At 38.7% G+C, this 264,043-nt stretch overlaps 2 protein-coding genes and 1 pseudogene across 4 annotated transcripts; 2 read left to right on the forward strand and 1 right to left on the reverse strand.

The window, feature by feature from the left end:
- Window positions 1-27,241: 27,241 nt before the first annotated feature.
- LOC149214249 (Ubiquitin-like superfamily protein) lies at window positions 27,242-206,678 on the forward strand. Of its 3 annotated transcripts, none has more exons than XM_089392224.1 (18): window positions 27,242-27,422; window positions 63,760-63,910; window positions 113,601-113,718; window positions 127,802-127,912; window positions 156,123-156,241; window positions 156,369-156,455; window positions 156,537-156,731; window positions 156,828-156,897; window positions 157,017-157,189; window positions 165,922-166,086; window positions 166,198-166,269; window positions 166,374-166,506; window positions 166,583-167,083; window positions 167,305-167,510; window positions 167,596-167,931; window positions 168,161-168,829; window positions 202,788-202,961; window positions 206,368-206,678. In XM_089392224.1, the coding sequence occupies exons 2-18, from the start codon at window positions 63,782-63,784 to the stop codon at window positions 206,440-206,442; spliced, it is 3,333 nt and encodes a 1,110-aa protein (XP_089248350.1). In that variant the 5' UTR covers window positions 27,242-27,422; window positions 63,760-63,781; the 3' UTR covers window positions 206,443-206,678. The 3 variants fall into 3 exon arrangements, with proteins under 3 accessions (XP_089248350.1, XP_089248348.1, XP_089248349.1); XM_089392222.1 differs by having other exon boundaries at window positions 27,244-27,422; window positions 168,158-168,829; XM_089392223.1 differs by lacking the exon at window positions 27,242-27,422 and adding an exon at window positions 27,472-27,583 and having other exon boundaries at window positions 168,158-168,829.
- On the reverse strand, window positions 81,711-98,146 carry LOC149214250 (uncharacterized). The gene is made up of 3 exons (XM_089393121.1): window positions 98,137-98,146; window positions 82,448-82,589; window positions 81,711-82,319 (listed from the first exon to the last, which is right to left on the reverse strand). The coding sequence occupies exons 1-3, from the start codon at window positions 98,144-98,146 to the stop codon at window positions 81,857-81,859; spliced, it is 615 nt and encodes a 204-aa protein (XP_089249247.1). The 3' UTR covers window positions 81,711-81,856.
- On the forward strand, window positions 98,561-99,751 carry LOC149214251 (kinesin-like protein KIN-14C pseudogene; annotated as a pseudogene).
- Window positions 206,679-264,043: the final 57,365 nt, after the last annotated feature.

Consider the following 264,043-nt stretch of genomic DNA (forward strand, 5'->3'; position numbering starts at 1 on the left):
TTTATCATATGTGGGATAATTAACTACTGCAGAATTAAATGTCTCAGAATGATAACATATGGGTTTACCATGCTGCATCAAGACTGCTCCCATGGCATAGTCACTGGCATCTGTTTCAATCTCAAATGGTCTTTGAAGATCAGGCAGTGCTAGTATTGGTGTTGTACTAATCTTTTATTTTAAGGTGTCGAAGGATTTCTGTTGTTTGCCTCCCCACTGAAACACCTTGTTCAATTCTGTTAAAGCATGTAAGGGAGCTGCAATCAGGGAAAATTTAGAAATAAACTTTCTCCAATACTGTGTTGCTCCTAAGAAGCTTCTAACTTCTGTAGCAGATTTGGGTTTAGGCCAATTTACAATGACTGCAACTTTAGAGGGATCTATCTTCAATTCACCACCCCCTACAATATGACCCAAATAATTCAAAGATGTTTTGCCAAATTCACATTTTGAGAGCTTAACATAGAGATTCTCTCTTTTCAAAACATCTAGAGTCTGCTTGACATGCTTTAAATGCTCTTCCCATGTTTTACTAAATATAAGAATGTCATCCAAATATACAATGACAAAATCATCAATAAAAGGTCTGAGTACATCATTCATTATTCTCATGAAAGTAGCAGGAGCATTAGTTAAGCCAAAAGGCATAACCAACCACTCATACAATCCCTGCTTTGTTTTGAAAGTAGTCTTCCATGCATCTTGCTCTACAACTCTGACCTAATGGTAGCCACTATGCAAGTCCAACCTGGAAAAATAAACAGCTTCTTTCAATTGATCTAATAGATCATCTATGCAAGGAAGGGGATAACGATTTTTTATCGTTATTTTATTAATTGCTCGGTAATCAATGCATATTCTCCACGAGCCATCTTTCTTTCTCACCAAGACAATTGGATACCCACAAGGCGATGTGCTAGGTCTTATGAACCCTTTCTTGAGCAGCTCTCGTACCTGCTTCTTGATTTCTACATTCTCTAAAGTGCACAACCTGTACATCGTGATGTTAGGCAATGGAGCATCTTGCTGCAAATTAATATCATGTACTATTTCCTTTTTAGGTGGCAGACCTTTAGGTTCTTGAAATAGTATTTCATAGTTTGAAACAACTTTTTTCTAAATCAGCTTGTTGTTTAACATTACAACCCTCAAATACATTGGTTTTATCAGGTTTCTTTTCCTTTACAACCATCAATAAAAATTGTTTGCACGAATTTACAATTCTTTTCATCTACCCTGAGTTTATGAGAGTATAATTATTCTTGAGTTTGTGAGCCCTTACAATATATTCAATTCCATCTTTAACGAGTTGATACTTGTTTCAGCTCTATAGAAAATAGCTTTTCTATCAGACAAGTAAGGACTTCCTAAAATAATTCCACATATATCCAAGGGAACAATATCTAACTCAACCTCATCTACAAATGTTGACCCAAAAGAAAACCTAAGTTTACATTGTCTAGTCACTTGTAGTTGTGCTTTATCACATAACCAACCTAATGGATATGGCTTTTCGTGAGGTGTGGTTAGTAATCCCAACTTCTTTATAATTGCTTCGGAAATTAAATTTACTTGTGAGCCACTGTCAAACAAAGTACCAATCTTTTGATGCTTGGAAACAACTCTAATATGAAAAAGCTAATGTCTTTTCCTCTCATTTTCTTCATTATTAGTAGATTGTGTATAATTACTAGTAGATGCTTCAGAATTTTTACCTTTTATACCTGTGGTTGCAATTGTTGTTTCATCTCCTGAATCTAACCCCAAATCCTTTTGAATAGCTGCAACAGTCTTCTTCTTCTTTCCCTCGTACTTCTTGGGTTTCAGCTCCAGATGCAAAATCCAGTAGTGTTCATCATCATGCCCATCCTTTTTACAGTGAGTGCATGAAGATTTGGTCTTTTGTACAATATTTGTCTTCCTCTCTTTCCATTTTTGTTTTCTTTTCTCCTTATTCTTGCTTGCAGTGGTTTTTGATGATCCCCCAACTTCTGGGTTCACATTCTTGCCTCTAGCCTCTAGATGTGTAGCTTGAACAGATACCTCATCTATGCTAGTGGGATTAAACATGAGAATTATGTGTCTTAAGTAGCTGTGTAGACCACCTATATACTTCAGCAGAGTTTTAAGTGAGTCTAAAGAAATTCCTAGAATCAAAGCTCTTTTCCTAAATTCTTGAGTGTAACTTTATACACTTTGTCCTTTTAATTATCGTAGAGTTTGCCAACTCATCATGGCTTGCTACATATAGGCTAGTGGATAGAATTGTTTTTTAATTGCATAAACAAACTCACTCCAGACATAAAGAATCTTACCATGCTTCTTCATGTCAACTTGTGTCCTGCCTTCCCACCATACCAAGGCAGTGCCTCCAAGGCGTAGGTTGGCCAGCTGAATCTTACTATTGTCTGAATCAATGCTCTACACTCTACAATAAACATCAATCTATCTAATCCAATTATCCAACTTCTCCACATTCAACTCTCCATCATATATTGGTAAATCAAATTGAACATCTAATTTAATCAAAGATGTATTTTTTTTGTTTTTAGGGCTACTAGGAGGTGTGGGAAGTTTTTCTTCTTTCCCCTTGCCTTTAGAGTGGTCATGGAGGAGAGATTCTTCTGCTCCTTTATCTCATTTGGAGTTTGACGCATCTTCCTCTCTACCTTTCTTAAATTCTTTTTACATTTCCTCTACCATGGCTCTCATGGTCATGAAACTATCCATGAACTGAGGGTCTGACTCCAAGGGACTTTCTTCTGACATCATCCTCTTAGGATAGGCTCTTCCAATTTCAAGGTTAGTTTCAACCAACTCTCCTCTCCTAATTTAAGCTTTGATCTAGTTAGAATTCAACAACAAAATCCAGCACAAGCTTGTCTAACCTTAGTAACCTAGAGCTCTGATACCACTTGATCTGGAATTTATCCAAGACAAAGAATTAAAGGTATTACAGACTCATGTGCATGGATGTACCTATGTTACTTTATGCAACAGATCGATAAGATTGCGAAATACATAGACACTAAAGCAGTTAGAGAAAACATAACAGGCAAACATGTAAACATGACAAGTTTAATAAGGAGTTCACCCAATACTCCTGGGCTACGTCTCCTGGTCCAGCCTTCAGTGGTGGCCTCTTTATTATGTTTTCAAAGCAAAGTTTTATAACAGTGAGCTTAATTTGAGTCCCACTCAACAGATATAAATCAGTAGGACTGGACTTGGATCCCCCAAGTCTTTGGAGTACACAGACTCTCCTTACTGAACTCGACCTCTGTTGGTCACAGTAGTATGAGCCCAATCTGAGACTCATACATGACAGGTAAGTACATAGGAGTTTGCTTGAACCTCTCAAGCCCTCTCTGGAGTACACAGACTCTCTGACTCTCTCTGGCTCTGTCTGGCTCGATGCTGCCTTCAGGCCAGCTCGGCTTCTTCTCTCTGTTCTCTGCTCTTGGCTTTCTGCCTTGACTAACTCATTGCCTCCCCCTTTGTTTCTATTAGTTCATGGCTTTAAAGCCAATCTTCTTTCTAACTGTTCGTTTTCGCTTCCCAGCACTTTGGTTCTAATTCCTCTGTTTTGCGTCATCATCACTGTGTAACGCTTCATAGGGAGGTGGCTACCTATTTCATAACGAACTGAGTGTCAGTTCTCTTGGAAATGTTTGAACGGTCATTATTTCCGTTTGCTCCAAGATTGCTCGCGAAATACGAATCCCTGCCAACAAATCATCCATACCAAACTTCAAATCCCATATAATATTTCTTTATCATCTGTAAAATCTGGTCATTCATCAGGGCATGCCTCCACCATTGATTTGGACCCCCCAGATCCTACAGTCATCATGCATATCGAGCGGATAATTAGCTCGAGGATTACCCGTCCGATATGCGTGGTTTTCTCTCTCCCCCACTACACGCGTGTCACTCGCTATGTGGCATCGGACGGGACTCAGTCTAAATTGCTTACCACCTCGAGGCCCTTCCGATATCCTGCCTAGTTTTTGTGGAATCCTGCTCCACTAGAACCGAAACTGGTACTTTTCCGCATTTTATAACCTTTTTGGGTCCTGGACGCTTCGAGGCTTTCCTTCACTGAGGGGGGCGCCCTGCGAATTGCGTATCAGAATCTGCTCTCGTTCTCTGATCCGGCTCTCGGTTTTGCCAGTTTGCCCCCAGCGCGCGTTACCATCGGCCCTAAGTCTGAGCGCTTGACCGAGGGTCCTCGTTGCTCTATGCTGGTCACAATCTGCGATTGTCACGAGGATTCCTTCTAATAGCTCGATCCTTTTAAGACTTGAATCTTTTTGGCATAATTGAAAGAGTTCATGAAAACTTAGAGAGTGTTCTAGGATCCAATTCGGATCAGTCAAACTCTATACTAGGTCAGCAATTAGGTTATCTTGAGAAGTTTGTGGAATAAAGAGGGCTTAGATGGACGACCTCCTACCTACGATTTCCGGCCCACCTCTTCAAATTCCTACATATATGTTGGGAATTGTGTGTTAATCTAAATCATTTCCACTACAGAGCATTCCTTGTATTCAACAAGAGATTTAAAACTTAAATGAGAAATTCTCACTAAGGAATTTAAGCATACAATTTTTTTCTCATCATTTCTAACACGATCAAATTCATTATCGGCAGAGGCTTACCACGATTCGGCAAATGGTTTAAGAGTTGGTCTTCAACCTTGGATTCACTTAACAAAGCCCTATTTACTTGGACATAGAGTTTCATAACTTGAAGAAACAAAACCCACAGTGGCTAGTATAAAGTAAGGATTTGAATGACAATATATCATGTGGTGAACCATCCATGACATAAAACAAATTTCATCCTTTCTTTCTCAAGCATTCGTGCCCGCGAGGTCTTCGGGCATGCATATGTATACATAACAAAATGTAATATATTTAAAACATAACAAGGAGACGCTGGCTAATAGTAGCCTCACTATAAACAATAGTTGGGCTTCTCTAGAAGCTTTCTACGAATAACCTAACCAACTATTGAATCAAAGGGACACATCAACAAATAAAAAAACAACATTGTACATGTAGTTGTCACTTAGGGACACATAGACTTTACATGGGAAACTTCTTTTTAAAACAAAATCAGAGAAATGCTCCTGCATCAAACTCCCTTGGAACATAAGATATCATGGTTTCTTGCCTGTGAGGTTTGCAATAATTTTGCCATGTTTCTGAATCCCTTCTTCATTCATCAATCTACTTCTTTAGCGAGAATACCCTTCCATTTGACCAATTACCCATAATAATTTGTGTTCCTAGTTATTTTGATGAGCTTCTGGTTAAGGATCATCTCCATTTGCATCTTCTAGGTTGTAGGTGGCTAAGCTCCTAATTTATCTTTTCTTCTCCATCTTGGTCTTCTCCTCTAGACTCCCTTTATGGGTATAACTCTGCAACATTCAATAAAGGGGAAATCACTATATCAAGGGGTAACTTGATCTCATAAGCATTGTCTGATAACTTCCTCAAGACGTTGCAGGGAGCAATTTTCTTTAACTTCATCTTATTATATTCCCACTTTGGGAACATTTCCTTCTGCAGATATGCCAAAACCATATCCCCAACTTCAAAATTTACTTTCCTTCACTTGAGATCATCTCTCTATTTGTATCTAAGGCTATTTTCTTACAATGATCATTTGACCTACTCATGCATCATTTGCATAAATGTAGAAAAGTCTTTTGCATGAACACTTCGAGCTTCTTCTTTCTTCAAATTTCTAAGTTTAGAAATACCTCTGGGATGCATGTCATAAAAAATATGAAAATATATTTTTCCTATACTCCTATTAGAAGAATCGTTAAATGCAAATTCAGCTTGTGGGAGTACTTAATCCCATTGTTTATTGTGTTCATGGACCAAACATCTTAGTAGATTTCCTAAACTCCAGTTCACAACCTTAGTTTTCCCATATATTTGGGCATGGTAAGCTAAGCTATAGGTTAAGTTTGTTCCCAATTTCCTCAACGAAGTGTTGCATAAATTCCCAATAAATTTTATGTCTTGATCTGAGACTATACTTATGGGTAGTCCACGCAGTCTCACTACTTCCTTGAAAATCAAATTAGTAGTGTGGGAAGCATCATTTCCTTTTGAACAAGGTATAAAGTGCACCATCTTATAAAATCTATTCACTAGTGCAAAAATTGACTCATTTTTTCTCTGAGTCTTCGGAAAATACAGAACAATGCCCATACCAATGGATTCCCAAGGCCTGTTGGGTATGGGAAGTGGATAATATAGCCCAACATTCTACAATATTCCTTCAGAATATTGACAAATCCTATATCTATCCACAAAATTTTTAAAATCAGTCCTTATACCTAACTAAAAATTAGAAGAACTTGATTATGTGTATGTCTTGTCATGGCCAAATGACCAACAAGTCCTCTTTTGTGCTTCTCCATCAACAAATTATCTCTCATTGACCTCCTTAGATTGCATAACTTGCTTCTTGTAAACAACATTCCTTCCTAGATCATGTACTCAAGTGATAAATTGTTATCTCTTGCCACATGATTTTCACAGGCTTCACTAATTTCTTTTAAATTTGAATCTTCCCTGTACAATTCTTGAACATGTTCATACACCAAATTGTTTACTTGTAGCTCCTACCAAATTATACATCTCCTACTCAAACCATCTACAACTTTTTTAGCATTTCCATTATTATGATTCAGAACAAAAGAAAAATTGTGCATGTATTCAACCAATTTGGCATGCCTCTGGTTCAACTTGTCTTGTTTGGTTATAAATTGCAATGCATGGTTATTTGTGTACATAATGAACTCCTCAGGCATAAGGTAATGCCTCCACTTCTTGAGGAACTGAATTAATGCATATAATTCCATGTCGTAAGTTGAATACTTCTACTTGGTTTCATTTAATATTTCATTGAAATATGCAACTAGTTTATCATCTTAACAAACAACAACTTTAACAGTGATTCCACTTGCATCACATTTCACCTAAAAAAGATTTTGGAAATTAGGAAAAACCAAAATTGGTTTCTTTGTTATTTTCTTCGTTAGTAATTGGAATGTTTCTTACGTTGTTGGTGTCCACTTAAATGGTTGCTGCTCCTTCTTAATAGTTCCCACTCTTGGTGCACAAATGTGACTAAAATTCTAAATGAACTTTCAGTAAAAGCAAGCCAACCCATGGAAGCTCCTGACTTCATGGATACTTGTTGGAGAGGGAAAATCATTAATGGCTTTCACCTTCTTAGGGTCCATTTTTAGCCCTTCAGAAGAAAATAACGAATCCCAAATAGACCAATTCGTGTTTTAAGGGAATCACTTTTCTCAAATTATCATAAGTTTGTCCTGCTACAATCTTCTCAAAACTACTTTTAAAAACCTAACGGGTTCTTCCTTATTTATATTGTACACAAGGATATCATCCAAATAAAATCATGGACTTTACAATGAATTCATTGAGGACTTCATTCATGAGCCTCATAAAATAATTGGGTGCGTTGGTTAATCCAAAAGGCGTAATTAGACATTCATAGAAACCATGAATGGTTTTGAATGCAATATTCCACTATTTTCTTTATCCCATTCTGATATGATGATATCCACTTTTCAAATCTATTATGGAAAAATATATCGAACCACTAAGGCAATCCATTATATGTCCATGTGGGGTAAAGGAAATCTATACCTGATGGCTATTTTGTTGATAGCTATTGAGTCAATATATATTCTCCAACCTCCAGCCTTCTTCAGGCTTAAGATTACTGACATAGCACAAGGTCTCAAACTTTCTCTAATAAGTCATTTTTTCCAACAATTCTTGGACTTGTTTCTTGATTTCTTCATTATCTTTAGGTGTAATCGAGTAGGCTTCCTTATTGGGTAAACTGGCTCCTGGAATTAAATCTATATGATGACTGATGCTCCTCACATGTGGTAAGGCAATTGGAAACTCAATGATGATAACATCAACAAACTTATCTAATAGTGATCATATTTGAATAGGAAACTCATTAAAATTTGTATGCATAAGGAAAGTCTTAGGCTTACCAATTAAAGTGAATTGTACCTCTTGTTATCACTTTACTTCCTATAGTAGATCCTTCCCTGTCATCATTAACACAGTTGGGTATGCTTCCTCTTTGACTCCTTTGTCCTCTAAGGGGAATAACATGTGCCTCCAATTGTCTTTCTCAAAAGAGTAGGTATTCTTCCTCCTGTCATGAATAGCTCCCTTTTCATACTGCCATTGACCTTCCTAATAAGACATGGAAAACGTCCATAGGCATGATATCACAAAACAACTCATCCATGTAGCTATTGATCTTGAACTCTACCTTACCCTGTTCATTTACGAGGATCTAATGTCCCTTTTGCAACCATGTCACTTGATAAGGGGTGGTGAGTGTCATCCCATGTCATCCTAATTTCTCCACCATTTGCATAGAGACCAAATTATCTATGTTTCCACTATTGATGATCACTTTGCAACATTTTCCCTTGTATTTGTGGATTGCTCTGATTTAGTTCCTTCATTTTGCTGGCTCTTGCATCTACTTTTCTCATTTAATTAAAATCCAATTCAACATTAGGGATTAACCTAACTCAGGAGTCTCCTTATTTACCTCTGGTTTGGCTGCCTCATCCTGGGATTTAGAAACATGCACTCATGTTTGACTTGCTAATTTGTTTGCAAGACAATTCCATGACACATGGCCCATGTTTCAACATATGTAGCATCTAAATTCTCTCTCGTTGTCTCCGCCTCTTGGAAAAAATCATATACCTCTTGACTCTCCTCCTCTTGGAGACTATTTGCTTGAACTCCCTACTTCCTCTCTTCGGGTTTGAACGCTACTCCTGTTGGGAGATCCTTTACCTCTAGTTGGAATCCTTCTTCTTCTCTAGTGGCTTCATTACCTATCTAAATTTTATTTTGCCCTTAGTGCCATCTGATAGGAATCCTCCATGGTCCTCAAGGGAAAGAGGCCAATTTTGTCCTCAAATTCATACCTCGGGCCATTTATTTATTTTTCCATATTTTCCACATATTCTTCGATGTGACCTACTATGTTATTCAACATATAGAATTACTTTGCATATTCTTTCACTGTCATGGACTTTTGCCTAAAATTTGTAGCTTCATTAATAAATTCAATTGGTAATCCTTGCGCATGAACTTGCTCTTGAATTTAGCCAACATCCTATACCAAATTTTAATATTTGCTTTCCATTTTTTTCTCTCCCCATTCTGCAACTCATCTGACCATAGTACTTCATGTCCCCTTAATCTAGTCACAACATACTTGACCTTTTGGTCCTCCTCAATATCCTCATAATTAAAGTAATTTTTGAGAGTGTTGATCCAATCTATTAGCTCTTCCACATTCATGTTACCATCATATAGTGGCACTTCCATCTTTGGTCTGGACTTGACCTTGGTAACCAACTTAATATGTTGTTCATTTGGCTACTCTCCTCCTGGATTTATCTCCACCTCTTCATCATAACTCGTTTCCTCAATCTCACTGGCGCCTCCCAAACTAGTTTCTTGTATTTTGGGATGTCTCCATGACCTCCATTCTTTCTTGGATATGCCTCAAATCCAATATTAATTCTTTTTCCATTCCACGCACTTCTCAACTTCCTCTTTTAGGTAGCATACTAGCAACACAATTCTTAACAACTTCTCAAATTCTTTTACCAGTTACATGCCTAAGAGAGCTTAGAAGCTTTGATACCACTATGATGCAGTGGAAGAATGGTCACTCATTTCCATTGGAAAACCTCGCTATAAAATACCTCTAAGTGTTTTTTCCTCCCACTGCCTTATGCAAAAACTCTTTTTGACCTTCTCTCTTTTTTTACAAATTAAAACGAAATTTAATCAAATACGGGTCGTCTAATAAATGAAAAGGTCGATTTCTAACTTGAGTGTAATGCCTCACCCCACATTTACCAAAATTCACAAGATTTCCAGGGTAAACATGAGATGCATGTCACTATGACATAACCCAACCTCGAAGTTCCAGTTACGGAAGTGGGGTTGAGACAATGACAACTTACAGACATCCCTTAGGGACTACATACCTCTTAGGAGCCCCCCAAACTTGTTATGAAACCAACACACAAAAAGATAGATCAACACCTTAGAAATAAGCCTCTTCGAGGGGGAAACCTCCTTTACATTACACAAATGAACAATTCTTAGATGATACAAATGACAAGACCTCTTTTATATATATAGGAATCTAAGGGGTCATAATATAATCAGAGCCAACATAACAATAATAATGTAAGGGCACAATAATAACAATATGGGGACTACATGGGCACAACACTATAATAAGGGGGTTGTACTAATAACAATAAGGGGTTACACTAGTAGTATAGGGACCTAACATGCCCCTCTCCTTTAAAAAGTGTTGTCCTCAATGCTTGAGTAGTTCTTGATGCTTCTGTATAAAATTATAATCCTTCCATGTGGAATCTTTAGCGGGTAAGTTCTTCCACTTGATGAGATACTCTGAAATTGATCAATTTCGTAGCTGTCGACTTCTCAGTTCTGTGAATGCTTCAGGTTCCAATATGTTTTTTCGTTCCTTGTCAAGTTCTCACAATATTGTTGGAATTGGGATCTTCGACAACTTTTGAATGAGTTCCCACCCTGCTTTGCCATTCTTCCATTCATCCCTTGCTTCTTTTATCAAATTTGGTTGGATAATTATACCAACCTCTACCATTTATGCAACCAAATGTTCAATTTCACTCCTTTGGGCATATGGATATCTATAAGGCCTCATGTTTGGAGGAACACTTCCTGGAATCAAATGAATAGCATGATCATGATCACGAATACGTGGGAGACCTTTAGGAGTCTCAAATACCTTGGAATGATTGTCCAAGACTTTTTGGATATCTGGAGAAATAGATGATTTCGATGTGGGAACCATTAGCGAACATAATTGTGCAATTACGCCTCATTGTTATTTCTTTAGAAGCTTTTTCATTATGTTAGAGTTGATTATCTTTAATGGTTTCCCTGTGATACCCCTTAATTCAACTTCCTTTCCTTCCAAAGAAAATTTCATGAAAAGTTCTTGAAAATTAAAAGCTATTGTACCCAAGGATTGTAGCCATTGGACTCCTAGTACAACATCAGTACCACCCATTGGAACGGAAAGCATTGGGATATTCAATACATATTCTCCCATGGATAGCTTGATATTATGACACTTTCCAAAGCAATTTATGATATCTCCACTTACAACCGTCACTTGACACGCTGGTGTTGGATATAGGAAGTGTTATCACTCTGATGTTTCTTTTGAAGTTAAAGAAGGAAGAAAAGTCAAAGGTAACCACAAATCACTTTTGGAGATCAGGACTTAGCCTTCATGATGCTCAGAGAGGGCTCTCTCTTTATAATTTAGCTTTATTTTAGTTAAGAAGATTTTAGGCTAGTTATTGTTTACACTTGGGTTTTGGTTTGAATTTGGGTGGTGGGATCACTTTACTTAGATGAACAAAGGTTTGCTTTTACCATTGGGCTATGGGGTCGAATGTTAGACAAACAAGACTGAATTCAGTTCTAAAAACAGTGTCTACAGGGCAAGATAGATGAGTTACTGTAGATATCAAAGGCTAAATGGTGAAATGGTTTCAAATCGAATCCAGGGAGCAATTAAGGGTTCCCTAGGTCGGACTCTGGAAGGAATAAATGAAGTCAATCGGGATGGGAGAGCAATTAAGGGTTCTAAAATCCAGGTATCAGAGGAAAACATGTAAATGACTAACTGTGCAAATCAGAGTGTACTTAAACAAATTCTGAGTGATATCTCCAATTAATTCATTCAAATTTAGAACACATTTAAGATTATGAAAAACATAAGAAGGTAATAAAATCAAACAAAGAAGATACTTCACTGCAAATGGCTCATCTCATGAATCCTGTAGCGAAATGCTTTTATTACTTGCTCCACTCTGTTGACTTGAAAGTGGTACAATCACCCTTAGGTTTTAAGATCAAAATAACTCTACAAATGTAAAATAATCCACCTAATACTTCGAATTATGAAGTATTTATACAAAAAGGAATTACAAAATATCTCAAACTACATTGAGAACTAATCTAGGAAAAAGAAATATCTTCATGCAAGAAGATAGAGATAGTTATTGAACTACTACTTGCTGTCCCTGTTATTTAGGTTCTGTTGGCTTTGCTCTTTGATCTTTTGCCCTTTAAGCTGGTTGGTTGTTTGGTCTTCACGCTGGATGTTCTATTTTACTTTAACCTTTCATCTGATACTCTTTCATCTGATACACTTTAACCTTGCTGACTTGTCAATATCCTTTTATTGTGCTCTTTTACTTTTTATCGTAGACTTATATTTTTACTGTGTTTTTCCTATAGTAAATCATTCAGTTTTTCCCATCTATCATCATCTGGTAATTGGATATTGAGAATCTTTCTGTATATTTCATCTGCCTCTGTATATTTTTCAAAAGTAGGCTTATTAATAAATAGGTGTTTTACCTCATGCTGGAGGTAAAACAAGTTTTCAAAAGTTTGATACAATACTTTGCCTGTTGGTAATCCCTTCATTGATGAAGTGATTACGTGTTCTCTAGCCACTTCCTTGATCTTCTTATTGTAATCCTCATGTGTCATTAACTTATCATTTATAACTAAGGGATTAGGTAATCACTTTTCCTTCAAAAGTTTGAACTTAACCATGAACTTGTCAACGGCTAGTTGCATGTTTTGACACTCATCTTCTAAGTTCAACATCAAATTCCTCTTAGTGAGGACTTACCTGACTTCCAAAATTGCACCTGTCATGTCAGGTATCTCAAGTTCTTACAGCTCATACTTATTCTTGGAGTTAAGGAAGTGGATGATTCTTGCAACTTCCTCTGGCATATCTCCAAGTTTTTCCTTGACTCTATGAATGGCTTGTATGACCTACTTTATTAAATCAATTTTTCAAAAATAACCTGGATGAATGGCCAAATATCATTGACATAGTCAATGATATTGGGCCACATTTGCTCTTTAGCCTTCTCTATAGGTTCATTCAGTGTCAGTTCTTTCTCTAGGCTTTTTATTCTTTCATTCATCCTCGTAGCCTTTTGTCGTTCTTCTTTATGCATGATCTGGGCAAGTCTGCAATCTGTCTCCAGGCTGGTGAATTTCTCCTTAAGTCTATTCATCTTAGTGGTCTGAATGGAAATTTCTTCCATTGCTTTGACCAACCTATTTGCTTCACCGCCTATGGAGGTTGTTGCTCTTGATCCTGTTGCTGATGTAGTTGGTGTAGATGTCAATAGTGCAGTGGCCATTGGAGCAATGGGAGCTAATGATGCTGCCAAAGTAGAATGTACAACTGTGGTCACTGTTGGAATGACAGTTGCAGGAGCTTTATGAATACTAGCTTGTTTGAGATGAATCAAGCTATCCAACTCTTTCTCCATCTCCTTTAACTGGTCATTTAGTTGTAGCACTAAGTCCATCATTTCCTCGTGATTGGTCTAGATTTCTAGGACTTCCTTTATTTGTGGGTGCTGTAAATGAGGCAACTTTAGTTGTTTCTTGAGGGCTACTATGTCCCCATTCTTCTTTTTTATTAGTTTCTTTGTGGCCTTAATATCACTTGGGTCATGGCCTAGTTCAATAACCAAGTCCTCCAAGGACTTTATCCTGGTGTCTTTAGCCTGTGAAGAGGCCCTCCCCAATTTGTATTGAGCTGTCACATTGTCCAATAAATCCTGCAGCTTGTAATCAGCCATGGCCTTAGTTGTGAGGGTGGAGTAAATCATTTCTCCAGCCTACTTGTGAAACTCTATCTGATCAATGGGATGAACATCCCTTGCCAACACCTCAAAATTAGTCTTCTTGTAATCTGCTGAGGTCTTTGGTTGCTATACAGTGGGCTGCAAAAATGACACCTGCATTTTTCCTTCTTTGATGTCAAAGGTTGACATCAGTCTAGTCTGGTTTGGTGATGTAAGCTTGAGGTATTTGGCATGTGTCTCTGCTTTCACTTTTTCATTCCTCATCTTTATCTCTTTGAATCTGTCTTTGATATCCTTTTCCTTGTCAACTGGCATGACAAAGGAAGAAACCTCTATACTCTATTGTCTCTCTATCATCTGTGTATTGGAGGTTGATGGCTGCTCTGTTTAACCTGATGCAGCTGTTTCAGATGTTTCTTTACTTTTCTACCCCATTGCCTCAGTGTCAGTTATTTCCTCTGAAGCAATGTTCTCCTCCTGTTCAGACATAGGATTCAACTTGGGCCTCTTTCTGAGTTCAAACAGCTCATCAGTAGTTTCCATGGAAGAGTTGGATGCCTCTTCCCTATTCCTCTTAGGATTCTTATCCTCATTGGTTGGGGTCTATAATACAGGATGAGCATCCATTGGTTCCCATAGTTCTGGAACCTGCAAGAAAGAGCTCTGGTCAAATTGCTTTTCAAGATCAATCAGTGTGTTCTCAACATCCACAACTGTGTTATCCATATCAATCAATGTGTTCTCCACCCACTCAGTTTGGTTAGCAAACTGTTCAATGTCAGGTCGTAGGTGGTGGATGTAAGGTCCCAACTTGACCTTGATTCTGAGCTTGTTTATGACCCCATGAGGGTCATAGTGCCAGATGAAACTGTTTTTGAATTTCATTTGTTGAAGTAACCTGTCGGCCTCTGGTCCAGCCTCTTTGTTGTTGCAAATGAATGGGCCCAATTGGTTTTTTACCTTGAACTGTGTTTTCTTCCTAGCAGATAGGAAGTGGACCTCATCAAAATTGATGATTTGTCTGAAATATTCAAGGGAAAATATCCTCATAGGGAGGTATTTGGGCAACTTATAGGGGGCTAGCTCACAACCATAAATTTTGATCTCAGTGTGGTTTTGGTACAAGTACCAATCTCCCACCTTGTTGTTCTTGGCTAATTGCAATACCCTCTTGATGTCTTGGCTGATTCTGGGCTGAGTAGTTGAAGTTAGCATGTTCATGGCTAGGTACACAAAGGAGTCTATGAAGTCTTTGTAGGTGAATGCTGTGGAAAACTTCTGGATCAAGGATGTCCAGTAGATCACTGATCTCTCCTTTCCCTTGGTGTCCAACTTCTGGATGCTCGTAGGGAACTTATCTATCTGGTAATATAAAAGCATATAAAACAACACTGAAGAGTATTTGAAAACTCTTTTATTGGGCAGCCTGGTGAATTGTTCATGCATTATGTCTGCAATGAACTGAGCATGATCAAACATGATAGCAGGAGGCTTGCCTGGAGTGAAAATGGACAGAAAGGCCATAATGACCTCATTCACATGCTCATTTGATGTGTATCCTAGGATGCATGAGAGCATGGTGATTATGCACCTACCAATTTTTGAAAAAAATTGTGGCAGCATACGGTGGAGTGTCTGTAAGAGTATGGCATTCCTCAATGATAAAATTTTGGAAAATTTGTTTGATTTTGACTAGGTCTAGTGTGATGTATAAGTCCAACATGTTTCCAATGGATAGAGGGGTCTAATTAGGGCTATGATGGATTTGTAGCATTTGGTTGATGGATTTAGCAGTAATGGTGAATAGCAACTGCTGGTTTGGTGCCACAATAGCCCTTTGGCTTGGGAAATAGCAGGCATGACAAAAATGTACAATATCAGGGAACGTGTTAGGCCCCTATACTACTAGTGTATCCCCTTATTGTTATTAGTACAACCCCCTTATTATATTGTTGTGCCCATGTAGTCCCCATATTGTTATTATTGTGCCCCATAGAAGCCCACTACTGTTATTATTGTGCCCTTACATTATTATTGTTATGTCGGCTCTGATTATATTATGATCCCTTAGACTCCTATACATAGAAAGGAAGTCTTTTCAATTGTATCATCCCAGAATTGTTCATTTGTGTAATGTAAAGGAGGTTTCCCCCTTGAAGAGGTTGATTTCTAAGGCATTCATCTAACTTTTCTATCCTTTTGTGAGCCGGTTTCATAACATTTGGTATTAGAGCTTTGGATTCTAGGGTTTCGCTACTTCAAACAAGTCATCGTGGCATTTTCACTATAACTTTATTTTTGCGACGTTTCATAAGCTAAAAATAAAATTCATTTGAGACAAAATCTCGCTGAACCTCGGATCTGAATTTTAGAGCTTGTCTCGCTATATTTTCGGAGATATGATCTGAGGAAGTTATAGTTTTTGCAAGCTCCAGAATTTCATCTAAAACAGGTCATCATGGAATTTTCGCTATAACGTTTTCACTACAAAGTTTCAGAAGCTAAAACAAAAACCCATTTGATAAGAAATCAGTCTGAACCTCAGGTCCAAATTTTAGATCTTGTCTCGCTATATTTTCAGATATATGATCTGAGGAAGTTAGGGTTTTTGCAGACTCCCAAATTACATCTTAAACAGGTGACCTTGGGAAAATCGTCATAACTTTCTCTCTGAGCATCAGATTGAAATTTCGTAAGAAGTTATAGAAAGAGGACGGACTGTAGTTTTTTGTGTGTATTTTTCAGATCCGAAGGTCAAAACAGTGACACATGGCATGTCATACAAGTTCGATATTATGAAAAGGTGTATAATCAGGTCATCTTAGGAGATTGTGCATAACTCTTTCTTGGAGAATCCAATTTTGATCAGACTGGTGGCATTGGAAAGAGGATGCAGAGGACTACTGCAGGTCGTGATTTCAGAATTGGAAGATCTGAAATTACAGAGTTACAGTCGTTTCAAGATTGAGCTCCTAAAATCAAGAAAAAGCAAGATGAAGAAGTTTGATGGCAAGGATTCGGTAAATTGGATACCACACATGGAGAAATATTTTGATCTACATGGTGTAACACTATTACAAAAGGTATGTATTGCATCTAATTATTTAGAAGCGAATCAATTTTTATGGTATAAAGGGCATTCTTCTCGTAAACACTTGTCACGTGGTCAATTTTCACGGAGGAAATGATAGCACATTATGAGGATACAAAGAGAAACACCTTCTTTAGCCAATTGATAAATCTCAAACAAAAGTGTTCAATCGTAGAGCACATTGAGGACTTTCAAAAATTGAATATAAGGGTAGATGATATTCCAGAGAAGCAAAGGATTGATTTCTTCATAGGTACTTTAAAGGATAACATTCAACATGAGGTTCCACTTTGGGAACCTGATTCATTGGAGAAGGCATTCAGGTGGGCAAGAAAAATTGAAAGTGAAATTATGGAAAAAAGGAATCCCACCACTCATGACTATAATTATGGAAGTGTTTCTTCTCCTATCGTTCCACAACCTACAAGGTTTACACCACAACAATTGGAAGAAAAAAGAGAAAAAGGGCTTTGTTACAACTGTGATAGCAAATGCACTAAAGGTCATAAGTGTGCTGAGAAGAAATTATTTTACATAGAGTATGAAGAGGAGGAAGAAAAGGATCAATAAACATCAAAAGAAGAAGATATATGCCAGGACCCAACCCCAGAGAAAGAAGAAATGAATCCGACCATATCTTGTAAAGCATTGGCAAGAATTACCACTCCTCAAACTCTCAAGATAGAAGGACATATCAAGAAGAAAAAGGTTCAAGAAGTGAAAAATCACATCGAGAAAGAAGAAATGAATCCAACCATACCTCGTAATGCATTGGCCGAAATTACCACTCCTCAAACTATCAAGATAGAAGGACATATCAAGAAGAAAAATGTTCAAGAAGTGAAATATCACATCGAGCATCAAGAAATGAATCTGACCATATCTTGTAAAGCATTGGAAGAAACTATCACTCCTCAAACTCTCAAGGTAGAAGGAAATATCAAGAAGAAAAAGTTTCAAGCAATGAAAGATCACATTGAGCATCAACAACAAGCTCTCCAACTTTTAAAGGATAACGCCACTTTGGTGCAGAATTGAATGAAACAACAGGTAGATCAACATCGCAGTGAAAAAAGTTTTGATGTAGGTGATTGGGTATTTTTACGGCTATATCTCAAGCAAGCTATTTATGAGAAGGAAATGTTGGCAATACTACATGGACTTAAGAAATGACGACCTTACCCAATGGGAAGACACTTCAAGATAAAAATGGATCATGATAGTCTTAAATACTTTTTAGAACAAATATTATCTTTAGAAGAATAGAAAAGATGGGTCACAAATATGTTGGGTTATGACTTTGACATCATCTACAGGAAAGGGAAGAAATTTTTTGTTGCAGATGCACTCTCAAGAAAGGATGAGGATGTGGAAGCATTGTTTTGTTCTATTTCTATTATCCAACCATATTGGATAAACGAAGCAAGGGATGATGGAAGAAGGACGAAGAAGTGTGGCCACTCATTCAAAATTTGTAGAAGATCCCAATTCAAACAATATTTCCAGAACTTGAAGAGGAAGGAAAAATCATATTGGAACCTTGTGCAGTCACAGAAACAAGGACCATACAGCTACGAAATCGATCAATTTCAGAGTATCTCATCAAGTGGAAGAACTCCACTTGGGAGGACAAGAATTTTATACAGAAACATCAAGAACTACTCAAGCATTGAGGACATCACTTTTTGAAGGAGAGGGGCATGTTAGGCCACTGTACTACTAGTGTAACCCCTTATTGTTATTAGTACAACCCCCTTATTATATTGTTGTGCCCATGTAGTCCCCATATTGTTATTATTGTGCCCCATAGAAGCCCACTACTGTTATTATTGTGCCCTTACATTTATTATTGTTATGTCGGCTCTGATTATATTATGACCCCTTAGCCTCCTATATATAGAAAGGAAGCATTTTCAATTGTATCATCCCATAATTGTTCCTTTGTGTAATGTAAAGGAGGTTGCCCCCTCGAAGAGGTTGATTTCTAAGGTGTTCATCTATATCTTCTATCCTTTTGTGAGCTGGTTTCATAACAGGTCGGGTGAACTTCTGGGAATATGTACTTGGGTAAATTGGATTCCCAAAGGTGAATGTCATCAACACGGTTTAGGAACTTATCTTTACTCCAACAGTGGAGCTTCAGAAGGTGGGTTGGAGTTGCACTGTCTTTAATTTGTGTTTGCTAGGGCCAAATGGTCAATGTCCAGGTGAGGGGTTGACATAGGTTTGGGCAGCCATCTTATGGGAAAAGGTGTGAATTAGGCTCGTACAAACTGTAGAAGGGAAGTCTGAATAGCTTTGGTATAAAGATAGGGTAATGGCAGTTTGCAGGACAGGGATTTGGGTATTTAGGGGGAAATACTCTCAATTTGAGGGGAAAATCAATTAAATACAATTAATTAATCTGTTAATTAAATGTACGCTTTCAAATCGAGAGGGTCGTTCTGGTTTTTCTCAAAATACCTAGAAATGGTGGTATAGGTTGCAAATTGGTGTGAATGGTGGCTGTAGAAGGTACTGTGGCTTCAGATATGCACTAGATGGTTGAATTAGGCGTCCAGAGTGTGTTCGGGAGGTAGTTGGCGGTCAAATCTGGTTGCAGAGGTTTAGGGTGGCGCAAGAAAGCTTAGGAAGCTTTCACAAATAAAAATAACGAAAAGGGTGAAAATTGGCGCCTTTGGCGTTTTAACCGGCAACGGTTAGAAATTGGCATGGAATTTCATAATGAACAGTGATGGTTTTGGCTTACGCAAGGAGGCGGTTTCGGAGGCCATCGCAACGCTTTTGGCATTTGGGAGGTATTTTCCCATGAGCACGCAAGTTAACGTGGAGCTGCCACATAACCAAAAGGGGCCCGAGCAATACCGCTCATATTGCGTGCTTTCAGGCGGGTAAACTTCGGAAAATGAATGAACGAGATATGAGTGCGGGCCATCAGATCTGGGGGTGACAGATCTAACGGCTGTCGAGTGGTGAAGTTGCACGGTGGGAACAGGGGCAGAAATTAGTGGGGCCCGGGGGTTAATTATGAATGATTTGTAATTAATTTAATGAATAAAGTGCGGGGTTTAAATATAATGCGGGTTTGGTTAAATGGAACCAGGGTTGTATGTGGCGGGGGTTTGTTTAACCGTACCGAGGGGGTGGGTTAAAATAGTTATATCGGGAAAAAGTGAATATAGTGGAGGTTTCTTAAGAAATGCGGGGATAAACAAAACTTAGGCTAAAAGGGGTTTTATGGGTATTTTGGGAAACATAGGGAAATTAATAAGGGGAAAATGATTTTTTCAAAGGGGAGAGGGTTTCACACTAGGGAAAAAGGCTTTTGGGTAGGGGAATGAATTTGGAGGGTAATTTGCTTGGGAATGTGTGAAACCAACGGGCAAGGGTGAAAATGAAGGGAAAAGGTGTCTTCATAAGAAATGAAGGGGTAAAAGGAGAAATTAGTAAGTATTTAGTGGGGGGTGAAATGAAATGAAGGGGAAGTTAACCAAATCAACTTATAAGCATCATTTTACTTTTATAACTGCTCCTGCACACTGAAACACATGATTAAACATGATAGATGTTCTTATACTTCAATAAACTTTGTATTTTTGCAACCTTTCTTCTACTTACCCTTTTACTTACCCTAACATTTTTTTTCTTCACTTTGTTGGGTGCATTTAAGCTAGCAGGCCCTTTGCTTTCCTTTTTCTTTTGAAAAGTAAACTATCTACTTCTAACCTTATGTCTTCCAATGGCTCAGATTAAGCCTATGAGCACATTTTATTTCTCTACCTATTTATTGATCTGCCAAGACTAAACAGTTTGGCCAGATCTTTATTCTATAATTATAAACAAGAAATTTAAAACATGAAGTAGTCAAGATTAAACAGTTTGACTATCAGGGGTTGTGGCATGTATGACAAGCTGCACACAACCATCATTTTAGACAGTAAAGTAAAGAGTAGTGGCACTTGGACTTGCACACTTTCATGATCTGTTTTTGTTTGGGGTTCATAATTTTTCATTTTTTTGATATTTTCTTATTCTTTTTGTCCTTTGATATTTCTTTTAGGACATACCCTCTTCACATTTTTTAATTTTAATATGGAAAACATTTGCAGAAAGCAAAGGTATGTGCAATATTATAAGACTTAACCATGGTCAATTCAAAATTATGAATCCTATTATTATAGGACTCTAACAGAAAGCAATTCAATTCCTTGGCTGTCTTACAATGAATAAAATTATGGGTACTACCCGAATCAATCAACAATATTACCTTTTTCTTTTTGATATGTCCTTCTATCTTTATAGTTTGAGGAGTGATAATTATGACCATTGCATTACAAGATATGGTCGGCTTCATTTATTCTTTCTCTGGGGTTGGTTCCTCGTGAGTATCCTTTTCTTTTGATGTTTCTTGATACTTTTCTTCCTGATATTTCACTGCTTGAACCTTCTTCTTCTTGATATGTCCTTCTATCTTGAGAGTGTGAGGAGTGGTAATTCCTACCATTGTAATACAAGATATGGTAGGATTCATTTGTTCTTTCTCTAGGGGTGGTTCCCAGTATATATCCTCTTCTTTTGATGTTTCTTGATCCTTTTCGTCATTAGGAGGCCTTTCTTGTAGCAGATTTGTCCCACCTTCCTTCAAACCTTCCATGTCTTTCTTCAAGTCTTCCATGCCTTCCTTCCAATATGCTTTCATACCATTGATATCAGCTTCCATGGCATAGATAAAACTATTTATCTTTTGCTTTTCTAGAATATTATTTACACTTGTATTCAATTTTTGAAAGTCCTGAATGTGCTCTCCCATTGAACCCTTTTGTTTGAGATTTGTCAATTGGCTAAAGAAGGTGTTTCTCTTGGTATCCTCATAATGTGTTATCATTTCCTCCATGAAAATTGACCACGTGACAAGTGGTTTACGAGAACAAAGCCCTTTATACCATAAAAGTTGATTCGGTTCTAAATAATTAGATGCAATACGTACCTTTTGTAACAGTGGTACACCATGTAGATCAAAATATTTCTCCATTTGTAGTGTCCAATTTACCGTATCCTTGCCATCAAACTTCCTCATCTCGCTTTTTCTTGATTTTAGGAGCTCGATATTGAAACGACTGTAACTCTGTAATTTCAGATCTTTAAGTTCTAAATTTCGGCTTATAATAGCCCTATGAGTCCTCTTTTTAACTCCGCAAGTTTGATCGCAATTGTATTGTCGAAGAAAGCTTTATTCCCAATCACCCGCAATGACCTAATTATAGACTAGTTCAGTAGAGTGAACTTGTACGATGTGCCACGTGTCATTATTTCAACCTTAGGTTCTTAAAATTATACCCAACCAAACTACAATTCGTCCTCTTTTTGTAACTTCTTACGAAATTTCAATTTGACACTCAGAGAGAAAGTTATGACAATTTTCCCAAGGTCACCTATTTGGAATGTAATTCAGGGGTATACAAAAACCCTAACTTCCTCAGATTATATCTCCGAAAATATAGCGAGACAAGATCTGAAATTCGGACCCGTGGTTCAGCGAGATTTCGTCTCAAATGGGGTTTTTTTAGCTTCTGAAACATCGCGGAAAAAAGTTATAGTGAAAATGCCACGATGACCTGTTTGGAGCAATGAAACCCTATAATCCAAAGCTTTGATACCAAATGTTATAAAACTAGCTCACAAAAAGATAGAAAATATAGATCAACACCTTAGAAATAAGCCTCTTTGAGGGGGAAACCTCCTTTACATTACACAAATGAACAGTTCTTAGATGATACAAATGACAAGACCTCCTTTCTATATATAAGAGTCTAAGGGGTCATAATATAATCAGAGCCGACATAATAATAATAATGTAAGGGCACAATAATAACAATATGAGGACTACATGGGCACAACTCTATAATAAGGGGGTTGTACTAATAACAATAAGGGGTTACACTAGTAGTATAAGGACCTAACATCAAACCCTGAGCTAAAGTTCTTTTCAAAAGGAAAACTCCCCGACCACATCCTAATAATGTAAGGGCACAATAATAACAATATGAGGACTACATGGGCACAACACTATAATAAGGGGGTTGTACTAATGACAATAAGGGGTTACACTAGTAGTATAGGGACCTAACATCAAACCGTGAGCTAAAGTTCTTTTCAAAAGGAAAACTCCCCAACCACATCCACAACAAAATATTAGTGTGGTTATGAGGTCCCAATCGCTTGCATGAGCCTGCTTCCATGCAGTTATGACCCAAAAACTCTAGTTATGTGCCAACGGTTACAAAATCTTAGCCACTTTTCTAGGCAAACTTCGAGATCACTACCCAAAACTGCCCGTAACATTCTAGAAACATAAACAAAATGCTAACAACATTAACCATTCAAAACTCAAGTAAGAACTTGACCTAGAGATGCCTAATCCATGATAGACATTTTGTCAAACATATGGTAAACACATGAGTTATATGTCATGAATGTATATTTGATCATAAAATTTTGAATTCCATCTGAGAATCACCAAGAAGGCTCCAATGCCTCTCTAGCTAGCTGCAACAACACTTGTTTATTCATGTTTTTTTGGGGAAAGAAATTAGCCTTTTACTGAGCTTGAACTAGAGTGAGGTTGTTAGTGTACTCACTTAAGAGTTCACAAGGCTCAAAGTTAAATCAACAATATTCGTGGCAAAAAACCATTCCAATATTATTTATTGAGCCCAGGGCTAGAGTGAGGTAGCCTCCTTTTGAGCTCTAAAGCTAGAGTGAGGTTGTTAGTATACTCACTTAAGAGTTCACAAGCCTCAAAGCCAATTAAATAACATTCATGGGCAAAAAGTCATTCCAATAATATTTATTGAGGCATTATATCTCATCAGATCACTGGTAATGATCTGAGCCTCGCTGGGAAAGATAACATCCATTCCACCAAATCACCTAAGATAACCCAATTGACTTATTTATGAAAATATATAGTTGAGTCATGTAGAATTATTGTTCAAAGAGAATTGAAAGTATGCCTCACATTACTAGAGGCTATACTTTCATAACAAATGTTGTAATGTGTGCACGAGATTGCTGTAAGAGTTGATAGTAGGTTTATTAATATGAGATTGGTTATATTGTTATACAAAGGAATTATATGTTAGATATCTTGCTTGAGCTTTTAATAATGAGTTTGTGAGCATTTTGTAAATCATGGGATATAATTTATGGGTCTTGATTGCATGTTTATTGAGATTATATGTGAGTGTGTAATAAAAATATTAAGAGTCCTTATTACCTCATAGTTTTAGCTTGACGACGATAATTAAATGAGGATTGCAATTGGTTGAATTATAAATCAGTTTGAGGCAAATGTTTCACAAATTTAGATTCACATGTGGCTGAATATCTCTCCAATATTTACATAATATAATTCACACTACTATGTCTTTGTGATGTCATTTACATAGTATGATGTAATGCTTATTTTCTATTTATAAAGTTATTAGTCATATATTTATGCATTATGTGGATTCAATCTAAATATTAATAAGTTTGGTTAACTTGATTGCACTTATAGCAGTGAGGTGCATCTATATTCTTCATAATGTGTTGTATTTATAGTCTTGATAATTTAATTGAAAAACATAAAAATTAATGAAAATAAAACTTTACAAAATAACTTATCATAATAATATAAAACTAAAAAAAAAGATCACAACAATAATTAAAATCCATCTTAACGTCAAATATTTCAAACGTTAGTGTACTTATTTCTTTTTATGTCTTTTAATGATTATTAGATTTAAGGTTAAGATAACTCTATACTGACAAAGAACTCCCAAAAAAATATTGTGATCACTAAAATGATGATGTCTTGTTTTCTAAAGAAATAACTAAAATACACCATAACAAAGGTTGTAAAAAGTGACCAGTGTTTGAAAACTTCTATTTCACAATTCACATTACTCTATCAGATTTAGGTAACACACTAATTGATTATTAGACACATTATCTTGTAAATTGAGTATTGATTTACTTAATTATTACTTTAAAAACCCTTTTTAATGAAGAGAAATGTATATATTTATTTAATTAACTTTATATGGAAAAACATCTACTAAATATTATTCATTTTGTCAAATTCATCTGAAAATTTTAATTCAATTCATCTAAAAAGAAAACCACCTTAAAATAATATATATATATATATATATATATATATATATATATATATATATATATATAAATAAAAGGTATATTATCATATAATTATTGTTGTTAAATCAATATAATCCAAATCTAGAGACAACCCATTCAACTAAATTATCATCATAGTCAATTATCATAGTATGTTAAATCAATATAATCCAAATCTAGAGACAACCCATTCAACTAAATTATCATCATAGTCAATTATCATGGAGAATACTATGGTAAGTGTATTACAAAGTCACACACCAACTCCTAATACTAACTCAAAAGAAACATACATATTTTGACTAACAAATAAAATTATATATTTAAATTTATTTACATATCAAAACAACGAAGCAACGAATTGAAGATTATGATAATAAATTGCTAAAGGTGTTATTATTTCTTGGCGAGGGTGCAAGCTTTAAATATGTCTTCCTTTTATTGAAAGAGTATTTGTCTCGTTAATACGACATTAACATTTACGATTCTTTACAAATTAACTAAAAGTAAAATTACTAATTATGTTGATAAAGATCCTTTAATTAAGAAAAGAGATGACAGAGAGAAGGTTTAAGTAAATGACAACAATGATGTGTATGACTAGGATTTAAGATGTTGAAAATAGTTTCATTGTTTCTCTTTAATGAAATATGTCGATTGAGTTTAATATGATTAATATGAGGTCAATCACATAGACATTAAGGTTTAGCAAAAACTTCTACAATGTATCACGTTTCTAGCCACTTTGCATTGGTTCACGTTGCGTTAGTAGTAGTAGGCTCCTTCGCTGGGTAGTGACAACTTCCTACACTAGTAGTGGTGGCCTCACTCGTTGTCATCACCTATTGACATTCATTAGGCATGGCTTAAGCGACTACACTAATCTAAAAAGAAACAAACTAATATTATATTTCAAATGACCATACATAACTCATGGAGTTCAAATGCAAGAAGAAAAATGAATCTATTTTACAAGAACATGAACAACTTTAATAACTTTAGGTAATGAAGTCAAATTGCTTCAATTTTTCATTTGTTCAACTTCTCTCTACTATTTTAATAATGTTTAATGAGAGAGAAGAATAGGTGTATAATAAGAAAGTGATTTGTCATCAACATTAATATTGTATAGTCCACGGGGTTTGGATAGACAGTGGTTGAGTGCTCTGTTAAGACACTCTTTGAAGTCATCGGTTCAATTCCCGTCACGATTGGGGTGATATATTGGACATGATGAAGATGTAGTCCTGCTAAACTTACAAAAAAAATATAAGAAAAAGAAAACATTAATATTGTATAAAACCTCCATTGATCAGATGGTCTAAACTATGCTAGGTATGATACCACAACATGGTAGCGCAACATGTTGTGTAATTAGAAAAGTTGATGTAACCCAAAAGTTATAATACATATGCCTCGATGAAAGATTATATAACTTGAAATGCTAACACAATTATACCACAATGCAACTATTCCAAACTTCCTTACAACATTACTATATTACACCATCAATACACACACAAAAATGCAACTATTCCAAACTTCCTTACAACATTACTATATTACACCATCAATACACACACAAAAAATCGTTGTGCAAACTCTAAAACAATCTACAACCTCTCTATGCACATCCACTTAAGATAAAACTAACTTTATACACATGCAAAAAATCATTGTACAAACTCTAAACAATCTTCAACCTCTCTTTACACATCCACTTAGATAAAATCAACATTCTTCTTCACATTATCATATACAAATCTAAAATTTTATTAATTTAATTCCTCCCAAATCACGCTTAAAATTTTAAATTAAAACCACTATCATAACACACATTCAAACATATCACATTAACCCATAATTTGAACTTTTTTATTATCTAAATTCTCTCATTTCACTTACCTCTTAATTTCAACTTACTATTACTATACCTTTCCACCTCATTTTACCATACATTTTATTTCAAAATTCCATATTTTATACCTTTCCACCTCATTTTACCATCCATTCCACTTTTTTATTTACCTAAAGATTGAGAATCACCACCAAGCAACTTTAACATATTACTTTACTTCAAAGTCAACATCAAAATTTTCACATACATATAAACCGCGTTCTCTCCAAGTATTAATCAAACCAAACAAAGTTTTGCCATCGTTTTCCTTAAATTACAGATATTATTGTACAAAATGCTTTTCCTATCATTTTCTCCCCACATCGGCATGTCATTTCAACCTTTATGAACAAGTGCCGTTCGGTTTTTCGGTTCTTTAAACACAAGGATTTAGCGCGGGGTTCATCGGTTGATCTCTCTGTCATCAATCTGCACGCAATCTGAAGGTAAGTGCTCTGCGATTCAAGAATTTGAAGTTATGTTTCTTCGAATTTGCCCCTATGTTTAAGTTTCACACGGATTAGCGTCATTTCTGTTATATCATGTTTAGAAACCCTAAATTCCTCTAAATACGAACCAGATTTGCACTTGCTCAACATTTTAAATGGTAGATTCTATCCAACTTCCAGAATATATTGAATTTTTGTTTGGTTTATGACGGTTTTATTCTTTATGCAGAGAGAATTTAGCATAATGCCTTTTTGGTAGTGGCCTTGGTGGCCTTTTTTCCTTCAGATTTTGCAGAGTACTGGTGGGTTGATGTGGTTAAATGTAATTGTATTGCTGCGGTGATCCCCTTGGACATGGTGCCTAGGGATTTTAAGCCTACTGAATTACCAAAGTTTGTGGGATAGTCTTAGGTAAAGTTCATTTTGTCTGGAGGTTCTGCCTCACATGGCAGTAGTTGAATTCCCCACAGCTGGACCATTTAGGTTCGGAGATTCAAAAACAAAATCCGCAGAGGTGAAAAGAAACATATTATACCAATGTCCATACAAATGACCAAAATAGGTCAATGAGACTTGAAAGGGTAACCAGCCATGGTGGCAATGCCCGGGTAAATTGGTGAAAACGTCGTGAATTTTTATCTTCCAAAATTAAGGAAAAATGTTCAACCAACCAAAATTGATACGGAGAATGTAAAAATTTAGGGAAATATATTCACAAAGATTTTGGAGTTTTTTTCGTCGTTGTTACTTCTCCCTTTGCTTTATTTTTTTCTGTAGTTAAGACGTCTATGGAATTCAAATAAATCATAAGGAACTTTTTTTTGCTCCTTGAGAAAAATCGAAGTTTTTATTAGAATCACCAGGAAATAATTTTATTGTTCAGAAAATTTGTTTGTTTGTTTGTTTGTTTTTTTTTTTTTTCCTTCTGGAAAGGAGCACACGAGAAAGTTGTCACGTTTGTCCCATGAAGTGTCTTTTTGGCATTAAACACATCTCTTTTGGGATGTCTCTGTCTATTTGCTGGACGAATTTCATGTAATTCTCTTTTCTCTTGGGTTATAGCACTTTTGACGCATTTCAGGTCTTTGCATTACATGTATTCCAGCTAATTTGCTACCTTTCCCATTCGCCGAGGCTTGTATTTCAAATGGCAATTCATTGAAAATGACTGTTCGGCATGTTAGTGGAACAAATTTTAATTCTTCTTTCTTTTCTGATCCCAAGATGCCGACATTTTTGTAACTTACATATCTTTTTGATCCGCGGAAGAACATCGTATATTCAATTGGAGATGAAAAGAAGATATATTCTGTAGATGCACAATGCATTGCAAGAAAAATCTATAGGATCATTTATCTGATCAGCTCCCTACACATGTAAACATCTAAATACCATTCATCGGATTTTTGACCTCCCCAAAATACAGAACCAAAGGTTAAACCTTTTGAAATGGATTTAAAATAAGATATACGTCACGTTTCTGCCCATAGTCCATCGAAAAATATACAGAAATTTCCCTTACTGGTCACTAAAACGAAAATAAGTTCTAAGCCAGCCTCACAGGTCTTAATTGACAGCAAGTATAACAATAAACTTTCAAATCTGAACATCAACTGAAGGCAGCCAATCGAGTGCTCATCATTTGAAGGCAGAGAGGGTGTGTTCCTGAACAAAAAACAGTTAAGGATCTTTACATATGTAGCACTCCTTAAAATTCCAAGATTTTGTTGTTCAAGCTGGAACAAATTTTGAGTGGCTGCCAAATACTAGATGGGCTTAATTTTTGGAGCTGCATCCCTAAAAAAAATGCTAAACTCTAAAGTTGAGATGTTATACTTGTAACTAGAATAACCTTATGGTAGAATAGATGCTAGAAGAATTCCCTTGCATGTCCACTCCAACTGGAAGTCCTGTATTATGGCTGCTCTAACTTTCCAAAATTAATGTGTATGTACAAGAGTTAGAGGCTGTCATTAACTTCTAAGATTTTGTGTTAATTTTCCACGAAATTCTGCAACTACTTAGTAATTGAAAACTAGACAACTAAAAACTGAAATCACATTCACTTTACCAAGATACAGAATTTCTTAACTGATAAGCAGCGGAATATAAACACAGAGATAAAAATACAGTCACACAAATTTACACACTTGATTTCTTGGGAAACCCAACTGAGAAAACCCTCTTCTTTGCTGTAGTATTTTATTGATAGAGCTTGAGCAATTAAATCTCTTATAAGGCAATCTGTCACACTGAGAACATAACTGTTCTCTGGCTGAACTAGCTTGGACCCATCCTGCTCATACCTGATCCCCTGCTCCTACTTCCATGTGCAGGCTTGGCCCCATTTCCTAGCTCGGATTTGCCTCCTATTTCTTAGCAAAAATCTGCTGCTATTAAATAGCACAAGCAAGCCTCCTCAATATTGCGCATGAGCTCCTATAATACGCACTCAAAAACAAAGATGATCTTACACAAAACTTTGTGCACTCAACAATAATACAATCCGTGTGCCTACATTGTCCTTTTATAGATTTGATCCATGCGATAACATGCAACTTACAAATTTAGAACTTGTTGTGATTGACTAGTTAACAGAGTCGAATTCATTCTCTCTCCAATCATCATTGGAGTTATAGCTTGTCCTTCCTTCAATCAAAGACTGAAGTTCCCAACTCGAATTGCCACTTGATTTTGTAGTCAAATTGAGGAAAAATCCACGTACCTGATCCTCCAACACTATGCATGAACTGAAGTCTAACTCATGATTCACATCATGCTAAAAGAAAGACAACTCATGGTCTTTTTGGCTAAGGCACGAGCCAGAGAAGACCTTCCACTCGCTACAATTTTCAACACTCCCTCTTAGCAAGGAAGGGATTCTGTACAACTCCCAACTTGTCTTTGAAATAGATGAAACTGCTTCTTGCCAATGCCTTGGTCAAGATATTTGTTGTTTGCTCCTCTGTTGGAATGTACGATAGCTTCACTATCCCTTTCTGCACACAATCTCTGAGATGATGATACCTGATCTCGATATGCTTGGAGCGATCATGAAACACTAGATTCTTAGAGAGCTTAATGCAACTCTAATTGTCACAATGTATCACAGTAGGCTCCATCCCCTGTCTGATGCTTGGAGCGATCATGAAACACTAGATTCTTAGAGAGCTTAATGCAACTCTGATTGTCACAATGTATCACAGTAGGCTCCATCCCCTGTCTGAAAAGTCCCACAAACAACTTCCTCATCCAAATAGCTTCGCACGTTGCCAAATTGGCAACCATGTACTTGGCCTCTGCTAAATTGAGTTCAATTGATCTCTACTTCTTGCTAAACCAAGAAACAACTGTTGAACCAATGCCGAAGATGCAAAGTAAAGTGTTTTTCCAATCTGTGGAGCTATGAAGCCCTCATGCCTCACCCCATTAACCTGTCTGTACCATAATCCATAATCTGCTATGCCTCTGAGATACCTCAAAACATGCTTTAAATTGCCTCTAGATTCCAAGAAAACAACACGCATGATGCTATAAGCTACTTGCCTACTGCATATCATTGATTGACATGACCCATCATCAAACTCATCACTATTGTTGGAAGTGGGATCCTTGGCATAAGCTATAGCATTTGGCTCAAAACCCTTAGACTTATCAAACTCCTTTGGGACATCTACCGTTATAGCAGTAGTGCTAGTAGAAGGAAAAGTTGCAAGGCTAGTGCTTGTCGTGCTTGGTGTTGTGTCTACTCCCACTAGTGGATTCAAATCTAAATCAATCCATGCGAAGGCACAATCAAGATTAAACTTTGCAGAGTGTGTTTCCCTTACCGATTATGAGATTGGATCAATATTATCCAATCGAATGGGATTTGTATTAGGTCTTTTGTGCAATAACAAGTTATGTGATGTGTTAGCCAAAGGTTGTATTGCATGAAGATGAGATCATTTAATTGTTTTTGTTCCAAATGGTTTCTCTTCTTTGTGTGAATATGCTCAAAGAAAAACCAAGTGTGCTTGCACCCGAAGGCATTACAAATTTGTCTACTAGAATTGCAAACTTTTGCAACTGTCAACATTGGCTACCAAATGACTCCCATCAATGTGTTGTAAAGACAAAGTTAGATCAACAAATTATATTGTGACTATGGTTAAAATTCAAGTACTTAAGGTTTAAATAATTGATATAATAAAATATTTGGAAATGCTTACTTGGTTGGTCCACATCTCTTGTACTATTTGCCAGGTTGTTTTTCAAAAGTACCAATGGCTTTAGTGAAGGCACTAATTTGAGGGTGTATTTTTTGCTTCTCACTCTCATAAGGGATTATGGACTCTAGGAACTTATACAATCCATCTTTCACTCTCAATTTGGATATTCCCCTAATTGAGCTCTATAATGATACCTTGGTTTAGGAAATACATTGTTGCATTTATAGGCCCATAGGGTGATGGAGTTGGTTGTTCTTTTTGTTATCAATGATCTTCTAGATATGCTTCACTACTTTATGCTTGTATTATGCCTTTATCTACCCCTTTACCTAATCCTTGCCTCATAAATGTAACTCATGGTCAATTTTTTCCCATCCACCAACCACAATACTTTAAGAAGGGGCTCAACAATTTTCACAACCTTTGTTGCTTTTTTCCCAAAGTATGTTTTCAAAAAGTTTCTTTTTGTTGCTTCTTCCATCTTGTTTGTGGATCCACTGAGATCCATTCCATTTATCTTTGAAAACATTTTTTTTCATTTGTCGTGCTTCGAAAATGTGAGATTGCAATGTGAGGAAGGGAGTTGCAAAACTTGGGATTATAGTCCCAACAAGGTCCTTACCCTTGTTTTTTCTCATTATGTCCAATATCCTCTTGCATGAGGTCTATTCAATATGCAACGCATGGGGTCTAGAACATGGTTTTGTATTTACTCTTTACCATCTTACTAGTGAGAGCATAGTTGGAGACATTAGCTATGCTGATCTAAACAGCATTTACCTCCCCCATCGATATAACATTCTCATCTAAAAGCTGAAATAACAAGTTTGCATCATTCACCTTATCAGGGGCATCAATTGATTTTAAAAGCATGGTCTCCAATGGGTAAGAGACCAGGAAATTTATTATAGTACGGTTCTTTCCATTAGTCCATCCATTGGAGATGATGGTACATCTTGTTTTGATCCATGACTCTTTAAACTGTTCAAATGTTCATCTATTGACAAAACTTCTTTCTACATTAGAGATATCCCCTCAAGTCATGCATACTAGAGCCTTTGAAGCCTTTATTGACAAAAATAATAGAATCCCTTATAGATTGATAATAAAGTGAGCAAGGAACATTGAAGGAGCCATCTAGTTAGGCATTCAAAATCAACTTCTTTGTATTGTTTCTTCCAACCATTATCTAAGGTGGGCTAAGTCATATTCATTTGAGGGAGGTGAGGGAATGTGTAAAGTAGCTTTGAATGTTCTTTTTAGGCTGGTTTTCATGAGGGAGAGGGGCTAATGTGCTGATTTCTCACTAGCAATTTGATGATGACTCTATGTTAATTGGATAAGAACTGGAAAAATGCTCCACATCCTCTTGGTCCTAAATTCTAATGACAGAGGCACATAGAAGGCCCTTCAAATCTCTGTTTTCCGCTGAGCTAGGAGCCAAAGAAAGTGAGGGACTTAAGGTAAGAGATTATGTTTTAAAATCTGCGCATGGAATGAATCATGTATTTCATCTGTGCGTGTGAATCAGTCCTGTGTTCTTTGTATGTATGCACTTTTGTGTTGGCAGCATGATAATGTACATTCACCATGCACAGTACCAGAAGTATAGCCTCAGTTAATGAGTGAAGCTGAACAGGTAGTTTAAATTCAGATTGTGAACAAATCCTGGGAAGCGCTCACGTGCATTTTCTCAGGTTCAATGACCATGGATAATGTGTTAGACAGAGCATAGTTGGAGATCAAGTATTACAGTCAGTATGGCAGGCTATGTTGCAAAAATTAATCAGAGTATAATGACTGTGGTTATGAAAGTGTTGAAGAAAATTTCCAGTGTAAGTACTCAAATGATGACCAAGAAAGGCTGCTAAGTATAATTAACAAGCTGATGTATACCTTGTTGTTTCTGTTATTGAGTATACTGAATGATTGCTCATATGGTTGGTCTAGGGTGTTTGTAAGACTGAGCAAAAATGTTATTCTAAAGTTTCTTATAATCTGTGCAGTGTGCACTAACTCATTAACATTAAACCCATCTTTGTATTGCTAGAGCAAGATTTTGCATCACAAGCTTGCTTTCAAGGGGTTACAGTACTGCTGATCTGCCATAAATGTATGGCTGTATGAGTCACATGGTGTATGCTGAGAGCAGTGTTGCATCAGCAGGCTTGACAGTGAACTGAGATCTAGTGAATGCACAGGGGCTGTCTTATAGCAAAGTTCAGTTCTAGAATTTGAGAAAAATGTCAATGATCAATTGAGATCTCTTTGCTGTATGCCTATGACTAGCCTCTGCTTGCCAATTCATATTATGAGATATGATAGTCATTATGATTTTGGTACTCTGGTGTGAAACAACATTTGTCGTTGCACTGTTGTTTATTTTGGGTTGTTACTGTTGGAATTTGGTACAGAGTTTTGCTGGTGTGAGGACATTTAAGATGACAGGGTATATGTTGCTATGTTTAGAAAGTGTTGATGACCTAGGATTTGTGATTGGAGAGTGTTGATGAACCTACTAGGCTTTGATAGTAACATACAGAGTTTGTATTTGACAGATTTATTTGTGCAGGAGCATGATGCTAAGTTAAGGTTAGGGTTTCCTATTGATGTAAGAGTCTTGAGACAGAGTTAATGTGAGCAGATTTGACATTGTAGATCAGTGCTAGGACTGTTGAGCAGACCTGTATTATGAGCTGAGTTACTTGTTGAGTTAAGTTTAGCCTATATGGACAAATGATGTGTGCTAGGGTTTACAGTTACTGTTGAACCAGGGTTATATGGCTAAATGTGTGATGACAGGATGATGTAACTTGAGCAGAGGCAAAATTGTTTATGACAGTTGATATTGACAGCTAGGGTTTGATTGTTTGAACATAACAATATGTTGTTCTTGCTGATGACTTTGTGCCAATGTTACAGATTGACAAAAGCCAACATACAATTTTTGATGTTATTCATTCTATTAAGCACAGGGAGATCCAGTCTGAAAAGATATGAAACTTGGTCCATCGAATAATTAGGGTGGCAGGGAGATGCTAGGGTAGGTTTGGGCCTGCATAGGGCATTGGAGTATCCTTCCAGTTGCATTTGGTAAACAGGGTGTTGGAGCATTTTTTAGGTTGGAGCCTGTAAACCAGGGTGTTGGAGTGTCCTTTAGGTTGGAAGCTTGTAAGTTAGGGAGTTGGAGCCTCTTTCAGTCGAAGCTGAAAATCATGGAATTTGGAGCTTCCTAATTGATTTAAATTTATTAAAGACAAGTGTTAAGAAGCATTTGGTGGTTTTTCTCTCTAAAGATTAAAATTAACTAATTGAAGGGAAATACTGATTCACCCCCCTCTCAGTATTTCCAACAGAGATGTCTTTTAGAAAATAAATTTGCAACAAGAGAGGAGACTACATTGATGTAAAAGAGGGTTTGAAAGCCTTGGGAAACCCTAGAAGTATGCATTGGCCTCAAAACAACTAAATTGAGTGAGGTTCACATCCTCTTTGATACCATGTTGAGATTTGCAAGTATTAGCAAGACAACAAAATGGAACCAAAACCAAGCCAAATTCTTCAATGAAGAAAAAGATAAGCAACACTAAGGTGGCCAAGAGAGGCACAACCCTGAGAGAGAAGTAAACCATAGCACAAGCATGCTAGAGAGATAATATAGATAATAGAAAAGACATTTTCATTATTGTCCAACTGATGACCACTTAATTTGGTCAAGTACATTGTTGGGTACAATGATGTCAATATAAAGTGGGAGCATTATCATGGCTTTTATAAAAAAACACGATGTAGAAAATAAGATTTGATTATATTGTAAATGCTAGAAGCGAACTCAAAAAATATAGAGCTGATCTGGGAGAGAGATGTTTAAAGAGAGTGGATCTAGAATCTATGATACAAATGATATAAGCTTATCGCTCCTAACATCCATGGTCAAATGGAGGAAATTGAAAATTAAACTCTGTCTGGAGGGAGAAGTGGGAAAGGATCCGGATTGACTAATGTGCTCTTGCCTAGAAGAGGGGGCTTGTTGCTGGGACTTGGATGATATTGTCTGATTGTAGGATGGGATCAAGATTAGGGATGTCATGGGGGTTTCATGAAAGTGGAGGTGGTCTTCTAGTTTGCATTAATATTGGGTAGGAAATGGTATGCTATCCATTTATCACTTGGTGCTGGTAGGAGATCAAAGCATTGTGAAAAAGGAAGTGATTAACTGAGTTGAAGTTTGTCTAAGATGTGGACGTGGCTAGAGGATGAGGGAGTAGTGCTAGAGGACCAAACATCAATACGTCAAACATCTCTAGTTGGTGTACTTGAAGAAATTGACAAGAATTTGAAGTTTCTTGAAAAGGCAATGGAACTACCTTTGGATCATATAGTAAACGGGGTAGTGGAAAATGAAATGCTCCTTAGTCTTATTCTTCTGAAGGTGGTGCACCTAGTAGATCTTATCTGATCAATCAATTTGGTGATTTGTCTCCACTCTAAGTCTATGGGAGCCCACTTTGAATTGGTCGAAGGGAATGTGAAGAGCGTGCACCTAATGGTGGAGTATGTAACGAGTCGAAACAATGTCTCGACCCTCAGATCCATGAATTGCTTAGTGTAGAATGCTATCTATATACATAACCTGCTTGAGGTTGATCCAAGTGATTTGTACAAATTGCTTGTAGATATCAACTTATCTTATCTTGTTCATCTCCCGCTTCGTAGGTAAGAGGTGGCCAGGCTCATCTAGGCAATATCAAAATGGAGGAAGTTGGTCCATCTCAATACCAAGAGACTCCAAAAGATCTAAGACCTCTAGATATTAGCCATGAGTGTTGCTTGAAGCGCTAGTCAAGGCAATAAATTGTTATGAAAAGTAGGTGAAGTACAATTACTAACTTGTCCCTTTGTTGAGGTAGCAAATCTTTGAATGCAATGTAGAATTGAGACAATATTGAACATAGTTTCAAGCTGCACCAAACCTTACAGATATGGTGGGTTGAAAGCCCACTCACTTAAGTCCTACATTTGATGATATGACGAAGGGGAAAGGTTTGCACTTTCTTTGTCGAGGCCCAATAAGACTTGAGCAAACAAGGCTCCCAAATCTATGAAACACAGAGAAATGTGGGTTGGATAATGGTGTCCAAGAGAGACAGTTTGGGAGATGTCTTGAAAATGGTTCGGAAACACTATCTCTCAATAAGGGCTAATGATTTGTAGCCCTTGTTGACTTAGGGCGGAAGGGAACGTCATATGTTAAAATGAGGTCCTATGAATTGTACGCCTAAGTACGTATAGGTGTTGGCGATTTCATTCTCCTCTCCTTCGAAAAAGAAATGTAGATCCAAGATGATCTTCTTCAACCTATTAAAGATCACGACCTTGGTTTTACTTAGATTGATTGTTGACTGACAAAGGTCGTAGAAAAGGGCGAAGGCATCCAATTGTCTTTGTAACCCCGTCTGGAGACGAGGGCAAGAAGACCACATTGTTAACAAAAACAAGGAGAAATATCAGGATTTGGTGGAGAAAGTGCTTATTGCTATTTTGGATCTGCTCATGTAGGAAGGACTTAGCTCATCAATGTAGGAACCACCAAAAGTGGGGGATTGGGGGCACCCTTCTTTGGCCTCAATTTTACTCTTGATAAAATTTGATATTTTGTGTACTATGTGAAGCTGGCCAAGAGTCTACTCGTATATGATGGCAATTATTAGGGTCTTGGAAATGCTAGTGAACAATGCCTCCGTAGGAATGTGGCTGAATGATTTTTGGAAGTCTACAAAGCAACAAGAATGTGATCAATGGTTTGGTTGGAATCAAGCTTGGCCTTTAGCTATAAGTTGTCTCTACTAAAGCTCCATAGAAAGCTTCATACATACGATTGTAGAACAGAGTTTTGAGTAAGTGTAGCCAATCATGATGAATCTATAGTTATTGGGATTTATACTACAACTTGATTTGTGGGTTGGTTGAATAGTTTGATGAGACCAGGGATGTGGGAAATCTATATGGACTACATGGTTGAATAGATCGACCAAGCGACAATCCAGGGCACGAAGATCATGCTTGAAGAGTTCTACGTAAAACCCTTCCTCATCTATTTCTTTTCTTTTGGTATTCATCACCTATACAACCTCCCAAATGCCTTAGTAACAGAATAGGTAGCAAAAGTGGGGGTGACTTGGATTAGGATTTGTCTTGAGACATCATAAACTGAGGAGGTATGGGAGAACATTGGGATTAAGAGTGAGTAGGAGATGGGAGTGGTGAGGAAAGATGGCTCATCGAAATATTTTTGGGGAGTGGATGAAGGAAGCACTCAATGGCCATCTCCTTTACATGATGAAGAGGCATGTCTTACATTGGAGGAGATGATGGTAGGAAGCCTTAATATTGGGGTAGGAAGGGTGATCATGAGTGAAAGCTCACAAAGTTGGTTGTGGAGACTTTTGTAGTCCTCATTGTATCACTGATTCATGGGGTAGGATCCATGCTTTTGGGAAGTGGAGGTGGAATGGGTGGACTGGGAGTAGGTTTTAAGGGAAACTACCCAAATGGTGGATGAAAGATATGTGTATTTGGTAGAGGCAAAGTTGAGAGACGTGAACTCGGGCTTGCATGGGAGTATTTAACATAGGTGGGAAGTGAAGTTCTTGGGGTCTGCCTTGTCAAAGAGGATAGTGATTTGAGATGGGCTTAGGAGGGAGGTGTTAGTGGGGTGTCAGCTTGAAAGGAGAAAGAGAAGAGCATGGTTGTATCTAGCATATGTGGGAAGTGAAGTTCTTGGGGTCCCCCTTGTCGAAGAGGATAATGATTTGAGATGGGCTCAGGAGGGAGGGGTTAGTGGGGTGTCAGCTTGAAAGGAGAAAGAGAAGAGCATGGTTGTATCTAGCATATGTGTGAAGTGAAGTTCTTGGGGTCCCCCTTGTCAAAGAGGATAGTGATTTGAGATGGGCTTAGGAGGGAGGGGTTAGTGGGGTGTCTGCTTGAAAGGAGAAAGAGAAGAGCATGGTTGACTAAGGGGATGGGGGTATAACAAACAAGGTTCGTGTGCATAGTAGAAATATTTAGAATATTTGAAATATGAGAACATCTATTATAAGACAAGTAATATATTTATATAATATTGTTGAATATACAAGAGATATGATATTGTTACAAATGAGGGCTCGTTTATAATCTTAGGTAGGTGCCCCTTCATGGACAATCATGTCCTTAGCGGCATGCCTCTTCAATATACTAATCATTATTAACTTATTAATTATTTATATTCATAACATTGCCTTCCCCTTTAGAAAAGCTTTGCCCTCAAAGCTTATTGATGAAAAGGCTTGATATCTTTTTTTGTTTCATAATGTCTTTTCATCTTCTCAACTTGTGAAACTATTATCTTTTGATGATACAAGATGATATGAACTTCTAAGTGTGATATATAATTGTCGTATTGTGATATGATCTAACCATCCCAGATTAATCTTCTGTGGAATCTTGTAGTTATTAGATACTTCTAATGAAATGCTATCATAAGATTGAATTGCACTGATATCGACATTCCAGGAACATAAGTCTGACATTCCAGGAACATAAGTCAATTGTTTTTGGTCTAAGTGATATGGATATGCACACTGATTGCTTTTATGATTCTGGTGTTGATAAGGAGTTTGTGTGGTTTGATTTCCCCTTAAACTAGTTTGTGGCAATTTCTTGATTTACTTGAGGTATTTCCTTTCATGTACGAAAGTTACTTGGTTCATCGTTGGATCTTCACCTAAAATTTCCGTCGTTTGAATTGCAACATTTGAATATGTTTTTACTTCCGCTGGTTTATCATTTGCTTGAGTTGTGATATTGACTGTATCAGTATTCGATTCTTTTTCTTCAGTTTCTAGTAAACTTCCATTGAGTTTCTTTTTGAGAGCTTCATTTTCTTGTTCTAATTTGTGCTTCGTAGCTTTACATTTCCTGATTTGTGCAAGTAGTTTCTGACTATGATCTTTTAAACGAGAAATTTCTTCATTTTTATTAGAGATGACTTCTTCAAGCTCTTTCTTTCTTTGATATTGTTTTTGATTCTCTTGAAGCATCAGTTTTGAAATATCCTTAAAGTCTTTTGATGAAGGCATTATAGATTCTGACTTCATTATCATGTCTTAGAATATTATCATCTTCTTTTTATAAGGAGACATCAAATTTTTCACTCTGTTTAACATGAACATAGCCAATTCTTTAAACCGAGGTAGACCATGTCAATTTCTTCGTTAGACATAGTTACGATGTTGAATTGAGATATATATGCATAATGATCAACTATCACTTGGAAATCATTAGTTTCATACTCTTTCTTTCCAAAAATATTCTCTTTCACCAATATTTGGTTATGGAATTGATAGTTGATTCGCAAAATTAATATTGATGTAATTTTCCTTATTGCTTGTATCGATAACGATATTAATCTCTTTCCCTTGGACACTCCCTTTTAATGTAAATAATCTGCAATCTACGATTGAAAGACCGTTATAGGAAAAATCGTCCTTCCTTTTCCTGGATTATAATCCATTCTTTTTTCTTCAAAGATTGACTCCCTTTTGTGTTCGTTATAATTCATAATATTACACCTTAAGCTAGGTACTTATAACTTGTTTATCCTCCAAACAACAAGATCCATTCTTTTTTTCTTCAAAGTCTGACTCCCTTTTGTGTTTGTTAGAATTCATAAGATTTCACCTTAAGCTAGGTACTTATAACCTGTTTATCCTCCAAACAACAAGATCCTTTTAAAAGGGTAGCAGTATTATTTTTATATACTTAGTACGACACTTTTTTTACACTATAAAAGTTACCTACTTTGATAATTAAATATTTTATAACCTATTTATTTATTTTATCCTTTACTTTATAGAATGTTAATATATCTCTCAAATTTTTCCCTTTTCTTTTGAATAACCCTTTTTATTTTGCTTACAAAAGGTATCTATTTTGATTTATTTAGCCCTTACGACTTTTTTTTGAAATGGAGCTTAGGATAATTTATTATTATTTTAATCGACTTTAGTGTTTACCAACTAATTAATTAGGCACCCTTACACAACTTTTGCTTTGTGGCTATAGTATTAGTGAATGAAATGGTGGTGGTAACAACAGTCATGACTGTATGAAACAAAATGAGATAGATGGCAGTATATAGATAGGTGGTTGCCATGATACAAACAAATTGTCTCCAACAATTGTTGATAGCGTGACTTCAATGGATTAAATTGACTACACATTATGGACGTATGCCATGATGGCTATACAACACAGTGGTACAAACATAGGTGTTGTATGAAATAGATAAATGGTAATGCGTCTGGCTGTGGGGTGAGGTTGCGACAATGTGTACATTGGTCGAGTAGTAAGTTGGTGGTAGTGGAGGCAATGATAAAGGGTTCCTGTGGCTGCGTGCAACGAGTGGAGCTTTGGCGATGGCAACAACGATGGTGGGTTTCGACGTAAAGTGGTTGTGTAAGGAATAAGTGTGTGTTGTGGTAGCTAGTTACATGTGTGACAGGTTGTGCAATCGATAATTGCAGACGGTCGATGAGGATCTTGCGGTGGCATGAAAACGGTGGGGTTGCGAATGGCGACTATAGAAAATGATGGGGTTGTGACAAGAATGAGGGGGCTTGGTTGCTTCTTTTTCTTTTATTTAACTTATTGTTATATATATTGCGGTGGCATGAAAATGGTGGGGTTGCGAATGGCGACTATAGAAAACGATGGGGTTGCGACAAAGAATGAGGTGGCTTGGTTGCTTCTTTTTCTTTTATTTAACTTATTGTTATATATATATATATATATTCTTTTTTTTTCTAGTATTATATATCTTTTTTTTTTAATATATATATATATATTATATCTTATTTTTTTTTTAATAGCCAAAGGCTTGATGGGGAAATGGAGAACCTCCAAAGCTTGTTTGGCTAAAAGCCTCAATAGAATGACAACAAACTTGATGAAGAGTTGATGGCCAAAGGCAAGGATCGAAGAATGTCGCTTTGATACCAATGTAAGGAACATGGTTCACATAAGCAACATAAATACTCAGAATATCTGAAATATGAGAATATCCATTATAAGACAAGTAATATATTTATATAATATTTTTGAATGTACAAGGGATATGATAGCGTTAGAAATACTTAGGCAACTGCCCCTTCATGAATGGTCATGTTCTTATAGACATGCCTCTTGAATATACTAATCATTATTAACTTATTAATTATTTACATTCATAACATGAGGTTATTGAGAAATGGCGAATGAAGAGTAGGTGTTGACTTAAAAAGACATATTCCATGACACTTGCACCTCCGTTGTGGGGTTGACAACTGGAGAAGCGAGATTTTGTGAAGCAAGGGAGGCCATTAAGGATCAATAGCCCATGTTATTCTCCAAGCCATAGGAGTAGCTTGTCATACTATTGAGAAATCTAGGGAATTAGCATTACGTGATTTCTCTCAATTAGTAACTGCTTGTGAGTTACTTTTTCTTCATTAGATTAGGATCTTCTAGTTGCTTAAGTTATTAGTATTCTTCTTCATCAAACAATTACCAATGCATGAACATAAATAAACAAGAGACACACAATGTAGGCTATCAGCCACGGCCAAAACGTCTCACTCTTTGAGAGGAAAACCCGCACAAATTCTTCTTATAGATATTCCAATTGACGAATACCAAGACTAAGACCCTTGACCTATTACCACTCCAAGACCAAGACACAAGTTCTTTTCCTTCTGCTTTTTTCTTCATCTTGACCTCTCTTCTTGTTCGACATCCTCAATGAACTGTAGATGCACTAGAGATGTTACTGAAGCATGACACCAAAATGTGACTGCTGTAGCAGCATCGAAACACTGTGGTCTATCATTGAACTGTAGTTCCTTTACATAACTGAACTGTGGTCTCTTCATAGTATCGATCTGTAATATATATATCAAATATTGTTTCTCTGCTAAAGTACCAGGACCACCTCTCAGAAATCCGAACTGTCATTTCTAGGATTAGCCCTAGACAAAACTTCATTGTCCCTTCATCTCTTCCTCACTGCCCCTTCCATCTCTTCCTCGCTGTCCCTTTCATTCGAGCTTGCCTCTGAAGATTCGAATTTACCTTTGTTTTACCCATCGAAAAACTCAGAGAGATGTGTTTGAAAATCTGTCTCTATGGAATAGGCCGAGGTGCCTATTTATAGTGGTCTCCCATGAATATAAGTCGACCTGTTCTTATGAAGGGTTGTGTCTCAAAAGGTGAGCTGACATGAGTGTTGTTACTCCATCTTGAAGCCGACATGGAAGAGGAGGACTTGTGCTTGGAGGGCTATTTGACAATCTTATTGACTCATACATTCTTCATACATGACATTGACTCTATATGAGTTTTATGACAAATCCTAAAGCTCTCAATGGGAGCTTATCTAAAAAGTAAAACCTCTTGCTCATGAAACCCATGAAGCAAGGCATAATAATAATTTTATTTTTCTCCTTTACATCATTTACAAAACCCACAGTTACATATCATTATGAAGACCGAACCTTGTTACACTTTTTCAACATGCACCTTGTAATAGAACCCAAAGCATTGTAAGATAACTGGTGAAGTTCCACTAAATCGAAATCAATCTTTGAACGTAGAACACGTCTAAAGTATTGAATTATGCGATAGTACAAATCTAGGTATGGTTCTCCATCGGAATTACTATGAATATTTGCAGTGAACCTTTGAAGATAGGATATTGTTGGAAAAACCATTTCTTGTTTTTGTCGAGATTATGAATGTAAGATGTTGGGATAAAGTCTTTCTTGGGCAAAGTTTGTAGAAGATTATTGTTATATATCCATTATGGTTTGGTTTACAAATAAGGGATATATGAATATTTACAACCTTGGTATTCGTATTAAATCTTACAAAACAATTACATTGGACCAATCAATGCTTATTTCAATTGAGAGTCTTTGCCCTAATTTTCATAAAATTAGTAATTGCTTCGAAAAGTGGTAATCCACAGTCCAAGACAAATTTAATGACAAATAGGCACTACATACATGTCACTTGTAGGTGTTTCTTGTAACATTTACTTCAAAACAAAGCTCTATGGATGAATGGTACATTATCTTATCAACATTACTTATGGGTAACTTTATCCAAAGTTAATACATAGTATTTTCTAAAGATTATTATTTGAAAGGATGTATTAATAACTTTTGTTTACAAAGTGCAATAGATATAACCGAAATTTTCAAAATATTGCTAAGATTAAGGATGCATATATGTAGGAATTTACAGGGTAAGTTCCTCAGATAGAACACCAAAGGACACCACTCACAAATAGATCACAGATCAATACACTAGTATTCTTGACGTGGTTAAAACCCTCAAAGAGGGAAACAGTCCACGGCCTGAGCCAACGCGACCACTTCAGGCAATTTATTAATAAAAGAAATAAAATTTACATAAGCTTCTCTCATGAACGGTCACCCTACAAATGACCCTCCATGCTCTTTAAATAGAAATCATGGACCAATCGAGTGTTAAGCCACGGATCAAGTGTCGGTAATACCGAGGAGAGAATGAACCGTCGGATCACTTCATGTCTAGAACATATCGTGACCGTCGGATTGTAAGTTACAAATGTACATAGTAAAGAAACACACTTTACCTAACTCTATACTAGACCAAGTTATACTTAACTATTTCCTATGTGTTGAAATATCTTAACATCCCCCCTTAAGAACAACTTGGGATAGGATTGAAGGATGTACAAATATGACACAATAAGAGAAGGAAGGAGGCATTAAACCCTATCCCCCCTTAGTGACAACTTCTTGAACTTCAACCATAAATCGAAGTTTAGTAAACTTCGCCTTTGTGATAGCCTTTGTAAAGATGTTTGCAACTTGATCATCGGTTGAACAATATTGCACTTCAAGAACATGGTCATGAATGAGCTTTCTGATGAAGTGCATGTGTAGTTCAATGTGTTTGCTACGCTGATGTTGGACTGGATCTTTGCATAGTTGAATGGCACTTTGATTATCACACCAAAGTGTAGTCGGATGTTGTTGCTGAAAACCAAACTTTGATAGGATTTGACGAAGCCACAGGGCTTCCTTACTAGCTTCTACAACGCCGCAATACTTTGCTTCTGTTGAAGAAAGAGAAATGACACTTTGTTTCTGGCAAGCCTATGTAATAGGTCCAGAACCAAGAGTGAAGACATAAGTTGCAGTAGACTTCCGATTATCAGGGTCACCAGCCCAATCGGAAAACATTTGTATTTGACCCATACCCGTCCTGACCTTTCCTTTGTTGTTTGCATTATTGCTCGGTTTATGCAAAACCCACATGAAAGTCATTGGAAAGCAGCTAAAAGAATACTTCGTTATGTTCGAGGTACAGTTTAGTTTGGAATTCATTACAATGCAGAAGCATCTCCTCTATTGGTTGGTTTCACTGATTCCGATGGGGATGGTGACCCTGATGATTGGAAGTCTACTGCAGGTTATGTCTTCACTCTTGCTTTTGGACCTATTACATGGGCTTGCAAGAAACAAAGTGCCATTTCTCTTTCTTCAGTAGAAGCAAAGTATCGTCGCCTTGTAGAAGCTAGTAAGGAAGGTCTGCGGCTTCGTCAGATCTTGTTTGAGTTTGGTTTTCAGCAACAACATCCAACTACACTTTGGTGTGATAATCAAAGTGCCATTCAACTATGCAAAGATCCAGTCCAACATCAGCGCAACAATCACATTGAACTACACATGCACGTCATCAAAAAGCTCATTCATGACCATGTTCTTGAAGTGCAATATTGTTCAACTGATGATCAAGTTGCAAACATCTTTACAAAGGCTCTCATAGAGGTGAAGTTTACTAAACTTCGATTTATGGTTGGAGTTCAGGAAGTTGTCGCTAGGGGGGGCGGTAGGCTCTATTGACTCCTTCCTTCATATTTGTACATCCTTCAATCCTATCCCAAGTTGCTTTTAAGGGGGGGTGTTAGGATATTTCGACACATAGGAAATAGTTAAGTATAACTTGTAACGTACAATTCGACAGTGACGATATGTTCTAGATATGAAGTGATTTGACGGTTCATTCTCTCCTCGGTATTACCGACACTTGATCTGTGGCTTAACACCTGATTGGTCCATGATTTCTATTTAAAGATCATGGAGGGTCATTTGTAAGGTGACCATTCATGAGAGAAGCTTATGTAATTTTTCTTTCTTTTACATTAATAAATTGCCTGAAGTGGCTGCGTTGGCTCAGGCTGTGGATTGTTTCCCTCTTCGAGGGTTTTAACCACGCCAAGAATACTGGTGTATTGATCTGTGATTTGTTTGTGAGCGGTGTCCTTTGGTGTTCTATCTGAGGAACTTACCTTGTAATTTCCTACACCGTAAATATATGTATTTATCCTTGTCAAATCCTTGAAAAGGAGTTTCTAGACCAATGAAGGTTAGGTCTGTTTGATGATACATTTGATCTTGTCTAGGGCATCACAATTAAGGTTCATTTTGAGGTGAAGTTTGAAGTTGCAGTTTAGTACCAAGGCCTCCAACCCTGGTGGCACGGACCTGTGCATAAAAGTCTTCCAAAGAAAGGCTCCAAGCAAAGACATTTCAATGATGCAAACCAAGACAAATTGAATGTTCAAATTCACTAAGGTATGCTTCAATTCTTATGCACAAAACTCATAAGAAGGTCCAATGTCTTGAATAGTTGATAACAAAGCATGAATGAACACTTCTTCTGGTTGAAGGCCTTAGTTTAGCCAAACTATGCAAACTTGAACATTGAAGCAAATTCAATGCAAAGCTTTCATTCATTTATTATTCTCTGAAATTTGGAAGAAAAGAATTAACCAATAAGTCAGAGTTGAAGCTTTGCCTTTGCAAGAGTTTCAACATTATATATATATATATATATATATATATATATACTCTGATCTTTAAAAAAGGTTTCGACAATATTGTTAGTGATCTTAGTGATTCTTACAACAATATTTGACAACGGCTTGAAGACCTGACAATGTTTCCTATACATTTTTCTTTACATATGATTGTGGCTGTGATTGTCTTGATTGATCTAGGACATTGAGACAAGACCTTTTCTCTATAGCAACCCTGTTTATGATGCAACAGTCTTGAGGACTTTAATATAGACTTGACTTTGACATATAGACTTGAAAGTGACACATAGATTTGATAGTGTTTTGACATATAGGTTTGACACATAGACGCATACAAGACTTGACAATGTTTTGACACATACAATTGACATTGATACATGGCAGAGATCTAAGTGATCTTGTAGCAACCTTCATGTGCATATATGACAAGAAATTGATATGATACTTTGACTTTTGACTTGACTTGGCATGACTAAGTAGTGAGACAAGGACAACATTGTATAGCTACAACTAAGCAACTATAAGACATATGCTAGCGACTCTCCTCGGGCAGAGCTTGAGAGCATTGCAAGCAGGTCATAGGGATGATTTGAGGCATCTTAGTTTTGAGCCATTATAAGACTTAAGTACCCGACACTTGGAACAACATTAGCAGCTTGGCATAGTGATTTGGTTTGACTGCCTATGAGCCCTTAACCCAATATTCATTCGAGAGCAATGTAGTATAGTGACATTGACCATTGCAGGTTGCATTGATTGTTTGTTGAGGCACAATAAGTTTATTGTTTTGTTACAACTTGGGTTTACAATTGATGTAGGAGTAGATTCTCAGTTTGATGAGCAAGTTGTGCAGTTTTTTGTTTTGGCATTGTGTTTGAGTAAAGACAGGTTGTGTGAATAGTGATTAGATAGTCGAGTGGTTAGATTGAGTAATGGTGTGGAGTGACGCTGCCAGGACTTGACAGGATATACATATCGAGCGGTACAACATTATCTTCATTACAACTTTCTTATATTGATTCAGAGCATAGGGGGATGCAGTTTGAAAAATTATGAAACATGGTCCGTTGACTGATCAGGGTGGTTGGGTGGTGCAAGGTAGGTGATTGGAGTTACTTTCAGGTTAGAGCTTGAGAACACTTTAGGGCGACAGGGTGGTGCTAGGGCAGGTTGGATCTTGCACAGTTCGTTGGAGCATCCATTTGGTTGCAACTGGTATATAGGGTGTTGGGGCATCTGTTAGGTTGGAGCCTGAGATTTAGGGCATTGGAGCATCCTCCTAGTTACAATTGGTAAACAGGGTGTTGGAGCATCCTACAGGTTGGAGCTGAAAAGTTGATGTAATTATTCTTTTTAAGGAAGAAGACAAATATTAAGAAGCGTTCGATGGTTTTTGACTCGGAGGGTGTTTCCCACCTAAAAATCTCCACGTCTACTATCTCTATCATGTGCATTGATGTATTGTGTTGTTTATTGCTTTTGATCTTTGATACTGAATAACAATAATATTGCTAAAGATTGACTAATGCTCTGATAAAGATTAATAAAGTGCTAATTACTAAGAAACATTGATTCACCCCGCTCTCAGTATTTCCAACAAGAGATCACATATAATTAGCTAAGATATTGGTGGAGATATTCATGGAGATATTGTGAAGTAGTTATGGTCAAGGTTCAACCAATTAGCCAAATTGGAAATTTGTTATGGGAACCTCAATTCTATAATACGAGGTCTCATGTTTTCTATTTGAGTGTGTGAGATTGATGTATCATTATTTGTATATTAATGAATTAAGGCTTAAAGCCTTTTCCCCCAATTTTCTATGTCTTTGATATTTTATTTTATTTTGTTTTATTACTCCATCTCTCCTAAGTCTAACTTAGGAAAAGTACAAAAATTAAAATAAATTAATTATTGTGGACTATTGAGTTATTTTTAAGGATAAACAATTTAATTAAGTGGCTAAGAAATAGTCTTAACCGTTGATGTCCAAGATGGTTCTAGAAGGGAGATTGTGGTTAAGGATTTGGAATCAATGAAGTTAATAAAGGGAGCTTAGCGAGGAGGTGAAGATACAAGAAGAAGAGCACAAGTTGTGTTAGCAAGTCATCACGAAGAGAGCGATTTTCTTTGTAGGGCGAATGGCTCAGTGAACTAGTGCACAGAGAAGGAGAAGTGTGAGTGGGTTCATGCGAATCTAGGGAGGTCGAGTAGGAGGAGATTGCAGGGCTGAGTTGTTAGAGGGAGATTGTATTTATTTGGAGGAGGCCGAGTTATTGGAGTGCTTGGAGGCTGAGTTCCTTAGGCTAAGTCCATTCGAGGGAAAATTTCCTTGAGGTCGATTTCCCTGGGTCAGAGTCTCTTTGGAAATAATGTAATAAGCCAAGAGTCGAGGTTGAAGATAAGCTAATAGAGTTGCGCGAAGGGGAGAAGCACGGACCACCAGAGCTGCGCGAAGGGGAGAGGCACAAACCACTAGAGTTGCACGACTAAGAGAAGAAAATACCACCAAAGCAGCGTGAAGGGGAGAAACACATGCCACCAGAGTTGCACGTAGGGGAGGGGCTAGACTAAAGCAGAGTGGGTTAGCTCAGTCACCAAAGGAGCGCAGTGACAGTTATAGGAAGATTGAGAGCTGCTTCTGTGACTAGGCAGAAAATAAAGGAGAGCGCAGGGAACTAAGCTTGGGGACAGGAAAAACCTAGAGAGAATGAGCAGTGAAGAGTTGAGAACAATCACTGGGAGAGGAAGGTTATATAGCTGCGCGGAGGGCCACTTCAGGATATAGAACTTGATCATTTCACGGGGAGCTTGGGTAGCTATTATTCGCTTGATAGACAAAGTCTGACAATGATGTCTGTACATTGTGATTTTCTTGATTTTTGTGAGCTTCTGAATTCTAGCTTTTCGCGCTGAAGCGACTGTTGCCCACCTTGATGTCCTTGGCTTGGATGCGAATCTCTGCAGTTGAAGGATTGAGGTCCTATGGGATTGATTTTTGAGCAATCTCATTGTCAATCTGGATTCTCCCATAGGACGATTGACAACCAAATTGGCCTGCATATCAGCAGTACAATTATTTTCTCTTAGGATATGATTGAAGGTGACTTCTCCAAGATACTAAAGATTTTTTTCCACCCTTTTGGTTATTTGACTCAACATCTGGTTCTTGAGGCTTCTTCTTTCAACCATCGATTGAATAATTATTGTAGAGTCCCCCAATATGACTGGATTCTTGATACCGTGCTGCCTTAATATTTCCGTTCCCAAGAGGAGTTCGTATGCTTCTACCCTGTTGTTGGATAATTCTCCTAATCCCCATTCATAAGTGATGGGATTGATTCCTCCTGGATCGAAAATGAGACCTCTAGCTCCAGCCTTGCTTGGATTAGACTTAGAAGCTCCATCAAACAATAAATAGGGCCTATTTAAATTTTCTGACCATGCTTTGAAATCCTCTTTTTTAATTCTGATTTTCTAGTTCTGAGTGCTAATAACAGATCTACTGATAGTTGTATTGTTGATGTTTGTTTTTTGCTGCTTGCTCATCGCAAATTCTAACCAGGTTCTTTTGTGCTACATATATTTGACATCTATTGCTTTGGCTCCTTTGGAGTTGATGAATTCGGTTGTCATGCTCCAAGTTTTAGCCATAACTGTTATGTTGCTTGGAGTGCGGTCTTTGAAGATCCTCTGGTTTCTTGCTAACCAGATTTGCCAACACATAAATGAGGGCAAACTCAGCCAAAATCTTTTAACTGTTTCTTTATTTTTTAAAGTATATGGATACTTTTTTTTCCAAGTTGTTAGAAGCATATGCAGAGGTAGCGAATGCAGTATACTTACCCCCAGTGGTCTTACTAGCTCTTGCTAGCAGGCACAAGCAAAAGGACATCCCACGAAGAGGTGCTGGATGTTTTCTTCACTCTTCTGACACATTGCACAGCGTGAAGGGCCTTCATAACTTTTTTTTTAAGATTATCAGCGGTGAGAATCTTGCCTTTGACTAGTGTCCACATGAACAATTTGATTTTTGACAGGGATTCTATTTTCCATGCCTCCCTTCAGTATTCCCAATCACTATTTCCTTGTTGATGTAAGGTGGCATATCCAAATTTGACTGAAAAAGCCCCTCCGTCAGGGTCCCAATGGAGAGAATCCTTTGTGTCCATACTAAATGGTGCAACCCCTTTAAGATGAGAGATTAGTGTCTTCCACTGAGGGACAAGGCCTTGGGGTAGATTGAGGAGCCTCCAGTCCTCCCAATCTCCATCTCTCCAAAGAGAGATGTCTTCCAGAGTACTAATTCCTTTGGTTTTCATCCACCTTCTTAGATCTTGTAGATTTTCTTGGAAAGCTATAGGTTGATTTCCCATTATTTTGTCCTTCCAGATTTTGATGAGTTTACCATTCCCAGGGATCATGGAGGAATTTTCTTTGATTAGGGAAAGGGTCTTTTTAACTAGACTCCAAACCTGGCTGCATGGCCTTATTGGGGAACCTTTGTCTAATAAGAGAATTCTATTATGGTTCATATATTTTGCTTCTAGGATTTGCTTCCACCAATTGCTCTCTCCAGTTATAAATCTCCATGTTATTTTTGCCCCCAATGCCAAATTCATTATCCCAGGAAGTCTTATAGCCAGACCTCCTTTCTCATAAGGCTGTGTTACTTCATCCCATTTCACCAGGCTGAGCTTCTTTGTTTCTACTTTACCTCCTTGCCATAGGAACCCCCTGATTACTAGCTCGATTTGTTTGTGTATGCTTGTCAGAGCTAGAATTGCTGCGTACTGATAAATTGGGAGTGCTGTTAGTAATGCCTTGATTAATACCACCCTTCCTGCCATGTTTAGCCAGTTCATTCCCTAGTTTTGCACTTTTTTTTTTTTCATTTTTTTCAATGTACTTATTCCATATCTCGGTCTTCAGATTTTCTTTGGAGATAGGGAGGCCAAGGTAATGAAAGTGGCTCCATTTTTCTTGTAAAGGGATTTCTAGAATTTCTGAGATTTTTTGGAGAGAGCGAAGAGGAGTGTTCCATCCGAAAATTCTACATTTTTGATTATTTAGAAGCCCTCCAGAGACTTCCATAAAATTGTTCAACACCTTTTTTATTCTTCTTGCCATTATACAAGAGGCCCCTCCCATGACCAAGGTATCATTTGCGAATAAAGAGTGGTTTATGCTTTTTACTTCCAGAGAGATTGAGAGACCTGTGATAGACCGATCTTGTCTGCATTTCTCGAGATTTCGGCTCAGAGAGTCTGCCATTATAATATATAGGAAGGGAGATAGGGGGCAGCCCTGTCGAAGCCCTCTTGAACTTTGGAAAAATTCACTTGGTCTTCCATTGATCAATGGTGCAATCCAAGGACCCACTATACAAGCCTTAATTATGTCTATTGCCTTTTTTGAGAAACCAAATCTCTGAAGGAAAACCACCAGGAAGCCCAGATTGACCCTGTCAAAAGCATTTGCCATATCAAGCTTGATAATCATTCCTTTTTCCTTTTTCCTTTTTTAGAAGGCTGGAGTGTAGTGCTTCCTGTACTATTAGCATATTGTCAAGGATTTGTCTTTTTGGAACAAATCCTCCTTGATTTTCTGGGATAATTTCTGGGAGCACTGCTTTTATTCTATTTTCCAGTATCTTCGTAATAATTTTGTAGGAGTTACACAGTGAGATCGAACTGAACTTGCTAAACGTATTTGCAATCTATTTTTTTGTTAAAATTTGGGTACTAGAGGACAAGTGGTTGCATAAGGCTTTGATCTTTGGCCTAGGGAAGAGTGTCGATTTTTTTTTTGCTGTTCTCCTAAAGTGACTCTATAAGTGGTAAAGTCAATTTAATTTAAAAGTGACTTTATAAGTGGTAAAGTTACATTCTAATTTAAAAGTGCCTTTATAAGTGGTAAAGTTACATTCTAATTTAAAGGTGACTTTATTAAAGTGAATGAAGAATTAGAAATTGAAAAAGTGACTATGGAAATAAAAGGCTAAGTGGGTGAGTAAAAAAATATAAAGTGAGAAAAATGCACATTTATTCTCATCCCTAGATCTAAATGAATCTCAGCCATTAGATCTTAGGGTAACCCAAAAGGTCATTTAGAGAATAAAAGGAAAAGAGAAGAGGAAAAGATCAATTCATTCTTTCATGAGCATTTGAGAGAAAGAGAAGAGAGAGCAAGGAGAAAATTTTTGAGCAGTGAGGAAGTGAAGGAGAGCAACAAAAAGACATTTCAGCAAATCTGGGCAGCAACATTTATTGGCACGCATCCCAAGGAAAAATCGTACAGCAGGAGAAAGGCATAAAAATCAAGGAAGAGGGACAACAAGTTTTGGGCACATTTTTGAAGGTTGGCCGTAGAACATTTAATGCTGTTTTATTGTTGTAAAATTTCTATTTTGGTTGTTTGCTGATTGGCACAATTTTTGAGGTGGAGTTCAAGCACGAAAATCGAGATAAGTTGTAATTTGTGGTTGCTGGAATTTTTACTGTGTATTTCAGTTTCTCTGTAAAAGCATTTTCAGAAATAAAGAAGAGCTCTCAAACTAGTTTTCCCCAAGAGTTGTAGGGGGTTTTTCCAAGGTCACATTGACCGAAAATCACTGTATTATTTTCTGTGTGTGGCTGTCATAATTTTGCTGTGTTTTATTTTTGCAATTTCAACAGTTGTGAAATCTCTAATTTGTGTGTTTCAGAAAAATATAATCATTTCTAGATTTTAGAATTTTTATCATGCTTGGATTTAAAACTAAATGCATGGAGTGATAAGGAAAATTGATAACCGGAGTGGGGGTTGAAATTTCTTCATGGTATCAGAGCTTGGTTGGCTGAAAAGTGCAGTATGGGACAGCAAAGTGAAAATTATAGCGAGCTGATTTTTACACAGAAAACAGAGACCTTTACCACAGATTTGAAAATTTCAGTTTGATAGGATAGTGAAACATGTCTTTGGGTTTGAGAGTTGAAGACAGGTTGGATGGGCAGAACAACTATAGTGCATGGAAGGAGAGAATCCAGAGCATCTTTGAGGAAGCAGAAGTCTCGACATTATGGTAAATAACACACAGAACCCAATAGCAGTACTTGTTGACCTTGTACAGTTGCCAGAGTTTAACAAAAAGAATTCTAAGGCAAAAAGATTGATTCTGGAAGGAATCAAAGACCATGTCATTCCTCATGTGAGAGGAAAGGATTATGCACATGAGATGTGGACATCCTTAACCAATGTTTACCAGAGCTCAAATGAAAATAGAAAAATGGTCCTAAAGGAGAAATTGAAGGCCATTAAAATGGCTAAGACTGACAGTGCTACAACATACCTCACAAAGATCACTTCAGTGAGAGATGAGTTGGCAGCCGTAGGTGAGATCATTGCACCCATTGAGTTGGTGAGAATTGCTTTGAATGGTAGACTTGGGAGAATTTTGTGGATGGCATTGTTGCACGGGAAAACCTTCCCAATTGGGAGAGGTTGTGGGATGATTGCATTCAAAATGAGATAAGAAAGAAACATCTTGGGGCAGCCAAACAAGTGGAGGAGGATGACACTGTGGCATTGTTAGCAAGAGGCAAGAAGGGCAGAGCAAAGAAGCAAGCTTCCAACAGTGGAGGCAAAAGCAAAGGTAAAGGCAAGCAGCAAAACAAGGAGAAGGACTATTCCAAAGTCAAATATTGGAATTTTCAAAAGTTGGGACACTATGCTATTGTGTGTCTGGACAAAAAGAACAAGAAAGGGAAAGACAAACCCATGGCAACTTCTGCAGAGATAGAGAGCTTCTCTGAGAGATTGGATCAGGAGTTTGGGTTCATAGCTTGTGAGGCCACCAGTGCAGGATCACTTGCCATACAGGTTCGAAGGGAGTGTGTCTTCCCCACTACTAGCAAAGCATCTTCTAGCATTCTGTATGTTGACAGTGGTGCTTCTCGCCACATGACAGGAGTCAGAGAGTACTTCTTAGAGCTTTCAGAGGGTGATACTGATATGGAGGTAGTACTTGGTGATGACAACATTGTTAGAGCAATCGGTGTGGGGACATTGACATTTGATAGGGGACCCAAACCTCCCTTGAAAGTGTCAGATGTTCTATATGTGCCTGGAATGAAGAACCTGATATCCGTCTCAGCACTTGAGGATAGAGGGTATGATGTGTTGTTTAGGAGAGGGCAGGTGCTTATATATCCTAGGGGAACTCTAGTTTCTTCAGCTAGAGAGATTGGTGTGCGCCATGCCAAGGTGTACAAGTTCTCATTCCATCCCCTGATGGCATTGAGTAGCAGCACCCGAGACAGGACCGATAGCGGATCTAGCAGTTCAGAGTTGTGTGAGATTTGGCACAGCAGGATGGGGCATATGTATCATGGGGCCTTGAGTACATTGTTGGAGATCACCACTGGTGTGCCAGATTTCAATTATGATCACCTTGATGTATGCATAGGATGTGCTATGGGGAAGTTTTCTAGATCCCCTTTTCCCAGCAGTGACATTTGAGCGATCGAGATCCTTGACTTGATTCATATCGATGTGAGTGATCGGATGTCTCATGTATCCTTGAGTGGCTATGAGTACTATGTTTTATTCATTGATGACCACTCCAAGAAGACCTGGATTTATTTCTTGAAGACCAAGAGTGAGGTCTTCAAGCGGTTTCAAGAGTTCAAAGCTCTTGTGGAGACCTAGACAGTTAGGAATATCAAAGTCCTTAAGTCAGACAATGGAGGGGAGTATACCCTCGGTGAGTTTGTTGATTTTTGTGTTGAGGTAGGCATTAGCAGGGAGTTCACAGTTCCATACTACCCCCAGCGGAATGGGGTTGCAGAGAGGAAGAACATATCCATTGCAGGGGCTGCCAAAGCCATGCTTCATGATCAGGGGTTACCTTTATTTTTGTGGGCAGAGGCCTGCAACACTGCTGTGTACTTGTAGACATCGTGCCTTGGGGAATGTGACTCTGTAGGAGGATTTTTTTGGGAAGAAGCCTGATGTTGGGCAATTTCGTATCTTTGGGTGCCTTACATATTCCTATGTCCCTAAGGAGAACAGGACCAAGCTAGAGCCCACTGCAAACAAGGGCATCTTTGTGGGTTATAACGAGACCTCGAAAGCTTATCAGATTTATATTCCTGCGCAGAGGAAAGTGGTTGTCAGGCGGGATGTGAAGTTCGAGGAGGAGAGAGCATTCAGGACGTCACGGGAGTTTGAGTATCCAGTGTCACCTGACTCTCAGGAGCAATTGAGCCAGTGACAAGGATCCAGTGGTCATGGATCAGGAGGTACAACGATTACAGTGTCAGGTCCATCAGTGAGCAGTGGCTCTCAGAGTCAGGTGGGTGGTTCTTCAGGCAGCATGCAGGGCAGTCCACAGAGCAATTCACAAGGTAGTCCACTAATGGACAATTCGCACGGTACTTTAGCATGAGGTTAGTTGGCAGGCCTGCAGGAGTTTAGGCTTCTGATGATGATGAGGATTCTTTCACTCCGGTGGGAGAAATATGCTCAGGGAAGAGGAAACCCAAGTGGCTTCTAGATACCTTGCATAAGGCCACATCAGCTACTGGGCCAAAGGGACAGGTTAGAGAGAGTAAACCACGTGAGCAGTTTTGTAGTTACATGGCATTGGTAACAAGCATTGTTGACTCCGAGCCTTCTAGTTATGAAGAGGCAACTAGCCAGCAGGTTTGGAGGGAGGCCATGATGGAGGAGTATTCTTCTATTATGAAGAACGTTGTTTGGGAGGTAGTGTTGAGGCCTGAAGGGAAATCGGTTGTTACTTCCAGATGGCTCTACAAGATAAAGCATGCCTCAACTGGTAGCATCGAGAAGTTCAAGGCTCGATTTGTGGCGATAGGGTTTTCACAGGTTGAGGGAGTTGACTATGAGGAGACCTTCGCTCCCGTAGCTCGGTATACATCTATTCGCTCCATTATATTGATTGCAGTAGAGATGGGTTGGAAGATCCGCCAGATGGATGTGAAGACCGCATTCCTCAATGGCTTCATTCAGGAGGGGGTTTATATTGGGCAGTTGCAGGGCTTTGAGGTGCATGGGAAGGAATCCCATGTATGTAGATTGAAAAAGGCACTTTATGGCTTGAAGCAAGCTCCTAGAGCTTGGTACTCGAGGATTGTTACATACTTGCAGTAGTTGGGTTTCACAAAGAGTGACGCTGATCCGAACCTATACTTCATTGTGGTGGGTGAGGAGCCTCTCATTCTGGTGTTGTATGTTGATGACTTGATCATCACTGGTGCAGAGAGACTCATTGAGGGCTACAAGAGAGATCTTGCTTCAGAGTTTGAGATGAAGGATATTGGCTTGATGCATTATTTTCTAGGATTGGAGGTGTGGTAGGAGGAGGGGCATTTCTTCCTGGGACAAGGGAAGTGCAATGTGGATATTCTTAGTAGATTTCACATGGAGGACTGCAAACCCATGTTTACACCTATGATCACTATCTGGAAGAAGCTTCACGCTTCTGATTCCGAGTTGGTGGATCTTACTCTATACAGACATTTGATTGGTTGTTTGATTTATTTGGTCAACGCTCGACCAAATATATGTTTTGCAGTTAACACTATGAGTCAGTTCATGTGTGAGCCCAAGAGAGTGCATGGGGTGGCTGCAAAAAACATTTTTGGTTACTTGCAGGGGACAATGGATTTTGGTCTGGATTATAGACAGGGTGATGGAGTGAGACAAGCAGGGTACACGGATTCAGATTGGGCAGGTTGTGCTTCAGATAGGAAGAGTACTTCCGGGTGTTGTTTTGGGTTGGGTTTGGTAGTTGTGTTGTGGATCAGCCGGAAACAACAGTCAGTTGCATTGAGTTCAGCTGAGGTAGAGTATATGGCTGCTAGTTTGGCTAGTTGTGAGGCCATATGGCTTCGCAAGATGTTGTTTGGTCTATTTGGTCAGGCATTGAGACCTTCAGTAATTTATTGTGATAATAAGAGTTGCATAAAACTCACGAAGAATCCAGTTTTTCATGACAGGTCAAAGCATATTGAGATCAAGTATCACTGCATTAGAGACCATGTCCAAAACAGAGCTGTCAAGCTTGAGTACACTTCCACAAATGAGCAGGTAGCGGACATTTTCACCAAAGCCTTACCACGGGGCAAGCATGTATACTTCAAAGACAAGATGGGAGTGGTGAGGAAGACTTTTCTCGGTAAGAGGGAGTGTTAAAATTTGGGTACTAGAGGACAAGTGGTTCCCTAAGGTTTTGATCTTTGGCCTAGGGAAAAGTGTCCAAATTTATTTTTTAGTTTTCTCCTAAAGTGACTTTATAAGTGGTAAAGTTACATTCTAATTTAAAGGTGACTTTATTAAAGTGAATGAAGAATTAGAAAGTGAAAAAGTGACTATGGAAATAAAAGGCTAAGTGGGTCTTTATTTAAGTGGGTGAGTTAAAAAATAGAAAGTGAGAATTAAATGCATATTTATTCTCATCCTTAGATTTAAATGAATCTCAGTCATTAGATCTTAGGGTAACCCAAAAAGTCATTTAGAGAATAAAAGGAAAAGAGGAGGAAAAAATCAATTCATTCTTTCATGAGCATTTGAGAGAAAGAGAAGAGAGAGCAAGGAGAAAATTTCTGAGCAGTGAGGAAGTGAAGGAGAGCAGCAAGAAGACATTTCAGCAAATTTGGGCAGCAACATTTATTGGCATGCATCCAAAGGAAAAACCGTACAGCAGGAGAAAGGCACAGAAATCGAAGAAGAGGGACAACAAGTTTTGGGCACATTTTTCGAGGTTGACTGTAGAACATTTAATGCTGTTTTATTGTTGTAAAATTTCTATTTTGGTTGTTTGCTAATTGGCACGATTTTTGAGGTGGAGTTTAAGCACGGAAATCGAGATAAGCTGTAATTTGTGGTTGTTGGAATTTTTATTGTGTATTTCAGTTTCTATATAAAAGCATTTTCAGAAATAAAGAAGTGCTCTCAAATTGGTTTTCCCCAAGAGTTGTAGGGGGTTTTTCCAGGGTCACATTGACCAAAAATCACTGTGTTATTTTCTATGTATGGCTGTCATAATTTCGCTATGTTTTATTTCTGCAATTTCAGCTGTTGTGAAATCTCTAAATTTGTGTTTTCAGAAAAATATTATCATTTCCAGATTTTAGAATTTTTATCATGCTTGGATTTAAAACTAAATTCATGGAGTGATAAGGAAAACTGATAACCGGAGTGGGGGTTGAAATTTCTCTACTTTTGGAACTAGATTGAGGAAAGAGGAATTTGTGAATCCTCCTATCTTGAATTTCCCAAAAACATTTCTGATCATTCTTAACAAATCTTTTTTTGATGATACTCCAGTTATATTTATAGAAGGAGATAGGGAACCCATTTGGGCTTGGGGCCTTATCCGGATGTAAATCCCAAATGACAACATCCACTTCCTTTTCTTCGACTTCTTTTGTATATTCGTTGTTTTCTCCATCGCTGATTTTTTTGGGGTATGCTGTAAAAATTCTTCATACTCATTATTTGTTGTTGAGGATGATAACAAATTTTTGTAATATCTAAAGTCCTCCTTCTTTATTTCCTCTTGTCCTCTCACTTCTTTGCCTTCATTATCCTTAATACTGTCTATTTGATTTTGTATTCTCCTTATCCTAGCAGTATTATGGAAAAAAACTGTATTATTGTCTCCTGCTTTGAGCCATAGGCTTCGGGACTTTAGTCTCCACTCTTCTTCTTCCATTCTGTTTTTCCTATACAATTCCCAATACGCTTGCTTTTCCTGCCATACTCTCCTTTGTTTCCTCTTGCTTCTCTTTCTCCACTTGAATTCTCTCTATTTTTTCTAGCTTTCTTTTTTGTGTTTCTAATTGTTTTCTCCTTGCCCAATGTTTCAACTCTTTCCTCAATGCTTTAAGTTTAGATTCCCAGACATAACTAGGAGAGCCTATAATTTGATTTGCCCATACTTCTGCAATAATTTTTTTAACTTCTTCATTGTCATTCCAGATGGAACTGAATCTAAAAGGAACAGGGCCAAAGTTCTCTAACGACCCAAGTGAAAGTGCCACCGGTTTGTGATCCGATGCTATGTTGTGAATGATTTTGGATTTTATTTCACTGAAGGAGGTGGCTATTTTGTCTTGGATTAGAAATCTGTCCAACTTTTCCTTTATATTATTTTTACCAACTCTTTTGTTGCTCCATGTATACTTCCCATTGCTAGGAGGCATGTCCATTAATTTGCAAGTTTCCATAATAGATTCTACCATTTCCCTTGATGGATCAACATTATATTTCCCACCAAACTTCTCCTCTGCATTCAATACCAAGTTGAGATCCCCTCCTATTATTATGCCTCTGTTTTGGACCTGCAAAAGGTGATTTTTTAAGGTGGTCCAACAGACTTCCTTATCCCTGTAGTGATTTGGGGCATAAATATTAACAATGCAATATATCTCTTTTGAATTTTTGTTTTTTAGATTTATTTTTATCTAATGCAACTCTTTTTTTGTTGAATCAAATCCCAATTCTCTGTTTTCCATAATTTACAAATATCTCTTGAAGATCTGTTCGTTGGAATTGATGTTCCTTGGTAGTATTTTATTTTTTGGGTCATTGTTTCCATTTCCTTATCATTTAACTTTGTCTCTTGATCATAAAAATATCAGGGATCTCTAATGTTATTAAGTCTTTCATTGCCTTGATTTTTGGCATACTTCCCATTCCTTTGCAGTTCCAGGAGACTATATTCATTATCGCTTAGAATTGTGGGTAGAGGGACCTTTCCCTCTGATGGGATGAGTGTTTTTCTCCTTGATTTTTTCTAGATAAGTGTCCAGTGGTTGTTGGGTGCCCAAAGCGATTTCCTTTGCTGCAGCTTCATCTTTGATTTCTTTATTGGATTTTCTGCCTACCCTTTTAGGGTGGTCGAGGGAGGAGAGTAGATCTTTGGAGAGGGTTCAAGTGATTATTCGGTCGAAAGTAGAGTGAGGAGGGCTATGAGAGAGAATGGAAGAGGAAGGGGAGGGATTAGCAGGGAAGGGAAGGAGAGGAGGGGAGGAAGGAAGATCAGGGTCCCCAAGAGAGCCAAAGGGGTTAGAAGCCAAAAGATTCGAAGAGGCGGGGGGATAGAAGAAGGAGGTAAAGACGAGGAAGGAGAGGGGGGATCTTTGGAAGGAATAGGCAAAGGAGCCGAGGAGGAAGGGGAGAGGTGAGGAAGGGTCGAAGAGGGGAGAATGGAGACAGAAGAAGGATGGAAAGAGGATTTGGATGCAAACTTTTTCTTCTTGACTTGCTCCCATTTTGGTTCCTGGTTTTCTATTTCTTCTGGTTCCTGTTTTTTAGCACATCTATTAGCAAAATGACCATATTCATGACATACCTTGCATTTGAACGAAATTTGTTCATAATCTAGCTGTTGAATGTGAACCTAGCTATCAAATTTGATCTTGACTGCTTCTGGTAGTCCTTTCCCCAGGTCTACTTCCACACATATTCTCGCGCAAGCATGCATGTTTTCCTTTGGCTCACTTATGTCGATATATTTCCCCACTGCGTTTCCTATTGCTTTAACATATTCATCTCCCCAGCAGTGTAGAGGAAGATGGGGAAGCCTCACCCACACTGGCACTGCATTTGGCACATCCAACTTTGGATCGAAGTCCAGAGTCCATCTATTGAGATAGAGCCCTCTTGAATCCATGAAATATGGTCCATTTCTAAAGATTAAGTCTCTGTCCTCTTTCGTTTCGAAGTGGAAGGTGAAATAGCCTCTTCCACAAAACTTGATGGAGATTTTCCCCATGATAGAGGAGGCCCAGTTTCTTTCCACCCATTTGAGAACCGATCGGGGGGAGGGCCAAAGTCCAGTAAACTGTCCAACCAATCCTCGTTCAGAGAGAGACAGAGTTGCGCGACGAGCAAGGGAGGGAGGGAGGATTATTTCAGGTATTTCATCGATCTTCTTAACAAACTTTGATATTGACGGCCTAGGTCGTGATGGTCCAAGGGAGGAGATCAAAGGCAAAAGCTTCTGCATTTTCTCCCAGCTGAGCTGTAGTTTCAGGAGTTAAGGCAGGAATTGATGCACCCACAGGAGGAGGCTCCGTATGGGCCATCGCAGTCTAGTCGAAGGCAACTATCCCTGGGAGCCTAGGCAAGAAGGCGCACTCAGAGTTTGAAATCGCCAAGGTGGGAGCAATGCAGCGCTTCAGAGAGGCGTCAAGTAGGATATGCATATTTACTTTTGCAAGTAATACTTGGCATCAATTGAATTTCATTCGCAAGTTCAAGTTGTTCTTTAAAAGTAGCATCTAACAAGTGGTGTCGATTTTCATCTTACCATTTTACTTTACTTGCCAAATTCCTATTACATATGCATGATGTTTATGTTTATGATCATTGAATGATATCATCTTTTACTCGAACATTTATTTACAAGTACAATTTGTATCTTGCAAGTGATATTTGATATTTTATCTAACATTTGCCATTTTGCAGGATTACTTGTCATGATCTTTTGACTTTCCATTTGGTCAAGTATTTGTCATTTATCTTGAGCAACTATTTGTTTAAAGCACTAGTCTATGTTCTTTATCTTTAAGTGAGTCTTTGAATATTGCTCATGTATGTTTATTTACTTCCTCATATCTTTGGAATCAAGTTATCTCTGACAAGTCTTTCCTTCACCTTAGTCTCTTAGAAAATTCACATTTCATTTAAACTTCATTTAGGGACCACCCCCCTTAGCTTTAGCTAGGAGAGAGATTTAATGGAGAGAGTTGGGAATAGGTGACAACCCCATCTTTTAGTTTACCACCAAGTCACACCTTGTGGGGTTGAAGATTTTTCCCACGCTAACCTAGGTGTGCAAGCGAAGCGACAACCACTAGGATTTGTACGGATGATAATTCCAAATAGCGAAGTCAACATAGCTATAATAGAATATTATAAGATTGCATCAACCTGTATATGATTTTTGGTGCCTTGTGCGGCTTTGGATTTTAATTTTGTTGAGCACCTAAGGCAGGAAGGGAACAATACACCTGGGTTGATGACATGGTATTAAATCCACAGTGGTCCTTAGTTCGTTTGAAACTTGTGCTGGTCAACACTTGCTCACATTTTCATTTTGAACTGACACTCATTGCGAGTGGTTAATTAGTGTGATGTGTGATGAGAGAATTATGACGTTCTGAATTATCATGTACATTAATTCGAGGACTTAATCAAAATTGAGTTTCTGTCCCTTAGGGAAAAGGTGGGTCTCCTACGAAAGGAGTGCAATTGTTTGTCAAGGATATTTATAAAGCCCTTCACTTCCCATTGCTCATTTGCTTCACTAACTAACTGTTGCTTTGCTCAGTGTGTCCAAACACTATGTTGCCCATCTTGTGTCTTTGTGGTCTGTGAAGAAATAGATTCCTGGGTCACTTCCCTCCCCAACCTTTGCTTTGCTCAGTGGGTGCAAACATTACTCCTCCTGTCTTGTGTGTTCGTGGTCCATGAAGAAATGGATTCCTCGGCCACCAAGTTTTTTCCAACAGTTGACCACTATTATAAATTTTAATGCATATGCTGTTAAATATATCAACTTTAAATATTAAATATAGTTAACTTTATCTTATGAATATTCAATATAGATAGCTTCAAAATATAGAATAATTAATGTTATATACTTATAGACTAATAGTATATTAATTATAAGATTATTAACCTAATATATTAATTTTTATTTTATATATATATATTCAAAAATTTGTATGTATATATATATATATAAGTTATATGAAAATATTTGTATATATGTTTTTTGTTTTTAAAATTTATAAAAATATATTTATACTGTTTGTACTTACCATTTACCTACCATTTCTGGATCCTGGCTTTTCAAAAAATTGATGGATCTGTATCTGAATCTGGATCTGTATACAAATCCAAGTAACTTAGCATATCAGGTCTCTAATGTGTTGGAATCTTGGTTTGAAATCTTAAAAATATATATATTTTTTTCATGATAAATTAAATTATGTATTTTTTTTAATATGGTTCAAAACCCAGTTCCGGTTCATAAAACTATGATTTCAAGACATCTTTATATTTAGAGAAATTTAGAGTATATGCATTATAAAATTTGTGGTGTGAACAGGCATTTTGGGGGATTTGTTTCTGATCTGGTATATATGTTATTTGATTCAGGATTGTTGGCTGGCCTAGCAGGATGGCAGACAATACTGCTAAGGAAACTGCCATCACTGGTAGAGATGCTGGTGAAAGTTCTGATGCAACTGTTGAGATTAAGATAAAGACATTGGATTCACAACTTTACACTTTCCGAGTTAACAAACACGTAAACAACTATTCTCATCTGTATTAGTGTTATTTACTGCAGGATAGTATCTGAGCAGAATAGCAATGTTTTTTTCAGTAATTTCTTTTACTCACTAAAAGCTGAAATGTTAGTTCAAAGCTTCTTCTTAGAGGCCGTTGATTTTAGTTAAAGAATGTTTTAGATGTTCTAGATCTACCATTTTAGTGTTTCTTGGGATTTTGGTCATTTCTTCTTATTCAAAATTCTATATTTTATGTATTGGTTGCATTTCTATGACAACTTGTCAATTTTTTCCCTTATTTCTGGCAAAATGTTTTGGACTTTTAACAAGGCATGTTCACAAGACATCCTTTTCCAGTGGGCATGAATTGTGTATGCATATACGCTAACATGTTGGGATGCCTAACATTTGGATGTCCATATTCTGAGTTCTTAAGAGTAAGAAGATGTATATTTTTCTTCAAAATAAGAAAGCGTAATTGTTATTTCCTTGGATGAAAATTACATACTACTCTCTGCATCAACGTAATATTGTTTAGAACTTAACGTTTTAGAGCAAAACAACTTTAAAGGATATCTATCCTTGTAACTCAAAAGCAACAAGCACCAGCATGCTAATATGTTGGGATGCCTAACATTTGGATGTCCATATTCTGAGTTCTTCGTGAAAAGATGTATATTTTTCTTCAAAATAAGAAAGCATAATATTGTTATTTCATTGAATGAAAAGTACATACTACACTCCACATCAACATAATATTGTTTAGCTCTTAATGTTTTAGAGAACATAACTTTCAAGGTTATTTATCCCTGTAACTCAAAAGCAGCAAGCACCAGCATGCTAATATGTTGGGATGCCTAACATTTGGATGTCCGTATTCTGAGTTCTTCTTAAGAGTGAACAGATGTATATTTTTCTTCAAAATAAGAAAGCGTAATATTGTTATTTCATTGAATGAAAAGTACACACTACACTGAGCACTCCACATCAACGTAATATTGTTTAGAACTTAATGTTTTAGAGCAAAACAACTTTCAAGGATATCTATCCCTGTAACTCAAAAGCAACAAGCACCAGCATGCTAACTTGGCCAGAAAGTACCTTTCAAGACAGAGACATATCCGTCCAGCACTAATTAAAAAGCCACGGAAGACAAAATTACATCATAGCCAGATTTCTGTGGGGAGGAAATGAGCTTAAAAAAGCCTTGAGGGGGGTATTAAGTAACTTCGACTTTTATATCCCAGATGCGGGTGTGTAACATTGCGTTCTGTACATGGGTGGTTTGGTGGGTTGGCGCGTGGCTTATTACCACCGCCATCCGGCCTCGCGTGATGCCAGTGTTTAAGTCTTCTGCTAACATCTTCAATGCTGCGTTAATGCAGCTCGTCCCTCCACACCAGCTTGCAAGTTCATCTGTCATGGCGCCCCTCCAAGAATTCATTCATGCTCCTCCCCTGCGCTCGTGTTGTTCCCTTGCTGCCGCAGAGCCTTGATCTCGGACCAGCCCAAGCGTTGTGCTCTGGAATGTTGTGTTGATTTATCGCCGGGATTTCATGTTTCACAAAGCCCATTCTGCAAATTCAGTTGTCGCTCGTCCTCAGTCTTTCCCAGTGCTCCTCTGCGAGCTGAAGCTAGGCCCCTTTCAGTCCCCCCCTGCCTTCACAGTACTGCTGCCTGTTCAGCACCTCCTGCTCTTTTCATTATGCCTAGATTGCGCCAGAGAATGCGCTGCAGGAGGGGAAGTTCCCGTGGGCGAGTTATCCGCCAGCCCTCCTCCTCTACTTCGGACTCCTCGTCTTATTCCTCAGACTTCTGCTTTGATCGCTATCCCGTTACCAGGAGTGGTCGTGGACGGGGTCGAGGGCAGCATAATTCAGCAGCGCGCTCTCATAATTCTCAATCTCACACCGCTCGTTTTCAGTTCCCCTGTACACTCAATAATTTCTCCTTCATAGCTTCAGTCACCATTGAGCTTCAAGAGGATACTTCTGGTCTGGTTGCTGTGACACCAGGGGTGACTCTGGAGACGAGGGCAGAAGATAAGCATGGCACTTCTCAGATTGACAACAAGCAGAGTAAGGATCCTGGTGACACTGCAAAAGGGGACATGAACATTCAAGCTGGTCCGAGCGTCCCTACTGGTGGCGGTTCTTTAGGCAAAGAGGGCCATCCCTCTGAGGATGAAGATCCCTACAAATATGGGTGTCGCATCGTTGAAGAGTCGCCTTCCACCTCTCATGAAGCTTAATCAGGTCTGCGTTCAATGGTTTTTGATTCTCTGTTGCTCGAAGGTGCTCAATTCCCTCCTGTTTTATAGTCATTATATGCTCTACAATTCTCATGCTCAGAGCTTTTTTCTAAAGTTAAATTGCTGGTTTCCCTGCGTGGGCGACATTCTTCTAATTGTGTCTTTGGGTCTCAGTTACGGTTACAGTTGTTTAATGGGTTAGATTTCAGTTTTGAATTGGGCAGCGCTTCCCTGTTTATTTGTATGGGCCCAGTCAACCTGTTTTGGTCTTTGAATTACCTCTGGTCAGTCTTTAGTTTCAATATTGGCGTATTCTGTTTCTATGAACTAGTCATGGTCCTATATGCTCTTCTGGTCAGTCTTCAACGAGTCTTTTTGGTCAGTGTTCAGCTATGTAATGTGAGCATGCCGCATCTCTGGGCTAGACTTCTTGAGGCCACTGCCTCTTTGTAAAAATATTTTTGTATCAATATAGGTGTAGACAAATTCAGAAAGAAAAAAAAAAAAAAAAAGAAAAAAAAAAAAAAAGGAAAAAAAAAAAAAAAAAAGAAAAAAAAGAAAAAGAAATTCCACTTTTATAAACCTCGATTGTATGGAGAATGTTTATCTCTGCTGAAATGTTGAGATTGGACTTCTGACTGGCTTCCAACCATCCAATCTGTAATGAGGTGTGAGTCACTGAAAACTTGTATGCACTCAATATCCACTTCTATAGAAATTATCAGCAGAGCTGCCAGAGCATACAATGCTGTGTGGAAGGTCTAATAACGAGTTTCATTTAGATGACACTACCTGGACCACACAAACCAGGATTAGCCTGGGAAGCCCCATGAAGAAACCCCATGCCATGTCCTCAACAATCACCATGGAACCATAGATACTTTTACCTCACTTGACTGTTAGTTCCCCAAAGAAAGTATATGACTCTTTGATATACCTGGAGAACGTTAGGCACTTTATCCTGAAACAGAGCATTATTTCTTGTTAGTCATAAGGTCCAGCTAACGTGGGAAAACTCTCTTGTACTTGACCTGAAAGCCCATCCACAAGGATTTAAAAGATTTAGTGAAAGACTTTCGACCCCACTCTCCTATACCCATAACCATTGCTTTTGCAACAAACCATTCCTATGTAGTAAATTGACAAGAAACAAGAAGGGGAGCTATACATTCACTGTGTTCTTTATGAAGGAAATATTTGCCAGGTCCATCCGAAGCTCTCTTTTGGAGCACTTCCAAAGGTGGGACTCTTTTTTGGAGAGCCAACCAAAAGAATAAATTATTTTTGGAGGGGCCTTTATTTTCTATATGCTCTTCCACCAACAGGCTGGTCCAGTTTGCAAGTCATGTCCACGGTACATTTGCAAGTATCACGGTGTATTTACCATCAGTTAAATTCTTGGACTAAACAAGTTTGTTCTGTCTTGGTATCAATTTTATACCGCCCAGACCTAGCTCCTATGTGTTGTATATTCCATTCAGCTGCCGATTAACCTTCCGAGCCCAAGTCCTAAGGAGTTCCGATCGTTGCTTGTGATCTCTGTGAGTAGGCACTTCTCCAAGACAGTTCAGGCTTTGATGATTGAAGGTGTGTGAAGCGAACAAAGTTCCTTCTTCAGAAGACATGGAATATAAATTTATCCATGAGGATACAAATATTATATATTAAAATGTATGAATAAGATTGATGATATAATGAGAGCGAGAGGCTTGCTAATATATCAAGTAGGTGTCTCTTCATTGAGAGTCATGTGTCATTTAGACATGACTCTTCAACCTAATTACTAATTAACTAATCATTATTTATGATTATTATCATTTACATTATTTTACATTATTTCTTATATGTTTATTCATAACATTTCCTTCCTCCTCAAAAAACTTTGTCCTCAAAGCTTGTCGATGAAAAAGGCTTGATCTCTGTTTTGATTTTGAATGTCTTCTCGTCTCGGAACCATCATCTTCGTCGATACAAGTTGATATGATCTTCTAAGTGACAAACAAAATTGTCGCACTAAGAAGGGATCAGACCATCCTAGATTAAGCTTCTGTGGAATATTTTGATCACTGGAATTTTTTTGTAATGACTTGTCATCATGGGACTAGATTGAGGTTACATCACTATTCTTTGTAACATCGATTTGTTGTTTTTTGGTCTGAATGGTCTCGATACGTAGCATGGTTGAGTTGTTTACTCTCATGATTCGGATGTCGATAGGGAACTTTTTTGGTTTGGCTTTCCCTTATTAAGTGTGTGGATTTTTTTTATTATTTACTTCAGGTGACGATGTTGTTGAGTTGGTTACATAACCTTCACTTGGGGTGTCTATCATCTGAACTGCAACATCTAAGTGTGTCTTTTCTTCAACTAGTTTGCATTTTTCTTGAGTTATAATATTCACTAGATCGATATTCGTTCCCTTATCTTAAACTTGGATTGTTACGATGAGAAATTTTGATACTTCTTCTTGAGAAAATTGTTCTAACTTGTCTTTTAATGCTTTCTTATCATCCTTAAGTTTCTTAATTTGAGTGAGTAGATTTTGATTATGGTTTCTCAGACGTAAAAGTTCTTTGGTTTTTGATTCATCAACCTTATTTTCAATGTTTTGACTTTTGAGTTTTTCATTTTTTAGATCTCTGATTTGTTCTAATAAATTTTTATTAAGGTTCTTTAAATGCAAGGTTTCCTCTTCTTGTTCTGATAAGTGCTTCTTGAGTTCTTTCTTTGTGACCTTAGTCTTTTTCACTTGTGCAAGTGATTTTTCAACGTGGTCCTTGAGGCGAGAGATTTCTTCATCCTTTTCCATTACTTCATTGTAATGCATATCCACATGATTTTTATGTCCTTGTTGTAACGCTTCTTTGATTTGTCGACGTTTGGCTATTTTTCCATTCTCTTGATCTTCTAGCTGCAATTTCTTGGTACACTGGATTACATCATTTGGTAGGAGTGATGATGGGCTTTCAACTTGTAATGTGGATTCTGTTTTCTTCATTTTCTTATTAAAATCAGTGTGTTGTTGCCTAATTGTTGCCATTATTTGTTTCATATTTCTTGCTAATGATTGTTTTTTTGTATCACTTAGAAGTTCGACTAATGATTGTTGCCATTATTTGTTCTTTTTTTAGATGTTGTGTGATTGATGCAATATTCAAAAACTATTTTTTTGATAAATAAATTCCGTTTTTGAGTTATTTAATGAGAGAACATTAGAACAATCATCACCTAGGCTTTAAAAATTTACATGATATCAGAACTGTTACTTTGATTGAGATTCTCAAGTATATATATTAGTAAATCACATGTATGGAAGGACTAGCAGTTAGATGGTTTCAATATTGTTTTTAAGGATTAATTTTTGGAGTTAGATTGAATGGTGCCTCAAATTTTCTTTAATTGAAACTGAGGGTTACAATCTTGTTAGAAGAGGATGATCTTTGGGAAATTGTCAAGTATGTTTTGCCTTCGCCTATAGATCTGTAGTATCTCAGGAGGAGGAAGTAAAGGGCCAAGGCCAAGCAAATAATCATGGACTCCATACTGGACATCTGATCCTCCCTCACATATTTAAGAATAAATTTGCAAAGGAGATGTCTGATGCCCTGTTTGGCCTCTGTCAAAGTGGCAACATAAATAAAAGATAATGTTGTGAAACAAACTTAGATCCATAGAGATTACCAGATTAGATTTAGTCACCAATTATCTTATGAAGGTCACATAGATTCGTGATCAACTTGTAGTAGCCAAGGAGAACGTTGTACACGCAGAGCTAGTGAACATGTCACTGAATGGATTCCCAGCTTTATGGAAACCATTTGTCAAAGGTGTTTGTGTTTGTTGGAGCCTTCTCAACATTTAAAGGCCGTGGGATGACTGTATCTAGGAGGAGATTTGGATGATTCAAAGGTCCTTAAGAAGGGTGGTGATGAGAACCTACCCCTATTTGGTTAAAGAAACAAGGGTAGAGGTGAAGGACACAATAAAGTTAAGGGAAAGAGTAAGGAGTCAGCGTCACAGCCATGACAAAAGAACATGTGTAAATTCAAGTGGTCTATTTGTCATAAGCATAGTCACTATACATCATAGTGTTTAGATAAGAAGGGCAAAGGGAACCGACACTAGAAACAGGTAGCAATCTTTGCAGAAGCTAAGACGAACAAGTTTGTTGTCAAGTTCAAGAAGGATTTCTAGATAGTATCTTACATTTCTACCAACATGGTTCTTGGGAATTCATGGTATGTGGATAGTAGGGCATATCATCATATGACCTTAGCTTGATAATTATTTCCTAGTTTGATAAGCGGAGTTTCGGGTACAGGTTGAGCTCGGTGATGATGCCAAGTATCTAGTAGTAGGAGTTTGTACTATCCTTGTCTAGGTTGAGTTTAATAACTCTTTAGATTTTGATGACGTCTCACTTGTTCTAAACTTCCAAGTCTCAGAAAGAACTTGCTTTTATTTTTGGTTATGGAGAATAAGGGCTATGCTATGGAGTTCAAGAAACAACATGTCCTCATTATACCAAAGGAATCTAGCCATAATATAGGCCGAGTAATAAGAGTAATATAAGATAATTATATCAATGTCGAAACAAATGACCATGAAAGTGGGTCAATGGGACCGCTAATTACAATGATGTTGATATAAAGCAAGAGTACCAAAATGTCCCTTGTACAAAGAACAAGAAGTAAAAGATCACATATGTATGGTAGAACATGGAAACCCTCAACTCCAAGTCTGACTTGTCGCATTGGAAATGATCTAGGGACTAGGTCATGGTCCATTAGATCTCTCTCTCCTAACATCTGTGGCTGAATGAAGAAAATTAAAAATAGAATGGTGCCCCAAGGAAGAGTTGGGGAAGATCTGGAACCTCCACATTGCATTGCGGCCTAGAAGAAGTAACTTGTTTCTTGTAAAATTTCCTCAAATGCAGTAATTGGATATTTATCTTCTAACTTATGCAATTTATTTGTCTTTTTAACATTATGACAAATAATGATAAATTCACTACCACAATTCTTCACAAAATTAAATACTGGAACTATGAAAATAATGTGAACACACATAAAATTGGACACTAATACTTTTGGACAATTGTCCTTGAAAGAACCTAGAAGGGAAAACCAGTGCAACAGATGAGGGTTTTATTATTATTAATTTTCAACAATTTGAGAGTACAATAATCTGCTTGCCTGATACTAGCAAAGCTCTAGTTAATAATAATCTCCATCGGCAAAATTGTCTAGAGATGCAAAATCTCCTCTGCAAACCAACTCGGCCTCCTCCTAGCCAACTTGCACTTCTCCTGACAGTAGCACTCCTATCCAAAAATGCGCACTAGTGGCTCTAGAAAATTTGCACAGCCTCCGGAATCACTTCCCTGCAAGTCGTTCTGCTTCCCTCTCCCTCTTGAAGCTACTCACACCTCCTCCAACAATTCTTTTGGCAACTGGAAGTGGAAATACTACTCCTGCTACACATTAGCTGAATGCGACCACCTTGTAGATAAATTTCTCCTTATTTCCTGTCACTCAAACATTAGAAAAACTGTGGAAATCCTCTCCAAAATCCTCTTCCCAAGTCTCTGCTGAAACCCTGCCACTCGGTGTTTCCCTCTACATCAACTACACCCTTGATGAATCACTGCAACTCGGTAAGCTAAGCCACTGGATTCATCCTCCCCCCTCCCCCACGTCTAGTGAATCCAGTCTGTCGAATATGATTCTTTGCTAACATGTGTTCGATTCGCTGCTAGTGAGTGTCCGAGGTTTGCGATTCGTGTTAGGAAGGTGTTCGATTTGTGCTCAGAGAGAATCACAATTTTTGGACACGTGTCCGCTGAAATTGGGTTGCATTTGTCGATTTGCATTTGCCCATTTGCATTTGCTGTTGGGGTGTTGTGGGACTGTGGGAGTGATCGACAATTGAGATAGGAGTGTTTTGGATGATGGTGATACTCTTAAAGGGTCATCCTCCACACAACAAATGCATAGGTTACATTGGAATTTGGATACAAAGGAGGATGCAAAAGAGAGCAATTGTGGTATTGAAGCTAAGTTTGATGTTGATGAGCTATAGGCATAGCTTGTTGTGAATCCAGCGTGTCGAATATGATTCTTTGCTAACATGTGTTCGATTTGCTACTAGTGAGTGTTCGAGGTTTGTGATTCGTGTAAGGAAGGTGTCCGATTCGTGCCCAAAGAGAATCACAATCATTGGACACGTGTCCGCTGAAATTGGGCTGCATTTGTCCATTTGCATTTGCCTATTTGCATTTGCTGTTGGGGTGTTGTGGGACTGTGGGAGTGATCAACAATGGAGATAGGAGTGTTTTGGATGATGTTGATACTCTTAAAGGGCCATCCACCACACAACAAATGCATAGGTTACATTGGAATCTGGATACAAAGGAGGCTGCAAAAGGGAGCAGTTGTGGTATTGAAGCTAAGTTTGATGTTGATGAGCTATAGGCATAGCTTGTAGCTTGCTGGCAACAACCTATGAGATTCTTCTTTCCTGTTCTATTGTTCGGGTTCTAGTGTTTACCTTGTTTTGTATTTGCTATTTGCCATTGGCATTCCTAGTCAGGACTCCTAAGGACTCGGTACCTATGCGATTTTGATGACTTAATAAGAAAAATGTAGTTTATGGCTAATTTCTTGTGTTTGTCCAATGGCAATTTATCGCATTTGTCATTGATGTAGTAGTAAGTGTTAGTTGTAAACTTGTATCATTGATGAATCATGATTCTATGCATAATGTTACAATGTACATGTATGATTGAATTTGTATCATCATGAGAATGTGTACTATCTATTATTTTTTTAATATATATATATATATAGTATATAACATGTCCTACATGTCATATTTTGGGGGTCTCCGTGTCCCATGTCAGGGTCTCATATTTGCGTGTCTCGTGTCCCCGTGTCAGGTGACTTAGTGGGTAAGTGGAACTGTTTGAACTTCTTATGTGTCTCTTCTCCAAACCCCATTGACTTGCACTTATAATCTTCTATTGGGCACCAACGACCATGATCACATCTCAATTGATGGCCAAGATCATCTTGACCCCATCAAGTGACTTATCCAGAAGTCTTTAGAGCAAAATTGATTTACCTCAATTAATTTGATTTAATTAACTAGTTTTCCTAAATTAGACTTAGGGAAACATTTAATTATCGGCTAATTAATCTAATTGAGGTGTTTTTAAGGCTTTTCTTGCGAAACCTTCTTTGGGTTTTGGAGATCTTGTGTCCTTAACCTCTTAGACACCATAGAGACTAGAACACCTGTTTGCTGCTACCAAAAACTAACATTGCTAATGTGTAGGTGATGTTGTCTGCTTGCTAGTAACGGATCTAGTTTAGTGATGTCTTTGAGAATGGGAATGGTCCCTTGAGTTCACATTGATTTGGCGTTAGAGGAAATGTTGTTTTCAGTCCTTTTCTTGGTTCTCTTAGCTGATGGGAGCATTATTGTACATGAAAAATAAATTCGTTGAATGGGATCTATTCTAAGAGGAGGTCGAAGAATGTGGGTATGAAGTCTGAGGGCCTTCTTCATGTAAAGAGTTGGACATCTTTGGTCAAAGTATAGGAAGAAATTGGATAGGGTATGGATCCCCCTTAACAAGCAATGAAATCTCCCACATATCTCATATTAAATGTGGCAAAGGAATATGAAGTGCTCGTCAATCTCTATCTCTCGGAGATGGCACAACTGGTTGATCTTATTTGATTGGTCAATCTGGTGATTTGTCTTAATCCACAGTCTATGAGAGCTAATTTTGAACTGTCATCAAATGGTGAAGCGTGTAATGGGGCTGAACAATGAGCCCATCTCCCATCATCTTGATATGCTTAGCATAGAATTCCACCTTCATATGTAACACATCCTAAGGATTTATCCATGTACCCTGTAATATTGCCTGTAGATATCCTCTTGGGTGATTGTATTTATCCCCTATTTGGATGGTAAGAGGCGATTGGGTGTAACATGGAATATCTAAATGAAGGAAGTTGGTCCAACTTAATACCGACCAAAGAAAGGAGATTCAAGACTTTGGTGTACCGACATCTAAATGGAATTGAATAATTAGTTGCTGCAATGGAATTTGAAGAACGATAGGTCAAGTATGGATACTAGTCACTCCCCTTCATTGTATCAATGAAGCTACACACATGCTGTAGAAGTGACACGAGAATAAATGCTGTCTCAAGTCAATGGGGTGAGCAACAAACTTAGTGAGGATGATGGGTTAAGGAATTGTATGCTTGCACCTAATGATGCAGTAAAGAAGGATGATCTATACTATCTCTATTGAAAACCAATCAAACTCTAGTAAACTAGTCCTAAACCTTAGACTATGGGTTGGACAAAAGTGTATATGAATGACATCTTGGACAATATGTCTTGAAAATGGTTTTTGAAACACTATCTCTCAAGAATGGCCATAGACCCATAACTCTTGTTGGTTCGAGGTTGAAGTGCATGTGTAAACTAAAGTGAAACCCTGTAAATAGTGACCCTAGATAAGTATATGTGTTGGTGATCTCATCTTCTCTTGTTTGAAAATGAAATGGTTATTAGATTATATTTTTTGATGTGTTGAAGATCTCGTCCTTGGTTCTACTTGTGTTGATCATCAATTGATGAATATCAGAGAAAAGGGCTTGGGCATCCAATTGTATCTTTGATCCTTATGTGGCTAGAAGGTTAGAAGGATCATATCATCGACAAACATCTAGATAGAAATCATGACATGGTGTAGAAGGAGACCATCATTGTCCTAGATGTGCTCAAACAAGGACTCTAACTTGTCAATGTAGATCTGAAATTATGAGGGGGGGTAAGGGCAACTCTTTTTGACTCCAATAGTACTTAGGGTAAAATCTGATAGCTTGTGTGCTATGTTTAAACAACCAAGGATCAACTTGTATTAATGCATGATGGTTGGACAACAAGGTCTTGGAGATGCTAATGTCTATGAGTCTCTGGACTAAAGTCTCCTTAGGAACAAAATCAAAAGCTTTTCGAAATTTTATAAAACTGTATTAAACATTCAAAGAGCGACATTGTGCTTCCTCAATGATGGACCCAAGTGTAAGGATGTGATTAATAGTTTGGTCGTTATTTCCGTTGCTCCAATAGTGCCCACGAAACTGATTCCTCTGCCAACTCATCGGTCATGCCGGATTTCAAATCTTATCTGCCTTAGTCTATTTCCCTGTCGAATTCGGTCACCCATTGGATTGCTTCTCTGCTGTTGATCTGGGGCCTCCAGATCCTAGGTCTTCGTCCATATCGCGCGCGTAAGTAGCATGACCTTTACCTGCGCGATGAGAGCGGTTTTCTCTCTCATCTGCGGACGCGTGTCACCCATTGTATGGAATCGAGCGGGACTCGATCGAACCCGCTTATTGCTTGAGGTCCTTCCGATATCCTACCGGTTTTAGTGTGGGGCCCGCCTTCTGACGGAATCAGCGATTCCGTACAGTTTTGTGCTTTTCCTTGTGACTGAGCGCTTGGGGCCCTCCTTCATTGAGGGGGACGCCCTGTGATCGTGTATCAGAAACTGCCTCTGTTTTTGGATTTGACCTCCCATTTGCCAATTTGCATCAACGCACGGTTACCATGGGCCAATGGTCTGCGCGCTTTGATCGAGGGTCCTCGTTGCTCCGTGTTGACCACAATTGCCATTGTTTAGAGGTTACTTCTGATAAGCTCGATATCCATAGCACTTTGAAACTTTTGTTATGAGTTTTACAGAGTTTAGGAAATTGTAAGAGTGTTTGAGGATCCAATTCGGATCAATCTTGGAGGACAAGACACCGGAGTAGGAGGTGAGTCATTTTTGTGTCCTTGGTCATCTAGTTTATATTCATCTTTTTTGTAGAAAAGAGGACTATGTTGGAACTCTCAAACAAGAAGGGTTTATTTGTAGCTTACAATGAGACTTCAATGGATTATAGGTCTATATTCCATAATAGAGGAAGAGAACAATGAACAAAGATGTAAGGTTTGAGGAAGATTTTCCACCCAAGAAGTCTCAGACTCTCATGAGCCTGTTTTAGTCACAATACATGAGGAGCTAGAAACTCCAAAGGTTGAGCCAAGGTCAACAATGACTTTTAGAGTAGTACAATTACCTTCAGGTAAAGAGGAGACAATAATGATTAATCCCTTCCACTTCTATCAAAGGACCTTGATGACTCACTTAAGACATTGGGGGATGCTTTGCAGTATGTTGAGGCTTCTAGGAGCACATTTAGAGAGAGTAGACCTTTAAAGAAGTTTCTAGATTTTATGGCATCAATGAGTAACATCATAGATTTTGAGCCTTCGAGCTTTTAGGACATAGTAGACCAATAGGTATGGCAGGATTCCATGGAGGAGTACACCTCCATCATGAAGAATGAAGTTTGGGATATAGTGTCAACACTGAAGGGGAAGTCAATTTTGAGGCCCAATTGACTCTGCAAGACCAAGCATGCATTAGATGACAACTTTGAGAAGTTCAAAGTGTGGTTCGTGGAAAGAAGGTACTGCTAGAAAGAGGTAGTCGAATGGGTTCCTTGGTGTATTTGCTCTACACTAGACCACATATATGTTTTGCTATAAACACCTTAAGGTGGTTCATGGTGGAATCAATGTAGTAGCAAAACATCTGCCCATATATGCAGGGCATAATGGAACATGGAAAGAGTTATGATGGAGATGGTGAAGTGAGGTTGTAGGGGTATTCAGAAATGGATTGGGAAGGTAGTGCAGTGGACAAGAGGAGCACCTTAGGGTATTGCTTTGGCTTGGGATCAATGATGATATCTTGGTTCTTCGAGAAATAGACTTGTATGTCACTTAGCTCAGTAGAGGCAAATACATGCTAACCAATACTACTAATTATGAGGAATTTTGGCTTCGCAAGTTACTTGTAGTCTTGTTTGAATAAGATTTGGATCTCACTATACTCTCAGAGTTGTATCATACTCTTTGAGAATCTAGTGTTTCATGACAAGTCCAAACATAGAGATCAAATATCACTTCATATGAGACATGATTCAGAAGGGAGTAGTGTAGCTCTAGTATATTCCCATAGATAAGTGGGTTGTTGATATTTTGGCCAAATCCTTAGCAAAAAGGAAGGTTGAGGCATGCAAAGTGACACTTAGTTTGTTGCAAAATTACTTCCTCCATAGGAGGTAGTGTTGAGAAATGTAGCTCAAGTACGAAGAGAATGTGTAGGAAGTAGTTCAAGACATTTCATTGGTGACCACTAATACTCTCTTGTAAACATAGCTTGGTTCGAACTAGAACCGGTTGGACAAGGCTAAGCATCAAATCAACCAACAACCTTGATTGGTGGTTTGGTTTGTATCGGTTTTGTACCAAACTGATAGGTCTCGTCTTGGATTGGCCAAATAAGTTAGACCACATTGACTACACATACGTGGACTTGAAATGGGTTTATAGGGTAGTTTTTATGAAAAAGGGAAAATTCCCGCCCCAAACCCTTACTACAACTACTAATATTACTACTGAAGTTGCGAATGTCCTTTAGGAGTCTAAAGACTCTATGATAGATGATGTTTATGTAGCTCCTATTGATGATCACATTTCCAGTAGATGAGTTTGATGAGTGATCATGTTGATGACTAAATTGTAATAGGCCAGTCCCAGGAGGAGATATGCTTGATTACTTTAGGGTTATAGCCTATAGCAAGTCCACCGGATCTGCCAATAACATCCATGCCCTGGAAAACCCATCCCAGTAGGATAGAGAGGATGGTTCTGGTAATGAGGTCAGAGTTACCAAGGGTTTCCTATAAGAAGAGTATGTCACATTTGGAGCCATGTAAAAGACGCTTGAGAGCCAATCTCTTTTTGGGGTTGGCTAATCCCCTGCAGTTGTAGGAGAGCCAAATCATGGGGAGACAGGGGATGAGGGCTCAATGGCTCTAAGTGCCCTTTCAATGGTGTATTGACGGCCCCTCGCTACATCAGCCACCGCCGTCTTGATGGCCGATTTGATCTTGGATGGACGCCCTCTGGTGGGTTTATATTTCTTGGTCCTACCAGGGGAAAGGCCCAAACCTAAATGAGGAGTCTTAGGTCGAGCTCTGGATCGGAGGTTGTAGGGATGGGAACCCGTCCCAGAAGGGGAGGAAGTATGTGATGGGGGAGTGGAAAAATCCCTGAGGGAGGTAGGTGTAGTTGAGAAAGTGGGGGGCGGAGGAATGATGGAGCAAGGGATGGAAGGGATAGAGCAATGTGCAGTAGAGGGGAGATGCAAAGATGTTTGCATAGAAGTAAACATAACATCTGAAAAAAGCACATAGGTTATGGGAATAGAACCATTACCCGGGAGAGTAGTCGCATCCGCAGCAGATTTGGAGCGAGTCTGAGGAGGTGAGGTTGGAGCTTTTCGCCGATTTTTTTGCCTTTTGTGTAGCGCCCACTGCAGCCGCTGATGGTGCCTGTTCTTGATTTTGATCTCCCTTATTCAGCGCTTCAGAGTTCTATTGCTTGGTCCCCCGAGAGTTCTCTGTAGTCACTGAAGAAAGCAGTGGGCAATCCTTGTATAGGTGACCCACTTTGTGGCACCTCCTACAGCGAAATGGGACTCCTTCATAGTCCAGAAGTTGTTTGCGTGAGAAGTGTCTCCTGTGAAGAGTGATTTTTTCCTCAAGCCCTTCCTTGGTGTCAAGATGCACCAAAATCCTCACCATTGTCATAATGCTAGTCTTTTTGTAGGACTGGTCATGCTCAAGGTATGACCCCAGAGCATCTCCAGTACGTTTGAAAACCAGAGGAGTCCAAAACTGCATGGGCACCCAGGAAGTTTGACCCAAATAGGCCTTGCTCCCAGCTGTTCACGCTCCGGATCGAAAAGTGGATCCCATCTCTTCAATAGTATAGGAGTAAGCTCGATGTGCCAGTAGCGCGATAAAATCCAGTCCGTGTACTCCTCCCTATGAAAGTGGAGGGAAAACCATCCTCTAGCCAAAACCCTAATCACAGGTAGATCTTTCAACAGAGAACCCCATATCTCCATGGTCCATTGACACAGTCGCTCCACTGAATAGTTCCTGCCTCGTACACGACCAATTAGAACTTTCCTCGCCATGTCCAAAGCGTCCGCCATGTGAATGTCTTCTTCCCCAAATGTCAGGTTTATGTCTGAATCAACCGCTCTAAGGCACCGGCCCTTTTTGGGTTTGTCCGTGAGCCGGCCCGTGGGGTGTTCGCGGAGCAAGTTTCTGCACGGTTCCGAGGAGCTATGCTGGGCCGACGATGCAGGTCGGGAATTTGGTATGGGAGAGCTGAAGTAGCCAGATCGAATCGGGGAATGAGGGTTGAAGCTGCACGAGCCCGGTTGAAAGTAGGATTGTGCAGGTTGCGGGAGATTGGACGGGCCAACCGGAGCCAAGGAGATAGAGGGAGGGTTCATAGGTAGGGGCTTCTGCAGGGGATATGGTAAGGGAGAGTCAAAATAGGGTGAAGCCTGCAAACTGGTGCCAAGGAGATTCAGAGTGGCTGGAGGGGGGGGGCATTCCAATCCAGGTAAGTCTTCAACATTGATAGCAGTGGGTTGCCGTTTTCCGGAGGAGGGCGGGTGTTGTGGCGTCAGAGTAGCAGCGATCTTCCGATGCGGTTTATTCTGCCAGGGGTCCATGTCCGGGCCAGTCTGATGCGACCAAATCTCCTGTTTTGGCATGGGGTCCTCCTCGTAATCCACGAGGTCTTCTTCAACCATAGTAACCAACAGTATTACCTGACTGCTGTATGTCTAGGGGAAGGCAGGCTGTAGAAGAGACGGGGTTGCGGAAACAATGGGCGATAAGCCGCTGAAACACAATAAACATCCACCGACAGGCCCGTTAGAGGTCAATAAACAGTATAAAATCGCCTAACCCGCAGTCAGACCCACATGGTAGACCATTTTGCAGACGCCAGAAACTCTTGCTGCTGGTAGAAATCCGCAGTTCGATGCCTTGGTAACCTAGGGTTCCACCATGATTAGGGTTCCCCGGAGCTCCTCCCTCCATGCTTAGATTGTTTATGTTACTTGAGTACTTATTCTGGATTATTTTAAAGCAAGAGTACTTAACAATATTAAAATACAATCTTAAGCAAGATAGATGCTGAAAGACACAAGTGCGAACTTCAAGAAATTTCCACAAGATGCTTAACCAATTAAATCAATTTATTCACATATCGATCACAATTACCAAAGATATGAAACAAGATTATACATGATGTTAGTGCTGAATGCCAAAGAGATGTGAAACTTAAATTCTCAAGAAACAAACAATGTTAGTCACTTTAACCATGTAAATGCTAGGAACAAGTAACAAGATATGAAGACAATTGGGCACTTTATGTTCCAATGATCCCTTTTATGGGCAGTAAGTGACTAATATGACAGCAGCGAAACAATTTATGATAGCAATAAATAAATGACACTTCGATAATCCCTATGCTTACTCAATATGACGAAAATATGCCCAATTGCCAAGTAAGCTTAGTTAACTGAAAAATCAGATGTATTAGAGCCTTTATGTATGGGTTTAGCGAATTTTTCAGATTTGAAATATTTATAACAGCAGTAAACAATCACAGATGACTCCAAAATTAGATGGCTAATATGCCCAAAAATAGCCCAAATGCACTAGAATTCGAAAAAATTCAATTTTTAGGGCTTTAAAAAAGTGTGATTCAGCGCATTTCAGAACTGATATGTTTATTACAACAGTAAACAGTGACAGATCAACAACACAACAATGCTCAAGGCAATCCCCAATATATCCAAAATTGACCGACATGGCTTGGATAATTCGACCGACATGGCTTGGTCTGTTTTTGCTCCTCAAAATTGACATGCATGGCTTGGGTAATTCAACCTCCTTAGGCCTATTTGCTGCCCTGGAAAATTGCCTTTGTGCTGATCACACTTTGCTGTAACTTCGACTTCTTGTCTCTGTTGAATGCCGAGCTCTCGTGCCAAATCGAACTAAACTCTCCAACAACCCATTTCCATCTTTTATAATTTTTTGACCCAATCTCCAAAGTGATGGAGGGCTGAGATTGCACCTTCACACTTGAGATCAATGATCATGATATAATATTTCGTTGACCTCTTAACATTAAAACAAAGTGGCCAATAAAATAAAAAATTAAATTATTGATTCTATGCCTAAGGTCCAAACATAGGAAACATTTAATTATGCTATGATAATTTTGGTGATTCACTGCATGTCATGGTACTTGACCAATGTAGAATCACCTTTGAGGCTACACTTTCAACCAGTGTTGATAATATCGGTATCGGGAAAATATCGGCGAGGGTCCGGAAAATATCTTATCGGAAATATCGGCGAAAATATCGGCAAAATATCGGCAAATATCGGCAAGCATAAAAAATGCATAATATATTCATTTTTTTCCAGATTTCTAAACATATAAAGCAATAACAACATGAACTAAACACATTGGCACATAAATATGAAGAAAACACTGATATATATGATGTCAAATAGAAATGATACATCAAAGGCGATACCAAATCGTGCTAATCCCTGATAATTGTCCATTCAAGGACTCAAATGTGGAGAACCAATACAAAATAACATCACATATAATAATAAAAGTATCTCATCATCATGAGTTACATGTAGCATAACAAATAAAACTAGCAGCTATCTATCTACTGCCCTCTCCCCCTTTTACGGGAAAACATGATGGGCTGTTTGTCAGGCCTGCCCCTAGTAGTAGAAGGCCCTGACACTGCCTCTGCACCTAATGTCACATAATGAGTGATAGGCATGGAGCTATGCTCTCCTATATCTATAGCAGATGGTGTTGATGCTGATGCTCCCGCAGTGTCCTCCTCCAACTCCTCCTGCTCCTCCTCTAAGTGCTGCTGCTCCTCTGACTCCGAGTCCTCCTCTTGCTGCCCCTGCTCTAATGGATCATCTGCCACTGGCTCCTCCAACCATGAAGGTGACTCCTCCAATATGGGCTCCTGAGACTCCACCCTCCACGGAGACAATACATCAATATTGTCTAAGGAAATGGCATCTGGATCCACTGGTGATTCTATTTGCCTCACTCGAAGTCGGATGTTGTAATGCACATACACCAAATCGTTGAGGCGTGCGAACTCCAACCTGTAAGAGTGTCAAAAAAAGTAATGAGTTTTGACTCTTAACTCTTGACACTTGAAGGTCATAAATTAAAAATTAAAAATTACAATAAGTGTAATTGCTCAACTGAAGGCTTGAGTTCAAAGTTAAACCTGTTGCGCTTTTTGGCGTGTATTTTCTCAAATACACTCCAATTGCGCTCACACCCTGAAGAGCTACATGTTTGACTCAAGATTCGTATAGCCAAATTTTGCAAATTTGGTACCCTTGCACCATAGCTTTGCCACCAAAGATCTACAACAAAATAATGAAATAAAAAATTCAAAAACTTAAAAGTTAAAAGTTAAAACATAATTAAATTCAAATTTCTAATGAGTGATGACTTGTCACTTACGTGGCATGAAGAGGGCCCTTTCCTTAATGGCATCATCAAAGCCAAATAGGCCAACACAATCCTGATAACTCTGTACCTCGCGCTTGATTTTGCTACGAAGCTCAGAATCAGGTACCATCCTCTGAATACAGGTATGGAGCCCTTCCATCACCTCGCCATCAAAACGAAAATTGCATTTGTATGCAAATGCAGGGTTGAGGAAGAGTGCTGCTGCATGAATGGGTCGATGAAGCATCCCTGTCCACCGATTATCGATCACATCCCATAACATCATCTGCCTATTAAGGCCAGCAGAACCCTTGTCTGCATAATAGGAACGAATGGCCTCCTTGGCCCTATCCATGCCCTCATACAAATAAGGCATTGCAGGCTTCTCTCCATCCACCAATCTAAGAACCTTTACTATAGGTTCGCTAACTGCACATGCTTCTTGTACTCCACGCCAAAATGTCTCAGAGTACACCATTTTTGCAATGGCTCTCCCATCAGGTCTCTTGCTGTATCTACAAGTACGCCAATCATCAGACACAAACATTTGCTTCAACTCGTACTGACATCGAAGCAAAGACTGGAGAGTAATAAAGGTTGTGGCAAAACGTGTGATGGCAGGACGCCGCAACTCCTTGTTTTTAGTGTACCTCCTCATAAGGCTAAGAACATAAGCATGGTTATAAATAAACTTGGGGATGCTCCTAGCCATATCAACTGCCTCCTTGATGAAGGAGAGTTTCCCCATATCCTCAAGCAACAAATCAAGACAATGCGCTGAACATGGAGTCCAGAACAATGTGGGATGCCTCTCCATAAGCATTCTGCCGGCAGACACATAATTAGCTGCATTGTCTGTTACAACTTGCACCACATTCTGCACACCAATCTCCTGAATGAACCCATCTAACAACTCACATATCGTTGCTGCATCTTTGATATGTTCTGATGCATCCAACGATTTAATAAACATGTTACCTTTAGGACAATGTACCAAGAAATTTAGAAGGGTCCTACCCTTCCTATCTGTCCAACCATCAGACATCACTGTGCATCCAGTGACTTCCCATGTCTGTTTCAACTCCGCCAATCTAGAGTTGATGTCCTCTTTTTCTGCTTGAAGAATTGGCCCCCGCAACTCCTCATATGTGGCACTTTTGTACCCTGGGCCCACAACAGCAATAGCATCACACATTGGTTGCCAAAATGGATTGGTTTTTGTGATGCTGAGAGGTAAGTCGCTCCAATAAATACACCTCCCCATGACTCTATTTGCTTCTTCCTTCTCCTTTTTTTTGACAAGCGATTTTATGCCAGGTTGTGCTCCAGCTCCTGTTCGTGGAACAAAAAATGATGACCTCGCATTCACACTAGCATGTGATGGTGTGCCAGTTGTGGAGCCCCTCCCACTAGCGCCAGTAGGGCCACTACCCTGAACATCAAAATCAGGAGAAGATATCCCAAAAGATCTACCTGCACGTTCAGCTTTGTTTCTTTCCGCCTCTTCCTTCTTTCTGTCCTTTTCTTCAATTGCCTCAAGAGCTTTTCGTATAAGCTCCGGACTAGAAACTCTACAAATGCCAACATCATGTCCAGGGAGTCTAGCAAGATGGTATTTCAGTCGTGTAACCCCACCTGTCATCTTGTCCCCACACAATTTGCATGAAAGATATGCACGATTTGTCCCACCATCAGGGATCCCATACTCCCAAAATGGGTCCAAGTTTTTTGGCATATTTGTATTTTGTAGTGGGCTCCGGCTAACTCAAAAGGAAACCTACAGCACCAAAAAAAATTTAGAATTAGTAACTTAATAAGTTATTAAGCAATATATAACCCTTGTTTTTTTAATATATAAAATTTAAATTTATAAAATTCTGAAGAAAAGCTCAGATCGAACTACCCAGAAGAAATGTCAAGCATAAAATCAAAATTCTGGGCAATTCTGTGAATAAAACACTGCAGACCTGGGCCCATAGACTGAAGTTCTCAAGGGAATCGAACGGGCTATTGACACTTATCGAAAGATGGACTGCTGTTTTTTGAATTTTCTGACCAAAATAAAATAACATCTTTAAAAAATTAGCCAATGATGTGGCTAAGTTAATGTTTACAATGTACATTGTCTCACAGGTCTGAGCTCTAAAAGGTCTTCACTGAATTTGGTAATTAACAATTTAACACAGGTCCAAATTTTTCTACAAATGCTACAGGTCTATAATTCCAAATTTTTCTACAAATGCTACAGGTCTATAATTCCAAATTTTTCTACAAATGCTACAGGTCTATAATTCCAAATTGCTACAGGTCTAATGGTTAAATGCTAGACTTATTCCAAATTCCTCGAGAGTCCGAGTACTGGCAAAGAGTACTGGCAAAACATGACGTGTTCACTGTTAACTTTTAAGCCCCCAAAAAAGGATTAGTGTTTTCAAGAACTGAGAACATATTTGTTGATGTTGGGTTGGAATCTGGATGCTACAGGGTTTGACCAAAATTCAAATTCTGTTGGTTACAAACTTACATACATGCATGTTGAGACTCATGAGTCATGACAGTGTGACAGTAACCTCATAAGGCAGTTACCTTTGACGGTGACTTTGGCGTTGTGTTGGTGACTTGAAGGCATGATTGTGTTCATGGCAAGAGTCCTTGATGAAGGATTATGTCAGTGACCTGTGAACTGGGTAGCAACCTTCTATAACAAGATCTTGATGAAAGTAATTACTAATTAATGGCAGCATGACAGCAGTAATCTTGATTCTTGACATAGTGACCTGATGACTGTAATGATAGTTGTTGTGACATGACAGTGACATAGAATTAGGCTTGCACTCCATTACAGTGGTGACACAATGATTCTCATTAACACAGTGACAATCTTACTCCTTCTACTATATCTCTGTGGTAACTTGACACACATCTCAAAAGCTCTCTATTTCAGTATAAACAATGTGAAGGATCGCTTGACTGCAGCTCATGACTTGTTCTTACAATGGCTCTGGTTTGCATCTTTAATGGTGTCACTATACTCTGCATTATACTGTGGCATTGGGTTCGATAACATGTGGTGGCATAGTCTCATATGGCAGTGACAAAGACCCTTTTATATGATGACCTTAACTCTACAGTGAATATACATTGGGCTGTGGTTTGTAGACAGGCAACTGGACATTGCCAAATTACTCAGTGGCTCGGTATCCAACGTGGCTTAATGATAAAATTTGTGGCACACTATATATTCGATGATAACATATATGAATACAGCACATATAATACAAGCCACAAAATATAGATGCGAATCTACATGTTCTGGTTATGCTATTTGTATGTTCTAACTTCCGGTTATGCTTCTCAATGCTCATTGCTCAATAGATATATCATATTACCAAGGTCCAATATAATGTGTTGCACAGTTGCAGGCTGCAGCGTTACGTTGACGGTGAAGAGTCAAGACTCAAGACGTCGGGACTGTGACCTTTGGCACCGGGTAAACCCTCCTTCGCAGCACCGGTTCCGTCTCTCTCCAGCTCGCACGAAAACATTACAAAGTGACGGGAAAACCAAAACAATATTACCATTTTATAACCCGAATCATTAAAGTTTTAAACTAACCCGCGATATTTACAGTCGTGGCGCGATATTTATGAAAATATCGCCGCAGAAATCTCGCGAGAATTTCAAAACACGAAAAAATCGCGCTATTTTCCAGCCGAAATCTCGTTTTCGCCAAAATCGCGCGATATTTACGAATATCGCCGAAATATCGGCAATATTATCATCACTGCTTTCAACACTACCCCTTAGCGAGGATGGTGTTTTGCGACACCCTCAACTTAAATCTGAAGAAGCAAATTTGCCCTTCATCAAAGCATTGGTCAAAATGTTTTGTACCTACTCATTCGTTGGTATGTGATGTAGCTTTACTACCCCCTTTTGCACACGGCATCGATTGAAGTGGTACCTGATTTGAATGTGTTTCGACTTGTCTTGAAACACTAGATTCTCTGAGAACCTGATACATCTATGATTGTCACAGTCAATCAAAGTTGGCTCCATCTCCTGATCAAATAGCCCCACAAGAAGTTTTTGAAGCTAGATTGCCTCACAAGCTGCCAAGTTGGCGGCCATGTACTTGGCCTCAACAGATCTTAAGGCAACTGAATTCTGCTTCCCGCTAAACCAAAAAACTTCTACTGATCCCAAGCTGAAACAACACCCATAAGTGCTCTTTCTTTTAGTTGTATTGTTTTCGCAATCAACATCGATGTACCCCTCTAGCTCCACTCCATCCATTTGAGTATATCTCAATCCATAATCAACTATGCCTCGAAGGTATCTCAACACGTATTTTGTAGCCACCCAGTGAACTTGCTTTGGCTCTACCATGTCTGGTATTGACAAAGTACATGAGAGAGCCAATAAGCTATCTATATAATATAGGGTCCACTGCTAAGTAGCAGGAAACGCTGGGCAGGGGGCCGTTTCCGTACGGAAACGAAACGGAAACGGGTTTCCCCGTACCGTACGGCATGGAAACGAGTTTCCGTCCGTACGGGCGCGTTTCCCGAGATGGAAACGCGCCCGTACGGACGGAAACTCGTTTCCACGCCGTACGGGCCCCGTTTCCTTTAAAAAAGCACTTGTTTTTAAAAAAATAAAATTTCCTAATTAGTTTAGGGTTTAGCTTAGGGTTTCTAATCACTTCTAGAAAGCGTTTCTAAAGTTATAAAAGAGCTCTGCCTCTCATTCTCTCATCACACTATTCAGCAAGGAGTTTCTCTTGGAGATTGGCAGTTGTTTCAGTAGCTGGTGTTTTGAGCATTGAGCAAAGTAGATTTCAGCAGCGGGAGAAAGAGATTTCAGCAGCAAGAGAAGGAGATTTCAGCAAGAGATTTCTGTAGCAGCAGATTTGGCTCAGCTACAGCCATATTTATCTTCTCTTTTCTGGCATTTCCGGGTAGTTTCAACCACAGAAAATTAATTTGGGTAAGCCACATTCATTTTGTTAGTTTTTTCTTACTATTTCTTCAAATTTTCTAGGGTTTATGCAGCTAAATTGCTGAAAAACGTTTTTTATTTATAGATTTGTTTTTTAAATTTATTTTTGCAGCAAATTTGGCTCAGCTACAGCCATATTTCTCCTCTTTTCTGGCATTTTAGGGTAGATTCAGCCACAGATAATTCATTTGGGTAAGCCACATTTATTTCTTAGTTTTTTCCTTACTATTTCTTTAATTTTTCTAGGGTTTATACAGCCAAAAATATGAAAAACGTTTTGATAAATTTATTATTTACAGATTTGTTTTTTTAATTTATTTTTGCAGCAATGGCTTCCAGCCAAAGTGCAGCTGCAACTTCAAACCCTAGGGCCAACCCAAGGGCTGAATATTATCCTCTTTGGAGGCATGTGGTGAAGCTTCAAAAATGTGGAGGTGGTGGCTCATGGGAATGGCGATGCACTCTTTGCAATATTACGTACAAGGGCTCCTACCCAAGAGTGAAGGCGCATCTGTTGCATGGAGGAGGACAGGGGATTGTGGGTTGCACAAAAACAGCAGATCCGTTGGTAAGGAGGGCATATCAAAGAGAGCAAGATGAGGCGGATGGTACTAAGAGGAGGCATGATGAGCATACTCAGGCTACATCTAACGTTGAGCCAAGGATTGTAGTTGAAGCAAGAAAGAGGAGAGGTGGTCTGGGTCACAGTCAAGAACATGAACAAGCAGCACCCAAACATACCAGAGGCTCAGGGGCATCCCAATCAGTTCAGGATAGCAGAATTGCTAGATTGGTGAATGTGCAAGCAAGAGAAGAAGCTGATTCCAGAGTTGCCAGGTGCATTTATGCATGTGGTATCCCATTCAATGTTGTTCGCTCTCCTTACTGGCAAGATATGTTGAGGGCAGTTAACAAAGCTCCTCAAGGGTACAAGGGGCCCAACTATGAGAAAGTCAGAACCCAGCTTCTCAAAAATGAGAAGGAACTTGTGGAGGACGTTTTAGCTCCAATTCGTTCTTCCTGGAGTAGCTCTGGGGTTACCATAGTCTCAGATGGTTGGACAGATATGAGGCGCAGACCATTGATAAATATCATTGCCACTTCCCCCAAAGGAGCAATGTTTATCAAGGCAGAAGACTGCTCAGGAGAGGTGAAAGATGCACAGTTCATTGCTGATATTATTATAAAAGCTATTGAACAAATAGGGGCTAACAGGGTGGTGCAAGTTATCACGGATAATGCACCAGTTTGCAAAGCTGCAGGTTTGATTATTGAGGGGAGGTATGACAACATATTTTGGACACCATGCATTGTCCATAATCTGAATCTGATCTTAGAGGAGATCGACAACAAAGTTTCCTGGATAAAGGAAGTCACAGGGGATGCAAGGGAGATTATCAAATTCATCACCAACCACCACCAGTCTCAGGCCATATTTCGAGAGTACTCCAAATTGGAGTTGTTAAAAGTTGCTGAGACAAGATATGCCTCAAACTTCGTGATGTTGCGCCGCCTTGTTGAGGTTAAGCATGCATTAGTTTCTATGGTGGTGAGTCAACTGTGGATTGAGTGGAGACAAGCAGATTCAGAGCGGGGATCTATGGTGCGTAGATTGTGCCTTGATGAGGATTGGTGGAGCAAGGTAGATTTCTTGCTAAAGTTCACAACCCCTGCATTTGAGCTTCTCCGGAGTGCTGACACTGACCAACCTTTCTTGGGAGAGGTATATGATGGCATGGATTCCATGGTTGAGAAAACTATGGAAATCATTTCGCAGGAGTCTCCACAACTTCTGTTTGTTGATGATCATTTTGCTGGTTTGATCAAGAAAATCATTGTTGACCGGTGGAACAATTTCAATACACCATTGCACACTTTAGCACATGCTTTGAACCCCAAATTTTATGATGAGGAGCTTATTGCTAAAAGCAATGGGAAGAGGAAGGCACCCCATAAGGATAGAGAGGTGGCTACTGGGGTGAAAAAAGCACTAATGAGAATGTTTCCTTCTCACCTACATAGGGAGGTAAAGGAGGAATTTGCCAGTTTTGCTGCAGGAATAGATGATTATGCAGATATATCAGCTTTGGAGGAGAGAAGCACCATGAATCCAGTTAGGTGGTGGATTTGTCATGGAGCAAATGGTGTACATTTGCAAAGCCTTGCCATTCGTATTCTTTCACAAGTGGCAAGCTCTTCATCAGCAGAAAGGAATTGGAGCACTTATGGTTTTATTCATTCTGTGAAGCGCAATAGGTTGGGCTCACAGAAAGCAGAGGATCTTGTTTATGTGCACTCCAACCTTCGCCTTGCATCTCGTAGGGGTCCAGAATACAACAGTGGTCCTTCTAAAGAATGGGATGTGGATGCAGAAAATCCTGATTTGGATCTCTCTCTTGCTGCCCTGAATATTGAGGAGGATTCTGGAAGTGGAATTGGTGCATCATCTTCTTCAGCACCACCATCCACTGTTGAGCATTCTGCTGCTTCTATTTTTGATGAGGATTGTTATGATGAGGATTAGTCTTTTGTGACTTGTCTCTATAGTTCTTGCAGCCTTATAGTCTTTATTGTACTTGCAGCCTCATATACTAATATAAATAAAGGCTGATTTTGGATTTTCCAGTTCCTATATTTTTATTTTCATTATGTGATGACTCATGAGTAAATGTGATCATTGTGATGTAAATTTAATCTTAATGTTAAAATGTTTAAGTAAATGTATCATTAATGCTTTATGATTGCAGTCTTGCACATATATATATTAATAATTTTTAAATGTTTTTAATATATATATATTATTATATATATTCGCGTCTCCCCGTTTCCAAAATTCGGGGAGGTCGCGTTTCGTTTCGCTTCCGCGTTTCGTGTCGCTTCCCCGTTTCCCCGTTTCGTGCAACTTAGGTCCACTGCCTCAGATCTGGAAGCATCAATCTTCTTCTAGTTGGTCACTGGTAGCATAAACATGGGTCTGTAGTCTATCATCGTGAATCGCTTCAAGATCTCAATTTTATACTTCCCCTGCCACATCTCCAAGCCCATAAAATAATGCATCATCCATAAATCCTTCATTTTGAACTCTGCTACTAGGTCCCTCATACATTTTGCTATGATCGTCTTGCGACCCTTGAGAATAAGTCATCCACTTACAACACCAAAATGAGAGACTTTCCCTTAACTTGAGTGCAATATAAGCTTGGGTTTTCCTCACTGCTAGTGAAGCCCATGTGTTACAAGTAGCTGTCAATCCTGGCATACTATGCCCTAAGAGCTTGCTTGAGTCCTTACAATGCTCTCTTTAATTTGCACACATGGGAATTCCTCCTATGTACTTCAAACCCCTCTGGTTGCTTAATGTAAATCTCTCCCTCAACTACAACATTGAGGAAGGCTGTCTTCATGTCCATTTGGTGAATTCTCAAACCCATTTGTGCTACAATACAAGTAACTATCCTAATGGATGAGCATCTAGCTTTTGGGGCAAAGGTCTCTTTGTAGTCAATCGCTTCTTTTTGTGAAAATCCCTTAGCTGCAAATTGGGCTTTGAACTTTTCTACACTACCTTCTGCGGCGTGCTTAATCTTGTAGGCCCATTTAGAGCCAACCACATTTTCTTTGGTTGTGGCACAACCTCCCAGACATTATTCTTCATGATGGGAGAGTACTCTTCCACCATAGCATCCATCCACACTTGATGCTTGGATGCTTCATGTAGCTAGAAAGTTCATCCTCAATTAGCTCACTCATCAACGCCATATAACCTGAATATTGCTGTAGTGCCTTGCTCTCTCTGACTTAATATCAAGGAGTACCTATGTACTCCTGAGCATCTCTCAGTGTTTGCTCTGCCCACTAGGCCTTCTTCCTCCTTGTGCTGGAAGTTTGAGCTTGAGCGATGTCTCATCGTAGTTAATCACTTCTTTTTGTGATAGTAGTGTGGGTACCAGTGCTGGATTGAGCAACAGGGAATGAAAAATGGAAGTGCTAAAAATAGAAGTTCTGTTTTTAGTAGTTCAGGATGGATTCTTATTTTAGTCAGTCTTTGGACTAAACATAGGAAGTAAAACTCGAATTTGATATCAACAACAGTTTGGAAATTAATTAATTAATACATCTTGAGTTAATTAGTTAAAAAAATTCAATCTTGAAGTTCTATGTGAGGACATGCAACAATTTCTCCATTAATTGAGGAATTTAACCTTCAGTTAAAGAGATAAGGATGAGTTGTAATCAATTGACTTAGTTTAACTTAGTCAAGTCCAGTTAGATTAATTTAACAGTTTGTTAAATTAATGAGAGTTCAGTTAGTTAATGTTTGCATGCATGTAACTACTGTAATTCAGATAATTGATTATTCACTCATGGATAACTCATGCATGTCAGTTCAGTGAGAGACCCAGCTGAGATCAGATGGAGGGACAGTGTACTATCAGTTGCTAGGATATTCCTTGGTGAATATTCCTTGCATGCAGAAGGAATATTATTCCTTATGGATTGCGCAGTTGGACCTGAGGTTACAGTGAGTGTGATGAGGCCAATTCACACATGTGATATCATTGGACCCTAATCAAAACTGCGCAAGGAAATAGGAGGCTTGGAGGGCTTGAGGAAGATATATTCTATGTCTATTGAGTCTGTGAGCAGTATTGTTTGAGTGCAGAGAGAACAGGATAGCTTGAGAGCTAATTCTTTTTGTAACTTGAATAAGATTTCCACTTGTATGATAATATAGAGTTGGGGTTTTAGGCTGGTGCTTTCCCCAGTGATATATCTTTTGTGTTATGGTTGATTACTTCTCATTCTCAGTTATATCTGTTCATGCTTGATGTTACTCATGTTAGATTAAGCTTCCACTCAATTGTTGTAGAAGTAGATCAAGTGTTTTGCTTTAGTACATTGCATTACCAGGTGATCTACAATGGGAATTTCTACATGGTATCGGGGCAAAAGTGATCAAGGAAGAACAATATATAAGCAGGAGAAGTACGAAGTTTGGTTTTTGAATATTGAATTGAGTTCTTATCACATCTATTTCATCGATGGCGTTTAGTGGAAGCAGTATTGGAAGATAGCGGTCTTAAGGACTTCATTGATCAAGAAGTCCAAAAGCCGATTGATGCTACTCAACTGGTAGAATGGAAAAAGTGTGGCTAGAGCGAGGAGAATCCTCCTGAAGAGAGTTCGAGATCACATTGTCTCGAGCCTCCATGGGAAGGAGACTCCGTTTTCAATGTGGAAAACATTGAAAGATCTTTATCAGAATAGCAACGATCAGAGGAAGTTGGCGCTGAAGGACAAACTTCGAAAGATCAAGTGCGAAAAGGGCGACACAATCTCTACATTCCTGAACAAGCTCACCACCTGCAGGGATGAGCTTGCAAGTGTAGGGGTCGTGACTGCTGATGATGACATGGTGAGTCTAGCACTCCTCGGTCTTCCTAAGAGCTGGCATAGCTACTAGGACTCAGTTAATGGAAGAGAGAAACTGCCAGATTGGGAACGACTTTGGTCGGATCTGATGTAGGAGGAGATAAAGCGGAGCACCAGGGATGGATCTTCATCAAAACAAGATGATGAAGAAAATCTAGCTTTAGCGAGTAAAGCTAAGAAAGGGAAAGGGAAGGCGTCCCAATCCAAATCTTCTCATGGTGGGAAGAAGGTTGACAAGTCGAAGGTGCGATGCTTTCACTGTCATGAAGTGGGCCATTATGCTATGAATTGTCCACAGAAGAAATCCAAGAAGGGTTCCTCAAAGGGATCTGATGGTGATGCACTAGCTTCACAATTTGAGCTGGATTTCTCGCTTATCGCATGCATGGTTTCATCCATGGTGGGATGTGTTTGGTACCTGGACAGTGGAGCTTCTTTCCACATGTCAGGTGACAAGAATCTTTTCAGTACATTGGAGGAGAAGGATCTCCAGATGCAGATCGAGATGGGCGATGATGGAAAATACTGTGTCTTAGGTGAAGGTACAATTGTGTTTCAGAGGGAGCATGGTGCTCCTCTCACCCTATCTGTTGTGAAATATGTACCAGGTTTGAAAAAGAATCTTGTGTCTGTTGCTATGCTAGAAGATAAAGGCTATGATGTAGTCTTTAGTAAAGGAAAAGTGTTCCTGAGGCATATCGGCACCAGACAGACCAAGCGAATAGGGATTCGAGTAAAGAATCTCTACAAGTTGGAGGTAGATGACTGTGCTGCACTAAGTTCCAAAGCAGAGGTGGTGCAAAGCCAAGATGTTGGCGAGCTGTGGCATAGGAGACTGGGCCACTTGCATCACGGTGCCTTGAAGATCATGCAGCAGATTTCTATCGGCTTACCCTAGGGAAAACTGGAGCAAACAGACACATGCAAAGGATGCACCCTGGGTAAGTATGCGAAAGCTTCCTTTCAGGATCGAGATAATAGAGCTAGAGCAATCCTGGAGCGAGTTCACTCAGATGTATGTGGACCATTCTCTACAGCCTCCACCGCTAAACAATGGTACTATGTTATTTTCATTGATGATTTTTCTCATAGATGCTGGATCTACTTTATGCAAAAGAAGGATCAGACCTTCTTGAGGTTTTGTGAGTTTAAAGCCTCAACAGAGAAAGAATTTGGGAAGAAAGTAAAAGCCTTGCGTAGCGACAATGGTGGAGAGTATGTTTCCCAGCAGTTTAAAGACTTCTGTGCTGCAGAAGGAATTAAACAGGAGCTGACGACACCTCATAACCCATAATAGAATGGGGTGGCCGAAAGGAAGAACAGATCTATTGTGGGAGCAGCTGGAGCGATGTTGCATGACCAAAGCCTACCACTTCATCTGTGGGTTGAGGCATGCAATACAACATTGTACCTTCAGAATAGAAGTCCTCATCGTGTTTTGGGGATGAAGACACCTATGGAGGCTTTTTCGGGAAAGCGACCAGATGTGAGTCACTTCCGTATCTTTGGATCACCAGTTTTCTGTCATGTGACCAAAGATGCTCGAAAGAAGCTAGACCCAATAGCTGAGTTGGGGATACTTGTGGGGTACACAGATAGACCCCACAACTATCGTGTGTTTCTACCTGCCACTCAGAGGACCATAGTGTGCAGGGATTTGAAGTTCGATGAGCAGAGAGCTATGCGATACTTGAGAGGGAGCTCAAGTTGCATGGTGACGAGGAACTTTTAGTTCCAAAGGAGGAGGAGCTTCTTGATGATGTGGAAACACCACATGTAGAGGATCTAGTAGTGGAGACCACCACAGCTCGAGAGTCTTCCAAAGACAGGCGGAAACACTCGCGGTACGTTGACAGATTGATGCAGGATGCGAGAGAGAATGTGGGGCAGCCATCCTCTCAGCGCAGACATAGGAGATCTCCCGAGAGATGCACTGGCTACATGGCCCTGGTTGGGGAGTGTGTAGTGACCGAACCTTCTTCTTTTCAGGAGGCAGTGCAGCAACCATTTTGGGTTGATGCAATGGTAGAAGAGTACGATTCTATCATATGGAACAGTGTGTGGGATGTTGTCCCTAGACCTGCGGACAAATCAGTGGTTAGTTCCTGATGGGTTTACAAGGTAAAGTAGGCAGCGAATTGCAGTGTTGAGAAACACAAGGCAAGGTTTGTTGCCTGAGGTTTCTCACAGGTAGAGGGATCACATGCAGCCATACCTCCAGGTAGGAGGTGGGGCAATGTGGAGTGATCATCCCAAGGAGGGGTAGGATCCTTGAGGTGCCAAACCTCTTTGATTCGACTTTGCTACGGGAGCCCCGACGAGGAGTAGTAGGACTCACTGATTGGGTAGAGATAGATGTGGATGGAGCGACAGAAAGAGATATAGTGCAGGAGTCCTAGGACCGTGTAGAGCTAAGAGGCTGCAACGACGCGAGATGCATGGAGTGTTGCAGCAGCTCAAAGGTCAGAGAGGGAGCACTTGTCAGCAACAGGTAGAGCTTCAGCATCAGAGTATGTTTCTAGCCCAATAGAGAGGCCAGTGGGGAGTTGTTTTTGTTCCGAGAGTTGCTGGAGCAACCACACTTGGTAGAAGTGTTACATGAAGAACATTCCAGAGTTACAGGATCGGGTTCGAGTGGAAGCCTTTCTTGTTGAGAGGGAGTGTTGAAAAGTGTGCAACAAGAAATGCTAAAAATAGAAGTGCTAAAAATAGCAGTTTGGGTACCAGTGCTGGATTGAGCAACAGGGAATGAAAAATGGAAGTGCTAAAAATAGAAGTTCTATTTTTAGCAGTTTAGGATGGATTCTTATTTTAGTCAGTCCCTGGACTAAACATAGGAATTAAAATTCGAATTTGATATCAACAATAGTTTGGAAATTAATTAATTAATTCATCTTGAGTTAATTAGTTAAGGAAATTCAATCTTGAAGTCTATGTGAGGACATGCAATAGTTTATCCATTAATTGAGGAATTTAACCTTCAGTTAAAGAGATAAGGATGAGTTGTAATATTGAGTTGTAATCAGTTGACTTAGTTTAACTTAGTCAAGTCCAGTTAGATTAATTTAATAGTTTGTTAAATTAATGAGAGTTCAGTTAGTTAATGCTTGCATGCATGTAACTACTGTAATTCAGATAACTGAGTATTCACTCATGGATAACTCATGCATGTCAGTTCAGTCAGAGACCCAGTTGAGATCAAATGGAGGGACAATGTACTATCAGTTGCTAGGATATTCCTTGGTGAATATTCCTTGCATGCAGAAGGAATATTATTCCTTATGGATTGCGCAGTTAGACCTGAGGTTACAGTGAGTGTGATGATGGACCCCAATCAAAACTGCACAAGGAAATAGGAGGCTTGGAGGGCTTGAGGAAGATATATTCTATGTTTATTGAGTCTGTGAGCAGTATTGTTTGAGTGCAGAGAGATCAGGATAGCTTGAGAGCTAATTCTTTTTGTAACTTGAACAAGATTTCCACTTGTATGATAATATAGAGTTGGTGTTTTAGGCTGGTGCTTTTCCCAGTGATATATCTTCTGTGTTATGGTTGATTACTTCTCATTCTCAGTTATATCTGTTCATGCTTGATGTTGCTCATGTTCGATTAAGCTTCTGCTCAATTGTTGTAGAAGTAGATCAAGTGCTTTGCTTTAGTACATTGCATTACCAGGTGATCTACAATGGTAATTTCTACAGGTTCTAATTTGGTTCTCTTTCCTGATGGAACAAGGCAATATAGTAGACAACTAAAGGTAAGAATGTGTCGCAAATCTGGTTTCTCTGCTGTAAAAGACTCCTCATGTGTCAACCTTCCCAGTACCTTAGTTCTCCAAATAAATGGCAGTGTTGCAAATCTTTGCCCATAGAAACATAGGCAACTCCTGGTCATGTAACATAGCCTTGGTCGCTCTGATAGTGGTCCTGTTTTTTGCTCTTTAGATCCATTTTGTTGAGGGTTGTATGGATTGTTAACTTTTTTTTGATACCCTCATGTGCACGAAAGTCCTTGAAGGCATTTGAGGTGTACTTGCCTCCATTATCTGACTTGAGTGTTTTAATCTTTCTCCCTGTTTGGTTCTCTACAGGGATTTGACCTCCTTGAATCAACATAAAACCTCATCCTTCTTTTACAAAAAGTGTATCCAAGTGTTCTCAGAGAAGTCATCTGTGAAGGTTACATTGTTAATTTTTTAGATTGTTCTATGCTGTATCATTTTGTTGGACACCTAATTCTCTATGGGTTGGTGTGGAATGTGAACAACCACCAAAGTCCAAGAGACCTTGGAATATGGAATCCAACGATCACTCCAATGTACTATAAATGTATATGATGTCAATAATATCCATGTGAGTTTAACATGGTATCAGAGCTGCAGGTGTATTCTTGCCCTGCTCAGGTCTGAGCCACTAGTTTTGCGGCCTCATATGCCAGTCAGATCTGCATTTCTTCCCATCTGAGCGCTGCCCTCAAAATGTTCTGACCTTCTGCCATTTTATGTACCCAATTTATCCCCTTTCGTTTATCTGACTTTGGCAAGCCTGGAATCTCCTCAGCATTGTCTGTGGGAAATCACCAAAACCGTTTTTTGTATGCATTGTACCCAATTGGAGAAAAATTTGTTTTCAACATCAATACCGGAAAGCTAGAGGAGCTGATGAAAGCTTAGAGCGAAAGTCAGGGACCTGCAGGCTGTGAAAAAATTGAACAAATTCAAGGAAAAAATGGCCAAGAAAACGGTGTTATAAGTTTCAGTTTTGAGCATGAAGTCTGGCAAGGCAGATGAAATCTCTGGGCGGTAGCGTGCAGAAAAGCCCTAGTAATTTTAGAGGAAGGAAAACCATGAGGAAATATCCTGTGACAACTGATAAAAGATAATCTGTGATCTGTTCAGTGCTGGAGTGATGGCAGACCCAAAGCTGAGGATTCGCCATGTGTTTTCCATGGTAGGGCAAGAAACCTCATATGCCAGTCAGATCTGCATTTCTTCCCATCTGAGCGCTGCCCTCAAAATGTTCTGACCTTCTGCCATTTTTATGTACCCAGTTTATCCTCTGTCATTTATCTGACTTTGGTAAGCCTGGAATCTCCTCAGCGTTGTCTGTGGGAAATCACCAAAACCGTTTTTTGTATGCATCGTACCCAACTGGAGAAAAATTTTGTTGTTGACATCGATACCGGAAAGCTAGAGGAGCTGATGAAAGCTTAGAGCGAAAGTCAGGGACCCGCAGGCTGTGAAAAAATTGAACAAATTCAAGGAAAAAATGGCCAAGAAAACGGTGTTATAAGTTTCAGTTTTGAGCATGAAGTCTGGCGCAAGGCAGATGAAATCTCCGGGTGGTAGCATGCAGAAAAGCCCTAATAAATTAAGAGGAAGGAAAATCATGAGGAAATGTCATGTGACAGCTGATAAATGATAAGCTGTGATCTGCTTGGTACTGGAGTGATGGCAGACCCAAAGCTGAGGATTCGCCATGCGTTTTCCGTGGTAAATATGGGGCAAGAAACTGGCAATATTAATCACGTTACTACTCGAAGCGGCTCCTCCAACGGAACAATGAATTGGCCGAGTTTTCTAAGGAGGACGTTGAGGTGCTCTTGAATTTGAAGATGAAGGGTAAAGCTAAGTTCGATTATAAGGGGAAATGTGAGTAAATGATGAACTATATCAAGAAACTCTGAGCTTTCTTTTGCTGGTTCCAGGAGATGGAAGAGGGTTGTGTGTTGCAGAAGGAGCAGCTGCAAAATGAGTTGTCAAACGAGAGAAGGGAACGCAAGGAAACAGAGGATGCGCTGAAGAAGAAGGATGAAGAGCTGAGGATGACCATCTCTGAACTGAGGAAAACATGCTCCTCTCTTGAAGAAAAACTTACGAAAACAGAAGCTGATAAAGAGGAAAGCAGAAAGACATAGAAGCTCGGAAGCTGCAGAAAAAGAAAAATCTTTCTTGTTAGAAGAATGCGATAAAGCACAGCAAGAGGCTTCAAGTGCAAATAAACAGGTGGAATCACTTCAGGATATCAATAAACGATTACAAAAGTACAATCAACTACAGATAGAAAAATCAACTATGATGAAAACTCTCAGTCGCTTAAGAGGTTACTCTGTTGTAGTTCAAGACCAGCTCAGTGTTACTAAAGCTTCACTGCAAGAGGCTCAAAAGCAGATAAAAACCTTTGCAGAAGAGAATGACTGTCTCCGTGGAGAGCTTCAACGTGTTACAGATGAGAGAGACCAGAAGGCTTCTCAACTCCAGACTTTGTCTGTTGAGGTAGAAAAGTACAAAGAATGCACTGGAAAATCTGCTGCGGAGTTGGAATCCCAGCTTGCAAACAAGACAACATATTTGGAGGAGAGTTTCTCCTCCCAGAACGAAAAAATAAGAAGTTTGCAGCGACAGGTAGACATTGCAAATCAGAAGTTAGAAATTGCAGAGTCATCGGCATTGCAATATAAAACACAGTGTTTTGAGCAAAATCAAAAGGTAGAGGAACTTCAAAGTCGCCTTTCAAAGGCTGATCTTCAAATTTTTGAAGGAGAGCTGTTACGGAGGAAGTTGCACAACACTATATTGGAACTCAAAAGCAACATAAGAGTTTTCTGTAGGGTAAGGCCATTATTACCAATGTTGCACTAATCGTTATCGGGATAATATCGACGCGAGGAGAAAATCGGAAAAAATTGTAATAATCAGGAAAAAATCGGTAATAATTGGGAAAAAATCATTTGGTATAAAAATATTCATTCTTTTTCCATTTTTTTAATATCTAAACCATCTTCAACATAAAATAAATACATTGACACATAAATATGATAAAAGAACTAATATATAAGATGTTTAATATCATTTCTAGTGCTAAAATCACACATAACAATGAATCATGTCCTGAATAGTAAGTCCTAACTCCTGAGTCCCAACTCAACCTCAAAATATCAACAAAAAATATAATAGTGTATCTCATATCATGAGTCATAATGTCATATACAATGAAATGAACCAAATAACTAAAGTCTAATACTACTGATTTCCATTGCCCCTCTTAGATGTAGATGTTGGTGGAGTTCGCAGGAAGCAGTAGACTATGGAGTCTATTGTGCTCTAGAAGCTGAAGAACTAGGAGCTACAGGAGGTAGACCACATCCTCTACTTGTGACAGGGGTAGCTTGGGTCACCTCCTTCTCCTCAAAAAAAAAAAAATTGTGGAGTTGGCAGGCCGCAGTAGACTATGTAGTCTGCTGTGCTCTAGAAGCTAAAGAATTAGGAGCTATAGGAGGTAGATCACATCCTCTACTTGTGAGAGGGGTAGCTTGGGCCACCTCCTCCTCCTCAGAAAAAAAAATCGCGATTTTTTCCCAAAAAATCGAGCAATTTTTTTTTATCCGAGTACTAAGCGCGATTTTATCTTTTTGTTGAAAATATCGCGATTATACGATAATATCACGATTTTAACAAAACTGATTATTGCCCAAAGCTGAATGTGTTGGTGATCCCTCGGTTGTGTTATATCCTACGTTGACTGAGTTAGTTGGTTAGGGCATTAATCTAATACAGAGTCTTGGGTAGAAGCATTCATTTACTTTTGACAAGGTATTTAGCGATGAGGTGAAGCAAGAGGAGGTGTTTGTGGAGATTTCGCAGCTTATTCAAAGTGCTCTTGATGGAAACAAGGAAAAGATTGATTTTTTTGCAACTAGAATCTCAGTTCCAGCGAGATGAGCTGCAGCAGATTTGTCATTTGAAATTATTTTTTGCCCAAAACAATCCTCTGTTCAGGGATAATCAACAACCAGCGAGTGATGAAATCAGTAAGATTGAGGTTGATTCACATTTAGTGCTTAGTGCAAGAGCAGAGTTTCATGCAAAAGCAGAAACTCAGCATATGCTTCCCAAGCCCATCATCAGACCTTGGGAAGAGCTTGTCCATAACAAGCACAAAACAAGTCTTGTATATGATAAGGAGGTTTCCTTTCATATTCTAGATTACTCAAAGGCCATCAAGTTTCAGAGTGTTGGCTTTTTTCATGGTAGTTCACCTTCAGTTGTTCCAGATTCCGCTCCTCTTCCACAACAACAATAGAATGTTATATGCCAACCTTGTGACCGAGTTGGCCATATGAACGATCATTGTTTTGATGTGCAAGCATTGTGGTCAATGTACTCATTCTTCACACAAATGCTTCAAAAACAAGCCTCCTAGAAGAACAAAGATTCATCTTGGATGGATCGCTTCTTGGCAATGGGCTTCAACAGCCAAGAAGATATTTCAGTCATATGTTAGAATTTTTTCTAGAATATTAAAAGGTCTTGCAGTTGAATTTTCTCCATCATCTCACCTAGTATCTGATAGGGGTGGAAATGATGGTCATATACAAGGTTCAAATCCACATCAAGCAAGCCTGAGCCACAACCTGCCATACTAGATTCAGAGTTGTAGCCAAAAAGAAAGATGCCCCTGAGCATGCTTTCGGTTGATGATCAACCTTAAACCATCTATGCGGGGTTGAAACATCTCTTAAAGAATTGGGGACACTTGCTCTAGCAGAAGACTTTAGCTTCTTGTAGTTTTGGAAGAGTTCCAGGAATTGCATTAAGCATTCCAGAGTTGATGGTCATCTTTAAACCATCACAAGTTGAGACCTCCCTTTTCAAGTTGAGGTTCTCCCTTTTTATGCGGGTGAGACCTCCCTTTCAAAGCTGAAGGTTGCCCTCTTCAAAACATTAGGGACACTTCTTCTTCCAAAAGATTTCAACTTCTTGCCAGACTTGGAAGAGTTTCGAGACTGCACTATGCATTCCAGTGTTGGTGGTCATCCTTAAACCACCCCTCTTATACCAACATTTCAGAGAGCACATTCAGCCTAGTGCTACCATGCATTTTTTGCACATTTTGTTACAACTCTCTTCTTGGACTCATACATACCCCTTTGGATTACGGGGGGGAATGTTGGACACCTAATCCTCTATGGGTTGGTGTGGAATGCGAATAGCCGCCGGAGTCCAAGAGACCTTGTAACATGGAATCCAACGTTCACTTCAATGTACTATAAATGTATATCATGTCAATAATATATGTAATTCAATGTTCTATCATTTATGACTATTTACACTCCGTGTGAGTTTAACACATTTACTTTAGTCCAATTCCAAACTTAAATTAGCAATATTTCCAATTACAATTAGTCTTTCCATTCATCAACATAATTGAAGATAGAACACTATATGCAATGACAAAGAAGACAAATCAGCACATCAACAAGAGACCCCAGATTTGGTCAAAGACAAGGGAAAAACCCCACTAGGGGGAAAACCCTTTGAAATTCTTCTTTTATTAGATTGTCAGAAAATGTTCAGCAGAGAGGACAATGAGCCCAGTACAATATGATCAGTTATAGGACCCAACAACTTCAGAAACCAATTTACAGTGGCAGAATGTATCAGAGACAACTTGATTCAGGCTTTAGAAAACTTCGGATGATGGTCAGTTCTATTCAAACCCCTGGATGCTCCCTTCAAGTTAGGGCACGTGCGTCTATAGCTTCCTGGACGCTGTCTTGACCATAACATGTGTGCGTCCAGGGAAAAAATTTCCCAGTTTTGTGCCAACGTCTAGAGCAAAAACCCTAATTTTGTGCGAGCTTCGGATCTGAGACTTCGGACCTTCATACGACCTTTTCCTTCACTAATGTGCCGAACCAAATCAGATAGAAGAGAAGAAGATGCTTGATGTTGTGATGTCCAAATGAGCTTCTAGGTCACTTGTATTTATAGGCTTCTAGGGGTGTCCAACAATGTCCATTTGATGTTGAGGCCGACCTGTCCAAGTGTGCATGAGAGTGAAGCTGACCTGATCCAATATCCATGAGTGGGTGCACAAAATCAAAAACCAACTTCTTCTTGTTTGAACAAGGTGATCTTTAGGTCGATTTTGGTCCTCTCGAAAAGAGGAACTCAATGCCATCATCATCTCCATCAAATGAGTAGTCCAAAGTGGAATTTGACCACAGTTGCATATTTTTAACACTCCCTCTCAACTAGGGATAATTCCACCTGTAAAACCTGTCCATTGATCAATGTGTCATCCTGTCATCATGTGTACAAATATGCTCAACTCTATCTGTTGAAACATTCTTGAATCTAAAGAAGAATCGCGGGGAGCAAAAGCTACCACCCTCTGTCCAGCAGGCTACTACCCTGAATATCTGTCAGTGGGCTACTACCCTAAAATATTTGTCAGTGGGCTACTAGGAATATTTGAAAGCGGGCTACTACTCGGAAATATGTCATTGGGCTACTACCTGGAAATATCATGGGGGAGCTACAACTCAACCCATATTGAGCAATAGGTGGTGTAGGGGAGCTACTACTCAACCCATCCTATTGCCCACTAATCTTCCCAACAATGACCCTTAGGAGTCATGTGGTAGAACACGTGCATCATAATCCTAGCTTGGGTGAGATACCCGAGTTACCAAAGTTAAGGATCTCACGCCCCCAAGCCTCCTCACCGGTCGGCCAGACGGGGAGGGATAATCCCAACAAGCCTTTTCTTGTAGATAACATTTCCCCCTTAGTCAGCATCGTGTTGAAAACAATATGATGCTAACTAGGGTATACTCTGCAAAGACCAAGATAGGGTGAGCTACTACTCCAATCCTATGGGTAACAAATAGGGGTGATATTCTATTGTCTAGAGTTCCTTCAACCCCGGGAGCCCTCTATCTCAATTCGTCACCCTGGGAGCTCAGATAGGGGGGAAAAGTATAGCTCAGTGTCCTCGACCATTGGTGCCCCTTATTAGGAGGGGTCACATCCATCAGTCCAAGCTGCTCTCTGAAGACTAAGAACTTCTCTTTCGACAAAGCCTTGGTGAGAATATCTGCAATCTGCTTGTCTATCGATATGTGATGGAGTCGAATGGCTCCTATCTGTACCATATCACGAATGAAGTGATATTAGATCTCTATGTGCTTGGACTTGTCATGAAACACAAGATTCTCAGCCAGACAGATCACACTCTTGTTGTCGCAATATATTACTGTAGTGTTTAGGACCTGCTCAAATAACTCTCCAAAGAGCTTCCTCAACCAAACTGCTTTATAACTGGCCATGCTAGTAGCAATATACTCTGCCTCGGCAGTATTCAATGCTACGGACTTCTGTTTCCTGCCCATCCAAGATATCATGGCAGATCCAAGACTAAAACAACAACCTGACATCCTTTTCATGTAGATAACATTTCTTGCCCAGTTAACATCGTGTTGAAAATAACAAGAAATGTAAAAAATAACATCTAGAAATTCTAATTTAATTTGTCCTTGAATTAAATTGAGAATTAAATTGTAATTCTTTTCTCATAGCAACTTGTAATAGTTAAACTAAGTTAAGTTGACTTAGTTAACTTAGGAATTTTGAGTTGGAAGTCTATCTGGAGTCATGTAAGTGTGATCCCTAAGTTTTAGGGGTCTAGATTGAGTTTATTGGAGTTGTAATTAGATAACTCAGTTCAACTAAGTTATAGTCAGTTAAACTAGTTCTAATTGTTGGAGGAACTAGTAGAGGTCTAGTAGTGAGTTGGTGCACCAGTGCATCCTCAGTGCCACACCAGCTAATTGAAGATTCACTCAAGAATAACTCATGCATGTCAGTTTAGAGGAAGACCCAGTTGAGACTAGAGTGCAGGGACAGTGTACTATCAGTTGTATAATTTTCTGAGTTGTACAGATGGTGCATGCAATCAGTTGAGGACCTAAGTTTGGATTGCGCAGTTATGGAAGAAGGATTTCCTCATTAAATAGAGGCTAATTCCTCTAGGAATTGCGCAAGGAAGTAGGGGCTTGGAAGGCAGCAGAATAGGCTAAGTGTTGGCTTGAGCTAGCTTGTGAGCAAAGAGTTAGATTATACTTGTGTAGGAATTGTTCAGGAGGAACAAGCATTGTATTTTCTTCTCAGATCTTTTGGTTAATGCAATATAGATAGTCGGGGTTTTGAGCAGTTTCTTTCCTCAAAGAAATATTGTGTTATGTGCCATTGATATTCTTCCTCTTTCTGATTATTGTTTTCATCGATCATTATTGGTTTCCGTTGTTGAAAGTAGAGTAGATTCTTATCTTATGTTTTAGTACATTACATGAGCTGTTGAATCTATAGAAAATTCTACACATCGATGTATCCATGAAGTCAAATATATCCAACAGAGTATCTCAAACCAAGTGTAATCATCCCTTGCAAATATCTCAAAATGTGTTTGGTAGCAGTACAATTTGCATGGAGAGGCTCGGTCATGAATTGACTCAACGTGTTCACTACATAACATATGTACGGATGGGTGTTCACAAGGAACATTAGAGCCCCAATCAACTGTCTATATTCTGATGGATTCGCCAAATTGGGTCTTGCAACTTCTCCACACAACTTCTTGAAGTTCATTTCCATTGGTGTGGATAGGGAATTACATTCTATCATTCTAAATATTTCCAACAACTTCACAACATATTTTCCTTGTGAAGGAAAATCTCACCAGGCCTTTGCCATACCTCAAGGCCTAGAAAATAGTGCATGAGTCCAAGGTCCTTCATCTCGAATTCAGAGGATCTTACACTCGATCATTAGGGGCTCACTACCTGTCAAGGATAGATCGTTAACATATAAAATGAATATCAATTACATACCTTGGACTAACTTGAAGTAGAGGTTGGGATCGGCATTGCTTCTTGTGAATCCCAACTTCACCAAATAATTGTTTGTGGGCGTACCATGCTCTTGGGGCTTGCTTCAAACAATACAATGCCTTCTTTAATCTACAAACATGTGTGTTTTTCGATCCTCTACTTCAAATCCTTAAGGTTGCTCAATGTATACTTCTTCTTGTAACATGCCATGGAGGAATGCGATCTTTACGTCCATCTGATGAAGGGTCCATCCTTGACTTGCGGCAAGGGAAACTATTGAACGAATGGTTGTATATCGAGCCATAGGTGCAAATATATCATCATAATCTTCTCCCTCTTTCTGGGAGAATCCTCAAGCCACGAACCTTGCCTTGTATTTTTCAATGCTTCCATCAATTCCATGCTTGATCTTGAATATCCACTTCAAAGTTACCATGGATTTCCCCTTCGGTCTCGTCACAACATTCTATACATCATTCATCATAATAGATTCATATTCCTCGGCCATAACATCTTTCCAAACTGTACTTTTACGACTTCTTCAAATGTGGAAGGTTCGGCTTGAATCATAGTGCTCATGGCTACAACATATCCCTGGTACTTGCATGGCTTCTTCCTTTCTCTAAACGATCTTCGGATGGGCACATGACTATCAACATCTTGAAGAGTGTCACAAAGCCAAAGTGGTCTCTTCCTAGTAGGAGGATTACTAGGAGGAGAATCTAAGGGATCCATGGGCTCCATGGGATCATCAACAATATCAGTCTCGAATTCGGGCATGGACGAACCATCCAAGATATCAATATCATGGGCTCCATGGGATCATCAACAATATTAGTCTCGGATTCAGGCACTGGCAGACCATCCAAGATATCCATATCACCATTCTTCTCGGGAGGAGGAGGTGGAGGAAGGTCTCTTGCTTTTCCAAGAGCGACATCTTCATCGAATGTAACATCCCTGCTAATTTCAACCTTCCTTTGACCAGGAATATATATTCTAAATGCTTTAGATTTTTCACAATACCCAAGAAATGTACCTTTTCTTCCTGTAGCTTCCAATTATGCGGAGATGACTAATGTCGGGCTTCACACTTGTAAATACTTCTTCGGGAGTCTTGTTTTCCAAAGCTTGATGAGGCACCCTGTTTTGAACATATACAACATCATGTGAAGCTTTGGCCCAAAGAAATTTAGGCAACTTCTGATCATGAAGCATCCTTCTTGACACCTTCCTTTTTGCAAAAGTCAATGAATTCATTTGACATGTATTCTCCACCTTTATCGGACTTGAATATTTTGATCTTCTTCCCTCTTTGATTTTCAACCAATGCATTGAACTCCTTAAATGTTTCAAAGGCTTCATCCTTATGCTTCAAATAGTATATCCATGTCTTCCTTGAAAAGTCATCAATGAATGTGTTGTAGTAGAGATATCCACTAATAGAGTGCACGAGCATCGGTCCACATATGTCGGAATGAATGAGATTGAGGATGTCATTGGTCTTTTTTTCACTAGAGGGGAATGGTCCCCTTGTCATTTTTCCACTAAAACATTTCGGACATACTTCATCATGTTGAGCTTGAACCCTTGGAATCCCCGAGACCAAGTTCTCCAATTTCGGAAGAGCATCATAATGAAGATGAGCTAACCTTTGGTGCCATAATTCGCTGAGATGATTTGTTCCAGTGGTCTTCCAGTGACCCTATAGAGTCCTTCATATCTTGTTCCCAAAGTGAATGCATCTCTCGTAAGTGATCCAACAAGCCAAGTAAGAACCTTTCCTTTGATGAAAGCAACCCTTATCTCTTTATCTTTCAAAGCAGATATTGATACCAAATTCTTCTTTAACCTAGGCACATACATTACATCATATAGTACAATAGATTCCCCAAAATTTAAATGAAATTTGATGGATCCAAAACCTTTAACGTGATGAGTGGAGTTGTCTTCAAGAATGATTTTCAAATTTGACTCCCTCTCTACCAAGTTAGAGAGAACTTCTTTGTAACCAGAGAAGTGATGAGCTAAGTCACCACGTTCGTGTTCGTGTTAGAGTTTGGAGACCTTGAAATTCAAATAAAGTTAGGCACCTAAATTTTTGCCGACAAAGTTAGGCACCTAAATTTTTGCCGATAAAGCTCGAGATATAGAAATTTGAAAAAAAATGTATATATCTAATATATATATATATCAATTTAAAGTCAAATTGCAAAGTCCATAATGCACATTGCAAACACATAGGATTACTTATTATTATTAGGGTTTATTAATGAAGGTTATGTAGATCGTGTAACCCTCAAAGGGTCCTGCAACCAAAGTCCAAGTTTGGCATATGTGTGCAAATGCTAATGATACAGGAATATGTGGGTTCTCTAAAACATGGCTTCGAAATGCTTTGTCGCCTATTGGAGCGGATCTTCAGTCAACATCGCGTGCTTGGTTGGTCTGCCACTTTGGCAGTCGTTTAAGTTTATGAGGCCAAGGGTTGAGGTTCCTTTGTTTGAGTTATTTCAGTTGAATCCTACCTATCTACTCTCAATTTGGGTGTTTTGGTTGTTTCCCTAATTCAAGATCTGGAGAGACTGTTAGATCTCTCGTAGTCTTTGCTCAGAATAGGGTCCGAATATGACATGTATCAAAATTGTTTTGTATTGTATTTTCTATAAAAACCAGACTCTAGATCTAAGATAGGTTAGTAGCAAGGATACCACGTTTTATTTTGTTTCAGATTTGTATCTCTGCTCAGTAGTGCGGTCACTAGGTCAAACTCTTTTATACTGTTCCTATTTAAGCTGTGGATTCATCAATATAAGATTGTTGATGCTCATGTTTTATCTACGACATACTATTTTATTGTGATTTAGTTTCTCTTTAAGAGGCAACACTGCTGGTTGGCTTGGGGCCACCAACCTAGCACATTGCCCCTTTCATTTTTGTGTGGTTTAATGCAAGTTTGTTGTGTGGTTTGAACATTGTAGAAATACTCCATTTCAGTAAATCTATTTAACTAGTGAACAAATTGTGTGGATATTTGTTAATATGTGGATTCTTTATGCATAAGTAGCTTTGTTTTGGTCGAAATCAATAATTCGATGTATGTCTGATAATATTTGGTTTGGATCTGGTATATATACAAGCTATTATCTCGTATGTTATATTGGGTTTCACGCACTAGCTCAACCTCCGTTCCTTTTATGATCTAACTTGAGGAGCATTGATGTTGTGAGCACATTGTTTGCCTGATCGATTGCAAAGTTTATATCTCGAGTTTTTTAAATTTTTGTATATCTATATTTATAAAAAGTAACTTTGTTTTGTATATATATTGACTAACATGATTATAATTCAAAATGTTTTATTCATGAATACTTACTAGTTTTGCAGTGAGTCAAGGTTGGGCGTCTTCCTCGAGCGATTGCGCAGTTAACATCTCTGGCGGCTTTACCAACCGAAAAATCTAACCCAATTTTTTTTAATCGAACCTAATCAAATTTTTTTACCAAATTTAATTTTTTTGGTTCAAATTCGCCATTTTGTTCGGCGTACATAATTGAATTTGTTCGAATTCGTCTTAGGTTCGGCGAATTTTGAATCCCAAGGATAAAATTTGCCGAACCCAGTGACTTAGGTGATGAGTGGGCCCACTATCAACCAACCAACCATCCCATGAATCTGGAGGAGATGAACTAGTAAGAGCGAAAATAAGAATCTATTCAGATTGATTGGCAACATTACTTTCATACCTGGAGAATTTTGACTTCTCTTGTGGACAACGGTCTTCTTCATGGTCCCCTTGGAGCATCTTTTCTTCTTCTATCATTTCTTCCATTGTGGTCATTCCTTTAGTCATCTCTCCTTATTTGATCATTGAACCTGTTGTTGTTGCTTCTATTATTATAACATGGTCCATTGTTCTTCTTGGGTGAATCTCGAGCATAGTGCCCTTTCTTATGACAATTGTAGCATTCAATGTTAACATATTCCTTTCTTCCACTAGAATTTCGAGGACGCTTTCTTGAATTTGATGGATCTCCTTTCCCTTTCTTCTTCTTCTTGTCATGAGCGATGTATGCAACGGGCTCTCCTTCTTCATGCTTTTGAATCCTTTCTCTTCCTATCACTCTTGACTCTCGTTGAGTGGGCTTTCCAACAATTTTATCAAATGAAGGGAGGACATTTGTGTTGCTTATAGTAGTGATGAATGTTTCCCATATAGGAGGGAGACCTCTTAGAGTCACGACCACTAGTTCCCTGTCAAGCACAACTTCTCCAACTCTTAGCAATTGATCTCTAATACGAGAGATCCTCATTAAGGATTCTATGGAATTTTCTTTGTTCATCTTGGTATCTTTGAGTTGATCTTTCAAGGTGAGGATTTCATTCAAATTGTTGACCTCATACATGCCAGCTACCTTATCATACACGTCTTTAGAACTTCTCAAGTTCCTAACATATCCAAGTATATTATCTTGTAAACCATCAGCTATAATTTGTTTTGCTTTCAACTCACCTTTCTTGTGCTTGTTCTTGGTAGCAGCAGATGCATTCTCCAAAGGCTCGGGTACCATTCCTTGAATTTAGTCCAAAACGTCATTGTTATCAGCGATGATCTCCAATCTAACTTTCCATACAACAAAATTAGATGAGTCACCCATCTTCTCATCACTCTTGAAGTAGGAAGTCATCTTGACTTTGACTATATTGGTTCTTTCAACTTTCCAAAGATGAGTGCTTCAAGGCTTGTCTCCTTTTGGGCTTGTCCTTGACCTTGTGAAAATTCGGAAACCCAAATCTTGTTGCAGCAATTGGAGATAATTATCCTAATTGATAAATTTATTTTTAACAATTTATTTACTGTTTACTATAGCAAATATCGAATCAATCACACTGCAACCTACACAAATAAACTGCAGAAGAATAAACGTTGGAAGAAATACTAGCACACACACATAAAGTGACACAATTATTTTTGGACAAATGTCCTCGGAAAAATCCAACGTGAGAAAATTGGTGCAACAATGAAGAGTTTTATTATTATGCAACAATGAAATAATTTGAGTACAGTTGGATGCCAAAACTGGCAATCCTACAGAGAAAAACTGGCAAGAAAAATCTAGTGAGGAATTTCCTCACTCCACAGTCAAATCCGAGCTCTGACCTCAACTCAAATTGAGCATCCAAACTGGCTCTGCACAATCATTGTGTCACCCTAGCGCAGTCACTTTTGCACTAAGCTTGAAATAACTTCACCTCAAGCCGTTTGGTCTGCTGTTGTGTGGGAAAATGTCTCTCTTGGCCTCTGGAACCTTTGCCCAAGTTCTGGGACTGAAACTCTGTTTCTCCCCAGCAATTTCAAAATTGCCTCTAGAGGTTACTGCACTGCTCTGCGTCAGCCTCTTTGTGGCTCCTCTGCTTCTCTGCATATGCACTCTCTAGAACTCGAATCCTTCCTTCGGCTTCACTGTCCCTGCCCCTCTCTCACTTCTTCGATTTCTCTGTTTCCCTCTCTGACAACTGAGCGCTGCTACTTAGGAAATCGATCTGCTCATGGAATCGAAGTGCACAAGTGATTTCTCCAAGCCCCGTCGATTTCTTCTTACAATCCTCCTTGAAACTTCAACGGCCAAGATTAGATCTTAATCGATGGCTAGGATTAACTTGAAGTCGATTTGTGTGAGGTTCTAGAACATTCACACAGTAACTTAATTAATTATATTTCCTAAGTTTAGACTTAGGAAATATTTAAAAGCTGACTAATAATCTAATTAATTCATTTCTAGGCTGAATTTCGAGAAAATGATTTCTGGGTTTTGGAGAACTCATGCATTCTAGCCTCTCCACAAAATTTCAAGGCTAGAACACATCGATGCTACAAAAGCTAACACTCCCTCTTAACGAGGAACATGTTCTAGAGTTGCTACCCCCTGTAGCAATATCGTGTCTTTGCATCATCTCTTATCATACTGTTGATCTCTGGCTGCCGTTGCCCACCAACTACCTCGCCACTCTGATATACGCTGCATTTGTGCTGCTGCTGACCTTGCCATACTGTTGCCCACATTGCATCTGCACTGCAACTCCCTCTCATCTGTTGCTGCTACAACTGTAACATTTGCAATTGAAAAACATCCTAAACATTGAATCAGTTGTGATCAGTATGATGCACCTATCTCCCAAGTCTGACAATTGACAACTGCTAGTATCTGCGCTATCACTAAGGCATCTAAGCTGCTGCTGACTCTGCACTGTGCCAATCAACACTGTTGCCAACTTTGCACTGCGTTGCCCAGTATCTGGCTGCAACTAGACTCTGCATCTGTCACTTCGAGAGAAGGTGGATGGTTCACATTGTTTCGCAGGGCTTTTTTTTGTTTTTTGTTTTTGTTTTGGAAATTTTGAACTGTTATGTGAGGAACTACACTTTTTGAATACTCCCAAGATGCCCCTTGATGCTCCCTAGACGCTTCCTAGATGCTCCCTAATGGTAATGTTAAATTCTTAAAGTAAAAGGATGCAAATGAAAGAGAAAGGAGAATGACACTTTTACTTAAATTTTTAAATGACACTTTTACTTAAATTTTTAACATTAACATGAAATGACTGAGGATGTTTGAGAGTGGTTCCAACCTCATCAAACTTCATACGGAGGAAATAGAATTTCATATCCCATTCAAAATTCAGCAGACTTAACAGTTTTTAGGATCAATGGGATTTTGGCGTTTCATTGGATTCTATTAGGTAGAAGGGCATGTGATTGGCATTTAATCAAGAGCACAAGCCCTATATGTACCCCAGTGTTGGTGTTGTTGATTGTTGAACTCCTTAGTCATGGCCTTAGCAATTATGTACCCTTCACTCAAGTCAAAATCATTGATCAGGCATGTTAAGCTTTCTCTACCATATTATAAAGCTTGGATTAGGCTGTTTGATCAAAATTAGGCAGTGTTGACTAATATCCCTATAGAATTGTAGTAGAGGCAAAGGCTACACAAGAGAAGAGGAATCCAGATTCTAGATGGTTGATGCTGGAATAATTAATCATCGATGTGCAATGGATGCCATATCTATCTTGATTTATGTAATAATATGCATGTTTTCATGTTTTCTACAACTAATTTGGTATTTTGGATGTTTTTTGTAATATATATATATATATATATATAGTATACGCTTCCAAGATGCTTCACTTCCTAGATTTTTGGGTAATGACGCTTCGGCGTCCCCGCTTTCAAAAAACATCCCCGCTTCGTGCAACTTTGAACTAAACTATAATTTAGGAAGGAAAATGTATCTTAATGCTGTTTTTTCTCTACAAGATATTGTAAGCTATTGGAATTTGTAACCATTTTAACTATTAGCAGATCACTTTTATTAGGAACAAGTCAAAAGTAGTTTTGGTCATTTGAAATCGGGAAATTCTATGCCTACAATTTGCTTGATATAATATTTTGTCTATCAGGATCTATATGTGATCCTACTTGACTAACTTTAATACCAGGTCCAAGGTGATCACCTTGTTGACATTTTGAATTCTGAAAGCTTCTGTTTGGTACTGAGAATTTTGAACTTGTAACAAGCTTGTCTGATTTCTATTCATGTTATGCATAGGTGTTTATATATATATATATTTCTTCATTTCTTATTGAGTTTTTGAAAATTTATTTGCTTAGATATTATTCTTTCAAAAGCACTTCTGCATTTTAGCACTTTTGTATTTTGAGAAAATAGATTGGTGAACTAGGTAATGAATTCTGCATAGAATATTGTATCAATGATTCATTTTGAAATGTTTATTGATGCTAATGCCCCTGTAGATGCCTGTCCCTGCTTTAAAGGAGCAAATTGCAACTGCAACTGGGGTTCCATTGGAGCAACAACGCCTTATATGCAGAGGGAAGGTCTTAAAGGATAATCAGCTATTATCGGATTATCGTATCCTTGTGTTTTACTCTAGAGCACTGGATTGTTATATTATTTGCATACGGTTTTGGGTGATTATTGAGGCTTGATATTATGCTGCATGCTTTTGAACTATCCCTTCCTTTTATGCTTTTACGAAGTTTGAAGTGCATGGAATTTTGGTAAACTTGATCCCTTTATTGGTAAACATTTTTTGAAATAAATTTTCAAATCTTTATTTTCTTAATTTAAAATATCCCATTTGTTGGACTATTTTATGATGTGTACACAGTAAGTGTTAGGCTTTATGAGGATTGTTTGCTTCTCTCTCTTATAGATTTCACTGATTTTTTATTTTTCAGTACTAAGATTTTTCTTGAATATTGCTGTTCTGTGTTTTGGGAAAACAACACTTGTTTCGTCCTGCACAAGAAACTGGAAGATTCCTTATCAAAGTTAGAGACTTGCCACATACTTTTGACTCCAAGTTTACCATTGACTTGCAGCATTTTTGCTCTTGCATTGGCTCTGGTGTTTAGTTCCACATTGTTGGTTGCAAGCATTTATTTTCTATTGATGTATTGCAGTTGCTACATAGCATTGATTCATGCTGTGTGCTGTATTTGGAGCCGAGTTGAATTGATACTTTTGACCTTATCATATTATAATTTTTTTGATAGGCTATTTTTAGGCTTGAAATAGAGATGTTTATTACTTCCCCTCTTTATTGTACTTGACATGTATGTAGATTACAGTTTGGTTGGCTGATTTTAGTGGTAGTTTTTTTATTTTTTATTTCTTGCTTTTGATTTTTTTTATTTATATATGTGTGTGTGTGTGTAATCATGGAACTCACAACTGGACATTCTACAAAAGGTAGGCCTAATAGAGGGACACCAATTCCTTGTTTTAGTAGAATATCAAAAATTACTTGGTGTAAGCCTGGATGTGATGATTGATGCAATGCAATTGATTTTCCTAGTTCAATTCTGACTTCTTTACCCTTGTGAGCATCACCCAATGCAATGAGTGCTAAGTGGACTATGGATATCATGAGAATTTGGTTATGCTGAATATTTCTCATGGTACATTTGTCATGCATTAATGTCTTACTCTATGCAGGTATTCCAAAAAAATGATTTCTCAATGTTCAATTAATGTTTATTGAGAAAAAGAGGTGCATTGTTTATTCAGATTCGCACACATCATGAACTTTATGAAATATACAAATTGGTTTCTTATCCACCGTCAAGGCATGCCAACGTTTGTCATATTTATTTGCATATTGATATTACCCATGGATATGTTTGTAAAAGGATATGTGCCATACTTAGTTTCATGTTGTATAATCACTGCTAGATTCAATAGTTGTTCTCCTTTGTTCCATTGATTTGTAAATTGTATGTGGTGTATCTGAATACGAAGTTAAAGTCTTCCAAATTTTTACTTCTTGATTCTTTTCTGTCTTTGTCATGTTGCTAATAGTGGTGGTCTCATAGTCGTATCTGAAACCTTCTTGCTTAAGTCTCTGTTTAGCTAGAGGCTTAGAGCTATTCTGAAAGTTGATTCTGCATGCAATCTAAAAGATCAGTATTGCTGGGTGTTCCACTGATTATTTAGGTTGCCGGAAATGGCAATCTTTTTTGTAAACTGTTGTTTTCACTGAGGCTATTATTGCTCAGATAGTCTCTAAGGGAAAAGTCCAACCTCACTCAAGGGGAAGCTTAAGGATTCTATCAAGTGAATCACTACCAGTTATCTATGTGATTCACTCCACTTTTTAGGCCCAGAAACATTTGTCCCAATCAGGGTTTCCTTGAACTAATCCCAAGTATAAATAGACATTGTGATGCTTCATTTCTAACCCAAGCAAGAACAAGTCTGAGCAAGGCGAATTAGGAAGCAAAGGAGCTGCGGGTGTGCTGTAACCGCAGGGCAAAAGGATAGTTTTGTTTTGGCAAGCCAAGGTTTGTTTTGGAGAGCTGGAAAGGAGGTCACAAGCCTGGTTAGAAGCCATGACTAATGAAGTAAGGCTGCAGGCCTTTGTAGAATAGTAAGCTGGCTGCAGATCTGGAACAGGCCGCAGGGATGATAGGACAGGTCACGGCCTAGAAAATGGCTGGTCAAGAGCAGGCCGCAACTAGAGAGATCTGGCTGTAGATAGAGAGAGCAGCTCACAGCCAGAGGGAGTAGGCTGCAGCCAAAGAGAGCCGGTTGAGGCTGAAGTAGACCTATAGGAGGCTCGATGCAGGCCGCAGATTAGGAAAGAGAACAGGTCGAGATCGAGGGTTGAAACAGGAGGGTCAGGAGGCCGGTTGTAGGTTAATGGTGGTTTGAGGGTCTGTAATGGTGGCCGAGGGAGGACAACAACAATAAAATAAGTGATGAGTCCAAGATATGTTTGTAGCATAAGACAAGGAACATGCCACAGCTTAAGGGGCAGACCGAGAGCCAAAGGGAAGTTTGTTAGGGCCAGTTGCGTGCAAGGAAAAAGCTAACAGCAAGGTGAAGAAGGTTGTCATCAAGAGACAACGGCAACAATGAAGAACTGTGGGCTAAGGGAACATGCCCAACGTTGACTTGTTGGAGATTGACTGAAGTTTGACTGGTATTTCGACTTGGAAATTGGCACAGGTTTCTAGACAAAAATGCTGATTTTGTAAACCTTGTTGAAGAATAATTTCTCCTAAGAAAAGTTGCTGGGTTTTCTTCCAAGGTTGGTTTCTTAGGGTAAAATTTGTGTCTCTATTGTGCATGGTTGTCTTTCTAAAATCTTTACTAATTGCACTGCATTTATATTTTCTGAAGTGTAATTACCCAATGATAATGTGGATAAATTCTGGTTGGAAATTGTTAGGAAGTAATTATCTAGCAAAAAATAGCTTTCTACTATACATCTGGTAGAAAATTCAACAACTCCATTACAAATCCACCATCCATTTAGACTCATGGTGCTCCTCCCTTCCAAAGCTGAGATATATGAATACTGACCAAACCAACAACAAAACTAGTCAATTCTTCCTTCACCTCAGTATGTAGATGAGCTGGAAATATTCTCATAAGAGCTCTTTTCACTCCATTTGCCATTTTCCTATCCTTGTGGCACCTTTCTCTTCCCATTGCTTTGAGAGATAAGGTCTTCATCATAAAATCCTGGGTTTAGGGCATGTTCTAAATATGCAATGGAGTGTTAAACTGGTTCCATCTCTTAACCATGTTTTTCTTCACTGTATCACCTAAATGGGCATCAACAAATAGAAGCTAAGGAGATCCCTGTGCAATAATTGCCATAGTTTTTCTCAACCATGTATCCATACCATCATAAACCTCTCCCAAGACAAGCTTGTTTATGTTAGCACTTCAAAGAAGCTCAAATGCGGGGGATGCAAACTCAAGATTCTGGCTCCATCAATCCTCATCAAGACATAATATGCACACCTTAGCCTCTTGCTTTGAATCTACCTGCATCCACTCGACGTAAAGTTGACTCACCACCATAGAAACTAATGATTGCTTTACTTCAACAAGGCAGCCCAACATGACTGTTGGAATCACGATTGCCGTTAGACCAAAACCTGCAGGCATTAGTCTTCGCTACAATCGCCAGAGTTAGGATCTACGATCAATCCTCATCACGACATAATATGCACACCTTAGCCTCTTGCTTTGAATCTACCTGCCTCCACTTGACGTAAAGTTGACTCACCACCATAGAAACTAATGGTTGCTTTACTTCAATAAGGAAACCCAACATGACTGTTGGAATCACGATTGCCGTTAGACCAAAACTTGCAGGCATTAGTCTTCGCTACAATCGCCAGAGTTAGGATCTACGAGAGGTAGTTAGTCCATGCTGCGAAACACATGGGGAGTGTTGAACCCAATGTCCAACAATCTACCCCCAGCGCGTGTGGGGCGAGTTTCGAACTTGAGACTTGTTGCTCTGATACCACTTGTTGGAATCACGATTGTCGTTAGACCAAAACCCATAGGCATTAGTCTTCGCTACAATTGCCAGAGTTAGGATCCACGAGAGGCAGTTAGTCCATGTTGCGAAACACACGGGGAGCGCTGAACCCAATGTCCAACAATGATGAAATTTGTTAGACATATCTTGTCTCAACAACTTTCAACAACTCTAACATGGAGTATTCATGAAATATTGCTTGAGATTGGTGGTGGTTAGTGATGAATTTAATCATCTCTTTTGCTTGTCCTTTAAGTTACTTAACCAATGGAAATTTATTGTTAATATCCTCTTAAGATCAAATTTAGATTATGGACAATTCAAGGAGTCTAGAAAATGTGATCATATACGCTCTCAAAAATCAAACCTACAACTTTGCAAACCTATGCATTGTCTATGATAACTTGCAACACCCTAGTAAATCCTACTTGCTCGATAGCTTTGATTAAGATATCCACAATGAATGGAACATCATTTACCTCCCCTGAACAATCTTCGGCCCTAAAAAAGATTGCTCCTTTTTTTGAACTAGGAATGATGTTAATTAATGGCCTACACCTAGTATTTGTCCATTCATATGAGATAATGCTAACCCCATAGGTACTCCATGAAGCATGAATGGGTGTTGGAACATCCTCAAGAAGATCTTTCCCCTTTTTGAGCAATTCAGTTTGAATCTTTTAATAGCTACGACTATTGTCTGTTGAATTTCCACAACCTTGGGTCTAGGATAGAATCTTAAAATCTCTGACACTGCCAAACTAAGAATCTCGACGATACTACTTTGCACAACGGAATATAAACAACAATAAATCACACATCCACAGAATATAAACAACTTTTTACATTTTTCAACCCAACTTCATTATATTAAACAACATATAATACAACAATCTAGGGCTCATGTACTAGGGATAATGACCCTCATACATCTACTAATAAAAGATACAAACTGGGGCTTGGTGCGAGTCCATCGACAACCAATATGCCCTCAACAAGATACTCTGACCATTTGGTTGATGAAGTCGACTCTCATAGCTCCCCTCAGTTGTACCCTATACCTGGCCGGTCCTTCGGCTGCCTAATCTGCTCACTAGTTGATCATTCGCCCATCAATGCATCAACACATAGAGACTCTTGTCAAGTTGTTCATAACTCCACTTATGAACAACTCTCGATTTTCTCACCGTTTGTCCTTAGCTTCTCAGGGACTTTAGCCCACTATGGTCTTCATGCGCTGCTCTGATGAAGACCAACATAGGGTTCGGAGCGCTGCCACCTATCACTGCAAGATGTCCATCTCCCACAATGAACACGGGCTAGGAGGACTGCCCATCATCTGTTGTAGAAGTCCTTCTCCACACACAAGTCTTGGGCTCCACAAACTACTCCTGGTTGGTCAGACCCTTGAGCTCAACAATTGCCTCTCTCGCAACTACCTTTGTCCATCAAGGTGTTGCTCACCGAGCTCCAACTTGGACACTATCACCCTGTCCTCCAGCAAAGCATAAGTGCCCAATCACGTTCACACTTGGTCCACTCTCATGCTGCCCTCCAAAAGTCCGCGAGTGACCAAGTCCACGCTGTAGCATCTGCACCTAGTTACGACACCCCCACACCTGAATTATAGTACATCAATTTGATTGTTCTAGATCTAGATATCACTAACAACTCTTCAGTAGATCATGACAACACCTCATCAAGGTAAGGTTTACAACTTGTGTCTACATGGTCTCGAACTTTGTGAATAAATATACATAAGTTTGAATAAATATGCCAATAACTTTTGTCATCTTCAATTTGAAACTATTGAACTGAGTTCTAATGAAGATATGCTTGAAAAACTACCATTATTTGGATGTTTGGAAGTGAATAACTGCTTTGTTTGAACATTTCGAATGAATAATTGAAACGATTGTTGTTGGGGAGACAAGTTGCTATGCTAGAATTCCCAAATGCCAATTGAATTTTGATTGACTTCGAATCTTGAAGCTTGATATCTAATATTCCCCCCCTTTCAGATGCGAGGTGAGAAGTTGTCAATAGTTCATACTGGAAGTATCCAAGCTAGGGCTTTGGGTTCGTTAGGTGGTGGTTTTGTTGGTTGAACACTAACCATCTTCTCTTTATTTGGTGGTTTTTTTGGTTGACCACTAACCATCTTTTATTGAAACTAGTGGTTTATGGTTTACCACTAATCGATTTGCTTTGAATAATGTGATGGTTTTTGGATGACCACTAACCAATCTATGTTGAATAACATGGTGGCTTTGAATGACCACTAACTAGTCTAATTTGAATAATGTGGTGGTTCCATCTTTTATTGAAACTAGTGGTTTATGGTTTACCAGTTACCACTAATCAATTTGATTTGAATAATGTGATGGTTTTTGGATGACCACTAACCAATCTATGTTGAATAACATGGTGGTTTTGGATGGCCACTAACTAGTCTAATTCGAATAACGTGGTGGTTTTTGATTTACCATTAACCGTCTTCATTACATCAATTTACTTCCCCCCTTAAAGATGTAGGAGAGTACCATCTTTGACTTAAGGGAACGTATAGAATTGGATATTGGTCATGCTCAAAACCAATCGTTGAATAATATGGTAGTTTTGGATGACCACTAACCAGTTTGATTTGAATAATGTGGTGGTTTTTGATTTACCACTAATCGTCTTCATTGCATCAATTTACTCCCCCCTTGAAGGTGTAGGAGAGTAACATCTTTGACTTAAGAGAACATATAGAATTGGATGTAGGTCATGCCCAAAATTATATGGAATATTGCTTGATAGCTTCTTGATTTTACCATTTCTTCTTTCCTTTGTGTCTTTATGTCAATCTTGACTAGGTGGTAAGACTTATGTAGTTTTTTAAGTTGTAGATTCCAACTCCAAGAATTTATCCATGCATAATTTACTATCTCCTTAGCCTTCGGCATTCCTTTGATAAGTTATTTGTCTTCCCACAAAGAAGACATGGAGATCAAGACACTCCCTCTCCATATGACTAACTCTTTGACAATGTTGGTATTTGTGTTCACGATTTTGGTCACCTTCAAGAAATCTTGTGCTCACAAGCTAAACTGCTTTGGAGTAATCAAGAATATTTAAGCTGTTTTGTTTGTCATGTTCCAAGCCATGTCGATTTCTGTTGAATGGTATTTCTTCCCAAAGTCTAATAAACATCCTGGAAAGACCATTTGGTTATTCTTTTGCTTCACCACATGTGCTTTTTCTATTGCTGCTGCTGTCATCCTGTGCTTGTGACTCATCTTCAATCATTGTTTCTTTCATAAATGGACTAGAATATTCGATCTCCATCAAGTCTTTTGTATTACTATGAGCATTAACCATTTGGACTATGTTTTATGTATCACAAGTTGTATCAAGATTTTGCATGATTTCATTTGTATCACATGTTGCGTCAAACTTTTGGATAAAATCCTCTGTATCATTTGTTGCATCAGTCTTCTTTAGTAGCTCTTTTGTGTCACAACTTGCAACAACATTCTAGATGAGTTCATCTGTATCACAAATTGCATGAGGTTTTTGTATGAGGTCCCCTATGTCACAAATTGCATCTATCATATCTTTAGATGTTATATCATTAGGTTGATCTTGTTTTTCTCTTAATTTTATGTGAAGTGCATCAATCAATCAATTGATCTTTCATATCTAGATCACTTTGAAGATTATTTTCCAACTATAGTGTATCAACCATGTGATCAGTGAGGTTTTTATCTGTTGTAAGTTCCACGCAAGTGCTTTAATTTGATTTTGCAATCAATGATTGTACTCTTGCAAATATTTGATTTCTTGCAATGCATTTTGTAAACATTTTCCACCTTTACTCATTTTTCTCAAGCTCACTGTTCACACATGTTTGAAATTATATGTTTATCTGTCATGCTTGGTTTATTATATGCTTATGTCACCTTAGGGTGTCAGGTACTATCGATCATGCAGCCTAAAGTGTGATTAGAATGACTTGGTTTTTGACCTCTTAATTCAATTTCAGGCAGGTTACAATTAATTTGACTTGAAAAGCACTTTATTTCCTTGAAAAAGTTGACAACCATACCCTTTGTGATGCTTTAAATTCAAATATTTACAATGTATTGATGAATTTCTTGCTTCAAAAACACTATTGTCTTTGATGCTTTGCTAATGATCCAAGCAATTTTGTGTCCTCTTCTTGCATGTGTTAACAATTGCAAATTACAAGTGACAGAAATAGACCCAAAAAGTAAAGTGTCACGTATGCAAAATCATACACAATTACACAAAAACATGTGCCCTTAGATCCCTTCATTCAATTTTAAGCAAACCTAGGACATGTCACCCCCAATAAAATTCTTCTTCTATTAAGATATCCTTTGTGTAGCTAAAATGTTGCCCCCCAAAACAAAGGCCCCAACCCTTATTTAAATTATTGCTCCAACCGTTCTTTTTAAATATTTCTTCAAGATTAGCTTCAATTTTCAAACCTTCAACCAATCTTCTTTTACAAAAGATAAACTACTTTCACTTTCAAATAAAAGATCGACCACCTCTTTTTAATGGTCACGACCATAAACATTGTAAAGTTGTACTTACCATATTTTAGCATTGAAAACATTAAATAATAAGTACATTAAATTGAGGCATATTACCAATGCACATCCAATTTATTGTTCAATTGAAATAAAATACTAATCACTTGTATGAATTGTACCTTGATTGTGTTCCAACATAAATTTCTTTCATCGCAGGTTGAGAAAGAGCAGTGGACTATCATAAGAATTGAATGATCCATTAATATGAAACTGCAAACCATGGAATGTTAAGAGGTATAAAACTTATTTCCAATTGGACATCACACAGAACTGTGCAGTTGTTAGCAGAACACAATGCTAGCATAGAGGCTATAAGGGAAGAGCTGTAGCCGTCGCATCTGGATCACTCCCAGATTGTAGTTCTCAAGCATGATGTTTGGAATGTAAAGGACATAATCGGGTCTCTAGATTAATTGGGGATACATACTTGAAAAGGCCCAAGTTTAATAGAGAACCTCCCATTCCTAAGTTATGTCTTCCAGAACCACTTAAAAGGTCTACTATAACAACTGTTGCATCAACTAGCTGTATCTTTAAAGCTAATCTGTCAACATATTGAAATGTGGCCGATTGGATCAGATTGGATTGAAACTGTTGATCTGTAAATTTTCGTGGATATTCCACTGCATAGTTCGTCACAACAAATCTGATAAAAATATATTTAAAACTTGAAATTCTACACTATTACAGTTTTATTTCTTTTTATATTTCTGGATCTGTAGATTATTGTTAATAGTGTATGCATGCAATTATCCAGAAAATTGTTAATAGTGTATGCATGAAAATTAAAGTTATGCAGAAAATAGAGAACGACGAAATAAAAGCTCACAAACACATTTGGCACACGATATGACCCGGGGAATCCTTTCGGGGGAAAAACCCAATTGGAAGGTGAGAACGCTCCACTCTCTTTCTCTGAATGGAAATATGGTTGCGAGTACAAAGAAGTATGGCTTGTGGCCAGTGGGCTATTTTAGTGCACAAATCCCAGTCCTCATCCCTGTACCTGTACCCAAACCCGTGGTTCCTGGCAACTTAGTATTCTTGGCTTGTGGCCAGTGGGCTATTTTAGTGCACAAATCCCAGTCCTCATCCCTGTACCTGTACCCAAACCCGTGGTTCCTGGCAACTTAGTATTCTTCTCAAGCAAAAAAAAGATGCAATCTGTCACATACCAATATTCTCCACAAGCAGTTTAGATGATTCATTTTAAAGTTGCTAACGTGGAGAATGAATCAAAATAATGGAGGGCATGTTCTCTAGTTGCTAATATTTTGCATTTAGAAAGGAAAGTTTAAGCAATAGAGAGGTATTCTTTCAAGAGAGTCACAATCTAATTTTCTAGTGGAGTTGAAAGTTGGTAGAAGACATCAAAAGCCCGACTGTCAGGTAAATATATTTATAGATATATTGCAGGAAATGTAATCACCACCACAAACCCCCCCCCTGCCCCCACGTACCAGGCGTGTTATTGTATTGAAATGTTGAAATGCACTTGAAACACATTTCAATTTCTAAGAAACACATTTTACACGAATTGAAATGCAATTCAACTTTTTGATTAGGAGGTGTTGACGGATGTCCCTAGAGGATTGAGGTAGATGCAAGGGGCGTACTAGTGATGAGGATCCCAATACAAACAATGGTGGAACATTGCTTGCCATTTAAATGTTCATGTTCGTTTCTTCATAATGATTTATTTCCAAGTTTCTATATATATATATATGTTCTTGTTCATTTCTACATAATGATTTGTTTCCAAGTTTCTATATATATATATTATGAAGAAATGAACTGTTTCCCCATTTCCAATTTTTTGGGGGTTCACATTTCCAGTGCATTGTATTTTGGAAACACGTGTTTTCCCATTTCCATTTTTTTGGGGGTCACATTTCTAGTGCATTGTATTTTGGAAACACGTACTATTTTTCTTGTAACAGACAACTTAAATCTAGATCTTTAGTGGTGTCTTCAAACAATGAAGTGAATGAACTGTTTCCTAGGCTTTTATCCTTTTGGCCTAGGGAGACACATTAATGACCCTTTTTTCTAAGTGATATTACAAGTTTATCAATATCAAAGAGCTAAAGTACTTTTTATGAGACTTATACTAGGTTCTTTAAGTTATTAAAGTCACATGTGTTTTAAAAGTCACTTTATGTGAAAAGCATTAAGTACACTTTATATTATTAAAGTGACTTTTATATTCTAAAAGTGACTTCATGAGAAAAAAAGTGAACATGGTGCAAAATATTGAAAAGTTCTAGGAGTCTCATTAATAGATGGGGGACAACATCAGGGAGGGGGTCAAGAGAGGGAATGATCTCCACCCTTGATCTAATGAGCTGAGATTTAATCTCAGCCATTAGATCTAAGGGTTAGGGTTCTCTACACTAAAGAAAGACAAAAAGGCAGAAAAAGGAAAGGGGAACTCGTTATTCTCATGAGAAGCTATTGAGGGGAGGAGAGCTTGATCGAGGAAGATAATTTGTGTGTTAAAACCTACAACAGAGAACAAGGAACTATGCCACAGTAGATCGATGCTCTTGGAGGCCGAGTTAGAGGGAGGTCGATTTTCAAGGGGAACAGTCAAGTAATTATCTGCTCACAGGTCGAGTTAGTTTCAGCTCTGAAACTCAGCAGAATCAGCGTACACACAGCTGGAAACCCTTCTTCAGTCAGCCACAACCAAACCCGAATTTTTCAGGACTGTTCTGCATGTTTCTCGGGCCTGTTATGCATGTTTTTTTGGGCCATTTCTGAGTGTAGTCAGCGAGTTTCAAAGGCCAGTGTATTGAATGTGTTTCAGTTTGTGGTTAAGGAAGGAGACCATGCTACAGGTGTGAGTATTTCCTGTGGTGCAAACTCAAGTTTCAGAACTGAACTTTGACTGTCCAGTGGTCTATTTCCAGTGCTGAAGGAGCAGATAAAGAGGCCAAAATTTATGCTGAAAGAGAGTAGACTGTGGGTGAAAAAGATCAGTCTAGAATTCAGTGTAAAGAGAACCTCTGAGATGCTTCTTCAAGGAAAGAGATAAGTTGAATTTCTTGTTGTATTTAATGTTGTAAGAAATTTCTAAGAAGCAAGTAAAATGCTCCTTGACAATTGGTTTTCCCCTTGTGGTTTTTTCCAGGATGATTAGACCAAAAACAATTGTGTAAACTCATGTTGTGTGCTTGCTTATTCTCTCTTGTATTAGTGAAAAGTGAAATATGGTGGTGTAACTTTTGTTTCAAGTCAAATGCAAAATTTAATGTATATATCAGTCACATGTTTATGATGGGTTTTGGGCATTAAACCATGCAAAAAATTTGAAACTGGGTTGGGCTACAGCGGAGCATAATTTTCTACAAACTGCTTTCAGATGAAGGAACACAGGGGAGGTCAAGCAGGAATTAATAGTTCAAAAGTTGAGGGTAAAAGTCTGAAACACTAAGAATAATATTCCTAGCAATGTTTTTAGGAGCTATTTCATGGAGGCTTGGCAAGGTCGCAACATACAAACAATTGCAGAAGCATTTCACTGTGTTAGGAATATGGGTTGCTGCCATGCATGCTGCTTCGTAGATTGTCCATTTCCTCACAACAGTGGATTTTTCAACTACATGCTGAAGCTGGCAAAATAGATCGAGTGTTATGACGAGCAGATTAGGGGCATTTCTATAGAGCAGAGGTAAGGTAGGTATCACAAAATTGGTCACAGACCTGATTGAGAGGGATAGTAGTACTGGATGAGGCAGAGAATCATGGAGCTAACAATCTCTAATTCCACTGTTAGATGTAGCTTCAGAATTGGATGCATTTCATTAGACTTAGAACTATTTTTAATACAATAGATGAGTGACGCTTAGATTCATCTTCCAAGAGGTTTGCTTATCTTCTCATATTCCCATTGGTTCATATTCCTAATATTTACAATTATTACAATACACAAAAGTCCTATAGGATTATGTGTGCAACAAAAATCCTTAGAAATATACCTTCTAAATACTTTCACACATATAGTTAAAGAATACTTAGTAAAGCAAAGACATAGAACAAATTCATACTTGGTTGGCTTCACCTTCCTTACAATGACATATTGACTACTTCAAATGCTATTTCCCTATTGATTTTCCATGAATCATTCAAAATAGGAAAGTTCTTCTCTATTTTTCAGCAAACAAATGAAGAGAGTGACCTCTTTTATAGCAGGATAGGGCTCAAAAAACCATGGTACAATATATTGTGCTCAAAACGAGTAGTATCTCAACCAACTCCTAACTAACCGTTCTATATATGTGAGGTCGAAAAGTGCGCTCTCCTAGTTGATATCCACTCCCACATTTATGGTAGACGAGGTAAAAAGGATAACATCTAATTGTTTAAAGTTCATAATGTCATATCCAATATATAGCACATTCACAAACAAGATAAAATCTTTCAACACCATTTCTAATCAAGGAAAAGATACACATGGAATCTTACCAATTGAGGAAAGTTATCATGAAGTAATATTTTATGGCACATATGTGATGAAATGTATAGGGCATATGAGCTGTTATGCCACTGTACATTAATCTGATGAGTATAGGTTTTTGATGGAATCTAGTAGATAAGCAAACCTGGATCTGAGAAGATGGAGTAGCAACCTTATCAATGCAGCAACATCACACTCATTGAGTGTGCCTCTGAAAGTAGTTACCCTAAAAAGGTGACACAACCCATCTTAAAATTGAGACTTTATTTGGTTCAAATCTCATTCGTTTTTCATGTTGTTCTGCACCTGGCCATTCATTATAGTTTTCCCTGCAAGGAGAATTTCTATGCTTTTCTGAGGGAAAGTTAGCAAAGACTTATTGGATTGATTCTATGAAGTCTCAATTAATGGTCAAGTTCTGCATAAAATTTGAAGAGATTTGCTAAAAATGAGGTTGGGGCAGTCTATAAGAACAATGAATGAGTGAAGGAATGCTGTTTACATAAGCACGTAAACATGGAGAATGCTATTTTTAGAATCTTAACTCACCATTTATGTTGAAAATGGTTAATTTTTCCCTTCTTCCTTAGTGCAGCAGATAAGTATATTGGGTTTTGGAACTGATGCTATCAAAAAATTCATATGTGCTCAATGAAGTGAAGAAATTTGAATTCAGACTACTAAGTAAAATGTCAAACCACTTTTCATATTTATAACCTTTATTTTATTCTATACTGCTGTTAGCATATTAAAAAATGGCTCTGTATTCTCGTTAAAGCTGTATGAACAATCCCTCTTTTGGATTTGATATCTTGCGTTTCTAACAAAAGGTTACCTTGAGCCAGATGTAAGAATTTATACTCTTAATTTCAGGGTTCTTCAGTCTATCCTGTAGGTTACCATGTAATCAATATATTCTATTACTTTGTTTTATGAGCTTTGTGTGATGGTTTGTGAGCTTAAAATGTTTGATTTGAAAAGCTATCCTGGTAGCATTCTTAAATCTTAGCATTGACTTCCTTTTTTCTTTGATTAACTCTGGACTAAGAAAATGACATTTGCTTTTAATTCCTTAGCTTTAATTAGATGTTGAAGATGGACACACTTTACATTTGGTGGTTCGGCAACCTGTTCCACCTTCAACTTCATCGCCTACAGCAGGGCCAAGTGGAAGTGAAGGAACTTCTGAACAACAAGGTTTGGAAATTTACTAGCCAGTTTTTTCTGACTACTTATTTAACCATCGCTTGAGATATTTCCTACACTTTTTGTGCCAGCTCAAATTGTGGATAAACTTGTGAAATTTCATTTATGCTACTTTTTGGTTAGAGATTGTTTACATTCCTAAGTCCTAATTGCTTAGCGATAGGGTTACTTTAATTTAGTATATGCCTCTTCAATGTTTGTTTGAGTATAATAGAAAAGTATCAAAGAACTAAGAGAAGGTCAACCTGGCCTGCAGAACAAAAATCAGTGTTCCACAGGGACGCGTCGTGCATTCCCCACACACCCTTTTTGGGGAGTCTCGGGGAGACGCAAGTGGGTGCGTTACCCCAGTGTGGGAGTCTAGACTCCCCAAAAAGGGTGCATCTAGGCGTCCCCCTTTAGTGTGGGAGTCTAGACTCCCCAAAAAGGGTGCGTCTGGGTGTCCCCCTTCAATGTGGGAGTTTAGACTCCCCAAAAAGGGTGCGTCTGGGCGCCTCCCTTCAAAAAGGGTGCTTCTCAGCGCCCCCCTTCAAATTTGTCTAACAAGATCCAATTTAAAAATTAAAAATCAAAACAATTAAAAAAAATTTAAAATTAAAAGTAAATTAAACAACAAAAATATTAAATAACTAAAAGTCTAAAACCTAGGTTCAAACTTTGAGTTATATAAATTTAGTGTTCAAACTTTGAAAATATACTTGTATTTTTTGCTTTCAATTTAGATTCTAGAATGATGAATGATGAATTTAATTTTTAAATCAATGTAGATTGTAGAATGATGAATAATTGAATTATGAATGACATGGATCATTGTATTTGAATATTTCATTATTGATTTATTTTCTTTTATCGAATCTCATGGTATGTATGAATAATTCAATAATGAGACTTGAGTATGTCATATGAATGATGTATGTATCAAAATGAATGATGAGGATGGATCAATGATTCAATTGTCTATTTAATATTTTTATGCTTTCATTACTGAACAGTGAACAATGAATATGAACATGAATTCTATATATATATATATATATACACCTCAATGTCTCCCCGCACCCCCGAAATTTCCCTAAAATTTCAGGGTACTCCCACACATTCCCCCCTGTGCATCTCCCTGCACCCGTGTCTCCCCGCACCGGAGTCTTGGTGGAACATTGAAAAGAATAGGTAAGATAATATTGGACTTGGCAGTATGAGATGCTATACTTCTTCAAACTAGATTGTTGATGCAAGTGCTGTCATTGGTTTTTATTTCCTTGCTTTCTTATGCATTTTGTTCCTATATGTTTGAGTTGAATCGACAAACGTGCCTATCTTGGTTTATGATAATGTGATATCCCTAGAGAATTTTTGCCCTTAGGGTTGCAAGAACACGAGATAAATTGTACTAATTTCACAATATTTGTTTCAATTGCAGCCAGAGATGATACAGAATGCACAATAATGTAAGGAAGTAGTAGATTTCATAAGATGCGAATAGCTCATATCAAATTTCAAATTAACTACTTCTAGTGCTATCACACTAGGAGACATGGTTGTATAGCATCCGTCAATTCATGACAGTAGCAGTTCTTTATTACATACACCAGCAGTGTATATACGGTTACAACATCAGTCAAGTACTTCTAGCAACGTATCTGACTCATTAAGTAACTCACATAATTTTTTGTATCCTAAGAGACAGCTTAACAGTGACCTCTACAAACTCTGATATTCCAGTGATGCCCTAATAGGCCTTACTGTCTTACTGTTGCCTTTTGCTGCTGGTGCAAATCTGGAACCCTATTGCTTCACTGAACCTCGCTGCCTCAGGATTGGTCTGTCATCAAACAAGGCCTCAGGGGGTGGGCTGCGGTCCTCCCCTAGAATTCCCCGTTGCTATAGTTGGTCCCCATAACCGTCTCTGCTGTCCAGTTCTGCCTTGAAATCCTTCCGTTGTCATAGATTTTTTGCTTTGAAAAGGGCTGCTGTCACAGTCGTGCATCTGTCCTTAATGATCTACTGTACAGGAATCCACCCTTGATGTAGCCATTGGCTGGGGACTTGAGTTTTGGTCTGCTTGGGTGTTGATAGACCCTTTCTCCTCCTGTGGTTGTCTCCACAATTCAATGCTGCCACAGGGTAATTCTTAATTACCCTAACCAAGCCACAGAACCACAGAAGTATCCTTCCTCAGAAACCCTTGATATGCCACAGAGAGATAAGATGCCTTAGAATGTCTCATCAAGTCAATTGATCCACAGAACCAGGTGAAAATGCCTTAGAAACTTATATCAAACAGTTTAGAGAAAGAGAGGGGATTGTCTATGGTGGAATCTTTCACCACTGAAACCAGTCAGGGGAAAAAGGGGTTTTAAAACCCTCAGAGCATCAGTGCACAAAACAGAAATGTCCAATTAACCATGATGAGAATAATGATTCTCCTGTCTCTTATTTATAGACTCCCTTTGGGGTTTATTCTCCTTATTTTAATTTGAGGGTTTACATGTTTTCCTCCACTTAGCCCCAATTTTGGCTTCCTTCAGAAGTTTTTCCCTAATTACTCCAATTTACCCAAATTTGCCTCAAAAGCATTGGATAATGGGTCCCCCCTTTTATCATTGACTTTAACCTATGAGGTTGGAGAGGCTACTTCGTCCTCCCATGGGCAATTAATTAGTTGGGACATTACAGATAACTATGGTTGTTGAAGGTCAAAGTTGACCATATGCAACTTTGACATCCAACAGAGGCTGATAAGAGGGGGAGTGGCAACATTTGTATTGGAAAGTGTTCCTTTTGTTTTTTTCCTTCACTAATTATCAATCAATGTTTTTAGAACAAAACTGTTGATTGAACCAGACTGGACCAAAAACAGTAAGAAAACTGGACCAAAAAATATTTAAAATATTCAAAAACTTAAAGAAAAACATATATATTCATGTGCATCCATCTGAGTCCATACCATTTATATGCAAACATGTAGAGGTTTTCTTTTATATAGCATGTAAGGGTGCATATAACCAAAATAGCACTGAGTGCAATCCATCTTTGAACTAAAAATACATCAACAAACAGGATTTAGATGGCCTTCACCATCCAAAAAAAACATGCTACATCAAATCTGTACATTTCATCAAAATCATTCCTTTTATTGGGATCTTCGTCATCAATATTACTCTCTAAGCATTAAAAGAAGATAGAAAAAGCATAACATGTTAAGTCAAAATTTTGTCTGGATGATTGGTACACTTTTAGTAGGGTCTTTTAGAGGAGTTCAACAATCAATGCCACTAACATCAAGGTACATAGAGGATCTAGTATTCTTGATTAAATTATTAGTTCTATACCCTCATACATGACAAAATCCAATAGAAATGTTGCAATCACCCAGTCCTGACTTCTGAAATCCTAAAAACTGTTGTTTGCTGGATTTTGGGCGGGATCTAAAATTCTGCTTTCTCCATATGAAATCCAATGAGGTTGAAACACCTCTCAAACATCCTAAAGGCTAAAACAATTAACAGTATTGTTAAAAATTTAAGTAAAAGGATCACATTTTCATGCTTTCAGAATTTAACATTACCATTAATTTCATAACAGTAGTAGGGATCCAAGCTTGAATATTAGGTTACCCTACTAAAAAATTATAATTTTTTTAAAACAATGTGTTTGGAGTGCCCTTGGTTGCATTGTACTGAATTGGCTAGTTTCTTATGTAACTGGTTGATTCAATAAAAAAGGGCGGTTTGGTACTGAACCAACCTTTTCCTGTTTCAGGCCTCTAACTGGCCAATTTGGGGGTCAAACCGGTCAGACTGGCGAGTTCCACTGGTTCTGTTTTGGTTCCGATAACACTGCTATCAACAACTAGTGGTGGTGTGGAGTGCAAACATTCCATCAATCTTACTCTTTGATGCAGGTGTATCATTGAGTGTAGAGATCGAGGGATAAATCTGAAGGGATTCGTAAAAGGGTAAGTGGATGAGGCATCATAACTAGGGTTTCCTCTTCCATATTCTTTAATGGGATTCTCCCCACATCTCATCTTTCATCTCTTTTAATGTGGCTTTATCTGCAGGACCAACTTCAACAAAAGCATGCATCTGGGATTTTATATTACACAGGACTTTTAGACATATGGTTTAATTTGCCCATGTACGTGAAAATTGGCGTTTCAGCTAGTGTATCCCCTCTTTTTTCTTTTTGATGAGGGTTGCATACATATTTCCCATCAACCATTTGACGATGGCTCCATGTTGGGCCGTAGACATTTTGAAGCTACGAGAATGCCTTAAAAAACAAAAATAAGTGGACAAACAAAAAGATACCCTTAATTTTTTTTATAGAGAAAATCAGTAAGTGTTTGATTTTTTTCTTCAAATGTACTTTCAAATGGGAACAATTATTTAGTCTCAAGACACCAGCAAGCTTGTAGATAGTGTTGTCTCTCAAAATCTACCATAGGAGGAAAACAATCTACCCACTGTCACCTTGGTAGCTTGGCCACACACTTCATACCAAGGAAATAGCTACCCTAGCCTAAGGGGCACCTCTATGGGTGAATCTAAGCTAAATTCATTTTTTACTCAAGTGAGAGTGCAAGTTATTTTGCATTGTATTGATATTATTGACCCAAGAAACAAAGAATGACATATCGAACTTCAAGATAACTCACTTTATCAGATTTTGCGCATTGTTGATCTTGTTAGCTCCATTATAAAAGTAGGGCCGAGGAGAGGAGAAATGCACACCATACAATGACACTAGCCATTGAGAGAGGGATTTTCTCAAGTGAGGAGTGTGATACCTAAGTGAGCTAGGTTCGAGGAAGGTATAACGGTGCAACATAGGAGATCTATATCAACCAAGGAGATTATGGAAAGATCTAGGGCATGATCTACTGAATCAGATCTAGGGTATGTTATAACTATACTTTATTCAGTTGGGCTCTTATCGCAAGACAAGAACCCAAGTAGGTTTTGAGTAATTAACAAAGAAGTGTTGATTGGATAAAATCTGTTTGTGTTACTTATGATTGAGGTTGGTGTAATTTTTTCTTTCGCTACTTGTGTTAAGAGCTTTGTCGTGCCTTTATTTAGTAGATCTACAATTTGCTAGGTTAATAATGTGTCAGGCATTAGGTTCAATGGAAATTTAATGGTGAGGTCAACGTTGACAATAATCCTCTATGTGGGGGGAAACGAATCTTCTCTTAGCTCGAAGGACCTTGAGTGATTGAGTTGGCCCTCTAGTGTCGAGAAATGAGGGAAGAGTGTGGAGTTTAGGCCCATCAATGAACATAAAAGGGTGAGGTCCTTAGATCTTAAGTGTTGTGAAGGAAATAGGTGCCTACCTATAGGGAATGTGATGGGGCCACAAGAGCGGAGAGTGCACACACTCTACAATTAAGCTCCCTTGTTCAGTAACAACATTCATGTTTAATCTTTCTTGTACCACCTCTTCAACCATGGTGAGCAGGAGAGTCTATTACCTTTTTCGGACCACTTCAACCGGAAAATCAAGTGTTTATAGATGATTTTTTATCTAAAAGGGTCTACTGTGATCTCATTTCTTCTTGCAACTTTTTTATGTTGGAGATCTGTATTTGGAGCAGGTGGGAGTCCACGGTTGGTTTTAGCAAGCATATGTTTTCTTGCTTTTTCTTTCTAGAAACCAATCGTTGGAGGTCTATTACCTTTGGAGTTGTTTATTTTTGTTCCCCAGAAATTCCATCCTCTATGACAATTTTTTGACCTCGCATATCCAATACGAGGATTCACGCTTCAATGGTGATATGAGTGGGGCTATAGATTTGTTCTTGGCTACTATTATAATTGCTAAGGGTTGAGTCCTATGTCTCGACTGTTAATTCATCCTCAAAAAACGATAATGGTGGGAAGTCCTCCATTGAAGTCTTCAATTTTTGCAAACATCAGACCTTTGCCATTGTTTTCTAAGATAATGCCCACTACTTCTATTCCCATTCCTGAGCAGTGAGATCAGGTTTGATTTGCAAGTATACAAAACAAAACGAGATGGTTCTTGTTGGTGGTTTCTTTGGAAGTCAATCTTGTGTGTGGCTGTGTCTCTGATCTATGGTAGCAAATGAATGCGTTTGGGCAATCAAATCATAAATGTGTTTAGGTCAAAGTTGGGAGAGATCTGACAGGTTGAAGTTGGGAAAACGAGGTTTTGTCGGGAGCTAAGTGTTAGAAAATGTAACTATGTTCGATCGTCATTAATGTGTTTGTCAAAAGAATAAAGAAAAGAATTTTTATTATTGTAACAATGACTTATTAAAGCATGGGTTTCATGCTTGGGTCATCATTATATTAATCAAAGTTCCCATTGTGGACTCCTAGGATTTATATTGAGTTTATAGGGTCATTGTACATTCAAAGAGACCCTTCTTAGGCTTTTGAATCATGTAAAAAGGTTTTGTATCAAGTCAAATATGAATTATGTACCCTCTACATCAAGTCAGTTTAAGGACCCTAATTCGACCCACAAGAAGCCTATATATACAAGGAGGTTGAAGTCATTTGAAGCATCAACTCAAGCAAGTTCGATATCTCAAGAAGAGCTGGAGAAGTGCGAAGTCTGTTGCCGGGAGGTTGAAAGAAGTGTGAGTTTGGGAAGCCTATAGAGGGGAAGAAAATCGATATTTTGGTGCCTCTCTCTCTCTCTCTGTTTCATGGTCTCGATTGGGAGATCGAAGTCTCCTCAGATTTCACTGTTGCCGGAAGTTTCTGCCTTGTCAAAGTTGACAAAAGGGGTCGACGATCTGGGAGGCTGACTTGGTGTGGAGGGAAAGTTTGGGCTTGCTTTAGGGTAAAGAGTCTCAAAGAATACTATTGAAAGGAAGAATTTTCTTGATTGGGTTTTCCCTAGCATGTGCCTATATCTGGTGTCTCTTGTTTTGTGATCTTCATACACACATAATATGGTAATTGCTTGATGAAAGATAAGATAATAAAAAAGTAAAAGAAGTCAACTCACTCACAAGTAATTATCAAGAAAGGAGAATCAAACCCCAATATAATTACTTTTATTTTCCAACATGGTATCAGAGCTAAGGTCAGGAAGAGTCGATGATCACTTTGTTGGCATAGATTCTCTCTCTATGATGAACTATATAAGAATGGGTATCAACACTGCAGGAAGCTGGATCAAGGTCTTCTACTACTTATTCAACAAGGTCAAGAGTCAAGGATTTTTGACTGCTCTTACAAGTTCTCTTATTGATGACAATGCATGGATCATTGATAATGTAGCATCAAGACACATGACAAGTGAAAGTAAACGACTTCATACACTATCAAAGGAGCCATTTTGTCATGCAGTGGAATTGGATGACAACAAAAGATATGTTGTTAGAGGCCTGGGATCAACATCGTTGAAACTGGATAATGGATCGAAGCTGCATCTCAACAACATTCTATATGTTCCAGGTTTGAAAAAGAATTTTCTTTCTATTTCTTGTTTAGAAGATAAAGGGGAAAGAGTTGCTTTTGTTGATGGAAAAGTATTGGTTTGGGGAAAAGACTCTAGCATTGATAAAGCTAGGGTTATTGGAGTTTGTGAAGGAAGTCTTTATCGGGTCATTGCACCACCTCCCCAATGTTGGTCATCTACATTACAAGATCATCTCTACTCTTAGTCAACTGGTTCATGGTATTCATAATATGAAGTTAGATCATGGAGGTGTGTGCAAGGGATGCTCTTTGGGGAAACATAGGAGAAAGCCATTTCATAATAGTGAAACTAGGTTTAAAGAAATATTAGACCTCATCCATTCTGATGTGTGTGGGCCCATGTCTGATAAATCACTTGGAGGTTATCTTTAGTATGTGACATTCATTGATGACCATTCTAGGAAGACATGGCTCTACCTACTCAAAACTAAAAAGGAGTTTAGGGCTGAAGTGGAAACCCTAACCGAAAGACAGATACAAACTCTGAGGTTTGACAATGGTGGGAATACACATCTAAAGAGTTGATTGCATATTGTGAGGAAGCAGGTATTAAGAGGGAGCTCATTGTTCCCTACTATCCTGAACAAAATGGATTGGCTGAAAGGAAGATTAGGTCAATTGAAGAAGGCATTCCAACTATGATCCTTGATCAGGATCTACCGAAGTTATTATGGAAAGAAGCAATGATGACTGCTATATACATTCAAAATAGAAGTCCTCATAAGAGTCTTGATAATACTACACCTGAAGAAGTATTCATAGGAAAGAAGTCGAGTGTGGATCACCTCCGAATCTTTGGAAGTCCAGCATATATCCATGTTTCGAAAGACAAGCGAAAGAAGTTGGAATCGACAAGTATCAAGGGAATATTCATTGGTTATAGTCTTAACTCAAAAGCACATAGAATCTACATCAAGGAAGGAAGACATATTGAAGTAAGCAGGGATGTCATATTCAATGAAAATCAAGCTTACAAGAAATCAAAGGATATTCCTATTGATTCTGATGATGAAGAAGTTCCCATATTTGAAGAAGAAGACGTTCATCATGAAAACTCTACTAGAAATATTGAAGAAGGACCAAATGAGCCTGTTCAATTGGTGGTTGTCCCAATCACAAAGAAGAGGCGAAATTGATTGAAAGCTACATTAGAAGATGCTGAAGGACATGAAGCTGCAAAAGGTTCCTTCAGGGAAAGTAAGAAACCAAAGAGATATTTTGGCCATGCTACATATATGACAAAGTTAATTGAAGCCGAACCATCTATATTTTGGTGCCTCTCTCTCTCTCTCTCTCTCTTTTATGGTCTGGATTGGGAGATTAAAGTCTCCTAAGATTTCGATATTGTCGGAAGTTGCTGCCTAGTCAAAGTTGCTAGAAGGGGTCGAAGATCTGGGAGGCTAACTTGGTGTGGGGGGGGGAGTGTTGGAAAAAATACTGAGAGGGGGGGTGAATCCGTATTATCAAGCCAAATATTTCCTTTTTAAATTCCAGATGATATACGCTACTTCAGTTAATAAAAACCGCGTATATACGCAACTACAGATAAAGAAACTCGCGTATATAAAGCAGACTTATAATTTGAATTATCTTTCAGATGTCAGTTATTAATCTGTGATTCAGATGCACATAAACAGTACCAGAAATAGTGAAACAGAGCAGAAGACAGTCACACACAAGAACACAAGATATAAGGAGAAAACCTAATGTGGGTGAAAACCCCCAACTGCAATTCGTCTCTATCTTCTTTTAATTAGAAACTTCTCTTTACAATGTCTTGTACTGGAGCAGACTTTACCAGTATGCAGGCTGCAACTTGCAGAGAGCTACAACTCTCTCTCGTTTTCCAGCTTTCCTGGAAGGGAGATCCAACCCCCTTAGTTCTTGTACTATCTTGAGATACTAGTACGCAGGCTCCTACCTGCAGAAGGCTGCAACCTTCTCTTTGCTTTCAGGGACCTCGTTTCATTAATTTTCAGACTGGATCCACAAGTAACATCAATCAAACATCAAGAATTTCTGCACAACCCAAACTCCTTTTTCACCAATCAAAAGCTAAAACAAATAAGCACTTCTCTGACCACTGTACCCAGATCTCAGTAACTGTAATCAAACACCAATTCTGAACCTAGAGCACTGCAGCAATAAAACAGAAGCAGCTAGAACATAAATCAAGATATATACGCTACTTCACTATTCATCAACCTGCGAGTATACGCTTCTGTACCACAACCAACCTGCGTATACGCGTTCTTCATTCACAGAAAACGCGTGTATACGCACTTTCAATTTACTGAACCTGCGTACAGATCTATAAAGGACAATTTATTCTTTAAAGCATTCAGACACTAGTTAGCCCAGATTTATAGATCAAGAGTGCGCCACATATAACAGATCAAAATTATACAGAGATACCAATGATCAAGCCTTGAGATTTAGATCCATCAATAGTCCTTATCCTTCTTGCGCTTAGGTTCCTCCTTTTCAGATCTAGATCTGCACCATAACCTGATCACACCTATTCCAGATCTAGCACGATATCAGATATTCAATAAATCAGATGATACCTTGCCACATGATCTCCTTCCTCTTTTATAGTTATAGGCCTTGCACAATACCACGGGCCAAAACCATAATAAACAATACCAAGGGCCCAAAACCTGGGGTCAACTCTTCTGACGAGATACAATGGTCCACAACCATGGGTTCAAATTTCAAGGACTAACAACCACGGACCAAAAGTAAGTTTCCCACCATGTACGCGCTTTTATGTGCATAAAAGTGCGTGTATACGCATACGCGACTTCGGAACGTATAACTCGCGTGAATACGCGTCTTCTTCAAGGTGTACCTGCGTATAAAAGATTTCCTTCATTCTGAGCACCTGAACTGAGATCTATCACCAAAGAGAGTTGCCATCAAGGACAACACCTGTACCATAGGTGCCAAAATGCCAACAGGGAGTCTGGTCTTGAATTAGGGTAAAGAGTCTCAAAGAATACTATTGAAAGGAAGAATTATTTTGACTAGGTTTCCCCCTCGAGGGGGGTTTTGCCCTAGCATGTACCTATATCTTTTGTCTCTTGTTTTGTGATCTTCATACACACATAATATGGTGATTGCCTGATGAAAGATAAGATAATAAATAAGTAAAAGAAGCCAACTCACTCACAAGTAATTATCAGGAAAGGAGAATCAAACCCTAATATCATTACTTTGATTTTCTGACAGTAAGACGAGGACTCGGCGATGGCTCTGAAATGAGAGAAATTCTTTAAAAATTTTGAGTCACAACCAAAATATTAAGAGTGTGTAATGTGCATAAATATTCTAATGGATTGCATACTAATTGAAACAATAATAATTATTTACTAAAGGTCATAATCCTTCAACCTTGTGACAAGTAAATGAAACTTATATTATCATGAGAAATTTTGTAGCTCATTAGATTCATTATTATAAATATATATTTTATCCTACGTGGATCTTTCCCCTCTTGTATTTGGATTGGATGTTTATATAGTTATGGAACACGTATATTCATAACAATTGTGTTAGAGATGATTTTGGGTCAATATTCATGGGATCACACCACTGGGTTGGGATCATTTTTTCTTCTCAAGGGAGAATGGGCTTGTGGGAATTTTTTTATCCAAACACAATGATCACTTTAATTGCATAAAATTGAAGAAAATATCATAAGTGTCATAGAAAAATCAATGAGCATCACAGTCATAAACATACTTTTTTGGACATAATTAGGTAAAGAAAATTATCTAGACTATACATAAGAACATAGATCATCCACAAAACTCATAGAGACTGATCCATCTACACTAGCATTGTCATTGTTGTTGCAATATTCTATGCATCTCACCATTGACGTTGTTATTAGAGGCACAAGATACATAATCATATTAGGAATGCCTTGCTAGAAGATGATAAATTATTAATAGGAAATTAGGCTTGTTGTTCTTGGTACTTTTTTGCCATCAAAATAACAAGTGGAAATTGTCACATTGGTGTAAAAGCTATACATCTTTGAAAATAAACTATAGTTGTCGTTTGAGGTATTGGGAAGCATGACATTCTAATTTAATCATTGTGAAAGGGTTAATATCCTCAAAACTAAAAGTTTCAAACATGTTAGCAAGAGAGGGTGATACCTTGCACAGAGAGAAAAGATAACTCCCTGAATACCCTACAACTTTCATTGATAAGAAAATTTTAAAGAAGGATGCCCTAGCATACCTAATTCTTGCTAGAGAGCCATATTATTTGATTATATTAATTGAGGATATTAAACACTTTTGTTTGTAAACATCAAAAGATGTGAATGTTAAAATAAAAAGTTGAATTTAGATGCAAAGTGACCTCAGTAGATATCAACCACCACTACTCGATGAACTATCATGTCATTGTTGAACTCATTCGATCAAATCACAACCATTGAAAATGATATAGGTTAAACAAAAAAAATTACTTAATTTGAGGCAAAAGGCATGGAGTATAAGAAGAAACATTAGAAACTTCGTAATTTTATTTTTAGTTTTAAACATACTGTTAATTTTAGGATAACAATGGTATGTTCTATGCTTAGAGCAATTTTACTTCAATTTTCTTTATTAGCCCAATATCATATCCAGTATAGCAATCACATCAACATGATAGTAAAATGCAAATAGAACATAAACAATAACAGTGGAAGACAAGCCAACACAAGAGGACACAAGATATGGCACTAGCCTAGGACAAACGCCAATGTGGGGAACCCTTGATCAATTCTTCTTATAATTTTTCAAAAGTTCAGCGCAGATAGAGAGTACAGTTTACAATATTCACTTGCCCAAACTGATTAGTCAAAGCAACAGAAACAGAAAGCCCTAACCAGAAAGTCAACGTTGGTCAAGAGGGTTGAATTTGACCTCCAAAACAGCTCATTCAACCTTGGTCAAATCAGCCTCCAATAACAAGATAATGCAGCACATGAAGAACCTTCTCCACATCAAGGTAGGAAGAAGGTCAAGCAGGTTTGGAGGGAGATTTTTTTTTTGCGGCCATTGCAAGAGGGGTGAACATATGAGAGCCACATGTTGGAACTTGGAAGCTCCATTCTGAGCAGCGGCCAAAGAAGGACCAGAAAGACCCTGTGAAGGAACCAACTGGTGAAGATGTTCCAGACAGTTAACTTCAGGAAGAAGACCCATTCACCTTGTTGAGTGAGTGATGGTGGCATCAAAACAATTTTTGAGCATGTGGGACATTTCGTAAATCACATGTTGTGAAATGATTGTAAAAGTGGTGAAGTGTTTGCCATCACTTATGAATGCAACATGATGATATTTTTGGTCTTTGGGTATTGGTTTCTGTTATAATGCAACCCAAAACAGTCCAAAAATAACTAGTCAAATTTGGTCAACAAAAGTCAACGCAACAACTTGAATTAGGGAAGTCAACGTTGGTCAACTCAAGGGTCAAACTGCATCGGTTTTTGTGTCCAAAACAATGGCCTCCCCAAGCAGAAGTCTCCCTCACAACACTGAAGTCAAACAGGGTCAACATTGGTCAAAGTCATCCTCCTAAAATTTCATTCAAATCTGGTCAACGCAACAGCTAGAAAAGATAGTCTTCCTTTTGCACGTGTGGATAGAGGCCGAGAAATCTGTACCCAATCAAGATGAGAGAGAGAAAGATAAATGAGATGAGATGCCAAAATGAGGAGTCACCTTGTATTTATATGCAACGTTGAAGGCTGGAGGAGGCTAATTTGATGGTTGGCCGACCTTGACAATTTGTCGATAATCAAAATAAATTCATAACTTCATTTGTACTTGTTAGAATGGGATGATCTTTAGATCAATTCTACACCTCTCGGAAAGAGGAATCCAAGGAAAATATCAACTGTCTCATAAGAGCTGTCCAAAGTGATGTTTGGTCCTAGTTGCCAAATTTAACACTCCCTCTCAACTAGGGAGAACATCACCTGCCAAACTGTCTGACAATATGTACCATCCGTGTCACTGCACTGCTCTGCTGAACCATGAAGAAAGAAGAAATGATCGAAAATGTATCATACCATTCTCCACTGACTCGAAGTCGGTCTCTGTTAAGTTTAGGTATGTTCTATGCTTAGAGCAATTTATTTCAATTTTCATAGTTAGCTCAATATCCTTTCCAAATTAGCAATCACATCAGCATTAAAGTAAACTGTAGATAAATCATAAACATAAATCGCAGAAGACAAGCCAAGACAAGAGGACACAAGATGTGGCGCTAGCCAGGGACAAACCCCAATGTGGGGAAACCATTGATCAATTCTTCTTATATGTTCTTCAATAGTTCAACAGAGAGAGAGAGAGAGAGATAGTACATTTACAACATAATTCAACACTTCGACTTTCTAGATAAGAGAATAGATCATTTTTACATGAGATCAGTTGAAGACATGCTGCTTCAACTGATTCTCCAAGGTGAATCCTTCACCTATCATTGTGCTGCATCTCGTCCACATGCTGCACCTCACCATTCTGCACCGTGCTGCACTCATCATCATAGTGTTGGACCTGATGACCATGCTATGCACTTCATGCTGCTGCACCTGTCACTGTGCTGCTCCAATCACTGAGCTGCTCTCCTCACACATCTGCACCCAACGGTGCACTCATCACTGATCTGCACTCAATGCTGCACTCATCATCACTGCATCCAATATGCTGCTTTACACTTACCAGTTTTAGTTGCTTGCTATGGCTTACAGGCTAGCAGAGCAGCTAGAATCCTCCAAAGTGCAGTCAACTAACCGTCACAATGTCTGCCTTTATTTGTCTGCAATTGTTCTCTAAGGGAAGGCTCGCTTTGCCTTCCACAAGACTGTCCTCCATTTATCGCAGCATGTATATATCTGACATGCCATACATCAGACTGAAGATGTTGCTGTCATGTGTTCACTAGATAACATACAACCTAGAGAGCAGACTTCACTGTTTCTTCTTTATGACAATGAATTCCCAGTCCTTAACTCATGCCTTGTAACAGTTTTATCTACAGCACTATGCTGTCATCTACAACACACTTAGGGACATACAACACTTAGTCCATGCTGTCATCTCCAGCACACTTATGCACCTACAGCACTTAGATTCATGCTGTCACCTACAACATACATAGGGACTCCTTGTGCTGTTGATAAGGGCTGTGTATTGTAGACAAAACAGCAGCTAGGTATCCTTGATTAGACTGCGGATTAGGGCCTTTGTTTGCTGTTCGTTAGGCCTCCTTAGACTGCAACTAGGGCACCTTATTGGACTGCATATTAGGGCCTTTTGTTTGCTGTTCATTAGTCCTCCTTAGATTGTGGCTAGGGCACCTTGTTGGACTGCGTATGAGGGCTTTTTGTTTGCTGTTTGTGTATCTCTATTGCTGTCTCTAAGGGCTGTTCCAAACTCTTCTAGAACAACGTATATATATAGGTATAATAGGCTGTGTTAGAGTCTGCTGTTTAGGCCTCCTTCATCATACTAGATCTCCCTTCCTTTCTGCGTCTAGGGCGTCTTCATTAGGGCAGCGTAGATCTCCATTAGGGCAGCATTATCCCTTAGTATCTCTCCTCCTACTAAAACCCAAACCCAAAGACAAGTAGAGAGGAAGAGATCCCAAGTGAGTGTGTGGAAATGACTTGAAGGCCACCTCTATTTATACTAAAATGTTGAGCACAAGTGGGGTTTGTTTGGTTGCTGGCCGACCTTGATGAATTGTCCCATAACACTAATAAATTCATATCTCCATGAATACTTATCGGAATTGGATGATCTTTAGATCAATCCTACACCTCTCGATGAGAGGGATCCATGAAAAATATCAACGACCATTAATAAGATGAACCACATGGAGTTTGGCCCTAGTTGCCAATTTTAACACTCCCTCTCAACTAGAGAGAACTCCATCCGCTGATCCATATGTCTGACTGTATTATCTCTGCTATCGGTGCTCTGCACTGCTCTGCTCAGTTCTGCTTTGCTGAACCATGAAGAAGAAGAATTGATTGAGAATGTCTCATACCATTCTCTATTGACTTGAAGTCAATTTCATCTGAAGAGAGTGTGTCATATCACTCTTACTGACCCGAAGTCAGTTTTATTGATCCCAGATCAATATCACAAGAGAGTGTCTCAAACCAGTCATTCTAATCCCAGATCAGTTGGAGGTCATCCTAGTATAGGGAGTATGGTAGGTACAACGATGCATTGATCGATATTACTACTATGGTCCCTAACCCCATTTCCTTGCTCATTGATCAGATGAGAGGTACTTCCCATGAGTCCCAGACTGCATGGGTAGGATGCCTCGATAGGAGAACTAACATCCTATCCCACAGGAAGGCTCATAGGAGAATGAATCATCCTGTCCCAAAGTCGCCTCAGGGTATCATAGGGGAAGACTGAGTTATTCACCCTGTACACAATGCACCATTAGGGGAGGGTGAGTCGCCCTATGGTCGTTTGTTGCTCCAGTAAGTACCCCAAGCCCACCAGAGCTCCTAGAGCTCAATGCATGCAACATGCAGGACCCCTTATACGAAGGTCTCTCAACGACTCCAAGTCGTTCGGGAAAGTCACATATTTGACCTTTCCCCGGGGTTTGACAAAATGTCTGTGACCTGTACACCAGTCTCAATGCGATGGAGCCTCCTCGCTCATCGACTTACCATATCCCAGATAAGGTAGTATCTGATGTCTATCTATCAGAGCAATCATCGAATACGGGATTCCTCAACAACGAATCCCCCCTAGTTGTCACAGAGAATCACAGTGGTGACAACTCACTGAAGAGCTTCCACGACCAGGCAACTTCACACGAGACCATACTCGTAGCTATGTATTCGGCCTTGACGGTGCTTATAGCAACTGACTTTTGCTTCCTGCTCATCCATGATATTGAAGCAGAATCCAAAGAGAACCAACACTGAGAAGTGCTCTAGTGATCTTCCACACTGCTTGCCTAGTCAGCATTCAAATAATCATGCAGCTTCATGTTTCTGGCAGTGTATGTCAATCCATGATAGATTGTGCCCCGAAGATATCTCAGAAGATTCTTGGCACCAATCCAGCGAGGCTCAACCAAATATGAGCTCACCATGCTAATTGCAAAACATATATCCCGACGGAAGTTCACCAAGAACATCAATGCAAATGAGTTTATGAAACTCAAAGGCATTTCTCAGATCTGGTTCGACATCATCACCATATAACTCCTGAAAGTTAAGATCCTCGAGGTAGTCACGGGCTTGCAGTTTACCATTCCACATCCGGAATCCGACTCCCTCTTACTTCTGCAAGTGAGAGGGTCTGCACCTATCAAAAATAGGTCATTCTTAGAAGGTGCCAGTATGAGAGGTCTATCATCCACAACCTTCAAACAATGGTTTGGATCGACTTCACTCTTAGTGAATCTCAACTTTATCTCACAGCTATCAATCCTTTCATATCAAACTCGAAGTGATTTGCTTCAAGCCATAGAGGGCTTTCTTCCACCTGCATACATGAGATTCCCAGTCATGAATCTCAAACCCCTCAGGTTGTTCCAAACCTGTGGACCTGCTACATGAGGGGAATGGTTACCTTGTAAGATTTTCCTTAGGTACATCTCAGACATGTACCTTCATGCTCTTTTTGAATTCAGGCATCCCAGTCACTATTTGACTCACATAGGGTAGGGCCCCACAATAAGTAGACCTCCGGTGCTATGTATGAGATGTGTCAATTGACATGGTCCCCAATGGACCATCCTGCAACTTGGTACAAATTGCCAATCCTGAACCCATGAGTAAAAGCATCTTTGAAAATTCTATTTTCATACACGTACCTTTCCATCGATGAATGCCACCCTGTAACCTTTGACTTCCATTGCCGAAATGGACACCGGGTTCTTCTTGTTAAAAGAGATTCTATAAATGAATTGAGTTACCCTCATTCAATAGAGGGGTAATATTTCCTACACCCTTTCCGGGATAGGTGGCATTGGCTCCAGGTATAATCCCACGATTGTTTCCATCTCTACCAAATTAGAGAGAGCACCCTTCTATCTGTTGAAGTGCTTTGGAGCACTACAATCAATAAGCCAGATTCCCAAAGAATCTGAAGGAGAGGGCCAATACCAGATAACGCTTCTTTATCTTATTAGAAACAACATTTGATTCTTCATACCTGGGGTTCCTTGCTTTCTCTGAAGAGTCGGCCGTTTCCTTGATGACCTGCATTACCTGTCATTCCTCTGATCATTGAAGATGTCCCTGGAATGATTGTTATCATCATCAAGTGATGTGTCCCTGCCATTCGGACACTCCTTCGCATAATGGCTGAACAAGTCATCTGCCTTTCCTTCCACCCTTAGATCCGGACTTCCCAATGAAGTGATCTTTAGGTAGGCCATCATAAGCTTCCGCTGCGTCATTCTGATAATGTTCTCTGCTTCGATTTCACCCTTGGTGAATTTAAAGAGGGACGAGGAATACATTGATCCTTTTGTCCTTTTCCAACTGTCTTCGGTGATTGCTCTTTTACTCTTCCTTGGGCATTGTCTTCATCTCAGCTCTGATACCATGTCAAGTTTAGGTATGTTCTATGCTTAGAGCAATTTATTTCAATTTTCACAGTTAGCTCAATATATTTTCTAGATTAACAATCACATCAACATTAAAGTAAACTGCAGATAGAACATAAACATAAATCACAGAAGACAAGCCAAGACAAGTGGACACAAGATGTGGCGCTAGCTAGGGACAAACCCTGATGTGGGGAGACCCTTGATCAATTCTTCTTATATGTTCTTCAGTAGTTCAACAGAGAGAGAGGGAGAGATAGTACATTTACAACAAAAGTCAACACTTAGACTTTCTAGATAAGAGAATAGATCATCTCTACATGAGATCAGTTGAAGACATGCTACTTCAATTGATTCTCCAAGGTGACTCCTTCACCTATCATTGTGCTGCATCTTGTCCACATGCTGCACTCATTATCATAGTGCTGTACCTGATGACCATGCTATGCACTTCATGCTGTTGATCCTGTCACTGTGCTGCTCCAATCATTGAGCTGCTCTCATCACGAATCTGCACCCAATGCTGCACTCATCACTGTTCTGCACTCAATGTTGCACTCATCATAACTGCATCCAATATGCTGCTTTACACTTACCAGTCTTAGCTGCTTGCTATGGCTTACAACCTAGCAGAGCAGCTAGACTCCTCCAAAGCGCAATCAACTAACCGTCACAATGTCTGCCTTGATTTGTCTGCAATTGTTCTCTAAGGGAAGGCTGTCTCTGCCTTCCACAAGACTGTCCTCCATTTATTACAACATGTATATATTTGACATGCCATACATCAGACTGAAGATGTCATTGTCATGTGTTCACTAGATAACATACAACCTAGAGAGCAGACTTCACTGTTTCTTCTTTATGACAGTGAATTCCCAGTCCTTAACTCATGCCTTGTAACAATTTTATCTATAGCACTATGCTGTCGTCTATAGCACACTTAGGCACATACAACACTTAGATTCATGCTGTCACCTACAGCATACATAGGGACTCCCTGTGCTGTTGATAAGGGCTGCGTATTGTAGACAAAACAACAACTAGGTATCCTTGATTAGACTGCGGATTAGGGCCTTTTGTTTGCTGTTCGTTAGGCCTCCTTAGACTGCGGCTAGGGCACCTTATTGGATTGCATATTAGGTCCTTTTGTTTGTTGTTCATTAGGCCTCCTTAGACTGCGGCTAGGGCACCTTGTTGGACTGCGTATTAGGGCCTTTTGTTTGCTGTTTGTGTATCTCTATTGCTGTTTCTAAGGGCTGTCCCAAACTCTTCTAGAACAACATATATATATAGGTATGATAGGCTGCGTTAGAGTCTTCTATTTAGGCCTCCTTCATTATAATAGATCTCCCTTCCTTTCTGCGTTTAGGGCTTCTTCATTAGGGCATCGTAGATCTCCATTAGGGCCGAATTATCCCTTAGGATCTCTCCTCCTACTAAAACCCAAAGACAAGTAGAGAGGAAGAGATCCCAAGTGAGTGTGTGGAATGACTTGAAGGCCACCTCTATTTATACTAAAACGTTGAGCACAAATGGGGTTTGTTTGGTTGTTGGCCAACCTTGACGAATTGTTCCATAACACTAATAAATTCATATCTCCATGAATATTTATCGGAATTGGATTATCTTTAGATCAATCGTACACCTCTCGATGAGAGGGATCCAAGAAAAGTATTAGCTGCCATTAATAAGATGACCCACATGGAGTTTGGCCCTAGGTGCCAATTTTAACACTCCCTCTCAACTAGGGAGAACTCCATCCGTTGATCTATATGTCTGACTGTACTATCTCTGCCATCAGTGCCTTGCACTGATCTGCTCTATTGAGCTCTGCTGAACCATGAAGAAGAAGAATTGATCGAGAATGTCTCATACCATTCTATACTGACCTGAAGTCAGTCTCATTTGAAGAGAGTGTGTCATATCACTCTTACTGACCCGAATTCAGTTTTATTGATCCCAGATCAATATCACAAGAGTGTCTCAAACCACTCATACTGATCCCAAATCAGTTGGAGGTCATCCTTCAGCTTGTTCTTGAGGAAAAGAATTTGATTTGCATTGCTAGATTTGAACATGCCAACCAACCTGTCATATATTCCTTTGATGTATTCAAATCGGGGATGTAAGCAACTAAGTTCTTATGAATAGAATCCTGGATGATCTTCTTGGATTTAACTTTACCCGTCTTGTACTTTGTCTTAGCAACAGCTGATGCATTTGAAGTAGGTTTCAGAATCTTTCCCTACACATAATCCATGACATCTTGCTCTTCTAAAGTCAAATCAAGAGACATCTTCCATGCATGATAATCAAACTTCTCATGAAGCTTATCATCAGACTTGAAGTAGGATGTGGAGGCCATTGAGACTTGTTCTTGATGAATGATTGCTTCTTTTAGTGATTTCTCTTCACTCTTGCTTGGGCTTTGTCTTCATTTTAGCTTTGATACCATGTTAATTTCAGGATAATAATGGTATGTTCTATGCTTAGAGCAATTTTACTTCAATTTTTTTTAGTAGCCCAATATCATATCCAGTATAGCAATCACATCAACATGATAGTAAAATGTAGATAGAACATAAATAATAACAGTAGAAGACAAGCCAACACGAGGACACCAGATATGGCACCAGCCAGGGACAAACCCCAATGTGGTGAAACCCTTGATCAATTCTTCTTATAATTTTTTGAAAAGTTCAGCAGAGATAGAGAGTACAATTTACAATATTCACTTGCCAAAGTGATCAGTCAAAACAGAAGAAACAGAAAGCCCTAACCAGAAAGTCAACGCTGGTCAATAGGGCTGAAAGTGACCTTCAAAACAGCTTGGTCAACCTAGCCTCCAATAGCAAGATAATGTAGCCCAAAACAGTATGAAAATAACTAGTCAAATCTGGTGAACAAAAGTCAATGCAACAACCTGAATTATGACAGTCAACTCTGGTCAACACAAGGGTCAAACTGCCTTGGTTTTTGTGCCCAAAACAATGGCCTGCCCAAATAGAAGTCTCCCTCAAAAAACCGAAGTCAAGCAGGGTCAACGCTGGTCAAAAGTCAGCCTCTTGAAATTTTGTTCTCCTGATTTCGGACGTGTGTATTAGAATAATGCTATTTAGTGTTTAATGCTCATTCTTATTAGTTGTTTCTATTTTTATCTTTTTAGTAGTTTCTTAGAAGAAACTAGTTATTTCTATTTCCTAATAGAAACTTGATGTTTCTATTTCTGTAAATATCTCTGTATTACTTATTGAGCTTCATTTGCTCATGTAAATCAATTCAATTCATTCATTGATTATGGTATCAGAGCTTGGGTATTTTTTTCAAAATAATTTTTCATTGCTTGAAAAATTCTGTGCTTCATTTTGAAATTGCTGTCTTGGAATCTGAATTTTTTTTTGGACGTCGTTGTTTACTTTGCGCTTGCGAGTTCTAACTACTCAGAGGGTTTCTTGATTGCTGGAATATACTTTGGCGCGCGACTTTTCTTGGCGTTGCACCACAAAACAACTACTCACCGCCTTTGGGAGAATTTTTTTCCCTGGTTAGAAGCCCTTTCGTCGCCATCACGTGGATTTGAAAGTTTTATAACTCAGTCAAGTTCAAAGTCAGGTTTTCGAAACCCTCAGGACCGTATTTAGTAAAGACCCGGAGAGTTACAGGAGAGTTACAACAAACTTCCTGTTTGTTGTCGTGCTGTATACGCTTTGAGATTTCACTCGCGCACGCACTACTCGTGTCTTTAGAAAACATAAAGAACGGTCAACATATTGGCTTTCACAATGACGCCGACCAGAGGCGTTGGAGCCTCGAGATTAGTTACTGCGTTTGCCATTTGCGTTTGTGAGCGTGAGCAACAATTTTTTTTTACTATGCGTTGCATCGAAACAGAGACTGATCAGTAGAAGAGGTTGGTAGGGACGAAAATAGGAACGTACAGGAAACCCCTTGTGTTGCAACTCGCTCCAACTCGAGTCGTAGAAATGCTGTTTCCTGAACCGAATAATTATCTTCACGCATCTCACCGTTTCATGCTGTCGGCAAAGCACAGGTTCCAGGCACGCTCGCAGTTTTGCTTCATATCGATCGCCAGTGCGCAACGCCTGTATAGTGGGAAGACGTGCCTGTGTTGACTGGTTGACAAAGGTATTGTTGGACAGATAACGGGTGATCGACTTGCAGGACCTCTGTAGGAAAGAGCGTTTGGACCAATGATTCTCCATGGCATGCCCAGAGGCGGAAGAACCGTGCTAGATCCGCCAAAATATCCGGTGATTGCTGGCCGACAAGCAGAGCCAAACCTTCGTCTCCTTTACCGGCACAGTTTGGACATTTTTTTTGCGGTTGTCGTTTCCAGCGTCTCTGCAGACGAGGTATGATAGCAACGGGGACGTTATGATGCCGAAAGTATAGGCAATTGCAGCCAAGGTTGCAGCCACCGTATAAATCCTCCTCCGCCCGCTGCCGGTGTTGAATGGTGGCAGAATTTTTCATCAAAAGCTCTACAGCGGGCTCCACGTGGATCTTTTCTTCCCGCACATCATCCCTCCAATGCAGTTTCAAGTCCAACGTTGCTTCTTCGTGGCTTGTTTTTTATCGACCAAGGTATTTTACCTTCTTTTCATTTATCAATTTTTTTTTTTCGATTACAGATTTGATGTGGGCTTTTCGTCAGAATTTTTTGGGTGCATCGTTTCTGTGCATAGATTTTCGAGTCAGCGGATTTGAATTTTGTTTCCAGCACTTGTTAGATTTTGTCCGGATCAGCCGACATCTGCATTGAAATCTGTGCCAGACACCTTTGTTGTTTTATGTGTCTTGGGAAACGTGCAGATGGCCTCGCTAATCAATCTGATTTTGGAAGGCAATCGACACTTTAATGGCACCAATTATAACATCTGGAAACAGAGAATGTTGACCATTCTTGAATATAGGCGTCTTGACCAGCTCGTTTTGGGCAAAGAGCTCTGTCCCAGTACCGCTGGTGCCGATCAAGATTAGTTTGATGATCGAAATCGAGACGCTGTTATGCTCCTCAAACTCTTTGTAACTGATGATCAATTAACACAGATTCCTTTCGGCAAGACAACTGTGGCAACATTTGAGGAATTGCATGAGACATCAGACAAGAGCAGAGCCTTTTTTCTCAGGAATCAGTTGTTCTCCATCATGATGGACGAACATATGTCTTTACAGGAACATCTTAACAGGATTAAAGACATTCGAGATCAGCTCGAAGCCATTGGTTGAACCATGGAGGAAGAAGATATGGTAGTCATCACTCTGAAAAGTGTACCAAAATCTTATGAGCACTTCATAGAAACACTCAACATTACCTCCACTAATGTTGATCTAAAGTTTCCGGATTATGCACCAAACTCATGCAGCAGGATCATTGGAAACAACAGTTTGGTAGTGGTGCTTCATCAACCTCCTCAGAAAATGCTTTTGCTTCCAAATATCAGTCCTCTCAGTCCTTTTAGCAGAAAGGTTCTTCTCAATTTTTTGATCCTGCTAGGAAGAAAAATGTGCAGTGTAATTACTGTCACAAATTCGGCCACATGAAGAAATATTGCCGACAGAGGATTGCTTCTGAACAGAAGAAACAGGGAGGGCCCCATCAGCCATCGAATGTTGCAGAACATTCCGAGCATACAGAATCTGCGTTTTACGCCTTTTTGGCTAAAAGGTCTTTAGATCATGTCCCATCTTCGGCCTGGTACATTGACTTTGGTGTATCACGCCATTTCTCTCACAGGCGTGACTGGTTTATTGACTTCTAACCTTTCAGTGATTCAGCGGAGGTGAAGAGTACTCAGTGGTTGGCAAAGGTACAGTTCAGATCTAGTATGGTGGGCGCACGCTCATTTTCCTTAACGTGTACTATGTTCTTGCTATGGAAATTAATTTGCTGTATGTCAGCCAGATTATGAGGAACTCTCCTCAACTTGATGTAGTGTTCACTGCGCACAAGTGCTCCATTATCGATAGGGACACTAGTCTTACGTTTGCTGTTGGCCTAGAGGATCATGGTCTATACAGGCTTCTTGACACTGGAGATTCTCCCATCAACACTCTATGGCATCAACGATATGGGCAACTAAACATGCAGTATCTGTCTCAGCTCTCTCGGGAGGGACTTGTGTCAGGGTTACCTGATATTCAGACTCAGTTGTTGGGAGTATGCGACGCCTGTCAAGCTGGCAAGCAACATCGGTCTTCATTCAAGGATGGAGAATCTTGGTGCGCATCTAAGGTACTCCAGTTAATTCATGCTGATATTTGTGGTCCTATGCATACATCTTCTATTACTGGTTGCAAATATTTTTTGCTTATTGTAGATGATTTCAGTAGAAAGATGTGGGTGTATTTTCTAAAATATAAATCTGATATATTTAGTATCTTTCAAAAGTTTAAATCCTTAGTTGAAAAAGAGTCTGGCTATAATATCATAAATCTTAGGATAAATAACGGAGGGGGCGGGGGGGGGGGGGGGGGGGGGGGGGGGGGGGAATTTTGTTCTTCTGCTTTCTCCAACTTCTGTGATACTCTTGGCATCAAACCTCAGTTAACTACACCCAACACTCCTCAGCAGAACAGTGTTGTCGAACACTGCAACTGTACGATTGTTGAAATGGCTCGTTCCATGTTACAACACAGGAATGTTCCGAACAAATTCTGGGCTGAAGTAGTATATACTACTGTCTATCTTCTTAACCGATCACCTACTCAGGTTGTTAAGGGGAAGACTCCCGAAGAGGTTTGGTCTGGCCGTAAGCCTAAGATCAGTCACCTCAAAGTATTTGCCTTAGTTGCATATGTTTGGATTCCAACTGCTAAGGCTCTAAGTTGGATTCCAAAAGCCAAAAACTCATGATGACAGGGTATAGTGATCATCACAAGGCCTATAGGGGTATAGACATAGCCACTGGTTGTCTTAGCTTCAGTCGTGATGTAGTATTTGATGAAGACAGAGGATTCTTTTAGTCTCCTCCTTCTGAGTAGTGTTCTGAGGATCAACCTCACAGTGTTCTTCTTCCGGTAGGTCTACCTGATGGGAGGGATGATGCAACATCAATATTTCATGATGCACTATCTGAGCTTCCTCCGGAAAATAACCCTCCTCTTGTTGCTCCTATTGTTCCTGAGCCTTCACCATCTCCTCCTAAAATTGGTTCCTCTACTCTCCAACCTAAATGGTGGGCTAAAACCGTTGGTGATCTCCCGGATAATGAGCTCCTTGAAGGTAGAACTTCTAGACATAAGAGCAAACAACACTCTACAGTAAATTTTGCTCTTATGGCTAACCTACACAGTGTTTTTGAGCCTCAAACCTATTTAGAGGCTAAGGGTACACCTGAGTGGGAACAGGCTATGGACGCTGAATTCCAGAGTCTTCAGAAGAATCACACTTGGACCCTTTCTGATCTTCCTGTAGGGAAAAAGCCCATTAGTTGCAAATGGGTGTGTAAAGTGAAATACAAAGCAGACAGAACCCTAGGTAAGTATAAAGCTTGTCTTGTTGCTCGAGGGTTCTCACAAAAGGAAGGCATTGACTACGAGGAGACCTTTGCTCCTACAGCCAAGATGAGTACCATACGGCTTGTCCTTGCCTTAGCAGCTCAATTCAATTGAAAAGTCCATCAGATAGATGTATAGAGTGCTTTCCTGAATGGTGACTTACAGGGAGAAGTCTACATGACGTAGCCTCCAGGATTCAAGGTTGCCGGTCAAGAACAGAAAGTCTGTAGATTAGTCAAAGCACTCTATGGTCTAAAACAAGCTCCTCGGGCTTGGTACATGAAAATTGATCAGTACCTCAAAGATCATGGTTTTCAGCGAAATTCATTTGATGCAAACCTGTATATCAAGCACACTGGTGATGATATTCTGTTTGTGGTTGTCTATGTGGATGACCTTATCATTACTGGAAACTCAACACATTTGATCCATGGGATCAAACAGGATTTGTGCAGCACTTTTGATATGACAGATTTAGGACTTCTTCATTACTGTTTGGGGGTTGAAGTCTGGCAGACTGAGAACAACATCTTTCTCTCTCAGTCCAAGTATGCCAGAAATGTTGTGGACAGATTCAGAATGCAGGATTGCAGACCTGCCACGACTAGAACGTCTACTACTTTGCATTGAAAAAGACCTTTATTAGTTTTTTTCTTTCCATCAACTCTTTCCTCCTTTTTCAGGGAGGCGATAGCTGTTCATAGCTATTACTTTAACATCGAAGAAATTTTCAATCCAATTTTTAATCCTATGAAACCAGGGCTCAAACTTTTAGCTCAGTCATCCTCACCCCTTGTGGATGAAACTTTATTCAGGCAATTAGTGTGCAGCCTCATCTACCTTACTGCCACTAGACCTGACATTAGTTTTGCAGTGAGCTACATTTCCCGCTTCATGTCAGCTCCTGAGGCTGATCATTGGATAATAGCGAAACGTGTGCTGCGTTATGTGCGTGGCACTCCTGATTATGGACTTCTGTACACTCGAAGTTCCGATCCTATACTCAGTGGTTACACAGATTCTGACTGGGCTGGTTCGGTTGATGACCGTAAATCTATAGCTGGGTATGTGTTTAGTCTAGGATCCGGTGCTGTCACCTGGACTAGTAAGAAGCAGCAGGCAGTGGCTCTCTCCTCAACAGAAGCAGAGTATTGGGGAGCAGTTAAGGCATCTTGTGAGGCAGTTTGGCTTCGACGTATGCTTGCGGATATGCATGTTTTCCAGACAGATCCTACTCCCTTGTTCTATGATAATCAGGGAATGCTCAAACTTGCTAAGAGTCCAGTCTTTCATGAACGAACAAAGCATGTAGAAACCCATTGTCACTACATTCGCCAGCTTGTTGAAGATGGATCCGTTCAGTTGCGATATGTTCCCACAATGGAACAACCCGCCGACATCTTCACTAAGCCCCTTGATCCTGATAAGTTTGTAAAATTCAGAGGGTCTATCAGTGTTGTAAATAGATTGAGCATTAAGGGAGGGTATTAGAATAATGCTATTTAGTGTTTAATGCTCATTCTTATTAGCTGTTTCTATTTTTATCTTTTTAGCAGTTTCTTAGAAGAAACTGGTTGTTTCTATTTCCTAATAGAAACTTGATGTTTCTATTTCTGTAAATATCTCTGTATTACTTATTGAGCTTCATTTGCTCATGTAAATCAATTCAATTCATTCATTGATTAGTGTGGAGAGAGAGAGGCCCAAAAATCCGTACCAAATCAAGATGAGAGAGAGAAAGATGAATGAGATGAGGAGGCACCTTGAATTTATATGCAATGTTGTAGGCTGGAGGAGGCTAATTTGATGGCTGGCCGACCTTGACAATTTGTCCATAATCAAAATATATTCATAACTTCATTTATACATGTCAGAATGGGATGATCTTTAGATCAATCCTACACCTCTCAGAAAGAAGAATCCAAGAAAATATCAGCTGCCTCATAAGAGCTGTCCAAAGTGATGTTTGGCCGTAGTTGCAAATTTAACAGGATATCATCAGTGATGTCATCAAATACTAGAATCTTCTATAGGAGAAGCTTAGTTTTAAAGAAGTTACTTCGCCTTTAGGGCAACAACTCTGCCGAAATTTTATAAAAGGAAACTCTGTTTACTACATAATATGTGGGTGTGGTACTTGCGTGAGAACTGCATTCAGGATTGTATGTAGATCAAGAGTCAACATATATGCTCTATTATATATTGAAATAAATTCTGTTCCTTGAAATCCTGAGATTGGTTTTCCTATTTATTCTCATTTGTATTGACCCTTATACATGTAAAAGAAAATAAATTGTGGCCCATGGTATATTTTCGAAAGCAGCTCCTTAAAAAGAGCTTATTAAATACATATTCTGCATATATGTTTATATTGAAACCAGAACTTAGATTCAAAGCTGTGTCATTCAATGCGAAGGATGGCTGGACAGTTATTCAGCTTGCATTTAAGTCAGCATGCCATAACGTATTGGGCAGAATCTCAAGGAGACGTATATAATGCAACTATCATCATTATTTTCAGATGCACTGCTGCTCTCCCACTCGTGGAATTAAATTGTTTCAAACTAGTTGGTATCCAAGTGGCACTATCACAGTTACTACTATTGTGAAATGTTTTGCAGGAAATGATAATGCTACAGGTGCAGCCCGTAACAGGGTTGGCCAGGTTTCTCATAATGTAGTATTTGGAACTTTCAATCTTCAAGATCAAGGTGATGGAGGTTTTCCGGATCTTAATAGGGTATGCTCTTCAGTTCTGGGGTTGTACTGTGCTTACACAAGTTGAGTGTTTTTGTGTTCTACAATGCTATTGAATTCTTAGTGTAAGATTTCCAATTAGATGATGCATTTGCTTATATTGCACACAGATACTTGCTACTGTGCTTAATTCAATTGGAATGGGCAGCCCAACTCCTGTGAATGTTGGTGCGGCAAATGGGCCAACTGTAACAATGGTTAGTGCATGTTCAACCAAATGTTTTTGCCATGTTGTTTGCGTTGTATTTAACCTTATGCAAGTATGTTGTATTTGGCAGCCTGTTTTACCAACTCATGGTCAACAAGGAACTGGTTCAGAAGGGCAAGACCGACAGGATAATTCTAGTGGTGGATCCCAGACTTCAAATCAACAGCAATCTGGTCTGGTCTTGTCCAACATTGTGCTTGAACCTGTGAATCAGGCTTTACACATGCCGACAGCAACACAGCAAACACTTTCTCCCCAAGATCTGGTGAGTTGAAACGGAACTTTCTGACTGCTTCTGAAGTGATTATGTTACATTTCTTGTTTTTCTTACTCAAGTGTTAACTTGGTTCCTTCTTTTCAGGCTGTTCCTGATGCATTGGCAACATTATCCCTGTACTTGAACCGTATGGAGCAGGAATTTTTAATTAACAGTGAGCCAAAATCCGAACTGTGGAATGATTTTGCTGCATAAAATATTTCCAAAAGCCATTTAAAAGCCTAAAATACCCTTATAAAACCCTTGCTTATATTTTGGGTTATAATTTCTCAGGGTTTGATAGTCAGCATCATTCTCCTACATCTGCTAGTTCTGGATCACAAGATCAAGCAAATGCCTCAGGAATATCTTCTGTTTCTAGAGGGTTGCCTACGCCTGCTGCCTTGGGCACACTCATTCGACGTGCACAACAATTGATGAATGGTCCAGCTGGAGCTGCATTTTCTGTAAGTTATGCTTAACTTTAGTATTTTCTGGGAGAGATCTACTCCCTTATTCTTGCATACCTGGCTTGTGTTTAACTTTTGTGGCATGTTTGATTTCCATGCATAATTTAAGGTTGGGAAGCTTTTGCTTTTAGCCAGGCAAGTAATGTCTTAGATTGCTTCCAATATCCTGTAACATTACTCGACGTGTGGATCCTGCAACAGCTGCTCCATCCATAAACTATTTGCATGTGAACATCAATTGCCTTTTCTAAGGATCTGTGAATTTTTTTGTTAAAAGTTTATTTCATAAAAATCCTTGAACTAGTCCTCTGCACTGAGCATTTGAGATCAATGAAACTTGGTTGTAGCAACTGCAACAGTTATGTTTCATAGCTGTAGATTCTACCAACAATTGTGTTCAAGTAGAAGTCCATTCAAGAAACATAGATTATGAGTTTGTGAGACATTAAAAAGGGAGAATAGGATACTCCTTAGTGAAAGTATCACAATTATTTAGATGTTGGAGCTAAGAAGAGTTTTCTTAGGTTTTTTTGAAATGAGCTAGCTTGATGATGTCTCCATTGTCTTGACCTGTTACCAAGTGAGATGTGATTGGAAAGATAGAATAATTTCTGGATGTGATTCCATGAAGCTTATTCTTTGGCTGTGAATAAAATTGAAATAATTATTCAATATGATTATTATATTGTCGATATATTGAAGTGTAAAACTTCCAGATAACAGAAATATATATAAAAATAATTAATAAAAGAATAGACAGATGATGATTGTTTTACAGTGGGCTGCCTGGCTTATATACCGCCATGGGCACCCTTTAGGAAAGGGCATGATCTTATGATCGTGCCCTTTCGCCTAACTAAACCTAAATTAAATAATAAACCTGAAATTAACTAAAATTTTTACATAACATTGCCTTTCTCTCGAAAGAATGCTTTGTCCTCAAAGCATATGTAACGACGGATGTTGTTGAAGAATGATTCATTCTCCCAAAAGCGTCTTCTTCGGGTAAGTCCTTCCACTTGATCAGATACTCCAAGATGATCAAAGTCACACACCTTAAAAGATCTTGGATTAATCTCTCAATTCCTGCTTTTTGGAGATGTGGATATCGGTATGGCTTGATGTTGACAAGGTCTGACTCTGTTTTAACTTCTGTTCTACGCTCAATTTCTGTATTAGGCGGCATCTTCATGGGTAGGTCTTGAATCTTTGGTGATTCTTCTCTGGTCATATTTGCAGATAACATTTCTAATTGGTGACATTGTATTGCATAAGCATGTGCTCTTCTTCGACTCAGCTTCATCATCTGAGATGATGATACAACATGATTTTCTGGTGCTTGGAATCCATGTAGTTTGTACTTCTGACCTCCCCATTTGAATTTTATAAATTGTACTTGATGGTTGGCGGCATAAGTACCTAAAGTTCGTAGCCATTGGATACCTAAGACTACATCTACTCCTCCTAACGGTACTGTGAAAAACGGAGACTCTAAACTGAAGTCTTGAATCTGCAATTTAACCTTATGGCATTTTCCCACCTTTTCAATCTTCTTACCGTTAGCTATCATCACTTTCATGTTTGGTAAGGGAAATGAAAATATATTGAGTCTCTTTGCCACGGTTGCATCTAGAAAATTGTGTGTGCTTCCAGAGTCGACGAGAACCACTACGTTGTTCTTCTTTATGTGTCCTTTTAACTTTAAAGTCTGAGGTTGTGATATACCTGTCATAGCTGATAATGATACTTGTGGAATACTTCCATCATCTAGTTCTGGTGAGAATTTTGGGGCATCTTCTGTGTCTTCTATGTCATAATATTCACTGTTTGAATCATTGGTTGCTTCACAATTATATAGGTTTTTTGGTTCTTTCCCTTTAGCACATCTATGTTTGGGGTCCCACTTCTCACCACAGCGTTTACATTTACCCTCTTTTATCCTTTGCATTTCCACATTAGATTTTTCATCTTCACGACGATGTGGTGGAACATATCTTGTATTATTTGAGTCCACATACTGGGGTATCCTTCGTCTTGCATAAGCTTTTTCCACTGTTGACCAAAATATTGGTTCGGATTTCTTTTCGGCTGTTTTTGCTTTTCGTCTTGCTTCTTCTATAGATGTAATATCATGCATCTCAAGTTCTGCTTGTAAATGGGTTTTGAGTCTCGAGATGTATGACTGAATTAGACGAGATTTTGATAACCTAGGTACTCGTGTTACTAAGGTCTCCCATTCTTGAGTGTATTCGTCCACACTTCCTTTTTGTCGTAATTTGATGAGTTTTGAAAAGAACTCTTCTTCCTTTACACCTTGGAATCTTTTGAAGAATGCATCTTTAAATTTCCTCCAACTAATGACATGTGTTGTCTTTTTCCACCACAAATACCAGTTATATGCTTCTCCCTCCATTTTCATGGATGCATGTCTGAGCTTTTCGTCATCGTCAGTGATGTCATATATCTCAAAGTATTCTTCTGCTTTATTTATCCATGCAACATTGTTTTTTTCGTTTCCATCGAATTTAGGCATCTCGACCTTTGCCCTTCGCTGGTATGTTGCCACTGGTTGAGCGAAAAAAGGGTGTTGATTGGTAAAGTTATCCCAAAGTTGCTTGTTTGTAAAGACTGTGTTACTTGCTTCTTGGTGGGGTGTCGCTGATTTTTTTGGGGATTCAACCTTGTCATGAGAGTCTATGGACTTAGTTGAATCCGACGAAACGTGTTCTTGATTCTCTTCACCTTCTTTCAGTAGTTGTTCGGGCGTACAATTCGACCTTTTACACAGAACTTTTAGCATTGTTAAGACCTCTTTGAAGTTTACTTCTGTTTGGACATGTTGACTTTCCATTTTTATCTCTATTCGATTTGTCGTATCTTCAAGATTTTTTATTTTGTCTGCTTGCTCCCCAAGCTTACTCTCAACGTCATTTAATCTCTTACTGACCTCGTCATGGTTGTTATTTATTTTTTGCTCTGCATCCAACAACCTTTTTTGAAAATCCGCCATTGTCATTGTCGACATTGAGCGGGTTTGCGGGGGCGTGTATTTATTTGCCAGTTAAAATATTTTTCCTCCTTTTTTTTTTAAATAATTAAATTAAATTAATTTAATAATTTAATTTAATTAATAATAATTTTTTTTTTAAATAATTAAATTAAATTAATTTAATAATTTAATTTAATTAATAATATATTTTTTTTAAAATAATTAAATTAAATTAATTTAATAATTTAATTTAATTAATTATTATATATATATATTTTTAAATTAAATTAATTTAATAATTTAATTTAATTAATTTTTTTTTTAATTATAAATTATAATAATTATAATTTATAATTATTAATTATTATATATATATATATAAAATTTAAAGTTATAAATTATATAACTTTTAATTAAATTATATATATAATATATATAATTAAAATATAATATATATATAACCAAATCACGTTATATATTATATATATATGTTAATTAAATTATATATAATATAATTATATATATATATTATATGTCACCTTATATATTATATATGTGGAGAGTCACGTACACCCCGGAAGGTCACGTCCAATGGAAAAGGAAAAGGTCACGTTTCTTCGTTTTTTTCTTTTTGAGTTTTTATTGCAGCCACTTCTTTTCGTTTACTGATTCGATGTTCAGAACTCAAATTGTAATCGACCTCTCGACCACACAACAAATCAAACCAGCAGCGTGGTAGTCTGTACACAAATTTACAGATGTAGTCACTTACAAACTGAACGGAACGGATCTTACCAAACTCAACCGAACGGCTCTGTTCGTTACCAATTCGAAAAATGAAATGGACAAGCGAGAATCGACCCGCTCTGATACCAAATGAAGTGTAAAACTTCCAGATAACAGAAATATATATAAAAATAATTAATAAAAGAATAGACAGATGATGATTGTTTTACAGTGGGCTGCCTGGCTTATATACCGCCATGGGCACCCTTTAGGAAAGGGCATGATCTTATGATCGTGCCCTTTCGCCTAACTAAGCCTAAATTAAATAATAAACCTGAAATTAACTAAAATTTTTACATAACATATATTAGCTGTTAGCAAGTTTCATTGTGTGAGGTGAGCAATTATTGAATAGATTTTTCTTTTTTAAATGGTGATCATAGGTAGTTTATTAAAGGTGGGGACAGTTTTATTTGGAAAGAGAATGCAAGTGCAGCAAAGTTTGTTTCTAGATCAGCTAAGCTATCCATGATTGAGTTCCTGCCCTGCTCAATTGCAAGGTGCCTTGTGCAGTTCTTGCTTAAGTTGCGTCTGCAGACTCCACACCCTGGTGATCCCTTCTGTTTCTTATTTCTTTTGCAAACAAGGATTCAGGAACTCAATGAGTGAAAAGCTGTTCCAGGATAAGTCTTTCCATGGTGCATCTGTTATATAAACTGTGGTGTTGAGGAATTTGTTACTACTACTACCACAACTGTATTAGAAAGCCATGCAAGTTTGAATATGATCATCCCTCACTGGTTTTAGAAAACTGTGTCAGTGAAAGGAAACATTTCAGCTACTGCAAAACTTGTTGCAATATCTTCCTGAAATTATTGGTCCACTGAGAAATTTATTGCATTTTAACAAACCTTGGTGGTTAAAATCCAATGTTCTACATCTCTTATTTTATATGTAGCCTTTGCCTCAGCTTCCTAGACCATCTAATAGGTATGTAACAAGAAGAATGCAATCAAAGAACGACTACCTTTGTTTGGAGGAATGATTCCTTACCTCCCCTGAGCATCTCTTGTTCTTTTTCTTCACCCTTGACCTCTGCCCTTTATTCTAGAAGGTTATTTTACAAATTTAATGGCTTTGCCCCTTGATAAATAATTTAGTCTTTTGGATATCTCAGCCTTGGATTTTCTGATCCAAATTCATTATGGTCTAGGTTTTGTGCCAGGGAGCTTTTAAATTATAATCAAAATTTTCAATGTAGAGTAAGGTAAACTAGAACTTACGACTAAGCTCCCTTGTCTTTTGGAAAACTTCACCATCTACTAAAATTATGTCACTTGATCCTTACCCTAACTATGGAGGAATTTGAGACATTACCATTTTGGTCAAGGTGCAAGAATTCCCAACTTGCCCCTCAATATTTTGGGAGGATGAATTTTTATAAAAAATGGAAATTGATTAGTGAAAGCTATGGTTAAAGAGTTGTTATGATCCTAGTTGGGGTATGCATGGGGTTAAATGTATATGTAATATTGAGCATGATAAACCTGTATACACACGATGCACCAAATATAGAAATGGAACACCTCTAAAAGTGATAGTAATGTTGAGTTACACGATGACTCCTTGTACATTAAGAGAAATTCTCTCAAATAATACAAGTAGATCCATATATCCAAATCATAAGTCCATGTTTATAACAATGACTCTATTGACATTTATAAATTCATGTTCTCTCTTATTGTCCTTATGAGTGCAAGGCTAGGCTAAACTCCATTACTAAGTTTAACCACTATTACAAATACATTTATCCCCAAATATACCCCCATTACGATCATCACAAGGATTTTCACCAATGTCAAAACCAAAATCCCAAGGACCAAAGTGCAACGAACGAAGTTCGTACTTCAAGCTAAATACTCCAGAAGACTTGGAATATAAACATCTCCATTGAGATAGAAGAATATATATTAAAATGTATGAATGAGAATGATGATACAGTTGTGAGTGAGGGTCCTGTATATATAGCCAGGTAAGTACCTTTTCACGAACAATCATTTATGTAGAGCTAAGTTACCAGGATTCGGATCCGGATCCGGATACGGATACGGATTCGGATACGGATCCGCTAATTTTTTGAAAAGCCAAGATCCGGAAACGGCAAGGAAACGTCAAGTACAAGCAAATAAAAAAAATTAAATTTTTTAGAATTAAAATTTATATTAATATAAAAATAAAATCATAAGTTAGTTTTTAAATATATAAATTTTACATACAATAAATAATTATTGTATAAATAATTTCATATTTAATGTATCATTTATTAATATTAATTAAACATTAATTAAATTTATATAAAAATAAAAAACATATGTGAATTTTTAAATATATAATTCAATGTAATACTTTAAAAATAATTATTAGTTTAATTATACTAAAATTAATGCATCATTTATAAATATTTAAAATAATTATTAATTTAATTATAATAAAATTAATGCATCATTTATAAATATTTAAAAATCAATTATTAGTTATAATATCTATATTAAACTTATTTTAGAAAACTTACTTTTTAAACATGAAGAGAAATTTTAAAATTGATTAAAATAAAAACTTACTTTTTAAACTTTAAATATTTAAATTAACAATAAGTCTATTATAATTTTCGTCACATCCACGTTCATTAAAGTTTATAATGTCTTGTATTATAAGCGATTATAATTTTCTTGTGTATTTTATATGACGTTTGAATTTTTTTTTAACCTGTCCGCTGAGCAACAACGGGCAGAAAACGAGGCGGTGGCTGAGCACCGTGGCTAAGCCTTGCTGGCTGGGGCAATCACTGACTGACGGCAGCGTGGGGACAACGGCTGACTGATGACAGTGTTCTTGGCTGGCTAAGTTTCGATTGTCGCTGTAAATTTATGCTATTCTGACTTTCTACCCATTAATGTTTTAGAGATTTAAAATTATTCTAATTTTAGTTTTAATAACTTTTTATTATAGAATTTTATATTAATATTTATAATTTTATATAAATTTTATTTATATGAACGACATCTACCCATATGGTTATGCTATAGTAAATTTTAAAATATTCTAAAAATATAAAAGACATAGGGCAAGGCAATTATTTTTGTCAAATTTTAAGAATATTAAAAAATCTATGGTTCCCAAATATTTTTCTTTAAAACATATAAAAATCAAAACTCTAGAAATTATTAATGCACTTCTAATTTATTGCCTACACGGCATCCTAGTTATCCGGATCCTTGGAGCGCGTGCAGATGCTTGTGTATTATATGAAATAATATTGTTTCCCATTTCTCTCCTGAATGGAAATAGAGCTATCCAGATTAAGGAGAAGTCAAAATTAATCGAATTGCCTGAAGTGCCAGACTCGGGAATCATATTTAATTTATAAAATCAGAGAGAGAAAACGTGACATCTTCCTATCAAAATTTTGCCCGCATAACGTGAAACGATCTTTGCGGCTGCTGGGAGTTTAGAAACATTAATGGGTAGAAAGTCAGAATAGCATAAATTTACAGCGACAATCTAAACTTACAACGACAATCGAAACCTAAAAAAAGTCCGTTTTTTTGACTTTTCCGCGACCATTTCACTGTATCCGGCAGCCACCAGCGGGATTCGTATCCTGGGAAAGTTTACCGTTCCCAAAAACTGTATATTTATAAAATACGTATTTTAGACGTATTTTTGGTGTATCGTATCCGGATCCGGTTCAGATCCGTGGATCCGGCAATATTCCTCTTGCCTCTGCCGGATCCGGTAACATAGCTGTAGAGACATGCCTCTTCCCTACTAATTATTAGTTAATTAATCATTGTTTATGTCTATTATTATCTTTACCATTTATATATATATTTTATTCATAACATTGCCTTTCTCCTCAAAAAGCTTTGTTCTCAAAGCTTACTGATGAAAGGCTTGATCTCTTTTTTCTGTTTCAAATATCTTCTTGTCCCGGAACTGTCTTCGTCGTCAAAACAAGACGATAGGATCCTCTAAGTGATAAACAAAACTGTCGCACTGAGAAGGGATCAGACCATCCTAAATTAATCTTGTGTAAAACTAGGCAATTACTTGATAACTGGGACAACTTGTTATTGTCAGACTGGATTGTGCTGCCATCATTTTTCTTCGGAACATAATTTTGTTGCTTATGTTCTGAGTGATAAAAATTGGTAGATTGCTTGAGATATTGAACATGAAGGATATTCACAAGGCTGACATGATGACCCATGAATTAAATGTATACATGAGTTTTCTCAAAATTTATTATAATTGTCAAATATTTCAGAGGGATTTTCCGTGTATACTGATTTTGGTCAATAACGTAAATTGGACGAGAGTCTGATAATAAAACATTCTTTCTACATTGTAGTATAGTTTTTGTTGGAGTAAAGTTAATTACCACCTCAGCTAATAAAGTCATTCGATAATGTTTTATTGTATTCCTTGTGATGTGTATGACTTGATAGTTGATCATTATAGAGGTCACAGTGACAAAGTTTGTACACCTATTTAAAGGTACTGGTGCAATAAAAAATTAATAGTCGCATTGTTGATTCTATATAATAGCTGCATTGTGATTTTGTGCACATTTGATCTATAGTTGCATGTTATTCATTACTTACATTCTCTACCAGAGATCTGTGAGAGCCTGAACTTGTGAAGTCTCACTTGTAAGAGAGGATATGTAAACTGTTGCACAGTGAGGACTCACACAAGTTAGTGACCAAACAAGAGAAGCAACCATTAGTAGACACAATGAGAGTCACAGTCTATAGGAAGAAAAATGAAAAGGGCATGAATGATAGTTGAGAGGATGTCTAACATAATGAATGTGTTGGTGGACAAACCATTTTTCCTCCTTGTCTTTATCTTCGAGTTTGAAATGGAAATAGTCAGGGATCTGCATAGGTGAGGCATGGTCATACTTCTTTTTTCGATTGAACATGCCTGACTTTTCTTGTCTGTTTGCCAGCAACTTGCGGGGGAGCTGGAAAATGAGAACATGGTAACTGAACCATTATTACGTAGTCGAATTCAGTCTTTTGCTATGTGGGATGGAGTAATGATGCAAGAATTAGGTGCATTGCTGCTAGAGCTTGGTCGTGCAACTCTAACATTGCGTATGGGACAATCTCATGTATGATCTTTGTGACCTCTGATTGAGAGGTGTTATTTGGTTACTTTTTTAATTTTTTCAATTAAATGTGAATTTGGACCACTTATTCTCTACTTGCCAATTTTTATGCAGGCTGAATCTGTTGTAAATGCTGGGCCTGCAGTATACATCTCTCCATCTGGGCCTAATCCCATCATGGTTCAGGTTTGACTTCTGCCCTTGATGTATATGCATACACTACAATGATTTTTTCACCTCTGATTGTTACTAATAGCAGAGTTATCGACCTGTTTCCTTTTGGTACACAGCCACAAGTTTTCCAGCGTGCTGGTGCTTTTGGTCCATTCCCCATTGGAGCTGTTCAGCCAACTACTGGGGTTACAGGAGGATCCGTTGGTACAGGAGACGTGCCAAGAAATATCAACATACACATACATGCAGGTAAGTCTATCTTCTGCTCTTGTGTTCTTTCTATTGCCTACATGTAATAAAGCTTGGCTTGTGGTTTTCTAAATAGGGACATCATTGGCTTCTGGAGGAGCTCCAGTGAGTTCCCCTGCAAACGCTGAACAAGGAAACCAAACAAGTGTTCCACAAAATACAGGACAGGCAGATCAGGTTCAGGTTAGGAATGGTATACCAGGTCCCAGAGAGACAGGGTCTGTCCGTGTAGTGCCAGTTAGAACTGTGGTTGCAGCTGTCCCTCCTCGCCCTCCTACTGAAACATCCAATTCTGCTTTTAGTGCTTTTTATCCTCTTCTTGCTAGATTTCAGCAGATGAACCCTGGTCAGGGTTCTCCTATAAGAGGCATAGCTCAGGCATTTATCAATGCAGGACAATCTAGTGGACAACAGCCCTCAGAAACTCTCCCCTTCCCCCCAATTGTTGCCCATGTGCAGGCACAGATTCAAAACGTCAATGGTGGTGCTCAATCTATGAATTCCTTGTCTGCACCTGTTGTGGCTTCTGCATCTGAGAATTCAAATTCTGAACGGGAAATGGCTCAAAACCAGTCCGGTGCGTATATTTACAAAGTTGTCTGTATAATTTTTGAGTTTCTGCTTAACTATCAGCTCTAAGGTAGAGAACATAGATATTCTGTTCTGAGAGGAATATTCAACAAACCGTGGCCCAAATGATTACTACTGGCAACATGCATTTAGATGTAAGGACTCTGGAAAGTGGCTTTAAGTGTGTAGTTTGGACTCTGGAGTGATGATATTAGCTTTATTTTACAGTTTCTACAACAGAACAACATATAGTGCAACAAGGACAGTCTGATGAGCATTTGGGTATAGACAACGATGTGAGAGACAGATTGAGAAATGGTAATAGTAGCAATGTAGGAGTCAGTAGTGGAAGTGACATGGCGAACTTGGTGAACTCTGTATTGCAGCAAGTGATGGGAGCTTACACTCAATCTGGGAGACCAAACCAGCAACAGGTATTATATGTTGTGTCTATGATTTTGATAGTCTACTCACTAAACTCATTTGTCTCTATATGATAATACTTTCCTTACTTTGTAGCCTGATCAGCAACAGGCAACTGCCTGCTTAGCTACTAGAGATGAGTCTAATTCTCTAACAAAAGAGCCAACAGTGAGTGAAAAGTCACTTAATGACGAAAGAGAAGTTGCATCGTCCGAAAATACAACTGATGTGGGACCAGTTTCAAGTGCAATTGAGGCCAATATGAAGGAACTTGACATGTCTTCCTTATCGAATAATGCAATTGCTTCGACAAGCTATACTAGTTCCCAAAGTGAACTGCTGCAGCCAATACCTGAGAAAGAGTGTTCAGATGGCCACACAACAGTGCCTGTAGGATTGGGTCTTGGAGGTCTTCAGCCTCTACCTTCTAAGGTTGTCTAAAATCCCGTTTTACTGGATAGTTTTTTTCTTTGCGCATTAATCAGGCGTGTTGTAACTTATTAGTTACAAAGTAACTTTCATCTAGAATATGTGCATGTAGTTTATCTAGATTAGGACCTGTTTTGAGGTATTTTGGTTTCTAAGTGGCTATTATATTGAGTGCATTATACTTTTTTATTTTGGAGTAAGCTAACAATAAGAATTTGAGTTTGGCCAGAAGCGTACTAAGCAAAATCACAAGCAACAAACAAATAAACTGGCAGGACCTGACTTTAAGGGTGAGAAAAACGAAGCAGTCTCAGTTGATCAACATAGCCAGTCCTCTATTGCAAGGGGAAAAAATGTTCTACAAGCTCTTCTTTCTCAACGGGTTTCAGATGATCATAGAGCAGATGAAAATGGCTCATCGGCAGTATTACCCAATGGGCTTGCTGAGATGTTTGGTAACATGGTCCCTGGAGAACGTCCTGGTAATGGAAGAGTTGATGTTGGAGATATCATGTCCCAACTTCTTCGAACTCCAACCATGAGCAATTTTATCAGTGGAATGGCAGAGCAGACAGGATCCGGTCCTCCAAGGGCATTAAGTAGCATGATGGAGCAGGTTACACGAAGCCCTGCTTTAAGAAACACAATGCAACAAATGACAGAGCAGCTGGCAGAGCATGGGGATGATTTAGGTAACATGCTTTCTGGAATGGGTGGGAGCCAAGATGGTTTTGACTTTTCAAAAGTGCTGCAACAGATGATGCCTCTTGTTTCACAAGTTCTTGGTGGTGCATCTGGTGGTACCTCTTCTGGTCCCAGTCTTGAAGCACAGTCAAGAGCTTCAAATGCAGGGCATGCACCTCCAACTGAAGGCGGTCAAGTGACTGACCAAAACTTTCAGGTTGGTCAGGTTTATCTCTTTCCCACTTAATAAATATTTATGATCAAAATGTTAATATTGTTTAACTGATATCTTCTTATCCTTAAAGTTTGTTATAAAGTAGCCAAATCTATTTGAATGTTGGAAGTGCTTAAATATTCAAAATCCTGACCATATTTCTTACATTGATCGTTAGTTCTTGCCAAGGGGAGACATTCTGTTTTTGCTTCCCTTGCTTTATAGTTGTGATCTTTGCATAAACAGAAGTTCCTTGCCCCCTCCATTAAGCCTCATTTCCCCTTCTGCCTAATCTGTTGGCTTTGAAGCTTTCTTTTAATTGTTAAAACTTGTTCCCTTGTGAAATTTTATCATGTTGTCCGTCTGCCATTTGTGATCACTGATAGCCAATGCATGTCCTTTACTCAATAGAGTTGTGGCTGTGGTAGTTAATGAATAGAGATAACTGCTGATGCATGTCATTCTAGATGATGGTGAGTTATGTGTTGGGAACATGTGCTAGTAAATGTTAGCATTCAGGTGCAATGCATCTTTGGTTATTTAAATTTTTTTGGGCAAATTTAATGAAGAGTGGTATCATTGATTTATTACCTATTTGTATGGAATTTTCCACTAAGTTTCTGGGAAATAGGGATGCATGAGTGTTGAAATGCATCGATGAGATGTCTGGACAATGTATACACCCCCAAATAGAGGAGATATTAGGCTCCTTGGCATAGGGGGCCCTGTGCCCAAAATCACACACACAAACCCCACCCCCACACACATATATATGGCAACATCCAATAGTCACGAAATGTATCCAAGGGATGTGGAGACCCCCCCTGAATTATAGGAATTCTCATAGGGGATGTTGGGGTCTATGGTATAGGGGGACCTTTCTCTACAATCATAAAAATATAAAACATTAAATATATGGAAACATGAAAGACGAGTCAGCTTGAGGAATTTTATAAAGCAAGGGAACTTAGTTTATGTAATGTATTTCACCACTCATGGATCCTTTCATTTTAGAAACTGGGGTTCCATATAATAAATTTATGCCTTTTTTGTCTATTTGGTTTAATGGGTACTCATTGCTTAATAAAGATTGAGATATATGGAATTACTCATGCCAAATTAATATAAGGAAGAAATACCAGAGAGGAAGGAACCAATATGTATTTACTCGAATATTCCTGCATCCAAATTATAATTATGCTTTTGTATTTGTTGATAGATTCTGTATCGATTTACCCTCCCATATCAATTGATCTTTTCCCTTTGAGTAGATAAGATAAGATAATTTTATTAATGTCTAGGAATGACAACAAAAGTAGGTCAATGCATAGTTTTAAAATTCGGCCGTTTCGAAACCGAAACGGCCGAGTTGATCTGTTTCGTTGCCCTCATAAATGACTCGATAGAAGAAACGGTTCGTTTGGCCGAGTCATTGAATGACTCGGCCGAGTCATGGCTGACTCGACCAACTCGGCCGTTTCCATACTGACTCGGCCGAGTCACAAACAGCGGCCCTTAACCCCAGTAAAACAACGATTTAACAAATTTTTAATGATTTTTAAAGGTGTTCGCTGATTGGTTTGGACTCCAATGTGTTTTATGAATTAGTTGAATGTTATTTGGGGTCCATTTCCCCCCTCCAAAACCCTATTTAACACACTCAAATGCTCTGTACTATTGATATGCTATTCAAATTTCATGGTAATGTTAAAGTGACATTCTCCTTAATCTTCATTTTCATCCTTTTACTTAAATTTTTAACATTACCATGAAATGACTCAGGATGTTTGAGAGTGGTTTCAGCCTCATTGGATTTCATATGGAGAAAGTAGAATTTTAGATTTCATTCAAAATCCAGCAGACTTATCAGTTTTTCAGGATTTCAGGATTGGAGGATTGCAATGTTTCCATTGAATTTTGTCATGTATTAGGGTATGGAACTCGTATTTAATCAAGAGCACCAATCCCTCTATGTACCTTGATGTTAGTGACATTGGTTGTCGAACTCCTCTGGGATTCGCTCCCAAACCAGGAGCTTCTGAAAATGTCGCTCCCGCTCCCATTTTCGCTCTCGCTCCCCACTTTCGCTCCTGCTCCCAAGTAACACTGAGCCAGATGATGTTGGCAACTCTAGCAGTAGCCACTAGCCAGTAGTACTGGTCACAGACTTTTGTTGTAGAGGCCATTTATAGCCTCCTTGGTTATGTGTTTTTGTTTTGATCTCTATATCATCATCGTGTATGTATTGGACAATGCACTGGGTGCCATTTTGATATAATGGATATATTCATGAGCCTACTTTGATCATATGTTGTCTTCTATCTATATTCTAATGCTGTGTGTTTGGAAACATGAATGAAAATCTTTAAAATTATGTGTTTTTATAAAAAATAAATATTTAATGTATTTTTTACAACGACCGAGTCATTGAAATCGAGCCGGCCGAGTCGATACCGAGTCGGAGTCGGAGTCGACCCTTGGCTGAGTCGGAGTCGGAGTCGGATTTTAAAACTATGGGTCAATGTGACTAAATGATACGTCCAATGTGAGTACGACATGGGAGTGCAAAAGCAACTCCTAGGTAATGCTAAATGCCAAGGTAAGGAAAGCTAAAGAAAAATTTCATCATAGATATGTATCTGAGCTAATCGTTAGGTGTAACAACACCAAAAGATATATACAACAATATTATAGGTGTGGTGATACAATGTGGAGAGTTTAATATTGGAAACTAGGCACGTGATGATCAAGTGTGAGGGGGGTGGTTAGGGCATTGGCTCGCTATTGGAGTCCTCGATTCCCATGGAAGAATTCAAATATACAATCCTGTGGTTGGCGTGGGGGTGGCATAGGAGCAAGAACTTGCTCTCGTACCATCCAAGGTTGAAGGAAAGAAACTTTGGATAGAAATCTGGGTGTTCAGATGAGGTTGGGCTGTACCCTGATGGTCAAGAGGTGTTGTGCTCTAGATCCCTTTGAAGTTGGTCAATCTATTGTAATGAAATCCTTTGGAGGTGAGAAATCGACACTCAATATAGATGTCATGTATCTCCCTCTTGGATGCGCTCATTGAGGAAAAAATAGCTTGTTAATATAAATCCCTAAGAGAGTTGGCGAAAGAGGGCACCCCTACTTTAACTGAACGATACCATGGATGAAGTAAGAAAGGCCTTGGGTCATTGGAGACAACCCATAATCAACTCATACAATCTCATAATGGCTACTAAGAGGGTTTTAGAGGTGTGAATATCACAAGCCTCAGGAATAATGCCTCACAGTAGACTATGTCAAATGCTTTCTAAAAGTATACAAAGCATCAATAGACTTATAAAGAGTGATGGTGGGCCTCCACAATAATAATGGCTCTGAGTGTGAAGATGTGGTTGGTCGTTTGGTACCTTAAGCAAAACCTGACTCGTTCTTTAGCCGTGAGGTGCCAAATTTCTAACATGTCTGAAAGTCCCCAATGCGAGACTTGTTAAGTTTTGATGTTCTATGTTGTTACAATCACTTAAATCCAAAACATCTTTATGCTGCAAAATAAGTTAAGTAATTGTAAATATAACATAAACCATATAAACTATATGCACAATGGAAGACAGTCAAGAACTCAATGAGACACATAGAAGTTAGGTCGATGACTAGGGGAAAACCCAACCAGATTAGATAGAACATAACCATATAAACTATATGCACAATGGAAGACAGTCAAGAACTCAATGAGACACAAAGAAGTTAGGTCGATGACTAGGGGAAAACCCACAAAGGGAAAATCCAACCAGATTCTTCATCTATTAGAAATCAATTGTTTAGTAGAGATACAAAGTACAATGAGAGAATGAAGAAGTTCACACAAATTTGAAGAAGATCTTTGATAGTAGTAGCTGATGCAAACACTGAATCACTTTGGCTCTCCAAGAACTGCTCTTGCTCTTCAAGACTTCCTCTCCCTCTCTCTCTCTCAATCTTCCTCTAGACTATCCAACTCTCTCTTTCTCAAATTCAAATTCTCCTTTCACAAGCACAAGTAATTGTGTCAAGTAAGGATGAGAGGCACAAATATATAGGAAGAGCAAGGAGGTTGAATTCATGAGGGAGTAATGCCTATGCCTTAAGGAGTTACATATGCCAAAATAGGAGTGTAACTTACGCTATTAGGAGAGGAGTGTAACTTATGCATTTAGGAGAGAACTGTGACTTATGCATTAAAGAGGTGTAAGAGGAAACTTTTTATGACGAGTCATTAAAATGTGTAAGAGAGTGTAAGAGGTGCGTAAGAGCATTAAAGAGAGAGACTAACATATGCATTAATTGAGGGGTGTTACATATGGCATGATTGAGAAACTTGAATTTCTTTTTAATAATAATATAATAATATCATAAAAGGGATAATAGTAATAATAATAATAATAATAATAATATTGATGATTAAGTTAAAAAATAAACAATTGAAATTGATTAAGGACAAGTGAAGTGATTTTCCATCATACATATATGATTACGAATTGATGGAAGGTGATTTACTATTTTTGGCAAGTCATGGTTGAAAAAGCTAGACATGAATTTCTATTTTTAGAAAGTCACTTTATAAGGGTCAAAAATGAAGTTTTATTCAAGGAAATTCATCCCATAGTTGCCAATTTCAACACTCCCTCTCAGCTAGGGAGTAATTTCTCTCTGATACAATGATCTTTGCTATCTCTGCTTTGGAACAATGATGTTACAATCTAATGAAGAAGAATCATCATAAGAGTGATACATCCATCACCCTATACACACTTGGGGGGATCCACTTGTCAACACATGACAAGGATCTTGCACATCCAAGGCTCATCACTACTTGGGGAGATCCACTTGTCAACACATGACAATGATCTCGCTCATCCAAGGCTCATCACTGCTTGGGGGGATCCACTTGTCAACACATGACAAGGATCTCGCTCATCCAAGTCTGATCACTGCTTTGGGGGATCCACTTGTCAACACAAGACAACGATGTTGCTCATCCAAGGCTCATCATTGCTTGGGGGGATCCACTTGTCAATACATGACAAGGATCTCAGACATCCAAGGCTAATCATCCATGACCACCCTCTCTAGGAAGGGTGACATTTGTCAGTCCACGCTGCTCTCTGAAAACCAAGAACTTTCCTTTCGGCAAAGGCTTGTAATAATGTCGGCGATCTGATCATCAGTCGTTATATGATGAAGTCCTACTACTTCTATTTTCACCATATTCAAAGATAGTGATATTTGATCTCAACATGTTTGGACTTGTCATGGAACACGAGATATTCAGAAAATCAAATCCCACTCTTATCGTCACAGTAAATTACTTTAGTATCCAATACTTGCTCAAACAACGCTCTAAAGAGCTTCCTTAGCCATACTACCTCACAACTAGCCATGCTAGCAGTAATGTAAAAATGCCAATCTTGAATGGAAAAATGACATATTATGGTACAAAGGTAGAATTTACCTAATTCTATCATCCTCATTTGGAATGAAAATTCTAAAGGAATCTCATAGTTCTCCTGCAGCTGGGCATGTCAGATTCTTCAAAACTTACTACAACATTCGGCAATCGTTTTATTGGAAAGGTATGAGTAAGGAAATCCAAAAGTATGTCGCTGAATGTGATGTTTGTCAGAGAAATAAGGGTGAAAATATTCCAACTCCTGGTTTACTACACCCGTTACATATTCCAAATAAAAAATGGGAGGAAATCTCGATGGATTTCATTGAAGGACTTCCTATGTTTGATGGTAAGGACAAGATATTTTTCGTAGTGGATAGACTCACCAAATATGCCCACTTCATGGCAATCAGAAAAACTGACACAACCAAGCAAATTGCGGAAGTGTTTTGTAAAAACATTTACAAACTACATGGTTTTCCCAAGGTTATTGTCAGTGATAGAGACGCAAAATTTAAAGGCAATTTTTGGAAAGATTTTTGCCACCAAGCAGGAATATCTCTCAACATGAGTTCGGCTTATCACCCCCAAACAAATGGTCAGACTGAAGTTGTAAATAAATGTTTGGAAACATATCTCTGTTGTTTCGTCACCGACAAACAAAACAAATGGTCTCAGTGGCTACACTTGGCAGAATGATGGTACAATACCACCTATCATACTTCAACAAGAATGACTCCCTTCCAAGCCCTATTTGGCTATGTAGTATGAACCACCCAAGTGGAAGGATTTTGCGCTGCACAATTCTAAAGTTCTAGTAACGAACCACTTAGAAGAAAGCCAAAGAATTATAAACTTGTTAAAATAAAATCTAACAGTGGCACAAAATAGAATGAAGCAACAAGTCGACCAACACCGCACCGAAAAAGAGTTCGAAGAAGGAGTTTGGGTTTTCGTCAGACTTTAACCCTATAAGCAATTATCATTAAAACAAGGGAAAAATAAGTTATCTCCTAAGTATTATGGACCGTACCAAATAATAATAAAAAATAAGTAGCGTGGTGTATGGTTTAAAGTTACCAGACCATTGTCGGATTCATAACACATTTCATGTATCAAGCCTCAAAAAGGTACTTGGTCCTTAAAAGGAGGTTCCGTTGGACTAGGGCTAAAGATTAACCCCCCTGCTAAGTGAGAGAACAAATTACAATAAAGATTGGTCAATCTTCTAGAGCACCCCTTTATCCATAGGAAATGCCCACAACAAACAAGTATAAGCACCTAAATGCAAAATGATTAAAATGCATTTTTAATGGCAGCCCACCTGGTGAAAGGTACATGGTTGATGCAGATGGCAGAGGCACATGACATATCATTGCCTAATGGTGGCTGTCAGGGGTTGTTGGCTGGCTAACTATTTAGCTAGTTGTCAGATGGAGGAGAAAAGTTTTCTCCTATGGGCTTAGCCATTTTGGTGGGTAACATTTGGCTCCAACTCGAGGACATGAGCTCACCATAGAGGGGATGATCCATATGCTTGGACGAGAGTTCATGAGAACTCTAGCAATCCCTTGGCTCACAAACCTGTAACTTGCTCATCCGAGTCAACTTGTTTGTGAGCATGTGCCCTGGTTGTAGGGTATCCAACACCCATGTTTTATATGATGACAAAGATTTGTCCAGAAAATAAAATTTATCTAAGTGCAATTTAATCTATAATGAAGCATGATATGAGAACGTAGGATATTAGAATGCTCACACAATATGCAATGCAACTACTTATTCTATCCCAGCACATTACATCACCTAAGTATAAACATCAACCAATGTAGCTAGTGTATCATTAAGATCTATATCACACCTCTTACCCCTATTATTAATCATGAGATATATCAAGAAAGCATCGCAATCATCTATATCATAACACATACATATTGAATCACACGTGTGGGAGGTGGGAAAATAAAATATTTATGGATCAATTTTTCCACCGTGAGAAGGGGTAAAGAATGAAAAAGAGGAATCCAAATTTCGCTTACTCCTGCTAATCCTTTCTTGCAACTTGAATATGGAGTAATAAATGATCAATTTTAGTAACTTTTGCACAATAGCCATCTCAAGCACACAACTCTCATTGATGTCCTTAAAGACATGTTGGGAGCGGTATGGCAGAGAAGATGGTTGACAGATAAGATCTCGACAACCATGCTGCTCATCACAACAATCAAATTTAAGAAGGTCAACCAAAGTTGGCTCATCACTCTCAAAATTTGTGCATCTTGATTATGACTAAGGGATGACAACAAGAAGATCCAAGGATGACTCAAATACATCAACAATCATATCTTCCTGATTATATGAAGTACAAGGGAGGACAAGGTCATTGTTAACATCATCATCAGTTTCATAAATCAGATCCTTGTCAAAATGATGGCTACTCATATCCCACTTCCTTTTTTCAATATGCATAAAATCACAAATGTTAATTTGCAGGGAATTCATGGGATCACCCTTTTTAAGGTCTTCAGAAAGTGTATCATCAAACTTAACATCTATGAAAAGGGTGGAGCTCGCCTCAACTTCACTTGCCAAAGTGTCATCTTCAGCATGATCCTCACCATGCTCCCTTCCTAGATTATCTTCAAGGTCACTTTCAATGTGTTCATTATGATGAACCAAAATGGGTTCTTCATTTGGCACAAACCTGGTTTCTTTCATCAGTAGAATGATCAATATTTTCTTCAATATGATCTACTTGATAATCAGGGGTGATGTTCTCTTTTGGATGGCAATGATCTTCTTCAACGTGATCAAGGAGGCACCCCTCTTGGAGGGCTATGGTTGAGTCTTTAAGGATATATTCAAAATGACACCATGACCCCCATTGCTTAAGAATTTTTTCAATAGGTATCCTAATAGAAGCGATGCTTTTAGGCTTACAAGAGCATTTAAGCTGTGTTGAAGAATCTAGGGAAAATAAGTGTAGTGTGATTCTTTGTTACTTGATAACAATTTGTGGAGTCTTTTTACTTTTTCTTGTTAGCTTGATGTTCTTCTTCTTGTTGTTAATGCATGTGTGTGTACTTCATCAAACTGCTACCAAAACATAAGAACAAGAACACAAGATGTTGACTCTCTGCCAGGGCCAAAACCTCTCTTCTCTTGAGAGGAAAACTCTTTAGTAAGTTTCTCTTATTGAAGCTTCTTATTGATCAATGCCAAACCCTAGACCCCTGACTTGAATATCCTCCAAGCACAAGTCAAGTCCTTCTGGCACTTTGTTTCCTCGGCACTTTCTCCTTCCGGCACTTCGACCTCCTCCTTCTGGCACTTCAATGTTCTTTCAATTGTTGATGGACCTTGTTGCACTTGCTCTAGAAGAGACACCTTTTGATAAGTCCCTTTTCTTGTGATGATCCCTTCCTTCTACTTGACCAAATGAGCTCCTTCTTCAAGGTGTAGGTGCAGACTTGATATGACTGTCCTGCAGCCCTAGATTCCCGCATGTGTGGTGATTTACTTGATATGGTAATCTCTTTTCCTCCTTTGCTTGATTGGGAGGCCTTATAGGCCTAGTTCACTAGCCCAAATAGAGAGATATGTCAACTGCGAGTTTCTGCTGTTATGACCGCAGGCAGCCTTCCTTTTCCTTGCATGTGTGACTGTAGGTTGCCCTAGAAACATTCCTTTAAGGTTCGGTGTTCTTCCTTCCTTCATTGGTGCACTAGAGGCTCCCTTTCTCGTCTCTTTTTCACCCTTTACTTGCTCATTCACTTTGCTGATTTCATAGGTAAGTGAATGCGTTATAGTGGAGTGAACATCCTCTATATATAAACTGTCCCTCCCTGTAGGCTGACTTGAGAACTGTATGGAGACCGACTTGTTGTCTTACTTTGGATGGCTTCTTTGGTGGTGTCACATGTTTGAAGGAGCCTCTTTGATGGTGCCTTTGCATAGGAGGGGACTTGACTTTGATGTATTCTCTTGACCCTATTACATGGTGTAACATACCCTTAAGGCCTTCAACATTTCCTTTTGACTATTTGACTCACCTATAGCACTTAACATCTGCTAGACCTATTTCAATGAACAAGAAACTCATTGATATATATCATAAAAATAATATTTCTTTTCTTGAATAAGTACAAATATCAAAAGTACATTTATGAAGACTGAACCTAGTTACATTTTCTTCAACAAACTGGTCTCCTTGATCAGCCCCAAGAGAATTAATAAACAACCTCATGAAAGCATCCTCATGAACCATATTGATCCCTGAAGCATACTTGATGAATTTTGCAACATGATCCATAACTGAAGAAGGATCACAATCAAATTTGTCACATTTGTCATAGAATTTGTATGACAATGATTTGGATATCCAGGAATTTCCTTGACATTGAAAGCAAGGAACATCTCATGCTGATCTTAAGGAGCCTTTGCGAAATATCGCCTCTGCGAAATATCGCCTCAAAATCTATCCGGTCTAGAAAGATTGGATTCACCAAACTTGCTCGGGTCATGGCTTGAAGGGGTGTCAACAATGATAAGGGAGAGGGTATGACTCTCTTGGCTTTTGAACCTGGATTATATTGTTTGCAATAAATGATTGCACAGTGCCCCGCCCATCTTGGCCTATATTGTCCACGCTAATGAAGCCACTTTCTGTGAAAGAAGGGGATGCTTGAACGCACCCTTTGAGTCCTAGATGCCCAAGATTATATAGAACAGTTTATCGAAATGGATTTTTCTCTTGTGCAATTGATTGTGGTTGGGAAAGAGAATGTGTGAAGACAAAGTTTGTACGATTCCATCGTTATTTATTTTCTACTCCTTCGAGGGCATTATCAAATGGATTAAAATGTATGAAGACAAAGCTTGTACTATTCCAATGTTGTTGATTTTTTGCTTCTTCGACGACATTATCAAATGGATTAAGTTGACCAGGCCTAGCTGAAAGGTTGCATTGTGAATACCAACACATTCTTTGTCAACAACATATCTCTCTAGTGTGATAACTATCTGTTGAATCACATCATTCAAACCAGGGAAGAGTCTTCCATAGGTGACATTGGACAATTATTGCTTTCATTAGGACTAAAATAAATGTCTGTCTAAGGTCCGACACGATATACCCTTTGATGCATGAAATTGTAATCAGGGTCAACACACTCTACACTAGCAGATGTTGGTGTAGCAAACTTGATGACCTTGAGTAGGACTTAATCATCATTATGAACAAACATTTTTAGTAGATCTCATAGTGGATGTTCAACAGTAGCTGTTGGATATTGTTCAAATTGAGGGCTTGTTGAATCAGGCCATGTAAAAATGTCAGGCTTAGCATCATTGACAAGTCTAGTGGAACACCTATCTTGTTTAGCAACATCTTGTGCAGGGTTACAGGCATGAAATGAGGCAGAAGACATCAAGTTTGGTTGAATCCCCTTCGTGGTTAGCAACTTCCTTAACAGAGCTAGATGTTGTAAATTGAAATGTAGTAGATGCTTTTGCCAACTCTACATTTAAGGATTGAGCCCCTATTTTTGCTAGAACGTCCTTAAATGCTAGGTTCTGTCATGTCATGTTTGATTGGACCTAGTTCCCCTTCTAAAGCACTTTGAAGAAGGCTGGCCGCTGGAGGTAGGAGATTGGGTATTTTTCAATTCTTTAATTTATCCCTTTTCATGTTAATGTTGATTTCTATTGCAGGTGTTGAATCCAACATATTAAGATCCTTGGGCCATTTTTAATTAACTCTTTGATTTCTTGTAGCAATTATTTTTTGGTTCATTGATTTTCCTTGGTTCATTTTAAAACGTTTTGGTTTCTATAATTTCAGGATCTAAAACAAATGGTAGCCAACACTTGGCTCTGATTGCAATGTAACAAACAGATCTTGCTTTTATTTTGAAGACATAATTATTTATAAATATTTAAATAATATTTCTTGATAAAATTGATAGAATGATGAATATTACAATGAGGGCCCCTGATATAAATACCTTGGCGAGCTGCCTTTTCACTAATGGATGTCTTTTTTATAAGAAATATTTTTTCATTACTAATTATCTTATCGTTATTTATTATAATTATAATTATTATGTCCATAACAAGTAAATTACCGAGTATTAAATCAAATTTGGTATGGAAAATGAACAAGTGTCAGGGAAGTTGGCTTTCTGTTGAAGCATGACACCATCATTGATCAATGATCCCAAGTTAAAGCAACATCTTGAGGTGTTCTTCACATTTGTTGCATTGCCTGACCAATTTGAGTCTTAATAACCCTTCATCTTCACTAGAACATCTCTAAGATATCTTAGACCATACCTCACTGGGCCCTTCAAATACATAAGCACATGTTTTGATGCTCCTAATGCTCCTTTGGATCCACCATGAATTAACTCTGTGTGTCCACCGCAAAACATATATATGGCCTAGTGTTGATCAAATACATCAAGGGACCTATCAACTACTTGGACATTGTGGGTTCCACCAACTTCGAATCTGAAGCTATCACCTTCCTTAGATTAGTGATCATGGGTATGGCGATAGGTTTGCAATTCTCCATTTGAAATATCTTCAAGATCTAAATTGCATACTTACCCCACCTAAGGAAAATCTCCCTTTGTCTTTGCTAAACCTCCAACCCCAAGAAGTAATGTATCAAGCCGATGTCCTTCATCTTGAACTCGACTTTGATGTTTAGTTTGGACCTTGTAATGAGCTTCTCGACTTGTCAAAAGCAAGTCATACATACAACATCAAAATAAGTAGATCAATCTAAACTAATATATAATATAAGTTAGAATATGCTTCCCTTTTGGTGAATCCCATACTCTACAATATCGGTCAATCCTGGAATACTACAAAGCATTATTGAGCTTCCACACATGGGAGTCCTTCCCATTTACCCCAAAGCCCTGATGCTGCTCTATTTACACTTCTTCCTCAATAATCTTGTTACTGCACCGTATAGCATGTTGTTGAAGATCCTATACAGCTCGCTATGGGCGGCACAGAGAGGACAAAGGCCCACTATCACCTTGACTTAAGTCCCCACTCTTTAAACCCAACTCCTAGCAAAAAGGGCTATTGAAGGCTTCTCGTGAATGACTCCGGTCAACTGCTACAAGACCGGTGCTGTACAATGGAGTCAAATGGTTGAAGTGGAATTTTCATTGTTTTGTTGAATTATATAGAAATATGCAAATGAAAGAGAACTAAACCAGCACACAAGTACACTATATATGGACAAGATACCACATATAAGTAGTCTAATTTAATGTACTCAAAATATACTAACCAGAAAATGCAATTATATTTATGATTTGTCACCTGGTTAGATGAGTTACTATAGAAAGTTACGTGTCCTGCTTGACAGGTCTGTAAAATCTGTAAATAAAATAATAAGAAGCCCATACAGTCAAAATTTTGTCAAATATAACATGCAAATGGCCAATTGCAGTGTGCTAAAAATATCCTAACCGAATATGTAAGTGTTTCTATGATTAGACACTTGGTTTGTGGGGATTTTGTGCAAATTTGTTTCCTGCTCTGTTTTTAAAATGTCTCTAATTTCTGCAGAAAATGTAGAAATCAGCAAGCCAACCCCTTGAAAAGCGACCCAAAAGTTCTAGAACACTTTAAATCTTGGATCTATGGGTGGGGAGGCTAGTAGATAGAAGAATGGGCTATATAGACCACTTCTAACCTTTAAACTTGCTTCAAAGTTGAATTTCCAGCAAGTTGAAAATCCACTTTTGTAGGTCTTGAGGTCAAAACCCCTTAGGTATACATCTAGAAAATTGTTTCAGGTAATAATTGAACTTTAAAGACACTGCAATAAATGAAATTGAACTACAAATGTATGACAAAAGCTATTAAATGAAAAGCCCCAAGGGATAGCTCAATTGGTCGAGTTCCCGTTGCTAAGTACTTTCCCAGTTGGGAGGTCACGGGGTCAAATCTCCTCGACGCCCTCAGGGTTAGGCCTGTTAAGATTGGCCGACCGGCAGATCCCTTCGGGTGGAACTGCCCCGATATTTCCCGTGGATGTAGCGACCACTCAGTGATCGTGAACCACAGCTTAAAAAAAAGAAGAAAAAGCTATTAAATGAAATCTAAGCTAAAGCAAGGAAAAAATAAGATACTTGTATAATGGTGGCCTTGTTGAGTACTCAATAGTGAAAATCTGCAATCTAAAAGTTTGCTACAATGATATTTTTCTTGGAGATCTGCACACATGAATTAGATATACCCGTGCAAAATGTGCAAAATAAACTCAAGAAAACCAGATATATCTATTTCTTAGATAAAATATAAATTTAAACTCATTTCTCCAAAGCTTTTACTAGCTAGAAGGATATGAAATTTTCAGCAAACTAGTAAAGAAATAAAAGGAAAAAAAAATTGGAAATTTTTAATAAATAGATGGCTGATAGGTGAGGTTTTACCTTCGTTTTTTTACAACTTGTCGGATTGCGATACAACCCCCTTTTTGTCAACTTTCCCTTGAGGACTAGGAGTGAATGATGAGTTGGGGGTGAAACTATCCCACTCAAACCACTCTAGGATAGCCTGAAATAAATGTGTTCCACAAGAAGGATCTACTCCTTCAAGATGCCTCAACTATTATAGAAACAATGCTATCAGTATCCCACAAATATGCTGGAAGATCTCCCCTAGAGGGTTTTTTCCAACACTTAGATTGTGTTTTTTTTATGGTAGCTAAAGGTGAGATGAGAATCTCCCCTTCCACCTGACCCTGTCCTTGAATGGATCACTATAGCATCTTTTTGATAACCATACTATACTTAAGTTGAGAGGTTTGTCATTGATATCAAGCCATGTTGGCCTAAATACACAACTTGAATGGATTTATTGTATGGGCTTGAATACTCTCCTTTCCTACAGAGGCACCCATAAGCACCTGCTAAGCAAGGAGACAACGTGTTGAAAAGTTAAGCAATAAAATCCCCAAGGAAGAAAAGTTGTAAGAAGTCCTAAGATGCAACAAGAAACCCTAAAAGAAGAAGCTCAAATAGTGGCACTGTTGTGAATAGGTTGAATTAAGAATAGGATAGTCAGAACCAGAAATAGTACCAACATTGGTGATAAAACACAATGTAAATAGAGCGGATTGAAAGAGGCTCGTTAGATTTGTATGATAAGAATGGAGCTCTTGACAACAGGGCTCGAAAAACTTAAGAACCTAGATCCAGCAATAGGTTGAATTAAGATTAGGATAGTCAGAACCAGAAATAGTACCAACATTGGTGATAAAACACAGTGTAAATAGAGCGGATTGAAAGAGGCTCGTTAGATTTGTATGATAAGAATGGAGCTCTTGACAACAGGGCTCGAAAAACTTAAGAACCTAGATCCAGCTTCCTCTTTGTAGCATGTCTCCAATAGTTATGTTAATGGTCGTGGTTCCAGGCACAAGTATCTCCACTTGTTCATCATTATATCTCTCCACAGAGTTCACCAAAACAATGTGTTTCATTAGGAGTCAACTTCACTCTTCAGGAAGAGAAGCCAAAGGGAGATAAGTAACTACATAGAAAGATGTAGCACAACAATTGTTCAAGCCAATAATGTCATTGAGAGTGTAAAATTTTAGGACAATTTAACTAAATAGAAGTCAACTCAACAACAATTGACAAGAATTTTTTGGCAATCAGAAGTCATGTCAGCGCCTATAATTAAGATGACGGTTCAACACATATAAATTACCTCCTCGTATAGCTCATTTGATAATAAACATAGTGGATTGATAATAAGAACTTGGATCACGGTGAATATCATTAGTGTGGGCTCATGGTTATAACAGATTTGAGATGACAAGGTCGAGTTCTAAGTTTATTGTTTCATTTTTCGTTAATTGTTGGTTTTGGTTTGTGGAAGAGTAAGCCATGTAAGAGTAATTTTGGTCTTACGGGAGAACATGCCATGTAAGCTTAGCTTTGGTTTGCGATTTGATAACCTTGCACAAGAACGTACAGAGTAAATCTAGCTTTGATTTGTGGGAGAGAGAGACATAATATAGTTTTTGCTTGTGGGTTGATAAACCTGCACAAAAGCATGCAATGTAAATGCAGTGGTGTTGAACTCATTTGGTTGTGAGGTAGTCATGATTCTAGTCCAACAAATATAGTTTTATGGTGAGCAATAATGCGTGGCACAATTGGTGTTGGCACTTGGTCTAGATCGTGCTACAAATGTCGAGCTCAGTGAAGGGTGTTTCTTGTATAGAACTGAGATTCTTGGAGAGTGCATTGGTGCCCAAATCTCTGAAAAGGAATTTCCAAGAGCTAAGGATAGTTGAAGGCAAGGCAAGTGCAGTGATTGTCATTAGGCTTGAAAGAGAAAACTTGAGGATTTCATGGTTGATGATGATTTCCTAAATATTTGAGAATCAAAAAAGTAATTGACGACAAATCCACAATATAACTTGGAGTTGGGTTGGTGCCCATGAATTTTGTTGAGTTGGTGCTTAGCTGAGGAGGTTGGAGCCTACAAAGTTCTTGAGTTGGTGCTCAGCTAGGAGATTGGTGTCTCTTGTGGGTTGGTGCCCACGAATTCATTGAGTTGGTGCTCAAGTGGGGGATTGATATCTAGTTCCGGTTGGGGATGATAAACTTGATTGTACACTTTATAGTAAGAAAAGTTTTCTTCCAATTATAAATCTTCTATGTTCATGTGTTCAATCTTGAGTGATTATTGTAGTGATTTGTTAATTAAAATTGGCTAATTAATGAAACATTGATTCACCCCCCTCTCAATATGTCCAACAACTTGCAAGTTAGTCTATTAAGCATAAATTATAGGCTAAAGATAAGAAAATAAAGCATAGAAGAATCAATCCAATACACAAGTATTTTGCAAAATGGTTTCTTATTGCATAGCATAAATGATCTCACAATCAACAACCTCAAATAGAAGGAGCTAGCTATTTATAGAACTTTTTCTAATGGCTACTTTCTTCCTTCCATTAAAATAATGTGTTATTTGAGTTGTCATCCCGCAATAGATTTGGAGACTAAGTCATCTCATGAAGAGATAATATTTTATTACAATAGTTTTCCCACCTAAGTGGGTCGAATTGCCTCATCACCACCAAAGTAGTCCAACATTTCATATTGAAAGGGTTCAGAAGTCAAAATAAAGAAGCATAAAGCTCATAACTTCTCCAACGTCCTACTACAAGACTCCAACGTCCTCCTTGCTAACATGATTTGCCTTTGAAATGAGTTTAATCACCTTCAGAACTGGCTCCATTTGTAGAAAAGTAATGATTTGACTTGCAATGACTATTTTATCAACCTTATCTTCTCGAAAATGGACACCTCCAACAACTATATTAACTTTTCCAACAACGGTTTCTGTTTGATGATAACTTTCATGCACAAGTAGAATTTGCCACCTTGCCATAGTTCTCGAATGCCCTAGCGTAGTTGGCCAAGTGTTACATACTTTCCTACACTAGATTCCACCTCATGCCAAATAGTAAGCTCTATCAGCCATAGTTTTAAAAATTGGCCGACATGAACCAAAAACCAGTCAAACTAGTTGGTTCATTAAGCAACCTGGTTGAATCGGGCAAAACACCGGGTTTAAGGGCTGACTTTGCCAAAAAAATCACAAAAACCAGACCAAATCAGTCGGTTTATGACGGAACCGATCGATTTATGGTCAAACCGATTAGTTCCATCATAAACCAATCGATTTTTTGTGAGGCCAACTACGGAACCCACAAAATGCAGTTTTGTGAGTTTTGAAGTTGTTTTGAGGGAAATTTGGGGTTGTTTTCCTCCAAAACAACCCCTCCAAGAAAAGCATGCCCACCCTCCCATTTGCCTGACACATCTCAACCCTAGCAATGTTGGCAATTAATGGTAATGTTAAATTCTTAAAGTAAAAGTGGCATTTCCTTTAACATTACCATGAATTGAATCAGGATGTTTGAGAGTGGTTTCGACCTCATTGGATTTCATATGGAGAAACTAGAATTTTAGATTTCACTCAAAATTCAATAGACAATGGTTTTCAGAATTTCATGGTTTGGGGGTTTGCAGTGTTTCCAATTGATTCTATCATGCTTGAGGGCATGAGATTGGAATTTGATCAAAAGCTTGAAGCCCTTTAAGAACCTTGATGTTGGTGGCATTGATTGTTGAACTTTGTTGATGTTGGTGGTATTGATTGTTGGACTCCTCTACCATGGTCTTAACAAGAATGTACTTCACTCAAAGGAAAACCACTGGTTAGGCCTGATAATCTTTTTCTACCACATTATAAGGTTGAGGAGATGAACCCTTCACTCAAACCTAAATCATTGGTTAGGCATGTTAAACTTTTTCAATTTCTATTATGTTACAAGGTTGAGAAATCCAAGTTTGAAGACTTTGAGCTAGATGATATTTATGTATCTCTTGTTGATGATCCCATTTCTAGTAGCGTTGAATCAATGATGTGTTTCATGAGTGACCATGTTGATCAATGATTTGTAGTTTTGATGTCTATTTTTGCTACTACTACTACTACTACTACTACTAAAGTTGTAGAGAAGTTTTAGGAGTACTCAAACTCTGAGCCATATTATTTATGTATCTCATGTTGATGATCCCTTGTCTAGTAGTGGTGATGAGGAGTGATTATGTTGTTGATCATTGATATGTAGACTTGTAGTAGGTTAGTGGCCCCATAGCTTAGAGCATTGTTTTCGGACTCTAGAGGCCATTTAAAGCCTCATTGATTATGTATTTTGTTGCTGATATGTATTGCACTCAGTGTCATTTTGATATATTCACCTTTACATGTTATATAGAGGAGCAAACTTTTATATTTTGTCTCTATTGGTTTGGAATGATGGTTTTAAATCTTAAAAATAGGTTTGAAAATTAATTATTTCAAGTATTTTTTTGAAGACTAGTTCAGTGAAATCTGACTTGTTGTGGTTTGAAACCCGGTTTATTAGGTGGACTGGTCTGGTCACCGGTTTCGATTTTTAAAACTATGCTATCAACTCCAAATGTCCATATTTTTTTCCAAATAAGTGCAGTCAATTGTTCTGAATTATGGTCAAATTGGGGATCTCCAACGCCCTAGAGGAACTTATAATTTTGCAACATGGGTTTTGTTCCTTTCATCATGAAGATGATTGTGGACATAATCCACGTCAACGCTTGTTAAATTGGCAACTAGGGCCAAACTCCATGTGGGTCAGCTTATTTATGGCAGCTGATAATTTTATTGGATCCCTCTCGACGAGAGGTGTAGGATTGATCCAAAGATCATCCGATTCCGATAAGTATTTATGGAGATATGAATTTATTTTGTTTATGTAATTATAGTCAAGCCGACCAGCTCTTATGTAGGCTCTAGAAGCCCAACCGACGTGTCTATTCATCATCCTTATTTTGGTATAAATAGATGAGGATTTGATATCATTTGCAGACACGTATTCTTGAGGTGATCTCCTCTCCACGTCTGGGTTTTTGGAGAAGGAGAGAACCAAGAGTATACGCTGGCCTAGTATGATGCCCTAGTCGCAGCATGGTGATCTAAGCAGCAAAGGGAGGCACTTATATGCAGTCTAAAGAAGCCCTAATCCGTTGATTAAAGGAGGCCCCAACCGCAGTAGAGAGAGGCCTAATCCACAGCAAGGAGGAGGGCCTAGTACGCAGTTAAGGGAGACATCTAAACAGGAGACCTAGCCGCTGTCATAATGAAGCTGTAGCTGCAGCCATAGCCGCAGTAAAGATATGCCCTAGGCACAGGCTTATGAGGACACCTACACACAGAAAAGAGGAGACTTATAAGCAACATTAATAAGCCTCTATACGCTGTCTCAAAAAGCTCAATCTGCAGATGAGAGGAGGGCCAATATAGGCCCTAAATGAAGGCCTGTAGCCGCTGTCTATTGACCCTATACGCAGCCAGAAAGAAACCCTTTATCTGCAGTTAGAAAGAGGATCTATACAGGGTCCTAGAGGAGACCTGTTTACGCAGCAAGGAGATACATATGGGACCTTCCATCCGCTGTCTAAGAAAGCTCTAAAAGAGCCCTTGCCACAGGTCTGAAAGTCACCTAATCTATATGCTGTCTGGTCACAATCTAAGAGGTTTATATGCAGCAAGAAAAGGCACTCAAACACAGCAAAAAGGAGACCCAGATCCACACCACAGAGAGGCATCTATTTAGGGTTTAACTGCTACCTCGGATTGGTATAAGGAGCAGAAGAACCCGAGCTAGTCTCATGGCAATACGTGTGATCTCAGATCTAAGGAACGCATGACAAGAGGACGCAAGCAATTCTGTGCTAGTATCATTCTCAGCATACCTGTAAATTAAAGGTGCAGTCAAGACTATTCTTGAATGAATTAAGGCAGCAACAATGTCACTTTGGTTATCAGTCCCGGATGTCTCTGAGGTAAGGAGGTGTGATGAGGACGTTGTAAACAACAGTAATGAGGATTACGTTGGGTGTCATCTCAATAAGTTTCAGTGTTTCTCATACCTGTAAAAGGAGACATACAGTCTCAACAGTGATTACTATATTCAGATCTAGTATCAAGATAACAATGATCATGGGCAGCATGACAGATGAGATCATGGGCAGCATGAAGTATAATAATCATGGGCAGAATGTAGATGAGATCATGGGCAACATGATGTATGAGAGCATGGGCAGCATGAAGCAGGATGATTAGTGCAGCGTGGTGCAGTACACTGTAAGGTACAGCAAATGGACGAGATGCAGAATAATGATAGGTGAAGGATTCACCTTGAGAATCAGTTGAAGCAGAATGTCTTCAACTGATCTCATCATTATACACAATGATCTACACTAGATCTAGATAAGTCAAAGTGTTGACTTCTGTTGTAAATGTACTCTCTCTCTCTCTCTATCTCTTTCTCTGCTGAACTTTGAAGATAAAATAAGATTTGATCAAAGGGTTTCCCCACACATTGTGGGGTTTGTCCCTGGCTCGTGCCATATCTTGTGTCCTCTTGCCTTGGCTTGTCTTCTGCGATTTATAGTTATGTTCTATCTGCAGTTTATCTTAATGCTGATGTGATTGCTAACTATGAAAATTCAAATAAATTGCTCTAGCATAGAACATACCTAAACTTAACAACGCTCCACCTGTTATGACCTCTACAAACTTGCGTCTAGTTGTTGACTATAACTTTGATCACTCATAACTTGAGAATGCGTTATCCAAATGGAAAAATTTCTTGTGGCAAGCCATCTTCTTAATAGGCTTTGCAATTTGATACCTGATTGACTTTTTGAATTTTGTGACCATGTTGCATTGGAAAATGTGTACATGTTGCTTACTGTGAGATTGCCATGTATGAGAAAAAATTGAGGGATATGACACCAAAGTCAAGTCGACCTACAAACTCAATAGGCTCATAACCATGTAGAAAGACATAGGCGCACCAACATGGGCTCGATTGGCCCCTAAATTGGTGATCACTCCTACAAAACAAGGGTCCCATAAACCATGAATCCTCATATAAGCCCATCGAAGGTCCTCCAATCCTATCCAACACGAAATGAACTTGAAATGAACTACAAGACCTCACATGGTACCCTTAAGGAAACGAATCCCATTAAGGAAAGTTGTCTTCACATCCATTTGATATATATTCCAATGAATAAATGAAATCAAGGATATAGCAACTCTAATAGAAGTGTACTTGTTCACTGGAGAAAATGTCTTCTTGTAGTCGACTCCCTCTATCTTGGAGAACTCTCTTGCCACAAAATTTGTTTTGAACTTCTCAATGCTGCCATCTCCAACATGTTTGCTCTTGTAGAGAATTTGATTCCTCGAGCAATGAAAAGAATATTGTACATACAATGAGGATTTGAGTAATATGGAGTAGAGGATGTTGCAATAGAGGCGAACACAAGTCTCAATCTTGGAATACCAGGGAATATAAGATTCATCAATGTAGGTGGTTTTGCTTGATTTGTTGATGTAATAATTTCCATTTCAATTTTATCAGCAACATTGAAAGTTGTTGCGACTAGTGATTTTTTTATTTTTTTTGTCGTTGATGCATACTTTACTATATTCTTTCATATATGCTTTTATTTTATGTTATGAAGTTTCAATTTTGGTTAAGAACTCTTGAATGTCTAGGAATTTTTTGGTCAAACATGGACTCAAATACATATTACAATGCGCTGAACATCCTTGTCGTTGTGCCTTTAAAGCACTATCTTATTTAGTGCCATCATTGATGGACGCAATTCTTCTAGCGTTGTTGCAGAATGTGACAATTCTTCTATTATTCGACTTGCTCCAACATGTTTACTAGTTCATCCTTTCATATAATTTTGTTTTTCAGTTGCATCCCAACATCAAATAGCTTGTAAACAAGTTCATCTTAATAATAGGAGTCTAAATGGCACCCCTTTATTTTGTAAAATGTAATTGGTGTTAAAATGTACTTTGTAATTATAAATCATGTTGAGGGATGCTAAATAAATAAATATAGTATAAAACCTTATTATTTAATACTTTTAATAAAAGCCCCCCTTTGCAAATTCTATGCGTGTGTCACTTTCAAGGCTACTTGGTGTTGATTTTATATTAAAATCAAGACTAGAGTAGTTTTTCACAATTGATAACTACTTCTAATGATATAACCAATCCTTTCTTTGTACTTCAATCATCTGTTGATTTCGGGTCGTATTGGATGTGCTGCAACCATGAATATTGGTGGAGAGGCTAAAGCACATGAGATCTCTAAGGTCCAGAAATGGTTTGGGGAAATTCCTCCCAGTTAGAGAGATATTAAAATAATTAATATTTTTAATGGAGTTCCTAAGTCTAAACTTATGAAAATTAAAATATTAATGGGTATTAATATAAAACTGGGTGAGAATGTTCTAAATGACATGGATAAAGTCAAATCTAATATTAACCATTGATTAGAGACTTAATCTTGGTCGTTGAAGACTCAATAGGAAAAGTATAAGAGGAGGTTGAGGGTCAGTTGGAGATACACCAAGATTGATCAGTTAGTTTGATTTTCTGGAGCGGGGTTTATTGAGAAAATTCAAACAAGTGATTTGAGTTGCAGCGAGGGGCAGTGAGTACATAGCAGAGAGGCAGAGATAGTGCTAGAGGGCCATCACAGTGACTGAGGAGGCTACGCAAAGGCTGAGGGGCCTGCATGGGTGACGTAGAAGGCCAAAGAGCTTACGCCTGACGCAGGGGATTCTAGAGCTACGCAGAGGCTAGCAGGGCTGGCGTAGAGCCTTGGAGAAGCGCTGGAAGGTTTTTCGTGGGGCAGGCAAGTGCTGAAGAAGCTGAATATCTGCTTCCGAGAAGAGGTATTACTGCCGTGTAGAAATATCTGTTGGGTGAGCCAGTTAGGCACCCTAGTTGTACTCAAGAAATTTGCATGATAATAAAACCCTCATAAATGCACTGGTTTTCCCAAGATGGGTTTTTCTGGGGACGATTGTCCAAAAATAACGGTGTACCTTGTGTGTTTGTCTAGTATTTTAGTTGCTGATTTGTATATGAGTTAGGGCTGCATTTGTGTTTATTTTCGATATTTATATGTATAAATAACTTGTTAAAGGAATAAACAAGTAGGAGAAATGAACCAGATAATGCAGTAGGAATTTTTGATGTGTTAGATTTAGAAATTGCAACATCATCAAGTAACTATACATGAAAAACTTCCACCATTCATTTCATCAGTGGAGCAATATAGAAATCACAATAAACAATAGACAAGAGACATGAAGAATTAGGCTCACAGCTAGCACAAAACCCACAGATGGAAAACATAACCAAATTCTTTCCTTATGTGAGAGAGATTATGCTCATCAATAGTACATCAAAGAATATTCCAACAAGATTCAAATCTGACCTCAATATTATTTCAGTCAAAACCAGTCAACTAAGAGAGAGAAGTCAGTGTTGTTCAATAATTATAGTTTGCACAAAGAGGCTCAATTTTGGCCCCGAGGTGGCTGAACAGAGGGTCGAAATTTGGTCCTAAAGTAGCCTTAGAAAATAGTCAACGAACTAGTCATAGTCTTCAGTCAAACCTCTAGTTAATGAATGTGGTTAGCACTGGTCAACGAGTCAAGAGAAGGGTGAAATCTCAGTCAAACAAATTCAAGGTATCTCTGAAGTCTTTGACCCCCCACCACGGTCAAATAGATGTTGAATTGCCCAAGTCAAAGAAAGTCAAAGAATCTCCAAAGACAAATAGTCAACGTAGATAAAATATGCTTCTTCTTCCCTTTGCATGTGTGGTCTCTCTCTGAAATTGCAAATTGAATGATTGTGTGTGATGATGCTCCAAATGAATCCCAATGATGCCCTATTTATATGTGTGTGAGGAGGGCTAATTAGCACATGTGGGGCTGACTTAAAGAACATGAGGTTGACTTGGTCAAACTTCAATTTTGAATTTTCTCTTTGCTTGCCAATGAAAAATACCGGTTGCAACTACTTAAATTTTCAACACTTCGGAATAGAAGCGGGCGCGGGGAGTGACGTTTCAAAAGATTTCGGGTCCGGAGCAATTTTGGGAGGGAGCAATTTTTATAATATATATATTGTTATATATTTTGATGCATATATGTCAACAAAAGCATGTAGAATGATGAATTAGTGATAAAAAACATAAAAACATGGATTAAACCATATAACATCATTCATCTAGTAGTTATACTTCATCAACCACAGGTCCACAAGTTGCAACATCTCGATTCTCATCAACCTTAAAGTTTCAAAGTTTCAAAATTCAATATATAACATTTGTCATCACTAAAGTTGTACTTGTAACCATTACCAGTAACCAAACTATAACAAAGAATATCAAAGTTTCAAACATGAAATGAAATGTTTCATGAAGCATCATATTCATAATTCATTACCAATGAGTTATAAATGCCAACTTCAAACTTAAATTGTCATATATTGTTTACAAAAAATACCATAATAAATATGAAAGAGTCAATAGTTATAAAAAGTACTACAAAGTACAAACTAGAAAAGACATGTAAATCTATACTCTAAAATTTCTTCTTTCCATGAGAAACTTCTAATTTCTTTTCTTGTGATCCATGAGCAATGGGAGTCTCCTCCTGCATAGTGGGACGACCACGTCCAGAACCAGAAGGCACATGACCTCCACAGAATGTTGCAGATGGAGGTGGCGACCAAGGCTGTTGGGTCCCTATAATACTAGTGATTACCCCATTACTATTGTAGTTATACCCCTTATTTATATTGATGTACCCATGTAGTGCCCATATTGTTACTATTGTGCCACATAGAAGCCCACTATTGTTATTGTTGTGCCCTACAATATTATTGTTATGTAGGCTTTGATTGTATTGGGACCACTTAGACTCCTATATATAGAAAGGAGGTATTTTCATTTGTATCATGCAAGAATTGTTCATTTATGTAATGTAAAGGAGGTTGCCCCCTCGAAGAGGCTGAATTCTAAGGCGTGGATCTCTCTTTTCTATCTTTTTGTGAGCTGGTTTCATAACATTTGGTATCAGAGCTTTGGATTCTAGGGTTTCGCTGCTCCAAACAAGTCATCGTGGAATTTTCGCTATAACTTTTTTTCTGTGACGTTTCAGAAGTCGCAAAAAAAACCCATTTGAGAAGAAATCGCGCTGAACCTTGGGTCCGAATTTCAGATCTTTTTGCGCGATATTTTCGGAGATATGATCTCAGGAAGTTGGTATTTTTGCAGACTCCTGAATTACACTAAAAAAAGGTGACCTGGGGAAAATCGTCATAACTTTCTTTCTGAGCATCGGATTGAAATTTCGTAAGAAGTTACAGAAAGAGGACGAACTGTAGTTTTCGTTTATATATTTTTTAGAGTCAAAGGTTGAAACAGTGACACGTGGCACTTCATACAAGTTCGCTCTACTGAACCAGTCTATAATCAGGTCACTGCGGGAGATTGTGCATAACTCTTTCTTGGAGAATCCAATTTGGTTCAGACTAGTGGCATTGGAAAGAGGACACAGAAAGCTACTACAGATCACAATTTCAGAACTGGATGATTCGAAATTACAGAGGTACATCAGATTCAATATCAGGCTTCTACAAAGTAAAAAAAAGGTGTGTAGTTTTTTTTTTTTATTTTTGCATAAGCTTGGTTTGAAGGAATTCAAAGGGCATAGTAAAGCATTATTATCGGTAACTGATGCCCCGAGGAAAGAAAATGCAAACACCTAGTAAGGAACCTGAAAGCTCTAGCATGACTCATGAAGAAGAGGAAGAAATGCTACATGATATATCAAAATTACAAGAACAAGTGCAACAAATGTCACGCTCACAAAAGCTAACAGATGCTAAGATAAAGGGCATGGAAGCTAAGATGGACGATTTGAAGACTGATTTGAAGAAAGACATGGCAAGTTTGAAGACAGATTTGAAGACAAACATGGCAGATTTGAAGACAAATTTGACACATTTTCTACAAGAGATACTTACTAATGGTGAAAAGGTTGTAAAGGAAACTCATGATGTGAACAAAAGTAATGTTAATCACGATTCCATAGATTCTAATGTTAGATCGAAGACCCACCATATTCCAAAAATCGATATGAGGAAGTTTGATGGCAAGGATCCCGCCACATGGATATTACAGATGGAGCAATTCTTCGATCTCAATAATGTGCAAAACACACAAAAGGTACGTATGGCAACTTTATATTTGGAACCAAATCAATTTGTATGGTATCAATGGCTTTGCTCTCGTAAACAATTTATCACTTGGGCAATTTTTACGGAAGAATTGATAGCACATTATGAAGATACAAAAAGCAACACTTTTTTTAGCCAATTGATAAGTCTCAAACAAAAGGGTTCAATAATGGAGCACATTGAGGAGTTCCAAAAATTGAACATAAGGGTAAAAGATATTCCAGAGGAGCATAGGATTGATGTGTTCATAGGGTCTTTAAAGGATAATATCCAACATGATGTTCGCCTTTGGGAACCTGATTCATTAGAGAAGGCATTCAGGTTAGCAAGAAAAATGGAAAGCAAAATTATGGCAACTAGGAAGCATACCATTCACAACTATAAAGATGGAAGTGTTGTTGCCCATAGTCTTCCACAACCTACAAGGTTGACACCACAACAATTGGAAGAAAAAAGAGCAAAAGGGCTTTGTTACAATTGTGATAGCAAATACACAAAGGGTCATAAGTGTGCTGAGAAGAAATTATTCTACATAGATTGTGAAGAGGAAGAAGAAAAGGAGCAAGAAAGGTCAAAAGAAGAAGATATACTCCAGGAACAAAGCCTAGATGAAGAACAAATAAATCCAACCATATCTTGTAATGCATTGGCGGGAATTACCACTCCTCAAACCATCAAGATAGAAGGACAAATCAAGAAGAAAAAGGTAATAGTGTTGATTGATTCAGGAAGCACCCACAATTTTATTCATTGTAGGGTAGCAAAAGAATTGAATTGCTTCCTATATCCAGCACCAGAGTGTCAAGTGATGATTGCAAATGGAGGAACAATAAATTGCTCTGGAAAGTGCCATAATATCAAGCTATCCATGGGAGAATATGTATTGACTAGCCCAATGCTTTCCATTCCAATGGGAGGTGCTGATGTTGTACTAGGAGTCCAATGGCTACAATCCTTGGGTACAATAGCTTTTAATTTTCAAGAACTTTTCATGAAATTTTCTGTGGAAGGAAAGGAAGTTGAATTAAGGGGTATTGCAGGGAAACCAGGAAAGATAATCAGCTCTAATGGTATGACAAAGCTTCTAAAAAAGGAGCAAAGAGGTGTAATTGCACAATTATGTTCGCTAGATGTTTCCACATTAGAATCATCTATTTCTCCAGATCTCCAAAAAGTCCTGGACAATCATTCCAAGGTATTTGAGACTCCCAAAGGTCTCCCACCTATGCGTGATCATGATCATGCTATTCATCTGATTCCAGGAAGTGTTCCTCCAAACATCAGGCCGTACAGATATCCCTATGTCCAAAAAAGTGAAATTGAACGTATGGTTGCAGAAATGCTAGAGGCTGGTATAATTCAACCGAGTCAAAGTTCTTTCTCTGCTCCAGTAGTATTGGTGCACAAGAAGGATGGATCATGGCGCATGTGTCCGGATTATAGGGAGCTCAACAAGCTCACTATTAAAGATAAGTTCCCCATTCCTGTCATTGATGAATTACTGGATGAATTGCATGGATCAATTTACTTCACCAAGTTGGATCTTCGTTCAGGATATCATCAAATCAGAATGAAGATTGAAGACATTCCGAAAACGGCATTTAGAACTCATGAGGGTCATTATGAATTTTTGGTCATGCCTTTTGGCCTTACCAATGCACCTTCAACATTTCAAGGTTTGATGAATTCAATTTTCAAACCATTCCTTAGAAAATTTGTGTTAGTATTTTTTGATGATATACTAATCTACAACAAGTCTTGGAAGGATCATGTTGAACATGTTGACAGGGTGCTACAACTATTGGAGGAGAAACAATTATATGCAAAAAGATCCAAATGTTTCTTTGGAGTCCAGGAGGTGGAATATTTGGGTCATATTGTATCTCATGAAGGAGTTAAGGTAGACCCTAGCAAAATTAAAGCCATTAAGGAATGGAAAATCCCCACATCCATAAAGCATCTGCGAGATTTCTTGGGTTGACAGGGTATTATCGCAAGTTTGTTAAGAATTATGGGAGAATAGCAGCACCTCTAACAACATTATTGAAGAAAGATGCATTTTCATGGACTCCGGAAGCAACAAAGGCCTTTGAACATCTTAAAGAGGCAATGTGCCAAGCACCGGTCTTAGCTACACCGGACTTCACAAAAACCTTTATTGTGGAATGTGATGCTTCAGGAAATGGAATTGGTGCTGTTCTAATGCAAGATGAAAGACCCATTGCTTTTGAAAGTCGTCCAATCAAGGGAAAGTTTTTAAGCAAAGCTATTTATGAGAAGGAAATGTTGGCAATACTCCATGCACTTAAGAAATGGCGACCCTACCTAATGGGAAGACACTTCAAGGTAAAAACAGATCATGATAGCCTTAAATACTTTTTAGAACAAAGATTATCCTCTGAAGAGCAACAAAAGTGGGTCACAAAGATGTTGGGTTATGACTTTGAAATCATCTACAAAAAAGGGAAGCAAAATGTGGTGGCAGATGCACTCTCAAGAAAGGATGAGGATGTGGAAGCATTGTTGTGCGCCATTTCTATTATCCAACCAGATTGGATAAATGAAGCAAGGGAGGAATGGAAGAATGACGAAGAAGTGTGGGCACTTATTCGAAAGCTACAACAAGATTCCAGTACGTCTGATACATTTAGCTGGAAAAATGATTCGTTATGGTACAAAGATCGCTTATACCTCTGTAAGAATTCCCAGCTAAAACAAAAGATTCTTATGGAATTGCACACTTCTCCCTTAGGAGGGCACTCAGGATTTTTAAAAACTTACCACAGGGTTAAGAAGGAATTTTTTTGGGATGGCCTTAAATCAGATATTCAAAAGTTTGTGGCAGAATGTTTGGTTTGCCAACAAAATAAAGTTGAAACAATTAAGACACCGGGTCTATTACAACCTTTATCCATTCCAAGCCAACGTTGGGAGGAGGTTTCAATGGATTTTATCACAGGTTTACCCAAGTCTGAGGGAAAGAGTGTCATCATGGTGGTAGTTGACAGACTTACCAAGTATGCACACTTTTGTGCATTATCACATCCATTTAAAGCCAGTACAGTTTCTACTGCATTTATGGAAACAATTCAAAAGCTACATGGAAACCCAAAGATTATTGTAAGTGACAGAGATCCCATTTTCACTGGAAATTTTTGGACAGAATTATTTTCTTGTCTTGGTACTCAGTTAGCTCATAGCTCATCTTATCATCCTCAATCTGATGGGCAAACTGAGATAGTAAACAAATGTTTGGAAGGATATCTTCGTTGCTTTGTATCTGATAAACAGACACAATGGGTCAAATGGTTGCCTCTGGCTGAATGGTGGTATAACACTTTCTTTCATACAGCAACAAAAATGACCCCATTTATGGCACTTTATGGGTATCAACCACCATCCATCACATCATATTTAAGAGAAAATTCTAAGGTTCAGGCAGTGGAACATCACATCGAACATCAACAACAAGTCCTCCAACTCTTAAAGGATAACCTCGTGTTGGCACAGAATAGAATGAAACAACAGGCAGATCAACATCGCAGTGAAAGAAGTTTTGATGTAGGTGATTGGGTATTCCTACGGCTACAACCATATAAGCAAATGTCCCTCAAGCAAGCTAAGAAGGATAATAAATTATCACCAAAGTATTATGGTCCGTACAAGGTGTTGCAAAAGATTGGTACTATGGCATACAAATTGGAGCTTCCTGCAGCTTCTCGATTGCACCCAGTTTTCCATGTTTCATGTTTAAAGAAGGTTATAGGCGACAAGCTCCCAGTTCAAACAATATTGCCAGAACTTGACGAAGAAGGAAAAATTATATTGGAACCGGAAGCAGTCATAGAAACAAGAACTCGACAGCTACGAAATCGATCAATTTCAGAGTATCTTATCAAGTGGAAGAACTTATCCGCTGAAGATTCCACATGGGAGGATGAGAATTTTATGCAGAAGTATCCTGAACTACTCAAGCGTTGAGGACAACACTTTTTTGAAGGAGAGGGGCATGTTGGGTCCCTATAATACTAGTGATTACCCCATTACTATTGTAGTTATACCCCTTATTTATATTGATGTACCCATGTAGTGCCCATATTGTTACTATTGTGCACATAGAAGCCCACTATTGTTATTGTTGTGCCCTACAATATTATTGTTATGTAGGCTTTGATTGTATTGGGACCACTTAGACTCCTATATATAGAAAGGAGGTATTTTCATTTGTATCATGCAAGAATTGTTCATTTATGTAATGTAAAGGAGGTTGCCCCCTCGAAGAGGCTGAATTCTAAGGCGTGGATCTCTCTTTTCTATCTTTTTGTGAGCTGGTTTCATAACAAAGGCAAAGCTAGTGCAACTTCAAAACTGCTAGTAGATGATGGGGGTGGCATGGTTGCCACTATTGTTGCTGCTTCGTCATCGTCTTTCAAAGGCTCTACTTCCAATTCTTCTAAATGTATAGCTCCATCCTCCAAATTATCCTCCTTTGGTTTGTTTTTCCTAGCTCATATATGATCTATTAGCGCGAGCGCACTCACAATAATGTGTCAACAGCCTCATGTTGTAGTGCAGAAATACCAAGCTTTCTTCCCAGTTTTCATTGAGGTAGTTTCTTCTCACATTATTGATGAAGTTATAGGTGCTCCAACTCCTCTCTACAAAAGAAGTATTAACAACCTATGAAAGCATCTTTATGGCCAATTTTTCCAAAGGGCCCCTAGAGCCATACATGTTCCACCATTCAACAGGATTCATTCTATCCCTATCTTCAATTGCATGGAAAGAACCACACTCAAGTTTTACTAAAGTATTTGCCTAATTCTCCACTCAATCTAGCACACTTATCCGTCTCAGGGACCAGCTTGTCTAATGTTGCCATATACCCAACTTGTAACTCTAAATCTGTATGGTGTTTGATCCTAACCACACCCGCATGTGCCGGTTTGCCCAACCCTTTGCTTTGATATTTTAGATTTGTATTGGGTTGGCTCCTCTTTCTTTATCTATTTGGCTCTTTGTTGTGTTGACACATTTAGACAGGTTTTGATTCCTATTTTCTTAGTTCAATCCCATACCATTTTCCCTTAGAGATGCTTTATGGCATGGGTATATGAACCTGTGTAAGTGATTTTGCATTGGGGGCATGTAAATTTAGTGGTTCCACCCCTTTTCCCTCTTTCAAGCCTAGTAACATATTTCCACAAGGGGGTTTGGTCTACCTTGGTTTTCTTTCCATCATCATCTCCACTCTCATTATCCTTCTCCTCCTCTTCCTCTTGGTACTCCTCTTTCGCAGAATTTCCTATTCCACCACTACCCACTTCTTCGCCATCTTCATCACTTCTTCTTCATTTGCTCCCCGCCAGCATCATCATAACAAAAAAAGGAACCAAGAAAACGCTGAGCCATATACCCATCATGTTTGTTGAAGATTGAGTTTCTTGCTTGCAATGGAGGAATGAGAATTGGGAAAGAGTAAGAGAAGAGATCATCTTTCATTCAACATATAAAAAACACAAATGCGATATGGGAGGGGAGGGGGCCTTGTATTCTTTTAGCCCCTCGTTTTCCCTCCAAAACAAATTTCTCCTCCAAGGCCGCACGCGTCTCTCATCCAGGCAGAAGCATTTTTTATTTTTTTAATAACCGTGAGAGCGATTGCTCCCTGCACTTAATATTTTCTCTCGGAGCAAAGGGGGAGCGATCACTCCCTGATTGCTCCTGAATTGGGAGGGATTGCAATTTTTTTTAGGGAGCATGCTTCGGGAGCGGATTTGGGAGGGGGGGGGGGTGCTTCCCCGCATCGTTGGTGTGTGTGTTTACCCTTTAATCTTTTACATTTATTGCTGTCCCTGACACCAATCAAATCTTGAAAGGTTGCGAGTCACGACCTATCAATGGCTAGGAAGGGAAAATGGTATTTCCTTCAGCCTTCAGGTAAATCATGGTGAGATTTTGATGCCTGCAAACTCTATATCTCCTATTATATGAGTAAATGAATGTAGCCACAATTTTTCATTCCACCCTAATCTTCACCTTAAAGCTCACCATTTAACAATTTTGGTGGCTACTAACTGTCCACAATTTTTATCCCATTGTAGTCAGTGGGACCTTTCTCATACACACTGTGATGGGCAAGTACAATGTCAAATCAACAGAACAATGACTATTTGGTGACTCTTATTCTCTGGTATGCTCGGCTAACTGTTCTGTATATTGCACCAGTGGTCTTTGAAATGACTACTCTCTGTTAGCAATTTTAGGTTGTAGCCAGGAGGATTCTGGTATAGATACAATAGCAATGACTTATATTCACCAGAATGTTTAATTCTGAGTGAACCAAGAAAGGTGCAAGGAATTGATTGTGATCCAACACCATTTTAGAATTATTATCAGCAGAGTTTTCTGATGATGGATAACCTAGTGATCGACAGATTTTTGTGGTGGCTCGCAATATGTCTAATAGCATTGGTGTCTGCAGGGTGATGAATTGTGATTTATTTACTCTCCTTTTGGCAGAACAATAATGTTTTTAAACACACTATTCCCATGTTGACCAGCGGAGAGAAAAGATTGTAATTGCTTCTTTCTACTGTCATTTCTCTTCTTGCTAAAAAATAAAGACATGGCAGTATATGGTGGCAAAGTGTGGAAATGTGGAAACAAAGTATGCATAGTTGGGAGTTGAAGAGTGGACAGAATGGAGGGGCAGTGGATGGTTTCCTGGCTCCAGTTTTTGTTGCTTTTGGTAGAAAGTTTGGCACCCAGCCAACATGGAATGAAAAACATGAAAGTTTAGTCCCCAACCAATGGGGAATGAAACCTGTAGAGGTTTGGCACTCTGCCAATGCAAATGAAACCCTCAGAAGGAACTGATCTGATACCACTTGTGATGTACTTGGACTCATGATGAGCCATCATTAAATTATAATAAAAGGGACAAACCCATGTAAGCCATGAGTCATAGGATACAATATTATAATTGATATGATAGTGATTATCACAATGAATGAATGTAATAACTGTATATGACATTGGATGTGTGGATGAATAATATTGACTCTTGACCTTGGGGAAAAGGTGCCTAATAATTTTCCAAATTGATTATCTACATTTAGCTCTATTAACTCCTGTTGCAGTGGATTTGTTCATTACACAACTCTATACTGTTTGCAACTCTATCTTCCACAGAAGTCCATCTTTTGTTTTCAGAAGGGGTTTGCAGCCTAACTGCATTAAACTCCCAGTCCCTGCAGTCTTTCCATTTCCACTCTCTCCTATTTTATTGGATGATTTTTTCTCCCATTATCACCTATAGTTGATCAGTGCACATAATGCAACATCATTGTAAAGAACTTTCAAATACTCGAGGCTCAAGGCATGCTATGATCTTCTCCTTCATGGATAGACTGAAGACCAGGATTATGGTTCTCCTCCCTTTATTGACTATTGAAGAGACATCGTCATTTAGTACTTTTTGTAGAAAATGTTAATGTGTTTGGAGGCATCAATTTACTGTGTTTGGAGGCATGAGGTGATGGAGCTATGCTTTGTAAATCTTCATCTTCATCGAATGTTGATGCCACTGTTGTTTTATTGGATGGAGATGGGGGCATAGTTTTAGCTTTTGTTTTCCTTTGTGAACTGGAGTAAGGATTTATTAGATCTGAAGCATCTGAAAGAATTTGAGTGGCTCTTGGCACCTAATAAAGAAGTTAGGAAAGTTATTAAATCCATCCATCTATTTTGGTATTCCCCTGAAGACTTGGAAAGTACAATTTAGGACTGAACTTCACATGGTTTTTGTATCAGATTGACTTGGAGCCTACCATCCAAAAGCTTGAGAACCATGATCCACCTCAAGAGGTGTTTAGATCAATGGTTGAAAATACTATGGCGCTCTATGCTGCTGATGCGGACACATCTAATGGAGCAGATACTTCGGAGATATTAAATCAGTTACCAAATACTGAAAGCCTTGCCAGTGTAAGCAACATTTAAGCTTTATTTAAAGACTTGATTTAATTATGAGGTGTTTTTAAAATTGATATGGCTTAAATAACCACTCTTAGGTTAATTTTTTGTGTAAATCCATGCAAATAAATTTACCATTAAACAATGTTAGAAGGAAAGATAAATTGATATAAAATTTAATTGATTTTTGTCAGGTTTATCTATAAATAAATGTTATTTGTGTATTTGAAGTGTTACCCTGTCTTTTTTACGAATGTGAAACCAAGAAACAACATAACCCCACTTCCCGCAGTATAGCAGAGAATGACATTTTGTTAGCTCAATAATTTTCCCAAAGGCTACATCAATATCAATATCCACATTCAGCAAACCCACGTGGGGGTGGAGCATGCCCACCAGGATTTGAAGCTGGGTTAATGCCACAACAACCAATTGAAGTTGCTGTTATACCTAGCCATATTTTTTGTCCAAGGAAGAAAAAATCATTTTATATATCAAGTAGAAAAAAGTTACATTTTGCAAGTGTATGAAATCACTTAAAAGGAAAGACCCCAGTCTTTTACCAAACCAAAAGTACTATCAGAAAACCAAAAGTACTCTTTTACTTAAAAAAAAAAAAATTCTACTACAAGGCCATACAGAAGCTGCTTGCTATATATGTCATAACCAGCATTAAATAAGAACGGTCCCATAACCAGCAATAAATAAGAACGGTCCCATAACCAGCATTCCATAACGTTGGCACTTCATTAAGGTTCAAAAACAAACCCAGCAACAAAAGAGAAACTGTCCCATAACCAGCATGGAGGAAAACTGTTCCATTACCAACATTGGATAATAATACTGTTTTCTCCCTTATTAGAAAGTCCAATAACAGACCCGGCATTGGAATTAACTTAGGATTCCATGCAGCTGCTTGAACCTTATCTGTGTGAGCCTTGAGGATTTGCACTCACTTTTCTTCCCAAGTCTTTACAGGTTTTGCACCATTTGCACTAGCCAAGACATCGTGTACTCCATCATGTTCTATGCCAAATTGAGAATCTGCATTTGGATGGCTTGCTTCATTTTGATCATCTTAACAGATGCTTCATCCTTAACAGCACCCCCTAGCACTATAGCTTCAATCTCATCAAGTACATTGAGGTTCCACAGCTCAATTTCTGGATGCATTGTTCCAACAGCAATACTGTTATCTGAATGTCTGAACTGTCAGCATTTGAGCCGCCCCAATAAAAGTTGTTATTGCTATAAGAGAAAAGGCCTGGGTTCTTGGGTGAAAACCCCATCCTAGTGTTCTGTCATTTCCAAAGAGCCGTCTGCAACATGTATACCTTGCTCGAAAACTGTTTGCCAATAGATTATGCTCTCAATATATATGTAATATGACTGAAGATTAAACTGTTGAAGTCGCCGAGAAGTTTGACCTCCCGAACAGCCAGAAGAAAGATGTTACTGTAGAAAATTCAATTGTCCTGTTGCCCGACCCGGTTTCAATTTGTTTTGCATACAAGTTTAATGCCCATCCCCATAGTTCATTGTATATTTAGCTTGAATACAAATTGCAATAGAAACACTACTAAGCTACCACTACTTCCACTTTCACTTTCAGCTGATAAGAAAAGTTACACTAGCAAACACAATTTTGGACAATTGTTTTGGTCAATCACAGACCCTGGAAAAACCCCAAACGGGAAAACCAGTTTGAAGGAGGATTTTATTTGCTTTTAATCTCAGAGAATATACAGCATTAAATTCACATCAATGGTACTTGTCTCTCCCTTGAAACTTCTGCCAGTCTTCCCAGAAACTCGTGCCACAGTTCTGGAAAGTCGTGCCACTGTTCTGGACCTCTGACTGCCTTGGAATTTGGATGACAGTCAGACTTTCTCTGTTCACAAAATCAAGCTCTGTTCAATAGATTCCTCCTCATTCCGTGCTCAGACAGACTGATTTTCTTCCTTGAAAATCTTGCACAGATTCAGCATTTAATGCCCTCGATCTTTGGCCCTCTGACAGACTTCCATAGTCCTAAAGATCATGCCACAGACCACTTTTCCCCTTGAAAAATGGGTCTGTTAGACTGAATTTTCCACCTGGAAATGTGTGATTCAGCAAACAATTTCTGTCCTCAAATTCTGCGCGGACAGATGAGGAAACAGGACTAAAAAGCACTAGGAAACACCTCCTTGTACCTTTTTTTCAGCAGTTACACAGTTCAGCCCTGCCATTTATCTAGTCATTGGATAGTTTGGAATCCAAATTCTGTGCAGACAGATGAGGTAACAGGACTAAAAGGCACTAGGAAACACCTCCTTGGTACCTTTTTTTCAGCAGTTATGCATTTCAGCCCTGCCATTTATATAGTCAATGGACAGTTTGGAATCCCCAGGCACTTGAAGACTTGACACCCATTGTTCCATTGAAATTCTCAGCAAGGCTGTCAGAGCTCTCGTCTCTTTCCAGTTATTGAAGCCTTTTGCAAGACCTAGTTTGAAAGAGAAATAGTGAAAATCTGAAAGATATACTGCACCTACAGATTCAAACTCCCCAGTGATTCATTGGCTAATATCAATAAAGAAACTGCTAGGTTGTGTTTTTATTTATCTCACGAGTCCCCGTCTGCCTCACAGACTTAGATTTTGTAAGCGTTTTGAATAAACAAACTTGACTCTGTAGAAATATATATGTTTGTGTGTGCGTGGAAAAAGAGAAAAAGACACAAAATGTATTGTATAGAACTGTATAACAGCTAACACAGCTATACATAATTGGACATTACGGAGATTTGCTGACTGATTTGTTGACATTTAGTTCTGCTAGCTGCTATACAGTTGTCTTTCTGTACAATACATTTTGCATCTTTTTCTCTTTTTAGTCATATGTGTCATACAGTTTCAGATGTGCATCTGTGGTGGGGCCTTATTGGTATTTGCCCATAACCACAAACAAGGGGCTGGTATAGTCGCATAAGTTTCTCAGTATTTTTTCCATTGCCATCTGACTATATGTTTGTAGTTGCTTCAGGGTGTCGATTTTGGTTGCAATTTGTGTTAGAAGGATAGCATATACTAGAGCCCATGACTTTCCTATTTTAGATAAAGAGAAATGGGTTGCGATTCTTTTAATTTTCAACTGGCAGAAATTATTTTTGGTGAGCATTTGCAACATGTGTTCTAAAGTAACAGATAATGAAAATAGATTCTAGTTGCATGGCTATGAGTGTTGTTGAAGTGAAAATGCCATTAAGATATGATTCAAACGACACTTTAATGCGAGTGGATAGCCTTTTCATCCTTTGCCTTTGTTTTACCAAGGAAATTTTATAAGTTGGTTATGACTGAAGAAATGAGAGGGTCTTGTAGTAAATATCTCCACAGCTGTAATTTTGTGACAGTTGTTTTCTTTTTTGTTACAGGAGTACATTGCTATGTTAAATAGAGATTTCATCAGACGGCTTCAATCGGAGTCTGGATCAACTGAGAATTCTTGAATTCTTGTTTATTTTATTTTATTTGACAGCTTAAATATATTAGGAATCTCATTTGTAATTTTCAAGATTTGGTATTTAATCGAAGCTATTCCATGTGCTAGCCCGGATTTTGGGTCTGGCTTATCACATGTTTTGTACATATGGCTGGCCATTCTTAGTAGTTTTATTTACTCAAAACTTTTTATTACATTATGTGCTTCTAAGAATAGTCATGGACAAGATTGATTTAAATTTTATATGCTTGAAATCGGTCAACTGGTGAATATTATCTTACACACCAACTACTTAAAATTTCAGTCTGTACAGCAAAATGAATTGTAAGACGATTCTGATGCTTGAATCTCTGTCCCAACTTGAAGTCGTGAGAAAGATTCCACAGATCAAGCTGAGGATTCCCATGATATATTATATTTCTTTCAGTTTGAGAAGCCTTCTATAAGTGCAAGTTGTCTTGTCAGTCCCTAACAATTACTTTTGCATTTTGCCTTGTTAACCATGAAAATATTGGGAAGGAAATCTTGAGCACTTGAACAAGGGAAGATTTACATAGGCCCTCACTTAATCTAACGAAAGATTTACAAAGAATATATTCAACACTAACAAAACTAAAGAAACCGAATCAGTATATACCCATATGATCAAAATACCTCCGTACAGATGAAAGCAACATCCAGGCTTAGTGACAAGAGTCCTTTCTACAATTAAATTCACACAAAGATCCTTGATTATTGTGACAAAATATCGACAGAATCCCGATGTTTCATAATAGGTCTTATTTGATTAAGATCACTATAAGTTAGTAATTACTATATACATATTTATGTATCCAAAACCTTCATGCTTGATAGAATGGGAAAAAATACACTTTTAATGCAATTACTATATACATATATATGTATCCAAAACCTTCATGCTTGATAGAATGGGCAAAATTACACTTTTAATGCAAGCGCAGGGAATTATGTTTAGCGGGATCATTGAACAAGGTCTGAGATCTAAAAAAATTCACTATGTTTCGCTGCAATCGCAAATTAACATCGGTTATATACATGATGCCTAGAACATTAAACAAGCTTTGGCCTCATTGGCTCGTTTTGATTTGGAAATTTGGAGGTGACATTAATTGGTTGAGTGTGTGGTATTGTGCATGTTTTATTGAATGGTGAATGTCAAATGTAATTTGTTGTAAAATTTGGTCATGGAGTTGTTGGGGGTATATGTTAACGATTTTACATGTACCTCGTGGTGGGGGTAGTTATTAGGATTGATGGTGGGATTTTGTTTGCCTTGACTGTGTTGAGAAAGTTAATAGGGAAATTTGAATGTTAAGTAGGGCACCCTCAAACATCCTTGAGATATTTTATGTGAGAGTCAAACTCGTCTTATTGCATAGATAGAGTGATGTATCATGGATTCTTTTGTAATTTATTAAAAACAAAATACAATGGTGTATATGCTCAAGGTGAATGGGTGAACCACTAAGTACCACCAAAGATAAATTCAAATGGTTTGTTATCAAAGGGTAATTCAAATGGTTTGTTATCAAAGGGTGCGTTGATTGTGATTTTATTAAAAACAAAATACAATGGTGTATATGCTCAAGGTGAATGGGTGAACCACTAAGTACCACCAAAGATAAATTCAAATGGTTTGTTATCAAAGGGTGCGTTGATTGTGATTTCCTTTCGTAGACGATCATTATTGCCGTTGATTGTGATTTCCTTTCGTAGACGATCATTATTGCTCATGTTAACATTATAGGAGGCCTAACACATTCATAAACATAGAACTCAAAAGGTTTGTTATCAAAGGGTGCGTTGATTGTGATTTCCTTTCGTAGACGATCATTATTGCTCATGTTAACATTAGAGGAGGCCTAACACATTCATAAAACATAGAACTCAAAAGCCATTAGCATAAGCATAGATCCATCAATTATTCAACATAATATAATAAGATAGAGGATGGAAGGAAACTAGCATAAGCTCATTAGTGGCAATCTGCCTTAGTTTTGTTTACAAAATAAAATCAACATTGTTTGAGATACAATATTCGCATTAGCGAGGGATTATAAAATCTTAGTCTCAGGCCTTTATGAACTCCTTTTGCCATCATTTATGCTAACAATCAAATCTATGGAAAAAACACGAAACTATAAAATCTTAGTCTCAGCGCTTTATGAACTCCTTTTGCCATCATTTATGCTAACAATCAAATCTATGGGAAATATACGAATTAGAGAAGAAAAAGTAATAACCTCAATGTGATAAATCCCTTTATTGCAAAACCAAAGGACAATTATTACAATGGAGGGTCTTAGCTCCTAAAAGATCCAATCGCATAACAATATGTCAATTGTTTTGTTGTTGAGTACTCCTTTTGCAGACTTTCCCTACCTCTAGAATCATGACAACTATTCTCAGATTCCAAGGGAATTAGATGGGTTATTAACAAATTTTGTCCCTTTATTGCAAAACCAAAGGACAATTATTACAATGGAGGGTCTTAGCTCCTAAAAGATCCAATCGCATAACAATATGCCAATTGTTTTGTTGTTGAGTACTCCTTTTGCAGGCTTTCCCTACCTCTAGAATCATGCCAACTATTCTCAGATTCCAAGGGAATTAGATGGGTTATTAACAAATTTTGTTTTGTTGTTAAGTACTCATTTTGCAGACTTTCCTTACCTTTAGAATCATGCCATCTTAACAAATTCTTCAACTAACCTTTGCAAAATAAAGGGACATCAAGATGAGGCTAATTGACAATGATTGCTTCCCTATTTTTGCACCTTTATTTATCTATGGAAAATATATGAATTGGAAAAGAAACGATAATAACCTTAATGTGATAAATCCCTTTATTGCAAAACGAAAGGACAATTATTACAATGGAGGGTCTTGGCTTCTAAAAGATCCAATAGCATAACAATGTCAATTGTTTTGTTGTTGAGTATTTCTTTTGCAGATTTGCCCTACCTCTAGAGTCGTGGCAACTAAAATCAGATTCCAAGGGAATTAGTTGGCCTATCAACAAATTCTTCATCTAACCTCTTCAAAATAAAGGGGCAACATGGTGAGGCTAATTGGCAATGATTGCCTCCCTATTTTTGCACCTTTATATATTTGGAGGTGCTTTCTTTTGAGGTTTGTGGAGGTGTTCCTATTTGTCGTGAGACTTGCTACATGTGTGGTGTTCGCAGTCAAGGTGGGGTTTGATGTCTTGGGAATGCTTGTGCTAAGGGGATTATTATGGGGCACCTCTTGTTTTTGGGCATATTCATAGGCAATATGCATATGTTCCCCCTTCCTCATTTATCACTCTCCCACCCCCTAGGAATTTGAGAGGTTTATTTATTTTTATCTTTTTAACATGGTTGATAGCAAGTAATGAGTAGATTAGGGTTTTCAAAGGACTACATGTTATATTTAGTGTTGAACTTCTTTATTATATATGGTTTTGAGGGCATGACACCCTTGTTATGGTTGAGCATTGGACTCTTGCTATTTTAAACATCTTTGCATACTTAGTGCAAGATCAACTTGTCATTCCAGGGGCATAGTAGGTCATAGAACACCATATATGCAATATTATCCATTGACATTCATTGTTATAAACATGATAATGCTAAAAATATAATAAATAATACTAATATAATTAATTTAATGAAAGACTTAAGGGCACATGCCCCTTGAGTCTTGTTGTAACATCATAATTTCTTATTCAATATATATCTGCAGAGTCTTCTTGCAATTTCAGAGATAATGAGTTTGTATATCTCATGTGGTATCAAAGTCATATGGTCCAAATTAGCCATTGTCATGCCACTACTGTACAATGACATAATTGTTATACAACATAACCACATAAGTGGTACAGCTAAATCATTGTGCATGTACTTTAGTATGTACACTTGTCTTTGTCAACTATGCCTCCCACTATATAGATTTGTTGAATTGTGCCCCTTGTGTTCTTATCATTTTACAAATGGTACACATTTTTGTTGTCAAATTTAGTATGACTTATTGTTTTCATACTATCGTCAAGTAATACACAAGAGTCAATCTTTTTATCCAATGTACACCACTTTTAGTTTTCATCATATTTTTTGTTGCCGTTAGTGCTTGTCATTGATGCATTGTATGATTTCATATGATTTATGTAGATAATTTCAATCATTGTTGTACATATATTGTCAATTGACATACCAATTTTTATACTCATCACATCATTACGTATGTACCATCATTGCCAAAACAATACAATTCTCTCATGAGTTTTTAGCACCATCATAGTCCTATTCATAATAATGGCATTATATTCGTATTGTTGCATCTTCCTAAAGTTGCTTTTTATTTATTTTTTTGAATCTATGCTTTGGTTAGCATATAAAAAAAAATAAACTATTAAATGCAAACATTGGCTTCCCACAAACTAAAATCTAAGCCTGTATATTAAAAATATGTTGTTTTTTTTAATTATATACATATTAAAAAGGTAGGGCTTATGAACAAAAAAATATGACTTTGAAATGGTTAGCAATAATGAGGTATACACAGATGTTAATTGATGTAGATATGAAGTCAATAGTATAATACATCCTTGATAATGTTAAAGAGTGACATAAAAGAATTAGCTGGAAGAAAAAAGGAGTTAAAATAAGTACACAAATAATTAAGAGGTTAAATTGATAAATTAATAGAAAAGGACGACAAAATTGATAGATTAATAGAAGAGTTTGAGAAATGTTGCCAAATTTTATTAAGAGTAAGAAATGACAATGAGGACAAAACACTACAAAAGAATGTCGCTTCCATTTTATGTGCCCAACAAAATAGAAATGAAGAAAATGCAAAGAAAGATAATTCTTTCAAAAGATGAAATACAACAATTAATTGCAAAATGCATTCCACAACATCTTAGAAAAGATAAGAGCTAGTTGTGTCAAAAAGAAAGTGTGCTTGCATTTTCATTGGTAACCATGATAGGGAAAACACAACCTAAAATCTTGAAGCTTAAAGGAGTAAAAAAAAAAAAAAGAAATGTAACAATACTCATAGATTCAAGCAACACTCATAATTGTTTGAAGATTGTTGTTGTTAAACAAATTTGCTTTTTTGTGCATCCCATTAAGTATATCACTGATACGGTTGCTAATGGACAAGTGGTCAAGCAAGTAGAAAGATGTAAGGTTTCAATTCAAATACAAGAATTTGAAATACAAACAAGACTTTACACTCTTCCATTTGAAGAAATGGTTATGGTGTTAGGTGTAGAATGGTTGATGCAGTTTGGAAGTCATACCACAAACCTTGAAGAAGAATTTATGGAGTTTAATTGGAAAAACTAACAATATAAATTATAAGGTGTTAAAAGTTTCAAGAAGAATAGTGCCAAGATCAAACATACAACAACAAAAGCAAGGGAAATATAGTGCCAAGAACTGTAAAGATTTCAAGATAAACAATTAGGTCAAAAGACTTCAAAGGATTGTGCCAACAATGCAAGGAAACCTCACAGACCATAAGACACAATTGAAGTCAATGTTGATTTTTCAAGATTTTCTAGATTGATAATTACTTCCAATAATTACTTCATTATTAGTCTTGTATCACATTTATCATTAAGCAATTATACATAAAAAAACTCAATTGTAAAACAATAATGAAAGTAGCATTAAGAAGAGAACCAAAACACAAGAGACAAAAATTTATCCCGGGAAAACCCCAACCAAGGAAAAACCCAACAACCTTTTCTTAGAAAAAATTGTCCAATTTAACAAGAGATACAATCTGAGTTCAATAGAACAAACTAGGAATTCCTAGGGTTAGACCAATCTTTCATCCATGAACAATAGTTTCAAAGAGAGATACAAGGTTGCCTTCCAAGGTTTCCTACAAACTCGGTCTTCTAATTTGCCTCAAAACAAACACGGATTCATCCTTCATTTTGTGTCCTTCATGCTTCATATTCGTCCTCTTATTCTTCCTTAGATTTGTCCTTTCGGTCTGCCTCATTCATTCTTATTTTGCCTCAGATGGTGATTTGAATTGGTGCAAATGAAGGAGGATGAATGGAGTATATATAGTATATTATATTAGAGTTCCCCAATGGGCACGTCCCTTGGGATGGGCTGACTTAAATAGGAGTTGACCTTACATTTTGGAGGCAAAATTCAAAATTCAATTTTTCTTCTTTTGAAGCTAACTTGAAGTATACATTTTCATTTATCATTTCTTTCATATGAATACTGACCATAGCTACAAAAATTCAATAGTCAAACCCCTAAAAACAGATAAAATTCATTCCACCACAGATACATGCTCAAGTAGAGAGAATCCAATTTATTATGTTTCGAGGAGAAATCATTCCTTAAAGAGTAGTAATGTTATAAACATAAAAATACTAATAATATAATAAACAATAATAATATAACTAATTTAATGAAAGGTTGCCTCGATGGGGGTGGGTGAATGGAGGGTATGGAGCTTGACTCATGGTGGATGAGTTAATTGCGCATGACGCGTGCATTGAAGTGGAGGGGCAGCCACGACAAATGGTGCCAGAAAGGTTGAAGTCTCAAGAAGCTGAAGGTTCGATATATACCTTAGATGCCCAACAATTTCATTCGTTTTTGGTTTCTTGGTGTGGTTGATAGGGAGGGTGGTTTTACCAACGTTGAGTATGCATAGGCTTTCAATTGGTGCATGCTCGTTTGTTTGGGAAGCTCTGCTCCAGATGTGTTTGTAATATTCCTAGGATTATGCTTGCTTGAGTGAATATTAGGGTTGTGTGGGATCTCAGGGAGAGGATTTGTGGATGAACAAAGTGCCCTTCTAAAACAAGGGCTGGAGTTTCTGCCGCACTTGTTCAATTTGTGGAGCTTAGCCTTTGGCTACTCCTTCAACCCTAGGTGGTGATCTGGTAAGCTTTGTTCTTCCTATTTGGTTTAATTCTTACTTTGGTTTTGTGTTGGGGACATGGTTGGTATGCTTTGTTTTGTTCCTACCCGGGAGAGTGCGGTTTTGCAGTGAAGTTTTGAGTCGAGGCATAGGAGGACTAGAATTAGGTGTCCTTTTAGTCTCAGGGGTTCCTCAAGAAATCCCTATTTTGATGTTGGTGTTAATTTGACCCACCATAAGGAGCAATGTCAACTTTGGTGTGTTGGGCATGCAAGCTAGAAATGGGATTATTGTGTGGTTTTTCTTTCTCTAGGGAGCTGGAGTAGAGGGGTCTATGGGTGTGGGTTGTTTTCTCTCCTTACATTGAAGTTCCCTTCCTGGTGTCCTGGAGGCTTAGTAGTCATGTTGTGGTAGCGAATACGAGCCTGGAGTAGGGCCTCTGGGCCAGTGAGGGTAGAGGGATAATCAAGCAATGGTAGCGAATGAGGATGCGGCTGTATGCGTGATGTGGTGGGGAAAGTGGCTCAAGAGCTAGCCTAGTCGTCCGGTCGGGTAGAACAACTGCCCACGATGGAATTTCTAGCTAAGAAACTACAAAACATTTTGGTCACGTTAGAGGACATGCAACAACAACGATACAAAGACATGGACAAAGTTATTGCATTCCTAAACGGCCTTCAATACAATCAGTGGGTATTTTAGACTTCTTGACATCTTTGGGTTGGAGCCAATGACGAGCTAGTGAAAGTCTGGATAAGATGGAGGTGCACCTCGCTCATGTTGAATTTCATACTCATAGGGATCCTTGTGCTCCTATGGCCTCTAGTGTTTCTCATGCACAAGATCTTCACCCTTGACTTATGTCATATGTTAGTTGTCTTCTTGTTCTTCATGTGTTTTGGGCTATTTGGCTTTATTGCCTCTAGGGATCATGTAAAAAATAACACTTTCTTCTTAGTTTTTATATTGCTCCCTTAGCTAACAAATCCGGTTGGAGTGAAGCCAAGAGAGTAGTGGGATTCATGTATATTTATTGAATCTTTTTGACAAATTAATGAAAAAATTTGGTTGAAAAAAAAATAATTAATGAAAGGTCAAAAGAAACATTCCACTTCACCTTGTGACCACTCAATGCATATCAATAGGTTGTCATTAGGTTCATTGTAACATAATCATTTCTCATTCATTCTATAAAATGATTATTATTCAATATGTATTTGTAGAATCTTCTTGCAATTTGAAAGAGAGTGAATTTATATGGTTGATATGATTGATATTGGAGCCAAACGGTCCAAATAGGCCATTGCTAGGTCTGCCACCACTCTACAATTTCATAATTGTCATACAACATAACCACATCAATTGTATGACTAATGCATTGTGTCCATACATCAATTCACACACTTGTCTTTCCAATTGTGCATCTCACTATACAAATCTACATTATTGTGCCTTCCTTGTAGATTCTTATCATTGTACAAGTTGTACAATTTTTTATTGTTGAAATTGGTACAAAGTCATTGTTTTTGTACATCTGTATAGTTTATGAATACACAATCGCCATTTATTTTTTCCAATGTACGTTGCATTTTTAATTGTCATTATACTTTCTGCTATCACCCCTTATTATCATTAGCACATTGTATAATTTATGTGCATCCGATTTCAATCATTGGCGTACATCTATTGTTAATTGGGCTAACATTTTTTGTACTCATTGTTACTTCGCTCCATACCGTTGTTGCTATAGTAGTATAATACTCATCCTTTTTTGTAACATTACCATTAATTGTCCCATTCATATCGTCATGCCATCAACCTTGGATGATTGCATATTCTTAAAGTTGCTTTTTAATTTTTAATTTTGAGTCCATGCTCTCTCTCTCTCTCTCTCTCTCGCATAACAATATGTCAATTGTTTTGTTGTTGAGTACTCCTTTTGCAGACTTTCCCTACCTCTAGAATCATGACAACTATTCTCAGATTCCAAGGGAATTAGATGGGTTATTAACAAATTTTGTCCCTTTATTGCAAAACCAAAGGACAATTATTACAATGGAGGGTCTTAGCTCCTAAAAGATCCAATCGCATAACAATATGCCAATTGTTTTGTTGTTGAGTACTCCTTTTGCAGACTTTCCCTACCTCTAGAATCATGCCAACATATATAGACTTCCCAAGCCTTAGTTTATAAATTCAAACTAGAAAAGGGTAAAATCTAAACTTATATATTAAAAAATGTTTAAAAAAAAATCAATTTCAATTTTTTTATATATAAATATATATAAAAAGATAAAAATAAAAATAAAATAAATAGTATATGAAGAGAAAACCCAAATCCTAGCAATGATGAGTTACACACAAATGTCAATCAATGTAGAGATGAAGTCAATATCATAAGACATTTTCTTGGCAATATTGAAAAGGGACATAAAGAGTAAGGAGAAGAACAAAAAGAATGAAAATAAGCACAAAAACAATTAAGAGATAAAATTGGTAAATTAATATAAAATGAAGACAAAATTGATACAAAAATATAGGTTTGAGAAATGATGGCAAATTCCATATTAAGGATGCGAAATGGCAATGATGTTGAAGCACCAAAAGAAAGCATTGCTTGCTTTATTTTCATATATTGAGAAAAATAGAAATGAAGAAAACGCAGAGAAAGATAAATATCCTCTAAAGATGAAATACAACAATCAATTGCAAAATACATTCCACCAAATCTCAAAAAAGACAAGATCCAATTTCCATTAAAAGAAGAAAACAAACATACAATTTCATTGACAACCTGATAAGGGAACTATACCATAAAACCCAAAGCTTAAAGGAGTCATAAAAGATATAAATGTAACAATATTCATAGATTTTAGTAGTACTCATAATTGTATAAACATCGTTGTTAAACAACTTAGCCTCTTTTTGTACCCCACCAAGGACCTCACCAATATGGTTGTTTATGGACAATGGGTACAATAAGTAGAAAAATGTCATGAGGCTTCAATTCAAATACAAGAAAAATGCCATGAGATTTCAATTCAAATACAAAAAATTGAACTACAAACATGACTATATTCTCTTCTACTTGAAGAAATGGTTATGGTGCTAGGTGCAAAATGGTGGATGCAGTTGATAAGTTTTACGATAAACCTTGAAAATTAATTTATGGAGTTTAATTTGAAAGGTAAACATTATAAATCATATGGTGTTGAAAGTTCCACCCCAAGAACAATCAATTACAATTAATAAAAAGGAGCAATAAAAATGATCAAACATATAACAACGAAAATAAGAGATATATAGTGCCAAGAAGCATAAAGCTTTCATGTTAAACATTTAGGTCAAAAGACTACAAAGTATAACACATCAAAACATATAAACTTCATTCCACGACATAAACACGCTCAAGAAGAGAGAATCCAACTTATTATGCTTTGAAGATAAAACATTCCTTAAGAGGGTGACAATGCTATAAACCTAATAACATTGAATATATTAAATGGTAATGATATGATTAATTTAATGAAAGGTAAAAGGCACATAATCTTTCACCTCCTGGCCAGTCAGTGCATATAAGGAGATTGCCACAAGGCTCATTGCAATATCATCATTTTCTATTCGTTCTATTATTTAATTATTATTCAATATAAATTAGGAGAACCTTCATGCAATTTCATAGATAACGAGTTTGTATATCTCATGGGTGTGCATTGCTATGGCCTTTCCATTGCTAATGGTATATTTTTGGAGCTTTTAGTGTAGATGTTGACACATATGTTCTATCATTGATTCTCAATAGGTCAAGGTTTTGGTTAGAATTTTGTTAAGTCTCATGCTTACCTCAGTGGCCACTCGGGCTTTGTACTCCATGTCCCTTTGGATTTCACCTAGGTATTTTTTGCTTGTGTGTGAAGACCATTGAACTCCAAGTATAGATGTAGGTGCTTTGTGAGCTTAGATGTAACATTGAAAATATAACCGCACATAGTGCTTTTGATTGCATGGAGCTTCATGTGCAATTTGGTATCTACCAAGTCTTCCTCATATTTTACTTTCTAGGTATCTTTTTCTTCATTGTCGATACAAACTTAGCCTTTACCTTTCCAACATCTTTAGGGCCTTATCTAGCTCCTCTCTATGCTTCTTCAGACTCTCTTTCCTCTTATCTACCAAAATCTATTCCACAACCTCTTGTCTCTCATTGGTTCACCTTCAAGTCCTCAACCTCTTTCAACAATTCATCATTTTTTGCTAGACCATGTAAGTATGAAAGTCCCCTCCCTTTAATATTACTATGGGTGTAGAATTTCAATGATATGGAAATCTTAGCTTTCAAGGTTAGGATTTCCCCTTGAGCCTCATCTTATTGTGCTACTATAGCTACATTAGTATTTTCCTTGATGGCATTTGCTCACCCAAGGATTTATTATTGATATTGAGCACAGTGTTTTCACCATCAATAAGTTGATTTTGTTTGCCAATTTTTTATTTTTATTTTTATTTTTTTTGTTTTATTTTATTTATTTATTTTTATTTATTTATTTATTTTATTTATTTATTTATTATTTTTATTTTTTCGTAATGGTGGGACCAATGGGAATGTTGAGGCATTGTGAGAGCTCTTTAGCACCTCTCGTTCCCCTTACTTTTCCTTCTATAGGGAGACAACTTCTCCCATCACTTAGGATATTTCCTTAATGCAACTAGTTTGCTTTCTAATATATGCTTTTTAGCCTTTAGTGTCTTTACCCTTTCTGTTAGATATGCGTTTCATGTATCTAGGTAATGAGACTTTCAAGTTTAGGTATTTTATAAAGTAGTTTGGTAATATTTGTCATACACAATGGTATTGCTACTTTTGGCCATATGAATGTTCTTATTAGGGGGGCGATTGAGAAGTTTGTAATCTAATAAATGCAACTTTCCAATCTTTAGTTTTCATCCCAAAGTAAAAATTCAATGCAAAGATATTTAATGTAGTAATTGTGAATAACCCACACCCATTTTTATCGCTAAGGAAAATACTAGGGCATGCAATATGGGTTTAAAAGTTCTAGTGTAGCCATAGAACTTTTCTAAGCTACTTTCTTTTCATTTTCCTCTTTGTAGGGAAAGGTGATCAATTCGATAGAGGGGTTGGATGGAGCCAAACCATAAAGATAGAGGGCTAGAGGTTTAGGAACTAGCAATAAATGCATTGGAGTCACCTCCTGGAATAATGAAGAATAGTAAATTGTACTATGTAATAGAGGTGGAGTGTGATGACTAGATGGTGTGGGAGGAAACTCCCACCTCTAGTTGATTTTTCTATATATGGACATTTTGTTCCTTCCTTGTTTCTCCTCTTGTTACTTTACTTTTGGATTTCTTCAATTTCTCCTTGTTAGCCTACCCATTCTTTGTTTTCCTCTCCCTGTTTTTTCTTCATCATTTTCCTTTATTTTTTCTCATCTTCTTCCTTGTTCTCATTATTATTTTTTTCATATTTGTTCACTCCTTGGTATATTTCTTTTCTTCCTTGTCATATTTCTTCTCCTCCACTACCATGATTTGGTTAGGATCACTTTTTATTTCATCTAATGTATTTTCTGCCACACATAGTAGTGTCCCTTTGTAATAAAGGCATATATGCCTAGTAACATGTGTTCTAAGTTCTCTAAAAGTTAAGCATAGTCTCTCTAGTTGTAATGATGTAAACTATGCCTTTGCAATTGGTGAATAGTAATTGGGATAAGCACATTGGAGCCTTATACTTGATTTTCAACAAGGGTAAATGTTGACTTATAGACACCAACCATCTAGTAGCCATATAGATAGTGTTGTTGGGAGCTATTACTTAACTAAGATGGAGGTGATATGTAACTATGAAGATGCATTGCTAGTAATGGAATTAGTTAATGAATAATAATGACCAATTGGTAATTGGTATAAAGTGTTAGAAAATAAGAAAATGAAGATAGATGGATTTTAGATCTAATCTTGCACAATTTTCATTTTCTATATATTGCTATCTTTATCTCTTTTGATTTCATAGCAATTATTTTTTAGTTATTATTATTCTCTAACTATTTTTGTTAATAGGAATGCTTGATAATTACATTTCCTTCCATAATCATAATTAACTAATAACTCCCAAGGTGGTAACTATATAATTGTAAAACACACCCGCATATCACTTAGTGTTTATCCTTTCTGAAAATCAAATAGTGGGCTCTCATATGCCTACCTTATTTTCCAACCATTGATTACAGAGACATCGGTGCCATTATTTTAACCATAGATATTGTACTTAACTTTTTAAAAACATAAAACAAAGAGTATTGGGCCTATCTTCCTTTATGACAAAGAAATGTTACTATTGGTGGTACAAATAATAGTGTCTCTTTGTATTAAAGGTAGACAAGCCTCACATTGTGTATTGTAACTTCTTTAGAATTTAAAGTCTCTTTGGTTGTAATAATGGAAACAATGCCTTTGTAATTGATGATTATTTATCAAAGTAGGTGCAAAAAAGTCGTGTATTTCATTTTCAAAAAGTGTGAATGTTGAGTGATAGATATCAACCATCTTGTAATGATATAGATAGTGTCACTGGAAGCTATTAGTTAACTAAGAATATGGTGGAGAAAGGTAATATTGAAGGCATATAGTTAGTAGCATAAATAGTTAGAGAATAATGACCAATAGGTAATTGATATAAAGTATCACAAACTAAGAAAATGAATATAGACATATTTTAGATCAAAGTTTGTGTTCTTTATGTTTTCCATACAACATTATTTTACTTGACTATCTCCTCTAATTTTATATCTATTGGTATCAAAGCAATTACTGAGCAAAGTTTAATCATGCATTCAAGTTGGTGGGTATCAAAGCAATTATTGAGCAAAGTTTAATAATGCATTCAAGTTGGTTCTTCCTCCACAATTAGGTATCCACTTGGTGATGAATGTAAACTAATTAAAAATGTATGAATTTTTTAGGTCACAAGATGCATTACCATAATCACACCCACTTATTAGGTATTGTTGTTGATTTTCAACCCCGATTGTTAGAAGACATGCTTTTGAAAATATGAGTAAGAAAAACCCACAATGCGATCATTATTACATACTTGATTGGTAGAAAAGTATATTTATACACCAAAGCAAAATGGATCTCCCAAATTGTGTTCAAACTCAATTTCCTATGACTCTGTGAGAATGTGGGGACACTTTTAGGTGCATACATGGACGAATTGATGCATTTTTTTCATTCTATAGTGGCATCTCATTGTAATAAACACAGATAGTCTAGTAATGTGTTTGTGGGACATATGGAAAGTTAAGTGGAGTTTATTTGCTTGTAATAATCACAATAATATACAATGATGTGTGGTTTAACAGTAAGTTTTGTTGGGTGAAGCCCGCGAGACTGCGGTTCAAATCTCATTGAGTATAGTGTCCTGCTATGATCTTGGCTCAAGGAGTAGACTCCCCTTATCCGTGAGTCTCGACTCTTGCTAAATCATAAGAATTTAGTATATCTGGCTCGCAGGTTGTTGGATGTACTCTTAGTGTTATAATGGCATCTACAAGGGTTGATCCTGGGTCTCCCTTAGATTAGGCCTTGCAGTTACCGATTCACCACATGGTTAAAAAATATAGCAATAATGCCTTCGTACATAGCGGTTAATAATTAAGGTTGGTGTGCAAATGCCTTCTATTTGAATATAAAAAATAGTAAACATCGAGTGATGGATACCAACCATCTAGCATTTATATAGATATTGTTGTTGGGAGCTATTATTTATATAAGAGTATGGAGGGGTAATGACCAATAGGTAGTTGGTATAAAGGAGTAGAAAATAAGAAAATGCAGAGAGTTATTTAACACCCAATTTCATGTTCTCTATGTTTTATGTACAATGTTATTTTGAATATCTCATTTGAGTTGTTCCTCAATCATATTCCATGTAGGACCACCTTAATATCTTTTTGGGTTATGCCCAGAGAAGGGTCCTCCATTTCCTCATTAGTTGTTTCTTATATAGGGTATCTTTTATAAGTTATTCATTGTATGGCTTCTTTTTTGTTACTCCTTTTATTTCTAATGGCTTTATCTCATCTGTAACTATAGACTCTAGTTCATGTTGACCTTCTTGAATACTTTATCTTTTCTGGAGTAAGCCTAACTCTAAGAAATTGGAGAAGTTTCCCCTCACTTATTTCTTCTACCATCCTCTAAAATTTTTATTCTTTGTGCATTCTTTTTTATATTTCCAAAGTTATAAATTTATGTATTACCCATTTTTAAAGAAATCAATTATTTTCAAATGAAAGTTATTTATATTTTTAATATATATGGTAAAGATTTTCATTAATACGAAAAGTTGGCAATTACATATCGAATTACAAAATACTAGCCAACCTTTCACTAGGTAAATCGGACCAAAGCCAAAATTGGATTCTCCATAGAGAAGAGAGAGACAAATGAAAAGTGACAACAAAAAACTAAAACAACTACTAATATGTGGGTCGAGCTAGCCAATCACAATAGAGACACTAAACATAAAAGGCATATAATATAATCATGTACTGAGATGGGGGCTATTGGATCGGTTGAGGTCTAATCAACTACAGGGGTAAGCCTAGGTGATATTCAAGTTGCACCATTTTTTTCAGTCCAGTGTGCGAATATGACTGTGGATATGCTCAAGAGAGTGGAGGATATCTAATCGTGCTTCATGATGATCAAGAATGATTCTGCGCATGAGGAATTTCATTTGCTAGTATGAATTGATAGATTGCATGTATTGGTTATATCTTTTGTGTGTGTTTCCTATGTTTGGAACCCAATCAACCCATTCCACAAGGACTTCAGTGTCAAATAGAGAGGACTTTCTACCTTTATTACACTGAGATACTACTATACAATGAAGAAAATGCATTGATTCCTCCATGTATGCACCTAAAAGTGTCCCCACGCTCTCACGAAGTTGTAGGAAATTGAGTTTGAACAATTTGGGAGATCCATTTTGCTTTGGTGTGTAAATATACGTTTCTACCAACCAAGTATATAATAATGATTGTATTGTTGGTTTTTCTTGTGCATATTTTCTGAAGCATGTCTTCTAACAATGGGGGTTTAAAATCAACAACATTACCTAATAGGTGGGTGTGATTGTGGCAATGCCTCAGATTCTGACCTAAAGGACTCATACTTTTTCAATTAGTTTACATTGATCACTAAGTGAATGCCTAATTGTGGAGGAAGAACCATCTTGAATGCATTATTAACTTTTCTCAATGATTGCTTTGATAACATTTGATAAGAAATTAGAGGAGTTATTCAAGTAAAATAATGTTATATGGAAAACATAGAGAACACAAACTTTGATCTAAAATATGTCTATCTTCATTTTCTTAGTTTATGATACTTTAAACCAATTATCTGTTGGTCATTATTCTTATCTAACTAATTATGCTACTAATGATATGCCTTTAGTATTACCTTTCTCCATATTCTTAGATAACTAATAGCTTCCAATGACACTATCTATATCATTACAAGATGGTTGATATTTCTCATTTAGCATTCACGCTTTTTGAAAATCGAATACAAGACTCTTTTGCACCTACTTTGATTACTAATCACCAATTACAAAGACATTGTTGTCATTATTAAGATCCATCTTAAGTACATATCTAACATGAGCCGAGAGGGATCAATTTTTTTCACGTGCAAACTTCTTTAGAATGTTAAATACAACGTGTTGTCATTATTAAGATCCATCTTAATTACGGATCTAATATGAGTCGAGAGGGATCAAATTTTTTCACGTGCAAACTTATTTAGAGTGCGAAATACAATGTGTTATTTTTCATTGTTTAAATTGTTTTTTGAATGCTAATATATATATATATATATATATATATATATATATATATATATATATATATATATATATATATATATAAACATTTTAACCATAAACACTTAATTTTTTTCATGATATATACAAATATAAACTTCATTTACAAATTAAAATGGTTTTTTATTATTAATATATTTTTAAGTATATGTCAATATTATTTCTTATTAAAATATTTTATTAATAGCCCACATTGAATATTTTTTTATATACAAAATTAAAATGTTTTATTTTAACCTTTTTTTTACATATAATATTGACATCGACATAAATTAGTTAATATAGATATTCAAATAGTTTATTTAAATCTCTCGTTGAAATATTTTTGAAAAATATAAGATTTGAACACCTTACTCGTACAATTTTTTTTTTTTTCAGTTTTTTTTTTTTTTTTTTGGCGACATAATTTTTTATTTAGAACATAATTTTAAAAAATAACAGACAGATGAACAAACTTAAACATCCCCTCATACTTAGTTGTAGAATGAGCATCTCGGCTCAACAACCGAAGAGACTTTAACTTTAAGAGAAGTTACAATGCACAATGTGAGGCTTTTCTACCTTTAATACAAAAAGACACTACTATTTGTACCATAAATAGTAGCATTTCTTTGTCATAAAGGAAGATAGGCCTAATGCTTTGTGTTTTTTAAAAGTTAAGTACAATCTCTCTGGCCGAAATAATGGCACCCACGCCTCTATAATCAATGGTTAGTAAATAAGGTAGGCATGTAAGACCCTGCAATGAGATGCTTCATCGTTAAGGGGCGATACAACCACTATACATCATACAAAGCAAGCTCTAACCCTTTGAACTACGAGGAATATACAAAGAAAAATCAAGAAAAAGTAAAAGGTGCACAAGACAGGTGGAAAAGAAAAGGCTGGGTAGGTAACTCATGCATACATGAATGATCCCTCCTCACATCTATACACTTAGGATGTGGATCCCCATCATGCTTAAGAGAGTGGAGAATATCTAATTGTGCTTCATGATTATCAAGAATGATTCTGCCCATGAGGAATTTCATTTGTTAGTGGTAAAATGATAACCTGCATGTATTGGTTATATCTTCCATGGACATTGTTTGTGTCTAGAACCCAATCAACCCATTCCACAAGGACTTCATAATTTATTGTTTTAAAGGGATACATATAGTTCAATGCAAAATATAAAATCTAAATATAATATTTTTCATAACTATAAGATATTAATTAACTAGCTTAGATTTATCTTAACTTCGGATCTACCGAGCATCAAGAGGGATCGAATCTTTTTTCACTCCAAAAGAGGTTTGCACTTCAAGAGATTTGATCCCTCTTTGTGCTTGGTAGATTTGAAGTTAAGATAGATCTAATGTCGTATTAATGGATCATTAAACACTCAACTTATAGATGAAAGAATCTTTTGCCATACAATTTTAAACAATAATGTGACTTGTGTTGCTTAAAATGCATTTTTGAATCAATAAATGGATTTAACACCCTTAAAAACCACTCGCGCACTCGAATTCTAGAGATTAAACAATTTAAAGTCAAGTTTTTAAAATTTTTGTTATATTTTAATTAAAAAGAAAAAGAAAGAAGAAATTATTTTAACGTTCACGAGGCTAAAGATAACCTATGGGACAAATTGCTTCTCCATCTGGCTCTTGCATTCTGCCATTTCCCTATGAAGTCTCACAATAAATGCTCTCGACTTCTCGATAAATCCCTCACCGAATATATATTCCCAGAGTTAGTTGCCATAATATCTACATAACTTTCTATGTTGTCTTTGAAGGCCTCACATTCTAAAATGAAATGTTTTATGTTTCCACTTTTCCGGAAGAGCAAAAAATACATACTCTTTCCTCCCACACTTCTTTTGGCCTTCTCCAGTGCTCTTTTTCACAATGGGGTTGATGAAAATTAGTCCTTAGTTGAGCAATAAGAATTTTGCCTCTCCAAGAAATATTGGCCCCTATGTACGCTTTTTGTTTATGATTATGAGTGAGGTTAAACTCTTCAATATAGTAATTTTTATTTCTCCCTAGCTCGTTCTCCCAAGTATGTTTGTGGAACTTATCCATAAAAAAGGCTTTTATCTCTTCCTTGTTTATGGGACACATGCTCAAGCAAATACCCTATTATTTTTCCCCATGCAAGTCTTCTTTCTTTTGCACAACATGTCATTAAACATAACCTTAGGTCATCTGCCCTCTTCCATATGCTCAATTTTCCTAAATACCTTATGACTCACACCAAAACAATTGCTTCAATAGGAGCAACCCCTCAAATGCTCTCAAATGCCTGAGAACCCCAAGTTCCTCCATTTTGTAGTGTACCTAGGGGGGATAATATGGGGTACAAAGGGAGATACCCAAGGGAATAATGTAATAATAGAATGGGCCATAGTAATAAATAAGGTGGTAAACCCGTATCATGTAAGGGACCTCAAGTAGTTAGTAATAATGTAATGGGCCCATGGTATTAGATAGATGGTATTGAGAGAACCATGGTATTGACCCATGGTATTGTACGTATGAAGCCTATATAGAGGCTAAAGACTCCCCATTGAGAGATGTCAAAGAATATTGTATGAATAGGGATATGGCTTGTGGGGTGTTCTCCTTCCTTAAAAAGTGAATGTATGGTGTTGCCCTACCTTAAGGGTTTGATTAATAAAGAAGCATTTTCTATATATTTATATCTTCTTATTTCTGGGTATATTTGTATTTTCTTATATTTTCATGCCAGATGTATAACAAGTGGTATCAGAACCCATTCTTGGGCAAAAGTGGAGAATTTTTTTTTTTTTGCAGGAACTTTCGAGGGCGGCGAGTTTGCAGATCAAATCTGTAGGTTTTGGGGGGAAATTTGCAAAATCTAATTGTAGATCCGGATTCTTTGTGAAAAAATACTCGATTTCAAAAAAAAATCGGCTGAATCGAAGTCCAGATGAAGGAGATATCGCTGATTTAAAAATCGGTGGTGTTGTAGACATTTTTTCGGAGCAGCGAGTTTAGGGCGCAGATCTGTACGTTTTGGGGCAAAATCTGCAAAATCTAATTGCATCATTGGATTCTTTGTGAAAAAATACCCAATTTCAAAAAAAAAATCAGCCGAATCGGAGTCCAGATGAAAGAGATATCGCTGATCTAAAAATCAGTGGTGTTGCAACCATTTTTTGGGCAGCGAGTTTGTGCCATAGATCTGTACGTTTTGGGGCAAAATATGCAAAAACTAATTGCAGATATGGATTTTTTGTGAAAAAATGTATGATTTCAAAAAAAAAAATCAGTGGAATCGTGATCCAGGTGGATATTGGTGGCCACCTGCCAGGTCCACCTGGACCCCCACCATTGTCTTTCTCAGCATTTTCAGTTTCCTTAATTGTAGCACAGTTTACTATTTTTAGCAGTTTTTCGGGTCCTGAACTTCCGGAGCCGTTTTGAGGCCCTAAACGACGTTTTTTTTTAATTCTGGGGCGACCAAGCCCTATGTTGCCTCCCAAAGTGGTAGTACTCGGATAGATCTTTCTAACGAGCTATCGTACGCGTCAAACGAAGATCGTATGCCAAAGTTACGACCCCGGGAAATTGATGTACCAATTTACCCAAACGGGGCCCACAATTTGGCGTTTCATCTTCTAGGGTTAGGTTTCGGTATGTGAAGGGTTTTCCATTGTTTCTCAACAATAAATAGGCCTTCGAGCCTCATTGTAATACAGTTCAGAACAGTTCAGAGGCATGTAGCCATCACATCTCTTCTCAGAGATAAGCTACCATCGCCCTAGCTAGTTTATTGCCATTTCTGTTTGTAAGCATATGTCAGTATTTTCCATTAATGAAATGAAGTATTATTTCCGCTGCATCTTTGTGTATATGGTTATCTCTGTAATTTGTTGCGTTCCTGTTTAAATCTGGATCAGTGGTATCAGAGCGGTCTGCTTTTTCTCTGTTTTTCTTTGCATGTCCCCAACAAGGTCGGGATATAAGGAGTTAGGGCTTGAACTGGTTGAACCTTTGCAAGACCAGCCTCGCAAATCCCGACGGCCTCCCATGGCGGACGAGAAGAAAGACGAGGGGGCAGGAGATCCCATCAAAATCTTGCTCGAAGAAGCGCTCGAGCGACAACGGAACGCGATGATGGACAGCTTTGCGCAGATCCTTCAGCGGCTACCCAGAAGCGGCGCATCGGCTTCCAGCAGCTCCTCTGGAAACGCCACACCCTTTAAGGTACAAGTTAATTTTGAAATCCCCATATTCGAGGGTCAGATAGACGCCGATGCCGTAGATAAATGGTTAAATCTGCTAGAGGGTTATTTTTCTGTTCATGAATTTTCGAGTCGGGAAAAGATTGTTTTTGCTCTTCTCAAAGCAGCCCCCCACGTCAAGGACTGGTGGGAAACCTACTGCGAGCAGAAGGATGAAAGTACTGGCTCACTATTTTCAGCCGCACCCACCTGGGATTCGTTCCGGGATGCCATCAAGGAGCAGTACTACCCTGTCGGAAGCTATGAGGATGAATACATAAAGTGGACCACGCTGCGGCAGGGAAGGGACCAAGATGTGCCGGAGTTCACCAATCTTTTCCATACCCTTCGCACAAAGTTGGGTATCAAGGATTCGGAGCAACATTTGATACTCAAATACCGTGGCTGCCTGCACAAGTACATCCAGGAAGAAATACAGTTCCTAAACATCCCCTCGCTCGGCGCAGCATACCGGTATGCCGTCAAAGTCGAGCAGAAGTTTAAACAAAAGAAGCGAGACTTTGGATCTGCGAATCCAAAGCAGGGGAAAGGTGCCCCTAAACCACAGAACAAAGGACAAAGCCAAGGCGGGACAGCCCAAGACAACCAGCTGAAGCTGCAAGCAAAGAGCAACGCCGCGAAGCCGAGAAAGGACACTGGAAAATGGTGCGAGTTCCATAAGAGCTCCACTCACAACACAAGTGAGTGTCGGGCCAAACAGTCACTGGTGGCTGAGCTAAAGGTTTCAGAATCAGATGCATGTTCCGACTCTGAGTCAGAACCCGATAAGGGGTATGAAAAAGGGAAGCAGATCATTGATGCGGATCCCAGCGCCACTGTTGCTACCGCAAAGATCCAGAAAAATGAACCCGAAGATCCAGAGGAGGAGGAGCGTCTCTTCCACTCCCAGATGTGGGTCAAGGGCTCCCCGATACAGTTCATTGTTGATAGCGGGAGTCAAAAGAACCTCATTTCGGCAGAGGTCGTGAAGCGGTTGGGCTTACCGACCACAGCACATCCACAACCATACACCATTGGGTGGCTTTACCAAGGGCGAGATCTTCGCGTGAGCCAGCAGTGTCGCCTTCCATACAACATCAAGCCCTTCACGGATGAGGTATTGTGTGACATTGCTCCCCTTGAAGTTTGTGATGTATTACTAGGACAACCATACTTGTGGAAGCGACATGCTGTGTATGAATCAAGGCCCCGTGCTGTTATTATTACATTGGGAAATAAGTTGTTCAGGATACCAGAGGTACCACCACCTGCCGCCATCTCTTTGATTACTGCAAAACAATGCAGTAAGATCATTTCCAAAACCAGGAAATTTGTTTTCCTGATGATACGCCCTCAAGGGAAGAAGAAGACAGTGGCCGCGGCCTCCAAACGAGGTCCCTCTGCACGGCAGCTACAAATGGACAAGATTGTGGAGGAGTACAAAGACATCTTCACCTCCCCGGCAGGGGTTCCTCTGCACTGTCAAGTCAAGCACTCCATTGATCTGACCCCAGGTGCGCCGCTACCCAATGGACCAATTTATCGGCGCTCCGTTCTGGAGAACAATGAAATCAAGAGGCAGATTCAGGAGCTCCTACAGAAAGGTCACATCCGTCCGAGTTCTTCGCCCTGTGGGAGCCCGATAGTGTTGGTACAGAAGAAGGATGGGACGTGGAGACTCTGTATTGACTATCGGGCGCTGAACAAGATCACTGTCCGTAATAGGTACCCGATCCCGCGGATTGATGACCTCCTAGACCAACTAAAGGGGGCGAAATATTTCAGCAAGATCGATCTGAAGTCAGGATATCACCAGGTACCAATTGAACCCTCAGATGTGTGGAAGACTGCCTTCAAATCCAAGGAGGGCCTCTTCGAATGGTTGGTCATGCCTTTCGGATTGACGAATGCTCCTGCAACCTTTATGAGGCTAATGGATGACATCTTGCGGCCATTCACCAACTCCTTTGTAGTAGTATACTTGGATGACATTCTGATCTTCAGCCAGAGTTGGGAAGAGCACCTCCACCACATCCGACAGGTTCTCCAAACACTGCGGCAACACAAGCTATGTGCCAATTTGGAGAAATGCACTTTTGGCATGACCGAGGTTCAGTATCTGGGATACATCATTGATGAACAGGGGGTGCATGTCGATCCAGCCAAGGTCCAAGTCATTCGGGATTGGCCCTCTCCAACCACTCTAACAGAGCTCCGCAGCTTTCTAGGTCTTGCCAACTTCTACCGCAGGTTTGTGTTGGGATTTTCTCATATTTCTTGGCCCTTGAGTCAAGTCACCAAGGGCGGGGCGAAAGCAAAATTCTTTTGGTCTGAATCTCAACAGAAGGCATTCAGGGAGTTGAAGGATCGCCTCTGCACGGCACCAGTGCTCGCGTTACCAGATTTACAACAACCATTTGAGGTCGAGACAGATGCCTCTGACTATGCTATTGGGGCAGTCCTTACTCAACATGGACATCCAGTGGCATATCACAGTGAAACACTTTCAGACACAGTCCGGAAGTACCCCACTTATGATAAAGAGATGTATTCCATTGTACAGGCCTGCCGACAATGGAAGCATTACATTTTGGGGAAGGAAACGGTCATCCACACAGACCACCGACCTCTGCAGTTCATACAGACCCAAGGGAAATTGCAGAATGATCGCCATCAGAAGTGGTCTACATACCTGCAACAGTTTCACTTGAATATCAAGTATAAAAAGGGCAGCACCAATAATGTTGCAGATTGCCTCAGTCGACCACCGATCATGGCGCTAACCACCGTGCTCAACTCTTGCGGGCACGAGACTTCTGATTGGCCACTTCTCTACAAAAGCGACCCAGAATTCGGCCACACATACCAGACACTCTTGGAGGGTCGGCAGGTTGCAGATTTTCACCTCCAGGATGCCCTATTATGCCACCTCGGTCACCTTTGTGTTCCTTCAAGCGAGCGTGCCAAGATGATTTGGGAAGCACACTACAGTCGGGCTGCTGGGCATTTCGGGGTCGAGAAAACAGTGGCAGTACTGCAAAACTATTTCTATTGGCCGAATCTTCGACAGGATGTTGGGAAGTACATCCGATCATGTACTGCCTGTGCCATTGCCAAACCGACCATTAAGAAGCAAGGCCTCTATACCCCGTTGCCTACCCCTAGTCGACCTTGGGAATCCATCTCCATGGATTACATGTCAGGCCTTCCTTCCACTAAGCATGGAAATGACTGTGTTTTTGTGGTCGTCGACAGGTTCTCAAAGATGGCCATTATGATGGCCTGCAAGAAGAATATCACAGCAGAAGCCACTGCTAAACTCTTCTTTGAACGAGTGTGGGTGCACTTTGGGATCCCACAGTCTATCATCTCAGATCGGGACAGTCGGTTTCTCAGCACATTTTGGTCCAGTCTCTGGTCAATGCTGGACACCAAACTCACGAAGTCCACAGCCTTCCATCCTCAAACTGATGGCCAGACAGAGGTTGTCAACAGGATGATTGTGCACATTCTGCGCATGTATAACTCAAAGCATCCACGCACATGGGACGAGAGCCTCCCCTATGTTCAGCACAGCTACAACCGAGCTCTTCACAGCTCCACTGGCCATAGCCCTTTTCAGGTGGGTTTAGGATTCCAGCCACTATGCCCCATTGATGTGGCCATGCCACTTGCAGCTACTCACATGAATTCAGCTCATGTCCAGTCCGAAACAGATAAGGCCACCAGCTTCATTGAGCGCATCCAACATATTCGCCAGCAGGTCCATGACATTCTTGAGAAATCAAATGCCAAGTACAAGCAGCGACATGATCAACACCGGGTGCCACACAAGTTTCAGGTGGGCGACAAAGTCTGGTTGCATTTGCAAAAGGAACGCCTTACTGGAGCCTATCGGAAATTGAGACCACTTCGATATGGTCCTTACACCATTACTAAGGCTATGGGAGACAATGCATTTGAGCTCAGCATTCCCCCATTCCTTGGCCTGCACCCAGTGTTCAATGTGGACCGCCTTCGGCCATACTTTCCACCATTGCTAGACACATCCGACATTGCAGAACAGCTCAAACCCACAGAATTAAATCCAGATTGCATGGAACAAGCTGCAACTGATCGGATCATGGACACACAGATCAAGAACACTCGCCAACAGCATATCCAACTGTATCGAGTTGTCAAAGCAGGCCAACTCCTTCAGCAGGGCAAGTGGCTCACCAGGGAACAAGTTCAGCAGAGGTTTCCTCATCTCATGGAGGAGCTCAACGCAATGGGGACCATTGCTTCCTAAGGGGGGAGGAATGATCCAGGTGGATATTGGTGGCCACCTGCCAGGTCCACCTGGACCCCCACCATTGTCTTTCTCAGCATTTTCAGTTTCCTTAATTGTAGCACAGTTTACTATTTTTAGCAGTTTTTCGGGTCCTGAACTTCCGGAGCCGTTTTGAGGCCCTAAACGACGTTTTTTTTGGAATTCTGGGGCAACCAAGCCCTATGTTGCCTCCCAAAGTGGTAGTACTCGGATAGATCTTTCTAACGAGCTATCGTACGCGTCAAACGGAGATCGTATGCCAAAGTTACGACCCCGGGAAATTGATGTACCAATTTACCCAAACGGGGCCCACAATTTGGCGTTTCATCTTCTAGGGTTAGGTTTCGGAATGTGAAGGGTTTTCCATTGTTTCTCAACAATAAATAGGCCTTCGAGCCTCATTGTAATACAGTTCAGAACAGTTCAGAGGCATGTAGCCATCACATCTCTTCTCAGAGATAAGCTACCATCGCCCTAGCTAGTTTATTGCCATTTCTGTTTGTAAGCATATTTCAGTATTTTCCATTAATGAAATGAAGTATTATTTCCGCTGCATCTTTGTGTATATGGTTATCTCTGTAATTTGTTGCGTTCCTGTTTAAATCTGGATCAGTGGTATCAGAGCGGTCTGCTTTTTCTCTGTTTTTCTTTGCATGTCCCCAACAAGGTCGGGATATAAGGAGTTAGGGCTTGAACTGGTTGAACCTTTGCAAGACCAGCCTCGCAAATCCCGACGGCCTCCCATGGCGGACGAGAAGAAAGACGAGGGGGCAGGAGATCCCATCAAAATCTTGCTCGAAGAAGCGCTCGAGCGACAACGGAACGCGATGATGGACAGCTTTGCGCAGATCCTTCAGCGGCTACCCAGAAGCGGCGCATCGGCTTCCAGCAGCTCCTCTGGAAACGCCACACCCTTTAAGGTACAAGTTAATTTTGAAATCCCCATATTCGAGGGTCAGATAGACGCCGATGCCGTAGATAAATGGTTAAATCTGCTAGAGGGTTATTTTTCTGTTCATGAATTTTCGAGTCGGGAAAAGATTGTTTTTGCTCTTCTCAAAGCAGCCCCCCACGTCAAGGACTGGTGGGAAACCTACTGCGAGCAGAAGGATGAAAGTACTGGCTCACTATTTTCAGCCGCACCCACCTGGGATTCGTTCCGGGATGCCATCAAGGAGCAGTACTACCCTGTCGGAAGCTATGAGGATGAATACATAAAGTGGACCACGCTGCGGCAGGGAAGGGACCAAGACGTGCCGGAGTTCACCAATCTTTTCCATACCCTTCGCACAAAGTTGGGTATCAAGGATTCGGAGCAACATTTGATACTCAAATACCGTGGCTGCCTGCACAAGTACATCCAGGAAGAAATACAGTTCCTAAACATCCCCTCGCTCGGCGCAGCATACCGGTATGCCGTCAAAGTCGAGCAGAAGTTTAAACAAAAGAAGCGAGACTTTGGATCTGCGAATCCAAAGCAGGGGAAAGGTGCCCCTAAACCACAGAACAAAGGACAAAGCCAAGGCGGGACAGCCCAAGACAACCAGCTGAAGCTGCAAGCAAAGAGCAACGCCGCGAAGCCGAGAAAGGACACTGGAAAATGGTGCGAGTTCCATAAGAGCTCCACTCACAACACAAGTGAGTGTCGGGCCAAGCAGTCACTGGTGGCTGAGCTAAAGGTTTCAGAATCAGATGCATGTTCCGACTCTGAGTCAGAACCCGATAAGGGGTATGAAAAAGGGAAGCAGATCATTGATGCGGATCCCAGCGCCACTGTTGCTACCGCAAAGATCCAGAAAAATGAACCCGAAGATCCAGAGGAGGAGGAGCGTCTCTTCCACTCCCAGATGTGGGTAAAGGGCTCCCCGATACAGTTCATTGTTGATAGCGGGAGTCAAAAGAACCTCATTTCGGCAGAGGTCGTGAAGCGGTTGGGCTTACCGACCACAGCACATCCACAACCATACACCATTGGGTGGCTTCACCAAGGGCGAGATCTTCGCGTGAGCCAGCAGTGTCGCCTTCCATACAACATCAAGCCCTTCACGGATGAGGTATTGTGTGACATTGCTCCCCTTGAAGTTTGTGATGTATTACTAGGACAACCATACTTGTGGAAGCGACATGCTGTGTATGAATCAAGGCCCCGTGCTGTTATTATTACATTGGGAAATAAGTTGTTCAGGATACCAGAGGTAGCACCACCTGCCGCCATCTCTTTGATTACTGCAAAACAATGCAGTAAGATCATTTCCAAAACCAGGAAATTTGTTTTCCTGATGATACGCCCTCAAGGGAAGAAGAAGACAGTGGCCGCGGCCTCCAAACGGGGTCCCTCTGCACGGCAGCTACAGATGGACAAGATTGTGGAGGAGTACGAAGACATCTTCACCTCCCCGGCAGGGGTTCCTCTGCACTGTCAAGTCAAGCACTCCATCGATCTGACCCCAGGTGCGCCGCTACCCAATGGACCAATTTATCGGCGCTCCGTTCTGGAGAACAATGAAATCAAGAGGCAGATTCAGGAGCTCCTGCAGAAAGGTCACATCCGTCCGAGTTCTTCGCCCTGTGGGAGCCCGATAGTGTTGGTACAGAAGAAGGATGGGACGTGGAGACTCTGTATTGACTATCGGGCGCTGAACAAGATCACTGTCCGTAATAGGTACCCGATCCCGCGGATTGATGACCTCCTAGACCAACTAAAGGGGGCGAAATATTTCAGCAAGATCGATCTGAAGTCAGGATATCACCAGGTACCAATTGAACCCTCAGATGTGTGGAAGACTGCCTTCAAATCCAAGGAGGGCCTCTTCGAATGGTTGGTCATGCCTTTCGGATTGACGAATGCTCCTGCAACCTTTATGAGGCTAATGGATGACATCTTGCGGCCATTCACCAACTCCTTTGTAGTAGTATACTTGGATGACATTCTGATCTTCAGCCAGAGTTGGGAAGAGCACCTCCACCACATCCGACAGGTTCTCCAAACACTGCGGCAACACAAGCTATGTGCCAATTTGGAGAAATGCACTTTTGGCATGACCGAGGTTCAGTATCTGGGATACATCATTGATGAACAGGGGGTGCATGTCGATCCAGCCAAGGTCCAAGTCATTCGGGATTGGCCCTCTCCAACCACTCTAACAGAGCTCCGCAGCTTTCTAGGTCTTGCCAACTTCTACCGCAGGTTTGTGTTGGGATTTTCTCATATTTCTTGGCCCTTGAGTCAAGTCACCAAGGGCGGGGCGAAAGCAAAATTCTTTTGGTCTGAATCTCAACAGAAGGCATTCAGGGAGTTGAAGGATCGCCTCTGCACGGCACCAGTGCTCGCGTTACCAGATTTACAACAACCATTTGAGGTCGAGACAGATGCCTCTGACTATGCTATTGGGGCAGTCCTTACTCAACATGGACATCCAGTGGCATATCACAGTGAAACACTTTCAGACACAGTCCGGAAGTACCCCACTTATGATAAAGAGATGTATTCCATTGTACAGGCCTGCCGACAATGGAAGCATTACATTTTGGGGAAGGAAACGGTCATCCACACAGACCACCGACCTCTGCAATTCATACAGACCCAAGGGAAATTGCAGAATGATCGCCATCAGAAGTGGTCTACATACCTGCAACAGTTTCACTTGAATATCAAGTATAAAAAGGGCAGCACCAATAATGTTGCAGATTGCCTCAGTCGACCACCGATCATGGCGCTAACCACCGTGCTCAACTCTTGCGGGCACGAGACTTCTGATTGGCCACTTCTCTACAAAAGCGACCCAGAATTCGGCCACACATACCAGACACTCTTGGAGGGTCGGCAGGTTGCAGATTTTCACCTCCAGGATGCCCTATTATGCCACCTCGGTCACCTTTGTGTTCCTTCAAGCGAGCGTGCCAAGATGATTTGGGAAGCACACTACAGTCGGGCTGCTGGGCATTTCGGGGTCGAGAAAACAGTGGCAGTACTGCAAAACTATTTCTATTGGCCGAATCTTCGACAGGATGTTGGGAAGTACATCCGATCATGTACTGCCTGTGCCATTGCCAAACCGACCATTAAGAAGCAAGGCCTCTATACCCCGTTGCCTACCCCTAGTCGACCTTGGGAATCCATCTCCATGGATTACATGTCAGGCCTTCCTTCCACTAAGCATGGAAATGACTGTGTTTTTGTGGTCGTCGACAGGTTCTCAAAGATGGCCATTATGATGGCCTGCAAGAAGAATATCACAGCAGAAGCCACTGCTAAACTCTTCTTTGAACGAGTGTGGGTGCACTTTGGGATCCCACAGTCTATCATCTCAGATCGGGACAGTCGGTTTCTCAGCACATTTTGGTCCAGTCTCTGGTCAATGCTGGACACCAAACTCACGAAGTCCACAGCCTTCCATCCTCAAACTGATGGCCAGACAGAGGTTGTCAACAGGATGATTGTGCACATTCTGCGCATGTATAACTCAAAGCATCCACGCACATGGGACGAGAGCCTCCCCTATGTTCAGCACAGCTACAACCGAGCTCTTCACAGCTCCACTGGCCATAGCCCTTTTCAGGTGGGTTTAGGATTCCAGCCACTATGCCCCATTGATGTGGCCATGCCACTTGCAGCTACTCACATGAATTCAGCTCATGTCCAGTCCGAAACAGATAAGGCCACCAGCTTCATTGAGCGCATCCAACATATTCGCCAGCAGGTCCATGACATTCTTGAGAAATCAAATGCCAAGTACAAGCAGCGACATGATCAACACCGGGTGCCACACAAGTTTCAGGTGGGCGACAAAGTCTGGTTGCATTTGCAAAAGGAACGCCTTACTGGAGCCTATCGGAAATTGAGACCACTTCGATATGGTCCTTACACCATTACTAAGGCTATGGGAGACAATGCATTTGAGCTCAGCATTCCCCCATTCCTTGGCCTGCACCCAGTGTTCAATGTGGACCGCCTTCGGCCATACTTTCCACCATTGCTAGACACATCCGACATTGCAGAACAGCTCAAACCCACAGAATTAAATCCAGATTGCATGGAACAAGCTGCAACTGATCGGATCATGGACACACAGATCAAGAACACTCGCCAACAGCATATCCAACTGTATCGAGTTGTCAAAGCAGGCCAACTCCTTCAGCAGGGCAAGTGGCTCACCAGGGAACAAGTTCAGCAGAGGTTTCCTCATCTCATGGAGGAGCTCAACGCAATGGGGACCATTGCTTCCTAAGGGGGGAGGAATGATCCAGGTGGATATTGGTGGCCACCTGCCAGGTCCACCTGGACCCCCACCATTGTCTTTCTCAGCATTTTCAGTTTCCTTAATTGTAGCACAATTTACTATTTTTAGCAGTTTTTCGGGTCCTGAACTTCCGGAGCCGTTTTGAGGCCCTAAACGACGTTTTTTTTGAATTCTGGGGCAACCAAGCTCTATGTTGCCTCCCAAAGTGGTAGTACTCGGATAGATCTTTCTAACGAGCTATCGTACGCGTCAAACGGAGATCGTATGCCAAAGTTACGACCCCGGGAAATTGATGTACCAATTTACCCAAACGGGGCCCACAATTTGGCGTTTCATCTTCTAGGGTTAGGTTTCGGTATGTGAAGGGTTTTCCATTGTTTCTCAACAATAAATAGGCCTTCGAGCCTCATTGTAATACAGTTCAGAACAGTTCAGAGGCATGTAGCCATCACATCTCTTCTCAGAGATAAGCTACCATCGCCCTAGCTAGTTTATTGCCATTTCTGTTTGTAAGCATATGTCAGTATTTTCCATTAATGAAATGAAGTATTATTTCCGCTGCATCTTTGTGTATATGGTTATCTCTGTAATTTGTTGCGTTCCTGCTTAAATCTGGATCAAATCGAAGTCCAGATGAGGTAGATATCGCTGATTTAAAATCAGCTCTTTTTTCAGAATTTTTGGTGACAACGGGAGAGTTGCAGCGCGGATCTGAAATTCCAGTGCCTAGATCAGGATTTCTATCACATGGGAAGATGCAGAATGGTTGTTCTATTTCCGAAACTGGGTCATAATAGGGATTTTGAGCAATATTGATTGAATTGTGGCTATTTCAAATTTTTGTCAAGCGATTTGTTTTCAAAAACCTTTTTCATGGCTTATAACAATAAGTTTTTTACAGGAAAAAAAAATGGGTCTTCTATTGAAAATTTTATAGCACATCTTAATTTTGACTTCCCAGGGAGTTGGAAGGACAAAGTAGGGTATTATTTGAAAGATGAGGCTGCTATATGGTAGAAATCACTTGACAGTGAGATTTTGAAGTTATGTTGTGTTGACAAAATGGAAGAACTACTTTTGAACAAATGGTCTCATACTAGAAAGGAGGAAACCAAAAAACCTAGCAAAGATTTCATTTTTACAAGAAAGAATAAAACCAAAAAACCTAAAAGGTTATTTTCTGCTGGTATCTCCTTATTGCAGGTTCATGGATTGATTCAGAAGGAGAAGATCATTGTGTCTATAAATCCTAGTTGCAAGAAAAACCTCATAAATGCCAATTTGGCAAAAAAATTGCAAGTGTCAGCAAAACACATCGAAAACACACAGGGTAATGATGAGGATGTGCAAGTTTATAAAGATTTGAGGCTTTCGATGGATAAGTATGTGTTGCGTTGTTATTTTTATACTTCAGATATGGATAACATGGATGTTGTTTTAGGATATCCTTGGATGGAATTTGTGGGTACTATTAATATTAATGTGCAGAAGAAATTCCTGAAGCTCTGGTATAAAAAGAAGAAAATTACATTGCAGGATATTTCCATTAAGACCCAAAAAGAGACTATGGAGGCAGAAGCACAAAGCACTAATGACACTTACATATCAGATGATGAGCCTTTGATGATCGACAATCAAACACAAACAGAGGTTGAAGCAGAAAGGCTACAAATACTGAACATCAGGTGAGGACTCAGTGGTTGAAGTAATATTGGAAGATAAGAAACAACAACAAGCACCACAACATGTACCAGATACCACTCAGGCTCCACTGCTGGTTAAAACTTCAACATATCACCACCCACATCACTCCGCAAGAAAACAACCAACAAGATGGCAACGAATTAGCCACAAGGACAACAACCCCCGCATGACAGATAGAGAGGAGCGAAGAGCCACCTACTACACATCAACAAAGAAGAACTGCCACGGTCAACTTCCATCTCAAGTGAGCGAGGCACCAACGAGATCAAGGGTTCACCTTTCTCTTGGATGGCTAGATGCACATGCATGGAACCAATGGACTACTCTTTTGAATACATCTTATTATTTGTGTTCTTCCCATGTTTCGGGGACGAAACATGTTAAGGGGGGTGGAATGTAGTGTACCTAGGGGGAGATAATATAGGGTACAAAGGGAGGTACCCAAGCGAATAATGTAATAATGGAATGGGCCACAGTAATAAATAACGTCGTTAACCGTTATCATATAAGGTACCACAAGTAGTTAGTAATAATGTAATGGGCTCATGGTATTATATAGATGGTATTGAGAGAACCATGGTATTGACCCATGGTACTGTATGTATGAGGCCTATATAAAGGTTAGAGACTCCCCATTGAGAGATGTCAAGGAATATTGTATGAACAAGCATATGGCTTATGGAGTGTTCTCCTTCCTTAAGGAGTGAATGTATGGTGTTGCCTTACCTTAAGGGTTTGATCAACAAAAAGACATTTCTATCTATTTCTATCTTCTTATTTCTGGGTATATTTGTATTTTATTATATTTTCAAGCCAGATTTATAATACATTATGTGCCAAAGCTTATCCCTAGGAACCATGTCAAAGGCTTTTCTAAAATCAATAAAGTAACAAAAGGCTTCTTCTTTTTTCTCCCAAACCTTTTCAATGACGTGCCTTAAAGTTATACCATGATCAACTGTGGAATGTTTAGGTCTAAAACCTGTTTGCCCTTTAACATGTTTATCTATTTCTTCTGCCCACTTGCTGATTTTTATTTCTAACATGATTCCAAATAAATTTGCAAACAAGGGGTTTATCATTATGGTCCTATAATTGGAGGGATTCTTGATGTCACCACTCTTGAAAAGAGGTATTGCTAGACTAGTCGTCCAATCTGTGGGATATCCATGTTGTATGATGATATTGAAAATATTTGTAATGGTAGGTGCAAGAATTTTTAAGCCCCACTTTAGATACTCTGCTTGGAATTCAACTAAGTTTGTCGCTTTTCCAACACCCAACTTCTTGATACCCATCTATACCTCTTGCATCGTGAAGAGTTTTGTATTAGTGTTGACCAAGGGAGGAGGGTCAACCTTGGGATCTTGCTCATAAAGTTGTATTTCACAGTCATAGCATTTATAAGTTGTAATATTATTTTCAGTTTGCATCTTTCTAGGTTGGGGTTCCTTCCAAAATAATTTGGGGTTATTTTTCCGAAGGAAGATTAGTTCTTCTCTCCTCAAAACCATGAAATCAACATTTTTCTTTCTTAATATCTATTTGTAAGCTTTGAGCTTTATGTTATCCTTGTTTGACTCTTTCCACATTCTCCTTGCCTTTTTGCATTCTTCGTCAAACCAAACATTAACCATAAAGCAATTTGTTTAAGACTTTTTAATTTTTGCACTCAAGTGCGATTTGAATTAAATGTGTTAATTCATGACAATGAAGGTTGTGAAATGGGATTTTCTCCTTCTTGAAGAGCCTCTCTAGCATTATTTTGAAGTTATTACAATTTTTTGGAGTCAAAAGAATTCTTCCCTTTTGAAGATTTTGTTGAACACACTGAGTTTTTGACCCTAACTGCTTCTTTCCAGTCCAAGAGAAACTTAAATAAATTGGCTTGTGATCTGATTTTAAGTCCCAAAATTGATCTCCAATCAAAATTTCCTCCATTTTTTCATACAAACTATGCGAGCAAATTACATAATCTACTACATTTGCTCCATTGTAAGTATTGCAAGTGAAATTACCAAACTTTTCCCATCTATTCAAACCATTACAAATGACTAAATTGAAAGCCCCACATATAAGCAATTGTTCACCAAAGAGATTGCAGCCTTTGTCTTCTGAAATTCTTTCCCACTGATGATTACTCTCTTATGTAAGTAAGATAGGGTCATAGTCTTTTTTACAACAAATAATGCTACTAGCTTGCTCACTTGTAGTCCTAGCATTGAAATCACCCACTATAAGGACTTCACCTAGCTGACAATATGTTGCAATATCTCCTTTTAACGCTGCAAAGGGATCTTTGTGGTCAAACCCTCTACTTTTGTAGATTTCTGAAACTTGCGGCACAAAATAGAATGCTACAATTATGATGTGATTTCCATTTTCTGATATTTTAAACCAAACGAATTGTTTATTTGAGTATTCTTTTTCTAGCTGAATGAAATGACCTTCTTTTTCTCTCACTAATACCATGATACCCCCGTGTCCTTTGCCATTCCCTACTGCCTTGTTCCACACTGCCATCTTTGAGTACCCTTCAAACAATTGTGTCTTGCACCCTTCATGCACATGTGTTTCTATGAGACAAATTATGTTTCTATCTTCCGTAATAGGCCCTAACCCATGTCCTCGTCTCCATGGGCAACCTCTGTACTTCCAACAAACTAATCTTAAGGAAACCTGGGTGTGACTTGATTGCTATTTGTTTTGACATGCAAGACTCACAATTGAGTCTTTGTCCCTGCTTTCCCATATTGACCTTGCTTCTTGATTTCATGTTAAAGAGTTTGTTGCATCTTCTTTATTATCATCTTGCTACCCTGTTTTGGTAGGAGGTCCAAATAGTGCTATCACAACTTTACCTTTATAAGCCCACGCTCTCTTGCTCTCATCTCTCGCTGCCCGAACCTTTGACATTTCCTCCCTCCTTTCTTCTTGTTGTCTTACAGTTAAATCTTCTTCTAGAAAAAAACGAGAACCCCTCAAGAGATGCTTCTTCCTTCGGATGATATATTTATCACACGAGCTAGGCATGATGACTTTTGTTGGCCTGACTCTCTCACTGTTAAACTTACCTACCCTCCATGCTTGGCATATTTTTCCTCGCCATAACAACTTGTCTTTCAAGAAGTCCCTTGCAAGGTCAATAATACATTCATTTTTCCCATAGTCTTTCACCCCATAGGCAAAAAAACAATTTCACCTTAGACTATGATATGTAGAAAATAATACTTATGTAATTTTTCCCTTCAATATCCCTTGATGCCTATTTGTTTTTGTATGCCTTAGGAAACATGATTGGTGCCTATTTGTTTTTGGATGTCCTCATAGACCTAATGAAGTGGCTAGCTCCTTCTCACTCACTTATGCAATCATGGTGTGAAACGAGACAACGGAAGAGACCCAAAGAAGCTCGGGGAAAACAGGTATGTACTTTTTTGCACTTATGGTGCAGTGGAATCTAAAAAGCATTTTATTTTGGAATGTGATGCTTTCACAGACACTAGAGACAATTATGGCACTATGTTAGCATCATTTCCTTGACATTGCCTTTTTATTGAGGGAACTATTAAAAGGCTTAGCATCATTTCCTTGACATTGCCTTTTTATTGAGGGAATTGTTAGAAAGCTAGGTAAGCTCATCATCAATTTGAGTAAAAAAATGATTGAATTACAAAAGACAAAAAACAAGAAAGTGAATAGTCTCATAGACTATTTTCAATCTTGTGGACATTAAAATATAATTCATTCATACCAATTTCTCCAACAGCAAACATGGGCTAACACTTACTTTTATATATGTAATTATTAACTTAACTTTTTCAAATTGTAACACTTACGCCATAAAGATGAAATTTCATTTCTCATTTTACGCACAGGAATGTCTCGTCCAATCTACTCTCACCTCAATTAAAGACTCACATAGGGGGGTTTAGGGTTTCAAGGAGCTGCTGTTAAACCAACAAATTTATATCATCTTGCAGGCTTTTGGGTTCTCCTCTGCTCACCCAACATGGCGGCAATGCTCTCCCTATTCAAGAATACGATCTCATTTGCCCATTCTATTCATCGGCTCTTCTTCCGCACTTTGAGCGCCACTGGCGGCACGCGCACTAAAACACAGTCTTCAAGAGGCATTGGACATCTTCAAGCACCTGCTTTCATTTAAATTTACATCCATCTCCACTCTCATCACCTGTAATCTTCTGTTAAGTAACCTTGTTCGACGGAATCAACATGAATCTGCATTGTCTGTTTACAGACTCATGATTGAAGCAGACATTCTTCCAGACTTGATAACTTTGAACATTATCATTAATTGTCACCGTGAAATAGGTAGAATGGATTATGCATCGAAAGTTCGACGGAATGGAAGCACATGGGTATGTTCCGAATGTCGTAACTTTCACTTATCAAAGGGCTTTGCAGGAAGTTCAGAGTCAAGGACGCTATCAAGGTTTTCAACCAAATGAGGAGCAAACAACAAGCTCCTAGTCTGGTTACGTATAATACCCTAATAGATGGGGCTCTGCAAGACCAGAAAATCCCACTAGGCGTTCGGGTTGTTAGCTGTTATGCTGCAAAAGGTTCATGAGCCTGACCGAATTGCATTTAACACGCTCATGGATTGGCTATGCAAAGAAAGTAAGCTCCCAGAAGTCATGATAAAAGAGGGGCGTAATACAGTATACTTATTAGTGGTTTATGTAAAGAGGGCAAGTTGGATGAGGCGAGGAAGATCTTCTATGAAATGTCCGAGAGAAACATATGCCTTCATGTTACCTACAATGCACTTATTAATGTAAATGCACTTATTAATGCAAAGAAGACAAGTTAGACCGGGGAAGAAGTCTTTCAGAATACAAGTTGGACGGGGAAGGAGTTTTTCTGTGAAATGTGCAGCAGAAACATATGCCCTAACGTTGTCACATACAGTGCACTTATGGATGGTTTATGAAAAAGAAGACAATGGCAGGAGGTCACCAAAGTGCTTCGTGATATGCTAAATAAAAGGTGAAATCCGGATGTTATCACATACAATACTGTTATTCGTTGTCTTTGCAAAGAAGGTAAGCTTCAGGAAGCTCGGTTTATTAGATGTTATGGTTCAACTAGACAATCCATCTAATGAAATCACATACAATACACTTATAAATGGATTTTACATCGGGGGTAATCTGGAGAAGGCAGGGGAACTTTTTCGAGAGATGTAAGAGATTAATTCATGGGCTTTGCAAGCATAACAGGACAGACGGAGCTCAACGGGTCTTCTATGAGATGCAACGCTAGGGTCACATCCCTAATGTTGTCACATACTCCAGATTGATAAATGCACTGTTGAAAGTGGGTAATCTGAAGGAAGCAATAAAATTATTTGAACAGATGACACCATCATGGATGCACTGTGCAAGAAGGAAGGCACACCCCAAAAAGCCAATAGAATATTGCATGGGATCTTCAAAAAATTTTGATATTGGTGTTGTGAAATATTAAGCTGTAAATAAAAGCGTTTGTAATGATATTGTTGAAATGCACCTGGCGAGATTTAGTAATAGGGAGTAAATTGCAGTTGATGAAGTACAGGGATGACTTGTTAATAATTCACTAGGTAAGGTATCTGAAACAGATTTGGTGGCTGAGTTGATTAAGTGTTATAGGTGGAATTTGAATAAGAATGCACCAGGTGTTTAATATTTAATATTAACAGTGGAGATTACAAATAATAGGAGTTTCGAACTTTGCTTCAGTTTTATATTAACTGAAAGGTCTGTCTGAAGTGTTCTTGAGAAGCAGGTCTGTCTGAAGTGTTCTTGAGAAGCGGTTTATGGAAGTTAGTATTTAGTAAATTGCTTCCAATAGTCACAATTTCTAATGTAGGCAAAACAGATGGACTTCTTGTAATAGCACCTATTGGTATAAGACTTGCCAGCAATCAAGACTTGCCAGCAACCATATAAAATACTATCCAGTCAATTTTATGGGTCAAAATTGATCAAGTGGGTTTCGTCTACTCATGGTTTGGTCTACCGGTTGGTGAGCTACTATTGCTGAATTGGTCATGGTTAGTTTTAGGTAAAAACTAAAATAGATGGTCGATGAATCAGTTGTCAAAGGCTTTCAATAATTTTGTATCATGTGACAAATTTTAGTAGTTTGCGACTCTGCAGGTGATCCTTAGTGTGAGTTTCGGTACAAGAGGTTATTTGAGAGTTTGATATTAATAATCACTTTCCCTGAGGTCATGTAATTTATTAAGATTCACTGTAATAAGTATGTGGCAACATGGCATTTGGTTGTCTTGAAAAATGAAATGGGGATTTGCCTCACTAGGTTTGGTATTATTGCGTTGAAGGTGGTCTGACTGTATGAACACTACGATGTATTTTAGAGGCTATGTGGCCAAAAAGTCTACAAGAACAACATGAGAGTATGGAGGCAGAGATCGGATATTATTTAGAGTACGAAGGCAGAAATCAGACATTATTCAGAAAGGTCTGATCAATCTGACTCTGTGCAGGCTTTACTTTGTGGCTATGTCATGATTTAACTATCTTAATTAGTTGCATGCATATATGCAATGTTCCACCAGGCCTCCGGGTCGGGGAGACGTGGGTGCGGGGAGACACACAAGGGGGACGTGTGGGAGTACCCTTAAATTTTAAGGAAATTTAGGGGGACAGGGGATGTCAGGGTATATATATATATTTCAAATTCATATTCAATAATGAAAGCATAAATACAATGATACATACATAATTGAATTAAGTAATAAAATACATTGATCCATACTCATCATCCTTACTAATACATACATGATTCATCCATAGACCACGAGATTCAATAATGAAATACTCTGATACATATTTCATCATTTATCATTCTAAAATCTAATTAGTACTAAGCAAAATAGACTATAATAGATACTAAAATCTAAAGACTCGAATAGGAAATGATATAACTAAACTCAAAAACAGTGGAGTAATGAGTCTAAAAGTCACTCTAAAATACACAAAGGGCTTGGCGCTCTTGATTAAATATTAATTCCATACCTTTGTACATGACAAAATGCAATGGAAACATTACAATCCATCAAATCATGAATTACTAAAAAACTGTCAACTCTGCTAGATTTTGGTTGAGATCTAAAATTCTACTTTCTCCATATGAAATCCAATGAGGTCGGAACCACTCTCAAACATCCTGAGTCATTTCATGGTAATGTTAAAAATTTACGTAGAAGGATGAAAATGAAAGATAAAGGAGAATGTCACTTTTACTTTAAGAATTTAAGAATTTAACATTACCATGAATTGCATAGCATTAGTAGGGAAATATGATCAAATACTAGGTTCCACCTGTCATAAATCATTGTTTACAAGCAACTTTAAGGGGGGGCGTGTTAGCCTTGTTGGCATGTGGCCTAAAATGGATCCAAATATGCTCTCTAAGTCTTCAAAAGTTAGTAAAATAAGGCCAAAGATCAAAACAATCGCAGGAGGAGAGCCCTTAGAATGACGGAAAAACACTATCGGGAGGCAAAAAACCCAAGGAGACAGTGAAAAATTGAGTATCAGAGGTTTGAACAGGGAAATGCACAGTAGCCGTCAGATCTGGCCGATCAACGGTCCAGATCTGATCGGCGGGTCGTAATAGGCGGTGGCAATTGATGGATATCGGCGCAAACCATAGAAAACTTGTGATGGCGACCGGCGGAGTCAACTAGGACCGTCGATCAAGCATGCAGATCGATGGCCCACGTTGCATCGCATGATCACTATCGAAGACTACAAGAGCACCTACAATGGCCTGGGGTTATCGCGATGTGCGATTGGGATCAATCGTATCGCAATCAGAGCTACACAGGGGAGCGGGCATATACACATACACATCTGCGATCCGATGAACCAGACCAGATGGTTATATAAATATTATTGCATAAGATTTGAGATCCACCGAAAGGCATTTTCCTATGTATTTTCACATATTTCGTTATTTAGCGAAATACAAAGGGACAATGCTAATGCGATAAAACCCGGACCCGAAGGGGTTTGGGAATGAAAATATATAATGTTTCAAATCCGCCAAAGCCATTTTTTCAGGATTTTTAGTGTTTTTAACGTATTTCAAAATACGAAAGGAAACCTTGGAGTAGGACCGAAGCGACTTGCGATAGCGATTGAGGACGGACCCTATAGAGGAATAGACCGTATTTAAGGACTTTTGAAGTCCGAAATGAATTGAGTTTTGGCAGAATTCCTCAGTGTTGCAGCGTTTCTCTATGTAAGACAGAAAAAGTCGTTTTCGGTATTCAAAAGGGTTTCAAAGGCCCGACGACCCATTCCGTTACAGGACAGAGACTGAGAGACAGAGACCAAGAGACAAAAGGCCGGAAGGGGAAAAGCAACAACACAACACAACCAAACCAACAAATGATCATGGAGCATCGCTAACACGAGCAAGCTACCTGACAGCAAAGCAAAATTACCAGAATTTGGTTATTGTTGTTAGAAAAAGAGACCTCCAAGCTCATGTGTGTCCAGTTATGGCATTAAGTAGTTAAAAAGACATAGGGGATAGATTAAAACACCTCGAGCCTTTGAGAGTTCGAGAGCATTGTAAAAAGCCTATAAATGGCTGAAAGTTAGAAGTATGAGAGGTTCAACTTTTGGAGACTGTGGAGACTCTGCTCCTCTAAGCGTCTCATCTTCATTCCAACAATATAAGCTTCTTTTGATGTTACATGTTCAATTCTCATTTTCTCTTCTATTCTAAACTTGCACTTGAATAGGTTATTCATGTTTTCTTCTGTGTCTAATGCCAGATAACTATCATTTTATCTCTGCGTTGATAAATTAGATTTGCAAGCTTCATTTACTTCTTGTAGCTAGCCATTCATATTTGTTTATGTATGCGTCTACTGGTACAGTCAGTATTCTCCATCTATCCATTGAATCTATAAACTATTGAGCATTAGCGGTCTAAGGCCTTGTAAAGCTGAGGGTGTTCATGCATGTCTTGAGTGAAAACATAGTTGAAACAGTCATCTCACTTGATCCAAACCATCATCCATTCCAATAGTTCAGAGAACAATATTGAAGATTTATATGTTACTAGGCATCTCCGAGCTACAACCTAGGAGAGCCTCCTGGAGTGCTAATAGGACGCATAGCCCAGAAAAGTCAATCTCATACAGTTCGTAGTTCAATCCAGAACAGATGTAATCCACACATAACGATTGCAGGTTCCTGGTCAACAAACCGATGCCCTAACTTAAGTAAAGAAAACTTAAGTAATTCCTGTCCTGACAACTTCGGACCTATATTGGACTACTTACTATGCTAGATCCGAGGATGCTACAGTCCTCAGCCACCCTCTGTCTACCGAGTGTGAGCTTCAGGAATTTACTTCGGCCTCTCTTATGCCTGTCTTCGACCTTGATTCGAGCCACAGGAAGATTCTGCTACAGGAACAGTATGTCCGCAGGATTGGTTCGGAGGTTTTTCACAACAATGTGAGCTTGGATGACCCTGAACTTCAATGGCCCAGCTTCGGGAGGTCTCTCCCATCGACAGATCCAAATTTTGAACACAGAACCTGAATGACAGAACTCTGATTTGAAATGAAATCAACCCACAGAACTTCCGGATTTCACCACAACTTCACAAGATCGAGTCATAGAATTTGGGAGTCAAGCCACCGATCCACGAGTTCGAGTTACAGAGTTCTGAATCTTAGTCTTAGACCCGTGAGATCAAACCACAGCTCCGTTTCTTCCAGCCCAGAGACCCTAATTTTGCCCATAATTTTGTGAGGTTGCCACAGATAGATCCAATCTCCTTCCTCATAGATCTGCCAGTGTTTGACTTCAATCTGGGATTTGTATGCTTCAAAAATGATACTCCTTGTTGTGCCATAACAGAAGAACAAGAGAGGAAGGATTTATGAACTACGGTGGAATCTTTCACCACCAAAATTGACAAGATGAAAAGGGGTCTTAAAACCCGAGATAATGCTCAAGAAACAAATGAATTGATCCACAATGATGCTCCATTGATCTCAAACCACTTCTATTTATAGGTTTTTCATGGGCTCCAACAATGTGTGTGCAACCCTTACCTTAGCCCCAGCCGACCCAATTTTTGACCAATGTTGCCCCAACATAGGAAAAATTGGGTGTTTACCCCTTTAACAAGACTATAGGCTATGGGGTCAGATGGGTTATTGCGTCTTCTATAAGCCCTCAATTTGGAGAGGACATTACATGCTCAGCCTTGGTAATCTCTACAAGTATCCTATTAGGGGTCTTTGGCTTTGTTCTTTAGCGACCTACCTCTCTCTTCAGAAATAACAGTTTTTTATTCTTCAGCTGGCCAACACAGGGCACACCTGATATTTTCATCATGCCTAGCGAGCGAGGAAAAGTTTGCAGAGGGGCTTCCTCATATTAGGAATGGGTATACCAAGGCAGAACCCATGCACCACAGAATCCAAGCATCCTCCTCCCACTTTAGAGAGCTCACTCCTCGACACGTTCAAGATTAACTTTCCAGCATGGAGGAGAAAGCTTCCTCTCACAAGTCCTTTCTATTTGACACTGAAGAACTTGTGGAATGGGTTGATTAGGTTCTAGACATAGGCAACACGCACGGAAGATATAACCAATACATGCAAGTTATCTATTTGTGCTAGTAAGTAAAATTCCTCATGGGAAAAATCATTCCTGATTGTCAAGAAGCATGGTTAGATATCCTCCACTCTCTTGAGCATATCCACAGTCATATTCGCATGCTGGACAAAAGAATGGAGCAACTTGAGCGTCACCTGGGCCTACCCCCTGAAGCCGATCATACCTCAGCCAATCTAGTAGCCCCCATCTCGGCACTAGAATCAGAGTCAGAACTCACAACCTAAAAGTTATGTTTTCTATGTTTAGTTTCTCTGTTGTACTTGGCCAGCTTGGCCCACATATTAGTAGTTGTTGTTCTAGTTTTTGGTTGTCACTTTTATTTGGCTCTCTTTTCTCTCTAGAGAATCCAATTTTGGTTTTTGTCTAGTCTACCTATTGAAATATCCGCTGGTATTTTGTAATTGGATATATAATTCCCAACTTTTCTGATTTATGAAAATCTTTACCCCATAAAAAAAATTATAACTAACTTTCATATGAAAATAATTGATTTCTCTAGAAATAGGTATTACATGAATTTATAACTTTGGAAATAACAAAAAGCATGCACAATGAATGAGAATTTTAGAGGGTGGTAGAAGAAATAAGTGAGGGGAAACTTGTCCAATTACTTAGAGCTAGGTTTACCCCAAAAAAGATAAAGTACTCAAGAAGGTCAACAAGAACTAGCGTTTATGGTTACACATGATAGAAATCCGTTAGAAATTAAGGCAGTAACAAAAAAAAAGCCAAAGAAGGTAAATATAAATAAAGGAAACAGGGAGCCAAAAGGAAAAACAATGAAAATTTTATAAAAGATACCCCTATACAAGAAACAACTAATGAGGAAATGCAGGACCCTGCTTAGGGCATAGCCCAAAAATAAATTAAGGTGATCCTACATACAATATGATTGAGGAACAACTCAAATGAGATATTCAAAATAACACTATACAAAAAGCATAGAGAACATGAAATTGGGTGTTAAATAACTCTCTTCATTTTCTTATTTTTTACTCCTTTATACCAACTACCTGTGGGTCACTAATCCTCTCTAATTAATTCTACTACCAACTATATGTCTTCATAATTGCATGTCCCCTCCATGCTCATAGATAACTAATAGCCCCCAACAACACTATCTATATAAATGCTAGATGGTTGGCATACATCACTCGGTGTTTACTCTTTTTTAAATTCAAATAGAAGGCATTTGCACACTTACCTTATTATTAACCACTAGGTATGAAGGCATTATTGCTATTATTAAAAGCAAATAAACTCCACTTAACTTTACATATACCCCATAAACACATTACTAGATTATCTACCCTTATTACTGTTATAGACATTTTTGTGCCTCGCGTCAAGGAGCATGGAATGTCAATAATTACAGGGATCCTCAGTCCCTAAATATGTTGTTCTTACCCCTAAAAGAACAAGGTCATCAAACAACAGCACTTCCAATCAGTTCTCCACCTGAAAACACTTCAAAACAGGCTTATTTTGGATCATGTCAGCTGCTTAACTGAGCATCTGCGCTGTATTGCAACTGTCCCACTCTGTACCTGCGCTGGAAGTCAAAAACAATGAAGGCTACCTGCGCTGGGCGAGATTGGCCAAGTGGCACAGTCATCCTGCAAGGTGTCAATTGCCCAGGAAGCTTCCAAAATGACACTTGGTTCATGAGATTCGCCCTGTGATGAGTAAGAGGTACTTGATCACCATGTGTAAGCAAGGATCTCCAAGTGGACACACGAACTGAAGATTAACTGAAGATGGAGAGGACACTAGTCAGCTATATGCCAGCCTCCAGCTGACTCATCCTTTCCTCTTCCCTCCTATATATAGAGCTCTTCTATGAGGTCTAGAGAGGCTGGAATTTGGTATAAGCAAGGAGGTGCTGTTGGTATACCGCCAGGATTATTGGGTGATTGTTTTACTAGAGGTGAAGAGGAGAGTTCTTGCTGCCGAGGAAGTGCTGCTGGATTGGATCCAACATCATTGGTTGTAACTTCCTCTGGAACCCTGTTACTTTCTATCAATAAAGTTTGCATGTTCTCCTATATACTTGTTTTACATAGATGCTTTGTGTTTACATGTATATTTGATGCACCCTAATCCATGCTTCAGTTATGAGTACATGTATCTTGTAGTTCGCTCTCTTGTTTTGTACAGGATCTGTATGTAGCTGGATCGGCTAGGAGAGCAAAGAGCTGGGAGCAGGATACAAAGAGAGAAGGACAAGGATCGACTAAGCGCAAGACACCAGGTTGGTTGACCTTCTTACTATTCTCTCTGTACTTTCATAAAGTGGAACATGAAAACTTTATCATTCAGTTGTTGCAAAAGACTGTCACCTTTAGAAGGGTTAGTGTCATCCGCATCGGATACTTTTCCAACACCGGCGGATTCCCATAATCTTTATTCCTAGTCGAGATCAAAGCATCACTTTGCTTAGAAACCGACAGCATAAGCACTTGAGACGGGGAAGCATTTCCACTATCAACCATATTCTGACCTGGGGTAGGAAACGGATCAGTCAGCACAGCTGAAGTTTGGGAACTTTTTAGGAACCTCTTTAACTCAGCTTTGAACGGACAGTTCTTTGTTGAATGATTTTCATCACATATTTGACATGGAGGAAATTGTTTCTTTTGCCCAGGAGGGTTTGAAGAAGTTTTTTGAGGGGATGATCCACCTTGTTCCCTTCTTCCAGAGTGTGAAGAAGAAACTCATCACGACCTATACCACCCTTCATTGTTTGAATTCCTAACAAATACTGTAAATACGGTGGATTCAGAGAGAAACCTATCCAATATTGAAGAGACCGTAGCCATAAACATCTCGACAAAATCTGATGTTGTTGAGAATATTCATGTCGGCAAAAGTTGTTCCCCTTCAGAACTGGAAATATATAGTGCTCTCTTTCGCGAATTTAGAAATGTCTTTGCATGGTCATATGATGAAATGCCAGGCATTGACTCGAGCATAGTTGAACATGAAATTAAAATGTATCCTGATGTCAAACCAGTAAGACAACGGCTTCGGCAGGTACATCCGAAGAAATCCGCTGCCATTAAGGCGGAAGTTGAAAAACTCCTCCATGCTGGATTCATCTACCCGGTTCCTCTAACCGATTGGGTATCGAATATTGTCCCTGTTATGAAAAAACAAGGGACGATAAGAGTGTGCGTCGACTATAGGGATGTGAACAAAGCTTGTCCAAAGGACAACTACCCTACACCCTTCATCGACCAGATAATTGATGAATGCGCCGGATGTGAAATCTTTTCCTTTATGGATGGATTTTCCGGGTATAATCAAATAAATATCCGCCCACAGGACCAGTCTAAGACTGCATTCATCTGTCCGTGGGGCACATTCGCTTATCGAAAATTACCCTTTGGTTTAAAGAACGCAGGGGCGACGTTTCAGAGGGCAATGAATTATGCCTTTCATGACATCAAGAACATTGTTCAACCTTATCTCGACGATCTTCCGGCTCATTCGCGAAAGCGGACTGATCATCCGCGGCATTTGAGAGCAATATTTCTACGTTGCCGACATTATAAGATAAGACTCAATCCGCACAAGTGTGTGTTTTGCGTCGGTTCTGGTCGTTTACTTGGCTTTGTTGTCTCTAAGGATGGGATTCGTCTCGACCCCTGTAAGGTTCAGGCAATCATTAATTTGCCTCCACCTTCAAATTTGCTTCAGATTCAGAAACTCCAAGGGAAAGCAAACTTTCTGAGGAGGTTCATTCCAAATTACGCAGAACTTGCCAAAGGTTATACTCGTCTTTTGAAAAAGGATGTACCTTTTGTCTGGGACCAGGTTGCGCAAGCTTCCTTTGACGCTCTGAAAGATTGTCTAGTAAGAGCATCATTAATGTATGCCCCGGACTATCAAAGAGATTTTAACCTGTATCTAGCTGCAGCAGATACGACCATTGCGATGGTCTTAGTGCAAGAAGTCGATGGAATTGAACATCCTATATATTATTTAAGTAAAAACTTAAATGATACAGAAAGTAAATATTCCTATGTTGAAAAACTAGCGCTTGCTGCTGTTCAAGCGATTCAAAGGTTTCGACATTATGTCCTCTTTAGGAAAACTACCGTTTTGTCAGATTGCAATCCCATGACATATATACTGTCGCGACAGTTGCTTGGCGGCAAATATTCAAAATGGATAGCCATCCTTCAAGAGTTTGATTTAGATTTTGTAAAATCCAAATCGAAGAAAGCTCTAGTTTTCGCGGAATTATTGTGCGATCTCCCATCGTCGTCCAACGATGAAACATCAGAAGAGTCAATCGTGGATGAAAATTTGTTTCTGATATCAGTAAGCGATGAGTGGTCTGGAGATATCATTGTTTATCTCCAAACCCAAAAATTTAGGCCTAATACCTCACACTCGGAACGGAAACGTATACGATACCAATCAAAAGACTACATGATCGTCGGTAATACATTTTACTGTCGTGGCGTCGATACGGTTCTGAGGAGGTGCCTTACCCATGAGGAGGCCGAAAAAGCCCTGAATGATTGTCACTCAGGCGCGTGCGGGGGGCATCAATCTGGATATGCAACAGCACAAAGAATCTTACGAGCAGGATATTTCTGGCCAACTATGTTTAAAGATTGCATAATAGCTGTCAGAAGTTGCCATGCATGTCAGATCTTTGATAGCAAAACCAGAAGACCGCCCGCACCCTTACAGCCAATAGTTGCTGTTGGGCCCTTCGCCAAGTGGGGCATCGATTTCATGCATTGTAACCCCACCTCGACCGGGGGGCATGGGTATATTATAGTCGCTGTTGACTATTTTACCAAATGGGCCGAGGCGATGCCTACATTGGATAACACTGGTGAAACAGCTGCCCTTTTCTTTTTCAATCATGTAGTCGCCAGGTTCGACATCCCGCAAGCTATAGTGACAGATCATGGATCGCATTTTCGCAATCACATGATGGTTGAATTAGCTGCCAAACTAGGGCTATCACACGACAGCTCTACCCCGTATTATCCACAAGCCAACGGACAAGTTGAGGCAATCAACAAGGTCCTGAAGCGTATGTTGCAAAGGATGATCGGGGTTCACAAGAGAAGATGGCATCTAATCCTGTACTCAGCATTATGGGCTTACCGAACCTCGGTAAAGAACGCCACTGGGTTCACACCATTCCAATTGGTGTATGGCCTGGAGGCAGTCTTACCGATCCAGTGCGAAATTTCGTCTCTTAAACTCGCAATTGACCTCCTCCCCGGAACCTCAGAAGAAGAGGCTCGTTTCCTGGAATTGATCCAGTTGGATGAAAACTGTCGTGATGCCGCTTTGGCGAACGAGGCTCATAAGAAACAAGTCAAAGCACAGTTTGACAAGAATGTCAAACCGCACAACTTCTCTGAAGGTGACTTGGTTTTGCTTTACGACCAAGAATCCGATAAATTAGGAGCAGGAAAATTTCAGTCCTTATGGATGGGTCCCTATATTGTTAAAAGGGTGTTAGCAAAAGGAGCCTACGAGTTAATGGATTATGACGGAATACCACTGGCGCAACCCCGTAATGGGTTGTACCTCAAGCGTTACTATGCCTAAATAGTAACCTGAGTGCTTTTGTTGCATTTTGTTTTCGCTAAAATGTTTGTTTCGGTAGTAATCCACCCTTCTCGTTTGTTGCAGATGTCGAATTATTCTGATACGTATGTGGGATATGCCGACGGAGCGAGTCGTAGTACGCGGAATTTGTCCTCCGCTGCCTGGGCCATTTTTGATCCAAGCGGCGAGTTAGTGAGTTTCAGAGGCGTGTGTATTGGACGGTCGACAAACAATATCGCTGAGTATAGTGCGTTGATCGAACTCCTCTCTGATACCATCGCTCATGGTATACGCCGACTAATTGTTAGGCTAGACTCACAACTTGTGATACTACAACTCACTGGTATATATTCAGTCCGCAATCCAGCTATTTATCGTATGTTTCTAAGAGTTAAGATTTTGGAAAGAGAGTTTGATTCAATTCAATACCAGCATATTTCCAGAAACTTGAACACATTAACAGATTCATTGGCGAACTATGTATTAGATAGACATTTACAACATATATAAAAAGAGATGCATCGGTGCTATGTAAGTGGATCACAAATAAACTGAAATAAACTCCGAAAATCAAAATATATAAAGCTGTTTATAGTTTGTACATAATGTGCTGTAATCAAAACAAAATTGGTCATCTGACCTAGAACTCAAAAAGATGCTAGGGGGCACCCTAGCCTAGTGGTGCTCATGAAAGTACGTCACGGTCTGTGCGATCATGCGCAAGAGACGAGTCCATCGTCTAGGCACACCGATGGTGTGCCGCTGCAACTGTAAAGGTAACTCGTCAATCTGTACATCCGGAAGACCACGAGTAAGGCTCTCAACCTGCTCCTGCACAGCTGCAAGTATCTCAGTATCACCAAGGTCGCGAATAACAACTCTCCTAGCAGGCTCTGCTGCTGGGGCAGCAACTGGCGATCGTGGACGAGCTACTGGACGAACAGGACCAACATCTGCATGCACCCAAGAGTTCGATCAGTTTTGAACAGTAAACATCATGAATGAAAACAATAAACAGTGATATGGTCAGAGATTTTACCAATAGCACCCCATTGCTCGCCGTCCGGAAGCACCAAGTCCGGATCACCTCGGTAGTCCATACCCACATATGGATACTCAGAAAATGCCATCTCCTGACGCTCGAACCACCTAAAGAAGGACTCAGTGAATGTAATATGAGGTTGACCAGCATGCCGGGACATATGGTCAACCCACCTCTGCATGCGTGGCTCGGTCGGAGAAGGCACATCAAGCAAGATGTACTGAGGTTGCATCAATGGGATTTTCTCCAAGACAAAGGCAGTGAGAATAGAACCAAATCCAAAGTTCTTCAGCCCCCCGTCCTTTACCTTGGTCAATTGACTTTTCATCTGAATAAGTACTGCATCACACCAGTTAAACACTTTCGGTTGGAGACACTCCAAGGCGTGCTGCATATAAGATCTGTTGGCAACATGCAAAGCTGCGCTACCGGCCATCCTGCCAATAGTAAACAGAATGGACCTGAGAGACCTATCAGTAATGTCACGGATATTGATCTTGCCGTCTTTGCTCGGCTGTGAACCTTCCCGGCAATACTGACGGATATAGTCTCTGGTGGAAGTAGTCCCTCGAGACGTACCTGACAAAGAAATGGGAGCACCCCGCCTTGACAGCCCAGTCAAGAAGTACATGTCCTCTATGGTCAAAGGGAAGGACTTCCCCCTAATCTGGAATACTTGGTTAACATGATCCCAAGCATCAAGCATATACTGCAGTAAAGAAATCTGTGCTCTCATGCTAGAGATACGGAAGAACTTCAGTAGGCCACAGTTCCGAAGCGCGCTCACCGTAACCGGGTCATGGAGTGCAACCATGTCCTCTGCTTCATGTTCTCGTTCTCGCCATGTAAGGGACATTTTGTTCAAAGTTCCCTGCAAGCAAACAAGAGAAGGAGTAAGTTCCTAATTTTGATGAAAAACTGGCGAAAAAATCATCAAAAAACACATGCAGGATCAGTCTTTCTAGGCCCAACGCAGGCAGAGAAGCTTCCCCTTGCGCTGAGAGGCAGTCTGCTTTAAGACCACCTGAAATACAGCGCAAGTTTCGAAAGGGAAACCTACGCTGATGCCAGGGCGCTCTAATGAAACCCCTGGGGCCCAGAAACCCTGAAAAATGTGCATGAAACTGAAAAAGGAAACCATGAAAGTAAAGGGCTAAGGTTTAGCTCCTACCTGGTCCAAACGGCGCCGAAAATCGTCCACAGAATCTCCCGGAATCAGCTGGTGAAAATCAAGGAAGAAGAGGCACCTCCAGAGCTCCAACAAGCAAAATGCAAATGAAATGGTAAATGAGAGGTAAAAACACCTTTTTATGACTTTTTACACAGTTTAAAGTTAAATATTAGGGTTATAATCTCGTTTTCATGCAAATATTGTCCATTTCTAACAAAATTTGTTGCAGCAATTGAAGATGAAGTACTACATTTGAAAAGAGAAAAGCTAGTAAAAGTAAAAAATTAAATTTGACCATGAATCGAGCAATTTTACCACGGAATTTATGCTCGTTAAAAAATAGAAAAGTGCGAGCAGAGTTTTTCCGCCAAAGTTCAAGCTCATTAAAAAATGAACCTATCTCGGTAAATAGCCATTGCGATCGCAAATTTATAAGCCTTAAAAGCCTTGGTCGTGTTTTCATCCATCACCTCCATTTCATTTGGCCGATCGTTCACCCCCATATGTGTGTTTACCTATTTTGAGGAACAGCTGCGAAGAGTGATTTCACCTAGCCATCCTTGTGACACTACCGTGATTGGAAAATTCCAATTTGTACCTGGAATCAGTTGCTATCCCTGTTTATCACTCGTTCCTCAAAAGACGAGTCTTCTTTGAGCTCTTTTCACTGACTCGTAAAATATGAAAAGTTTGCCAAGTTTTTTGGCCTTCTAGCTCGTTAAACGACCGAAAGCTATCCCTCCTCTAGATTTTAATCTTTTTGGACCTGAGGGATTATTGCACAAAAAGATCGAGCGCTTGTCTTGTTCGGCTCGTAAAAGTACCGAATAGCCATCCCTTCTGTATTGTTTTATACTTTTTCGGACTTAAGGGATTAGATGACGAAAAAGGCATTACAGAGTTAACTTTATGTACCTTTTTAGACTCTCTAAAAATGAAAAGGACCGAGTTTTCTTTGTCGTTAGACTCGTTAAAATAATTAAATAGCGACAAACTTGTCTTTAGACGAGAACGAGTTTCCCTATCGCTAGACTCGTTAAATCATAGCGATGGGCTTGCCAGAAGGGCAGGTTATAGAACAAGCATATGTTATCCTCCTCAAGCTTGACAAAAATAAAGAGGTACTGGTCAGAAATGACTGGGGAAAAATTGGGAGAACATCAAAGTTTAAAGGTAGCAAGTCACTCTTGGACATGACACTTTTCCTCCGTACCATATCGGGTTGGGTTGTTTCATTCACCGGTCTCATCACCATGGTCCTCGCCACACCATCCACATTTGGGGTAATGCTACCGATCCATCGCATCAGTGTCGTTATATGTTCAAGAGGGGTCATTCTGGAAGTGTCAACCGTGTCCCATCCACTACCATACATTATCCTTCATCCATTCATGATCGCCACCCTGAATCATATTTCACAGTTTGTTTTCACCTCCACTAAAGTCATTAGCTCCGTTCCGTGTCATTGATGTGGGATTCATTAAGGCCCTCCTTTGACGGATCGCTTCTTGTCGACTTCAGCTCATTATCCAAGAAGTTGATCTAGGAACACCCCCATCAGTACTTTGAAGCTTGCATGCCTCAATGGCAAGTTTCTCACTTCCGGCGACAGGTATACATCAATGACCTTCGACCAGAAGATTTTGCGTGGCGTTCGACGCCAAGTCCTTTTTTCACGCCACGTGAATTGTACTGCAGTACCTTGAGGGTCATCGTCATTATTGGTGATTCCTCTCGCGCTTGTTAACGGTTTTCATTATTGACCGGTAATCAAGCGATGTCTTTCCATGTTCGACTTCAGCGCAATTCTCACATGGATCGACTTGTACTTAGAGTGAAGATCGAACGAGTTTGAAGACCCCGGATCTAGTTTCATCCATCCGGGCTGCGATATATATTCAGGAAATATAAAAACATTTGCCATGTACATCATTGCAGCAGATGATCATCCTATTCAAAGGATGATAGTTTCAGCAGAAAATTATCAGTCTATCTTCAGACGATCGTCTGTCATATGTACCAAAATGTATTTATAGTAAGCTGAGCATGGGAATGCCCGCCTCAGCTAGATCATGAGAATAATGATGAATGAAAATAATGTATTGTATTGTATTGTATTATAGGGCACTCTCCTCAGCACTGGAACGAACTTCGGATCCTCTAGCTAAAGCATTTCACCCGATAAACGGCCTCATACTTTAGGGGGCAACTGTTATAGACATTTTTGTGCCTCGTGTCAAGGAGCATGGAATGTCAATAATTACAGGGATCCTCAGTCCCTAAATATGTTGTTCTTACCCCTAAAAGAACAAGGTCATCAAACAACAGCACTTCCAATCAGTTCTCCACCTGAAAACACTTCAAAACAGGCTTATTTTGGATCATGTCAGCTGCTTAACTGAGCATCTGCGCTGTATTGCAACTGTCCCACTCTGTACCTGCGCTGGAAGTCAAAAACAATGAAGGCTACCTGCGCTGGGCGAGATTGGCCAAGTGGCACAGTCATCCTGCAAGGTGTCAATTGCCCAGGAAGCTTCCAAAATGACACTTGGTTCATGAGATTCGCCCTGTGATGAGTAAGAGGTACTTGATCACCATGTGTAAGCAAGGATCTCCAAGTGGACACACGAACTGAAGATTAACTGAAGATGGAGAGGACACTAGTCAGCTATATGCCAGCCTCCAGCTGACTCATCCTTTCCTCTTCCCTCCTATATATAGAGCTCTTCTATGAGGTCTAGAGAGGCTGGAATTTGGTATAAGCAAGGAGGTGCTGTTGGTATACCGCCAGGATTATTGGGTGATTGTTTTACTAGAGGTGAAGAGGAGAGTTCTTGCTGCCGAGGAAGTGCTGCTGGATTGGATCCAACATCATTGGTTGTAACTTCCTCTGGAACCCTGTTACTTTCTATCAATAAAGTTTGCATGTTCTCCTATATACTTGTTTTACATAGATGCTTTGTGTTTACATGTATATTTGATGCACCCTAATCCATGCTTCAGTTATGAGTACATGTATCTTGTAGTTCGCTCTCTTGTTTTGTACAGGATCTGTATGTAGCTGGATCGGCTAGGAGAGCAAAGAGCTGGGAGCAGGATACAAAGAGAGAAGGACAAGGATCGACTAAGCGCAAGACACCAGGTTGGTTGACCTTCTTACTATTCTCTCTGTACTTTCATAAAGTGGAACATGAAAACTTTATCATTCAGTTGTTGCTAAAGACTGTCACCTTTAGAAGGGTTAGTGTCATCCGCATCGGATACTTTTCCCCACAACAATTACAATGAGATACGACTATACAATGAAGAAAATGCATCGACTCCTCCATGTATGCACCTAAAAGTGTCCCCACATTCTCATAGAGTCGTAGGAAATTGAGTTTGAACACAATTTGGGAGATCCATTTTGCTTTGGTGGGTAAATATCCTTTTCTACCAACCAAGTATGTAATAACAATCGCATTGTGGGTTTTTCTTCTGCATATTTTCTAAAGCATGTCTTCTAACAATGGGGGTTAAAAATCAACAACATTACCTAATATGTGCGTGTGATTGTGGCAATGCCTCTTCTCACTTAAATAATTCATACATTTTTAATTAGTTTACATTGATCACTAAGTGGATGCCTAATTGTGGAGGAAGAACCAACTTGAATGCATTATTAATCTTTGCTCAATGATTGCTTTGATACCAATTGATATGAAATTAGATGACATATTCAAGTAAAATAATGCTATATGGAAAACATAGAGAACACAAACTTTGATCTAAAATATGTCTCTTTAGTTTCTTAGTTTATGATACTTTATATCAATTACTTGTTTGTCATTATTCTTCTCTAACTGATTATGATCCTAACGATATGCCTTTAGTATTACCTTTCTCTTCCAAATTCTTAGTTAACTAATAGCTTCCGATGACACTATCTATATAATTACTATATGGTTGATATCTATCACTCAACATTCACACTTTTTTGAAATGAAATATGTTTAGTCAATTTAGTGTTGTCTAAATTGCTATCATAAATTGTCAACCAGGAGCTCGTAAGCTGATGAAGTGAAGGTGTACTATATGTACTTAAGCAACCTCTTAGATCTTTTTGTCGTTTGGGGGTGTTGTTTGTGGTCAATTTTAACTTCCTAAGATGGAGTGATGATTTTATAAACAGATGAGTGATAGTGTGTGTAAGGTGATTTCTAAATGAGTGAGTGTGTGTTACTGGTGGTTTCTAACTACCTTCTAAACTTTGCAAAGAAATAGATTGAAAGAAATAAATAACTTGAAATGAACTGAAAGCAAAGAACCACTTTCTAATGGCACTAGTCACTACTCATGTTGCTGCAAATAAAAAGGTAAGAAAATCACTTTAAAAACCAGTGATAATGTTCATCTCTTCCTAACTCTCTGCTTCCAACATATGGTACTATGTAAAACACGATTAGGAAGTAGTTAGAGATAAGTCTAAAAAGTGATAAAGCTCTAAATGACAAATTATAACACCACTGTGCCTTTCTCCAACATTCTGCTTCCAACATACATTGTTATGTGTAACAAGTGAAGAAAGAGTTAGTGATATAAGCCAAAAGCTACTCAAAGCAAGCTGTAATTTATTAGTATTCTGATCTCTTAAAGATAAACAACTTATGATAAAGAGGCCATCAATGTGTTAGCATACAGCTTGAGAAACTAAACTAGAATTTAAGCTAGAAAATCAAAGTAAAGGCAGCAACTATGAATATGACAACTGAAAATACCATCAGATATAAAGCAAATACACAAAGACAAAACAATCCCGGGTTAAAAACCTGCAAAAAACAATACTGATCAGTTTAAAATAAATGCTGGAAATGAAATGACATGAAATCAAATGGTACACTATTATACATGATGAAAGAAATAGAAATTGCTGAAAGCAGGAAAATGAAATCAAACACTATGTACACGGGCTGTCATAGATGGGGGCCCTCCATCCACGCAACCAACTAAAAGATCAGCTACGAAAAGTGAACAGAAACAATCTTCTTTTTATAAAACCAGCATGTCAAAATACAGTGAAAAGTGCTGTAGGAACAGCCTTCTAAAACAGAGTTTTTATAACAAAATCAGCGCAGCAATTACAAGATTCAAAAACTAATCTATAAGCGTTGGCACACGCTTTATTTATAAGCACAGATGCAACTACCCTCTGCGTGAACTAAGCAACTACAGCCTGAATTATTAACTATGCAGCAACACGCAGTCTTAACTAATTAACTTGTGCAGCAACACGCAGGCAACTCCATGCACTTTTGAGGGAAACGATCATCATGGGAGGTAGATCTATGTTTGGATCCTGTCTTTAGCTGTCTTCGTGGCGTGGAGGAGGTGCCAGCTATAGTTCCGTGTCCCAGCTGCTCACGGCTCCCATGCCACCGTTTAGAACTTGACCGTTTGACCGAGGGAACACCTGCGTTGACCAAGGGCATACGTGACTGGTTTGGCTCAACCAATAGCATACGATCCATGTGTACATCCAACCCAACATGCCCGTGTGGCCCGTTCCTTGAGAAGACACGTGGAGCATATCAAACAACAAAAAGGCTGCGGAATCTATGAGTAGCTGCAGAATTGCTGAATAGCTGCGGAATTGCTGAACAGCTGCGGAATTGCTGTATATGTTCCAAAATTCTAATCAAACAGTCACACATTAGCATAGTTAACAAACCATGATAAAAAGACATGTAATGCAATAATTTGAACAAGTAAATGGAGTAAAAGATGGAAAAAGGAAGAAGTGAATGGGAAAAAGCTGTTGGGAAGATGGCTAAGTGAGTGCAAGGTTGAGGCTCAACATACCCCCACTCTGAGGGTGTTGCATGTCCTCATGCAACCAAAACTTGGCATAATCCTTTAGTTCATATGCTCGGATGCCTCTGCTAAGATATCCAACCTTCTTCTCTTCCTCTTTGTTGCCAAACTTGTTCTCGGTTTCTTCACCAAGCACCTGAATTTTAAGTTGATCAACGCGCGGCTCAACTTCTTGCATTTTCTCTTTAACTTCCTGTTCTTTCTTTGCCAAAGGCCCAAATGGAGCATGGTGTTGTCGTGGATCATCTTGTCCAAGTTGCCTTTCTCTTTCAATTTTTCATTTTCATTTTTGATGTGGCGATTTAGAACTTCTAGTTCAAATATTTCTTGCTTCAGAGATTGAACCTGCTGTTCAAGGGGCAAGACTATGCTAGGACCAGCAACAGATTGCTCCAATGTTTCTAAATAGTCATATGCTTCTTGCTGAACAGGGTCAATATCTGGAGTTTGCCTTGGTCTGAATTCAAACTCTTGAAAACTGCTCTCATTTTCTTGTTGAAAAGGGCTTTCCTCTCTAGGAGGACTTGAGTCAATGTCTAGCTGAATTTGCCTCTTCTCAGGTGTGCTCAAGTCAACAAAATGGGACTGTTTTCCTTTTATTACACTTTTCCTTTCTATGAGCCTTCTACTTCTTCTTACCTGTATGCTAGTGCTTTTCTTCTTGGAAATGGTAGTTTCCTGAAGCTGAGCAAGCCTATGAGCCAATGTTTGGGTATCTTCTTCGGTTGAAGGCTCAGGTGAAGGGGATGGTGTTTGCAAAATAGCTTTTTCCCTTATCCCTTTTCTGTCTTTTTGTTTTTCTACCATTTTCCCTCTCTTTTTGACTAGTTTCCAAGACGGTTTCTTGGGCAATTTCTTGAAGAGTTTCTGCAATGATTTCTTGGACAGTTTCTTCTACATCAGCAGTTTCTTCTACATCAGTATCTTGGGCAGCAGTTTCTTCTACATCAGTATCTT

This window comes from Pinus tabuliformis, chromosome 1_1 (assembly GCF_031772625.1).
Source record: "Pinus tabuliformis cultivar Carrire ecotype Pingquan chromosome 1_1, CPIR1, whole genome shotgun sequence".
Classification (NCBI taxonomy): domain Eukaryota; kingdom Viridiplantae; phylum Streptophyta; class Pinopsida; order Pinales; family Pinaceae; genus Pinus; species Pinus tabuliformis.

What these genes read in the sequence shown, in the direction of transcription:
- LOC149214249 (XM_089392222.1), top strand. Translation starts at nt 63,782, where the DNA reads ATGGCAGACAATACTGCTAAGGAAACTGCCATCACTGGTAGAGATGCT. An exon ending in TCAGCTATTATCGGATTATC is followed by an intron (nt 113,719 to 127,801) that starts GTATCCTTGTGT and finishes AGCTTTAATTAG; the next exon opens with ATGTTGAAGATGGACACACT. An exon ending in CACTTTCTCCCCAAGATCTG is followed by an intron (nt 156,732 to 156,827) that starts GTGAGTTGAAAC and finishes CCTTCTTTTCAG; the next exon opens with GCTGTTCCTGATGCATTGGC.
- LOC149214250 (XM_089393121.1), bottom strand. An exon ending in CACGCCAAAAAGCGCAACAG is followed by an intron (nt 82,320 to 82,447) that starts GTTTAACTTTGA and finishes ACACTCTTACAG; the next exon opens with GTTGGAGTTCGCACGCCTCA.